The sequence below is a fragment of the Crotalus tigris genome, unplaced genomic scaffold (genome assembly GCF_016545835.1).
Source record: "Crotalus tigris isolate CLP2741 ecotype Arizona unplaced genomic scaffold, ASM1654583v1 scf7180000018510.657491, whole genome shotgun sequence".
NCBI classification, from domain to species: Eukaryota; Metazoa; Chordata; class Lepidosauria; order Squamata; family Viperidae; genus Crotalus; species Crotalus tigris.
Window position 1 is genome coordinate 382893 of NW_024097046.1, and position 274599 is coordinate 657491.

Consider the following 274599-nt stretch of genomic DNA (forward strand, 5'->3'; position numbering starts at 1 on the left):
GTGATTTTAATTTAACTTAGTTCTGGCTCCATTCACTTTGCTTTGGTCCCAGTTATTCTGTGGAGTGCAACTTCTAGCAGACTAGTTAAAATCACGAGCCTTAGCGCCTCACCCACTCTGCATCAGAGTTAGATATCTAATTTGGAGGAATTCAAAAACCCGCATTAAAGAAAATGTAACAGATATGACTTTGTGCCTGCTGCTTTGCAACCCAGAAATTTTATCATATATATAATATTCCATATTATAGAGTTGGATTTCCCAACATTTGCAACTTGGAGAATTCCCCAACCAACATAGCCATTGCTGAGGATTCTGGGAATTGATGGCTACCGTATATTCTGGCGTATAAGACAACTTTTGAGAGCATTGAAACAGGCGACGAACTCGGGGGTCGTCTTATACGCCGAGTCGTCTTATACGCCGGAAATAAGGTAATTTCTGGCGTATAAGACGACTTTCTAGGCATGCGACTTGGCATTGATCGTCTTGCGACTCAGTGTCGATCGTCTTGCGACTCGGCGTCGAACTCGGTCGTCTTATACCTGGGTCGCCCTATATGCCAGAATATACGGTATTAAATCTGAAAGTTGTCAAGAAGATTGAGAAACACTGATTTGTAGGAAGATATAATTAGTATTAATGACACCTTCTTAATAAGTATGCTACAGGCTACAAAAACAGTGCAATATATACAAGCATTGGATATAATATGATATTTTATGTCTACTTGCTCATCTCTGCTGGCCTGAGTTACTCTTTATAATTGTACATATAGTACATTTTTAGGAAAAAGAAACATATTCAGTGAGGAGTTCAATGATTTCATCAAAAGTAATGGCATAAGGCCAGCTATTATTTAATTTGATTGCTTAATTCAAGTCAGTGTACAACTTGGACTTTCACTCCATTGCATTCCAGGTCACAGAATTGCTGTAGCAACAGAAGCTATCAACAGCAGTATTCTCTCACACCGGCAGTAGATCTTCTAGGAGTGGGAAGTGGATACAAATCTAGCTCCAGAGAGCTCAGGCCTTTTCATACACAAGTGATCATTTTAGCACATAAAAAAAAGCAATGACAAGACATAGCACACCACAAAGTAATCAGAATCCAACTTAACTGGCATTAAAATAAAAATGGAGTTAATGAGATGAAATTACAGTGTCCTATAGTGGTTAAGATATTGGTATAGGACTTGTGTCCATTGTGTCCACTACTGGATCAACTTTGGTCCTGTTACACTGTTTCTCAGCTCAGCCTGCATCTCAGAGATGTTATTGAGGAAATAAAATGAAGGAAGATCCCCATATAAGCAGCTCCAAGCTCCTGCAGAAAAGGTGGGATATTGGTTTTTTTTTATAAAAAGAAACCATAATAAATTATTGGGTATGGCTAGACTAGAGAAAAGAAGGACTAAGGGTGACATGATAGCAGTATTCCAGTATTTGAGGGGCTACCACAAAGAAGAGGCGGTCAGAAGGCAAGAAATAATGACTGGAAACTAATCAAGGAGAGAAGCAACTTGGAATTAAGGAGAAACTTCTAACAGTGAGGACAATTAACCAGTGGAACAGCCTGCCTCCAGAAATCGTGGGCACTCCATCACTGGAGGTTTCTAAGAAGAGACCGGACAGCCACCTGTCTGGAATAATACAGAGTCTCCTGCTTGAGCAGAGGATTAGACAAGAAGATCTCCAAGGTCCCTTCCAGCTCCATTTTGACTAAATTGAAAAAAAACTAAGAAATATTGGAAAGTTGACTGGAGGGAGCCCCTAACAGGGAACCCAAAAAGTAAGTGTCCAGCTGCAATCCTGTCCAAAAAAAGTGGCAAAGGTAGGCGTCAACCAAGCTATACAAAAAGGTTTTTTGGGGGGTGGATTTTAAAATAATATTTACAACTGATCACTTTGATTTTGAAGACCTCACGCCAACAGCCATAGCATAAAAGGAAATATTTGGCAGACGGAACAAATATAAGCATGTTCCCAATTTCCTGGTTTCAGATTTTCAAAGTACATATTATCTAGTTCAACTGACTGGTCATGGTTTGTATGACAATAATACACATCCAGAGACATATCCTTGCCGTATGTTTTTACTGACATTCACATTCCTCCCTGATGCTTTGCCCCAAAGTTAGTTTTTGGCAATGAGAAGCAGCCCACGAGGGAGTTCTAGCAGGAAGCTGCTGGGGCTCCTCCTTGGTTGAGATTTGGAGCACTTTCTAAAATGGTAGCGACCTGTTTAAAACAAAATGGCCTGTTCAAACACCTAGAAAGTAAGGATGTCCTTAATTATGGTTTAAAATATGCTTTTTGGGTTGGAGCTTAAGGAACCAGAAGAAAAGGCAAATGGAAAGATAAAATGGAGACAGAAGGCTGGAAGAAAAAATAAAAGACTTCCAGCTGACAAGCCTGCCACACATATGACTCTACTCTTCTGCTGACTAAAGGGATGTACCAGACTTGAGGGAGCTCTTCGCATCACTGCCCATTCCACCCGCAGTGCGGCTACATCGGCGGCCTGGGATACCCAGGCGCCTATCGGGGAGATTTGCAGGGTGGCGACATGGTCTTCACCGTCCTCGTTTGTCAAGCATTATAGAATTGACAAATTTGCCTCTGCAGATGCCTCATTCGGACGGAGGGTGTTACAGCAGGTGGTTACTACCAGTGGCACTCAGGCTCAAACTTCTTCCCCCCCCCCTTAGGGACAACAGGGCTTTGGTATGTCCCACTAGTGGATTCTCCATCCAATCATGCTGGAGAAGGGGCGTTGTCTTACCTGAACGCCTTTTCTCAGCATGATGATGGAGAATCCACACCCTCCCATTTTTTAGTATCCGTTTGGTCAGAGATTCTGTATAAGATGAGCACATGCATCGGACTAATATCTGTGCTTTGCCTTCATCACAAACTGGGGGTTCTTGCACAGCAGAGTTGTGGCAACTTTCCAGACTTAGTCTTATTGGAGCAGGAAGATTAAGACAACCCGCTAATGGATTCTCCATCATCATGCTGAGAAAAGGCGTTCAGGTGAGCCCCTTTGATAAATGTTTAGTAAGGAAATGAAGGATCTACTATCATGTCTTCATTCTGGTGCTCCAGGTGGTTACTGAGTTTAGAAGTCCTCTCTGGGAACATATTGGAGAAAGAGAGCTGTGTGGGTCCATGGTGGCAAAAAGGAGGAGTTTGGTATTACCTTTCCATTAAATGGCTTAAGCTTGTACAAGTTGCAGCTCCGAAGAAGTAAATGGCAGCTCACAAAAGCTTATTCCTTTTAATGAAATAGGTTAGTTGGAAAAGATGCACCAGATTCCTGATTTTTTGGGACAGAATGGCTAGCATGGCTGACACTTGGAAATAGACACTCCTTGCGAAGCACATCTGCTCTAAGAAAGGTTAAAGGGAAAAAAGTGTGATGAAGGCTGTGGTGGGATTCAAATATGTGAACAACCGGTTCCCTGTGTAGATGCCGCTTCTGGAAGTCCGTTCTGGGCCTGGGCAACAAAAAATTAGCTACTGGTTCTGCCGAAGTGGTACGAACTGGCTGAATCACACCACTGGATGAAGGCATTGGGCCCTGGACACAGTTGCCTATTTCAAGTGCACGTGCAGTATCAGTTAACCCTTGCTTTTCCAGTCAGATTTGCAGCATATACGAGGGCAATTTGGAAATAAACCTCTGTTTGGTTATCAATGACAGACACTCCAGATACAGAACTTTTTTTATTAGAAAACTACATATTAGAAAACTACATTACATTACTTTTCGACATAATCACCATTCAAATTGAGGCACTTGTCATAATGTCTTACAAGGTTTGAAATTCCTTTGTAGTAGCTTAGATCTGGGTTATAGGGGGGTGATCAAAAACATCCCAATGGAACTGCTTCAAAAGTTCTTGGGTGCATCCAGTGGTGTACGGGTAAGCATTATTGTGAACCAACACCACACCAAAAGTGGTGCCATAGAAAATCCCACCAAATGTGAACATGCCAAAGGAGTACTGCTAATTTGAAGTTCATGGAGCGTGGTTCGACCATCAATTCAGAAGTTTACTGTGAAACGGTATGAAAACTCAGACAAGCCAACCGTAACAAGTGTTGGGGCATGCTGACTTCTGGTATGGTGTTAGTTCACGATAATGCTCACCTGCACACTGCTAGATGCACCCAAGAACCTTTGAAGCAGTTCTGTTGGGATGTTTTTGATCACCCCTTCCCCATAGCTCAGATTTGGCGCCAAGCGATCACTACTAAGGAATTTCAAACCTTGTAAGACCTTATGACAAGTGCCTCAATTTTGAATGGCGATTATGTCAAAAAGTAATGTAATGTTGTAGTTTTCTAAAGTGTATAATAAAAGTTCTGTATCTGTGAGTGTCTGTCATTGATCACTAAATGGAGGCTTATTTCCGAATTGCCTTTGTATTATCACATGCACTGTTTTGTATAAATTACTTGAGAAAGTGTTCCAGAGCTTTGCACTCCCCACTCTGCACAGGAAGAACAGATTCATAGTTTGGGGTTACTCCTTGACCCCTAGCTTTCACTGGATTTTAAGTGACAACTGTGGCACATTTGCATAGCTATGGGGCAAGTACTGTGACTCAGCCCTGACTATCTCCAAGACCAGATCTATCACTCAAGCCTACCTGATTTTTTTAGTAGGAGGGGAAGCTCTTTGGAAGACATCCCTCTACCTGAGGTTCAGCTCATGACTATGTAGGAGAGGACCTTCTCCTAAATGGACTATCCAATCATGGAATATGTTCCCCAAGGAGGTGTAGTTGATCCTGACTATCTCCACAGTATTTGAGGAAATGGTGACAAGGTTTCAAAAATAATCAGAGGTTATTTTCCAAGGTTATTTTCCATTTAATGATACTCATGGTAATTTTGCCTTTTATTGTATTGCCTTTTTGTGTTTTAGCCATGAGTGCTGTATAAAAGGACAAACATGATATAAATTATATGCATAGATACATGCATGGACTGTTAGTCTGAGCTCTGAGCTTGGCAATTTGGTTGCAAATGTTTCATCACCATTAAAGGAGACATCGTCAGTGCGCTTTGAATTGTGCTTGTCTATCCGAACACTGGCCTTTAAATACTTTTTAAAGTATTTAAAGTATTTGCATCACATAAAAAGGTATTTAAAGGCCAGTGTGTCGAGCCCCTGAGGGCTTGACACTAATTGGCGGGGGGAGGGGCTGAGAACAGCGTGCGGGGCGGTGGAGAAGACCGTCGACAGACCTTCCTATCCTACCTGGCCTGTTGACAGATGGAGTGTGGCAGCGTGGTCGTCAGCTCCGCAGTCGTCCCACGGACAGCTGAGCGGCTCCTTTCCCAAGTTGCCGAACAGCTGTTGAGTGCAGGGAAGCAGCAGGGAGCAGAGAGCCAACAGCGCTGCCCGACGCACAGCCGAATGACACAGAGACGGAGCTGGGAGGCTGCAGCACATCCTGCCTGACTGCTCTTAATACCGCGCATACTGAATGCTGGTTAGGTGGGTGGGGGTGGGGGGTGGGGCCGGCTGAGGGATGTGTATGTAAGGCGCGGGGAGGCGGTTACTCCCAGTGCTGACTTTGTTCGTTGTTTATTTGACTAAAAGCATGCCAGAAGTTCCTTGATTAAATCCAGCCACCTGTGAACTTATCGACTCGTGTCTTCTTGCAGCCAGGGGTGTGGTAAGGAATTCTGAGTGAAAGTCAGTGCTCAATTATTTTCCTTTCCTTTCCTTGTATCCCTACCCATTATCCTTGGTGGGCTGCCAGCATTCTATTCAGGTGCTGGGGGAATGGCTGAGGGTACACAGGAGATGGGGCCTGTAGGCGAAGGGGTAGAAGCAGCAAGACTGGGGTGGTACATGAGGTCTGACACAGTGCTTGGACATTCGAGCACAATTCAAAGCGCATTGATGATGTCTCCTCAAATGGTGACCAAACGTCTGCAACCAAATTGCCAAACTCGGAGCTCAAACCAACAGCGCAATTACCAACCCAAGCTACTAATAGTCAAATACATTTCAGATACATGTATGTTGAGTGAAAAGAAAACCATCATTTGGTATGATTTACATCTTATGAATACTTTTAAACACAGAAGAACATGAGCTGCTATTACTACCAATCACAAGCAATACCCCAGAGGCATTATCAAAATGACAAAATTTGCTTTGGCAAGGAGTTAGGGATTTATCTACATAAATAAACAGCAGCAATTTATTTTAAAAACTAGACCTGCAGATTATGGAAATTTATCCCACTTATTTGGCTTCATGCTGCCTTTGGCATTGCTTTATACAGATTTGCTTTGCTTTGAATCCCTCCTACTTCTCATCATTCCCAAAATTATGAGGACTACTACAGTTAGGATTTATTTATTCATGATCATCTGATTGAAGGACTCCATCTTGAGTTGCTTGCTCTTTCCTCACAAATGCCCCTGAGTTGAAAGAGAAGAAGAATTGAAAGGCAAAATCAGAAATAGGGCAGCAAGCCACAGCAGTGGCTACAGAATAAGGCCTCCGCAGAGAAACAACATTAATTTAATTAGGTTTCCCTCAGACCGAACCATTCTTTGTTTGTTCATTCAGTCTTCTTATTGCAGAAATGTGCCTAGAATATCCTGTCTTTTATACCCAGTTAATCTGTTATTAACTGTCATGTTAAAATTGCTTTTACCATTGTCATAATAAATGTTTAGCATTCTTCCAAACAAGAGACAGGAGGACAACTCAGGGGCTAAGAGAAATTACATTTCATAAAAATGGTGTAACAATAATAGAATATAAAACCAATTAAATAAAAATCAAAGAATGATACAGGCCGAACAACTCTCAGTGATCATTTAATGACTTTTGCATGTCTTATTAATTAGCAGCTTGACTAATTAGAGATTCAGCCAAGGAGGACAGATCCAATTTTCCCTTGTTTCCAGAAGGATTTGTAGTCAGTAATAAAACTGTGCAATTATTTATAATGTCAGATTTGTAAGCCTCATCTACCAGATGCTTAAGGGGGGGGGGGAACCTGAAAACCGAAAAACCACTGATAAAATTGCTGATCAGAATGAAGATGTACTTGGGCATTCTGCTCTCAAGTTAAATCCCTTAATGCTAATTAAAGCCATGCTCTTAGACGGAATTTTCACCTTGCAATTAAGCATGAAGATTGCAGCAGGTAATTACCATGTGATTAAGATGGGGAAAGAACACTAACATCACCCTGAGTGAACAGATGATATCATTTCTGTGGGTCTAAGTTTTATGTAGTTCCACACTGCTAACTCCCCCTGTCTACCCAGGCAGGTTAAGCACTCTCTTCTCAGCATCTGTACAAATGATTAGTCTTCTGCTTTCTCTCTTCATGCCCTGAATTATGTGCCATCAAGTCAATACTAACTCTTGGTGACCATGTAGATAGGCCTCTTCTAGGATGATGCATTGCAGATTCTTATAAATCAAGATGATAAAAGATGCTTGAAAATGTGCTTTTACCCTACAGACAGAAAACTAGGACTGGAACATGTTCATATCTAATGCTGTGGCCCTATATTTTGTAAACTTTGTGCAAATAAGAGTCAAATCAAGCCCTCTCTGCCATTGGGGCAGCTCTGCAGGGCCATACATGTTATTAAGGTGACCAACTTTTTGACAATGAAAAGGAGGACACAAATAAATTGAAGAAAAAAATATCGTAAATAAAAGAAACATTTTATTCATTGCAATAATAATACAGACAACTTGCATGTGCAAAGTTTGCCAGCTGGGTGTTTTGGCACGCTCAGCAGCAATTCCTATTGGCTTTCGAAAGCCAATAGTGGGAGTAGCACAGCTCATGCAAAAGTTGAAAAAAAAACATCAAAAAAAGGTGCCAGAATGCCGTTCTGAGCGTTCTATGAGGGGAAAAAAAAGTCCTGCAGATTAGTCTTCAAGTATCAAAAAGGAGGACATGAAGGAGGATACTTTTTGAGGGAGGACAGAACTTACAAAAGGAGGACTGTCCTCCCTAAAGGAGGACGGTTGGTCAACTTAATGTTATTGCTGTGATATTTTGAAGGTTCTACTTATTCTGATTTCTGAGGGAGAAATCTAGGATTATCACACATAAACTGGATAACTGCCTTCTCTTGACCCTTGAATTCAACTCATCCTCCAAATAAGCTCTTTGTCCTACCATTAGGACAGGGCTTTCACACAAGTGTAACTTATGTTCCTGAGTATGGTGTGACTCTCTCACTTTTTCTAGTTCAATGATCCTAAAGCTGTATGCTACTTATATAAGCAGGACAATCTAGCTTGGCATTCTGTCATCATTTAAGTGATAAAGACACAACCTCTATTGGGTTCAGTGTTAAGACAGGAATGTGTAGACCTAATAAACAGGCAAAATGCTAATAAAAGTGATAGAAAGAAAGGAGCACCTCCAAAGCTATATTTTTCAAGAATTGTGGATAGGTAGGATCTCTTATTGATTTCTTGAAGAAAAGAGTGTATGGATGCAAATAAATAAAAGGATTACGTCTGAAAATAGACTATCCCCCTTCCCTCAATTGTAACCATTATTTCTTTTCAGAAAACATTTGACTTTGCACCTTCCCATTTCTCTGGTGACACCAGCCAGAGCACAGAAAAAGTCAAAGAAATAGTGCAAGATCAGAAAATGTGGAGAGGCCTGGCCCATAGACTTGCCAGGAGTTGTGTTGCGTCCTTGGCGGGAAAACAGACACGAGAAGCAGCTGGAGTTCTCAGGTTCTTTTATTCAGCGTTCAGCTTACAGGAAGATGGCTTCAGCTCAGCCCAAACGCCTCACAGCCTCTTATATAGGCAACTCCCGGGTAAATGGGTTACTTTTCCCGCGCCAGCACCCGCGCATGCGCACGGCGCTGGCGACAGCCTGTCTGGTCCCGGGCAGCTTTGCACCTGCCCGGGACTGCCTGCAAACGCCCGAGCCGTTTGCAAGGCTCGGGACATAACACCCCTTTCCCCCGGGCTAAAACTACTATCAACATACAACATTTATTTTACACGACAATTTGCTCCCCAGTGTTCCCACTGTTTACTGGCTTCTGTCTTGCCAACAATGTTATGTAATCTTCTAGGTACTTAGGAGATTTCTTTGCTCTCTGTGACCTTCTTAGCTCTGGGTTACTGGCATAAGTCCCCTGACTGGAGGGAGGCATGAGCCTGTTCTCTCTACTGTGCCCTGGTGTCTTCCAAGGACTGTGCCCCGATGCCTGGCCTGCTTGCTTGCCCACCGGGCTCGTCAGGCCAGGGCTTCTGTTGCTTTGTGACCTGGTTGTCCTACCTAGCTGTAGACCCTCAGGCCCCTTGAAGTGATAGCCACTGCTGGGCGTCTCCGTAGAACCCCCTAGGTCAGTCCAAGACCTGTCAGGAGGCTGTCTATTCCCTGAACCCCATTCTGTGTTTGGGCTCGTGTGGGTTTCTGTACTCTCCCAAAACTCAGGTGTCCCCTGATTTGTGCTAGGGGTGTTGTAGTCGGGACTTGGTTCCTCGACTAGCTCTGTGTATGTTTGACCCCCTGTAGGATTTGGGGTAAGGTCAGGCCAACCTTGGGCATTGTGTGCCAGCTCTCTTGCGGGGAATGATTTGTTGGGATGCCCCCGGGTATCCTCCGTTGCTGGAGTGCTGTGTGCTGTGTGTGGAAAGTGAGTATGCCCCCGGGGTAACTCCCTGGCTGGAGTAGGCGTGAGTGCCTGTTGTGTGGGTAAGCTCCAAGACTTCCTTTTCGGAGCAATTGCAGAACCTTGGGACGAGCCGTTTGTGGCTCCCTCAGTGGCGATGGGCAGTAGCTCTTGCCCTTCCCTTTGCTCCAAAGGGTCCCCCTCCCCCCCTGGAAAAGACCCAGGAGTTTCAGCAGAAAAGTCCCGCCTAGAGCGGAGTTGGTCGATGTGCCGACGCAGGACACGACCGTTGTCCAGGGCAACCTCGTAGGAGAGAGGACCTGTGATCCTGGACACAGAAGCGGGGACCCATGTATGACCAGGCCCGTAATTGCGAGCCCAAACCGGGGCACCCACAAGTAGTTGTCTAGGTGCCCTAGGATGTGAGGTAGATGAAGGCAGTCTGTCCGGATGCAACCGGTCAAGTCTCGTAGTAAGTTGGCGCCCCCAACGAAGTTCAGCTGGACTTCTCCCTGTAGAAGTGGACGGTGTGGTGCGATAAGAAAGGAGAAAGTCAGCCAACCTGTGATGCCAGTCCCCGTAGGTGAGTCTCTTCAAGGCGTCCTTTGCGATGCGCACCATGCGTTCAGCCATACCGTTGGTGGATGGGTGAAAAGGCGCAGATGTGGCATGACGAATCAGGTTTGCCTGTAAGAAAGCTTGGAATTCGGAGGAGGTGAATTGAGGGCCGTTGTCAGACACAATGACATCTGGCAGCCCGTGTGCAGCAAAAATCCCCCTCAGTACCTGAATAGTCTTTGCAGTGGTGGTGGACGAGACAGGCACAACCTCAAGCCATTTTGAATGGCTGTCAACAAGGACCAAGAAGAACTGGCCCTGAAAGGGCCCAGCGTAGTCAATGTGCACCCTAGACCATGGGGACTGTGTTTCCTCCCATTTATGCACAGGAGCTTGGGGCATCTCTGGGCGAGATCGTTGGCACATGTGGCATGCGTGTACCTTAGCCTCAATATCTTTATCTAAAGCAGGCCACCACAAGTGGCTGCGTGCAAGAGCCTTCATACGAACAATGCCAGGATGACCCTCGTGGAGGGATTCTAAGACCCTAGCCCTCATTGAGGTGGGAATGACAACTCTGTTTCCCCAAAGCAAACAACCCTGAGAAAGGGACAATTCGTTCCTTTTGGACCAGAAACTCTGAAACTCAGGACTAGGGCAGTGCTCAGGCCACCCGGACAGGACCCAGGAGCGGACACGTGAAAGTGTGTGATCTGTACCTGTTTCAGCGGTAACATCCCTGGCACTAAGAGGAAGCTCGGGCAAGGCTTGGATTGATAGAATGTTGACAGCTGGCGCGGGGTCAGCTTCTACTACTGGCAGAGGCAACCTACTGAGGCCATCAGCATGGCCCATTTCTTTCCCAGGCTTGTGGAGTAATGAAAAATCATATGCAGACAAAAAAATAGACCACCTAAGCATTCTAGGGGAAATGATGTGGGGAGTCTGCTTACGTGTGGTAAACAGTCCCAGCAGAGGCTTATGGTCAGTGAAGACCGTGAAATGCCTGCCATATAGAAAATCGTGGAATTTTTTAATTCCAGCAACAACAGCCAGAGCCTCCCTGTCTATCTGAGCGTAGTTGCGCTCGGCAGAAGACAGTGTTCTGGAGTAGTATGCAATAGGAACCTGAGTTCCATCAGACCTGAGGTGACTCAGGACAGCTCCAACCCCGTAGGGGGATGCATCACAAGCGATGCACACAGGAAGAGACTCGTTGAAATGTGCAAGAACACTGTTAGAAGTGAGCAAGGCCTTGACTTCTTTAAAGCAAGCCTCATGTGCTTGTGACCACAGCCACACAGCTTGTTTGTCTAGTAGCCTGTGAAGAGGCTCAGCTACACTAGCTTTATGTGGAAGAAAAGAATTGTAGAAATTCAGGAGGCCTAAGAAGGCCTGAAGTTCGGCCTTAGACTTTGGCCTGGGTGCTTCTAAAATAGCAGTTAGTTTGGATTCAGCAGGATGAATCCCAGCAGCATCAATTTTGAATCCCAGAAATTCAGTAGAAGGCACCCCAATCTTGCATTTGTCTTTTCTGAGCTTAAGGCCTGATTTCCTGAATCTTAACAGGACAGCCCTAAGCCTTTCAGCTAGAATGTGTGTGGAGTCTCCTGCAATCAAGACATCGTCAAAGTAGGGGCAGACCCCTGGTATACCTCGTAGTGTGTTTTCCATTACGCTTTGGAAAATCCCAGGAGCGACATTCACTCCAAACTGCAGCCTTTTACCTTAAAGGCTCCCCTGTGGGTCACAATAGTCTGAGCTATGGCAGCATCATTATCAACAGGCAGCTGTTGATATGCTTGAGCTAGGTCAAGCTTTGCAAAAACACGCCCCCCCTTGAGAGAGGCCAGGATGTGACTGACCACAGGAACAGGATAGGCATGTTGCTGCAATGCCTTATTGAGTGTGCATTTGTAATCAGCACAAATGCGAATGTCCCCATTTGCCTTTAGAGGCGTGACAATGGGGGTCTCCCATGGGCTGGAATCAACAGGTTCTAGGATTCCTTGTTGGATTAGTTTGTCTAATTCAGTGTCAATCTTACTTTTTAAAGCAAAAGGGACCCTTCTTGCTTTAATCCTAATGGGAGTGACAGTGGGGTCTAGCTTTAAGGACACAGGTGGTCCTTTGAATGTGCCCAGCTGGGGGCTGAAAACATCTGCAAATTCCTTGCAGACTTCCTGTAGGTCGAGTGTTTGTAAGCTGTTGAGTCCTGTGACGTGTATCCCCAGGGCCTCAAACCAATCGAGTCCTATGAGACTCGTTCTTTCACCCCCTACTACTAACAAGTCTAGTGGACCTTCAAAACTCTTGTATTGCACGTTAAGGGTGGCCTCCCCCTTAACACACACTCTTGAGTTCTGAAAATCAGTTAATACAATATCAGAAGGCCTTAACTTGGCCTTAGACCCACTTCTGGAACAAATCTTCCTAAATGTATGCAATGAAATGATGGACAGGGCAGACCCTGTGTCTAGTTCCATAGATAATGGAACCCCTTGTAGCTTCACGTTGAGTGACAGCTTTTTCTTCATGGGCTTGTGTGTGCCTGTCCTACAAATGTTTCTACGCGAAGCGCAAAAACCTACCCTATTCTGGCTGGGGACTCTGGTACCCTTCAGGCGTTCTTCTTGAGGTTGTGCCTTTCGTCGGCCCAGACACACAGCTGCAATGTGCCCTTGTTTGCCGCATGCCCGGCAGGTAGCGGAGCGGAACTTGCAGTCGGTTCTCCTGTGGCGACCTCCACAGCCGATGCACTTGAGCGGAGCTGAAGAGCTTTCCTTCTGATTTTCTCCCTTCGCGGGGTGTAGACGGTCGACTTCTTCGTCCGGATCCTCCTCGGAGTTTCGTCGGACGTCTTCTTGGTGCACGGACGCACCCTCTGCACTGCTTCTGATCGGCCGCATGTTCTTGACGGCGCCGCCTGCTGCTTCTTCCGCGGTGGCTTCCCTTAAAGCGTCTTGGAAGGATAATTCTTCCTTAGCGAAAAGTCTCTGTTGTAGCTCTCGATGCCTCAACCCGCACACGAATCGGTCCCTCAGTCGTTCCTCGAGGTCCTTGAACTCGCAGGGCTTGGCGGCCTTCCGTAACGCGGCGATGTACTCCTTGGCTGACTCCCCGGACCGTTGATCCCTCTGCTCGAAGGTGTGGCGCCATGAGATAACGGACACCTTGGGGTGGAAGTGGTCCTTCAGCAGCTTCTTCAGGTCTGCGTAGCTTACAGACTCTACTGGAACAGGTGCTGCAAGGTTTTCTGCGATTTCGAAGGCGTCTTGGCCGCAAGCGCAAAGCAGGGTGGCAGCCTTCAAGCTATCTTCCCTCACTTGGTTTGCCTTGAAGTAGTTCTCCATTCTGGATACGTAGGACTCCCACCGCTCTGGATGTGAGACGTCGAATTCCGCAAGCCTTCCGATTTTCGCCATCTTCGGATCTTCAGGAGACGGGTCTATCAGCCAGCCTACCCCCGAATGCGCACTGGATTGGCGGGCAGCTGCTGAGTCAACACCGTTCCTCTTCCGCCGCTCAGGACTCCTTGGGTAAGCTTACACTTTTTCCTTTCCAGGTAGTGCAAGGCATCCCACCTTCGTCGCCAGTGTTGCGTCCTTGGCGGGAAAACAGACACGAGAAGCAGCTGGAGTTCTCAGGTTCTTTTATTCAGCGTTCAGCTTACAGGAAGATGGCTTCAGCTCAGCCCAAACGCCTCACAGCCTCTTATATAGGCAACTCCCGGGTAAATGGGTTACTTTTCCCGCGCCAGCACCCGCGCATGCGCACGGCGCTGGCGACAGCCTGTCTGGTCCCGGGCAGCTTTGCACCTGCCCGGGACTGCCTGCAAACGCCCGAGCCGTTTGCAAGGCTCGGGACATAACAAGTTGGACACAGCTGAATAGATAATATCATCATCAACATTGCTCTGGTGCTTGCCTTTGCTTCCATGGCACTCTTTATCACACACCTATTAAACATCCATTGCATTTTGGAACACTGTTCCAGCTGCAGTATCTCCTCTCTATAAGAAGCCCGTGTATCGTTCCTGTCAATAAGAAAAGAACAAATGATGGCGGAGAATGAAGAAAGAAGCAACTTAAATGGTAGACATCTATGGAGATTCTCAGTCATCCAGATTATGATTGTCCCAAAGGCGTCTATGACAATTCACCATGGCCAACTCACCACGGCCAACTCACTGCGGGCCAACTCATTGCCCTAATAACAAAAAAATGGTGGAATAAAATAATTAAAGAAAGGGTGCAAAAGGAGGGACAGAATGAAATGTGAACAACAAACATTAAAATATTTTTTATTTTAAATAATGAAATAGAATTGTTAAATTCTTCCGCAGTGAGTTAATGTTACGCTAATAACAAAAAACAAACGTTACACTAATAGCAAAAAAATGGTGGAATAGAATAATTAAAGAAAGGGTGCAAAAGGAGGGACAGAATGAAATGTGATCAACAGACATTAAAATATTTTTATTTGTTTTAAATAATTAAATAGAATTGTTAAATTCTTCTACAATGAGTTGTCCCATGGCAAGTTGGCTGTGGCAAGTGTCCCGGGCAAGTTGACCATTGTGAGGTGGCTGTGGCGAGCTGTCCCATTCCCATCCCAAAGGGGTGTTTTTTTCAAAAGGCAACTAGACTTTCTTTGTTTTGCTTGAAGATGTTTCGCTTCTAATCCAAGAAGCTTCTTCAGTTATGACTGAATTAGTTAATAATTGGATTAGAAGCAAAACATCTTCAAACAAAACAAAGAAAGTCCAGTTGCCTTTTAAAAAAGCACCTTAAATGCTAGATAAGACCATCAGTCTTAATCATGATAATGTACACGCTCATCTAATTTCCCAATCCCCCTGCCTTTTCTGCCATGTCCCCAATATGTTGCCTTCATCTAATCCCCAGCCTATATTTGAGGCACTATTAAGTTGCCTTAACCAATCTGGTTTCAAAGTCATGTTTTCTCCTTTAATCCAACCGCAACCAGCATCATTTTGAAGACGTTTCCTCCCAGCTGGTGAAATCCAGAAAGGGGAGGACAGTACCATAAAGGCAAACGATTTAATCAATACTTTTGCTTAATACATCCTGCCCTTAGGAGATCAGGATATCACCCATCTGATGGCAAGCTAAAACAGAGACAGAATTAAGGTTGGCAGCAGGGACAGCAAATTTTACACTGTGGCAATGTTCCACCTATGGAAAGGTGGGTCGATAGCCCTTTGAGCCACAAGGAAAGGCCTTTAAAGATGGAATTATTTTGATAATATTAAATAGATTTAAGAAGTCATTGTGAGCCTCTGGAAGCAGCTGCTAAGTCCCTGGACATGAATCATAGAATCAAAGGACTGGAAGGGACTTTGTAGGTCTTCTAGTCCAACACCCTGTTCAAGGCCGGAGTCCTTATTAACTATCTCTTATCCCCAACACAACACTGACAGGCATGAGGGTAAGCAGCCAAAGAGGAAAAAATGGTTGCTTCTGGTGTGGATGTGTTACTTCTCTCCCAAGGTTCCTATTGTCTGTCTGTCTGTCTGTCTGTCTGTCTTTGTCTGTCTGTCTGTCTGGCTGTCTGTCTGTCTATCTATCTATCTATCTATCTATCTATCTATCTATCTATCTATCTATCTATCTATGGCTTTTTTTGTCATAGAATGCCCAGAATGGAGTTCCGGCACTTTTTTTGGATGGAACCTTGTAGAGTAGGCAAGGCGGATTGTATGACATGTGTGAGTTCTGGCATCTTTTTTTTTTTTTTACAAAAAAAGAACTGTATCTATCTATCATCATCTATCTGTATGTTTCTTTCATCTATCTTATCTATATCTATCTTATCTATCATCTACCCATCCATCCATCCATCCATCCATCCATCCATCCATCCATGCATCTATCATCTGTCTATCTATCTATCCAATCAACTCGTATGACACCCATCTCATTGAGCTTATCCCTGCAGCTATCCTCTCCAGGGAGCTTTTTCCTGGATACCTCCCCACTTTGTTTTTCCATTCTTCCATTCCTCTCTCCCTTCTTTCCAATCCTTCTTGGACGAATGCCTTCATTTCCCTAAAGTGATCCAGCTCCTGTTCCTGGCTCCTTCCCTGTCTCATTGTCCTCCCTCGGAGCTGCTGGGCCTGAAAGGCTGAATTGGGATGGATCTTCCCTGCCGGGCAGCCGATCACAAGATCTCCAGCAGGAGGGACTGAACCCTGGTGAACCCTGGTGAAGCCCAAAGCATGGTTGCCTTAGAAGGATTTTGGAGATGAATGTTCCCCCCCCCCCAACACCTTAATGGTCTTAGCTCTTAGATATTTTCCAATCCCGGAGTTTTGTGTCTTCAGCGACAGTCAGACTCAATGAATATGAAGCTGGAATTAAAGAGATCCCACAGTCAATCCCCCAAGAAAAAAGGTTTAATTAGAGCAGGATATTTTTAGAAATTCCATTTGTTCCTGAAGAATGGCTACAACAGATCTCCCCCTGCCCCCCAATGCAGGAAATGGTCAATAAGCATGTTAATGAAATCACTCTAGCATTCATGGAATGTATTCTGGAATCCTGAGTCTGGTCTTCTAATTAAAAGAGAAACACAAAAAAGACTGTATTTGATTACTTGAGTGTGTGAGCACATGCCAAATTGTGAGCACCATGACTATGGAAGAAAATCATCCTGTTATTTCAGATTACTTAAGACTTGGGTACCGTGAGTAACTGTGTAGAAATCTTGGTTGCTCATATGAACTCGTGGATTTAGTTTCTTCCCAATTTTTTTAATGCTACGTCAAATGGCTAGTTTTTTCCTTGAGTTGCGTAAGTATATGTGTAACTCTACAACTGCACAGTAATGCCGATTTTAAAATAAAGAAGGTCTGATTATTCACCACTGTGCAATGATGAAGTCTTATGCAGTGAAGAATAGCCCTGCACACACCCAACATGGATTTCCTGCCTGCAAAATCCCTTTCCCTCTCACTGATGTCAACAGAAAGTTGGTCAGGAAATATGGCAAAACAGGTTCTGTGACTTTTCCTGCAGTCCCATGCTGAGAGTTAACAATATTGCTGGCTTGGAGCTCATCTGATTTGGTAATTCAGAGAAGCCAAAAAAGCCATGCCATAGTTGCCTGGGAACATATGGAAGAGAGCAAGAGTCTAAAGGAGATGAGACATGAACAATTCTTCGAAAATATTTGCAGGACCTACTGCTTCTCCTTTCTCTCTTTCCATTCCTGCATTCAAATCTAGATTGTCGTAGAAGAAAAAAACTTTCTTTCGTGTGAAATAAATCGGAAACAGCAAAGGCAATGCTCCTTCAGTTTGGCTTCTGATGGCTTTCTCCTCTGAGGGTGGCTGATTGGCTCTTGCTGTGCTGGGGTGATCAGAGAAGCTTAAGAATTACAAGGTGTCCTTTAGGCCATACGATACACCCCAGATGCTTTGCTTTCCAGTCTCTGCTTGAATGCATCTAGAGAAGGGAGTCTCCCACTTCCTGGGTAACTGGTTGCACTGTCAAATTGCTCTATTAGACATTATTTGCTAATATATAACCAGAATCTTTTTTTCTGTAACTTATCAGTCCATGGCTGTGTCTTTAGGGATTATGACCTTTTGTGTAACAGCCCTTCAGCCACTGTTTTCTTATCTCCCCTCAATCTTTTCTTGTCAAGGTTAAACATGCCCATTCTTTCAGAATCATCTTGTAGGAGTCTTGATTTCTCTAGCCTTCTCTAGACCTATTGGCACTATTTTCTGATCTAACCAGCATAAAATAGAATGAAACAACTACTTCCCATTTTGGAGATTTTCATTGATATAGGCTAATGGGAAGTTTATCCATTATCCATGGTTGTTACAGTCATGTGTGGGCTACGTACCAACTTTAATTGATTTGTTGCTTATTTGTGATATGGAATAGAGTTTTTCTTTGATCAAAGAGACACATCTAAGTAATCACCTGGAGGTTGGTAGATGGATGCTCATTATATTGAAGATAATGACTGGAGACCAAGAATGATAAGCTGCCCAGAATCTCTTGGTTGACTTGGGCAGCTATAGAAATTGAATAAATAAAAATAAATAGTGCTCCAGCTTTTTTTTTTTTACAATTATTTTACTGTATTATAAAATGCAAGTAACACAAAGAATACAGATAGCTGGGTATCATGATATTGATTTGTTTGTTAAATTTATTTGCTGCCTATCTCATTGTAGAGCTACTCTAAGTGGCTTACAATAATAAAAAGAAATGGAAAGAGTGTAAACAAAACAGAAATAAAATAATAGAATACACAATGAAAAAGAAAATAACGAGAATACTTCAATATGATAACAAAGCACAGAGCAAGGGGGAAGATAGAGTCTGCCTTCAATTCAGCAGCCACCTCCATATTTATACAACATGAATTAAAATTGTTAATGCTATAAAAATTAAACTTTAAAGGTTTTTCTTAAAGGTAAGAAAAACAGTTACTGTCAATGTTAACTATAATTCTGAGATGTTAATCAACAAAAATTGCATGAATTGTACAGTTGAAGCTAAGTGTAGCATTGATACACCGTCCATCTCACCCACAAAATGACTGAGTGGTGTACAATGAAAAATCATATAAATATTGCATTCCAATAGGCAGCAGTTAAAACAGTAATAAAACAATTAAATTTAAATGCACTGAATTATTTTGTAGCATAATAAGAATGGCTATCTTGTGCTTAATAAATACCCAGGTCTCTACTGTATTGTTATTTATGGTTGTTTAGGAAAACAAAACAAATAAAAAGAAAAAAGCTACTTGGTAAAATAGATAATGTTCCTCACTCATTCTTAAGATCAAAGTTTATGATTTGGGCAATTTATAAGTACAACAGCCATGGTATATTCTTGGCTGTCCCCAAGTCATTCTTGTTGTATCTTTAATCTGTTCATGGAGTCTATGCGAACAATTTCTGCATATCTGATTACATTTTTGTTCCTGTTTCTGTAATTATCTCCAACATGGAAAGCATTTAAAGGGGAGGCTAATGGTGAAATTATTGAGCTTATATTTTTCCTTATGGAATTCCATGCTTTTGTCAGATTTTGTCTGATAACATATCCTTTCAGATTCTTGTCTTTATTTATTTATTAAATTGATTTGCTGCCCATCTTGTGTAACGTCTCTGGGCAACTTACAATATTAAAAGCAGTAAAACCATTGTATATATATCTGTGTGTATGTGTGTGTTTGCATATAATAATAAAAATACAAATTATGATATAAAGATGGGAGGGAGGGAGCAAGATGCGTGTGGGGGGGAGTAGGATCTACTATTGGTCCATCAACCACCTCCAGCATGATACTCCCCAATTGGGGCCCCAGGCCAACTGGTAGAACCACATCTTCAGGCTCTTAGGGAAGGTCAGGAGCATGAGGGCACATTTCACCCTAGGACCACGAGGTTCCAGAGAAGTCTCTACTAAACCCCACCAGCTGGAATTTCTTGATCAACTGGGTCTGCAGCATGTCTCCTCTGCCAGCATGGATGAAACAGTTCCTTTTGTACCATATTTATCTGTGGAGTCCATTAGCTAAGCCAGCTTCTTCCAATATTGATGTTCTACTCTTCAGCTTCTGAATTTCAGAGGAAAAGAAAGGAATGGAAACAACACACACTTATATAAAATAGCTTATTCTCTGCTTATTCTCAGTAGCCCCAAAAGCCTTATCTTGTTTTAGGATACTATGCATAATTAAAATATCAAAGCCATAGAAGGCTTGAATATATGCAGTGGCCTAAGTCTTGAGTCCTTGAAGACGCCTTTGTAAAAGTTATAGGGGGAAATCTGATACTATCAAAGAGGAAGAAAGGATTTATGCATTGGAAATTTGTTTATTATCTATTTGTTTGTTTACTGTCTTTACCATCAATTTCTTCTGCATCTGACTTTCCTATTGAAACATGGTGGTCTTTAAAAACTAAGCAGGGTTAGACTAGCAGGAAATCTCAGGGATGAAGATAGACTGGGCAGGCAAGTTTCCATCATCTGGACAAAAAATATATGGATGTTGCCATGAAGTGGCTAGGGATCTAGCTCAACGTGAAGGAGATTTATTTTAACAAAGCTACAAAAGAGCACCTTCATCATCCTATGTCATAATCATTTCCTCTTCTTTTGTGGCGGTGTGTGGTAATAGGTGTTGAAACATGTTGGATCACCAAAGCTACCTGAGAATTGGAAGAGAACAGCACCTCTAACTCTTTTTACTAAGGGGGTGATCAAACATCCAGGTATTGATGTATGTATGCTAAAATATTTTGATCTAGACTAATGGAATGTGCCAAAGATTGATGGCCCTACGCTCATTTAGAATGTGTGCAATTATTTTGCCTTTCTGGAACGCCTGTATTTTCAGTGTTTTAATGGCACATGTATTAAGAAATAGGAGAAGTGGATCAGCCTTGTGTCTTTCTGGAATCTTCTAGATGCATTGAACTACCATCCCTGCCATCCCTAGCCAGCATATGAAGATGATTAGACCTGTAATTCCATATACCTGGAGGCAATAGCCAGGGGAGGTTCCACTGCCAGAATACTCCAGTCAACACAGTAATTGCCAAGCATTCTGGGAGTTGAAGTTCATATATATGAAGAGTACCCTAGCTGAGAAAGACTGCTGAAAAAGGTGGTTAGTTTAGCTAATTCCAAAGCAAGATGCTTCTATAATTTTCTAGATGAGTATTTAGTACTAAAATCTATTCAGAAATACATTAAAGACCAATCTGGCTAAGAATTTCCTGAGACTGCTTTGATTGTTTTCTATAAAATAATTAAAATATAATTAAATAAACTTCCTTAATGGTTTAGTTGGAGATAGCTCTAAGAAAATGGAAAATAATTTGATCTTTTCAACTATAAGCATTCTTACATGCTGGAATGATATAGGGTCCCAGAAACTTGACAAATATGGAATATGTTTGTAGCTAGGGCAGGATCAATAAATAGAGGGAAGAAGATGTTTGATCTTGAAAACCTTTTTCAGAGAATACGTGCCTGCTTTGATAGGTGGGATTGTATAACACAAATCGTCTTTTGTGATATCTTTTATTTACAAGGATTTGTCCTTGCCTTATTTGACCTTTTTCAAGAAGTTCAAGACACTGTACCTAGAACTCACTTCTCTAATCTTTCCTCATAACTTTGTGAGATAGTTTGGACTGACTGACATACATGATGAAAACTGGATTTAAACTTGAATCTTCCCATTATTGACCCAACACCTAAATCCATTATTTTCCAACCTTGACAACTTTAAGATGTGTGGACTTCAACTCCCAGAATTCCCCAGTGACATATTTTAAAGATGCCAAGGTTGAAAAACACTGCCTTGATCAGTGTCCTCCTCAGCTTGGCCTCTAGATAGGTTTATCTGACCGTTTGCTTATATGTCCCACAAAATGTGTTTTAAAAAGTTGCTCCAGGGTAAAATAACAATGGTGTTGGTTGTGCCACCCAAACACTGAAAATGTAGAGTTTCAGATTCAGCTAGGTGTCAGGACTGAATCTGCGTGAGAAGAAACATCTCCAGCTGCTAGGTATAGTCAAATGAAAATTCTTCTAAAGGGAAAAAGGGCAAATTGATTTGGGGATACAGTTATAAAGAAATCAGGAACAAGAAGGTAGATGTAATGCCTATTGCCTGGATACATCAGGTATCCTTATGTGCTTGCAAGAGAATGAATGACACGATCCTTTGGCTCAAAATATGATGGGTGCTTCCATGTCAACAGCCCTCTCATGCCCTTTCCTGTAAGCAGTACTTTCCTGCAATTAAAGGGAACATACCTTCTGGTGGAGCATGAAAGTAATCCGTAGTCATGTGTATTGATTGTCCTCAAGGCCAAACCAACATCTGTCATGTATGGTAAAGGTTCACCATCAGAAGGAATCTGGCAACATTTTTTTCTATCTAATAAATAAAAAACATACTTTTGTGAGCTGAAATTCATTTTATCAAGTGCATAGAGTGGCTGGGCCAATGTAGGAATTACAACGGGATGTGGCAGAGGATGGGGAAGACAGAGTAATTATGTGCCTGATTAGTACCTGGATGGGAGACTACCCAGAGCTATAAACTAAAAAAATGGACAATAAAAAACATCCACACATGACAAATCACTTCTAGATCATTGCCAAGAAAATGTAATGTCCATGACATTATCAGAAGTTAACCCCGATTCAGAGGCATCTTTATTTTTCATCAGGATCTCAGCTACCCTTTGAAGCTTCCAAAGGAGACCTTGCAGAATTGTTATTGAAATTATCAAGTTCTCTTAACAGTACCGGTACCTATCAATGCCCCCTTTATTTTGCCTTTATTTATCTTTACCAACCAAATCCTACCTTTTAAAGTGGAGTGGGCAACCATTTTGCACAAAGGACTATGCCTTGCCATGTCTCCACTACTCCTTGCTTAATCCACTCAGCCATTCATCTAGTTAAATCTCTTTGCTTCCAGTTCTGGCAACAAGCACATCATCACACTAACCGTGTAATGGACAGATGTACTTTGTTAGCCATTTTAGAATTCCCACAACAGCAGATGGGAAAAGGTATAATCCTATGCCAGACTGGGGACTGTTTTCAGCTAAATCATAACTATTGGTTTCTTCCCTTGACCAGTCGACATCATTTTGGGGTTTTCAAGAATAAGGATGGATAATCAATAAATCTCAGATATACCATTAGAGTACTATGAAAAATTCCATGACTAATTTCTAATCAAGCACGTCTGTATTAAACATTTGTTTAGCACAACTGGAATCAGTAAAAAATATGAATAACAATACATTAAAAATAATTATACAAGACCATATGTTAAATGTAGATACAATTTTTAAAAGCCTCCTGTTTAGATATTGCATTGATAACAGCTTAAAGGGTCTCTTTGCATGGCTCTCTTTTGTTATTATTTCAGTGCCCTAACTGGCTACAAGAGCCATTATATATCTGAGAATAAAGCTGCTGCTAACACCCACTAGAGACACAGTTTGGTGTAGAAACCAGGAGATCGAGAGTTTTAGTCCCACCTGAGGCATGAAGCCAACTGGATGTGCTTGGGCCAGTCCTTCTCTCTCAGCTTTGGGAAGAAAGCAATAGCAACCCACTTCTCAGCATCTTGGCAAAAAAAAACTCCAAAAACCTGCAGGGACTAGTTAATTCAATTGCCAGGGCTTAAAGGCACACCCACACAAACTATGTCAATGCATCAGGTAGGTTAAAAATAGTATGACCAAATCTGTTTGTTTTTTTAATATTTAGGCAGAAGAAAAATAGGGATTAGTTTTTGTGTTAGCATTCCACTTTTCTTTGTAGTCTGAACATGAAAATAGGCTATTACTCCACACTAGTGACTGTTAGGTTGAAACTTGAGTAAGTCTTATTTTTCACCTGCTCAGAATCTTATACGTCTGTGAAATCAAAGGAAGAGCTGCACACTGTAGACAGCTGTCATCCTAATGGATCTTTGGTGTGTGTGTGTGTGTGTGTGAGAGAGAGAGAGAGAGAGAGAGAGAGGGAGGGAGGGAGGGAGGGAGGGAGGGAGGGAGAGAGAGAGAGAGAGAGGGAGAGAGAGAGAGAGAGAATATGAAGGGAAGGTGTAGATTTATGTATGCCGAGAAAAGCTGACTCAGGGGATTGAGAAGATGGTGAAGACAAAATTGCCAAGTAGTTCCCAGGAGAGTCTCACAAAATGCTCTAGAACTTCAGCTCTTTCCCTCCCCCCCTTTAAAATAAATGCATTTGAGGGGGAACCCTTTATCGACCCTAGAACATTTTTGACCAACTGGATGAATTGAAGGGACAGAAGAAATAAGATTTTAGGGAACATAGGGTTACACGTGAAGACATGGGACATGGATTTTAGCCCAGTGACAAAACACGCTGTCACGGTCTCTTTTGAAATCACATTTTTGATACCCCATCTCACTTCTGCATGTGGAAACTTTTGGCTCTGCGCAAAAAGTCAAAAACAGAATGAAAAACTCTCTGCTGCTTTTGTCTGATTAATCTTGAATCACAGCCATTCCCTCGCAGGGCCTGGGGCAATTCTTTGAAGCAGGGTCATGGTTTTCTTGCTTTTACTTGAAGCACCTCCCTCCCCCCTTGGAGAAAATGTCATTCTCGTGACGCAATGAAAAAATATGTTTTTTATCTTTGGCATAAGTGGTATGTAGGGAAAATCCGGGCCTATCGCAGGTTCTTTTAACAGCCAACAACACGGTTCTCTAGACAACACACACAAGCACTCACACCTATTACTCTCTACTCACTCTTTTCAACTCTTCTCCACCACTACTATTCATCTTATTACTGCTATTCCACCTACTACTTCTTGTGAGTACTGCTAGAGAACATTATTCCCTTCTAGCTGCTTCAGGCTGCTTTACTTCCCCACTTACCTTCTTGTCTCCCCTACATAAATTACCATACAGCTGTTTTACTGCACAGCTTTATAGCCAACGATGCTGTACTGGGGGGAGGGGGGAGGCCTTAAAGAGACAGGACAAAAGCAGCACAGGTGCTGGCCATTTTTCTGGGTAGCCTGCTCTCTCAGTGGGCCCAAGAAAGAAAATACCTCCTTTTTGTACATGGGGAGAGAGTTCACAATGGGCCACTGACTCCACAGTGGCCTCTGATTGTCAAGCAGCCAAAGCTAAGATGGGCTTCAGCAGGTGGGAGATGAAGGCAGCACCTGATCTCTGGCTTGACAAATAGGATCAGAAACAACAACGCAATGCATGCCACCACTCTTTGCTCTCTAAGATAGGATGTTGCCTTCAGGTGCCACACAGAACATTTCTCCACCATCACTCTTCTTCCTTGGGATCTATGGAAGAGGGAAGATCCCATTTTGTTCTTTGTGTTAGGCCCAACATGACTTAGATTGGCCTTGACCAAAACTTGGGCTCTTTGTCTTCCACCTTTGTGACTGCTTCATCCATACATTTTCAACCTAGCCTTTAAGCACAGGAAGTATAGGGAGCTGCTGTTTTTCCCCAAACATACAGATAAATTTGGGCTCTTCTCTTTTAGCTTCCATACTTGGAAAAATATATGTAAACCAAATCTGTAAGGGTGGACACATGGCTGGTTATACAAATGAGAAATGTTCTTCTTTCAGTATGGAAAAAAATATACACATTTTTTTCTGGGGACTAACATAAAATAAACTAGGTAGATGTGGTGAGTGTAGCTCTCAAATAAAGGCAACTCTTGGGATATTGGTGTTTGTTGAGTTTCGTTTTCTTCTTGCAAATATATCATCAACAAACAAGGCAATATTGACTGAGTTTTAATACAGGGATGGGGGCTGTTGGATATGGGGTAACTTGTCCCACCTGTTTTGATGAGGGCTGTTATAGCTGGCTTAATACCAACATTTAACATTTCAACCTGAGCTACGCATATTCTCCACTAAAGGCAACTCTTCCAAAGTAGTCTGTGCTAGTGCTGTCATAAAACCATCATCTGATGACAGAGTAGATATTATTTCACTGTTTTTTTTTATCGCCACCATTCTTTATTGGTCATAAAAACTGACCTCCACTTCAGAGAAGCAAGAAGGCAGGAGAGGAGTGAAATTACAATGTTTTATTAATTTCAGACATAACATATACTAATGTGTTCTTCCGCTAAATCCATTGGGCAAGAATCTCTTCATGCCTGCTTTTAAATTCCCCAAGGGAGGACTTCTTTTTCTCCATCTCATTTAGTTTGTCCTCATTCTTGATATGCAGAATGCACAGACTAGATGGGAAAATGTCTATGGGGGCTCTAGTATCCTTATAGAATACATAGATGACTATGTATGATCATGATCATAATCAGCATGAATAATAAATTGTCAACTCAATCTCAACTGGATTTTCTTAACTGGGAATAGGCTAGAACGCAGTCCTACTTTAACGGTTCAGGGGAATGAAAGAATCAGAGCAGATTCTCTTATTTTTTACTATTAGAAGCTCCCAAATATGATATGGAAAGCAATGGCTATCTAGATATTGCACCTTAATGTCTTCTCATGATGCCTGTCAGATGTCTGGGCAAACACTCAGGTCCTACATTTAGCAGGGATCCTCCTCCCCCCCTCCACCCTGTGGATATACCACACAGAAGGAAATAGGTAACATTATTTAAAGAGATAATAATGATAATGATAGTGATAATGATAATGATAGTGATAATAATAATAATAATAATAATAATAATAATAATAATAATAAGAAGAAGAAGAAGAAGAAGAAGAAGAAGAAGAAGAAGAAGAAGAAGTTGGAAGGGACCTTGGAGGTCATCTAGTCCAACTCCCTGCTCAGGCAGGAAACCCTACACCATTTCGGACAAATGGCTGTCCAGTCTCTTCTTAAAAACTTCCAGTGTTGGAGCATTCACCGCTTCTGGAGGCAGGTTGTTCCACTGGTTCATTGTTCTAACTGTCAGGAAGTTTCTCCTTAGTTCTAGGTTGCTTCTCTCCTTGATTAGTTTCCATCCGTTGCTTCTTATCCTGCCTTCAGGCGCCTTGGAAAATAGCTTGACTCCCTCTTCTTTGTGGCAGCCCCTGAGATATTGGAACACTGCTATCATGTCCCCCCTTGTCCTTCTCTTCGTTAAACTAGACATACCCAATTCCAGCAACCGTTCCTTATATGTTTTAGCCTCCAGTCCCCTAATCATCTTTGTTACTCTTCTCTGTACTCTTTCTAGGGTCTCAACATCTTTTTTACATCGTGGTGACCAAAACTGGATGCAGTATTCCAAGTATGGCCTTACCAAGGCATTGTAGAGTGGTATTAATACTTCACGTGATCTTGATTCTATCCCTCTGTTAATGCAGCACTGTGTTGGCCTTTTTGGCAGCTGCAGCACACTGCTGGCTCATATTTAGGTGATTGTCTACTAGGACTCTGAGGTCCCTCTCACAGTTACTACTATTGAGCAAGATACCCTCTATACTATACCTGTACATTTGGGTTTTTTTGCCTAAATGTAGAACCTTATTTTTTTCACCATTGAATTTCATTTTGTTAGATAGCGCCTAGTGATCAAGTCTGTCCAGATCCTCCTGTATCTTAAGCCTAAGGGGGGATCATAAAACAAGTTGAAGAAAGTATAGTCCACTGTACTATACTGATTGTTCAGATTCTAAAATGACCTTGGTATATCACTACCTCTATATTGAGAAGACAATTACCTCCTATATGTGGAAGCCGTATTTAACCATTCACATTGGTAATACAGACAGAAGGACCCACGGAGGTGAATTTCAAACCACTTAAGAACCACTGTCACCGCTTTTGGATACTGCATGTCAATGATTAATTAATTCCATAAGTTATATGAAGGAGCATTGGTTGACCCAAATTCTAGATTGAAGGAGGATGGGGTTGGAAAACCTAGCTCCCTTTTTTTACCCCACAGCAATTGTAAGTGGGGCCTGCAACAAAATATTGTTGGGTGTATGTGTTGCTCCTCAGGGCTCTAGCCAGCCAGCCATTCAGGCTCGTCCAGAAAACACGTCCATCCATTCCTCCCTTCCTCTAATTTTCCACTTTCTGTTCCCCAGGGCTGCCCTTTCAACTGAGTATATTTTGGCCTCTTGCCAATATTATTTCTTTCTTTCTTTCTTTCTTTCTTTCTTTCTTTCTTTCTTTAATTAATTAATTAATTAATTTACTTGGCTTTTCTTCCTCTCCCCACCTTTTCCAAAAGACTCTGGAGCTTTCATGAGCTCTCTGACTCCTCTCTCTCTCCCTGATGTGAAGGTGGTATATGGATAGCATTACACAGAGAAGACGTTGATGACATTCTCCTTAGAGCTTGGCAATCCCCCATTATGCTACTTGCATGCCAAAATACCTAGCTAAGCTTATCTCAAGCATTCCACACTTAAGCTGCCCCTGCGAGCTTGAAGACTTCCCTGATTCCTTGCCACTCCTGTGCTACTGGAAAAGGAGGTAGCCATTTTTCTCATCCTTGCCAAACATCTGCTTGTCTGCCTTGGCTCTAGTTCTATGATACCAGATGGCAATTTTGCCCAAGCATTTTGAGGACAAGCAATTTGAAACAGGCCATGCAAAGGATCACCATTTATTTATTTAGTTTGTTTACTCGTTTTCTAAATTCTTCAGTGCCGATGAGAGCTTTGGTCATTAATCAAATTAAACACAGACCCTTATAGAAGCTTGGTTTCTCCTAATGTCTGTGATGTGGTTTCATCTTAGCTGTTTCTTTTCTTTTCTTTTTCTCGAGGCTTAACATAGCTAGAGCAGGAATCGGGTGCCCGAAGGCTCCAAAATACTCTAATCTTGCAAGAGTTCATGCAAGAATGCTGAAATCTTGCAAGTTCTTGATTGAATGCCAAAATATTACGCAGCTCCACCAAAAGCTTGCTTTGAAAGAGAGAAAAAAAGAAAGAGCAACGTTTTACCCTCCAGTGAAAGAACGAAACCCTAAAAAGAGGGGAGCAAGAAAAAAAAAGCAGTGCTGAGAGAGCAATGCAACACTACCAATACACATTGTGTCATGAGACAAGATTATCTGGCTGGGCACAGGCTGATATCTATTCTAGCTCAAATAGTAGAACTGACCTAAGTGATGTTAGAGAACTTCCAACTAAATAGCAATTTCAATTTCCAGCTCCTTCAAAGTGTTAGTCCTTGACTTACGACCATAATGGAGCCTGCCCATTATGGTTGTAAGTTTGACAGTTGTAAAGCGAGTCAGCATATGACCAGACCCATTTTGTGACTATTTTTGTCATTAAAGTGAATACTGCAGTCATTAAGCGAACCAAATGGTCACAATGGGACAGTTTTGCTGAAACCAAGAAGTTTGTACCTATTTTCACCAAAAACATCGTAACACATAGTCATGTGACAGTGGGATGCTGCAAACCACCGTCAATGAGGACCGGTTGCTAAGAGCTTGATATACTCAATGAGTCATCCTTAATGGTACTACATCTACATGGAGGTGTGGGGTGCCACAGGATTCCGTCTTAGGCCCAGTACTCTTCAATATCTTCATAAATGACTTAGATGAGGGAATAGAAGGGAACTCATCGAATTTGCAGATGACACTAAGATGGCAGGAATAGCCAACATCCCAGAAGACAAGCTCAGGATCCAAAAAGATCTTGACAGATTTGAACAATGGGCCCTATCCAACAACACGAAATTTAATATGGAGAAAAGCAAGGTAGGAAAAACCAAAGGTACAAGTACAGATTAGGTGAAATCTGGCTCAAAAACAGTAACTATGAGAGGGACCTTGGAGTCCTAGTGGATGATCACTTAAATATGAGTCGGCAGTGTGTGGCAACAGCCCAAAAAGTTAATACAATCCTTGGTTGTATAAACAGAGGCATAGTATCAAAATCACATGAAGTATTAGTACCACTTTATAAAGCCTTAGTAAGACCACACCTGGAATACTGCATCCAGTTTTGGTCACCACATTAGAAAAAAGATGTTGAGACTTTGGAAAAAGTGAAGGAAGAGCAACTAAGATAATTAAAGGCCTGGAGACTAAAACATATGAAGAACTATTGCCTATTGGTCTCCAGGTCCAATTCAAGGTGTTGGTCATTACCTTTAAAGCCCTATATGGCTCAGGGCCAGGCTATTTGCGAGACCGCCTACTACCTCATAGTTCCCTACGTCTGGTTAGATCCCACAGGCTGGGCCTCCTTCAGGCCCCGTCGGCCAAGCAGTGCCATTTGGCGGGGCCGCGGAGGAGGGCCTTCTCTGTGATGGCGCCCACTCTTTGGAATCAGCTCCCCCCGGAGATTAGGACCGCTCCCACCCTGTTGGTCTTCCGTAAGCTACTTAAGACCTGGCTTTTCCGGCAGGCCTGGGGTTTATAAAACCTTACCCCTGGATGATTGTTTTTGTATTGTTGTTTTGTTATGTTTTATGTGTTTTTTATTGTTAGCCGCCCAGAATCCTTCGGGAGTGGGGCGGCTTATAAATTTTAAAAATAAAAAATAAAATAAATAATAAAATAAACTGTTGCAGGATTTGGGTTTGGCTAGTCTAGAGAAAAGAAAGATTAGCCGTGACATGACAGCAGTATTTCCGTATTTCAGAAGTTGCCACAAAGAGGAGTTGGTCAACTTATTTACCAAAGCACCTGTAGGCAGGCCAAGAAACAATGGATGGAAACTAATCAAGGAGAGAAACATCCTGGAACTAAGGAGAAACTTCCTAACGGTGAGGACAATTAATCACTGAAACAGCTTGCCCTCAGAAGTTGTAGGTGTTTCATCACTGGAGGTTTTTAAGAAAAGACTGTACAGTCACTTGTCTGAAATGGTATAGGGTCTCCTGCTTGAACAGGAGGTTGGACTAGAAGACCTCCAAGGTCCCTTTCAGCTCTATTCTGATTGATTTGGTCACATGACTCTGGGGATGGGGCCATTGCCACCAAAACTTTGGAATCAGGTCATAAGTACCTTTGGGACAATCCACTGTAACTTCAAATGACTAGCAAGCAACCGATCGTAAGTCAAGGGCCACTGTATTTTGAAATTGGCTTGCAGTTGTTTTCAGTCCCCAAAATGCTGGGAACCTGCTGAGATCAGGGGAAGCCCCTCAGTTGTTTCCTGCACTTGAACCAGAACCAGTGTGGTTCTATATAATGGTATATATCATTGTTGTGACTAGACTAGAATTGGGGAGATTCTAATCCTTCCTCAGGCACAAAAGCTCAGACTGCTGACTTTGCACCAGTAAGTTTTCTCAATCCAACACTTCGCAGAGTTGTTTGGGAAAATAATAAGAGGTAGCAGTACTCCTTAGGCCATGTTGCGGTCTAAGAGAAAAGCTGATAGACATCTAACAAGTAGTTAAAACTGATCATTCGATCATCCTGAACTCTTAAAAAAAATGGTGTCTTGTCTACAACACACAAGCATCCATGTTGGTATGATGGTTTGTTTTTTTTAAAAAAATCACCTTGTTGCACATAACAGCGTTTGAAAGTGCAACCAAAGCTTTTTATAAGAGGATATTTTAGACAACACAACAGTGATATTTTTAAAAAGCAAGAGAAAATACAAGCGACTATGAATGATTTTTTTTTAAAAAAAGGAAGAAGAACTTAAAAATCCCCAGAGAGGACAACCGTTACCCATCAAATTAAACTTCTGCAGAGGCAATTATCTGTGTTAACGGTGAAAGAAATGGAAATAAAGATGGATTATGCAAAACAAAGAAATTTTAAATTTGCAAATAAACTGGGCAAATAGTAGGCATGTAAATTGTGCAAAGAAGACGAAAAGAAAGTGATGTCAGAGTTGCAAGAAGGAAATACTGTAATAACTGATAATGCAAATGTGTACAAATTGTTTCACCAGTATTATTCTATTTTATATAAGGGTCAAGGAATTGCCTTGGAATAAGTGAATGAATATTTACACAAGAGAATCTACCAAAGATTACAGAGAATCAAAGATAAATTTGGAATGGACAATAAAGGAACTGTGTGGAGCTATTAAAAAGACTAAAACAGGAAGGGCACTGGCCCAGATGGTTCGCCAGCATTCTATTAGAAATGCTTCAAGGATGGACTTTTACAATCTTTACAACAAATGATAAACATTATTTTAGAGAATGAAAGGATTGCTGAAGCTAGAAAGAGATTAATATAGCATTAAAACCTAAAGAAGCCCAGAACCTGACTTTAACAAGGTTATCAAGCAGTATCTTTACCGAATAAATTGTTTATAATGGTTTTGGATAAAAGTTTGAAAACAATTAATTAATTATTAATTATTGATAAAGACCAATGTGGATTTTTACCTAAAAGACAATTGCAAGATAATATTAGGAATAATATTTCTAGAGTGTTTGGAGGAACACATGAAAAACAAGCTGTGTCGGTCTTCTTAGATGCAGGGAAGGTTTTTGATAATTTGAACTGGATTTTCTTGATTAGAGTTTTGGGATGGATGAGCCTTGGAGATAATTTTGTTAAGCGAGTAAGATCGATTAATATGTCACAGAAAGCACAAATAATTGTTAATGGAGAATTAACAAAAACTTGTATGGTTCAAAAAGGGACAAGTCTGCCTGCTGTCTCCACTCTTGTTCACTTTAGCCCTTGAGGTACTGAATAGGGGCATAAGACAAGATGAAGGAATCATGGGAATTAAGATTTAAAAAAGAAAGTTATAACTTAATGGCTTCTGCGGATGGTTTGGTGATAGTTATGGAGGATCTGTTAGAATAGCACTTCCCAAACTTTTTCTTCATTAACCAATTTTACTTGTGTGTAGTGTACACTGTGGACAGCACTTAATTTCGTTGTGAGATACACAATGACAGTAAAGATATTCTATTCTATTCTATTCTATTCTATTCTATTCTATTCTATTCTATTCTATTCTATTCTATTCTATTCTATGTGTTTATGAGAAAATCCATTTTACCCAATCTAAATAAAACACTTAAAGTCCACTTAAATGTCCTTGTTGTGATTGGGTAGTAACACCCAAACCCATTACCTAAAGTAAAACCACTTTTGCCAGATCTTGGGTAATTTACTCAGATTTGGGGAGCACTGTATTTGAAGGAGTAGAAACAGGAATGGGAACATTTGGTTTGCTACAGGTTTTAAGATTAATGATCAGACGATGAAGATGTTAACAAAAGTATGAAAATAGACAGTCAAATAGAACTGGTAGAGAAAACTGGTTTTGAGATTGAGGAAAAGATAAAATATTTGGGCATTATGACGAATAGGAACTGTATGCGATTTCACAATAATTAGGTTAAGACATGGAATGAAACTAAGAAGGTAATGTTAAGATGGGAGAAATTAAAACTGTAACAGTTGGGGAGAATTTCTATGATAAAAATGAATGTTTTGCCTAGAATAATGTTTTTGTTTTAGAGACAACACCTGATATGACCATATACTGCACCATTCTAGTGATGCCAAAAACATACATTGACATTTGTATGTCAAGGGGAAAAACCTGCAAGTTAAAGTGTTACATGATGCAAAGGAAAGAAGATTGGATTTACTGGATTTAAAATGTTTTTTGTTGTTGTTGTTGAGCTTGTTGTTTGGTTTGGAGGAAAAAATGGGAATTGCTGAGGAACAAAACGTTTTACAATTAGGTCATGGTCTGAGGTTTGGATGGCATGGATACCTTATGGATCTCAGCAGAAGAAGCATTTTATGAAAGAGAAACAACAGGTAAAGACAAATAATTAACGAACCAGGAATTACTGGGGAATTATAAGGGGAATATAAAATTAAATCAAGAGAGCAATTATGGCAAAAGAGATAGCTGTCAATGTATATTTTCTTTTATTTTTTATTTTTTTCTATATCCTCTTTTTTTTCTTTTCTCTTTTTCACACTTTATTATACTTCTTTTCTTTGAATGCATTTTTTATTCTCCATGTAAAATCTTTCAATAAAAGTTATCTTTTAAAAAAGAAAATGCAACAATATGCTTGCTTTCTGCAAGGAAGCAATATTCCTAACCATGATTGCATGCTGCTAGAATCTAGATGATGCAGGAGAGAAAAATCATAAAAAGAAGCTTCAGAAATTCCACTTTAAAATATACTCAGGGCTGATTTGGACTGTTCTGACAGGTTTCAGATCCTTGCAAGACTTCTCTGTGCACAGTAGTCCAGGTAAAGTCAGCCAAGTGAAATTATTTAACAAGAATCTGGCTGAGAGCAGGCATGTAAAGTGTCAGTTCTCTTGAATACCTGCCTTGAAATGACGAAGCTTACTCAAGCCTGGGAGCCAGAAAATGGGGAGTGGTAGGAGTTCCCACCCATGCAAGAATGGACCACCCACAATTCTCACTGTTAACAAGACCAGCTTTGTTCTGGCTATAATAAACCAGCATGAAGCCAGAAAAATGCTGACTCTGCTTTCAAATTGAGCCAAGATCATTTGATCACTTAAAGCCAGAGCTGATTTGGAGCTTGTGGGGAAGTCTCTAGGCCCTAGCAATAGAGGGAAGCATTTATCTCTCCAGTTAATGTTGCCATCATAGGGTGAATGGCTGTTGAAGAATGGAGAATAGCTTCTCCAAACAATTAAAACAGAAAGAGGGGCAGACTGGTCTTTCCCTGTGATAATCTTCAGATTCTCTGTGAACATGCAGCAGATTCAGTGGGGTTTTATGTGAGATGTTCTCCAAGATACCATCCAATTTTTCCATATTTCTATAATTCTGTGAGATTTATCACTTCACCGATGGACAGGGGTGTCACTATAATTATCTATACCTATGATGTGCAAATCAATATTTCAGACTTGTCTCTTCTAAAAGAGGCCAGGAATTCATATTCAGGACAGGAGCAAAAACGGAGGAAGATTCTTACATTTCCAATTTCTTCAATTAAAAAACCATGGAAGGAGTATCTGAGAGGATTTTAACTGAGATAATCTTTTGCTTCTTCCTTCACTTTCAGAAATACATTGTGGCTGATAGAGACTTAACATTACACTAAAGCACATTATATTTAATTCCCTGCCAACAATTGGCTGAAGATGTGCATTTTTGCAATTATTGCAGATGTTATTTTTATGGGCTGTTGAAAACTGGAAGGTCATTTGTCACTACTGTATGTGCTTCATGGAAAAACACACTGTATTTCCGGTATAACCAGTCTGCCTTCATGGATGCAAGTGAAATGCTGACATATCCACTATGGTATGTAGGTCAGGATAGCAGATGAATGTTCAGTGTTGGTGCATTTAGGAACAAATAGGACCAAAAAATGGGCCAACACAATTTCATATTTCTTAAGCCTGTTCATCGATATGAAACAGCTAAGATGTAAATCTGTAAAGTGGTGACTACCTATTGGCCATTCAATCCCTGATGCAAGCTTTGGGATTTTTAGTCTATTAACATTAATTAGTTACACACCATGTTTTAATGTGTCCCTTGTTCCAGTTTTGCTAATTAGAATTAATTACTTGAGCTTTTTCTATTGCAATGGGAAACAGACTTGCATTTGGCGTCATTTCCTCCTACCAGTCTTTTGGCATATTCTATGGATCTGATTCCAAGGAAGACTTATACCATGTGTCCATGTGTGACCCAAGCTCTAAATGATCTGGTTGTCTTGGATTGTCAATCTGGACAATTTGGACAAAGGGCAACAAAACAGAGAAAAAGCAAACAAGACATACCTTGCTTGATCCTCAAGAGAAAAAATATTCTGATTTAAACAAGTTCTTTTCCTGATTGCATGCGTGGGTATGTAATAAGAACATCTTATGCATTTAATAACATGCCATCAGCAAATATGCTCATTTTGCACATGCTGCTTGCTTATTTTATTCTTAAGCCATCTCTGGGATTTAAAAGCAGGAGTAAAGCCAGGGTGGCACTTGATTTTGGGGTGTCACAAAAGGAGATACACGCACTTCCAAAGTAGGCAGGACATAGAAGTGGGTGGATCTAGGCCTGAGACTAGATGTAGCTGATGTAATTTATTTAAATGGCAATCTAATTAAAATTTAATTCAAAGCAGTAAATGTGATTGTTTCCTCCTCTAATATTTAATCATCACTCTCTTTTATCACCTTAAAAAAATACCTGTTTACCTTTTGGAAGAACCCCAGGGGAATAACTATTGAGGCTCTGAAGGGGCTGCACAGGGCCCAGGGCTCATGGACTGCTTGGTCTGTTTGAAGGAAAGAAATAGCACTTTAGAAATGAGCTTCACAAGGGCCATTTCTAAGCAGTTTTCAGAGGCAGCTACATCAGCCTAACATTAAGGTGACCAACCGTCCTCCTTTAGGGAGGACAATCCTCCTTTTGTAAGTTCTGTCCTCCCTCGAAAAGTGTCCTCCTACATGTCCTTCTTTTCGATATTTGAAGACTAATCTGCAGGGCTTTTTTTCCCTCATAGAACGCTCAGAACGGCGTTCCAGCACCTTTTTTGATGTTTTTTTTTCAACTTTTGCATGAGCTGTGCTACTCCCCCTATTGGCTTTTGAAAGCCAATAGGAATTGCTGCTGAGCACGCCAAAACACCCAGCTGGCAAACTTTGCACGTGTAAGTTGTCTGCAGCTAAGGCGAATTGGCAGGAACTTTGCACCCCTCCCTGATACCCAACTACACCATCTCCTAGTTAGTCCAAAGATACCTGGAGGAGACTGGAGCGGTGACGCCACGGTAACTTTCTCTTGATCTTCGGCCCTGCTAGGGCAATAATGGCTGCGGGTGCAAGAGGCAGGGGCAGCAGGGCTGCTGCAGGCGGTGGTGTGAGGGGCGGTGGTGGCCGGCTGCCCCTCTGCTGTGGGAGCTGCAGGGCCTGCTCTACACAGGGCTGTGCAGGGTGGGTGGTGGTGCTGGCAGGGCGGCTGCAGGCGGGGTGTGTTGATGGCGGGCTGCCCCCCGGGGCCGGAGCCAGTGCAGCTGGTGCTTTGGGAACCACGGGGCCTGCTCTACAAGGTGGGGCAGCAGTGCTGGTGGGGTGGCTGTGGGCGGGGGCGCGGCATGTAAGCATAATTACAATATAAAATGTTATTGTTACAAATGTTTTTTATTATGCATTTATCATATTATAGTGTATTCTGTATTATTGTTGCAATGAATAAAATGTTTCTTTTATTTACGATATTTTTTTCTTCAATTTATTTGTGTCCTCCTTTTCATTGTAAAAAAGCTGGTCACCTTACTAACATACAGATACCCAAACATAGAGAAATGAGGCAAGGGTCCCCCTGTCTGGGGTGCAAGACAGGCAGCCTATTAGTTGCAGCTGCACCAGCCCATATACTTTGCCTGGGTCTCTAGTGACAAAGCTAGATCTACCAACACACCTGATTGCTATCCTGATCCTTTAAGAGGGCAGGCTAGGCCCTGCCTAAGAAGTAAAATCCTCACTACTTGGACAAACAAGTTACCTATCAATTAAGTTGCCAGAGAGTACTGCTTGAAGGGATGTATTAAAGAGCAAGCATCTCAGAACTGGGAGCAGACTCCTTTTAAAGAGAGAGAGAGAGAGAGAGAGAGAGAGAGAGAGAGAGAGAGAGAGAGAGAGAGAGAGAGAGAGAGAGAGAGAGAGAGAGAGAGAGAATGGATAAATAATCAAATTAATCAAATTTTTGGTAGTTATGGATTCTTTTTAACCATTTTAACAGTCAGTTTTAATTTATCCAATTATTAAAATTAAGAAAGGGTGAGCTTGATTGTCTCATGCAGGCATATCAAACACAAGGCCCACGGGCTGGATGCAACCAGCGAAGTGGTTTCATGTGGCCCGCAAAGCCATCCTGGAAACAGTGAGGGAACAGCCCCCGCTGCCTTGGCCCTGGCCCAGGCCAGCTGGGAACCAATGTGCAATTTTGTGGTGGCCATCTATGCTGAAACATATTCAGTCTTAGCTCCACAAGGCCGTCTGGAACTAGCCCCTGCAGCGTTAGCCCCGCCCCCTGGGTGCATGCTGGGGAGGTGTCACCCTTTGTGAGGAATGAAGAAATGCACCATCACTTGGAAGTGGCCAGCAAATGGCCCTTGCCTACTTCACATATCTGGCTTGATGGGCTCTGGGGGAGGGGTTTCGGCAAGCAGCGGGGTGGTCTCACAACGCCGAGAGAATGAGCCGGGCGGTACGAATCCCAAAAGAAACATGAGGCCGCTGAGCTCCCAGCCTGCCCGGTTTCGGCAGGCAGCGGGGCGCTGTCCTCACAGCACCAAGAGCTAAGCTAGGTGGTGCGAATCTGATGAGAAATGCAATGCTGCCTAGCCCCTAGCCTGCTGAGTTTCAGCAGGGAGCAAGGTGCAAAGCTGGCGAGCTTTGCACCTCCCGGCTAAACCTCTCGGCGTTGTGAGGAAAGCATCCCACTGCCTGCCGAAACCGGACATGCTTGGGGCTGGGCGGCCTCACGCTTGTTTTCAGATTCGTGCCACCTGGCTCAGCCTCTCGGCGCTGTGAGGAGACCGCCCCACTGCTTGCCGAAACCCCTCCCCCAGAGCCCATCAAGCTGGATATGTGAAGTAGGCGAGGAGAGCGCCCCACTGCCTGCCGACACTGGGCAGGCTGGGGGCAGCGGCACGCTTTTTTTCAGATTTGCGCTGCCTGGCTCAGCCTCTTGGCGCTGGGGGCTGAATGGCTCTGTGCAGGTAACGTTGACTCTCACACTGCTCATGGCATCCCTCTCCCAGAGCCCACCAAGCCAGATATGTGAAGTAGGTGAGGGCCATGTGTTGGCCACTTCCAGGCGATGGTGCATTTCTTCATTCCTCATGAAGGGTGACACCTCCACAGCTGCATTTCTTGCCTGTTTTTCTCCTTCCCTTATCTCAGATATTTTCCCACCATTCTGTACTTAGGAAGGAAGGAAGGAAGGAAGGAAGGAAGGAAGGAAGGAAGGAAGGAAGGAAGGAAGGAAAGAAGGGAGGGAGGAAGGAAAGAAGGAGAGGGGAGATCTGAGGGAAGTCCTGCTGTAGTCCTGCCCTGCTGCCCTTTCACCATCTCCTTGCCCCCTCCTCCTGGCCTATCCTGGGGTCTCCCATCCTATTGCTAAGGAAGCTTTGGATACAAAGCCGGGTCTCCTCCCATGGAGAGGGAATGGGTCTCCCTCTGACTTTGCTCTTGTACCCATCATGAGCAACCTGGCTAAGGAGAGCAAGCACAACAGCAGCAGCCTTGAGGAGGAGGTAAGTGTAGCTGGGTGCCCCATTGGAGAAGTGGGGCTGAGCTTGGTGCCGCAGGTGCTTGAGGGCCAGCCTGGGCATTTGACCTCTGCTACCCAGGGCTCCGGGCAGCCCTCATCACCATCCACTCCCCCCCACATGGCCTGAGAGGAACAGTGAGGCTCCTCCAGTGGACCATGCCTTGGCACTTGCCCTGGTCCCACCCCCTTCTGCCAGAGACCCTCAGATCTGTCCCACTCCTGCCCAGGCCCCCACAGGCACCCTTGATGCGAACGATGTAGAGCTTGCCACGCCCACTCAGTAGGCCACACTCATCCATCCAGTAGGCTGCATCCATCCTGGCCACACCCACCCGGCCCCCCGAGGGCAACCGAAATGCTGATGCGGCCCTCAATGAAATTAAGTTTGACACCCCTGGTCTCATGAATCAACACTAGAGTTCCTTTCTCTCCATAGCTGAAGAGTCTCATTTTGGTTGCTGTTCAACTTAATAAGCCAGTTTGTTGTTATGTAAACTGCTTTCAGGATTCATATCCTTTCACCGTAACAGTGATGTACTTGGATGCTGAAAGTAAGTCAGATGACCCCCATCTCAGAGATTATAGGTATTACACTGCTTATTTCAAAATGAGTGTTTTGGTGATCTTCCTCCTCACCTGTTAAATGGGCCATGACTCTGCCTCCAGGACTAGATCTAATCCTGCCACGAGGCATTTTTTTTTTATTTAAAACATTTTCTGGGCCCTCTTAACCAAAGGAAATTGGTTTTAATTTTTTATGTCATTAGTTTTATCAGCTGCTTTTACTTTTGTCTGTTTCATGTTTTTCTTACATTTATTATCATTTTTATTACATATCAACCATCCTGTTCATTTTGGTGAGAAGGGCAGGATTAAAATAAGCCATAAAATGTTTGATCCTGCTTGGATAAAGAATATCAGATTGTAAATTATTTGAGTTCTTTCAGTGCAGCTTATCTTGCCATCCTTCCAACATGAAAATCACTGCAAGGATAGAAAAAAGGATATTGATTTATTCTGGATCACCGAGCCCTAAATGAAAAGGGTAATTTTGATTAAAGACCAAAATAATTCTGATGGGATGGCCATGTTTCTCCATTAAGGAAGACATTCCCTCTGAAATTGCTTTTGGCCCCTGTTCTTTTAGTGTTCAGAAAATATATGAAGACCGAGCTTCCGGTGGGAGGCGACGGCGATGGCGGCTAGCTTTTAGCCGTCCAGCTGGGGAAGTGTCAGAGCCGCGGAGCGCAGCGCGCATCAGCTGGCCCGCGGCTCGGAAATCCCTTCCCGGGCAAAGGGAAGGGATAGAGAACGCAAGAGTAGAGGTAGAACCCCTGAACCCCCTCTGGATTTATTTCTAGAGGGGGTGAAAGGAGTGTTCCCTCGGAGCTCTTGCTGATCTCCGCCTCCCAGCTGTTTTTGCTTCCTTGGAAGCAAAAGAAACCGCCGCTTCTATCTCCGTGTTTACAGCATTTTGGTGAGTAATTTTTAAACGGACGGAGCAGTTTAAAGGACTTTTTCTTATATTTTAGGTGTTTATTTTTTTATCTTTTGATTTTTACTATTTTTCCTCCTTTTCTTTGTTATACTAGTGAAAGGACTTAAGATGGCGTTTTGAAAGTGTCGGAGTTTTTTTTTCCTTTCTCTTTTGTTTTACTTTCCCTTTTTAAGGATTGTTTTTTGCTTTTGCTTTTGCTTTTGGCTTAGAATTTTTTTTTTGAATTGTTTGCTCTTTTATTACTTATTCTTGGGATTTATTCTGGACTTTTAATGATTATAGTTTGTCTCTTTTTAAAAATTCTTTTTTTCTTTTTTTCCTCCTCCCTTTTTGGCTGGAGGGGAAAGGGAAGTGACAATTGTGCTTTTTAAAATGGCTTCAAAGAGGCAGCAGCCTTCCTCAGTACCCAAGGTTATTTCTTCTCCTATAACTTCCACTGCACAGCTACAACAACAATCTAAACATGCACCACCGGCTCAGCCACCACCCTCCCCTCCTCTACCTGGACTTTCAGTGCAAGAGGTTAGAGGCATAATGGGAGAGATTGTAGTTCAAATGAGAGAGGAAATGACTCAATTTGTTTCACAGATTAAATCAGAAATTAAATCTGATCTCAAAGAAGAGATAACGGGGATAAAGTCTAAATTGCAAGAAAATAATAATGAATTACGACAAGATATACTGGCAGCTGTTTCAGGTTTGGCTACTGTGGTGGTTAAGCTCGATGCAAGGCTTGAGGAAGTGGAAGACAAAGTTGACTCTTTAGATGACAAAATTCAAGACGTGGAAAGGAAGGTGGACTCCTCACAAGAAGATATTTTGATGTTTCAATACAGACAAATGGAGTATGCTCTGAGGATTAGAGGCCTCAAGGAAGATATGAATCAAGATTTGATGGAGGTGGTTCTTAGTGATCTGGCGCTGGCTTTGGATATGGATAAAGGAGAATTACAGAGAGAAGTAGAAAAAATTTATAGACTCAACTCCTGGATTGCTAAGCAGAAGAATTTGCCCAGAGATGTGGTGATTTACTTTACAAAGAAGTCCCTGCGGAATGAGATTATACAAGCTTTTTACAACAAAAGATTTCAGATTGCCGCCCAAGATGTCATCATTCTAAAGGAAATCCCATCTAAAATTTTAAGAAGTAGGAAAGACTTTGCTTTTTTAACCAATGAGCTTAAAGCTAGATCGATGCCATTCAGATGGGAAATTCCGATGGGTATCGTTTTGAGCCATGCTGGGACACGTTACAGATTGAACACAGTTGACAAAGCTAGAGATTTCTATACTTCGGTCCTGAGTGCAGGCTCAACTTCATCTGGTCGGAAATCTTTGAGTGCTAAGGAACCTGAGCAGCAATCTGAGGCACTAGATTTGGTTTCCGCAGGGATGATAGAAGTGGCAAAGCAACGCCAAACGGAGGCTAAAGAGCAGAGGATGACTCGTGCAGCTTATAAGCGTAAAGAGAAAGAGCAACGTAAAAAAGAGCCCAAAGAGAATTCTCCTGGAAGTGCATCACCGCCGGTGGGAGGAGCAAGACCCAAGAGTTATGCAACACACGCAGCTCTGTCAGAGTTTGATGGTGTCTTCTCCAGGCTGCGTGCCAAGGGAGATGGCAAAGTTTTTGACCTGGAATGTTAATGGATTGAATTCTCCTCAGAAACGGAAAAAAATCTTTTATTATTTGAAACAACATACCAATGATGTTATTTGTTTACAGGAAACTCATATTCTACTTAAAGATCAGAAATATTTAGTTAATGCTCGTTTGGGATCTCATTTTATATCTCCTGCACCTGGGAAGAAAGGGGGAGTTGTTATATATGTCAAACAAAACCTGCCAGCTTGTCTGGTAGAATCAGATCCCCAGGGGAGATATGTGATGATTGAACTTGGTATTTATGGTAAGAAAGTACTTATAGTTGGACTTTATGCTCCAAATCAACAACAGGAACAATTTTATAAACAGTTACACCAAAAAATAACTTTGCTTGATTATAGATCGGTGGTATTAATGGGTGATTGGAATGGTGTCTTAGATACACAAAGGGATAAGAAAGGTTCCTCTCCTTTTCTTAAACAAGCAAGGCTACCTAAAGCCTTTTTTGATATGAAAGAAGACTGGGAATTAAGGGACTATTGGCGGGAACGTAATCAAGAGGAGAGAGACTTTACTTTTTTTTCTGACAGACACCAATCTTTTTCAAGAATTGACTTTTTCTTGATTACCACGGATTTGTATAATAAAGTAAAGAATGTAAAGATTTTTCCTAGATCACTGACGGATCATAGTCCAGTTTGGATGGAGTTGATTCAAGAGAAAGAGGAAAGAAGATCCTGGAGAGTTAATGAAAATTTGTTTAGACAAGAGAAGAATGTTCAAAAACTAAAGGAGTGTTTAAAGGACTATTTTGCTTTGAATATGTATAAGGGGACTTCAATGTCAATGGTATGGGATGCAGGTAAAGCATTTATGCGCGGTGTTTTGATAAAAATGAATAATTTTTATAAGCGAAATCAGATTCAGAAACGTAGAGAACTTGAAGATGAAATTAAACTAAAAGAAAGGGCTTTGATTCTAAATCCTTCTGATGAAAGTACTAAAGAATCTGTAAAGTTATTAAGGTCACAATTTAATATGTTGATAGCAGATCAAGCTGCAACCAATTTATTATTTATGAAACAAAATACATTTTGTAATGCTAATAAGCCGGGGAGATGGTTGGCTTATCAATTAAGAAAGAAACAGAGACTGAGAATAATAGAGAAAATAAATTATAAGGGTAAACTAGTTTCTCAGAAGGAATTAATTAAAAAATCTTTTTTGGATTATTATCAAAACCTATACAAATCTACTAATGTACAACTGTTAGATATAAATAAATATTTAGCTGAGGCAAGTTTTCCTAAACTGACTGAGGATCAGAAATATGAAATTAATGGTTTAATTACTAAGGAGGAAATCGCCTCAGCAATTCAACAATTGAAATTAGGGAAAGCACCGGGTACGGATGGGTTAACAGCTGTTTATTATAAAGCTTTAATGGAGGAGATGATTCAACCATTAAATGATCTTTTTAATGGTATCTTACAGGGTTTAGAGATTCCTCCTTCATGGCGTAGTGCTTTTATATCATTGATTCCAAAGGAGGATCAAGATCTTACTTTACCAAAAAACTATAGGCCTATATCTCTTTTAAACGTGGATTATAAGATATTTGTAAAAATTTTGGTAAATAGGCTTATGAGGGTGGTGCATCATCTTGTGCATAAAGATCAATCAGGGTTTATAACAGGAAGGTATATGAAAAACAATGTTAGACAAATTATTAACTTATTAGAATACTTAGATAAGAACAACCAAGTTCCTGCAGGGCTCATATTTTTAGATGCTGAAAAAGCATTTGACCAACTGAATTGGCATTTTATGCTAAGAGTAATGGAAGAAATGAATTTTGGTGAAAACATATTACAAGCCCTTAAGGTAATATATCAAAAACAAACAGCACAACTTATTGTTAATGGAGGTTTGTCGGAGGTTTTCACAATAGAGAAAGGTACTAGACAGGGGTGTCCTTTATCGCCATTGTTGTTTGTTTTAACATTGGAAATATTATTGATTAAAATTCGAGAGTCTCAGGAAATTAAAGGAATATATGTTAATAAAAAAGAATATAAGTTGAGAGCTTTTGCGGATGACTTGGTTGTTACTTTGTCGCAACCTGATTATTCTGTAGTAAACTTATTACAGTTGATTCACCATTATGGTTTGGTCTCGGGTTTTAAGATTAATGTAAATAAGACTAAAATTTTACCTAAAAATTTGTCGAGTCAGGAGAAGCAGATTTTGGTTAACTCGACGGGTTTTGAGATTGTTAATAAGGTAAAATATTTGGGGGTGATGCTGTCTGTTTCTAATGCAAAACTATTTAAAAATAATTATGAAAGGTTGTGGGTCGGGGTACAGAAAGACTTGAAGAATTGGGAAAAGCTGCAATTATCCCTCATGGGAAGAATTGCAGTGATAAAAATGAATATTCTACCCAAGTTTCTTTTTTTGTTTCAAATGTTACCAATTTTGAAAAATGAGATTAATTTAAATGAGTGGCAGAAGGGTCTCAATAAATTTATTTGGGCAGGGAAAAAACCAAGGGTTAAGTTCAAAATTATGCAAGACTTCCGTGAGAGGGGCGGACTCAAGGTACCAAATTTGAAATTATATTATGATGCGGTGGTTTTAACATTAATTAGTGACTGGGTAAATTTGACAAATTCTGAGATACTTTATCTAGAGGGATGGGATTTACTTTATGGGTGGCATGCCTATTTAATATTTAATAAAAAAATAGATTGGGCTTTTAAATCTCATATTTTAAGAATTTCTTTACTTAGGATTTGGAGAAAATATTATAAAAGTGATTTTAAAGTACCATTATGGGCTATACCTTGGCATGCGATAGAAGGAATAAAAAGAGGGGTTAAAATGGATATGGTGTCTTACAGACAGTTACTTAAATGGGATGGACAAAACTGGCAATTAAAATCACGGGAAGAATTAGCACAAGAAAATTTTACTTATTCTTGGTTCCAATATAGGCAACTACTAGATAGATGGAAGATGGATTGTAAGGTGGGTTTTCTTAGAGAAGATGAAAATCTTATTAAGCAACTGAGGGATCAAAGACAAACCCACATTAAGAGAATTTATGGGGTTTTAGTTGAATTGGACTCAGAAACGGAACTAATTAAAGATTGTATGATTAGATGGGCGCAGAACTTTGGTGAGCCAGTTTCATTGGACACCTGGGAAACTATTTGGGTGAGAAATGTCAAATTTACTCAAGCACAGAATCTAAGGGAGAATTTTTATAAAATGTTTTATAGATGGCACCTTGATCCACAAAAAATGTCTTACATGTACCCTGACGTGCAACCTAAATGTTGGAGATGTGGTTATAAGGAGGCTTCCTATTATCATATTTGGTGGTCATGTAGAGAGATAAAAGCATTTTGGATCAAAATATGGTGGAATATCCAGAGAATTTTTAGAAGGAGGGTAAAATTTACTCCGCAATTATTTTTGTTAGGTATTGTTACAGATTGTGATACAAAGGAGGTTGTATTGATGTTAAACTTGATCACAGCCGCGAGGCTGTTAATTGGACAATATTGGAAGAAGGAATCTTTGCCTACATTGCAGGAATGGTTTTTTAAAGTAGCTTATCTGGCAGAAATGGCAAAGATTTCGGCTTTCTTAAAGCAACAAACGCAAGAGAAGTTTTTTGCTATCTGGGACAAATGGATAAAATTTATACAATTTAGATTGGGTATACAAAAATATTATATAGCTTTTTCATAAGTTTTATTTTTATATATATTATAGATATCTTTTTTATATATATAAATATAAAGTTTTTAATTTAATTTTTATTTTTATTTTTTTTTTTTTTTTATTATTATTTCTTAAGCCTATATTCTGCTCTGGGAAGCTCAGGGGGGGGGAAGGGAGGGTTTTTGGGAGGGGTGTGGGGTGGGGGTTTTTTTTATATGTATTGTTTAATTTTTTTTTCTTTTGTATATGTTGTTTTTTGTTCTGTATTGTTCTTGTTTTTTTTTGTAAAATTTATAAAACTTTTAATAAAAAAAAAAAAAAAAAAAAAAAAAAAGAAAATATATGAAGACCCATTTCTTTCATTAGGCTCTGAAATATTAGCGAATATAAATTTAATTAGTGCTTTAATGTTTTCATTGTTTCACTGTTTTTAAGTGAACTACCTTAAATGCTAAGAAGGAAGGAAGGAAGGAAGGAAGGAAGGAAGGAAGGAAGGAAGGAAGGAAGGAAGGAAGGAAGGAAGGAAGGAAGGAAAGAAGGCCCTGTACATTGAAAGCCTCACATTAATTGGGGCCCATGCTTAACATTTTGGTGGGAGGGATGGTCACGGTGAGCGAAAGTATGATACTGAGAGGGCAGGACTTCCTCATACATACTTCCCAGATTTGAGGCACAAGTGAAGAAATTCTTGCCCCCTTTACAAAGCCTATCAATTAATTAACGAATTAGCCTATTTTAGGGACACACTACTGTGTGCATGAATTTCCAACTTCAAACTGGTGAATATTTATGTCACCAACTTTTGGTAGTAAGGTAAGAGATGTCCCCCAGGATCAGAAAAATGTAGTTTGGAAGCCACCAGCTGCCTTTCTCTTACATACATACTGGGAAACTGGTAACATTTATCTTTTGGGCATATTTTAAATGTTCCGAATTAGGCAGAGGGAATTAGAAAACACACTCGCAGGAACATCTCTTGGGAATCCAGGGGTTAATCCTGTGGGTAAATTGCAGGTGCTTTCTTCTGGAACAGTGCAAGTCTGCACTTGCATCTGAGCGGGCGCTGTTATTGCTTCCATCTCATATCGGATAGCTCATTCTTAACAAGGTTGCTATTACTATAATTGCTTAATATATCCTCTCCCCTTGTTATAATCTTAAGTGACTTTAACTATATATGCTCTGCTGACACAAGCTGTAAGGTAACAAAATAATGTTTCTCTTCTCAAACCTCTTGGGAAGCATCCGTTTAAACTTTCCAAGAGAAATTCCCCATTCGTTTGACAGCATTACACATTAAACCTTATGAAATACAGAAGAAGAGGAAAGCAGGGAGAAGACTTAGATCAGTGATGGCGAACCTTTTACAGACTGAGTGCCCAAACTCAAAACCCACTTATGCATAGTCGGGTGCTGGGTGGGTGTGGCCCATTGGGTGGGCGTGGCTGAGGTGGTAACAGCAGACTGGGTGGGACTAAAAAGTTCAATCAATCAATTCCAAATTTGCAAGATTTTTTTTTCCCGCGAGAAGTTGAAATTGACTGATTGATTGAACCTTTTTTTTTTTTGTACATGGTGGCGGAGGCCTAAAATGAAAAGGTTTTATAAAACCCAGCTGAAGGCCTAGGACTGGGACAACGGCATGTGTGCCCACAGAGAGGGCTCTGAGTGCTACCTCTGGCATCCGTGCCATAGGTTCACCACCACTGACTTAGATGAAAGACAAAAGACAAAAATAAAATGGGGAAATCAAATGAATAAAAATGGAGCAAAACCATTTTCCTAGGAGAATAGAAATTAATATGACTGAAGTTGAACTAAGGCAGAATTAGAACAGCATCCAGAAAATTAGGGAATCCAAGCATTGGGCCTTTGACTCTGTTGAATTAAAATGCTACCCATCTAACCTTCAATTGGAAGAAAATTATGCCAATGTAACAGCTGCTGTTCCCATTGCTGATTGATTCTCTTTTGGTTTTCTGTCAAATCTTAGCATCCTAACCTTGTGTGTGCAGAGCACGTTAAGCAAACTGATTTGTTAAACTGTCTAGCTTTGCTATCCTTTCACTTTTAGAACTTCATCTGACCAACAGGATACCATGATAGAGCAGGGCTGGATCTGAGAGAGGTGCCAAGTTTTGATAAGTAGTTAATCTGCTTCCCCTGCTTTATAGCACTTGTCAAAACGGGGGGGGGAGCTGTAAAGTGCAAGAGCTGGACGTCCACTCTCTGTGGACCACCCAAACAGATTGGGGGGGGGCAGAATGGGGAAATGAATATAAAGGGGGAGAGTTGGCCATCTCAAAGCCAAGCAGTGCAAGCTACAAGGAAAACTAAACGTGTGTTTAAATCTATCGAGCTAAATAAAAGCAGAGAGATAATCTGGTTTCTTTGCCACATAGTGCAGCCCACTCAATAGCTGTTCAGAAGGCTGTGAGGAGTTGTTGGTACAGTGGAAGATAGCTGTGCCAAGCTCTTTCAGCCCACTTCCTCCCCCCCTGAAAAAGGAATGCCAAGAAAGAACAGCACTTGGGATCTGAGTCTCCCTCAGCCTGAAGTGGCCAATAAGTATCAGGATGTTCCCACCCCTTGTGGGACAGCACTACTGAAAGAACATGTCAGATTTTACATGCCTTGAAACTGGAGGCTAAAGCATATAAGGAATGACAGCTGGAATCGGATATGTCTAGTTTAATGAAGAGAAGGACGAGGGGGGACATGATAGCAGTGTTCCAATATCTCAGGGGCTGCCACAAAGAAGAGGGAGTCAAGCTGTTTTCCAAAGCACCTGAGGGCAGGACAAGAAGCAACAGATGGAAACTAACCATGGAGAGAAGCAACCTAGAACTAAGGAGAAACTTCCTGACAGTTAGAACAATTAACCAGTGGAACAACCTGCCTCCAGAAGTGGTGAATGCTCCAACACTGGAAGTTTTTAAGAAGAGACCGGACAGCCATTTGTCCGAAATGGTATTTTTTCCCTTGAAAAAATGAAACCCAGAAACTAGCATAATTAAGCATAGATCAAGCATAAATGGAGCAATCAACTATCCACAGGACCTTTTTTTTTTTTATCACAAATGAAGATTAAAGGTCCTGTAGATAGTTCATTGCCCATTTATGCTTGATCTATGCTTAATTATGCTTGAATTATGCTTGATTATATTAGTTTCTCAGTTTCATTTTTTCCATGGGAAAAGTGGCTTGATGGCTTTACAACTCCCCTTTGTAAGTACTACTGGGATTTTTTTTTTTTAAAAAAAAAAAAACAATTATACCATAGTAATTGTTTTGTATATACTGCACCAGAAAACGCTATGTCACCAACCAAATTTATAAAAAGTTGTGTCCATTTCTAATCTCCTCAGTCCAAGTTTTCCCTTGCTACATTGAGCTAATAATTAAAGTATGAGAAGGATATATTACTCCAGGTTTTTAAACATATGTCTCTAATCTTCATTTGTGATAATAGAGACATATATTTAAAAACCTAGAGAAATATATTGTTCCCATACTTTAATTATTAGCTCAATGTAGCAAGGGAAAACTTGGACTGAGGAGATTAGAAATGGACACAACTTTTTATAAATTTGGTTGGTGACATAGTGTTTTCTGGTGCAGTATATACAAAACAATTACTAAAGTATAGTTGTATTTTCAGGGCTAAAATTGAAAATATGCAATAGCCCTTGTTGGGTGGATCTGATGCATAGTTCTACTAAATTTCCTAGGAAAAAAAATACTGTTAAAACACAAATCATGTTGTCTGGAGAAATTCAAGGGGTGAAAGGTAAAGAGACAAGGGGGAAAATATGACCTAGCCTAGGAACACACGCTCAGGTTCATAAACTATCAACTGTAAACAGAATTCAGTAAATATTTTTAAAGCTACGTCCTTGACTTTCAGATGTAAGTCAGAAACTTCTAATGTGCAAATGGCTTGTTTCCTTTCTCCCTGCCTTTGTCTGAGTTTTCCCAGGCACTTCGGTCCTATCCCAATATAGGAACCTGTATAACCAGGTGGGAGATAATCATGAGGACTGTCATTTCAAAGAAGGATTAGACTCCTGCCCAGCAGTTCTAATCTTTCTTACTGATAACATTCAAAGAACATTTGCAACAACCAGCTTGAGCACTACATGAAATCTGAGGTTTTTTTAACTTGGTCCCCACCCCCACTACTGAATTTTAACTGCAGAAATTTGCTTTTATGCAGAAGTATTACAGGAACTTGCATAGTTTAAAGGTTAGCACAAATCCTTTCTCTACAATCTGCAAAACATGTTACAAAAAAAGATTAAACTTTTGCAGTAGGGTTCCATTAGAGTTATTGGGAATGCAGTTCAAACACATCTGGATGGCATCTGCTTTAGGGAAGGCCAGCTTAATGCCTTCCCGCATTATGTAACAGATTTAAGATTTCCAGCTCCTACCTAGTATCTTGGGATAGGCTTGGTGATGGAGCATGTGACTACTCTTAAGTGGGGAGGGAGCTTAGAAAAGCATAACTATTTTTTAATCAGTCTGAGGGTTGAGCCTATTGCCAGAGCTGGCTGGCTGCTTATTCTTACAATCAGAAAAAAAAAAAGTTATGAGCAAAGAGATAGCACTGCCTTTGCTCCTTGTTTTTCTGGAAGTAGCCTGAGAGAAAAACAGCTGGTCCAATTGTCACTGTTTTTCCTTTCCCAGTTTATTGGCTACCTGAAGCAGCATGAGGTAGGAAAAAGCTGAGGTAATCAAACGAATTTCACTACTTCAGGCTGCAGGTGTCCTGCAGAATGCTCTTTTTTAAAAAAATCTGAAAAGAGGAACCCAGCAGCAGAAAGAAGCTTTTTTGCCTGCTGCACAAGTTGTTGGTTGTTTTATTTAGAATACTGGTTAAGCAACAGACAGTGAACAGGCCAATACGGTCAAGTACATCCTTCAGTAGCTAACCTACAGGTGATATTAATATCACAGTTAGGCTGGCTAATAATTTTAGGAGACGACTCAATTTTTCTACCAACCCAATCCTAGAAAAGAGGCTCGGTGTCTGAATTTAATACCAGTGGTAGATATAGGCTTAATCAGATGAATTGCCTTTCATCATTTGTCCCTGATTATGAGGAGAAGATGTGATTACTTTCAATAATATGTACTTTAATTACAGTAGGATATTAGGAGTTGAGATATGTTTATGTCAATGCTTTCCAGGCAGTACTGGCTCCAAGGCAGAGTAAATCTTTTGCCTCAATGAATCAGAAAGAGTGATAGATTCAGACTGAGGCCCACTGACAAAGCCTCCCCTCAAATTTCAACCACCACTCAAGGTCCCCAGTTAGTCCTCAAAATGAAGCATCAGTGTGGACAGGAATTCCAGCGAGCCCCACCTGCCTCAAAGTCTTCCTCTGAGGCAGGGGTCTTCAAACTTGGCCCTTTTATGACTTGAGGACTTCTACTCCCAGAATTCCTCAGCCAGCTTGCATAGCTGAGGAATTCTGGGAGTTGAAGTCCACAAGTCATAAAAGGGCCAAGTTTGAAGACCCCTGCTCTGAGGCATCCTTACAGTGAGGCTCAGGCCAATTGAACAACCGCTGTGGAGTGCCCTGTCTGTTCCAGGTGAACCCCAGGCACAACAGCTTTATTCCAAAAGATCTTTCCTTGAGACATTGTGAATAAGAGGACGACATGAATTAGCTGTGGATCATCCATTTCCTCACTTCTAGGAAGAGAGCTCATCCCACTTTTGGAACATACCAAGTTATAATTTACAGCCATCTGCATTGTCCCATGGTCACATGACCATGATAGTTTTATCAAAAATTGACACTTGTTTCAGTTGCCACTGAAAACTGCACCCATAACAAAGCATTGGTTGGCTTAACAATTGTAGTGTTTGCTTAATGATAACCGCAAAAAACCTCATAAAATCAAGTCAGTCACATGATCGACCCATTTTATAACCATTACGACACATAATTGTAATGGGTAGACTCCATTATGGGCATATGTCAAGGACTACTATAATTTCTATGCTGTAAAATTCATTAACACAGCCTTCCCTATGTGGCAAACAAAACAAAACAAAACAAAACAGATAGTCCCTTTTTCCAACTAAGAAATTTTATTAAGCATAATTGTAAGCTCTCGCTGAGCTGATGCCAATCAACACTAGAGCTTCTGCAATAATGAGATGAATTGAGGCACAAAAAGTTGCATCTTCATTTGATCATCAGAACAGGGCAAGTTGCCTTACATTGGCAATGAAACCGCAGGGTTTCTGAGAGAGCTTACTGTGAGCAGCTGCAGCTGGACTTTCTATGTGAAATGTTCCTACTCTAACCTAACTATCTTCCCTAAATCCATAATAACAGAGTTAATTAGATTACCTTAACCTTTACACCCAGCCTTTGTGTTCAAGGAAGAAAATAAAATGGGGGCATCCCCCAGTTCCTCCTAGATTATTATAGGATATTCAATGGTTGCAGCTTTTCTATCTTCTCCATGTTTACAGACCCACCCCTCCACCCCACCCTCACTGATGTTGTCCTTCCTGCCTCCCAGTCCAGAATGACGGGGAGCTCTGTTCCTTCCTTCCTTCTTTCTTTTTTTCCTTCCTTCCTTTCTTTAGGGCCCACGGTGGGGTGGATATGTGTTTTCTGCCTTCATTCACTGCATCTGTCGCTGGGTTTTTTGGCCTCTCTCCAGGGATCAAAACAAACTGGAAGATACAAATCTTAGAATAATATCTGAATCTTGGAATGGGCTCAGGAATAACACTTTAAACCTCTTTTGTGCCTACATTTGAAGGCAATTTTCTGCAAGATCCAGCCCCAACTGTAGTTAACAGTCCACAGTCAGCAGAAAATATATCTATTATATCAGTATGTCTGTTGAAGGAGTGGCAAGAATGGTACAGGCTTTGCATATGAATTTCAATAGGGTCCAGATACATGCTTGGGTGTAGGTCTATATCTCCCAGAGTCTGTGTCATCTCCAATTATCACTCTTTTAGCTCCATCTTTTGTTATTTTTCTTTGTCTGGGGATAGATAGGATAAGTTCTTTAATGAAAATGAGCCAGGAACTTGGTTAGGCTTGTTTGTGGCTTAGCATATTGTGCAAATCTAGCCTGTTTCATTAGTCTGTGGTTTGGTGTAGCCAGCAAAACCAGAAAATGAGCTATTTTAGTTCTGTAATAAAGTTAGTCTGTTCCCTGAATGCAAACCTCTGAGTCTCAGAAATCCCCACCCACTTCTGACTTTCTTTTAAGGACATCCCAGGTCAAGAAACTTTCCATCCCATCTCTTTCCATCCATTGATATCAGGGCCCTGAATGGAAGAGTGTGGGGGAACCCCCAAAGCTGCACGAATCCTTAGGGTTTGTTTGTAACTGATAACATCTAATTAAAAGCATGGATCCCTCCAAATCTAAACTCTATGTTGATTGGATACCATTCTGTATATGAGACTGGGCATGGCTCCCCCCTCCCTTCACCAAAAGGGTCTGAATGAAGTGATGTTGGCCAGGATGAGTGGGTGAGTAAGTAGGGTTATCAATAGCAAAGGCAGGAGAGGCCCAGAAAACCAGACTATCCCTTGCCCCACTCCTTCAGCCACCCTGATCCCACAGGGCCCCAACAGAAGAGGGCTGGCACAGAAGCAAGGCTACTGCTGCTATCACATCCTCCTCCTCTCTATTCCTGCCTCAGACAGAAGCAGCCGCCTGCTCTCCCTCTACCCCAGGGGTAGGCAACCTTGGCTCTTTTATGACTCGTGGACTTCGACTCCCAGAATTCCTGAGCCAGCCATGCTGACTCAGGAATTCTGGGAATTGAAGTCCACGAGTCATAAAAGAGCCAAGGTTGCCTACCCCTGCTTTACCCACTTGGGTGATTGCTGGGTGAAGAGAGGCCAGACTGTGCAATTGTCAGCCCTTCCATGGAGCGCTGGATCAAAGTCATAATCATCAGTACTTTTTTTTAAAGCATATGACAAACATAGGCAGGGAAGTCTACACTGCTTTTTACCACAGAATAGTTCTGGCACCTAAGATTGCTAGTTTATGTTGTTTGTGTGTGTGCACTATCCACAGTACACCACAGGGCGCAAACTAGCTTTGCAGCAGCTGGCTAGCAGCGTTCAGGGATGTTGGGTCATCCAGGTTTTATTCCTCTGACCTCATCTCACATCTGGGCAGGTCTGGCATCTGCTCCCGCTCATGCTCAAAACGCTGCTAGTTTTTAGTGGTACCCATTTACTTGCATTTTTACATGTCTTCAAACTACTAGGGACAAATTACAGGAGATCACTCTGCCATGTGGTGGGCTCATCTCTGGCTGACAAATCCAGCTTTGTTTAGTCCAGGGGTAGAAGAGCCGAGGTTGCCTACCCCTGGTTTAGTCACTGCACCACTAAGACCCCTTACCAGGAGCACTAATACTACTTTTATTGTAAAGTGACAGTACCAGAACGTTGCAAGACTCAAAGCACTTCTCCCTTTCCTTGGCTTTACAATCTAAGAAACTTCTGTGATACTGTTTCTATCCCTGTTCCTTCCTTTGGCTAAGACAGGGGTAAGCAACCTTGGCTCTTTTATGACTCGTGGACTTCAATTCCCAGAATTCCTGAGCCAACATGGCTGGCTCAGGAATTCTGGGAGTTGAAGTCCACGAGTCATAAAAGAGCCAAGGTTGACTACCCTTGGGCTAAGATATCTCTTATTTGACTGTCGTCTAAGCTGTGTTTTTTCCCCTCTCCAGTCCCCCAAGGTTATTCTTACAGACCATTACAGCGATGGAGGCCCAACAGTTTCTCTAGCATTGAGGACTGGCTGCTCCTTTCCTCTGCTGCTAAGTTCTTCACAGGCACCCCTAATTAATGTAGATGCACCACAGAACAAGTTTCCATTAAAATATCAAGGTACATTCGTGTAAGTACAAACTGAGCTCCTCTCCAGATTTAAGGTAATATCACTTTGAGGAAGAAGCAAAATTTCCTTCCAAGTTGGACCAAACACAATATGTCTCTAAACATCATTTGCAGACAAAATGCCCTATAAATTGGCTGGACCCTGTTTGTTTGTTTGTTTGTTTGTTTGTTTAAATGTTATTAGATTTTTATGCCACCCATCTCCCCTATAAGGTGATGCTTGTTGTACTAGCAAACCTGAAGGGTGCCAAGCTGAGAAAGGATCTTAAGGATTATGTTTGGAGTTGCAATCCACAGTTCTGATAGTAGGAAGAAAAGTAACTCCCACAAACTATTTAAACTTGTTACAGATTGAACAACAGTTTCTTACAGCAGTATAAACACATTTATATTTTAACTTTCTCTAAAGATACATCACGACTCTCTTCTTTCTCTAGTCTATTCTGTCTAATCATCAAAACCATAAATCACATATGTATTTTTTTTTACACCAAAGGTCCATAGGGAGTTTCCAGTTCATGAGAATGAATCAGAAGTTCTTGACTGGTTGTAATGAAGATCTATGAAAGTCCATTGACTTATTTGCACAGGTCAGCTGTAAACATCCTGGGAAGATAAAAACATTTTGAGGGCCACAAAATGCATGTCGCCATCTGGGTTCCAGATTTCCAGCACTGGTGTCTGATTACACATTGGAAGCTAAAAGCAATTCAGAAGAATATCTAGAGCAAGAGAGTGCTGTTCTTTCAGTGCTCTGAGCTCACCAACATCTCCTTGGTAGGTCAGGAAGGGTATAAGCAAATTTCTAAACCCCATGGACAAATCCCCATGCCCATTCCTTCTTTTGTGTTGCTAGTATTTCTACTCCAGCAGTCCTTCAAAAAGCAATCCTACTCCAGCAATCCTGTCAGTTGGAAAATGGAGGAGAGGGGGCTGGGGTTCCTGCCAATGGGGGGAGGCGGGGGAAGAACTGCAGAATTTCAGTTCTGTATAGTAAGACCTCATATGGAAGAGCAAAACAGTTTGCTGCTTCCAGCTTCTTTCTCCGTTGTAGCAATTGAACTGATGCCACAACTATTCTCCAGATTGCTCAACTGGGTATTAGAAGAATTTTTTACACTGGGTCCCTCCCACTTCACAGGCTGCTCCTTGACATAAGAAAACCAAGATCTGCAGGGAAGGGGGCCAGTATATTCTCACAAATGAAGGCAAATGTACATGTAGGCAAATATACAGTATGTGTCCCAGGATAATGATGTGAGATCGAGTCTATTCTTCCCTCCTCTGCCCTACTCCCATGGGAATAAAGATTCTACTTATGGGAATGTTCTCTGTAAGGTGAATGGGGAACAGCATAATCACTGATGGTGCTGCAGCATACCAGACAGCACTGTGTACTTCTGTTACATTACTGACGAAAGAAGGGGGAAAAAAATCAGAATAGCGTCATCACCACCTACAGACTAATTATTACAGAGCTGCCGGTTTACAAAAACACAATATTTAAAACCCCCGAGGCAAAGGGGATCTTGGGGTCAGACAACAGAACCCATTTCTTCCCACCATGTAGCTTGCTTAATTCAGTTGTTGATTTTTATCTATTTGTTGCACCCCATTTCTCTTCCTACTTTTCCTCTGAGAAATCCAGATGACATAGATTTTAACCTCATAGAAACAATCCTTTGAAATAGGTCAGGTTGACAGGGCAAAAGTTCTTCAAGTGGGAACATGCGTCTGGACATACTTCATCTTGTTAACCACAAGACATTCTTGACGTTTTTTCCAGCCATCATTAGCTTTTTGGCTTGCTGTCTTGTACCACATGTAGGACATAGGCCTGATAAACCTATTTTAGCACCACATAGCTTACCATAGCCCTCTTTACCTAGTGCCCTCCAGAAGGATTAGACCATAATATCAGTAATTTCCAGAGATCATGGGTGTTGTACTCCTAAACAGCAGGAGAGCAAGCAAATGTGCATCAGGCTGGGGAAGATAGTCTAAAGCAATCTCTTTGATCTAGACAGTACTTGCTGCTTTCCTGTTGCATCAAAGATTAATGTGCACTTAATGGATCACTGAAACAGAATAAATCAAAGCTAAACACTCTGTGGCCATCTATAATTGCCCCCCATGGGAACATCAGAATATGTAGCTTAAACAATATTATCATAAGCTTGCAGGGCTGGACAACAGAGAATTAACTGGCAGATGTATTAGCTACTATGGTTGGGTAAATCATTTGCCCTTTTGGAAAAGCAAGAGTGATGGAAGAAAGGGAGAACTAATTTTGAATGCTCTTACAACTTTGGAGAGGTAGTACTGGGAATGTTACCAGCTAAGTCTACTTTAAAACACAAGATTCCCATGACCCAGCTTTGGGGAAAGGGAGGATGCAAACTTTCTTGATAGTGTTTAAATTGTGAAGTAGCAGATTAACTGAGAGGTAGCATGGGGGTAGATCAGATTTTCAGGAAGGTGAGGGAATGAACTTCAAGTGCAGTGGATCAGAATGGGAAGCCTGGCAAACTAGACACGGACTGGTTTAAACCATGCCAAGCCTGATTTAAACTACGTTTCTACAATGCTCAACTTGTCTATCTGTAAATAACCCACCAAATACTGCAAAAGTATCAATAAACCTTTGGTCCCTTCTTTGCAAATGGAGCTAAAAAGGCCATGATCTGGATTTCTTTCAACTTAGAGAAATCAAGCGTATTTTTATTTATTTTTCAATGCTTAATTATGTGTTGCAAATAGTTCTCTCTGCTTGAAGGTTTAGCATTCCGGAGGCAGAATACTGTTATTAGTAAAAACTCTAAAAGAAATAAAATATGAGCTTGGCACTTACACAGGAGAGAGTTTAAATATGTAAGAACTAAAAAGATTATCTACCATACAAAAATATTGTCAGACATGTCTATGTCTAATAGCTGGTACTTTTATCTATTAAGACATTAACACGGGAAACATTTAAATCTGATTATATAAAGTTAATTGCATATAAATATGGTCTTGCCATAACTAGCAATCTATACCTCAGCCAACCAACTGTTTTAAGTAAGTACTAAGCATTTTGCCTTTTGCATTTCCTCGTTCACTCATCAACCAGTTTGAATCCATTCCCAGGGTACACTGTTATTACCTCATCCGCAAGAAGTGATAATTCTCTGCAATTTGCAGCATCATAATCATGAAGCACTCTGGCTTGTCTACCCACACTTGGGGATTTCAGTTTGCTAAAGCTTGAAGCAGCTGCAGCATTGCTTACTGCTGAAAGCAAGCCTATACCAGAAGCTGAGGGAATAGTACTGTAGAATTACTTGGGGCACTGCTGGAGATGTCGGTTTGTTGCTGACAAGAAACCAAGATGGAAAGTATCCGGACTATTTCTGGAGGTCCAATGTCTATAGTGAGCCTAGGACAAAGGTAGGCAACCCTGGTCTTTTATGACTCGTGGACTTCAACTCCCAGAATTCCCGAGCCAGCTATGCTGGCTCAGGAATTCTGGGAGTTGAAGTCCACGATCATAAAAGAGCCAAGGTTACCTACCCCTGGCCTAGGAGGTCAAAATTATTTTACAAAATAATTTAAACAGCAAAAGTGATGAATCTTTTTTTTTTTTTTTTTATTGAAATTTTTCAAAAGTTTTACAAATAAAAATCCACCCCCCCCTCCCCAACCACCCCACCCCCCCCCGACTTCCCAGAACTGAATATAGGATTATTTAACAAATATTTTAAAAATAACATTTGCAATTTATAAAATAATTAATAATAATAATAAAAATCACAGTAATAATATATATAATAATAATATACATAACATAAACTTTAAAATGAATAATATATACTAAAAAAGAAAAAAAAAATAAAAAGAGAAGAGAGAGAGAGAAAGAAGAAAGAAGAAAGTAGACGAAGAATAAAGCATATATATATATAAAAAAAAAATATATGAATAATAATACATAAAAAATGTATATATATAAAAAAGAAAAAGAAGAAAGAAAGAAAGAAAAAACAATCATTACAAATTATAAAAAGGCTAAATAATATTTTTCCATATCCAAATTATGTTGTATAAAATTTATCCATTTTTCCCATACCGCAAAAAATTTTTCTTGAGATTGCTCCTTTAAGAAAGCCGAAATCTTTGCCATTTCTGCCAAATACGAAACTTTATGAAACCATTCTTGTAAAGTAGGCAAAGATTCCTTCTTCCAATATTGTCCTATTAACAACCTAGCGGCTGTAATCAAATTTAACATCAATATAACCTCCTTAGCATCACAGTCAATAACAATACCTAGTAAAAATAATTGCGGAGTAAATTTTACCCTCCTTTTAAAAATTCTTTGAATATTCCACCATATCTTAATCCAAAAAGCTTTTATATGCTTACACGTCCACCAAATATGGTAATAAGTAGCATCCAAATATCCACATCTCCAGCATTTCGGCTGTAGATTAGGGTACATAATGGACATTTTCTTTGGGTCAAGGTGCCATCTATAAAACATCTTATAAAAATTCTCTCTTAAGTTTTGCGCTTGTGTGAATTTAACATTTCTTATCCAAATAAGTTCCCAAGTATCCATTGAAATCGTTTCACCAATATTCTGTGCCCATTTAATCATACAATCTTTAACTAGTTCAAGTTCTGAATCTAATTCCACTAAAACCCCATAAACTCTCTTAATATGGGTTGGCCTTTGATCTCTTACTTGTTTTAAAAAAATTTCATCTTCTCTAAGCCAGCCCATTTTACAATCCATCTTCCATCTATCCACTATTTGTCTATATTGGAACCATGAATAAGTTAAGTTTTCATGTGTTAACTCTTCCAAAGATTTTAACTGCCAGTCTTGGCCATCCCATCTTAATAACTGTACGTAAGAGACCTTGTCCATATTTACCCCTTTCCTTATACCTTCTATGGCATGCCGAGGTATAGCCCATAATGGTATTTTGAAGTCACTTTTATAATACTTTCTCCACACTCTTAGCAAAGAGTTTCTTATAATATGAGACTTAAAAACCCAATCCACTTTTTTATTAAATATTAAATAGGCATGCCATCCAAAAAATAGGTCCCAGCCTTCCAAATGAAGTATTTCTGTATTTGTTAAATTCACCCAGTCGCTAATCAATGTCAATACTACAGCATCATAATACAATTTCATATTTGGTACCTTGAGTCCACCTCTCTCACGAAAATCTTGCATTATTTTAAGTTTCACCCTTGGTTTTTTCCCTGCCCAAACAAATTTATTAATACCTTTTTGCCATTCATCTAAATTACGTTCGTTCTTTAAGATAGGTAACATTTGAAACAAAAAAATAAACTTTGGCAGGACATTCATTTTAATAACTGCAATTCTGCCCATAAGGGATAACTGTAAATTATTCCAGTTTTTTAAATCCTTCTGTACCTCCATCCACAGCTTTTCATAATTATTTTTATACAATTTTACATTAGAAGCAGATAATGTAACCCCCAAATATTTTACCTTATCAACAATTTCAAAGTCTGTTAAGTTAACTAAAGCCTGTTTATCACCATTAGTCATGTTTTTAGCTAATATTTTGGTCTTATTATTATTAATTTTAAAGCCAGAAACACGTCCATATTGTTGAATCAATTGTAATAATTTCACCACCGAAGAAACAGGTTGAGACAAAGTAACAACCAAGTCATCTGCAAAGGCTCTTAATTTATATTCTTTTTTATTAATTTCTATTCCTTTTATTTCTTGAGACTCCCGAATTTTAATCAACAAAATTTCCAGTGTTAAAACAAACAATAACGGAGACAACGGGCATCCCTGTCTTGTTCCTTTTTCTATTACAAAAGCCTCTGACAAACCCCCATTTACAATAATTTGAGCAGTCTGTTTTTGATATATATTGGATAATACTTGTAATATATTTTGTCCAAAATTCATCTCCTTGATTAAACACAGCATAAACTGCCAATTCACTTGATCAAAGGCTTTTTCAGCATCCAAAAATATCAGGCCTGCAGAGACTTGGTTATTCTTTTCTAAATACTCTAATAAATTAATAATTTGTCTAACGTTATTCTTCATATACCTTCCAGTTATAAAACCCGATTGATCCCTATGTATAAACTGCTGCAAGATCCCCATAAGCCTGTTAGCTAAAATTTTTGCAAAAATTTTATAATCCACATTTAAAAGAGATATAGGCCTATAATTTTTAGGCAAAGTAAGATCTTGACTATCTTTTGGAATCAATGATATAAATGCATTACGCCAGGATGGAGGGATCTCTAACCCCTGTAATAAATTATTAAACAGTTCACACAACGGTTGAGTCATCTCTTCTACTAAAGCTTTATAATAAATAGATGTCAACCCATCCGTACCCGGCGCTTTGCCCAATTTCAATTGTTTAATAGCTGTAACAATTTCTTCCTTAGTAATTAAACCATTAATCTTTTTTTCCTGATCTTCTGTTAATTTAGGAAAGTTAACTTTGCCTAAATAATTATTTATATCTGTAATTTGAATATTAGTACCCTTATATAATTTTTGATAGTATTCTAAAAAAGATTTCTTAATCAATTCTTTCTGATAAACCAATTTACCATTATAATTTATTTTATCTATATTCCTCTGTTTCTGTTTTTTTCTTAACTGATAAGCCAACCATCTCCCTGGTTTATTAGCATTACAAAATGTATTTTGTTTCATAAATAGCAAATTAGTTGCAGCTTGATCAGCCATCAGCATGTTAAATTGTGTTTTTAACAATTTTAAAGCTCCTTTAACCTTTTCATCTAAGGGATTTGAAATTAAAAGTTTCTCTTTTAATTTAATCTCCTCTTCCAAGTCTTTCCGTTTCTGAGTCTGTTTCTGTCTATGCAAATTATTCATTTTTATCAAAATACCACGCATAAAAGCTTTACTTGCATCCCAGACCATTGACATTGATGTTCCCTTGTTCATATTTAAAGTAAAATATTCCTTTAAACATTCCTTTAATTTATGAACATTTTTTTCTTGTTTAAATAAATTCTCATTCACCCTCCAGGATCTCCTATCTTCCTTCTCTACAAACAGTTCCATCCAAACTGGACTATGATCGGACAATGTCCTAGGAAAAATTTTTACATTCTTCACCCTGTTGTATAAATCTGTTGTGATCAAAAAGAAATCAATTCTTGAGAAAGATTGGTGTCTATCTGAGAAAAACGTAAAATCCTTTTCTTCTTGATTACGTTCACGCCAATAGTCTCTCAATTCCCAATCTTCTTTCATATCAAAAAAGGCTTTAGGTAATTTAGCCTGTTTAAAAAAGGTAGAAGAGCCTTTTTTGTCCATTTGTATATCTAAGACACCATTCCAGTCTCCCATTAAAATCACAGATCTATAGTCCAACAAAGTTATTTTCTGATGTAGTAACCTATAAAATTGCTCCTGTTGCTGGTTTGGTGCATACAACCCCACAATAAGAATTTTCTTGCCATATAAACCAAGTTCAAGCATAACATATCTTCCGTAAGGATCTGATTCTAACAAGGTAGCAGATAAATTCTGTTTAACATAGATTACCACACCCCCTTTCTTCCCAGGGGCGGGAGATACAAAATGAGATCCCAAGCGAGGATTATTTAAATATTTTTGATCTTTAGCTGTAATATGAGTTTCTTGCAAGCAAATAATATCATTGTTATGTTGTTTCAAATAGTGGTAAATTTTTTTTCTCTTTTGAGGAATGTTTAATCCATTAACATTCCAAGACAGGAGCTTTGCCATCTCCCTTGGCCTTCAGCCTGGAGAAGATCCGCTCAAATTCTGCTGCTGATGAATATGTAGCAGAGCTTTTGGGTCTTGCTCCTCCCACCGGCACTGAAGCAATTTGCTGAGTAGATTCTTCAATTTCTTTTTCTTTTTCTTTTTTCTGTTGTTCTTTTTCTTTACGTTTATGTGCTGCACGGGTCATTCTCTGTTCTTTAACCTCTGGTTGAGACATCCATACCACCTGTCCAGCAGTCATCATCCCTGTACCTTCAGATTTCTGTTCCATCTCTTTGTCACTCAAGACTTTATGCATCATGGGCAAAGGAGAGCCTGCTCCCAGGACCGTTTTATAAAATTCCTTAGCTTTAGCAACTGTATTAAGTCTATAACGTGTCCCCGCATGGCTCAAAACAATGCCCATCGGAATCTCCCATCTAAATGGCATTTGTCTTGCTTTAAGTTCATTTACTAAAAAAGCAAAATCTTTTCTGCTTCTTAAAATTTTAGGTGGAATTTCCTTTAAAATAATAATATCTTGGGCAGCAATCTGAAATCTTTTATTATAAAAAGTTTGTAGAATCTGATTTCGCAAAGACTTCTTAGCAAAATATATCACCACATCTCTAGGCAAATTCCTCTGTTTTGCAATCCAAGAATTAACTCTATAAATTCTTTCCACATCCCCACGTAACTCTTCTTTATCAATATTCAAAATAACAGCCAAGTCATTAATCACCATTTCCATCAAATCTTGAGTTTTATCTTCTTTCAGACCCCTTATTCTCAAAGCATATTCCATCTGTCTATACTGGAACATAAGAATATCATCTTGTGAAGTCTCCACTTTTTTCTCCATATCTTGAAATTTATAATCCAAAAGTTCAACTGTTTCTTCAATTTCCTCTACTCTGGAGTCCAGCTTCACAACCACTGAGGCCATTCCAGATAGAGCTAGAAGTATATCATCCCTCAAAATAGCATTATTCTGTTCTAAAAGCTCCTTCATCTCTTTCTTCATTTCCTCCTTAGTTTCAGATTTATTCTGGTCCAAAAGTTGTTTCATTTCCTCCCTAAACTGTGAGACAGCACTTACCATTATTTCTTTAATGTCTTGTGCTGATGTGCCAGATGGGGGAGGTGAAGGTGGAGTGGATTTAGGTTGCTGCACTGAGGGTATTATTTTAAGTTGTTGTTGCACAGTAGAAGTAGCAGGAGAAGAAGTTACTTTAGAAGCTGCAGTAGCTGGTTGTCGTTTTGAAGCCATTTTAATTTATCTTCCTTTCTTCTTAAAAATACCGATAAAAATAAGTAATCCAAAAAAAAATTAAAAATAAGATAAAATAAAATAAAATAAGATCAATCTAAAAGTCCCCAAGAATAAAAAAGTAAAAAAAGTAAAAAAAAAGCAGTATTAAACAACAATTCAGCCGATCCGTCTTTTAAAGGAAAAAAAACTTTCAAAACGCCATTTTACTTTCACTCTCACTTTTCCGCCCGAAAAAAAAGAGAAAGCTCAAAAAAATAAAAAAAAATCAGCAGATACTAAATAAACTAAATAAACTAAAAAAAAATAAAATAAAGCTAAACTATAAATAAAATCCTTTAAACAGTTCTGTCCGGTTTAAGATTACTCACGGTTTCTTTAAGTACGGAGATGGTAGCGGCGTCTCGCTTTGTTTCCGAAGAAACAAAGACAGCTGAGAGGCGGAGAAGGCAATGAACTCCGAGGGAACCCTCTTTCTACCCCCCTAAAAATAAAAATCCAGGGAGAGTTAAGAGGTTCTACCTCTATTCATGCGATCTCTACCCCTTCCCTTCGCCCGGGAAGGGGATTGCGAGCCGCGGGCCAGCTGGTAAACGCTGTGCTCCGCGGATCTGACACCTTCTCAGGAGGACGGCTACAAAGTAGCCGCCATCTCCACCGCTTTAACCACCGGAAGTCCAAAAGTGATGAATCTTAGCCAAGAGGCTAAAAAGCTATGTATATCATCCGTCTTTTCCAAGAAAGGTCTAGTAATTTATGCCTGCTTTTGGGTTCTCCTGACTTCCTTTTCAACCCCCCCCCCAAACTCTCAAATCTCTTGTTTCTTTGCCTCCAAACACTCACATCAATACTTTTATTTTGTCAAGTTTACAGTTTCATTGTTTTTGTCATCTCCTATAACATTTCTTGGAGATAGAAGGAATTTTACATTGCAGTTCTCCATTAGCTGCTCCAATTCACGTGCAGGTTTTTCCATATTTAATGAGCACATTTCTACCCATGATTCTTAAATCGACTTCTTCCCAGCATGTTGGTGTGGTTGTTCTATCTTATTCATACGATTTCTTTTTTTTGAGTAAAGATTTTATTGATTTTTTTTTCATCAACATATGTTAATTTTTCCAATCAACAAGTTGTCTGGAGTTTGCTATGCTAATACATGTTCAATTCCTAATCCTTCATTCTTTCCTCTAGCCAAGTTATTCATACAATCTCATGCTTGACTGTCCAATTTCTCTCAGCATCTAGATCTGGCTGCAAGAGTTGTCCCTTTTTAATAATAGTTCCTATTTCTTTCTTCAGTACAATCTGCTTTGCACAGAAAATTTTCTAAGTGAACATCTCTGCTTAATCAACTCTATGTTATGGGCAGCAGAAATGTTCACTTAGAACATTGGCCATAAGCTTCTTCACACTGATGTCTATAGTGGTCTATAAAGTAGAAATTTAATGATGTTGTTAGCAGCATCTGCTTGTCATCACTTGCTCCCTCCCTTCAAAAACATCTGGTGAGGTAGGCAGCCATAGTGAAGGCAATAGCCTGGTAGTAACAAAGCAACAGATGCTTCCTGAAATGGCTTTTACATATATACATACCTACATCCCCCTCCCCAGGACCCTCATGGAACAAGCTGGAAAGAAAACCCAGGGCATGCAAGGATTTTTGCCCTGGACTTGCGGGAACATTCGGAACATTCGGGCAATGTGACTTGTTAGCAGAATGGGCTGTTTGTGCCTGTTACAGCTTGAATCCAATCTGACTTTTAAGGAGACTTCCAAAGGCAGCTGGCTGTGTCAAAAGTGCAGAGAATAAGGCACTTAGTGTGAAGGCACGATACAATTGAGTAAAGAGTTATTTATTTATTTAAAACCCAGCTACATTTTGGATCTCTCGTTTCCAAGTCATTTTCAGCCACACCACAATTCAGGCCAGTGTTTTGCGCTGCTTTAGAAATACGATTCCTTCTAAACAGTAGGCTCTTTCATCTCCAAGGTCTTCCTGTGCTCGCCCAGCATCCATAAATGCCAGGCAAGGTAGGAATTTCTTAATTATCCCGAAGCTAATCCATGAAAAGAGAATGCTGTTCAAGCCGAGTCTTGATAAAAAAGATTGAGAGATAATGTTTTGTGTTTGGTATTCGTGGATGGGTTGATAATTTCTATGCGGTGAGAGAATCTGCAAGCACATTTGCATTCCTTGAGGTTGCATGGAAAATATGAAATTGGCCCAGCCAGCTGTGGGCTGAATGCCATGAGAGTGGCACATGCCTGACCAGGCCATCATCTGAGCATAGTTAACTCCTTGAATATAATTCCCAAGGCACTGAAAATATGAAAAGAAATCCATTAATCAACCAGTCACACATAGTGAGAGAGTATAGGAATATATAAGGGGATAATTTAAAGCAGGGGTCTTCAAACTCGGCCCTTTATGACTCATGGACTTCAACTCCCAGAATTCCTCAGCCAGCCATGCTGGCTGAGGAATTCTGGGAGTTGAAGTCCATGAGTCATAAAAGGGCCAAGTTTGAAGACCCCTGATTTAAAGCTACTAACAACCCTCCAAAAAATACAAACCTCACCACAAAGGAGCAGGTTAATAGTACAACAAGTAGAAAGCCCTCTATATGGCCACAGGATATTTGCCTATAATAACTCTAATTTGTATGAGCCTTTCATGACTGACTGAGAAGAAGACTTTCCCGATTCCTGACATTTTCCAATGTGAGATTTGTTAACATCAGCAGTGTCCCATTGCACTCCACGTATTAGCCACTTCCAGACCAGGGCAGAATAAAAAGCTTCTAGAATCGAAAGACCATTTAGACCAATCAAGTTCTACCTGCTCTGCCCAGGAATCAAAATAAAAAAATAAAAATATCCAGGGCTAATCTCAAACCAGCCTCTGCTTGAAAAGATCTAATGAAAGGGCTTTTACTATGAAGAGTTTTTCTTAATGCTGAGTCACAATCAGACTCCCTATAACTAATTATGTTCCACAATATATTCTGCTCTTGATATACTTCTGTGTGATTCCTCTTTGGGCATGTGATAAGAGCTCTCCTATTCCCCAAAGACGTATCTTTTCTCTCAGTTGTAAAACTGTACCAGATCGTGCAATTGCTCCTCTAAGAATTTATTATCTACCTCCTGCTAATCTCGTTGCTTTCTTTCAACTTTCTCCAGTTTGTCTTCTAGTATCTAAAATTTGGTACCAAGAAATGGGAACAGTTTGTAGGATGGAATTGCGGGGATGCAGAATATAGGGTCACCCTCGACTTACAACAGTTCGTTTAGTGACCGTTCAAAGTTACAAAGGCACTAAAAAAAGCGACTTGTGACTATTTTTCACACTTACGACCATTACAGCAACCCCACGGTCACATGATCAAAATTCAGATGCTTGGCAACTGATTCATATTTATGCCAGGTCATAAAACGAGGCAAAACTCACTGTCTCATCTTACAACAGAAATTTTGGGCACAATCGTGGTTGTAAGTCAAGGACTACCTGTAAAGTGAAGATATTACTATTCATGCTTTGGGAACTGTATCTGATAGAAGTGTCTCTCAACCTAGCAGCAAAAATAACCTTAAGATAACCAAATAGGCAATTTATGAAAGTGATTAGAAGTGAGGTCAGCAAACTTAGCATTCCTTCAAAGACTTTTTTTGTGATTGTGAACTTGATGATTGATTGTTTTGTCTCCCAGCACTTAAACCCATGGGAAATTGCTGTCCTGAGCAGTTGTGGGGGAATGTCCAGTCCTCTCCTTATCCAGAGAGGTTCCAAAAAACTCAGTGTTGGGATTCAAATATGTGAACAACCAGTTCTCTGTGTGGATGCTGCTTCCGGAAATCCATTCTGGGCCTGGGCAACAAAAAATTAGCTACTGGTTCTGCCAAATTGATGTGAACCAGCTGAATCCCACCACTGAAAGAACTGCCCTTCTTGCTTCAGCAGACTGCCAAAGCAATCCTCCGGAAAAATACAGACAAAAATTTTTGTCTGTGCAAAAATATGAGATTCTATCTCATATTTTCTGTGATGGCTCCTGTCCTGTGCAATGTCATCTCCCCAGAAATCAGATTGGACTGGCCCCTGCTTGCTTTTTCCAAAGCCCTCAAAACGTAGTTTCATCAATGGGCATGGGAACCCAAGAGTGTGGTAGACCCAGTCCAATGGCTGAACTGTTTTGATGGATGTGGCTATCTTGGCCATGAATTTCATTTTATGGTTTTCATGTGGGTCTTAAGACTTTTTAAGTTGTCATAGTTTGCTGATTTTTTTTATTGTTTGTGAACCGCTCAGAGTCATATATTTGAGAGGCTATATAAATTAGAATAATAAATAAATAATAAAGTCCATAGATGTAAATGCTTGCTACTCTGAGTAATTTGAGTCTGCTCCCCTATCTGTGATTCTGCAGCTACCATTCAATAAGATGTCTGATCCTTAGCAGTTATAGAAAATATTTCCAATATGAATGAAGATTGTGGGGTGAAACAAATCACATAGTTTAAGTGTGGGATGATGAATTTATCAGATGAATTTTGGAAATTATCTGAAAGTTTTTGAAATCTTTAAACTTTGAAACAATTATTTCATACTTCTGAAAGCTAAAAGCTACATAAAGTTCCTACTGTTAGATTCTGAGGGCTTTCTGGTAAAGGTTTTTATAAGGCAAGGGCCAAGCCTTAACCAATGAATTTTATGGTTTTAACCAGATAATGGCAACTCTAATTGTTCCCCTCCTAGATTCCTACTGCTCATTAAAATCCATTTTAAAAGGTTTGGTGTAGACCTTGTTTTAGTAAAATATTATAAAATGCCTTCAAATTATAATAGTAAAATATTATCAAATGCTTTCCAAGTAAAACATTTTGATGTTATTTGGACCAGGCTTTTTTTAAAAAAAGTTCATTATAGCTGTAATTGCAACAAAAAATTAAATTTAATTTTTATGCTGGTTTTCTCATGGCTAAAGTTATAGTTTGATAGTCAGGCTTCCCTACATGTGAGGAGGCCAATTTATTCCTGCTACATCAGCAAGTTCAATTTATTTTAACTACATCCATGGTTGCCTGTAAATGAATGGCTCTTTGCACTACTGATCCAAAGAAATTTCACCATTATTTGATCTGGAACAACTTGACAGGAGCTTGACACACTCATTCCATCTGTATATGCACACATTTTTTAAAAGAAACAGGAAGGTTACAAGCAATAAACAATACTTGTACCTCAATAAAAAAAATACCCTTTCCATGAATGAAACTGGAGGATTGCATGATTAAAACCTTCTTGGTTGTTTTAAAACATTGCCACAAGATTATGTTATGATTTTTAAAATGTAAAAACTAGAAGGTGGGTTTGGTCTGAGTTTAAAGATACCAGGTCTCTTTCTGGTATGGAAAGTGATTTGGTCATATCTGATGTCTGCTTGCAGACACTAATTAATGAAATGGAAAATAAAAAAATCTGAGAGCCAAAACAGTATTGGAGGGATCACTTCCTTTTCTATCCCTGATAAAACCACATCTCACGAGACACTCCATAATAAATCAAACTACAAATTAGATGAGAAGTTTGCCTCAGTTAGCTTCTGGTGGTGTCTTAATTTGCTAAAAAAAAAAAAAAAAAAGTTGCTAAGAGTTACTAAGGGCTCAGAACAGCTCTGTGACCTGTGGTGAAAATAGGGCTGTCCTGTCAAATTGAAGGATATCCGGATATTGTTTGCCATGGCTTCTGCCTTGCTGATTGCTGGGCTCCATGCCTTGCTACCTCTTGCTCGTTTTCTTTTCTCTTTATTTGTCTTTGTATAAACTGACCCAGATCAGCAGCAGGCCACCTCTTTTTTTTTAATCTCTTAGAGACACATTACCCCCAATACTACGGCTGCATGAACAACAAGACTGAAGGAAGGTGTGGATAAGGTCAGATCCACACATGAATGAAGACACTCTCTGACACTTTCCATTCTTTCTTGTTCTCTTTTTTTTTTTGCAGGAAAAAAACAGAAAATTCTTTCAGAACCCTAAATTGATTTTGGGGGAAAGCATTTAGCTGAGAAAGGCATAAAATTAGCTTCTAAACCACATCCAGAGGAAGGGGTCAAAATTGACATAAAGAGGGGAATACAAATCAAAAGAGTGAACTAGTCTGGAATTCCGGAGTTGTGTGTGTGTGTGTTTTAATTACATGCCCAGTGTGGGGAAAAAAAACTGTTTTGTGTGTTTGGGAGCTGATTTGGGGAGGGGGAGAAGAGACAAATGTCATTGTTGCAGATCCATGTAGAGATTTATCTAACTCTTACCTTGACGGTATTTCAAAGGTCTTTAAAAGGTTAAAACACCTTAAAACACTTTGGAATGGGGAGCTAGGATGGATAGCAATAATAATAGCAATAGCACTTAACTTTATACCACCCCATAGTGCTTTACAACACTCTCTGGGCAGTTTACAATGTCAATGTATTGCTCTCAACAATCTGCGTCCTCATTTTACCAACCTCAGAAGGATGGAAGACTGAGTCGGTCAGGATCAAACTCCAGGCTGTGGACAGAATTTGTCTAGCAATATGCAATTGCGCAATTCTAACCACTGCACACCAGGATTCCCTGGTGGAGGATGGATGGATAGATATAGTCATTCACACTACATATGCCTCAGAATCTACACACGTTAAGCAGTACATGCCTGCTTTGGGAAACCGAACCTCTGTTTTAGATGCTTTGGGCAAAATGGAGTTTCTCCCATGAGGTTTTAAAAATGGGTAAAAGGAAGCTAAAATGTGTTAACAGCTAAAGAATAACAATGTTTTCTGCAAATTACAGCAATGAACTTGCCGGAGTGCCTTCTAAGGTCCCTCTGACTGTGACTTCTGTGTTCCTTCACAAAGAACTACTTACTGGTCAATAGTTCTTGTCAATCTTATGTGGGCTGTTGCTACTCCTTGCCTAAAAAAGTCTCCAGAGAAGCTCTCTAATCTAGTCAATTTTGCAAGCTCAGCAGTTCTTTTTCCTTTCCCAGGATACAGGTAATATTTCTACATGCAGAACAAATGAATTGTCACAATGAAACGGAATAAAAAAATTTGCAGAGCCTAAAGGAAGAGATGCTGTCTGAAAACCTGATAACCTAATAAAGTACTTAGCAATAGGATGCGGTACCCAAAATGTAAACAGTTCCTAAAAGCCACTAAGTAGTTTGCAGAGTGGAGAAAGCAGCCCATTTCAAATGGGTAATTAACCCAGCTTGAAGGACAGAGCTTACAGTAAGCAAGGAGAGAATTAACCCAAAAGCCTGTGAAAATGGAATAGTAAACATAGTAAAATGCAATTGGCGCTCTTTCCAACAGAACACCAGCTCACTAATTTTTATTTAAACAAAAATGGATACTGTTTAAAATTATTCTTTTAAGCACTGCTTGTTTAGAGCACAACTCTAAACTTTTTCTTTGTAGAGGTTTTGTGCCTGTAAGAGATGCCTATTTAATAGTGCCATAAAATATTTTCTTCCCAAATCCCTTTAGTGTCAACTCACCTTTATTCTCAATTACCTTTTTGTAACCTTCTGCCATGGAAGGAGTACAGTGGAAAAAGAGTTTAATCACCACTGATACAAATGTTGATTTCACACATATTTTTTCCTTTTACTTCTGCTCTCTCGTAACCAAAACCTAGTGGTTTTCACTTAAGCAAATGTAAGTAATTGCTCTGTTTTATTTTATACTTTAAATTAAAAAAAGAAAGGATTGTCACCCATTGCTCAACATTTTTGTTGCAAGATGACAGTGAGTTTTGCCCCGTTTTATGACCTTTCTTACCACAGTTGTTAAGTGAATCAATGCAGAGGTTAAGTTTGGAATATGGTTGTTAAGTGAATCTGGCTTCCCCACTGATTTTGCTTGTCAGAAGGTCACAGAAGGTGATCACATAACCCTGGAATACAGCAATCTGCATAAATATGAATCAGTTGCCAAGCATCTGAATTTTGATCATGTAACCGTGGGGTTGCTGTAATGGTCGTAAGTGTGAAAAATAGTCACAAGTCGCTTTTTTCAGTGCCTTTGTAACTTTGAACGGTCACTAAACGAACTGTTGTAAGTCGAGGGTGACCCTATATTCTGCATCCCCGCAATTCCATCCTACAAACTGTTCCCATTTCTTGGTACCAAATTTTAGATACTAGAAGACAAACTGGAGAAAGTTGAAAGAAAGCAACAAGATTAGCAGGAGGTAGATAAAAAATTCTTAGAGGAGCAATTGCAGGATCTGGGTATAGTTTTACAACTGAGAGAGAAGATACGTGTTTGGGGAATAAGAGAGCTCTTATCACATGCCCAAAGAGGAATCACACAGAAGAATGTCAAGAGCAGAATATATTGTGGAACATAATTAGTTATAGGGAGTCTGATTGTGACTCAGCATTAAGAAAAACTCTTCATAGTAAAAGCCCTTTCATTAGATCTATTCAAGCAGAGGCTGGTATGAGATTAGCCCTGGATATTTTTATTTTTTATTTTGATTCCTGGGCAGAGCAGATAGAACTTGATTGCCTGAATGGTTTTTCGATTCTAGAAGCTTTTTATTCTGCCCTGGTCTGGAAGTGGCTAATACGTGGAGTGCAATGGGACACTGCTGATGGTGACAAATCTCACATTGGAAAATGTCAGGAATCGGGAAATCTTCTTCTCAGTCAGTCAGGAAAGGCTCATATAAATGCACGATTGGGTTGTTAATCTAAAGCTATGTGTTCCTTCCAGAACTGGAGTTATTATAGGCCAGTGATGGTGAACCTTTTAGAGACTGAGTGCCCAAACTGAAACCCAAAACCCACTTATTTATCACAAAGTGCCAGGGCTGCATCAGCATTATGGCGCCCTCAGGGGGTGGGTGGGTGGGTGTGGCCCACTGGGTGGGCAGACTGAGTGAGCGTGGCCGGGGCCAGTCCCTTGCCATCTCCAGGGCATCCCCGGGGGACCAACGCCGCTTGTTTGCTCACTTCCTGCCCTGACGCTTCCAAACGCCACGTGCTCGCTACTCTGGCGAACTCTGCTTGGGCAAAGGCACGCATGCCCACAGAGGGGGCTCTGAGTGCTGCCTCTGGCACCTGTGCCATAGGTTCGCCACCACTGTGATAGGCAAATAATACCTGCTACAAACCTTCAGTTTGATGCCAGCTGGCTGACTTTGGGCCAGTCTTTCTCTCTCATCCCAACCATCTTACAAGATTGTTGTTATGGGGAAAATAGGAGGAACTCAATAATTCAAGTGCTTTGAGTTATTTATAAAAATAATAAAGACAGGACAAAAAAAATCTAAAATAACAATATATATATATATATTTACTTCCAGAAATATCCTACACATTTTTAGCCAAGAAATCATCGCAGTTAAGTTCAACTGAACATTCTTACAAAAACCAGGAATTAAAATGTACAATTATAAACCTTTTCAATTCGAACTTCTAAGTTAACTAATTTTACTAAGTAATCGGAATTCCTTCAACCTTTTATGAGTCTTAGAAAAAGCTAGCTTTTTATGAATTCCACAAAAAACTCTTTTTAGCATCACAGATACCTCTATTAGCATCACAACCATTGATTGGGACTTGTCTTTTTAAAAAGCACTGTTTTGTCATTTGGGTGCTTCTTCCATAGTCTTAACATAGTCTGTAGAGCAAGATGGCACAGATAAATACTATGGATAAGTATTAAACTGCTATGAACTAGTAACAAAAATAAAATGTCAGAGTAATGTTGCCACATGACATTATGCTCTGTGGTCACATTGCTTAGCATAGAAATTCTGGTCCAATAGCTCTCTCGCTCTCTCTCCCTCTGTTGCTCTCCTGTGTCTGTGTGTGTGTTTGTGTGTGTGTGTGTTACTATAATTCACCACTGAAAGTACCCTGCAGCTGAGAGACATGACATCTGAATTTGCAGCTCAGTAATTATTTGTGAATACTGTTAGCTGTCATCATATAATTGACTTGGGTGGCTTCTGACGGCAAGGTGGTCAGTCACGGTTGTATAAAACCTTAATCAGTACATTTCCTAGACCACAAAATGTCCTGCAGGCACACTTTAATTACCGTTCTTGTTTTCTTCAGCACTTCTTGACAAGGCTTTTATTAAGCAACTACACTATCCTATTCACAGTATTTTATGGTGCAGCTAGATGCTACTGCCTTTTATTTGTAACTTTCCTGGTTTTCCCCCCCCACTGCTACTTTCATCTCTCTTTCCCCCCCATAAATCTGTTCAGCGAAAATAAATTGAATAGCTGCATATATTTGATTTCTAGCCAGTGATGCTGAAGCTTCTTTTATCTGAAACAAACAATGCTCCGTTTATTTGAAATAAAATAAAATATTTTTTTGAAGAAAGTTTGCCTGCTTTCTATAGCATAGGCTTCTCATAAAGCTACATGTATTCAGGGTCAGGTTGTGTAATAAAACAAATGCATCAGTTCACCACAAAGGAATAGTAAGTTAAGATGCTGCTTTAACATCTGTTTCATTGAACAGTAACAATAAAATATATTGTGCAAAATACAGATTTTTTTTTCTGAAATAGAACCGCAACACTGCAAACAAAGAAGCTGTGTAAATGAAAGACTGAAAGGGGGTAAGAGGCCTTAATTCTGTCCTACATTTGTTATTTATGTTCCCTGTGTGTGACCTGAGTATCCAAATCCCATTTGGGCCACCTGTTACATGGGCCTTTCTCCAGTCCTTGAGCCCCCCCCCCACCTTCCCCAAAGTCTGCTCTGTGTGGTTATCCAGCCTCTGCCCCACCTCAGGAATTAAGGCCCGGAAGAAGATCAGGAGCAGTGCTTGGTGATTTTCCCTGCCAGTAGGAAAAAATATCCACCAAGTGGCAAGGGCAGGAACTGCAGCTGGAAGAGGCAAATTTTGATTTAGCCATCTCACAGAATCTTTAAAGCAGCGGTTCTCAACCTGTGGGTCGCGACCCCATTTGGGGTCGAATGACCATTTCACGGGGGTTGCCAAACAAGGCTGTCCGCCATTCCCCCCCCCTTTTCTTTAGCTGTGCTACTCCCTCTTATTCTATTGGCTTTTGAAAGCCAATAGAATAGACTCTCTTGAATAGAGTCTAATTCTATTGGCTTTCAAAAGCCAATAGGAATTGTCCAGGCTGTCTCTGCCCTGCTGAGCCCGCCAAAAGCCCCAGTCTGCAAACGGTGCTGCAAGTTGTCTGCAGCGAAGGCGAGCTGTCTGGAAGCTTCCACCCCTTCCTGCTGAGCAACTTACTAAAAATGTAAATAAAAGAGGGCCAGGGGGGTGGGAGGCCGGCGAGCACAGGGAAGGTTGCTGGCGCACGTGGGGCCCGGCGGGTACCTTACCTGCCTTGGCCTGGGCCAGCTGGTGGCCCAGCCGGTGGTCGGCCTGCGCCGTCGCTGCCACTTGCCGTGGCCACCCAGGAGCGCCTGGGCCTGCCTGCCACCGCCCCGAACGGGCGGTGGCCAAGGTAAGGCTAGCGGGGCAGCGGCGGGTTCAGGGAAGGTTGCTGGTGTGCGTAGGGCCCGGCGGGTGCCTTAACTGCCTTGGGCTGGGCCAGCTGGCGGCCAGCCGGTGGTCGCCCTGCGCCGTTGCTGCCCCTTGCCAGCTACGCCTCGGCCGGCGCAGGGGGTGGCACCACGCATGCACGGCGCTCCCGGGCAGGGAAAGTCCTCGACTTACGATGGTTGGGTAGTCCTCGACTTACAACTGGTTGGGTAGTCCTCGACTTACGACCGGTTGGGGGTCATGGCATTAAAAAGGTTGAGAACTACTGCTTTAAAGGTATTTCCTGCTGCAGTGATTTGGGTAAAACCCACCTTAGGTAGAAGCAAAAAACACCCTGCCAACTGACCTGTTGTTGGGACATTTGTTTCTACAGGGCCACACCATCAGGATGATGTAGAGCAGCCCTCATTTATGGCTTTTGTTAACAATCTTGCTCTGGCTGCATCTCTCCTTTTATCATGTCAGTTCCATTCTACAGACCAAGATGGCCCTTGCAGCATTTGGTAAGAGGGGAGACTACCAATATTGTATCATCACCATGGTTGCCATAGAAGTAACACAAACCCCCACATACCGTAGAGCAAAGTTTGTGTTGGGAGAAGGAGGAAAACTACTTCTGCATCACAGCAGAAAAAAAACCAAAGTTAGCTACTCTCCTCCCGTTATATATTCAAGATGGACAGTGTTTAATATTCATATGTTATGTATATGTAGGGGTGTAGGTCTATATACATATGTTGTATATAGTATGTATATGTTGTATATAGTATGTTTAAGTGTGTGTCATATATGTGTTCACTTTGAGAGCGGGCAACTAAATTTCATTTTTGATGTGTGTCGTTGTGCCCACAGTAAAAAATGACAATAAAGGTTATCTTGTCTTGTCTTGTCTTGTCTTGTCTGGTCATCTTATCTTATCATCTTATCTTATCTTATCATCCAGGACAGTGCAACTGTCAAAAATACATCCCAGTTGCCAAGTGCCTGAATTTTGATCATGTGACCATGGGGATGCTGCAACAGTTGTAAGTATGAAAACTGGTCGTAAGTCACTTTTTCAATGCTGTTGTAACTTCAAACAGCCCCTATACAAATAATTGTAAGTCGAGGGTTGCCTGTATTTGCAAAATGCCTGTTTAGGAATGATCACAGATATCCATGGAAGAAAATATACGGTAGGAGAAATTTACTTACATCCTCATTTAACTAAAGGCTGAATGAACCAGGAAGAATTTTACCTAGTCCAGATCATTATAACAGCAATAAATGAGGAAATTTCTCTTCCCTCTTTCATATTAGGTTTCCCTCCCTGCCCCCAGGCCATGGTAGGTAGAACCTTTATGTACAGAGTACAATGGAATCCTTGAAGTAGTCCTCATTTACTGACCACAGTTGGGACCAACAGCTCAGTTGTTAAGTTCAGTTCAGAACTGAAAAATCGTAAATGCAAGGACAAGTTGCAAAGTTACTCCTTCACTGCTGTCGTAACTGTGAACAGTCACTAAATGAGGACTATTTGTATTTTATTTACATGCCATCCTTGAACATAAAGAAAAGGCACCCTCTCTAGAAATTTTCCAACCTGTAGATCAGCGGTTCTCAACCTATGGGTCGCGACCCCATTTGGGGTCGATCGACCATTTTTCGGGGGTCGCCAAAGAAGGCAATCCGCCATTTTTCCCCCTCAGGGGGTGCCGCCGCACATGCACGCTGAGCATGGGCGGGCCCCGCGCACGCACACTGTGCATGGGGGCGGCCCTGCGCATGCACGCTGTGCATGGGCGGCCCCACGCATGCGCGCCGCGCCGCGCATGCGCAGAATGTTTGTGTGACGGGGGTCGCCGTCACACGAACATTGAGAACCACTGCTGTAGATGCAAATACACCTCCAATGTACAAAAAACAATCAACCAAAATATTCTAATATGTATGCAAAGAGAAATGACTAACATTTTTTGATTGCTTACTATACGTCACATAATAGTAGTAAAGTTGGAAGGGACCTTGGAGGTCATCTAGTCCAACCCCCTGCTCAGGCAGGAAACCCTACACCATTTCGGACAAATGGCTGTCCAGTCTCTTCTTAAAAACTTCCAGTGTTGGAGCATTTACTGCTTCTGGAATCATAACATTTTTACTGATTATTAATTTCATCATAATTCCCTCAATTAAGCCAATCAATATTTGCATGACATACTGAACCATGAACTTTCCAGATAATACTGTGCAGTGTGTCGGATTGAATTTCAGAAGACATGTTGGAGTGCAAAGTGCAAGTATTTGCCTATTTGCAACTCTTTAAAGTGTTATCGTCCCTTGGTAGCTGGTTACACTGTCAAACTGCTCCTAGTCCTGCTTTCCTTGGATATATTTTCTACCTTTCGAAAGAAGAGATCCAGCCTTCCTTCTGGGGGATATCATTTCAAGGACTTGATGGGTATTTCCAAATCAAGACTAAATATAGCCAGTCTCCCCTCAGAGTCACCTCACCTTTTCCAGTTTGTCTGGTGCCCAGAACTGAAGAAACATGACTCAAGTAATGATCTGACCAAAATGATAACGGAAGCATTCTGGGTTAAATATTTAAAGTCCCTTTTTTAAACATGATTGCTAAGTTGCCAATATTTAACCAACTTTTGACTAGCTAAACAAAAGCCCACTAACTCTGCAGGCTTTGCTAGGTCAGATTTAGCAAATGGACTCCAGTGTCTGCAGACCTGCAGATCTTTCTGGTCAAACACCTGAAAATACCTGGGCTAGTCTTCTTTCTCTTCCAATTGCTACTTTCCCCATCACTGCGTGTGAAGTTGCCTGATTGTCTGAACCCCACAGCGCTGTGAAAGGGAATGTCAGCCTTGTGGTTAATGAGGCAGGAGAAAGCAAGCCAGCTACGTTCCTGTTGGTGAAGGAGCCTGTCCATGTAGTCCGGTTTGAGCCTCACGCAGGGAGCATCAGGCCCAGCCATGCTTTTGTTCTCAGCTCAGTGGCCCATGGAATCAACAATCATCTATCCCCATTATGGAGGGAGGGAAAACAACGTGTCCAAGCAACTCAGAAAGGCTCCTTTGCTAAAAGATCTGAGAGCAAACAGGTTTAGCAATATTGTGGCACTCTCTGACAGATGTATATCTAGTTATGTCTGCTATACATATATATAGGTATCTCCCCTTGTCCCACAAATTCCCTGGTCCACCTACCCAATATATACGGGGTATATCTATCTCTCTATCTCTCTATCTCTCTATCATTTCTATTTCTATCTCTATATGTGTGTGTGTATGTGTGTATACACATATATACACACACATTTATATACACATATGTATGAATATGTATATGTATGTATATGTATATACAGTATGTACATATATATACATATACATATATATATGTTGTGTCTGTGTGTCTGTGTATGGTTCTCATGTATACATTCCCATGTACATATGTGCATATAATTCCATTCACCCACGAACTCTAGAATATGTGGAATTTCACCCACAAAACAGGGCATTGCCAACACCTCTTCTAAAAAAATGTTGTAGTCCTTAAAAGGCCTTATCTATATAGAAAATTAGGATAAACACAAATCAGTGGCTGGCCTTGAACTCACTTTCTGAAGTTGCGTATTAGCTGGAACCATAGAAGTGGGTTTATCCAATTCTCTAAGTAATTTTTTTTAGGAAACAACAACGTTAACACTAATCATATATGCTGGGTGAATATATCTTCTTGGTCTTTAATGAGCTGATGAAGTGTATTGTCAGATCACAAGCCTCAGAGGCAACACTACAAATGCAATCCTGCTGAAACTCTAGGCCAGTGGTGGCGAACCTATGGCACGCGTGCCAGATGCAGCACTCAGAGCCCTCTCTGTGGGCACGCGTGCCGTTGCCCCAGCAGAGTTCGCCAGAGTAGCGAGCACGTGGCGTTTGGAAGCGAGCAAGCGGCATTGGCCCCTCCGGGATGCCCCAGAGATGGCAAGGGACTGGCCCCGGCCACGCTCACCCAGTCTGCCGTGACCACTTCAGCCACGCCCACCCAGTGGGCCATGCCCATCCCCCCTGAGGGCACCATAATGCTGATGCAGCCCTGGCACTTTGCGATAAATAAGTGGGTTTTGGGTTGCAGTTTGGGCTCTTAGTCTCTAAAAGGTTCGCCATCACTGCTGTAGGTAGTCTAGAACAGGGGTAGGCAACCTTGGCTCTTTTATGACTCGTGGACTTGAACTCTCAGAATTCAAGTCTGGCTCAGGAATTCTGGGAGTTCAAGTCCACGAGTCATAAAAGAGCCAAGGTTGCCTACCCCTGCTCTAGAGTATCAATCCGGAGAAGATTGGACAAAAATGCCCCATTTGCACTGATTGTCCCTTGGCTACGGCTGGTGCAACAGCCTGAGCTGACGCTGTTTTCTCAGAAGCAACTCTGCTACACCCAGCTGAGCAAAAATGAAAGTGCTGAGCTGTCTAAAATAAAGCAAGGCAGCTTTTCGCCAACATCATACGAGCTAACAAAAGAAACCTTTCAGCAGATGAGACACCTACACAACGTAGGCTGCTTAAAAAGTTTTGAAGTTACCCATCATCTGTCTCAAAAGTGCTTTTTTCAAAAGGGCGTTTTGTTTCTCATCCAAGAAGCTTCATTAGTTTTGGCAGGATGGTGGTGATGGGGATGCAAGGATTAGTTCTGACAGGATGGGGAGGGGGATGGAAAAAAAGAAAGATAATCCTTCCATTCCCAGCCCCCTCCAGCCAGAACTGATGAAGCTTTTTGGATGAGAAGTGAAACATCTTTTTCTCCCTCAAGGAAAAAACGTAGTCCAGTTGCCTTTTGAAAAAGCACCTTTGAGAGAACCAAGACCACCATGATGACTGAGAATCTCCGTAGACATTTACCCATCCTATAGCTTCTGGGTGCTTGGTGCAGATATGCAGAACCAAAGTTGGGGGAAGGGAGCAAATGTAAAACTGAGGAGGAGTTCCGTGTGAGCACCATGTGTGTTCAGCATCAGCGCTGTCTGAATGAACAGTAACACAGTTAGAATGACTGGCTCACCAGGCGCTTTGGAACAGCAGCATGGAGCAGTGACAAAGAAAGATTATTTTCATGGATGCCCACGAAGCTTGAGAAAGAAAAAATATGCCCAGCATCCAGGCTCTAGACTTGCTGGTTGCTTTGGGACGTACATAGATCACATTGAAGAGTCCATTTATTGCACATTTCAATGCCAGATCTAAATGAATCTGAGTTTGGTTTTTTTTACCTATAGACAGGGTGGTTGTAACATTTAGAGCAGGGATCCCCAACCCCCGGTCCGTGGACCAACATCGATCCATGACATGCCAGAAACTGGTCCGCGCAAATAAGCAAAGCCCCATCCGCGGAATGCAGGCAGCACACAAAACCACGCCCCTTCCTGTCAACGGAAAAACCTCTCTCCCTGGAACGGGTCCCTGATGCCCAAAAAGTTGGGGGCCACCAATTTAGACCTCCTCTGATGGCTCTCTTGTGGACTTCATGGGACCATGTAGTTCTGTAAAAAAGTCTCAGTATAATTATGGCATTTCAATGTTTGTTATTTAATATTATCGGTCAGAGAGAAAACAAAGAACAGTAAACACTGTGTTGCTATTTTCAACAAGGGTCACATAAAAACCACAACAATGACACATAGTTTAACCTTAATCCAAAGAAGGAAGTAAAGTATTTTATAAGCTACTCAGTGATCATTACCTCTAGATATGACCATTCAAAACAAAGGTGTTTATAGCATTGTTATATTTGCCATATTTTATTTTCCTCTGTCTTCTCCTCTTATTCTTCCCACACCTCTCCAATCGTGGCCGAAGGTATAATTCTCCCAGCGTAGTGTCACAAATATTGTACACTAACCCATCATTGTGAAAAAAAAGCAATATAAAATATATTTCTATAAAGGTTGGAAAAATGTATTTTGTGTTTTTTACTACAACTGATTAACACTGCTAAGTTGCTGAAAAGTATTACCCCAAAAGAGATTTTTTTTTACCAAATACTTTATTAAAAAAACAAAACAAAATGGATGAAAGAAAATTTAAATTTTAAATAAAAAGAAATGCATGACTGGTCTTAAGGAAGTCTTTTATTGCTAGTTTTGTGTTTGCTTAATGACATGTATATGCACACTTATTTGAGAAATGTTTCTTAATTTATAGAATTTAACGTATTTTGCAGAAAGGTTATCGAATATAGTATGCCTCAACTTACAATCACAATTGAGTTCAAAATTTCTGTTGTTAAGTGAGAAAATTGTTAAGTGAATTTTGCCCCATTTTATGACCTTTCTTGCCACAGTTGTTAAGTGAATCATTGCAGTTGTTGAATTAATAGCACAGTTGTTAATTGAATCTGGCTTCCCGATTGACTTTGCTCATCAGAAGTTTGCAAAAGCTGATCACATGACCCCGGAACACGGCAACCGTCGTAAATATGAACCAGTTGCCAAGCATCTGAATTTTGATCATGTGACCACGGGGAGGCTGCAATGATCACAAGTGTGAAAAATGGTCATAAGTCACTTTTTTCAGTGCCATTGTAACTTTGAATGGGTCATTCAACAAACTGTTGTAAGCGGAGGACTACCTGTACTTGTCCAAAACAGTCTACATGTTGACACTGCTTAACTAATTCCCCCCCCCCCCCAAAGTGTTCCAATGGCTCTCTCCGAAGTTTCTACTTCTTTTATTTCCTTAAAAGCAAACAAACCAGAAGTTGCTGTGCTGACCATCAAGATGAAGTGGTGGTTAAGAAAGCAGAATCAACAAGAAAATCTGTGGGTCACTGAAGAGACTGTGTCTAGCCGCAGTGAAGTCAAATGCACTCTCAGGAGAAAATGAAGAAGTTTGCACCAGCTGAGGACCAGAATAATTGGCTTAACCCACATAAGGGATAAAAATAAACATGCTCATTTTCTCCCAATGGAGCAAATCTCAGCCAGGCATGTCTCAGCTAGCCAGGCGTGTCTCTCCCTCCCAGCCATGACAAAACACCATCCCCTGACAAGGGTCTCCTGTTGCAAAACCTTCATCCCCGGCCTCCTGCTCTCTTTAGAACAGTGTTTCTCAACCTTTCTAATGCCGTGACCCCATAATACAGTTCCCCATGTTGTGGTGACCCCCAAGTAGGTGTGGCCACCAATAAGAGGGAGTAGGACAGCTAGGGAAAAGGGAAAAAAATGGTGGACAGCGTGGTTTGGCAACCCCCATGAAATGGTCGTTCGACCCCAAATGGGGTCCCGACCCACAGGTTGAGAACCACTGCTTTAGAAGTTATTTCAAGCTGGTCTTTCCCCAAACTTTGTATCTTTCTGATACACTGTCCCTCCTGGTTGGGAATTCTGGGAGCTGCATTTCTGATCCAGCTAGAGGACAGCCAATCATGAAAGGTTGATTAAAGGCACAATCAAAATGCTGGAAAGCAGTCTGAGGCTATGGAGCAACTCACCATCTTGTAGAGATGCATCTCGTGAAATCACACTTGGGTTTTCCAGTCTGATTTCAAGACAGAGGCTATTTCATATCTGGATGTGACACAATCAATTGCAAACCTCAGTTACAGAGCTATGCACGTTACGGGGATAACCTGCGTGCTCATGCATCCTCATGAAGTGAACTTTAGAATGTAGTTGTTGAATTTTTGTTTTTAGCTTCACCTTGTTCACAGTTTCCACAAAACTGCTTATGGGAGACTTTATTTGTTCATTTTATCTGTGGTTGTCTGACTAAGATCTTCTTGACCAAAACCACCGCCCAGTTGCTCTTTGCCTAGCTCTCTTTCCCCAAATGAGTACTGCAAATTATGCCACAGCTTAGTTGGCCCTCCAGTGTTGCTCTAACTTGCATCTGTTCTTAGACCTTCTCATGTCTAGTCAGCTCTGGAGGTTTTACTCTTTACCTTCCTTTGCTTCACAGTCATTTCATATATTTCTTTGACGTAGATTCTCCTTTTCACTCAACTCCATCAATCTAGTCTTCTGAGTGCCGAGCAAGGCTGAAGCTGTGCAAGCCAGCATTTTCAGTGTTCGCATTGATCTTTGGGTCTTTCATCTTACTTGCATAGCAAGTAAAGAATTAGCAATAGCTTTATTAGGACATTTTATATGCTTTGATGTTTGGGTACAAAAAATAATTTTTTTAAAGATGTCTTTAATAGTTTCTGATAATGCACACAAACTTGCATCCTGTTCAAACTGGTCAAACAATCCAGCTCTATATAGTTCTGTGATCACAGATGATGGCAATCAAGCCAGATCTCTTTGGAAAGAGTACTTGGAAGGCAAGCAAAGTGTGCAGTCAACCCTTCTCTCAGCTGTGGATTAGGGTCAGGTTGATCTCTCTCTCTCTCTCTCTCTCTCTCTCTCTCTCTCTCTCTCTCTCTCTCTCTCTCTCTCTCTCTCTCTCTCGTTTATTGTGCTGTCATTCAAGGGTACAAAGAGTGCAACTCTGCAATGATCTTGTCTGAAGCCATTTTTGCTTCGTTTTCAGTTGCCACAGCAGGGGAGATGGGTGGTTTTAATGATGTCGCGAGGGGAGGGGAGATGGGTGGTTTTAATGACGTTGCGAGTTTGACATGTCTGATCTAGAGTAACTCATTCTTTAGAGCCTAGTTTAGTTCTGACCAATATAATCTCTGTCCTGAGTCACTTTATTTTCAGCTTCTTCATCCTCTTCATCCCTATCCAGTCCTTTTAACAACACAGGAAGGAATCCAAAGATTTGACTACTTTCTTGGAGTTTGCTAGCAGGTGCTTCAAATCCGCTCATGGATGGCATCAGCATATGGATGCATCTCATCCCGTAAGGACCAGAGGATCTTACCTAGTGACATAGATATAAAATACCAGACCCAAATGGAATCTGGTAGGATACCATAACCCCAAAGCCTAAAAAACAATATTCCTGCACCTCCATATTCCAGTTACAGTTTAACTGGAAGGAACAGAACCACTGCCTAACTGTGCTCAAGGCCAGAAGGTGGTCCAGAAGGATACCATAAGGAATGCTATGAAAAACTGCTGAGAGGTTGCAGAGAAATATCAAGGCCACCACTCTTCCCGTCCAGTTGCTGGTTTGTCATTCACAGAAATGACCAGAGTAACCTTGGTCTTATGTCTTGGCCAAAGCCTGACCGAAGGAGGCCCTGATTATAAATATCCTCCAGATAGTTCTGGAATTACAAAGCCACCATCCTCTCAATTAGCTAAGCCAGAAGTAGAACATTTGAGATCGGCTTAATATCCCAGATGGTTTCCTGGTTTTAGTGCAAGATTTAACATGGCTTTCTTGGAGCAACTAAGGACTTACTCTTCCTGCAAAGAAGCATTAATAATTGTCTTTAACCATGAGTCAGTTCTCTCCCTTGGCCAACTTAATCAGCCAGAAGGAGTGTGAAGTAAATGATCGGGTGTCAGGCCTCACCTTCTTCAGATGTTCTGCTATTCACATCCTTTAAAAGACTCCAAAAGAACATGACAAGCAGTCCCATCATCATCTACCCCTGGCTCAACCCCAAAATTCAAATTCCTTGAAATCTGCCCACTCTACTTGCCAAAAAAAAAAAAAACCTGGTTCCAGACTGGTCTGCCTGTCCCTTCCTGAGCATCTTGCAAAACAATAAAAAGGCAAGGCTGGCCTGTGCTGGGTAAACACCAGAATTTCCCACTGTCTCCACTGCATGGAATAATGCTCCAAATGTAAATTAATCTCTGCTTGTTCTGATTTGCTCAGAGATTCCTGCCATGTGCACTCAAGCTGTCCTGCTTTCTTTGGTGTCATTGCGGCAAGTGAGCAACTGCTGCAGGGAAAGCAAACATTCCTGAATGGCCCAGGACTCTGAACTCTCGTTACTCAATTTCTGCTGTAATAAGTGAAGGGAAGCCAACTGCTCTACTACTCTTGAATTGCCTGAAGCACAGGAGCCACCTGGGGCAGGTTAACTGCCATAGGAAAAACCCATGGGCCCAACAGTTTATCAAAACTAGAGGAAAATTCCTTCCTTTGCTCTTACGACATCAGCAAAGGCCAGACTGAGTTGCCGTCTTATTCTTCCCCTTCACCAGAACCTTCTTTGAAGTGTTTCATTAGTCGGAACCATGACAGCTGCCTTTCCAAAAAGAAAAAGGGGGGGGGGAGGAGACAAAGGAAAGCTGTGGACTCCCTAAAGCAGTTGTTGGGAGGAACTCCCCTGTTCGGTTCTTCCAGCCGGGATTCTCCTTGACAGCGCAGTGCAGAAGAAATAGATCGTGAAGCCAGCTACCAGAAAGAGGTTTATTTCGAGGATCAGCGTTGAGTGACAATTCAGCTCGAGTCCCCGGCTAGCTAGACAGAGTGATCTTTAAATAGGGGTTTTTATACCCTTTTGTGGTTTCCAAACTTGTCATTTCTGATTGGTAACAAACTTATCATTTCTAATTGGTGAGTTTGAATCTGCCTTTTCTGATTTGTTGGTTTGTGACTATTGTTAGTTCCTTTTTCTTGCCTAAAAGGTGTTAAATACTTTTATTGTTGTGTGTTAATCCTGATTGCTGCTAGCTGGTTCTCATTGTGTGTGTGTCAAGTGTTTGCTGTTTTAGCCTCAGGCTGCTGTTGACCCAGTTTAGTTGGGGTGTTCCTAGATTATTTCTTAGTTGGGCTGGGGAGGGGGTGTCCAACTCTCATCAATTCCCCCATTTTGGGCTATCACTGATGTATCAGTGATTAGCCCAACTGGTTCATATATACGGTAGTGGTGATCAATTTGGCACATCATGAGAGATGTTTTCTTGCTCTGTCCCTTGCTTCTGATGGGAGTTGTGCAGATCTTTAGGCATTTTAACCCTAAAGGAATTAATTGGCATAGGCAACAAAGGAGGGCCCCACCTATTATGACTGTGATTATACTACCAATAAGAATTTTCAACCAATGGAAGTCTGGTAACCATGAAAAGAGCCAGGAAAGGTCCCAGGATGACTGGTTGTGCCCAATGTTTTGTGCTAGTTCTTTTAAATGTTTGATATCTCGTTCAATTAGCCCAGATTGGTCGGATAAATTGAAGCAGCAGAGCCCTCTGAATTCTTCACAGCCATGATTGTGCCTCAATAATAGGTAGTCAATGGCTGCTCTATTTTCAAGGGTGGCTTCTCTGATTTGCCTTAGTTCTCTGTTTAAGGCGTCCAGTGCATGGGAAGTGGTGTTTAAACTTTTAGCTAGGGTACATGCCAGGCTGTTTATATTCCTTGAGTTTCATGCTGCGAGCCCTGGCACTCCCACTAGAGAGACAGCCAATGCAATATATTCAGTTTTCGTGAGAAGGGGGTTTTGAAATCGCAGTCAGGAGGTAATGTGTGGAAGCTCCTTCTTTGTCGCCTTTGTAGGGAGGGCATCAGCATGGTTAGTTGTCCTAACGTGCAAGGGCCCCCAGTGGAATTTGCAGGCAGGTAGGAATAAGCTCTCAGGCCACATAATAGAAACCATCCTGTAGGAAGTTTCACATAGCCATATGAGAAGGTGATGGCCTTGGTGTTGTTGCAGACCAGTTCAGTGTTTGTGAGGTTGTAGCAGTTGGAAACTTTAGGCTGGTGGCATCCAGTCAGTGTGAAAGAAGTAGCTGCTTGGGTTACTGCTGCTACTTGTAATGTGTACATGCTGTTGTCCTTTATGTTTGTACTGGTTCCCCAGTCAAAAATGTTATAGTATGAGGCTATCAATGAGTGTCCCCTTAACTTAGTGTCATTGGTGATAGCTTTTGGTGCTATTGCTACCCCCATCAAGCATGTGGTTAAGATGTCTTTCACTGATCTACCTCCAGCAAGGCAAAAGTCTGTAGTGTTCAGTACTTCCTTCGCTAAATACTCCCACCCGTTCCCTTTTTCCAGAAATAGGTTTGGTTCTATAAACCCAGAGGTACATTTCAAATAGAAAAACATAATATACATAACACATAAGATTCTAACAATGGTAAACTTAATCCCCTCCCCCATTTGTCTCAATTTCAAAAAAAACGTTTTTAGTGTCCACTCTTCAGTTTCTGGGTTTTTCTTGAGCCTCAGAGGTGGAACCTTGGGTGTTGTCTCAGGTACAACGCTATGCTCTACAACTGCCGGTTTAACATGTGTCCAGTGGATCCAAGCGTTCCTTTCAGCTACCTTGATTGCTGTCTGGGTGGTTAGTAGAACTTGAAAGGGTCCACTCCACTTTGGTTGCAGTGGTGACTTTTTAGTGGATGGCTGGATTCAAAACTCAATTCCATGGCTCAAATGGATGGAGGCAGCATCTGGGTCTGTGTGTTCTGCTTCCAAAGGCTTGGGAGAGGGTTTCAGGGCTGAAAGATACAAGAACAAGGTTTCCCCCCCCACTTTCTGGGTGGACTCTACCAGGAGAGGCAGACGAAAGGTATGGAGAACAAAGGGCAGGAAAAGAATTGGAAGGGGGGTAGCTTGCAGGCAGTTTGAAAATGCTGAAAACTCCAAATAATTTTAAAAGCCTAATATTTTAATATGTGCAACTTGCCAAGGGTAGGAGAACATTTATTCTAAAATAGACCACATTGTTTTAGAGATTAGAAAATGCTTATTTGTTTCAGAAAAGTTTCATAGTAGTTTCACCAGTAAGTGATAGGATACGAAAAGTAACTTAAGGAAATTATTTCCCCACACAAGCAGACTTGAGCTTCAAGAGGCTCTTGTAGATAGACACACATTTTTCAGGAAAAAGATAGATAAAACACATACAGTAAATGCAAGTGAAACTTCCAACAGATAAACTTAAAACAATCCCTCCTGGTAACTTAAGGCTGTTCTTGAACGTACACAGAGAGAAAGAGGAAAACAAACAAACAAACACATTTTTTTTTCTTCACTCTGTTGACCAGACAGAGTGAGGTTTTTCCTTTTTGTGGCTTATTTTAAGCAGAATTTCTAGCAGACTTTAAAATTCTTTTTCCTTTGGATTTGAAACAGTTAACAGTCACATTTACCTCTCATGCACAGACTTTGACAAACATATATACACAAAGACAAGAGAACAGAAGTCTTAGTTTTATACATCCTAGTCATTCCCACCATAAATTTCAGATAACTCAAGTTAGGGAAGGCACATATTTTAAACATACCACGTGGTTGCATAGAGAAGAGAGAGATAGAGATAGAGAGAGGGAGAATCACTATTTCTTATTTTCCCTTTTAAGTACCTTTATTTAGCCAAATTGGTTTCCCAGCAAGGCCCTAACCAAAGTCTATTTTTTTTCTATACACTACACAGTCAAAGTCTCCTTGTGAGACTTCTTCCTAACACAGTCGAAGTCCCCTTGTGAGACTTCTTTTCCTAACAGTCGAAGTCTCCTTGTGAGACTTCTTTCCTAACACAGTCGAAGTCTCCTTGTGAGACTTCTTTCCAAACAGTCGAAGTCTCCTTGCGAGACTTCTTTCCCAATACAGTCGAAGTCTCCTTGCGAGACTTCTTTCCCCCAATACAGTCGAAGTCTCCTTGCGAGACTTCTTTCCTAATACAGATTCTCGGAGGTGAGCAGCCACCTCCGCTCGGGGCTACTGCTTTGATATTTACTGGCAGAAGGGGTCCTGGCTTGCCCAGAATAGGGTTCTCTTTCTCTGCCCGCTCGGTCCTCCTCTCTCACCAGAAGGTCTCACGCTCCGATGCCCCCCCTTGCTTTCCCGAATCCTGCCAGTCACGGCTCCAGTAGAGCTAGCAGCAGGTCGGGGTGCGGCTAGAGGGCACACGGAGGGAGTGAGCTCCAGCTGATTCTAAGAGGAGGATGCCCCACACACACACTCATGCATTCTTCCTTTCGTTCCCTCAGACCCTTTAACCTAATAGATTTAAATTTTGGTGGCACTTACCCTCTTTCCTGGTAGCTGTTCGAGCGTAAGACTCAAAAACTCCCTTTGCTACCCGATGCCGACCGGGCAGGGTCTGAGGAGGCTTCCCCATGGATCAAAGTGTCCGCTGCCGGCTGAGTGATGACTCTTCCGGGCCCGGTCCGGTGGCTGGGTGAGCTGGAAGTCCCTTCGTAGGTCGCCAGATTGTTGGGAGGAACTCCCCCGTTCGGTTCTTCCAGCCAGGATTCTCCTTGACAGCGCAGTGCAGAAGAAATAGATCGTGAAGCCAGCTACCAGAAAGAGGTTTTATTTCGAGGATCAGCGTTGAGTGACAATTCAGCTCGAGTCCCCGGCTAGCTAGACAGAGTGATCTTTAAATAGGGGTTTTTATACCCTTTTGTGGTTTCCAAACTTGTCATTTCTGATTGGTAACAAACTTATCATTTCTAATTGGTGAGTTTGAATCTGCCTTTTCTGATTTGTTGGTTTGTGACTATTGTTAGTTCCTTTTTCTTGCCTAAAAGGTGTTAAATACTTTTATTGTTGTGTGTTAATCCTGATTGCTGCTAGCTGGTTCCTCATTGTGTGTGTCAAGTGTTTGCTGTTTTAGCCTCAGGCTGCTGTTGACCCAGTTTAGTTGGGGTGTTCCTAGATTATTTCTTAGTTGGGCTGGGGAGGGGGTGTCCAACTCTCATCACAGTCCATCACCACACTCTTTCTCATGCTATTGTTTATAAAAAAATCATACAACCTTAAAAAAAAAAACAAATAAAGTATATTTGCTCCCCCAAGCTAAAAGGCAATTTGCAAAAAAAAATATCAAACAATTAAAAGAAACAGTGGTTCTGATATTTACGTTCAGTGAGTTTACGGTTTTTTTTAAACATTATCATATATTTTGTTGCTTTTATCCCTTTGACACAAGGATGGATAATACCTTGCTGGGGTCCAAATGCAACTCTTTGGCCCTAATGTTGTCTCTTGTAGACACCCCCACCAAACCCCTGGTAGTAGAGGATGGAGGGGAAACAGTGAGTTTTGTTTGATTTTTTTTCAAGTTTTAAGGGCTTCTTGCATCCACTCTTTGGCAGCTTGTAAAAAATTAAAAATATAAATATTGCAATGAAGAAAAATCAAAAATCTGTAATACATCCATAAAAACACACTGCACTGGGGGCAATCAGAATTGAAATGCACAGTATCTGATGGGCTCATGTAAGCATTTGACCCAATGCTTGAGGGAAGAGCCAGGTCTTTTAGACCTTGCTTAAAGGTTGTCTGATCTCTGGGATGGGGTAACGCAGTTGCAAAGGAGAGACTTGACAACAGGCAACTTGCTGACCTCTCTCCCTGAAGTCTAGGCAGGGCAGAAGAAGCAAATGCAGCCATGGAAAATATTTACCTCTGCATTAAAAAATTACAACATGTAAAAAATTTTGGAAGTTTCTGGGACTAATGCATAAGATTTGGTGACCTCATCTTGCCCCGGGACTGTAGCCTGTGCTCCTTTGATGCCTAAAATAACCATCAAGTTTGTGGCAAGGCAAACATCTTCCTTCCTCATCAACACCCAAAATAATGAATTTAACATAACCTCCCTTAGGATCAATGCAAGAACACTGGAATTAATTACAGCACAGTGCTCGCTATATACGTTTTCGATCATAGAATAACAGATGGTTTTTTTGAAGATGGGAACCACATCAGCTTTTTTCCAGTCCTTCGTTAGCTTCCCGGTGCTCCAAGAACTTTGAAAGATGTGGTTCCATGGTTCTGAAATCATATCTGCCAGTTCCAGTTTATCCCAAAGCATGCTCAAGCAGTTTATCCCAAAGCATGCTCAAGCAAATCCAGGCAGAACATGAATCTTTTCTGCTTTATAAAATGACCTTTAGGACCCAGAGGGCAGGGGTCAAATACATGGGCTGAAGGGTGCCGGCAAATCTGTAGGCTATAAATCCACATGAAATCAGAGGAACATATGTCCTTTTTAAGATGGTCAGAAGGTAGACAAAAATCAGGAGTCTCATAGCATCTTTTCAATTAAATTTTATTAAAAGATATAAGTGATCTATAGCTCACTTTATCAGAGGCATGAAGGAGCTAAACAGATCTAGTATTTAAAGTGGGATGAAGAAAAGGGAGAAAGGGAGATGAAGAAAGGCTGGTGATGCAAATTCAGCATGAAAAAGTGCTATCAGACTCCTTCCGGTTTTGGGTTACCATAGACTCATTTTTCTTCCTACATCAGACAATTGGGGTGGGGAGAGTCTCCTCCCGCCTCCATTGAATTCAATTGCTCAGTAAATGAGACTGAGAGAAACTATAAATACTGCAATAATTCTGAAGGTATATAATCTATATAATTGGAGGTATGTAATCCCTTTGATTATTTTAATACTGAATTATAGTTGAAAGTATGGGGTCTTTACATATAAGGTTCAGAGTTGTTATTCCAGTACTCCCTGAAAACCACTGGACTTTGCATTTTTGCTCAAAGTGTCTTATATAATAGGAGGCAGGATGCTCCAAGCTGTTAATACCATGCAATATATTATCATACAAAGCAAAAGAAAAGAGTGACTAACCAAGGAAGTTCTGGCTAAGATTAAGTTTTCCAAAAGAATTGTCACTTTGAGTAAAATGTCAGAGCTACAGGGCCATAGTACAGAAATAGAAATTGAGTTTAGTAGATTTTTTAATATCGGCATTGGTTGTTTTTGTCCTTGTTCTTAACTTTGCCACGGAGACATCCACAAATTTACACAGTGCCTCCTGGTTTGGATGGCGGTGATGAGGAGAAAAAGTCACACAATGATAATAAGTCATCTGAGTTATTGTGTTACTTTTTGAAGGTCACTCAAAAGACAGTTATTCAATGTATTGTTTGCTAATAGGGTAATGTTTATAGTGTGATGTAGACTCAACAATCTGGGGTTATTGTGTTTTGGGCAATGCCTTAACAAGAGCAAAAATGTGTTTATTATTCCCTCAAAGTCCAATATAACTATATAAAGCATGTGTAAAAAAACATCCAACCATGTTTTCATCACTGTTATTTTTCTCACAACTAAGCGCTGTTGCTATATACAGTACCTTTAGACTGATTCTCTGATAAATAATAAAGCTTATACATTTGGGGAACACTTCCAGAAGGAATTAAGTCCAGGTTACTTCAGGTTAAAACAGAATTGGTCATGCAACACTTGTTGGGTGGCAAAACTTTAATCATCTGCTTTATTTAATAATGCAAGGTTATTTCTTTCAAAAGACAGGGCCTATCTGCTTTATTAATGCACTGTGCAGGATAGGACTCTGACTTTTCACACTATTGGTCTAGATTGAAATTGAAATGCACAAGCATGACAGCACGATCAAAAAAGTAGAGGCACAACATTTGATGAATTTTGAAATTCACAGGAAGGTTTATTTTCTAAATTTGTACCTGGATAGTGTAAAGCATTCAAGAGAGATGGTCTACAAAGTACATCGCTGTGAACAAAACACTCCTGAAAACATTAAAGCATCTGTATCCATAGGGAGACTCAATCCAGCTCTTCGAAGACTTCTCCCAATTAATTCTGCAGTCATAGTCATGTACAAAGAACACTTCTGATGGGGCTGGGACTGAAGGGAAACCACTGACTATCCAATGGTTCTCTACTTCTGATTATAGACATTAGAATAAAAGGAAAAGAACTTAGTTTATGGCACAGATGGGAACCTCTCAAATATTAACTTGAATAAAGTCATCTCGATCAATATATCTTAGTATTCATTATTAGAATCTGAATCCCAAATATATGGTTTAATGATGAGAGTAATGTAATAAAAAAATGTCCTTTCTATATTTTCTTCATGGGTTTTGCTCTTGAAATCAGATTTCTATCCAGAATATGCTTTAAGAAAATGTTAAATGTTAACCGTTATTGCTAGGTAGGTTTTTAAAAATATTATCATAAGATTCTTCCTCTTTTTACAATGAAAAAAATTATTTACTTATTTTAGAAACGTTTGTGGCTGCTCATCTTACACATGAACTCTGGGCAGCTGACAACAAGCTACAAAAACAATAACAATTCTAAAAATGAAGCAAAGACCAAAATGAAAATAATCAGAGTATAGCAGCCAAGACCACTGTCTAACAAACTAAGCCACTCAAACCAGACTTATATTAGGTTCATCTCACATCAGAACTTACTACTGTGACTAACAATGAGATTAATTACACTTAAATTGCAAATATCTAGAATGATTTGTTGTGAAATTTTAGATTTTTTTTAGTTTTAGAGCAATATTGCATATATGTATTATATTTTTGTGACGGTAAACTGCTGAGAAGAGAAGAGATAAATATTTTTAAAAAGCCATTTGGTGAATCAGTTTTTATTCCATTCATGAAACCCACATAATATAATTGGTATTGCTCTGATATGCAATAAACCTAAAGGCATCCCTCAAACGGAGAAGGATGGTGACATCCAAATGGGATGCTGCTCTACTCCTGGTTTCCAGGAGGTAATTCTCATGATGTCTGGTTGGTCCAGGCCATGGTGAGAAAAACTGTAGAGGGAAAATATCTCCAAAAAGGTGAGTTTCACTCTATCGTAAGATTTCCAGCTTCTACAGGAGAAGCTATAAGAGGCTCATTTTATGCTTCACAGACTCTGACTAGGAAATTGTACATCTCATATTCATTTAATTCAGGTTTACCTCAGGTGTTTGGTGCCAACTGCATGAGATTTTGAGTTATTAAAGAAGTTGTTAATTAGATCAGATTCCTCAAGCCAAACCTCTTCCAGATGCGTCAAGTCTCAGAATTCCCCAGCCAGCATAGTCATGGCTGACATTGCCAGGAAACAAGGCCCAGTGATCTGGATAGAATTTACTTTGGAAAACTATATTTCATTAATTACCAGTTGGCTGTCTATTGTGTCTGCTACCAGAAACAGTATACTCACATCCTGTTTTGGGCAGCTGCTGCTGATGAACTTTTCATGACGATTTGTCTGCTGTGTTGGAAAGACAGTGCTGGTCTGATCCCACAAGGTGTTTACATTCTTATACCAAATGTGTATACCGAATGTGGAAAAAATAAAAAAGGAGAAATAAGGTCTATATTATGCATCTATATTCAAAGCCCTAACAACTAAGGGGTAGGTGTTGACACCAGAGAAAGAGAGACAATTGTTCTTGCCTAGAGGATCAAGAAGGGAGAAAAATATTGGCAATAGTTGAAAATAGGGCCTATGACAGCCTAGATATGGTACAGAGCTGACGCTTTTCCACAGCTTTCTTAGCATTTTTTAATTAGTTCATCAGGTCAATTCCTTGGGTGAAGATAGAGTAGAAAATACCTTCCTCCAGCTTAGTAATCAATCTCCATGAACTTGTGCATTGCAACAGTATTCCGTTCAATGGGGAGATTCATATCTTCTTTGCCACTGCAAATCCCCAGACCTTCCATGGTGACTTCATCATCCGAAGTCCATTACAAGTACTTACAACCATTCATTTAGTGACCATTCAAAATTACAATGGACCCAACATGATCTTGACAGACTTGAACAATAGGCCCTATCCAATGGGCCCTATCCAACAAAATGAGTTTTGATCTGGAGAAAAGCAAGTTTTACATTTAGGCAGGAAAAATCAAAGGTTCAAATATAGATTAGGCAAGACCTGGCTCAAAAACAGCAACTGTGAGAAGGACCTTGGAGTCCTAGTGGACGATCACTTGACTCTGAGCCAGCAGTGTGCATCAGCAGCCAAAAAGCTAATACAATCCTGGGTTGTATAAACAGAGCCATAGAATCAAGATCATGCAAAGTATTAGTACCGCTTTATAAAACCCTAGTAAGCCCACACCTGGAATACTGCAACCAGTTCTGGTCACCTTACTACAAAAAAGATGTTGAGACCTTGGAAAAAGTTCAGAAAAAAATAACTAAAATGATCAAAGGCCTGGAGACTAAAACATACGAAGAACGGCTGCAGGACGTGGGTTTGGCTAGTCTAAAGAAAAAAAGAAATAGGAGAGACATGATAGCAGTATTCCAGTATTTGAGGGGCTGCCACAAAGAAGAGGGTGCCAAACTATTCTCCAAAGCACCAGAGAGAAGGACGAGAATCAATGGTTGGAAACTGATCAAAGAGAGAAGCAACCTGGAATTAAGGAGAAACTTCCTGACAGTGAGGACAATCAGCCAATGGAACAGCTTGCCTCCAGAAATCGTGGGCACTTCATCACTGGAGATTTTTAAGAAGAGACTAGACAGTCACTTGTCTGAGATGGTATAGGTTCTCCTGCTCGAGGGGGCTGGACTAGAAGACCTCCAAGGTCCCTTCCAGCTCTATTCTATTCTAAGGAATACGTTCTCCTACAAAAGTTACTATCAATAATTTTACGAACAAAACCTACTGAAGTTATATTTAGCACAGTGGTTCTCAACCTGTGGGTCGGGACCCTATTTGGGGTCGAACGACCATTTCACGGGGGTCGCCAAACAATGCAGTCCGCCATTTTTCCTCCTTTTCCTTAGTTGTGCTACTCCCTTTTATTCTATTGGCTTTTGAAAGCCAGTAGAATAGACTCTCTTGAATAGAGTCTAATTCTATTGGCTTTCAAAAGCCAATAGGAATTGTCCAGGCTGTCTCTGCCCTGCTGAGCCTGCCAAAAATCCCATTCTGCAAACGGTGCTGCACCAGTTGATTAGTCCTCGACTTACGACCGGTTGAGTAGTCCTTGACTTACAACTGGTTGGGGGTCGCGACATTAAAAAGGTTGAGAACCACTGATTTAGCAGTTTATAAACCCAAATTACTTTCATTTTCAACTGTTTTCCTATCTCTCCTTTTTATGCCATTATAGTTATTCTTTTCTGAGATTGTATCAAAAGCAAGCCAAAAGCTTCCATATGTCTTGAAGCCAGTTTAAGTTAGGCATCATTTCATTCCTGCTGCAACCCATTAAAATACAAAGAGGCCTCAATTTGTTGCACATTAAAAAAAGAATGAAAAGCCCCTGTTTTGGGAAAGGTAGCGCTTTGTGCCTGCATCCCACTTCTCATAACATGGACTCAGGAATAATTTTTGCTAGAAGCACATCATTGAGGTTTATGGCATTTCCATGATACGTGGTTTATTTACATATACATAAAGGCTGAATATAAGGTGAAGGTTCACAGCATTAACACTTCACCACTTCCTGTATTGGAAACAAGCAATAGAGATGAGTCAATATTAGTGATACAATTTTATGCTGGAATGGAAAACGGAGATTAAGCATTAGAATATTCTTGGTCTATCCGAAATTCACGTTACCCAACCTGTTCTTTTCTGGTTTCTATCCATTATTACTGTTAGAAGCTATTTTATGGGAATTATCATCACCCTCAGAATTTTTTTTCTTATTGCACACATTTTAACAGAAATATTTCCATAATTTAAATATCACTTTAATTTTAAAAATTCAACATCAATGAACGAAGGCATATATACTTGTCCCAGAATAATGTTTGCAGGATCCACTCTGGGTCGCTCACCGGGACCAGAGATTTTGTCTTCCAAGTTTTCGGACTCATTCTGGAGCCCCCAACCTCAGGGAACTTTTCTCTAGCTAGAGATGATTGATTCACTCAGCATTGGTCACTATCTGAGAAACCTGCGTTGCTCAGGAATAAGAATAAGGCATTTGCTTCTTTCCATCCAACATCTAAGACTCAGCAGCAACCTACTTCATTTTCTGATTCATCTTCAACACTGTCTGATCTTCTGCTTTGTGCATTGTGTTCCGTCACCAACATCTCCATCTTTAGTCAAATGGAAGGAAGAACTATGTATTACCTCTTCCCATTATTTCTATCTTCTCACCAGGATCCTACTGCCCATAAGTCTTCTGGATTGGACTGAGGGGAACTAAATTACAGAACTAAAAAGAATGCCCAGCTTGGTTCCCTTCAGAACCGCATGTGTGAACTTCCATTCCCAGAATGTACCAGCTCTTTCACTACCATTTGGAGATAGTCTCCATTGGGGAAAGTTGCAATAGGATCATCTCAATTTAGCCCTCAAACCCATAACACCTGTTCAAACAAAAGTATTCCTCTGCTATTTTTCCATGTAGTCTGAAGAGAATGCAGACAGACCTCTTTGGAGCTGATTTGCTTTCTGCAAATATGATCTGGAGAAGCAGCGATTGTCTGCACTGTGCTGAAGGTGAAGCTCCAGGAAATCAAGAGCTTGCAGGAACCTTCTGTGTAGCTCCCTGAAGGATATCTGTCTCCTCCTTGAATCATCAAGTAGAGGGGAAATCCCTGCCAGTGCCAACAATATGCTACAATCAGGGTTTATTATGCGATCCCTTGAACTTGCTGCTGTTGTGTGGCTGGTGTAATATCCTGAAATATTTTGGATTGGTATATCTTGCTGGGCAGAAAGGAATATTTCTTTTTCTTCTTTAAGGTTCTCCATTTTTATGTACGTCTCTGTCCTGCCTGTTAAGTTTTTCAAAAGCTCCACAATGATTGCAGCTATCTCAGCTGTCATTGTGGGCCTGCTGCCAAAATGAATAAGTCATGTAAACTGCTGGCAGATATATTATGTCAATAAATAACTGCTCCTGATATTGCTTGATTTAACTAGCTAGGCCTTGCGGCTCTTCTCAGGTATTCACTCTTTCAAATATATAAGTCAACATTTCCTGCCAGGAGATCTGGGGATCTCTGAACTCAGGAACTGAGAAACCTCTTTTGTAGTAAGTCAGTTTGATTAGTTAGTCTTCTTGACAGTGATTAGTAGCAACTCTCCATGGTAGCAGAGGTTCTTGGAATTGAACTTAATATCTTCTACATGCAGAATAGGTACTCTACCATTGAGCTACGATCTTCCTCCACAATCTCATACCTGACAGCTTAAATGGTTTAGCTACTTCTCAATAAGTAATATGAAATGTAAAGCCCCTTCTGTTTCCTGTTTGGCACATCCAATATATTCTAGAGGCATCTCAGCAGTCCACATGTGCAGGAATCATTTTGTCACTGGAGCCCATCCAAGTCAGCAACAGATATCATTCAGCTTAACCCCGTGAGAATGTAGGGTTGGGATGGGCTCCAAAGGAAATGGTGACAAAAGCTGTTAACTAGGAGCTATTCCCTTTGATACCAAAATTGCATTCACTCCATTCCAAACATATCTGTGAACCAAAAGATACCCAGTGTGATGTTGTGTATATTCCCCGAATTCTAGACTACTTTATCCTGGACTTTATGACATGAAGAAGATAGCTGGCAAAAAAAAAGAAGACAGGCAGAAGGGGACCTTGTGTGGTGAAGAATCTGAGTCAGGGATAGTTTTTTAGTCTCCAACTCTCAAGTTCTAACCTCACTTGTTCTGGGAAGGGAGCAAAGTATTGTATATTATAAACCTAGGACTGGGCCTGTTATAAGACCCAAAACAAAGAATGGCATCTGGTGATTCTTCCAAGCTAAGTTCTTTATTGTTTTAACACCTATAGACAAAATCTCGCCAGACTAAGGATTCTATTATCTGCATTTACAGCGTATTCTGTGAACTATGAGGGAGATGCTGTCTTTCTCTTACACATATCTGGACTGAATTGCCTCTTACTTCTCTGGAATGCACCCCCTCCCTCCTGGCAATCCACCTCCTTACTACATTGCATCACATCTGGAGACCATATGGTCTTCCAGTCCCCATGTGTGGCTCCAGAGACTCCCAGCCACCGTGGCACATCACTTTTTTTTTATTCTGACAGTTTTGAGTTATGAGGTAAAATAGTGCTTTTCTTGCAAAATTCTACAGAGCCCGTTTCATCCCTTCTCCCACACATACACTGATCCCCAAAGTGGAGTAGTGTTTCTTGGTTTGGGAAAAAAGGTGAAAGGGCAAAAAGGGTTACAAGATCCCAATGCCACAACTTGAAACTTTCAACACCCACTCCATTAAAACAGTCCAAAACTTTTGGTCCTAATCTGCCTGGACCTCAAAGAGAATGTGCTGCCCCCTGCAGTAAAACCACCATAAAAGAATAAAACACTAAGGGTGAGGAAAAGAAAAGAATTCTATAAAATACAAGAAAAACTGAAATATGCACACTTCCATAATCTAGTGGGAATGTTTGTTTGTTTCTTTATTAAATTTATTGGCTGACCATCTTATGAGAGGCAACTCTGAGCAGTCTACAATCATTTAAAGATGCAAACAACCATAAAACTGGAGCTGCCTCATTCATATTTAAAAAATGCTGTTTCCTGAACCCATATATATTCATTTTTAACATTGCCACTATAAAAATTGCTGTATTTCAACTTTCTCACTATTGAGAAACCTGTCTGTCTGTCTGTCTGTCTGTCTGTCTCTGTCTGCCTGCCTGCCTGCCTGCCTGCTTGCCTGCCTGCCTGCCTGCCTGCCTGCCTATCTATCTATCTATCTATCTATCTATCTATCTATCTATCTATCTATCTATCTATCTAATCATTTTTACATGGGTAAATCAGCCCTTATCTTTCTCTGGGGTCATCCTCACATCCCTCTAATCAAGAGGCAAAGTTGATTCACTAACCTTTCTTAAAGGACAGCTCCTTAGGACATTTCCTTTATCTCATCGCCAGCCTGCTGTAGAAGCAATTTTACTTCATCTTTAGTGGTTGTAGTTTGAGGGATTTCCTTCTTCTCCTGACACAAATCTTGCTTTGTGAATAATCTACAATGCATTATTGCCAATGGGGACAAAAAATTGAAATTGGCCCAGTTCTTATTGGTCACTTTCACTGGTGCCAAGAAGCCTCTTTCCTTCCACAGGTCTTCCATAGTTATTTTGGCTTGTCCTGCAAGGCAAAAGACAAGACACTTGGAGTCCGCAGAAAAACCTACCCACATGATGCTGAGCCTGACCAACATTTGCATATTAATTGTTATATAAGTGCCTGCTTAAAAAAACAGAACAAATCTCTCTTGATCAAGTGCTAGTCCTCGGAGATGTGTGTACTTCTGTGTAGCTGTCATGGGCCCCTTTCCCCACTCCATCCCACAATCCCCTTCCTGTACAAGAAAATTATACTTCTGAATATTCCAAATCCCACAGTCAGAATCCTCATTTCTGGGGTGGGAAGATGTCAATCATTCTCAGTCATAGCCACCTCACAAAGATGGCCCAGTGCTATGGACAGCATGCTGTGCTCTTGCATGAGAGGTGGGATACCAATACATCAAATAAACAAAGCTGTATTACATTCAATTAGAATGCCACAAAATAGCAAACAAACTTTCAAATTCTCGTTGAATGTAAATTCCATGCCTTAAAGGATAACCAAAGTACAGGGGAAGAGACAAACACCCACATAATCATGGAAAAGGTCCACTGAGCTTACTAGCATTTGCTTTTAAGTTATTTTAAATAAGACTGTGCTATTAATGTCATTAAGTTGTATTAGGTTTTAGATTACAGTTAAGGTTGTTGAGACTAAGAGCGGTTACTCATTGCCCCATTAAATTTATGTGACTTCCTCCAGGTTTTGAAATAGCAGAAAAATACACCAGCAAACTTTGAATTGCCCTCATTATATTATCATCATCATTATTACTATTATGGTTTGTTGCACAGACCGATGTTAAGACTGGATTTGACATTAATATTATTTAAAAAATGTGAAATCACAGCTACCAGTTCTTTAACTGTGGTTGGATCCATACACACTGAGTTTTTTCCATGAATCTGGGATGTCATAACATATCAGTGCAGTATATGTGAGGATCCAAGCATTTTGGCCTTTCTGAAATGACAGAAGGAAATTTTATCAATCTGCAAATTTTTTAACTGCCGTTCAAGATTTTTTGAGTATGGCACCCAATGTGCTAATTAACCAGTGGGACTATATAATCAGTTTATCCATAATCTTTCAGCTTCAATTTTCAGATATTGATGCTTTGTGATCTTCTTCAGTGCTTTATCTTCTATTCCACTATCTCAAGGTATTGCCACATTGTTATTCACATTTTCTTCTTTTCAATCACAATTAAATTGGGTGTGTTATGAGCCAAGACTTTGTATTCAGAAATCCCACAATATTTTAACCTGATCATTTTTGGCTATTATTTCAACTCTATGTTTCCACCAATTTTTCATTGCTGATACATGATAAATTCTATACATGTTCCAGTGAATCATTTAGGTGACTGTGTTATGTTGTTTATAACAAGTTTATGCAATCTTGCACGAGCTGAGTATATGATCTATTGTTTCTTCTGCCTCCTTGCACAATCTGCACTTTGAATCATTTAACGATTTTTCAATTTTGGCAATTATTATTATTATTATTGGTCATACAGTCAGCCAGATTTTTGGACTGGATTTGGTATTTTTATCCACCTACTGGGTTCTTTCCAAGGATCTTGGATAGTTTGATTGTTATTATTAATATCCTGACTTTATTTTATGCAATTCAAAGTGGCATGCAAAATGGCCCCTCCTCCTATTTTTCCCACAACAGCAATCCTGTGAGGTAAATCGGGCTGAGAGAGAATGACTAAGTCATCCAGCTGGCTTTCTTGCCTAAGGGCGGCCCAGAACTCCTAGTCTCCTGGTTTTAATCCAGTATCTTAATTACTCTACCAAGCTATACCCTTTTCTGCCTGAGTTAGGAACTGAGGCTGTCTTTACAATGTTATTGGGGACAAAGAGCAACTGGTGGATTTCCCTGATTTTGTCCGCCTTCCACCAAACATCGCCAGCTGGTGAGAAAAGTAGCAACCAATTGCACTATTAACATGGGAAGGAGATTCTGACAGAGAGCTAAATTACAGTAGTCCCTGATCTACAACAGTTTGTTTAGTGACAGTTCAAAGTTACAATGGCACTGAAAAATCTGAGTTATGACCTTTTTTCACAGTTACGACCTTTGCAGCATTCCCCCATGATCATGTGATCAAAATTCAGATGCTTGGGAACTGCTTCATATTTATGACTATTGCTGTCTCCCAAGATCATGAGATCCTCTTTTGCGACTTCTGACAAGCAAAGTCCAATGGGGAAGCCAGATTCACTTAACAACCAGGTTACTAACTTTTCAATTGCAGTGACTCACTTAACAGCTGTGGAAACTGTGGCAAGAAGGGTTGTAAAATGGGGCAAAACTTAACAAATGTCTCTCTTGCTAAGAAATTTGGGGCTCAATTGTGGTCATAAGTCGAGGACTACCTGTAGTAGGTTTTGCTATGTGTCAACATTTGCTTTGGTTTGTACACACATTTTTCATGATTGTGTTCAACCCCTTTTGGGCCTGGTTTAGTGCTATTCTAGAATAGCAGTGCTGTAAAATAACACAGGCTCATTATTTGTTATAAAAAAAGGGATCCGGGTTCCATTCCAACACCCTCAGATAAGCAAGCCCTTATATTCTCCAACTGGGATAGACTCCAGCTAAGATGCTAGTCTAAGAGATTCTGTTCAGTGGCATCTTTGGCCCCTCTCTTATGCAACTGGTAAGTCTGATTTTAAAGAGTAGCTGAATGGAGGCAAGGAGAGACATTAGACCAGGAGTGTCAAACTCAATTTCACTGAGGGCCGCATCAGCATTGTGGTTGCCTGGGGGGGGGGCGGGGATGTGTGGCCAGAGTGAGTGAAGCCTAATGGGTGGGCATGGATGGAGTGGGTGTGGCCTACTGGGTGGGCATGGCCATTTCTACATCATTCGTGTCAAGGATGCCTATGGGGGCCCTGGGCAGGAGTGGGACAGATCTGAGGGTCTCTGGCAGAAGGGAGTGGGACCAGAGCAAGTGCCAAGGCATGGTCCACTGGGGCAAGTGCCAAGATAGCCACCACAAAATTGTACATTGGCTCCTGGCTGGCCTGGGCCAGGGCCAAGGCAGCGGGGGCCATTCCCTCACTGTTTCCAGAATGGCTTTGCGGGCCACATGAAACCACTTTGCGGGCCACATCCGGCCCCTGGGCCTTGTGTTTGACATGTCTGCATTAGACCCTTGTAGGTTGGACATCAACACATCTCCTCTGACAGCTAATCCTGTCCTAAGCACACTACTGTTTGTCTATCTGGCATGTCTAAAAGATCCACAAAATTATAATAATTCACCCACTTTTCTCTCTTCTGCAGCACCAACACCCACACTCACATTGTGCCTGCTCTTTGCACTGGCCAGACGTTGCAACTAGAGGATCTAGTCCCTTCCCATCCTTATGTCAATGACTCAATGATTGGGGAAGTTGAAGGCCACTCATTAAAAGAGCCCAATATGCACTCTGAACTGATGGTGATTACCAAGAGCTGTATCATGCAACACATCTGGTTATGTTTGTCTAAGATGCTTAGTGTAGCCATGTACACTACCTAACGTTAAGGAGGAGACTTCTTGAGTTGACCAATTTCCTATCCAACTCAGGTTTAAAGACAAGGGCCCAAGGAAGGGAGAGCAAGCAGATCGCTGACTTGCCCATCTCCAGAAGCGAGAGCAGACCCATAAGTCATTTGTGCCCGTCTTTTCTGCTATGCTGATGTATAATTTCTGTTTAACTGATAAATTGTGATTAACTAATAAATGCCAATGTTGTTCAAATCTGTGTTTTTATTACTGTTTTTGTCCATGTTTGCGGTGAGGAAGGTCATGCATCTTTTCTGACTGTGATGAAGAAGGTCATGATCTTTCCTGATGAGATACAGATGGCCACCCTATTGTCCCACCCACTTATTCACTCCTGTTTTTGTTCTCCTCTGGTCTGCCATTATCCTTCACTCAACAACTTTCTGCATCACCCTAGAAAACTAATTTACTTAGATCCAAAGAATCCCTAATTAAGCAACATCTGCACATAATTGGAGAAAGGAAGGGTCTTAGACGACCTGGTCCTGCTAATAAAACAGGCAGGTCTTCCCAAATATGAGGCATTCCAGTCATATTAGCTGGGAAAATCAAACAGATCCAGAGGACAACAAGTGAGAGAGAGATGTGTTGTATCTTGGCTTCTTTCTATTAAATAAAATTCTGTGCTAAGCTTCCTGCAGGGCTAAGGATAAGACCTAGAGTTTGAGAAAGGCTACTGGAGGCATACTACAGCTGAAATGTGAAAAAACTGGTTGGCTAACCTCAAGTAGCCAAGCCAGACAAACTGGGATATGAGGCTGAACTATCACACCAACTCAATCCTGTGCAGTTAGCAACATTTACCATGACCCTGGAATTTAGAATGTGTCAGAAACATTTCCATTGTCCATCAGGTATTTCTTTCGCCATTTCAAGCACAGGATCAAAGAGAACCTCAGGCTGCTAAGGTCAGGAAGGTCATGAGTTCATTGGAAGGAATATTTGTTATGTGACGTGATGTAATTTGTACAGTTCATTTCTAAAACGAGGTCACTTGGCCTGAGCTTAATGAAAAGATCATTAGTACTTCAGGTTACTTTTCAACAGGAATCTGTTCAGAAAGCGACTAGATAATAGATAGATAATGCTCTGCTCCTGGGCGCAGTTACTGTATGTCCTTCCGCCTATTTCAGACTCAAGCTGCAAGATTCAAAATAGATTTTAGGATTCACAGCTCTGCCTTAGAGATGAAAGCTAAACAGAATATGAAGTGGAACACCTCTGAGATATCAACTCATGTCTTCCAATCTTTAATGTCTCCCATCAAACAGCAAGAATGCTGTTATTTGGATTAATGTATCCATTTATATTCTGCTTTTTCAACTGTTCTTCCCTACGCTAATTAACCAAAATTAAAAACAATAATTCAACCAAATACCAGCTATCCGGTAGATACATGCAAACTGCATAACAATGCAAAGATGCCAAAGCCAGAAGAAATATTGGGGCAATGCATAGCAACTTACCCTTGCCAATGTCCTTTGGAGCAACTTAAACCCTTTTGCTTGAATAAAGGAACTCAGCATAAAACTCTTTTAACCCAGATACCCTAGAGCACTCTCTCCCTGTTATTTTTTAGAAGAGCTATATGAATTTGGCATCTGGGGATGATTAAATAACAATGCATCAGGTGTTTATCTGTTTTCTTTTAACCCTATTGGTCAGTTGGATAGTTACTGGGGGATTGTACCTTGTAAGATTATAAGCTATTTAGAATCTTGGGAAAAGGAAGGAAGGAAGGAAGGAAGGAAGGAAGGAAGGAAGGAAGGAAGGAAGGAAGGAAGGAAGGAAGGAAGGAAGGAAGGAAACTCTACAATTTAATACCAATGCTGAAAAGGCTTTGAATTGAACTCAGTATGCTGTCCTTTCCTATAATACAATATGTTCAAAAAATTTTGATAATTTTTATGCAATTAACAGTAAACATAATTCTGTCCTGATATTCAGTTTCATATTCTGTGTTGGGACCAATTAAATCTGCTGCTCTGAAGTTCCTATGGGGGGATGTGGAGTCCAACTTGATGCTTTTCTTGTGTATGGAATTCTCTAGCACCAGCACTGAACTCTTTTCTGACAAAGCTATGTGTAATTGTCTTTGGAAAATGGCAAGTGAACAGAAAAAAAACTGATTAGAAGAAACACCCATCAAGTCCAGCGTTCTGTTTCCATGGTCCTGCTGAACTGACCATGAAATCCCACAAACCAGATGTGAGCACAACAGCATCTTCCACTTGTGCTTCTGAGCACTTGGATCTGAGTCGGTTGGATATCATAGCTGCATCCCACAAAATGTTTATCCTGGTTGGTTCCTGAGATAACACATTTTCTGAATTTGCACAATCCTTTGAACTATAAACTAACCTCACACAACACACTAGGGCCACAAAAGAGCTTAAGCAAGTTTAGATCTTTGGATTAGGCCATTTACCAGTACATGAGCTGACCTGTCAAAGAGTTATGTACTAAGAAATTAACCCACCAGTGACTTAAATTTACAATTGTTGCATTTCTCACCAACCTTTAGGTGCTTCCTGTCAGCTCTTAATTCTGCCAACCAAAAGATAATTCGTTTTTTCTCTCCTTAAGATGTTTTTCTCCAGAAAAACTGAAAGTAAGCAGAAAGCGATGGAAATTTGGGCACCTTGGAGAAGATTCCTGTTGGAACCTAAGTGAAATGGGCTAGAAAATGAGGGTGTGTGTGTTCCAGAGCAATACTGCTCAACCTTACCAAATCAAAGGCTAGCATTGCTGCCCATGGAATTCTTGTTTAAATATGACATTTGTTTGTCCTCCCTCAACTTCCCTGAAAGTTTGCTCATGTTTAGGCTATGTATGTCACTTGCTTCTTGTTCCTCAATTAGATTATCTGAAGAACTAAGTCATATTAGGACATGAGCAGGCTGGGAAATCATTATACGGCAGTCCTGTTCTTCTAAACCAGTCCCCTTTATTGGATGACACAGGCCAGATTAAGGCTGTGTTCTTATGCTCTATTTAAACAAGAGCTCTTGTTGCTGATTGAAATCTTCAAGATGCATTGGGCTATATGTCCCATAATTCCCATTAGCCGAGTGGTGGGATTCAGCCAGCTCACACCACTTCAGCAGAACCGGTAGCTAATTTTTTGTTGCTCAGGCCCAGAATGGTCTTCCGGAAGCGGCATCCACACAGAGAACCGGTTATTCCCATATTTGAATCCCACCTGCATGCCATTGTTATGTGATCCCACCTTTAATGTCTACCTGATTATTTTAAAAAATAAAATGTTAATAAAACATTACATAAGTCAATTTTATTTTATTTTATTTATATTAGTTTTGCATACTTTATAATTTTGAATAACAGTTTGATCTATTGCCTTTTGTACTTAAACATTAGAATAGCAATTATTACATTAAATATTTCCTCCAACTCCAAACACACAATTAGTAAGGCTGGCTAGCAGATAATGTCTGTGATGTACACTGGTAGCCCATACGTTGTAGATCAGTGTTTTTCAAACTTAACAATTTAAAGTTGTTTGGGCTTAAAGGTATTTCTCTCTGTATGGATTCTCCCTCCAAAATGAAAGAAGTGATTCTGTCACAAGAAATAATGATTTTTGTCCCATGCTAGACTTCCCTAACCTGTTGACTTCCGTGTGTGTTAGATTACATTTTGATTTGACCCCACTGATTGGAAATTCTGAGTTCTTCATTATTTAGAGGATTCCTAATTGAGGAAATCTCAATTTCTATTCCTGGGTTATGTGTCTGAAGGAAGGTGTGTATGTGGCCAACCTGGAAGCCCTATCCTATCAGGTAGGCCTCTGGTCTGTTTACTATTAAATACACACAGATTTTTGTCACCATCTAGTGGCAAACTCTAAAATAAGCACTATTCTTTAAGCCAGGATTCTCTAACTTTGCACTAGGGCAGGGGTAGGCAACCTTGGCTCTTTTATGACTCGTGGACTTCAACTCCCAGAATTCCTGAGCCAGCCATCTGTGGCCTTTGCAGCCTCCAAAAATCATGCAAAAGCACACTCTGTTCTCAGTTTTCAGAGGCTCCAGAGGCCATGCAATAGAAGGTCTGGAGGCCGCACAAGAGCACACCCCCATTCTCATGCATCCTATGCAGCCTTTAAAAGTTGCACGAGAATGGGGCGTGCTTTCAAGAAAAATTGTTGGGGTTGATGAACACTAGTGTGTCACCCTAAATGTAGTGGCATGTCAACTTTAACACATATGTCATAGATTTGCTATCACTGTACTATGGCACCCTCCAGGGCAATAAATGAATATTCATAATACACCCTCCCCCCTGTCATCACCATCAGCCATTCAGTCATATCCAACCCTCAGCCGCTCTATGGACCAGCACTTTCCATGCCCCTCACACTGCCTCCTTCAGATCCTCCATGGTCATCCCAGTGTCATCCTTTATACCGTTCAGCCAATGAATACTAGGAGGGCCCCTTCTCCTTTTTCTGTTGATCACTCCCAAGTGAGTTAGCTGACATGATGTGGCCAAAATATGGTAGTCTTTGTTTGGTGATCTTGGCTTCAAGTGATATTCAAGTGACACATACACAATGCCACCTCACAAATTAATTGGATTTCATTGGGATTAGGAATGGGCAAACAATGCACCGCTTCTTAAAAGATACATAACTTTTAATCATTTTCATGATTCCAGCTCATTGTTATCAACACTACTGGTGGAGTGGCCACTGAATATTGAATTCCATTAATACAGTATATACACTTCTGTAGATATACTTATGGGTTTAAAGATCACTCAAATCTTGCTCCAGGTTTTATTCCTCAATCTCCCTATACAGGGCCACATCAGTAACATTCCTGCTTAGTCTGTATAAGCCTATCAGTTTAAAAAAAAATGGTCCCCATCTAAGTTGCTTAACCCTTCCTCAGGTTTAAATTGACCATCCTGCCTTAAGCATTAGAAAAGCATCATTTCAAATCTAAAGATACACAGGGACACAAACCTAGCTTGCTTCAAAGGTTTCAACTGTAGCTTGAATTGTATTACTTTGATTACCAAGATTCTTTGCCATGCTGCTCCATTATATCACCACACAGTCTTCCAAAGGAGAAGTCACAGTTGTGGACTCATGTTTGCACTGATGAAGACCTTCCTTCACTTGCCTCTTACCACTTGTACAGTAGCAATATTGTTTTTCTGCCAAATCCTGATGATTTTGTTTTCATCTGGTTTCCAGACTTTCGGAAAGTCATTCTCAAATGTACCAGTGTTAGATTAGTATTGTCCCCTTTATTCAAATGTTTTTGGAAGGCCACCTCAAGTGACTTGCCTGCAGTGGCTTGGAAACAAAAGTGGGATATCAAACAATAATGGGAACAGCAAAACTAACTAACTCAGGGATGGATGGGAGAACACTGCAACTCAGCAGTGGAGAAAAATTAAGTTGATGTTGGCATTTGAAGACAGAAAAGTTATCTTGAAGCATTGCTTCTCTGTACCCAAATAGTTGCAAGTATTGGAGTCCTCCACGAGGAATTCTTAAATTTAATTTAATAATTGAAGAGTTTCTCATTTCAATTTTATTAGAAGTCTATTCTAGATTTTTTTTAAATGATAGCATATACGGTAAATCTTGAAGAAAAGTATTAATGTTTCTATTAATGTCTGCGGGTTTCTGTGGACAGATGAAATATGGATAATGTAATTTAATTATGCTTCACAAATTGGAGAAAGTCTGGATGGCTATGACAGAAAAGCTAATTAAAGTTTGAAAAAATTGGGAGAGCACATATTTAGCTAAGAAATTTGTTACTGTTTCTGCTGCAAATAGTAATATCAGCACATTTATGTTTCTTGCAGAGGGATTAAACAGTAACACTGACTAGTAAGATTAGAGACAGAGAACATCTAAAGCAGGGATAGGCAACCTTGGCTCTTTTATGACTCATGGACTTCAACTCCCAGAATTCCTCAGCCAGCATGACTCAGCTTGGAAACCTCTCCCTTTCCTCTCAGCATGGCTGGCTCAGGAATTCTGGGAGTTGAAGTCCACGAGTCATAAAAAAAGTCAAGGTTGCCTACCCCTGATCTAAAGGATAGCAGAAGAATCTTACTTTGTGTTTTTTTTCCCCTACTTTAAACATTCTCTGTCTTGCAAAGAATATGGGTCAAATCTGTTCATATTTTAGGATGCGTATCTTCCACTGCAATATAGTTGAAATGAGGGATTTGGGATGGACTTACAAAGTCCTTGAGTCTTACCAGAGGGGAAAAAAACCTCAGCAGATAAATCCACACGACATACAAAATGAAAAAGTACTTGGTTAATAAAAACACATTCCCCTCTTAATTCCTGCCACTTGCTACTCTTTATTTTACGGCTACTAGATCTAGGTTGCAAACATCTGGATGGCAGCAACATTTAGAGGTTTTTTTTTTCTTTTTGCTATCTGACAGTCATCCAGATGTTTGCAATAAAGTAAAGCTGGTAGCTTTACTTTCACTAAGCTTTATAACTTATTATATCATCTGATCCTGAAACAGCCCATCAGTTTGAGCATTTGAAAACTGTTTTAAGGTCCAATGCCTATGACAGGATAAGAGGGCACCCATGCTTGTCAACTATTTTTAAGGTTAGTATGACATACAAAGACAGCCAGAGATTCAAAGTAATATTTACTATTATTTCTGCTTTGCTGCTTGTGCAGTTTTAAGATCAAAGGACAGAACAGAGAGCATACATGCTCAGCCTTGCATTTTCTTTCAGATACCGGAAATTGAAATTGAGGTACAAAAATGAATTGAAATAGCAAATGGATAAACTTCTTCCTCTTAGCTCCTGAATTAAAGGTAGCTTCAAACTCTACCAGATGGGCAACAAGTAACAGTGTGAAAGGCATATACTGTAGGGTAGTTCTTCAAATGGAGAGATTTTACTATGTATATAATATGCCTTGCTGAGAGGCTCTGTCAGCCAGCCCTAAGATTGACTTAGTTTATTAGTCAAAAATCAGTGAATGGATGAATTAATGAACCATCAGGCTATGTTCACACAATATGCTAACTCATAAAGCACAACTTGTTGCCTTTCATACAACAGGATAAATCAAAGAAACCATCTTGTGACTTAATAAGATGGCCTGATTCACATCTCACATTATGATATACAACTCAGATACAAGATCGGGTTCGTTTGCTTTGAATTTAGCTATTGTAGCTTAGTAATCACAGTTTATAGCATATTGTACAAATAGCACCTCCAAGACATAAAACAAATAGAGTTGGCATCTGTTTAAATGTTGCCACTTTTTAAATTAATGCAGCAGAAACCAGATACTCAACTGGCTGGCTATTCAACATTAGAGGCTGGACATCAGATATTTGCAGACTTGAAGTCATGAATTGGTCCGTAACATGTATGTGTATATGTGTGAACGTGACTAGGCTTTGCTACATTGAGCTACTCTAGCTCAGGGGTGTCAAACTGCCAGCCCACAGGCTGGACGCCTCACCGGGAAATCGCACCCACCCCATTGCCGGCAATGGAGAAAAAACTCCGATATGTCGTGCGACATCACGTGACGTCGCGAGTTTGACATTTCTGCTCTAGCTCATAATAGTCTCAAGCAGTTCCTACACCAATGGCATTAGGTGGAATGCCAGGCCTGTATGGCTACAGAAGGGGTTCTTCCTGTGGGGCAAAAGATCAATTCCCACTGCTCTGCTTTTCTGTGCAAATGACTTCCTTCTGTCAACTCTGATTGTACCACACATAACTTTTCAACCCAGCCTAGGAAAAGAGCTTGTGCTTTTTACCTCCTGCTACAGCCCTAATCCAACTGGACCATTTCCCTTCTGGAAGCAAAAGAAAAAAGAAAAGAAATTAAAAATCCTCCTTCTATTGTAGAAGCACACCGCTTACAATTTGCCTTTTACTAGATGTGGGTCCACAGTACCTCCAATTTTGCTCACTGGTAACACAGGAAGAAGCTTCCCTTAAAGAGTGCTTAAGGACAAAAAGCTGGTGCCTAGTAGAACAGTTACTTCTGGAGGAGGTTGTGGGAGTAAATTACCAGTGTGCCAGCAGATGCTCTTGGTGAATTGCTTAGAGCAGGGTTTCCCATCTTCAGCAATGTTAAACTAGCTGGGGAATTCTGCGAGTTGAGGTCCACACAACTTGACATTGCTCAGGTGAGAAACACTGGCTTTGAGGACTCGGAACAGTTTTCAAACATTCCAAATCTTCCATGCCGTTAAGAGACACTGCGGTTCAGATAACTGACTGCCAGGGAATCCAGTTCAAACCTGCATTGAAAGGTCTTTTTAATTTAGGCAACATCCACCAAAAAACTGTTTCCAATCTCGAGATTCACCCTAAGGCTAGTTTCTCTGGATCAGCTTGTAGAAATCAGGGATAAAGAGCAAAGAACTGTGGATTGGAATGCAATGTGATGTTTGGACAATTTGTTTGTTTGTTTGTTTCGCTCACGTCTTTCTCCCATTCATTAGCTCCCCACTCCCTACGTCTCTGAGCAATGGCAAACAAACTACTGAAGACGCTATTTGAACGCCCCTTGTTGACGTAACTGCAGTGACTTCCTGAACATATTGATTCTGTTTGGGGAGTGAAGCCAAAACCTGATGTCAGCAAAGTTCATAGGTTTTTGCTCTTCCTTGTATGGGTGACAGTCAGATGTTTGTTCTCTGGAGCAGTCGGCTGACCGCATCTACTTTGCTCTAATAGATTGAATAGATGACCATTAAAATAGAAGGGCAAGCACAGCTGCTCTTAATTTCTAACTTACCTTAAAAGCATTTGCTCTTTAGTTATTAATTAAGGCTATCATTCTAATAAAGCATCCAAAGAACTATTTTGTTTTCCAGTGGCCATCTTTGTAGGCATTTCACTTTAGCCATTTATTTAGTCTAATAGGAGTTTATTATGAATACAAATTACCTCCTAGCAGAAGGGGGAAATGACTGACATGCAACATATCATCCTGGGGTAAAAATAATTATTGTGCCATTTATTTTTCAAGGACAGGCATGTTGTGATGCTGAAGTCTAAAGCAAAGTACATTGATTTACAGGAAATTGTTCGCTTTCATGGTAGTCCTTTACAAATGTACTTTTAGAGGCTCCCTCAAATGCTGATAAGCTTTGTACTGGTCCAGCCAAGTTGTCTCCAATAACGTCATAGGCTCTTTAGGAGCAGTTGTGCCTACTGCTGGCATTCAAAGTTCAGGAAAACACTACCTTTACAAGGGACTCAACGCTGTAAGTGTGGAAAATAAATTCCCCCTCCCCCTCCTAAAGGATTTATTGACCCATCTGGCTTAGGGGAGTGTCTTCACTAAGTTAGACCTAAGAGAGGCATACTACCGGGTGAGAATAAAAGAGGGAGATGAGTGGAAAACTGCCTTCAACTGTCCTATGGGGAGCTATCAGTTCAAAGTCATGCCATTTGGACTACAGGGGGCCCCAGCTGTATTTATGCAGTTGATTAATGAGGTTCTACATGATCACTTGTACAAAGGGGTTTTGGTGTATCTTGATGATATCCTGATATACAGCACAAATATGACTGATCGCATAAAGCTAGTGAGAGAAGTGTTAAAGAAACTATTGAATGCCAAGCTTTATGTCAAATTGTCAAAATGTGAATTTCACCAAACCCAATTAGACTATCTTGGCTACCAAATTTCCAATGAGGGTATTGAAATGGATCCGGCCAAGGTGAAAACTATAATCGAATGGCAGCCCCCAAGGACTCGCAAACAGCTCCAGAGCTTTCTGGGTTTTGCCAACTTTTATCAATTCATCCCTTCTTTTGCCGAGATTGCCCTTCCTCTTACAGAACTACTCAAAACAGGCAAAGGAGGAGGGAAGCCACGACCGGGCCAACCACTAGCATGGATAATGAGCTGTCAAACAGCTTTTGAGAATTTAAAGAGACTATTTGTTTTGTAGACAAAACCCAACTGCTTTACAGAAACCTATTTAGAATGGAGAACAGCTTTCCCTAATCTGGTGCCCCCCTCCCCCAATAGCTATGTTTAGTAGAGATAGCAAAGTCTGTAGTCCAGTGATGGCCAACCTATGACATGTGTCAATGGCGACATGCCATGTTTTGGGTGACATGCCAGCATTCAGCAACACCCAACAACTATTCTTGAAAGCATGGCCTGTTCTCATGTGATTTTTGGAGGCCAGAGGCCGCATGAGAATGAGGTATGCTCTCGTGCAGCCTTTGGACCATCCAGAATTCAAGCAAGAGAACCTGGAGTACCAGGGAAATAGCTGAGGATTGGAAAAGGGCTGATGTGGTTCCCATCTTCAAGAAAGGAAAAAAAACAGACCCAGGAAACTACTGACCAATCAGTCTAACATCAATACCTGGGAAGATCCTGGGAAAGATAATGATCTGCAAACAACTAGAAGCAAACAAAGTTATAATTAGTAGCCAGCACGGGTTTGTCAAAATCACGCCAAACCAATCTTATTTCATTCTTCGATAAAGTGACTAAACTAATAGACCAGTGAAATACTGTGGACGTAGTATACTTAGACTTCAGTAAGGCATTTGATAAGGTAGACCACAACCTATTCCTTGGTAAGCTAGAAAAAGGTAGAATAGACAACATCACCACCAGATGCATTTGTAGCTGGCTGACAAACCATACTTAACAACTAGTCCTCAATGGCACTACATCCACATGGAGAGAAGTAAGCAGTGGGATACCACAAGGCTCCGTCTTAGGCCCAGTACTCTTCAATATCTTCATTAATGACTTAGATGAGGGAATTGAAGTGGAACTCATCAAATTTGTAGATGACACCAAATTGGCAGGAATAGCCAACACCCCAGAAGACAAACTCAGAATCCAAAAAGATCTTGACAAACTTGAACAATGGGCCCTGTCCAACAAAATGAGTTTCATTGTGGAGAAAAGCAAGGTTTTACATTTAGGCAGGAAAAATCAAAGGTACAAGTACAGACTGGGCGAGACCTGGCTTAAAAACAGTAACTGTGAGAGGGACCTTGGAGTCCTAGTAGACAATCACTTGGCCATGAGCCAACAGTGTGCTGCAGCAGCCAAAAAAAGCTAATACAATCCTGGGTTGTATAAACAGAGCCATAGAATCAAGATCATGTGAAGTATTAGTACCACTTTATAAAACCCTACTAAGAATATTGCAGCCAATTTTGGTCACCATTTCACAAAACAGATGTTGAGAGTTTAGAAAAAATTCAGAGAAGAGCAACTAAGATGATCAAAGGCCTGGAGACTAAAACATATGAAGAACAGCTGCGGGACGTGGGTTTGGCTAGTCTAAAGAAAAGAAGAAATAGGAGAGACATGATAGCAGTATTCCAGTATTTGAGGGGCTGCCACAAAGAAGAGGGAGTCATGTTATTCTCCAAAGCACCAGAGGGAAGGACGAGAAACAATGGTTGGAAACTGACCAAAGAGAGAAGCAACCTGGAATTAAGGAGAAACTTTCTGACAGTGAAGACAATTAACCAGTGGAACAGCTTGCCTCCAGAAATTATGGGCACTCCATCACTGGAGATTTTTAAGAAGAAACTAGACAGTCACTTGTCTGCGATGGTATAGTTCTCCTGCTTGAGCAGGGGGCTGGACTAGAAGACCTCCAAGGTCCCTTCCAGCTCTATTCTATTCTATTCTATTCTATTCTATTCTATTCTATTCTATTCTATTCTATTCTATTCATGCTCTCATGTGGTCTCTAGAGCCTCTGAAAATTGTGCAAAAACGGTGTGTGCTTTCATGTGGTTTTTGGAGGCTGCAGAAGCCACAGAAGAACATTCTTTGAAACTGCTTCAAGAACGAAGGCTGTTTGCTCTGGACCAGCCTCGGGTAGGCCCCTGGGGTATGTCAACAGAAAGAGAACATCACTTGAAGGCAAGTGGTATGTGGCAGATTCTAGGGAGTGCCAGACTCTGGGGGCAATCGTGCTGTTCTCCAAGGTTTGTATGCTTTGGAGAATACCGTAAATCAGCCTTTTTGAATGGTAGCAGTGTTGCTAAGGTTGAAGCCAGCTCAGCATTGCCAAGTGCTGGTGTTCAGAATGGCCTAGCTCTGTGCGTGTGTGTGTGTGTGTGTGTGTGTGAGAGAGAGAGAGAGAGAGAGAGAGAGAGAGAGAGAGAGAGAGGGAGGGAGGGAGGGAGGGAGGGAGGGAGGGAGAGAGAGAGAGAGAAGGAGGGAGAGTATGTGAGACAGCTCACCTTGCCTTTCAAAATTGTGAGAAAATATATTTTCTTTGTAAAACCTTCCCTCTATAAAAGAAAAAGTTCAAGACTTCAACAAGTAAAATGTATTTACATAGATTTTAGTTTATTAACATGAATAAACTAATGAAGTCACTAAGATGACTAACTTTTATTACAAAAAAACTGAGACACTTCAAAGATTTGGCTTAAATGTTTTTAGTTTTTGAAGTCACAGACGTTTGTTACTTCGTTCAGGGGTCACTAAAATTAATGAGTAAAACAAATGCAATATTATTTTGTTATGTATCATTATTTACCTTTTAAACAAAGAGTAGTGAGGTAGAAACATATTTGTATTAACAATAAAAATTGAACAATAATAACAATAATCTCTTTGATTTCCCCCCCCCTCCGATTTTTGCAAGTTTATTTTTTGTCTATGAAGATTCTTAGTCATCCAGGTCATAGTTATCCCAAAGATGTTTTTTTATGAGGCAAAAACTGGACTTTCTTGTTTTTCTTTGAAGACATTTCGCTTCTCATCCAAGAAGCTTCTTCAGCTCTGATTGAATGGTGGGGAATGGACAGTTTATTTTTTGTTTTTTTCAAATTGCCAGCATATTTCAGCTTTGGCATAGTACTTAAACAAGATGGCTAAGCTTTTTTCTTGAGTGGAATCCTCTTAGATTGTAGGTCAATACACAACTGATGAAATACTTCCCCATAATCAATTTAAAAACCTCATCAAAGATAACTACATGGACATGGACAAGAAGTTGTCTGGAAAAAGCCTACATGAGTCCTGATGTTGGGAAGAGATTGGGTTCAAAAACCCATAGGGCTTTATCAAAATCACAACTGGGCATTATGAATTGAGAATAAACATGCAAGAATTCCAACAAAAATGTACAAATGCATTTTGTAGAAATATCAAGAAGTTTCAGCAGGACTGTACCAAGTTTTGTGTTAGAGAATTCGAAGCACTTAATACACAGAGCTGGTTGGTTGGATGGATGTATATACACTTTGTTAAAGTTTATATAGAATCTCCTTTGTTGGTATTTTGATTTTGTGTCAGAGAACCGTAGCTAATACACCCAAGCTGACTGTTAAGAATAACGCTACTGAATAATATTCACTGCATGGTATTGACTTAGTAAAGTTTGAATTGGACTTGGTTGATAGTATTGATTTCAAGACTTTTTATTCAGGAAAATCAAAGACTAAACAAGCTGTTAAATATTTTTAAGAGCTCTTTAAAAACAGGTGTGAATAAAATTCATTTTGGTGGGATGGGGCAGGTATTTTTACCAACACCTCCACCAATTACCTCAGGACACAGAAGGTAGCAGACTGGGGATGCCTGGGATAGGAAGAATCAGCACTTGCTTTCTATTAACAGCCGTTTCTCCTGAGCCAGAGGCCTTTATTTTCCCAGAAAGGTATTTGGGGATGCGACATGGTGCAAATCAGTTCAAATGTCTTGTTTGGGGGGGGGGGGAGAAATCACCAGCTGGTACTGTCTTTGGCTGATTAGACTTGGTGTCTGATCAAACACTATAAACAGCAGCAGGTTCCTAATTTCTTCCTGCTAAATCTAATGTGTGCTGGAGTCAACTGAGCATTTTTTTACTGTCCAGCGCTACCACACACAGGAAGGAGATTCACACGGTATACCGTAAATGCCGGCGTATAAGACGACTTCCGCGAGCGCTGAAATCGGCGCCAAAGACGGGGGTCGTCTTATACGCCGAGTCGTCTTATATGCCGGAAATACTGGTAGTTTCCGGCGTATAAGACGACGTTCTAGGAATGCGGCCCGGCTATAAAGATGGGGGTCGTCTTATACGCCGGGTCGCCTAATACGCCGGTATATATGGTACTTCAGCTCTAGGTGCACTAACAACTTTTCTGGATCATAAATCCTTATATAATTGTGGTAGCTTCTTCTTATACAGGTAGTCCTCGGCTGATAATGGTCGTTAGTGACCATTCACTGGAAAAAAAATGATAAGCATTTTTCACACTTATTTTGGGTTCAACTGTGGTTGTACATCGAGGACTGTACCTGTACATGGAATTGAAACTCCGCTTCTAAAGCTCTCGAGGTTGTGCAACGCTATGCTTGTATCAAAGGAAAATGAAGGCTGGAAATATCATGCCCAGGGATCTCTCGCCACAGCTGGGATCAAAATCCACCCCTTTCTAGATTTTGTTATTTAAAAGGGGGATCCCAAGTTTTTGCAAAGTAGCAGCTATATGAACTATATTCATCCAGGTATAACAGTATAACTCAGAAATAAACTGGCTAAGCTATTTTCGTTATTTATCTAGCAGACTATGGTTGTGTGTTATAGGGCCTTACTTGGGATTTAGCATCTTTTAGCTTTGAAAGCATTTTAAGAAAAATGCTTCTACCAGTCTCAAACTTGGTTGGGGCTTCCAAGAAATTGGGGCGATAGTGGTCCATGCTTTTTTTTAAAGAGCAGAATAGGCAGAATAAAAATTTTCTCTAAGCCTTGGTCTTTATTTGAGTGTTGTGCTGCAATGTCAGAGAATACACACGATACATAAATTAGCATTCAATAATTAAAAGTAAGCGATAGTTGTTTTTTTTTTTGCCCAACCCTAACTCCAATAATTCACTTTATTGAAGGAACTCTCATACATTTATCATTTTCAGGGATCATGAGATCACACAGGTTGAGAATCTTTGCCTCTTCCTATCTACGCTCAACGTGGCATTCTACATCAATAATATTCCCAGGACATATTTTGATCTTCCTGGGTTTATTTTTGGGAATGGCAAAAAAATGGTATATTATTTTGATATGAAATATATATCGTCATTTTGTCTCAATTTAATGTAGAAGTTCAAATGTTAGAATAAGATTTTAAAGGTCCCTTCCAACTTCGTTATTCTGCTATACTCTTAAAAGTGCTACTCTGGGTGTCGGTTTTGCATCTTATACCCTTTCTCCCTTATACTAACTCTTCTGCTTTTCTTTAGCCCAATCTTCTCTGCTGCAGGCAAACACTGTGAAATGAAGCAGAAAATCACCCTAATGGAGATCAGATGAATCAGAGGTCCTTACATAACTAAATGCACTTTAGCAGATGGCACAGAATACTTTAAAAAGGTATTTCAGCTGTTAAACGAAATTTAGAGCGACATCTAAAATTGTTTTTTTTTTTAGCTCTATAAAATTCTTCATCACATCCCAAATGATATTAAAGGACATTTACACGATGGGAACTATTCTGGTGCTCTTTAACCAATTTTGTTGAGAAGCGTAATCCCAAAACAGTCCACATTTTATGCCAGAGAAGAAATAGGCCTCTCTGTGCAATCTTTTCTTTTCTACAGTTTCATTTGTGCCAGGAAGGGGAAAGTTAGTTGCATTAACCGGACCAACCCTTCTTGTCACCCTCACTCTCCTCTGTTCAAAGGAGGTTACAGATCTACATTGGAGAATCTGTTGCACTTGGAAATGTATCCCAGCATTTTCAAGCCGGGCAGCATAGAATTACACAACGGGTCTACAAGGAGGGGAACAGGCTTTCCAGGAAGGCATTAAATTCTCCAATATTTGGGGGACGAATTGGCACATTGGGAGAGCAAGCCATGAGCAAAGAAATTAGCGTTATGTGGGCTTACCCATTAATATTTGCTTACCAGAATGCAAGCTAGCAAAAATATTGCTTTCTATCCTTTCTAAAGCCCTACGTGTGTATTATCAATGCTCAGTTGAATCTACCTGTGCCTTTTTTTCTTTTTTGACTATGTAAGCATATTCCCAAACAGAGCCCTCACAGGTATCCATTCCTCATTTCTATTTACTAAAAATGCTGATGACTGAATTCTGTTTTAATTTGAAGCATGCCAGCTTCCTTATTGATTTTGACAATAAAATAATCCTTTACGGATTAAAAAGTTAAAGGGACAGAGGGTCTAGTTACAGGGGTAGGCAACCTTGACTCTTTTATGACTTGTAGACTTCAACTCCCAGAATTCCTGAGTCAGCATGGCTGGTTCAGGAATTCTGGGTATTGAAGTCCACAAGTCATAAAAGAGCCAAGGTCACCTATCCCTAGTCTAGTAAGTATCAAGGGAGGATTTAACACAGAGAAAAATTTGCATTTGACTTGGAGTGAAAAAGGAATGTGTTTCCAGAAGTGTTCAATTTCTCCGTATTTTGAGGTACTCTAATAACTATCAAAATCTGCTTTTCAAGCACAGCATATAACATTTGTGAAACCCTGTTCAGTGTCACTCCTAAGCTATGGAATGCACATCTTCAACCTTCTCTTCCAGTTTTCAGAAAAGACCTTGAGAACTTTCTCTTCAGCTGCACCTTATTAGTTATTTTAATAGTATTAATGGTTTTAAATTTTAAGTGGTTGTTTAAAATTCTTCATTGATAGCATTTTGAATACTTGATTGTAGAAAGGATACAATCTGTATGATTTTTTAAAAATAAAATTTCTGAAAAGCTATCCCAATCCATGCCATTAAAAAGACAAAACTCGTGGAATCCAGTCATTCTTCCAAAAAATTTACTCCTACCAGAGTTTTCTAAATTTTTGTGGGTTTTTTTTTAACTCAATAAATCATTAAAAAAAATTTTTTTAAAAAAAATCTGGGGGTATTAGCACTGAGATTTTAATCAAATAAACCAAAGTGTGGCTTGTGCATAGGCTCAATATAACTTACTAAAAACTCTTGAGGAAAAAATAGGGCAATACCAATATTGGTTAAATCATCAAAATAAGAAAATGCTTTGGTTCCACCATTTATTTTAACCATTGTAATAAAAAGTAATCTGAATTATGACAAAGCTTTCCCAAGTTGTAATAAATTACTTTAAATGCTGTCATGCATCAAAGCTGTCATCCAGCAATACAATTTAACACACACACACCCTCCCCCCCCCAAAAAAAAATCAATGAGATTTCGGCTAACTACACATATAATTGCAACCCAAGTAGTAGTCTTCTGCAGGACAAAAACTCAGTTGTCCTTGCCTGTTTCAAAGTTGTATATGTCCGGGCTTGTGTAACGGAGTCAGCATATTAACAGTCTCTTTTTGGAGGGGCTATAAGATTAGGAGAGCAGCGACTGAACTTGATGAGGAGATCTATGTAATATAGTTTCCGGGTCTTTATAAGCGTTATCAGGATTCATCACAGCTGCATACAGTTCACTGTAAGCTCTGCAGATCAATTCTGTGGATTGTTTTATTATCTGTTGTCTAAAACACAACCAAAGTTAGACATATAAACATACAACTGATGATAGAAAGTGTCTTGATGATAGAAAGTATCTTGATGTCCCCTTTCTTTGCAGGAAGAAAAAATGTAGGCCATCCTAATAGCCTCCTGCCTCTACTCACTATAAATGAATACAACCTCTTGCAGTAGACAGGGGACAGATGCCCTTGGGTAGCAATGGCTGGAGGGTCTGAGGGTCTACTCTACACAGTGCAAAGTTATGTGACTTCTGGGCCCAACTTCTTCCCCCAATTATTCAGCAGCAGTGCAAGGGTTGTGTCGTGACCTCTGAAACAGCCACAAGGCAAGTCTTTCTTTTATGAATTTTTATACACCCATCCCTATTAATGATGATGATGGAAATAAACTGCCGTGATCAATTTAATCATTCTTCTGGGATTGCCTCCCACCCCCCACCCCCATGTCCCTTTTCTATATAGGTACAGTATACAATTCGCAGCTAAACAGGTGGATGCAGCCCCGTTACCCCTCAAACAACTGGTTAGATGTAAAATAGCTATGCAAGCAAAAATAAAAAAAAATGGCCACAACCAACTTCCTGGCAAAATTAGTGCAGGATACCCATTGAAAAGAAGAGTTTTTCAGCCAAACAACCTGTTTCCAAAATGGATCCTGCTGCCTGCCTCACATAATAAGAACAGACTATGAATCAGTAAGCTGTCATCCTCTAGTGCAGGGGTAGTCAACCTTGGCTCTTTTATGACTCGTGGACTTCAACTCCCAGAATTCCTGAGCCAGCACAGCTAGCTCAGGAATTCTGGGAGTTGAAGTCCACGAGTCATAAAAGAGCCAAGGTTGACTACCCCTGCTCTAGTGTATCGGCCAGTCAAGGGAGGAGCACTATAAACATGCTTAGTCCCCAAATCAACCCTCTTATGTTTGAGCCTTTGACTGTGATTCTTACATGACTCACACGCAAAGGAAAACAATGAATCCTGATCCTATCAAAGGCAGGAAAAAGAAACACTTTACTTACTTAACAGTTGTGCTCAGGAGAAAGTTTATCTGTGGCATTAACAGACCATCAGGGGCAGACAAATAACGATCAAACTGGACCTGTCACACAGAGAAGGGCAGATGTTAATCAATGTGTTGTCCTCAAAAACAGACCCACTGCTCAGGAGACAAGAATTAGACCCAAACATTCTCCAAATGTATTCCAATGCTCCAGGGAGGGAAGAATCTGGAAGCATAAAAAGACCGCTGACACCCAATATACTTCAACTAAAACTAAGCTGTAGCATGGAGATGCTTCACCCTAGCCCAGCACTTGGACTAGGTATCAATCGTTTGTATGAGGAAAGAGGGTCAGTCCAGCCTATCTTATTCTTGTTCTTTCTGCTCTCTTCTCATTTGCCTCATTCTAGTCCAGTGGTTCTCAACCTTTTTAATGCTGCAACCCCCCCAACCGGTCGTAAGTCGAGGACTACTCAACTGGTGCATCACCGTTTGCAGAATGGGACTTTTGGCGGGCTCAGCAGGGCAGAGACAGCCTGGACAATTCCTATTGGCTTTTGAAAGCCAATAGAATTAGACTCTATTCAAGAGAGTCTATTCTATAGGCTTTCAAAAGCCAATAGAATAAAAGGGAGTAGCACAGCTAAGGAAAAGGGGAAAAAAAATGGCGGGCTGCGTTGTTTGGCGACCCCCGTAAAATGGTCGTTCGACCCCAAATGGGATCCCGATCCACAGGTTGAGAACCACTGTTCTAGTCACTGCTCCTTCTTATATGGGTTAGATTACCCTCACAGGGGAAAAAAATCCTTGGTCCTTAATTGTAATCCTTAAAGTCTATAGATATCAATTATTATTATTTTTCCCAATTTGAATTAAATTATCAACAGCTGTCAAACTTAAGACATATCTTGAAGTGACACAGTCCAACTTTTGCCTTAGAATGCAATTTCTGAAGTCTCTTGTGTTATAAAACAATACCAAATGTACTATATCAAAATAACGTATTTGAAAAAAACTGGTATGAAAATGAACATGAAATCTGAATCAATGTTATGTCTTCCTTAACATTACAGGAAAATTTATGGCTCTGTAGTGGATTGACTAGAATTAATTCCAGTCAATTTGGATTGATTCAGAATTAAATCAATTACATTACAGTGAAATGTTACACACCTCTGAGTTTCCATGATTTATTAAACCCACAGACCCCCCCCCCCCCAAAAAAAAAACAGGAACTGAACTTTAAGAACACCTGGCTTCCTTTTTGCTTTTCTTCCTTGCCCTTATTTCTAAAAGTTTAGATTGAAAATTCCTTGGAATACAAATTAGCCCTCTAATATCTAGAGGAGCATCTTATAAACAGTCATAATGCAATGACAAAGAAACTAAAACACCCACTCTCAAAATCCTAGCACAGTTTTCCCCTCTTCCCCTGTACAAGACAGCTGAAAATGATTTATCTCACCATTGCCGCTTTTAATGACATAGAATCCATACTGGGTACATTAGCCAAGGGACCCTAAAATAAAGGAGAGGTAAATAAATGGATAATGACACAGAATCAGTGTTTTAATAAAATCAAGCCAAAAACTATTTTGCAACAAAGCCCTAAAACTGTAGCATGCTATGGATATTTATGGAATCATGCAATGATTATAGTGACTGAACTTTGGAGACCTCAGGTGCCACAAATCTCTAGATCAAAATTAAAAGTTAATAACTTACTTATCAGGTGAAAGAAAACCAAATTAAGAGCACTAAACAAACAGCCTATTGACTTTATGGAGGACAACTGACATAAATCCACTGACTAATAATGTTTTTGTGGGTCTATTCATGAAGAATTGTCTCGTGAAAAGGAACGAAGAGTATGTTTTTTTTTTACTAAGTTCCTAAAGCAAAATAAAATGTGAATTAAGAAAACTTTAAATAGAAAGAAGGCACAATCTAAAAAAGAGAGGAGAAAGATGATCATTCATGCCATATATGAGAATTTAGAATGTTGGGCATGGGATCAAAATTCTAGATGATCAAAACTGGGAGATCAGGCAGATCTCTTAATCCGCCAGTTTTAAGAAGGTCAGAGAAAACCAACATTACTTAAGTAGTCTGGATCACTTTATAGCACAAAACTAGAGTGTGCGTTATAGAATTCTGTAGTACGACTTATTAAACAAACCAGCAAAAGCAAAATTGAGTATATCACAATAAAAAAACTCTTATCAGCTTATGAATTAAAAAGTTACACTATTTTTCACAAGATGGCTTGGTGCACTCAAACTAAAATAATGCATTTCTTTTCATTATTCAAAAACTGCCAAGGACACCAGTAACCACTGCTTATCTTTTTGAATGGAAGGTTAAAAAAAAAAATCTAATATAAAATTACAAACAAAGCAAATTCCTGGTCATGTGTGGGTAACCAAATAGAGACAACTCTATCTAATATTAGTTAAAACTTTAAATAAAACTCCAACCACTGAAATCCAATCTGTTCTTCTTAAGATACCACCATAGTTGTGTCTTTTTCAGATAGGTCAGGGTCTCATGATTGCCTTAAAAACATACTTGTTGACATCCTTTTGAGGCCTCCTAAAATCTTATGAATAATCTATCTTCCTCCCAGTGTGTTTAGATTGGGTTCACTTGGAGTTATTTTTTATTAAATAATTCTATCTGCAAGTCTGATTTCATTTGGCTGAAGAACAACTTTAAATGTATTACAATGATTTTGATAAGATGAAACTGGGCCTTGTTTCTCACCAAAATCTCAAAAGTCTTAAGATATTTCTGTTCCAATAAGAACTCACTTGGTTATTGATTCTGAAATTCTGAATTATATTTCTCTCAATATGATAAACTTAGCCTCAGTGAAAGTGTAACCTTAATATCTCCTGTTTCACACCCAGGCTTATGCTTATGCCAATGTAGAGCAGGCATGTTAAACTTGCGATGTCACATGACATCACGTGACGTATCAGGACTTTTTCCCCCATTGCGGGCAATGAGGTGGGTGCGGTTTCAGCCTGACGCATCCGGCCCCTGGGCCGGCAGTTTGACATGCCTGATGTAGAGCAAAATGCTCTATCATATATTGTTCCTGTGAAGGAGCATGAAGATAACTCATTGATGAAGGAATGCAAGAAATGTTAAGAGAAAATACATAACAACTCAGTTCTAGAACAGGAAAAGCGTAAAAAACAAATGCAAGTTAACCCTGTCTTAACTGTTTTGTTTAGTGTAAGAAGAGGGTGAGGGAAATTCCTGGGGGCTTTCAAGATTCTGTCATTACGGCCTGCAACAGTAAAGAAAAGTAACATTCCTGAAATGTTTACTCTGTATGTTTTCCTCACCTGGTCTATCTTGAAGGGCTGATCGTTACAATGCAATGTGCTTGACTGCACTTGACTCCATTATAAATAAAGTAGCTAGAAATAGATAGACTCCCATTAGGCCACCCTTTCAATTATGATGAATGAGCTCCACCAAGCAAGGATTCTAAGCCAAATTGAAAGCAATGATTTCACTAGCTTACAAATGCAAATATATTTGGACATATTAGTGAAGGATGAGAGAAGAAAAGAAGTGAAAGAAACAAATGTGAAAGTAAAATACTTCAGGAAGAGAAAGTACAAGTCATGTATGAAAATGAATTAGAGCAGGGCTTTTCAACCAGTGGTATGGGTACCACCTGTGGTACATTGGCACCTGGCAGGTGGTACGCGACCATCCTATAAAAGTGGTAGCGGGGGAGGGGAATGAGAGTGCCGCCTGGCAGGCAGGCAGGTGTCTTGCTCGGTTGTGCCTTGGGGGGCACTTTTTTCAGTGCCATTGTAACTTCGAACAGTCACTAAGCAAACTGTTGTAAGTCAAGGACTACCTGTACTTTATCACTTTTTTCCTCTTTTTTTTGGTCATCAAGTTTTTGACACCTTGCTAGGTACTTGGATATTGCCATGAAAAGCCCTGGATTAGAAGATTGGAAGCCACCCAGAAGATGGGCAGCTATATTGTTTTAAATAAACAAGCAAATAAAATAATCTCAAAGAATGAAAATTAATATAAGGAGAGTGGTTACAGAATGCTGTTTAGAACAGACACAAAAATGTTATGCTACAGAGTGCCTCAGGTTAAAGAGTGTGAATATAAAAAAGGAGTTTATTTTAATTTTATTATAGAAAAAGCAACAGGCTTGAATTATGAAGAGTTTTGTGTGAGTGTGGAGTTGAAGACTGGTTGTTAAACTTCCACGATGGAAATAAAGTATCTATGAACATAAATGGAATGTTTAATGAGTGGTTTAACATACAGCAAGGTGTACACAAGAAACAAGGATCTCCCTTTGTTTGATTAAGATATTTATGGATAAACATATAAAGAATGCTTGTAGCAATGGAAAAATGTGTTTGTTGTGGCATGAATATGTGCACTTTTGTATGCAACTACAGTGTTAGCTGAGGACTCAAAATTATTCGCAACAAACCTGGGGAAATGTTTATTATGAGAATGGAAAAACAGACAGAAAAATTGTACTATATGTGAATTTTAGCAGAAAGATAGTAGATAGTATGTGATGTAAGGAATGAATGTTTATCAAAAGAAGCAAAAATGGCTATGTGGGACCGCCATGATGAAAAGGAGATCATGCAAATTATTGTTGGATGGCACTGGTGAGTTCCTCAAAAATAGGGAAGAGAGATTAATGAAAGGGCAATGTATTACTATGTGGATGAATATGCTGCAAGCAAGAATAATTGGCAGCTGTAAATACGCGTGGAGAGATATAATGAATTGTGTTGGTGTAAATCAAGTTTAGCTCTATTTTTTTTCTTCTTATCTCATGCCTTTATTTTTATTTTATTTTTTTGGCTTACTATTTCTTACTCTCTTTCTGGGTTTTGCAAAATATTGCTTGCCATGAAAGGACACAGTATGATGGGTTTGCATGTAAGTAATTATAGCCATGCACATAACAACTCCTTTTTGAAACTAAAGCTTTCAGAAACAATTGTTCTTCCTGCTAAAGAAAAAGAAACCAGGAATTCTGAAGTATCTATTTAGATTCCAACTCAATATAGTAGACTTACATTTGTAGTTTAGGGTATCCGACTGAATGGAAATATTGGCTGAAGAGCTATAGGAGTCTCCAAGTAACACAAATATGCAATCAAAAATAAGCAATTCAGTAGCACTTACTCAGTACTGTGACAGTATTTGCATCTCATAATTGTCTATTAAATAGCTAAGTAACAGAGCCATTTGGCTAGTGTGCTGTATACTCCCATGGGCTCCTTCCAGGAATAGGTGGAATGGTGTGTCTTCCACCCAGGCTTATAAACCATTCCCAATGGTTGAACATGTTACTCAAATGTAGACTGGTGGGAACTGTAGCAGGTTTCTTAACCATGAATATATTTTGCAGCCTAAAGTTGTTCACATGAAAAGCATAAATGCTGGGCAAAACACATCAACAGAGACTTGTCAGAAATGGGTACTGATATTGATAGTTTCCAAAATTATTGCTTACCTGCTCCGTCTTGTGTTGCTGTACCATGTTATAAATATAATTTAGACCCACTCTAGTTAATACGTAAGATGCTTGTTCGTTTATAAGGGTATCCAAATGTGCTTCAATCTAAAACAAACAGTGAATTTTCACTTACTGCAAAGTATTTAGAATTATCATATGTAATTTATTTGGCACAATAAAAAAAAACTGGCGATGAGTTTGTGTAAATTACATGTTACGAGTCTATGGATATATAAATTCAATCTCCCAGCTAGATTTTTATGAAGTTTTGAACTGTATCATTTTTCACAATCATCCTATAAGTGTTACAGTGGCAATTTGCACAAACTGACTAGCCACAAAGTTAATTCCATAGTGAAAAGTTTTTGGGGACCTGTGTCTGGAGATGGAGAAAGCATCAATGAAGAGTGCACATTTTTTAAATTTTTTAAAAAATCCAACAATATTGTTAAATTAACTGCCAAAGATGAAATAGGAGGAATACATAAATGATAAATTGTATTTTTCACTAATTGACATAATCTTTATCAAAACCCATGCATGGTCAGCAAAGTAACTTTATTTGTAAATTACTGCTATTCTCCAAAATGGATGAGAAGTATGCTTTAGATTCAGTATTGAGAACAATTCATTATATTTATTATTTTTAGTATCACAACAGGCTCTGTTCAGATAGTATCTTAGTTTAGCTAGCTGATTCTATTGTCTACATAGGTAGCTCCCTATCTTTGCATTTTCTCTTACCTTGGAAACAACAATAAAAGTTGGAGAAGGGCAAATTCTTCTGTGCATCAAACAGCTGTTTTGCAATAACCCATGCCCAGATTGAAATATGCATATTTCAGACAATATATAGGACAAAACGTGGCTGTTTTGTTCCAGGTAAAAACTGATAAGTTACTTTGCGGGGGGGGGGGAGAGTAAGAATAGGACAAAACCAAAGCCCAAAGTTTCCTTGCAGAAAACATTGAGGAGGGAGACAAAAATTATATTGGGAAAATTAGGGTATAAATAGGCTGGTGGATTTTCTGTGGCCAGATATCATTAGCAGTTGAGAGAAGAGAAGGAAGGTGTAAAAGTGTACAGAGTTGACCACCATTACATGAATATCAGCTTAGCTCTTTAAGAGACCATGGGGTTAAGGAAAAAAACCTTCAAGATTACCCCCTAGATTCTCTTTAGCTTAAGAGGGGAGAGAATCCTTGGTCAGGCTTTTAAGAGAAAGTTATTGTACTTTGGTGTAAAGAATCAGGGCTATGACCGTAAGGCAGGGGTCTTCAAAATCGGCCTTTTTATGACCCATGGACTTCAACTCCCAGAATTCCTCAGCCAGGCACGCTGGCTGAGGAATTCTGGGAGTTGAAATCTACAAGTCATAAAAGGGCCGAGTTTGAAGACCCCTGCCATAAGGAAAACAGGCAAGAACTGTTATATTAGCAAAAACAGAAGGAATATTCTTTAAAGTCCCAGGAAACAAGATGGAAGAGTCTCGGGCAGACTCCTTTTTGATTCATTGGGCTACAACAAGGAGAATAAAGCATAATCAGGTTTTTAAGATTGTGTTGCTATAGTTTATCTCAATAAAATATAGCCTTACTTTCCCTTTGGAATCTGATTTACCCCAAGGGCTGACATCTCAAAAGTAAAGCAAGGTGTCAATTGCTCATGTAGTGTGTTTTCTGATCTTGTCTCCCTCAATGGGCTGACAGGAGGGAAGGCACTGGGAAGCCTGGAATGCAGGAGACTAAAGATAAATCACTTGGAGGAAGGGGGGAGAAAGTGGAAGATGTGCCCTAATCTTGTCCTACTAACTGAGAAATAACACTAGGATCCTTCTAGGTTTTATTTCAATCAAAACCAAATCTCCATTTTTTGTTTCTGACGACAAAACATTTAATCAGAACTTTTGGGACACGGTGGTTTATTTTTGGAGTTAGAAGCAAAACCTGTTTTCTGTTTTGCACACACACCTAATTAGACACAACCGGGTTTAATCATGACTAAAACAAAGGAAGAAACCAGGGAGCTGCAAACCAAAAACTTGTTTGCATCTTGGTTTAATAAGCTGCTATAAATGTCATTTAATAAAGTTAATTATAGGATAGATATAACCAGATAACTCCTGTAATTCAACCATCTATTGCCAAATACAACTCAATGATACCTGCTCCTCCCAGCTATCTTATAGCTTGATCTAGAAAAATCTAAGAATTTCATCTCATTTCAGTGTAAAATTCTTTTAAAATGATAATTCCATCTCGTAAATTATCCACTGGATGGCAACTGCAATTTATGTGTGCTGTCATTTAAAAAAAAAAAAACAGCTTGCAAACATGGCTCAGCTTTTTACGTTTCACTGCTTTGCTGCATCGGGGTTCTTAACCCCCATTAATGATTTTTTTGTGGCTGCATGCACCAGAGTGTTTACTTTAAATATAAAGCTGTGAGGATACACACATTTAAGAAGATTGTGTTGTATTTATTCCCTGTTAATGGTTAATGGCAAAGAAAACATCAGAAGATTGACTTTGGACGTTTACCTGGTATTGTAACATTTCTAGCCTTTTATCTGTGAATTCAAATAGAGCCAGCATTGTCTTCATCATATGAAGTGAATTCACCATGAAGGTTGCCATGTCAGCAGACCCCAAGTTACTGGCAGACACAGTACACATCTGCAACAGGGGATCCAGCACACAAGACAGGACCTAGAAGAAAGCAGGAAGAGCAATATACTGACTCAGAGCAACCCTTGAGTATTTTCCCATTCTATTACTCCCCAAAGAAGGAAGTTAATGCTGAAGAAAGAAAAAAAAGTCTGCTGGCCTTTGAACACAATTTCAGATTTTATAAATAAAGCACTACCAGCCGCTTGCTCTTCTGATTTCACATTTCAATCCAGTGTGTTGCCAGCTGCTTATGCAACCACTTCTACATTTAGTTGGTCATGCTTATTTGTTAATGCCAGAAAAGGATGTTGCATAGGAAAGTTGCGTAGGCATAGCCGGTCCAAAGCAGAAGTGATACAAACATAGATAGCTGATGAGGCTTGCTGATGAGGTTTGTAGCATCCAAGCTATTCTGGGGGTGGGGATAGGGTGGAGGGGTGGAGCTTGAGGGAAGGTTCAGATTGCAAGAATGCAGTTTTAATGTAAATGTTCAAAACAGCTACCTACTCGTTCAGCATACAAAAACACAGGCTGCTTGGCAAAGTTAGGGATCCTCTTCCCCATTGGAAAACTCAACAAGCATCCACCAAGGTTGCCTTTTTAAGAGAGTGGGCTTTCCCACTGTGAATGGAGTCAGTATGCCTATTCCAAATCTTGATTTCTTTTTTTTTTTTTCAACAATCTTTTTTTATTATTATTATTAAAAAAATTTCCATCAACACATGTTATTTTTTCCAATCAAACACATGTCTGGTATTTGCTAAACTAATACATGGAATGTGCAGAGATGGACAGGCTAACTATGAGGCTGAAAACTTGATTTCTAGTGTTAAGAAAAAAAAGCTAGAGTGCAGGTAGTCCTTGACGCATGACCATAAAAGTCATCTTAATAATAATAATAATAAAAAGTTGGAAGGGACCTTGGAGGTCATCTAGTCCAATCCCCTGCTCAGGCAGGAAACCCTATACCATTTGTCTGGTCTCTTCTTAAAAACTTCCAGTGTTGGAGCATTTACTGCTTCTGGAGGCAGGTTGGTCCACTGGTTAATTGTTCTAACTGTCAGGAAGTTTCTCCTTAGTTCTAGGCTGCTTCTCTCCTTGATTAATTTCCATCCGTTGCTTCTTGTCCTGCCTTCAGGCGCTTTGGAGAATAGCTTGACTCCCTCTTCTTTGTGGCAGCTCCTGAAATACTGGAACACTGCTATCACGTCCCCCCTTGTCCTTCTCTTCGTTAAACCAGACCTTTTTTTTTTTTGAGGTGTTAAACAAACCACCATAGTCATTAAGTGAATCTGTGGTCATTGAGCGAATACTGAGGTTGTTAAGCAGACCTATTGTTTGCTATGGGGTGTTTTTGGCCAAAAAATAGAAATGCCAATTTTGGGCAAAAACCTAATAAATCACAGTGCTGTTGACAGCGGGATGCTGCAAAGACCTATACATGTAGGCCAGTGGTCAAGCACTCAAAATGTGGTCACATGACTGAGGGGAGGTCGGTCGGAATTTTGGAACTGGGTTTTAAGTACCTTTGGGGGAGGATCTGTTGTAACTCTGAACAGTCGCTAAGGGACTGGTCGTATGTCAAGGACTACCTGGATCCCAATTTACACAACTTAATTTTTAGAAAATGACAGCGCTAAACCAAACCTACAAAATGTACTTCAACCAATTGGAAGAAAGGCTATTGCTAGAGAAAGGTTAAGTACACTATTTCTTCTGGAGACTCTGTAATTTAGCTTTAAAAATGAGCTCAGAGAAGTTAGCATCCGCCAACAAATGCGTGTATTATTCTACTAAGAGATGGAATGGAGCCTGATCTTCTGGGTTACAAGAGAGAAGAGGCTGACAGCTCTCTTCCTGAGTTTAGAGAACGGAGAAAGAATTCCAGAGTATCGGAGTATCCTGCTTTTGTAGCCAGAGAGGCGGAGAGAAAAGTAAAATATAAAATTTGAAATACGGAAGCAAACACCGCCATCTTTTCCACATCCTCAGTAAAACCGCTGGCAATTAGCAGGATTACATTCATACACATAGTCTACAATGAAATTAATTTACTTGTCCAAAGTCTGTTTGACGAGTATCCAAAGGAATAACACAAGAGTCGTGGGATGCCAGTACTTCACGCAGCAGAGCAAGTGTTTGATTCAGTGCAGGACTTGGACCAAGATCTGCAGGTGGCAGTTCAACCTACAAAAGAAGCCAGAATTTCTGAGCTCAGAAGATGTGTTTATACTGAAGCCTCGGTACACAGAGGAATAGAGTAGTAATCAAAAACGCCACGAATAAATATACAGTATATGGATTATTAGAACAATGTTCTCCAATCTGGTGTCCTTTAAAAGATTTGGCCTTCAACTCTTAATAATTTCCAGCTAATATAGCCTTTCAGTTTGGGAAGATAATGGGGTAATACAACCTGAAAATGGTTACATATACTTGTCTGTTTACAATTTCTGTAATCTACTCCAATCTAAAGAATGTGGCATCACCTAGACAAGCTAATATGAAATCTTTAAGCAAATATGAAATCTAGAAGGCTCCACACTGGGGAAATGAAATTACAACTTTTAATATATAAGCAACAATCCTTCCATTCCCACCTTCCTTGAAAGAAAAAAAAAATGGAAAAAAGGAAGCCATGTTGCCAATGTCAGTCAATCAGGTTCTGTCATGCCTTCAAACAGCCCACCCCCCCAAGCTGCTTGTCCTCTGGGTGCCACCTCTGTAAAAGCGGCGACTACAGTGTAGAAACGAATTGGAGAACAGGATAGATAAGATTTGTGACTGACAAGCATGCTGATTGACACAAGAAACAGAGGTATGTAATGCAAAATAAATGAGTTTGGAGATCACTTCCTGGCAAAGCACAGGTCAGGCTTCCCATTGTGCAAAGGATCTGTTGCTGACTGAGAAAGAGAAATGCAGCCCTGACGTCAGCCTTTTGTAGCCCTATATATTTAGCAGGAGAGTATGTAGGTAAACTGTTTTTCAAACAGACCTTATCCAGCAGTTTACTCGCATGGAGATTCAAACTATTGAAGAATATCTTTCTGCTCAAAAGATGCATCTCTTCTATCGTAGTTAACAGCATGGCTGCACTGTTTCCTATAATATTACTGAAATTGAAAATAAAAAGTATGCATGTGAGAGAGGAAATAAAGAGAATTTATCGGATTCAGGGATTAACAGGTGTAACTATTCCACTTAGAAGGAGGCTTTAAAACAAAAGGGAATTTATATTTTAAAAATGTCATGCCTTGCTATAAAGAAAAATTGTCTTTCCCCTAAGTCCTTCCTTTCTATGTTTCTCAAGAGCCAGAAGGAAGTTCACCCTGGGAAAACTACTATCTCATCATGAAGCAAGACCATGACTGAAGCTGGGAGAAAGTTGTAGGGGGAATAAAACACAATAAGCAGCACCCTCTCCATTCCAAAGTAAAGCAAATCTGCTGACAACTGAACAGATTTAAAGGACACTGAGACAAATGACCACCCCCCTCAGAAATTCATTAGGTAAAAAACAAAGTTCCTTTTCTCCTCAGAAACAGAAAAGCGGGATATAATCAGGGTGGAATTTCAGAGCTGTACCAAAAGGCAGACCAATTTTTTTTCCTTCGTATTTTCCTCAAAGTGGTTTGTTTCTTTTTTTCCTCTGAATCTTGATCCGCTGTTTCAAGTGCTGACCCACTGTTTGTGATAGGAATTAACCAACTGGCTTGTCACCCAAGCCTTATATAATAGGATGAGACAGAGACAGAGACAGAGACAGAGAGAGAGAGAGAGAGAGAGAGAGAGAGAGAGAGAGAGAGAGAGAGAGAGAGAGAGAGAGAGAGAGAGACTGGTCCAAAGTCACTCAGCTGGCTTTCATGCCTAAGGCAGGACTTGAACTCACGGTCTCCTAGTTTCTCACCTGGTGCCTTAGCCACTAAGTCAAGCATATCTCTAAAACTCCTTCCTAAAAGTCTGCTTTGTTCAATAATACAGGAATACATTTTATACCGTTTGCTAAAGGTATCAATTGAGGCTCACTGCCCTCCTCTTAGGGACCTCTCCTAGAAGGCCACGGAGCAGCTACCTCTTCCCAAATCACATATTCCTACCTCCAGTTCAATGAGAGATGGAAGTGTATGGAACAGTGAACAGTAACTAATGGGAATTATCCAGTGAGGTTCCATAAAGTTTAATATTGTCACAGTTGGCTGTTTCAACCTGATCAGAAACAGCTGCTAAGTGCTGATGGCATCAAGCCATGTAACAAATGAATATCTTTTCTCAATGCCAGGTATTATATTGCAAAGCAGTACAGTGACACTATATTATGCTACAATGTAACTCTTGAACACAACCAGTTCTTCTCAAAACAGTCTTTTTTTAAAGTTTACTTACCTAATGGTGTGATGATAGAATTTGAGAAGATTGGAAATTTTATACAAAAGGACTGCTCCGGGTTCAGCTAAGATCACCTGTTCAATTCGAACCTGAGGAAACATTTTAAGAACACACTGTTCAAATGCACACTTCATCTTCGAAAAAATAATACTATACGATTTTAAGATTACTCCTTTTTTAGGCTAGCAACCTCTGCAGGGATATATTTTAAATACTAGCCATTCATGGTTCAATTTTGTTTCATATAATAACGAGAAATGCAATCTCCTTGGGAAATAAGCAATCCACAAGGTTCCCTTGTATGCAAGTACTTATGCTATATATGTTACTATTTGTAAACTACTTTTTCAGTTTTTCCAGTTTTAATACCAAGGGCTTTCATAAAACCAAACATTTCACCTTGAGTGGCCGGCAAACACCTTCTGTGATGTGTCCAACTATTTCTTGCATATTTTCTTCCACTCCTGAAAATAGAAACAATGTATATTAAAAATAGGAATGTTAGTTCCTGTCGTTTAGACAGAAGAAATTCAGCCACTGTCTTTTCCCCCAAAACAGTGCTTCTCCTAAAATGGCTAAAATTCCATTCTCCTGCAGCACTTGGCTTCACCCCATATGTAATCTATAGGACAGAAAACTCCCAGATGAAATCCCCCTCCTTGGAATCTTGGCTCAGAAAATCCCAAACCCAGAGTTCTTAGCTTTGTACAATACCTTCTGTGGTTATGTGTTTCAAAAGAGCCTCCAGGTGCTCTTTTTCAGAAGCAGTAGCTTGATGCAGCCAAGCCAACATGTCTCCCATATATCTAAAGCCAAAAAAATACTCTATTAAAAATAAATCTTCCTATTCGTAGTAGTTAATGCTATAAATATGCATTGCCACAAGTAACGTACCTCAAAGGATCATGGGAATGCATTTCAATAGGCCGAGGTGTTCCTCCTGGACGTCCTCTAGTAAGAGCATCTATAAAGCCCCGGACCATAGCACTTCTTCTGGCTGTTCCAAATTCATCAAGGGTATATCTACAATGGGGAAAAAGTATGCACTTACAAGTTGTGGACATTTTAGTTGCCCTCCTTAGTGATCAAAGTACCTTGATGAATGGAAATGTAAGATTATGCATAAAATTCAATTTCCTAAATAATTTACCAGCCGATGCCCAACACCAACATATTTTTAATGGCCACCAAATCATCATGTGAAAACTTTGTTGTCCTACTTCAGCATGCAAACAGAGGCTTATGTTTTACAACATAAGAAAACAAATGATTTATTTTGTTCGAACTATCATTTTCATTAGGATTCAATATAAGACGGGAAATTACATAAATTACACAAACTAAAAAACATAGGCATTCAGGTCACTATCAAACTGCCTGAAAACAAGTAAAATGATTTGTTTACTTGCTTTCAAGCAGTGGATAATAAGCTCACTGGAACAAGTTGTAACTGTTGTTTGTTCTAGCAATAGTCAGGACAATTCTAGAAGAAACATTTAAAAGAAAGTATGCTATAAAAAGAGAAAGGACTTTTGTTTTATATTAATATTTATATTAATAAACAACACAATTCCACTTTTAATTCCATATCAATTCCATAATTCCAATTGTAATTATAATTCTGCAGAAAGCATCTATGGGGGGGGGGGGAAACCCTGTCTATACTTTGATTCAATATCAAAATTCTAAGTTTTTAAAAATAGCATAATCATTTTGAATGACTGCACTGTATGTTGTATGTGAATATTGCCTGATGCTTTATTGTTCTTGCCAAATGAATGAGGAGAGCCAAAGGAGAAGTGACTGTAGTTTTGGTGAGGCACTTGTTATCACTTTGGAATCCTTTGGAATCCCAAATGCCAAGATCCCTTTCCAGTATTAAAAGTGAAGATTTTCACAGGAAGAAATGACAACTGGGCACAAAAGTAAAGGAATATATTTGAGGGAAATTCACCTTCATTTCTAAGTTGCCTAAGGAATATACATATCATGTTCAGTGAGTTATGCATTTTAGTGAGGTACACTGTATCAAGATAAGGTAGCTGCTGCCCTGGACATGGTAGACATTACAATATTGCCACCTTGTGGTAAATCTGAAATATATCTATATTCTTCTCTTCTTCTTCTTGTGCCATATCCGTTATCGGACGCTGGCGATCATGTTGGCGATCCTATTTTTATTAGCAGCCGCACGAAAAAGTGCTGCTGAGTTTTGTCCAAACCAATCCCTTAGATTTTGAAGCCATGATGTTCTTCTTCTGCCTGGACCTCCTTTGCCTTCAATCTTTCCCTGGAGGATTAAACGGAGTATGCCATATTTTTCTGGGTGTCGCATCACATATCCAAAATATTCTAACTTTCATTTTTTAATTGTTTTGATGATTTCCCTTGGGATCAATTGTATTACTCGTAATATCTAAATAATAAGCAATGCAAAGCACATCATTAGACTTCTGGGCCACTTCTGCGAATGCCTTCGTTGTGACCCCTAAAGACCCCTAAAAATTATCACTAATGCAAAAAGTAATGTTACAAAGAGGAACTGAATGAAATAACTAGGGAAGTAATATTAACTGTATTTGATTGTTAATTAATGAGTTGGATTTTAATACAAATTAAATTAATTATTCTTGACTTTTACACTTTTTTCTTCTTCCATTTCTATTTTTGGGAATGTCACCTTTGGTATGTGATCCACAGATAAAAAAAATCTTATTTATCCCAGCTTCCAGAGTGTGGTGGGGAGAGGAAATGGCAGATTGACGTGGCCCTATGAACAGTGGAGACAATGTTATGGCAAATACCAGTAGCCTGGCATTAAATCCAGGAGACTGCTCATTTGTGTCCCAAAAGGCTGCTCCTCACAAAGAAGCCCACAGGCATCCCAGGAGTTTGATTGCCAGGAGGCATCGTGGGACAGACAGCCACAGGTCCGCCTACATAAAAACATGGATTTGCACCCTCCACAATTTTCTTAAACACATTTGGAAGACAATTGTCTTTTTAAGTTTAAAGTATCTTTGGAGTAGCAGAGTAATCAAACCACTAGGTGAATGTTCCTTTATCGTGGATTAAAGATAAGAGCAAAGAAGCAATTTAAAGCACTTAAAAATAATTAAAATAATTACTTTAATAAAATAAAAAATAATTAAAAATGAAAGCTTGCCAAGAGTTTAAACTTAAGAAAGTTTAAAACTAAGGGGAGAGTTAAATCTGGAATTATTGACCAAAGTATTTTTGAAACACTTGAACAACGAATATGTATTTCTCTGGGAAAGAGTTTTATTTGAATAGGTTAGCTTTGCAAAACAAAAGATAAGGAAAGTTGCTAAAGCCCATCTGACTATGGAACTATGGAACATTGAATAGGACTAAGATTTAATGATCTGGAGAAAGAGGGAGAAAAGAAAAAATAAAACGACTTTATTTCTATTTCCCCTTTCTCAATTGGAATGGCTCCTAGTAGAAAAATAGTGAAACTTACAGAGATGAAAGAACAAGGTATTACACATGAGACATTCCAAAGGATTTTTGAGGAACTGGGACACAAAGTTACAGCTACAATAATAGTATCAATAACTGTATCATTTAAAAGCGATCTGAAAGAAGAAATGAAAAATAATTCCGAAGAATCGGCAGGACAACTGAGTAGAGAGGTGAAACAAATTAAATTCAAGGTGGAAATTTTGGAAAACAAAGCAGCAAGAATGGCAAGAGAATAGAAAGATCAAGTCAAGAGCTGAAAAATAGGCAATGGACTATTACTGGATTTAGGAAATACAGAATCTTGTTTGAGACCAGGGGTACTTAAAGATCAACTTGGTGAAAACTGTAAAGAGAGCATTATTATGGTCTAAAGCAGTGTTTCTCAACCTTGACCATTTTAAGGCATGTGGACTTCAACTCCCAGAATTCCACAGCCAGCGTTGCTGGCTGTGGAATTCTGGGAGTTGAAGTCCACATGCCTTAAAATGGTCAAGGTTGAGAAACACTGGTGTAAAGAACATTCTGATATTATCAATTCTTAACTTGATATTAAGAGGTCATAGGACTTGATCTCTGTCTCTATCTTCTTCTAGAGATAGCGATCAGGTCCTATGACCACTTAATATCATTAAGGATTGATAATATCAGAATACCGCCTAAGAAAAATAAATTCAAAATTAACTTGTGTAACCAGGTTAAGTATTTTTATAGAATATGGGAAACTTTTCATGGACTTTCTGCTGAAAATGGATTAATGACTGAGTTAATGACTTGGATTTGCCAACGGAAAAGGGCTGGAGATGGGAAGAAGCGATCTACAGTATGCAATGTAATTTCAAAGGGGAGGAATTTTGTTTGCAACAGTTCTAAAGCTTAGAAATCACTTATTTAAATATCTTTCTATTTTTTTTATGTATTTTCTATTTTTTCTTTTCTCTATCTTTTTTCTTTTAATTTAATTTTTTTATTATCTTTTATTTTTGTTTAAAAAAATTCAATCAAAATTACTTTTTTAAAAAGCTAACCTGTGCCAAAAGATCATACCCTTTTCAGACAGACAGACAGACAGACAGATTCATCTCCTCTCCCTTACTCTAATGACAAGAGGAAAACAATAAGGCATGTAGCTGCCAAGTTTTCATTCTTGATAGGTAGCCCTTGTGTCTTATTTTGGAGAAATTCTATCTGAAATGGTCACTTAGAATTGAGACAAACTTTATAACAAACACATACATCCCACTATATTAGTTTTTTCCACTGTGTGCTTAACTATAGCACAAACTTACTTGTACAGAACAGGCCTGTCTTGCAAAGCTTCCATTCCCTGAGCTAGAACTGGAGAAACATCACAGGTTTCTTGTGTTAAAGCCCTGCATTCACCTGTAAACAAGTCAACAGTCTCATGTCAATATTACTAAGGATTTGACAACATTTCTCTCCTCATTTCATTGACATTGAACCCTAGAGAAAAAAATTGCATTTTTATAGACGCCAACGTCTGAATTCAGCTGCCCTGGTGAAGTCTGGTTAGATACAACTCTACTTTGCCACTCTGGCAGAAGCCCTCTGTATATTTAGGAGTAGCTGTCTACCCTTCACGTAGGTACTTATTATGGGAAATATAGCGACAGCCACAAAGTAGCTGTGGAAAACACCATGGCTATATAAAACAAGCAAGGCGGGGATGCAGACATTTTCTGTCTAAAACCAGGCAACAAAATCAGACTTTTAGGGAAAGACAATGGTGGTGATTGTTCATGTCTAGAAGACAGAGGGGAAGAACATGTGCAAATTGTCTTCAAGCGGAAAAGGATGAGAGAACTATATGACTGACAGCAGAAAAGTAAAAACTACATGACTAATAAAGCAGCTTTAAATTCTACTGTTATTTAAAAACAAGAAAATCATTCCTGCATATCAAAATGTTATCTTCTTTAAATAAGCCCTCCTGACACAGTGATTAGAATGCAGGATTGCAGGCTAACTCTGCCAACTGCCAGGAGTTCGATCCTGTCTGGCTCAATCTTGACTCAGTCTCCCGTCCTTCTGAAGTCAGTAAAATGAGGACCCAGATTGTTGGGGGCAATATGTTAACATTGTAAACTGCCCAGAGAGTGCTCTAAAGCAGTGGTTCTTAACCTGGGCGATATTGCCCCCCCCGGGGGCGATTTCATTTTTCAGGGGGGCGATGGAATGAAAAGGGGGCGATATGGGGGCGATGGAGCGAGAAGTTTTGGGGACATTTTTGAGACTTTTTCGTACAGTGAATGGCTGTATATTTGTCGTACAAAAACATCAGATCGCTCGTTATTAGTGGATCGAATTGTGTTTTCAAATGTTCCTCCAGCTAGCTTCAGTACAGAATGCCGTACATATATAAATACGCATTGTTATCTTCATGCATGCTGTGCAGCAGCCTCTACCCATACAGTGGCGCGCCACTAGCCAGAATATGGGAGATATGGGGAAAAGACTGGAAATAAATTATTTGCATCGATATGTCCTGATGAACAATTTTAAAGAAAACAAAAAAACTGTTTGCATAAATTGAAGAATTATTTCCCATGTTGTGATTGAGAGGTTATGTTGGGGGAGGGGGGCGATGACAACTTCCTCATTGGCTCAAGGGGGCGATTCGTTCAAAAAGGTTAAGAACCACTGCTCTAAAGCACTATGAAGCAGTACATGTTTAAATGCTATTGCTATCTTTTTTAAGTTACACAATATATGCTTCTAAACTTTGATTAATTCTGAAACCTAGGTAGATTATTAAGTACAGAAAAGTAGCTTCCGAGATTCCTAAATAGAATTCAGATTCAGCATATACTTGGAGCAAGTATGAACTGATTTGCCAGAAACTGCCTTAACAAGTAATCTTATCCATTTTGAAGAAAATGTACTATTGAGATTGCTGTAATTGAGCATACCTTTACTCATGCTATTCAGACTTCTAAAAGCCACCTATCTCCATCTACAACAGGGGTTCCCAACCAGGGGTGCTTGTACCCCCTGAGGGGGTGTAAGATAATTTTCCAGAAGGTGCGAAAACTTGGGTTTTCAAAATTATAGTGTATATGCATAATTCGTTGCAGTTATTTTGAACTTTTGTAAGGGGTGCGAGAATATATCAGAAGCATTTTAGAGGAGTGGGATATAGAAAAGGTTGGGAGCCGCTGATCTACAAGAAAGAATATTTAAATGAAAAAAATAAAATAATTATGATACCTTGTGCCCAACGATACAGCTGTTCGTAAGACGTCTCCTGGAGGAGGGCCATCTGTTCCATAATCTCCAAACTGCAGGTTTAACATGTTTAAAGTCTTTACCAAAAAAGTGAGTAAAAGAAGCAAAAACATCTAAGCCCATATGGGTTTACATTTGTCTTCACGTTTTTATTTTCCAATATAAACCTCAATATGTTAACAACTCAATTTATGAGGTTTTACTTAGTTGATGGTTCCAGTTGTTTTATACAGTGTAAACTCACCCTGATCTTTGTTGACTGGTGCGCAGAAGAATCTTGACATCATTGTGAATTTGCTTTATTCGCCTCAATACTTTAAAAAAATCCTTTAATAAAAAAAGGGCAAAATTAAAAGCTGTGATATTTTATTCAAACTAACTTTGTTTACATAGCTATTGTACAGTCAAATAATCATACCAGAGCACACCTGGTACTTATATTGGAACTATAACTTTCAGAATTCATCCCCAGCTGGCTGGACATTTGGGAACTGCTGTTTCATGCTTGCAGTATGGCATTTAAAACTCAAAATAGGATATTACAAATTAAAATGGGTTTAAACTTGAAACATTTTGTACATTTCTAGCATAGAGAGAAGCAGCTTCATACACAGAGGATGTGAACTGTGTTTAATGTATGTTACTTTAGATCAGGGGTATCAAACTGCCGGCCCACGGGCCGGTTTCATCATACTGGAGCCGTGCCCACCCCATTGCTGGCAATGGTGAAAAAGTTCCGATACGTTGCGCAACGTCGCGAGTTTGACATGCCTGCTTTAGATGGTGATAAAAATATATTGGTTTTGCTCCCTTTTTTAACATAGTGATGGCAATATATATATATATTGTCTAAGGGAAGAAAATAAAGAAAAATAAACCTTAACAAAAAAGCAAAAGAAATATAAGAAAAAATTGTTACATTGGTATGTCAATATAATAATAGTTACAATTCTATCCATTTTTGTCTAATGCAAATATTCAAGTATGTACCGTAAATGTTTCTAATATATTTATATGATTATTTTTAAATATATATATATATTCTGTATGAGAGAGTCCCATATTTCATTATAATTGTCTATACAAGTTCTGTAAGTGTAATCTGCTCATGAGTGGCAAATGCCATTAGGTCTTCATTGGTTTTGCTCCTTTTGGAAACAAGCTCTTCAAACATGAGGGACTACAAGGAAGACACCATCTCATTGTATATTGGATGACTGTGAATTCAGAATTATCATTCAAAAACATACAATTTAGAAACCAAAGTAAACTGACTCCACCCATTCCAAACTTATTCAGTGTTGTATTCCAAATAGGCTATACGGAGCCAGAGTTTTGTAGTGTAAAATAAAAACTGCTGTACAGCACACTTGTTTTGTGCCGTATCATTTGCTGCTGTGACTAAAGATTAAGCATCTCAATAGCATTTTATTGCTGTTTCCCTTTGTTTTGATAACAGCCTCTGTTTGAAGCTGATTATTTTATTAGATACAATGGACTAGCAACAGGAAAGAGAAGAAACATGTAACAATATCACCCAGGTGGGCAATTACACAGTAGGCAATTACAATCTAAACAATGATTTCCAAGGATACAACTAAACAGTATTATATAGTATCAAGCTATTTTCACCACTTCCACACTGGACATTGCGAATATCAGTCATGGCCCTCCTGTTCACAAATGATTATAATCAGTTCTCATGTTATGAACATTTCTTTGTCTCCTAACTACTCCCATCTCTGGATTACAGAAGATTCTTTTATGTAGGCTCTTCTAGCCAGAATCTTTGCAAAGGATAGATTTAAAAAAAAAAAAATCCGCCCTTATATGTCTGCTATGGAAAGTTTTACTGCAAGTAGCACAATTATTCATATTATCCAAAGAGAAAATGGTGATCAGAAAAGGAAGTCTTTTTATTCAATATTCCAAAGGAGGTCACCGTATGTATTTTAGAGTGCTTACTTCAGTAACTGGCCGATCTCTGGTGCTTCGAAGGACGTTCATCTCCTCTGGAGAAAGTTGGAATTCTGCTATGAAGGCATCTGCTATTTGTGCTTTTAATTCTAACCTTTGGCTGCAATAAAAAAAAATGGATTCAGTTCATGACCATTATAATTTATTTCGCATAGGCTTAAGAGGTGGCAGCCGTTCAAGCAGGACAGTCTTAGACCAGGGGTAGGCAACCTTGGCTCTTTTATGACTCGTGGACTTCAGCTCCCAGAATTCCTGAGCCAGCATGGCTCAGCTTGGAAACCTCTCCCTTTCCCCTCAGCAAGGCTGGCTCAAGAATTCTGGGAGCTGAAGTCCACGAGTCATAAAAGAGCCAAGGTTGCCTACCCCTATCTTAGACAGTGCACTTTCTTCTTCGGAACAGAGGAAGAAAAAGGAGATGGACATAAGGGAGAATAGGAGGTTATACGGGTAGTCTTTGACTTGAAACCAAAACTGAACCCAGAATCTTGGTTGTTGAGCCAAGTGGTTGTTAAGCGAGATGACACAAGTAGTTTGTGTCATCTCCCTTAACTGCCTGTGTGGCTGCTTCACTCAGTGACTTCAAATCCAGCAGTCCCATCTGCAGTTGTTAAATGATCCTTAGGTTGTTAAGCGTAAGTCCCAAATAAGAAGCATGCACTGCCTTGGGGAGGGGGGGAGGGTAGGCCCGGCTTCTGATTTTTTAGCTTCTGGGGGGGAAGAGATACTTTTATGTGGCCTGTGCCAGGCCTCACCGGGCCTCCCCCGCCCCAAGGCACACTGTGCTGCTTACTTTTGCAGCTCTACCTATCATGCTGCCTTTATTGTTTATGGGAGGGAACTTTCCTTCAGTGGGGTACAGATACAGAACTCATCAGAATGTGAGCCTGAGTTCTGCAATCCGCAGAAGGATGTCATCTCTCCTTTGTGCACGGAAGGGAATTTCTCCCAAGGGGTGCAGAAACAGGATTTAAATTCATCCGGAACCGAGCTCCATTTTTGCATCCCATGAGAGCCTGTCACCTCTCCTCTGTGCTCGGAAGAGCAACTCTTCCAAGGGTTCAGAAGCGGAGTTCAAATCATCAGGATCTGATGTCAAATGATGGCTTCTGTTTTCGAAAGTGTTTTTTAAGATGAAATAAGTTAAAAAAAAAAACACTTTTAATGTTACCATTTGTTAAAAGAGACATAGACATCTAGAATACGGACATTTTATCCACTTAAAAATGGTATACAGCAATTCAGAATATACATAGATGTCTCTTAAAACGGCACACATGAACAAGGAAGGAATCAATGAACAAGCAGGAGAAAGCAGCTGATTAATAAACTAAATGTCTGGAAATACTTGACAGACTGTGATTGTTCAACCAGCCTCAATTTATATCTAATTACTGGTTTCATAAAAAAAAAATCACAATTTTTGAACCACTCACAACAAGCATTTACCACATGTATTTGTACTTAAAAGTGCAAAAGCCATGTTATTGGAAGGGTCAAGCCCAATAAATGGAGGATTTTGTATCAGAACATACTTTGTCCATTATTTTCAGATTTAAAAAATCCAATAAAGCACAATTTATATATATTCTATAGCAGAGTAGAATCAAATTCCCCTCCCAGAAAAGCCTACTTGAAACTTGCATTGTGGCCTTTCCATTGAATATTAAATTATTTTTATTCTTTCTATATACAATAACACTGCTAGAAATCATATTTTATACTGTATAACTGAATAATTGCTGGCTTATATTAATGCCAGTTTTAGATTTTAGAATTTGACGTCCTTGTATTTTATTGATTTTTCTCTATTCTGTCCCACAGGTTCATCTTCTGTGAAATTTTGAAATGCAGTTAGTAAATAAAATTTTGAAACCAATCTGTTCCTTTTATTTCCTTCTCATGTGACATCCATTTTTAAACCTGTTATCTAAATATCAGATATAAAAACAGAGCTAGAAGATTTTCAGGATGGACTAACTTCTTACCAAAACATACAGTGGAAATTATTTCTCTAGGAATAGAGAAAGCTGCACCTAATAAAGCAAAGTAAAGTAGCTCTAAGATTATTATTCAGAATAAAAGTGAATGACAAAAACAATTCTCATTTATCTTAAGGGGAAAATGTTTACCTCTCTGCTTGAAGCTTTGTCGTTTTGACAATTAAATCCTGAGTTTGCTCCTTAGTGGCCTGGAAGACATATATGGATAATTAAAATGAGTTGCTATTAAGGACATAGTTTTACTCTTAAATATACTATATATTACTTAAATATGGTAAGAATGAATAGAAGAGCAAATTAAAGAATCTAAAATTTCCTGTTTTGTCTCACTGACTGGGACACAGGCTGAGCATTTTTTAAAAAAACAATTATTGCACGTATATTGCTTTCTTAACATTTGAACTGGGAACAAATTCAATATTGCCAGGCTAAAGAGAGGACTATTGTGGGACAGACCCAGATACATTATAGATCTGCTTCAAAAAATTCATCAATATTTCTTTTCATGCAAGTCTTTCAACACCTCTGTTCGTGAACAACCTTTACAGTGCCATAAAAAAATGCTGTGTGGTGTCGTATTGCTTGTAAGTAACATTTCCAGAGGAAAAAAATGTGCACTTTCCCCATCACATGCACAATACCTTCAAGTGATTAGTCATATCCTGGCAGCAATTGCTCATGAACTGCACATCTTCATTTATGTTTTCAAGCTCCTGAAATTGCATGGAAATAGACATTATAACAGGTGGCCTAAAATATTTATTTATTAAATTTATATACCGCCCATTTCACCCATTTGAGGTGACTCTAGGCAGCTTGCAATATAATAAAATATAAAGATGTAAAAAATATGAATGTAAAAAACAGATTAAAATAACTAAAGATTAAATACAGACTCAAAGACCATGGGTTTTGAACAGAGCAGCAACGAGGCCTTCTTTGTCACTGCACCAACCGCCTACAGCTTCTGCATCAGAGCCTCATGCCAACCGGCATGGCCAGGTTTTAAGGCTCTTCCTGAAGGCCAGAAAGGTAGGGCCAGATCTCACCTCAAGTGGCAAGATGTTCCAAGGGCAGGGGTCGTGGCAAAAAAAGCCTCTTCTCCTGGACTCCTCCAGCCAAAATTCCTTGGCTGATGGGGTCCCTTCTGCCAGAATGAGTGGGATGGGCCAATATTATATTTGGATTTTGCATACTTTTTCCTGAACCCATCTCCTCAAATTATTTTGACAGTTTTTTTCAACCAGCACATTTCCTACAGTTCTACTGTACATTAATAAGAAACAATAATAAGCAATCAGGAGTTTGCTTAATTTTTTCCCATGAAGTATGACTTTTGGATTCCCATGTTGCTGCAACAACCCCTGGATATTCAATATATAACTGTAGAAATGTTTTTCTATCTTATACAGACTTTGTAGCTTGAAATAAGAACACTGCAGGCTTCAAAAATCTTTGAAAATGCAGCTTTTTGTGGATATTGTAATAATGTTAATGGAAGCTGAACAAAATAAAACTGTCCAATGAAAGAAGAATGATACTAAATATTTTTCTGGTGCTCTTTAGATTTCAGAACTCTATCAGCCTGTCCCTTCCTTACTCTCTACTTTTTTTTATTCTCTCTAACCATTTTCATTCTCTCCATCCATGAATGTGCGGGATCATACTAGCAATTTTCTATTTCACTGGCACATTTCTTCCATTTTAGAATATGAATTATTAGTACAACTCTCTCCCTAATTTATTCTCCTGGTGTCCTCTTTATTTGGATTTTTGTATGTCAGCGTATGAGTTGTAAGTGTTGGGCTATGAGCTATCCAGCCTAAAAGTTTAGGCTAGTGCCGTAGTTAATCTGAAGCCAGATTTCCCTAACCTGATACATTCCAGATGTGTGGCAGCCATCAGCCTCTTATTTCCCAGATAGTAAGACCAAAGATCCTGGCTGCTTTATCTTCCCTACTATCTGTTCAAATAACATATACTGGGATTAGTTACAGAGAGAAATTTTTCTTTTATATCTTAAAACAAGGTTTTAGAAAAAATATAATTAATACATTTGTTTAAATCAATAAATAATAAGAGCCATTAGTATTTTGGATTCAACTTAATACTATTTTTGGAGCATTAACTATTTCTCTCAACAAATTCAAGATTACTTCTATCAGCAGAATTGAAAAGTGTCCCTTGCCATCTAAAGCCCTTGAAACTTGCTCCAGAAACTGGGGAAACCTCCAGGACAAGTGGGAGAAATTACGGGAAGAGAAAAACAGATGGGTTTTCTATTAGAGAAAAGAGAGCTCCTGCTCAAACATAATTTCATCTTATACCTTTTAATTTGATTATATGAATAAATTTGTCAAATAATGTACACATTGTTTCATTAAACCGTATTTTCTAAACAGACAATAAAAAAAACTTGAAGAAAATATTAAATTATGCATAAGAAAAACAGTAGATTGTATAACAACCTGCAGTACCACAGCAGCTACCAGTTGAGTTTATCTGGAGAACGATTCATTTTTTTCATTTTTTCTATACCTCTTTCACTTGTTTGAAAATGTAGACAAATTCTTCATTGATAGCTAAACTACGATGCTCAATATCCCCACGCAGATTTCTTCTAGTGCGCAAGCTGTTTTCCACAAAAAAGTCTGAAAGAGTCTTGAGCGCTTCTAACATTTCCTACAAAAATATGTAATAAAGACAATGTTGACAATTCAGGCATAAAAAGTACCCTAAAAGATACCTAGTTCTAGGTTTTCAATCACTGCACGTGTTCATGTTAAATGATGTGACATATTTAATATAAATATAAAATGCATACGTTATCCCATATTCAATCACTTCTAACCATAGACTCGTATAGTGTAGTGCAGCATAGTGTACAGTATTAGTATTAAAATAGTTTGGCTTGTGAACACATCTTAATTAACAGAGCACGTTGTAGGCATTATATTTGCCATGGTAGCAATTTTTGGCCATTTAAAACATGGCTCTAACCAGTCACACACACAAAAAAATCAGGTATGACAGAAATCTATGGTAAGCACTGAGGCAATATCTGCAGGCCTTCTGGTTCCATGGATTATACAGGGGAAACTTTGTTGTAAAGAAAAGCTTTAGTGCTGCTCAAGTGGCAGTCAACAGCCCCCATTCCTTTCTACTTCAAAAGAAGCACTTAGAACAGTGGTTCTCAACCTTTTTAATGCCGCGACCCCCAACCGGTCGTAAGTTGAGGACTATCCAACCGGTCGTAAGTCGAGGACTACTCAACTGGTGCAGCACTGTTTGCAGAATGGGACTTTTGGCGGGCTCAGCAGGGCAGAGACAGCCTGGACAATTCCTATTGGCTTTTGAAAGCCAATAGAATTAGACTCTATTCAAGAGAGTCTATTCTATTGGCTTTCAAAAGCCAATAGAATAAAAGGGAGTAGCACAGCTAAGGCAAAGGGGAAAAAAATGGCGGACTGCGTTGTTTGGCGACCCCCGTGAAATGGTCATTCGACCCCAAATGGGGTCCCGACCCACAGGTTGAGAACCACTGACTTAGAAGCACACAAAGAGTACACACAGAATTGTCCTGAGGGCAAGACAAGAAGCAATGGATAGAAGCTGATCAAGGAGAGAAGCAATCTAGAACTAAGGAGACATTTCCTGACAGTTAGCAACAATTAACCAGCGGAATAACTTGCCTCCAGAATTGTGGGTGCTCCATCATTGGAGGTTCTTAAGAAGGGATTGGACAGCCATTTGTTTGAAATGGGATTCCTGCCTGAGCAGGGAGTTGGACTAGAAGATCTCCAAGATCCCTTCCAACTCTATTATTCTGTTACTATGCTAAAAATCTGATAAGAAGGCAGTTTCATAACTTAAAACCTGCTCTCTCGTATTTATTTATTTATTTATTTATTTATGAGACTTATATACCGCTTTAAGTGCAAGCACTCTCTAAGCGGTGTACACCAGTAAGCAATGTATATATATATATATATTTACATTGCCCCCAACAATCTGGGTCCTCATTTACCTACCCCGGAAGGATGGAAGGTGAGTCAACCTTGAGCCGGTGAGATTTGAACCGCTGACCTGCTGAACACAGTCAGCTAAAGTGGCCTGCAGTACTGCACTCTAACTGCTGCGCCACCATATATATCTCCCTTGCTAAGAAACCATGTACATCACAAGATCTGTGATTTCACAATGCAGTTTGTACTCACACATGTGAGTTATGATTAAATAATGGATTTGTTATCTGTTGCTATAAATACTGGGTGTATGCTTCACACCTAATTCTGGTAGCACAGCAGCATCAATAAGTCTGTGAGCATGAAATAGACCAGCAGTTGGAAATATTTTTGTGACTGTGCATACCAATTGTGAGAACCCATGCCTCACAAAATACAGCTTTTTGTACATCTTTTATGAAGCAAATTCAAGGCTGATAATGCCACCTGTTTGTAGAGAGGTGAGTTTCCTTTGTAAAGTATCTGTATATATTTAAGAATATCTAAAGATTTTTCTTCTTTATATTTTTGCATTAATCAGCAGATGTTGAAATAAATTTGAGGGTGGGTTTTTTTTGGTCAGTATTAAGAAAAAAAATCTATTATTCTATAATATGTTTAATAAGAACTGTAAACAAAGAATGGAATTTTAAAGCCTAGGGCAGTGGTGGTGAACCTATGGCACGGGTACCAGAGGTGGCACTCAGAGCCCTCTCTGTGGGCACACGTGCCGTCGCCCCAGTCCTAGACCTTCAGCTGGGTTTTATAAAACCTTTTCGCTTTTGGTCTCCAGTGCCGTGTTCCCCCCCCCCAAAAGGTTCAATCAATCAGTCAATTTCAACTTCTCGCGGGAAAAAAAAGATCTTGCAAAGTTGGAATTGATTGATTGAACTTTTTAGTTCCACCCAGTCTGCCGTTACCACCGCAGCCACATCCACCCAATGGGCCATGCCCACCCAATGGGCCACACCTACCCTGTACCCGACAATGCGTAAGTGGGTTTTGGCTTGCAGTTTGGGTACTCGGTCTCTAAAAGGTTCACTATCACTGGCCTAGGGGTACATATTATGAGATTTATGCCCTAAATGTGTGGTTTTGGCTCTATAGTAGACCCAGGGAACTTTTCTCACTATAATCTGTTGCCACAAACTGTGGTTATAAACTATGAGTATCTATGTTGACTCCTCCCCCCAATCCATAATGCATGCCTTAAATCAGGGGTGTCAAACTGGTGACCGGATGCATCACGCACAGGCCATGCCCATCCCAGCTGTGCAAAGGCAAAAAAAGTGGCACTATATCACGATATGTCACATGATGAGATCGAGTTTGACACCCGTGCCTTAGATCCATAATTTTGCTACTCAAAACATAGAGGATTTTATAACAACCGTTAACATAAACTTTACAGCACCACAGAATTTATATATAAAAACATTAGGATCTGTTAAGGATTTGTGCCTTGGATTTATCAAAACAACACCATGAAACAGATGGTCCATTTTTGTTATACTGTACACATGTCACACAGAAGAGCTGTGAGTGGAGGATAGACTTAATTCATATCCATCTATTTGCAATTATTTTTGGAGAGCAATATGTAACAGTGATTCTGTGATATCCAATGTGATACAAGCCCACAAACAAATTTTGCCAGAACATTACATTATAAACACCATGGATCTAATGCTTCAGTGTCCTCACAATATAAAATATGACCCCAAGAAATAGGTTAGAACAGACATGTCAAACACAAGGCCCGGGGGCCAGATGCGGCCCGCAAAGTGGTTTCATGTGGCCCGCGAAGCCATCCTGGAAACAGCGAGGGAACGGCCCCCTCTACCTTGGCCCTGGCCTAGGCCAGCCGGGAGCCAATGTACAATTTTATGGTGGCTATCTATGCTGAAACGCATTCAGTCTTAGCTCCATAAGCCCCCCCCCCCCCCCGGCATGGCCTGAGAGAAACAGTGAGGCTCCTCCAGTGGACCATGCCCTGGTCCTACCCCCTTCTGCCAGAGACCCTTAGATCTATCCCACTCCTGCCCAGGCCCCCACAGGCACTCTTAATGCAAACGATGTAGAGCTGGCCACACCCATCCAGTAGGCCACACCCACTCCATCCACACCCACCTGGCCCCCTGAGGACAACCGCAATGCTGATGCGGCCCTCAATGAAATTGAGTTTGACACCCCTGGGTTAGAGTTTTGTGGGCAATTTTATTTAATTCATATTCTACCTTTATTATTTTTTATAAACAACTCAAGGTGGCAAACATATACACCTAGTCCTCAATTTATGATAATTGAGCTCAAAAATTCTGTTGCTACATGAGATATTTGTTAAGTGAATTTTGCCCCATTTTATGACTTTTCTTGCCACAGTTAAGTGAATCACTGCAGCTGTTAAGCTAGTAACATGGTTGTTAAGTGAATTTGGCTTCCCCATTGGCTTTGCTTGTCAGAACATCACAAAAGGTGATCACATGACCCTAGGATATGGCAACCATCATAAATATGAATTAGTTGCCAAGTGTCTGAATTTTGATCACGTGACTGTGGGGATGTTGCAATAGTTTAAGTTGAAAAACTATCATCACTTTTTTCAGTGTTGTTGTAACTTCGAATGGTCACTAAATGAACTGTTGTAAGTTAAGGACTACCTGTATAATACTCCTCCCTATTTTCCCCACAAGGTGACTTGGGCTGAAAGAGAGTGACTGGTCCAAGATCACCCAGATGACTTTCATGGCTAAAGCAGGGCTAGAACTCATAGTCTCCAGGTTTCTAGCCTGGTACCTTAACTACTAGACCAAACAACCACATTTATTGATTTTTTTAAAAAATCATTCTTCAGGCTACAGCTGATGTGGCAGTTACGTGAAGAAGTGAGATGGAAATTTCTATTTTGTAGGATGATCTAAACTTTTTAAAAGTGTGTCAAACCTTCTAGAAACATAACATATAGATTTAGCTTCTTCAGTCCTTCCTCACCCAACTCAGGAAGCATCCATATTTCAGCATTTTAGTAACAAATTTTGCAATGTAATCTGAGAGGAAATGTTCTAGGGAAGGTAAATATCAATCTGGGGGACAGACTGCCCAAATTTTCAATAAGCAAGAACCTCAGGATTACTTTACAATAACAATCTGACCATCTCATATATTATCATATGACTACTAATTCTGCATATTGCATTTGACTTATTAATATATTGCACAGTGGTCCTGAGTAAAGCACTATAAATGCAACATCAAATTTTAACTACACATCCTGTGAATATGTCATTATAGATACAATCCAACAGAACATGTTTTTTAAGAACAGCAGGTTCCTCACCTGCACATTTCACTTTCCCATCACACGATGCTGTATTTAAACTGCAACTATGCCATGAACAAAGTCACAAATTTTAAATCACTCTGATCCAATTCTCACATCTAGTCCTTTCAGAAACTGGATACAGGGCATTTAGGTAGGAATTTCCGGGTGTCAAATTACAGGGTTGGGGGGGGGGAATCCATCATGGTTTTTGGAATGAAAATCTTAACATTTCTACCTTCATCCGGGATGAATCATAGGGAATCCTTCTTCAACTTGCCCTTTCCAGTGTGTTCAGTTACAGCACCCATCATGCCCTGCAGCTGGGGATGATAGAAGTTCAATATAGCCGGCTGGGTGCTGTTTTCTGTCCTCTTGTCTTCTAGTCTAGCCGAGGCAGAACCGGCCTCAGACATGACTAGACGCTATTTTGCAGAAAAGTGGAAGAAGAAGGAGAAGAGGGAGGCGACGAATCAACTTGACTTACTTTGTCCGCCTCCAACCGCGTATCTAGCACTTTGCGGAGCTTGCGTGACAGCGGGTTCGCCCCGGCTCCGCCGGACGGCCCCTGAGATAAACTCCCCGTCGTCTGGGTAGCCGAAGTAGCAGCCCCAGCCGTAAATGGGCGCTGCGGCAGGTGTTCTTCGGATATTGCCGCCATTTTCTTCCCTGTCCCGAAATTGCCGTGGTGGCAAACACAGCGCCGGGACCCGGACAAGGTGCGTCGGCGTATAGATTCCCTTCTCTCCTCTTCCCGAGAACTGTAGTTCCGCCTGTTTTCGTTTTCCCCGAGCGCGAAACCCTCCCTCGGATCTGAAATCCTTTTGTTTCTGCAAGACCGCCAGATTCCGATGAGGCGCCTCGTAGGAGTCGGAGGGAGCTTTGCTTTTTCGCGATTGCAATAATTAAAGCGCAATACACGCTTCTAACTTTAATCGCAATAATGAATCATTACATTAATAGGGGTCTTGCATGCAGGAGATATTTAGCTTTAATTTTTGGTAAGACTGGACTCAGGTTTTCCTTCTTTGTATGATTTTCTCGCTGTTGTCTTCTTCAAAATTTGGTAATTAGATTACATGCATAAAGCAATTAACTCTTAAGACAGAAATGTGTGACACAACTGACAAATGTGGCTTCTAGTTGACAACATTCCGAGTTGATCGGAATTCCCGGTGATTCAATGGCCGCATGTAATTTTCTTGCCGTTTGTCATAATTTTCTGGGATGCTTTTTCGTTCCCCAGTGTATAGCTTTGGGATTTCCTGGTAATTTCCCGTGTAGATGTAGACCAAATGGTGTTTAGCTTTTTTTTCTTCTTCTTCTGAGGTGTCCTTGGTACTCTGAACTTGGTTGTCGTTTTTTGCAGACGTTTCATTACCCAAACTAGGTGACATCATATCAGTGCACTGAGGTTGTTACCTAGTTTGGGTAATGAAACATCTGCAGGAAAACAAGCAAGCTCAGAGAGCACCAAGGACCCCTTATGTCAACCCTGAGCTACAAATGTTCCCCTTTATTAGTAGCTTTTTTTTTCTACTTAACTAAAGCTGGCCAGGTGCTGCCACTTGCTGTGCTCTGGCAAGCAATTTTATAGCAATAATTTGTCATAAGACTTAATTCTGAAGTGACTTAGTGACTTATAATGGGATCTATATTTTTGCAATGCCTTTTTTGGGCCAGCCACAATTTTTCAAGTTCTCAGGATCTTTTTACTCAAAGAAGATACATGACTTCTCAACGCCAAAAACTTTGTGGGAGATGGAGAAAAATGAGCTATATCTATCTTATCTATGGTAGGTTATGAGCCATGTTTGTGAGAAGATTATATTATTTGATGAAGATAAACAGTCTCCAAAATTGCAAAACTAAGTTCAGTTATACAAATTGTACAACTGGGACAAAAGTTGCTCAGAAGAAGGAATAAATAAATAAACACTGGTTTTAGAAAACTAAAACCCAGTCTCTTATACAAAAACAATGCTATTTTGGTTAATTGGAAATGCATAGATTATTTGAAATGTGGAAAAATTATGATAATACTAAACTATATATATTTCTATAACATTTTTAAAGTATTTTTTAAAATTATGCTGCGCTGCCATATTGCTTGGGGAAAGGAAAGTTTTGCCTAAGGCCATCAAATTGATTTGGGTCAAAAGCACAGTTCAAATCATATAAATCCTGAGTTGTTTATTGGGCATATTTTATTAAATCTGTTCAGTATACTCTTCTAGCCTCAGGCACATTTGGTCAAGGATACCTACCAGAACCTCTGCTTATTTGCATAACCTCCAGGCATTTTTGGAAAGGTGTTTTCTTTTAAACTGTTGACTAGAGCAGAGTGCTTTATTTATGAGTATGCCATGGGAGTGGGGTGGGGAGATAAACTGAGATTATTTAGAATACACTGTTGGAGTTTAGAAGAGATACCTTCACTTTATAATAGGTGGGGGCAATGCCCATCATAGCCACCATTTTGTAGGAGTCCACAACATGCTCTCAAAATTGTAAACGTATGAATTAATGGAGAAAAAATTGCCTACTTTAATTTAATCTTTAAGTCACTTTTCACAATTTTTGCAGCGTCTTACATACATGCTCAGGAATTTGTGTGAACTCTGATGCTGACTGAACTCATTCTTAGTCACCCCAAGGTGTCGATTTCGGGCAATCATTTAATAAAGCACTAACCTGAGATAAAGGAAACAACGTCATTCTGTAAATACTTTTTACATTTTTAACATTTTTTGGTATTAAGGATGCTATCCAAAACTCTTGACGTTTACAGTAGGAGATGACTTATTTGATTCTCCAACATTGTGAATTTTATCATGCAGAAAACTAGTTGCCTGACAAGAGCCGGAGATACAATGCAACAGAAATCTTATAAATTAAAAATATGGGCAGATAAATAATTGGGAACTAAAGAGATACATACTGTGGGATCTGAGAGACTTCTCAGCTGCATTCAATAGTATCAACCCGAATTTGCTTCTGGAACATTTGGTCAGTGGGACACTTGGGAAACATTTTTTTTCTAGGTTTGCAATGGAACAAGCCTACTTGACTGTATTCTCCCTAAAACACTTCCAGCAGGATTGGTGCTTAGCAGTGGACTGATGATCCATAGGATTTTGGGGGGCTTTGATTGTCCTGTTTTCATCTCAGCAGAAGATAGAATACTGTACATGATAGTGATGTGCTTGTGGACTTTCTCCTCAATAGCTGATAGGCTTTTTCTCAACCCAAATACTTTAATGGTTCATTTTCAGACATACATAAAATAAAATTATCGTATACAAAAGAAAAACTTTAATAATAAATTTGAAACTCGCACAAAAACTATATCCCAAGTTCACCTGATTTTGCAAATCTTTAAAAAGAAACATTGTTTTTTTAATATTGACCATGAATATTCAAAAATGTTTCCCAAAGGAAAAGATAATGTGACATTTCCTGATTAACTAAATATATAATTTTCTCAAACACTGCTAAATCATACATCTCTGAAGTCCAGTCCTTCATACCTGGAATTATAGTATCTTCTCATTTAAGGATTATATTTTTTGTTATTGTTAAAACATGAAAACTCTCCTTTGTTCTGAACATGTTGAATTCTAAGTAATTGGTGGATAAATCAGTACAATGTAGGCATCTTTAAAAACTAGAGTGTTCTCAATAATTCTGTCAATGTAATGTGTACCATTACTCCAAAAAGGGTGTAACAAAAAATATGGCCTTAACATATGATTAAAGGGTCCTCAAATTTCTTGCAATACCAATACAAATAATCATTTGTCAATCTTTTATAAAACATTCTAGATGGTATCTAGTACATATAAAAGCCAATCTATTGAATGAATTTCATTTTTAAATCACAGGACAAGCCTTTTTCACTATCTACTCTACATGTACCTCATTATGACTCAGGCTTGTCCCAACGATCTGGAAACACAGTAAAAGGACACATATTCTGATGGAGAATATCAAGGGTTTTAGCAGGCTACTAAACTAGATCACATGTTCATCTTCTGATAAATGGTGTTTCATGGCTGGCTGTGTCCACCATAGTAGCATGACATGAATTGGCTAGACTAGAGGAAGTGGTCTAGATCAGATGTTTTTTAATGTCTTCAGGGTATGGAAACTCTAGTTTAAAAAAAAAACCTGGAATCCATGATCAAAAAGCATAGTTCTAGTGACAGAAATTTATTGTGTTGGAGATAACTTTTTTTTAATCTCTAGTCTCTCATGGAACCCCCAGCAAGTTCTTATAGTGTCCCAGGATTCTGTAGACGACCATTTGAAAAATCCTGGTCTAGACTTGTGGAAATGGGTCTCACCATTGTGCTGATGCTACCCAGCTGCATCTTTCTTTTTAGCTGAAGCAAGACTCTTGAAATTCTGAAATGTTGCTTGGACATAATGATGCATGATATGATTAATAAATTGAGGATCAGCCCATACAAAAAAGTCTTCTGGCTTTTTGATAAGATTGATTCAAAGAATAAAACCTGAGAGATATCTTTCTTCAGTTTATTTAGATACCAATATTCAAAAGGTACTAGATGAAGAAAGACAGAGTGAAGCAGATCCCTGAAATTATACCCAACAACTGTCTTCTGAGCTTACAGTAACATCATTTTCACTGAATTAAGGTCCCCTGCCAAATTCTGTCTGAGCTCAGAGACAGCTATGGCACAAGGCAAAATAAAATTACCAACTGTTTTAGCATCATGAGAGAGGAGGCTAACCATGGTCTAGCCCTCAACTGTGAATTTCCCCAACTCCATGAAATTTCACTGGGGCCTGTACAGCTGTCTGGTAGATAATACCTGATGTGCTAGTAAAGTATAGTCTTCAAAAGGTTTTGTTTCAAGTGCTCCATCTGCCATCTACTTAGCCTCTTTCCTTCCTCCCTGCGCAGTCTAATTATAGGATTGGGATTTATATTTGGAATGTAGAATAATTCTTCAGATGTACGCATTCACATTCAACCTGATTTCTCAGAGTTCCTGGGAAATACTGCATCACATTTTGCCATTTTCTATGCACTTCAAATATTGGCATTACCATCACATTCTTTTTTCAGAGATCATTGGAAGGAGTTAATCACCTGAAGAGTAAGAACTGAAGATGACCAACTTGAGGTCCCAGGACTATACACAGTTCCTAAAAGTCTTGATGGCAGCCTTCAGAGAGCATCAAAAGTTATTATCAAATTGTAATTTTAATTCAATAGAAGGGAAAAATTATTGTGTATATGATTAATAATCATGTGAACAATAATTACATAATAATAAAAATAATAAATAGGTTTAATGAATAGGTTGAGAGTTAAATCCTAGGTAGCGGCAGATACTTCTTTCCTAGGGCTCAAAGAAAAAATATCTGCTGCAAACTCCGTGTGGCATCAGGAAGGGCATCCGGCCAGTAAACGCTCAGCTTCATCCAGTCACCCTGACTCTACCCTGAATTAAGAGATTATAGGGTCATAAAAAAGGAGGGTTTTAATGATCCCTATATAAAATAAATCAAATTTAGTCCCGCCCTTACTATAATTACTTTTCAGAAAGTATTGGAGTCCTCAGCATGCTATCGAAGGCCACATATAACTCTTGGCCTGGAATAAGATGTGCTTATGAAGATGTTGGAGATCATGATGGCACAGACATTCAAGATGATAGTTTAATACTTGCACCTGTTTTTACATTTTAACACAGAATTATGTCATAGATATGCACATCAAATTCCTATTAACTTAAAAATTTGCATGTGAGGTGCAAATTTGACACATTAAAACCAAGGCTATCTTATTTTATATCAATATTATTTGATTCTTAAGTGAAAATATACTATGATTCTGGAAAAAAATGTTCTAAATCAGATATACTGTATATATCTTAACAATTTATAACCTGAAGTGACAATGGCATATATATAGCACATTAATGTTATAAGCTATATGACCACTGCAACATTTTTTTCAACATCCAAAATTTGTTGAGTTAAAGTACTTAAGCTCTGCAAACAGTTGATGTTTTACTATATTATTACAGAACTATTGCAAAGCACAAGTCTCTTTCGATTGCAATGCAGGTAACTCAAATAAATACATAAATCTAATGTGGTGTACTTAATGAGATTTAAAGTTGTTCAAAGTAGTGCAACATTTATGTCAAATAGAGTACATTTTAATATTGAAAAAGCAGGCTAGATAATAAATCAAAACCATTTTTACTGGAATCCTTAAACACATAACAGACAATAGTAAGCAATTCTCTATATTGACTTTTTAAGAAAAACAAAACGTTGAAAATGATAAGTGTATTAACATTAACATATTGAAGAGCCATGCTCATAAATTCAATCAGCTGTCCAAAAATGAGGGGTCCTTGGTGTTCTCTGAGCTTGCTTGTTTTCTTGCAGACGTTTCATTACCCAAACTTGGTAACATCATCAACATCTGCAAAAAAACAACCACCAAGTTCAGAGAATACCAAGGACCCTTCATTTCAACCTGAGCTGCAAATATTCTCCTATATCAGTGGTTCTCAACCTTTTTAATGCCGCAATCCCCAACCGGTCGTAAGTCGAGGACTACCCAACTGGTTGTAAGTCGAGGATTTTCCCTGCCCGGGAGCACCGCGCATGCGTGGTGCTGCCCCCTGCGCCAGCCGAGGCGTAGCTGGCAAGTGGCAGAGACGGCGCAGGCCGACCACTGGCTGGGCCACCAGCTGGCCCAGCCCAAGGGAGGTAAGGCACCCGCTGCGCCCCACGCGCGCCAGCAACCCTCCCTGCGCCCACTGGCCTCCCACCCCTGGCCCTCTTTTACTTACATTTTTAGTAGTTGCTCAGCAGGGAGGGGGTGGAAACTTCCAGACAGCTCGCCTTCGCTGCAGACAACTTGCAGCATGTTTGCAGAATGGGACTTTTGGCGGGCTCAGCAGGGCATAGACAGCCTGGACAATTCCTATTGGCTTTTGAAAGCCAATAGAATTAGACTCTATTCAAGAGAGTCTATTCTATTGGCTTTCAAAAGCCAATAGAATAAAAGGGAGTAGCACAGCTAAGGAAAAGGGGAAAAAAATGGCGGACTGCATTGTTTGGCGACCCCGTGAAATGGTCGTTCGACCCCAAATGGGGTCCCGACCCACAGGTTGAGAACCACTGTCCTATATTGTCTAAAGATAATTGATTCAAATGTCAGGTTTAATTTAGATGGGTTTCCCTCCATTAATTTATGATGAAATTATAGCTCCAGAAGTTCCATTAATTTGTGATTGAATTTTAACTTCAGAAGTTGCAGGTGCTTCATCACTGGAGGCTTTTAAGAAAAGACTAGACGGCCACCTATCTGAAAACGGTGTAGGGCAGTGGTTCTCAACTGTCCTAATGCCGCAACCCTTTAATACAGTTCCTCATGTTGTGGTGACCCCCAACCATAAAATTATTTTTGTTGCTACTTCATAACTATAATTTTGGTACTATTATGAATCGTAATGTAAATATCTGATATGCAGGATGTATTTTCATTTCTTTCCTCTCTTTCTCTTCTCTTTCCTCTCTCTTTCTCTTCTCTTTCCTCTTTCTCTTTCCTATTTCTCTCTTTCCTCTTTCTCTTTCCTCTCTTTGTCTTTCCTTTCCCTTTCCCTCTTTCCTTTTCTCTTGCTCTTTCCTCTTTCTTTTCTTTCCTCTCTCCTTCCTATTTCTCTCTTTCCTTTCTCTTCTTTTCTCTCTTTCTCTTCTTTCTTTCCTCTCTTTCTCTTCTCTTTCCTTTCTCTCTTTCTCTTCTCTTTCCTCTTTCTCTTCTCTTTCTTTCCTCTTTTTCTTTTTCCTCTCTTTCTCTGAAGAACCAAGAGATTCCTAGGAGCCCCTCCTATCTGCCAGACAAATGGATCAATATTTTCAGGGATTTGGGCGCTGAGCACCGCCCCATTCCCTTGGCTCCTTCAGACTTCTCACGCTGAGTGGTAACAGCAATGTGACACTACCGGCTCTTCAAAAAGTGAGACTATCGCAAGTCGGCTGAGCTGTTTTCACACCTCTGTGGGCCACACACCCCTCCACTTCGCCCCCGCTCAGTCTCCTGCGCGGTCCTCCCTCCCCCCCTGCCGGGATGCTGGAGAGATGCACTCTCTCGTTTTCCGCCTCGCCGCGAACGCTTCTCTTCGGGTGTTGTCCTCCTTCGCCTTACAAGGCTGCGCGCGAGGCTCCCCCCCCCTCCTCCTCGTAGGTGGCAGGGGGCGGAGCTGCTTGCGCCGAGGTTTTGGGACCCCGCTTGGCTCTTCCCTCCTAGAACCGAGCGCGGCGACCGCAGCTGGTTCTGCGCTCCGGACCAAGCTGTCGCCCGCCCGCCGCCCCGACGCGTGCCGAGCAGCTGCGGAAAGGCCGCGCTTTGCAGCTTCCATGTGCGCCCGAGCCGGATCGGCGCAGGCAGGTCGGTAGAGGTTTTGGAGTGGCCGGGGGCGGAAGGCGATCCTTGTCCGATTTAAGGAGCTGTCGCTACCCAGCGCCGCTCAGTTGGAGCCAAGCCGTCTGGGGCAAAAGGCACGAGAGCCTGCCCCAGGGGAAGGTGGGGGCGGACCCCCGCCCGCTTTTGCTGCGCCTTCCCAACACCAGCCCCGGTTCTTCCCAGTGCCAGATCGTCCCCTTTCGAGGCGGCGGTGGGAAGCCAAACTTAACGGCAAGTCCAGCGGGGCAGGCTGGCAAGCGCCTTTTCGGTGTCGACGCCCGGCCGTCCGGAGAAAGGCCGTGACTCAGCACTTTGTGTGTGTGGGAGACCCCCTGCCCACCCCATTTTCCCGGATTGACAGCCAGCGCGGGAGAGTTTGCACAGAGCTTCCCCCGTTTGCGCCTCTTCTTCTCGGTCGGTGCCCGTTCCTTTGATCGCGGGGAGTGGGCGAAGCAGGCACCCGGGGGAGAGGGGAGGGGCGGCGCGCGCCTCGCTTTAACGCGGGTGGAAAAAAATCTGGGGATGCTCGAAGAAGGCTCCTCTGCCTGATCCGGGCCTCTTCCTTTCCCAGGGGTGCTGGCTGGGTTTTGTTTTTGAAAGGACTCGCAGATTTTCCTCCTCCCTATTGCCAAATGCGGTCAAAGCCCATTCTTTTTCCTTCTGCTCTGAAAGGTGATCGGGTTGGTGGTTTGTTCTCCTTTGGGACCTAGGCAGATGTTAATAACTCTGAGAAGAAAAACAGTGGAGGCAGAGCCTGATTTGTGAAAGCATTAACTTTCTCCTCTTACAGCCTCTTTTAAAGGCGTCAAGACCATTTGAGTTTTTGTTCTATTGTCTTTGAAGCTCAATTTGTTCCTCCCCTCAAGGAAAAAGAACAGGAGGCAAATGTTTTGGTACTGTGGTTATTTTATTTCTCCTACCTCCAGTTTTTCTGTTCTAAAAGAAATTCCAGGGATTGTCACTGACACTGTGTTATTGGGCACTCAACTGAAGATTGAGATTGCAAGACTAACTGGGCTGCAATAATATGGATGACCACTAAATAGCAGCAGTGAGAGCTTTTAGTATATCCACTTGCTGCCCACAACAGTCACCCAGATTTTTTAGTAGTTCTCTGCTGTCTCAGTCAGAAGGCAAGGCAGATGTGGGGCTGCCCTGCTGACTTCTGTGACTTGACCATAGGCCTTGTTGGGTGGTATTTCCAGGCTCCATAAAGCTTCCACTGCTCACTTCCCCATGTCAAAAGGACAAGAGAGCACTTTTTTTGTTTGTTTGCCAGCTGACAACCAGATGTGGTAGGAAAATGAGAGGGGGGCTGACCTGTTTCCTTAGCAAACTAAAAAGTGGGGCTTTGTGATTCATGGGTTCATTTCCACTTGACACCGAAAGCCACAATAGCAGTATCCAGAGCTGGACCTGGTAATCTTCCTGCAGCTTCCCAATTCCTGGCAGGACTCATCCATCCTTTCATTCTGATCATCATCATTAGAGGGTTATTGGATTGGAACAAGCTATTCTTGCTTGTTGCAGTTTCCATCCTGTATTTCTTACATTGCCCCTCCCCCCCAGCTTGGCTTAATAGTGAAACTTCATTTTCATCGCTGCTTTTCCTGCCCGCCTTCCCCATGTTGAAAGAACTCATGATTATTTACCTCATCTTGCTCCCTTCCATAATGCTTCTCATTACAATTACAGCTTCCACTGGGGATGAAGAAGTAACAAGAAGAAGTTCCGTCTCTGCCATACCAGGAATCTTAAGGATAAAAGAAGTGAGTTTGACAGCGCTTATGGAAAATTTCCTTGGACTCCAAGGTTCCTGGGACTGAGGAAATACCCACAGATTTCCAAAACTAGTATATCAGGTGGCGATTTTGTTCCAAGTTCCTCTGGGTCATCATGACTGGGAAAATGGCCTCTAGCCTGACTTGTACCGGAGTGATCTGGGCCTTGCTTTCCTTCCTTTGTGCTGGAGCCTCCTGTGTGGGTTTCTTCATGCCTTATTGGCTGCTGGGTTCTCAGCTGGAGAAACCAGTCTCTTTTGGCACTTTCCGGAGATGTTCCTATCCTGTTCGAGACGAGAGCCGCCAGATTACAGTAATGGTGGAGCAGTGTGGACGTTACGCATCCTTCCAGGCCATTCCAAGTGTGGAATGGCAGATCTGCACAGTGGTGACCGGTTTGGGCTGTGGCCTCCTCCTTCTAGTGGCCCTCACTGCACTTATGGGATGCTGCGTATATGAGCTGATCTCCAGGACGGTGGGCAGGGTGGCTGGAGGCATCCAGTTCTTGGGGGGTAAGTACCTGCAAACTCCTGACCTTGGAACCAATGCCTGCCAGCACAGACACAGTGCCTCCATTGTTCTTGCTGAATCAAATTCTTTCTTATATTCATTTTTCTGCTAAGGCCAGCCTCTACAAAATGGGAGGGGTGTATTTATAAAGGGAAAAAAAGACAGTGAATGGAATTTCAAATGCTGAACCCTTTTATCACAGTATTGTCATTTTCCTGTGGGGAAAGAATTGTTTCAGAGTTCACTCTAATCTCTTGTCCCTGAATAGTGAGATTTTCCACCCATTACTTGCAGGGAAAGAGTACTTGACTCAAGTCATGTTTGCCTGAAGGAAGCCTTATTGTTTTGGTGAGAACACAATACACCACAATTCTAACCATTTATACCGAACAGAAAGACCACTGTATTTCTTGGAACATCCCCTCAGCTGTTTATATTAAAATGGGAAACATAACTTATTAGAAAATAGATTTTAGACTGGTGCTCAGATCATATTTTGAAAGTTATTCTCCCTTCCCCAAAGTCTGCTTAAGTCTCAGAAATAGTTTCCTCTAGTTTATTGTTTCTGGCCATATGGTTTTAATTCTAATTTTTCCTTTGTGTGTGTCTGTGGCTGGACTCCCTCTTTCTTTGTGTGTGTATGTTTGCAGCTGTTTTCAATTCTATCTTCTGCAGCTGTGAAGGGGGAGAAAAAAACAAGAATTATGTAAGAAGTCAAGATTTTATGACATTTTGTGAGGAGGTAACGCAAAGCCTCCCTTGAGCTGAGCCAAACTTCTGGCTATTAGAGACACATCCGTGCAGTTTTCTGGTCAACAGTGTAGAAGTGATTTTCTATTACCTTCTCTGGCACATTTTTTTGACTTCCCCAATTTTGCCTCCAGCCTTGGAATACCCTGGTGATGTGTCATCATGGCACTGTTGATGGTTTAAGCTTGCTTTGCTTCCAGATCTGGATACTTTTGGCCAAGTGCTGCCTCCTGCTGAGATGAGCTTATGGGAATTTTGTTTTCTGACAGTGAGGTGATGGTGGTAGAAATGGAAATGGCTTGCTGATAATGGTCTTATCTCCTCCTTTCTAAGCATTCTGAAAAACAACAACCGATGTTGCAATGCAGAGCTCATAGAGTATATCAAATTTCTATTCTGATGGTATAAATTAAAAACCAGGCTCCACAAACACTGATTGGCAGTCAAAGGCCACGATCCCAAATCCTTAATCTCTATACACCAACACCAACAGCACCAGTTCGATTGGAGCAACATAAAAATCATTGGCCATGCTATCAGCCGCCATGCTCGTGAGGTCATCAAAGCCTGGCACTCCACAAGCAGTTCCATCAACAGACACACTGACCTACAACTAGCCTACGAATCATAATCCAAATCAACCACACAGCCAACCAGAGACAGCACTGACCCTCAACCAACTTATGCAAGCCCCCCCCCCCTGCCACCAGCAATTCACCTCCCAATGACCCTGACCAGATGTAACCTCTCCATCCCCAAACTCACTGATGACTCACACCTGACCTATCACAAGATCCATCACAGACCCTCATGTGATACCCCCACACCCGAAGCCCTTATAATCAGAATAACACCGTCATCCCCTAAACCAGTGATGGCAAACCTTTTAGAGAACGAGTGCCCAAACTGCAACCCAAAACCCACCTATGTATCATTTGGGTGCTGGATGGGCGTGGCCCATTGGGTGTGCTTGGCCCATTGGGTGGGCGTGGCCACGGTGGTAACAGCAGACTGGGTGGGACTAAAAAGTTCAAACAATCAATTCCAATTTTGCGAGACCTTTTTTTTCCCCGCAAGAAGTTGAAATTGATTGGTCGATTGAACCTTTTTTTTTTTTTTTGCACACGGCAGTGGAGGCCTAAAGCAAAAAGGTTTTATAAAACCCAGCTGTCCCCAAAAGTTGTCCCGCATGTATCCGAATTTACAGCCCAAATGTTGGAGATGTGGAAGTTTAGATGCAACCTATTTTCACATTTGGTGGACCTGTAGAGATATAAAAGCTTTTTGGATTAAGATTTGGTGGAATATTCAAAAGATTTTTAAGAGGAAGATAAAGTTTACTCCGCAGTTATTTTTGTTGGGTATTATTGTAGATATTGATGTTAAAGAAATCAATTTGATGTTGAATCTTATAACAGCTGCAAGATTATTAGTGGGACAATATTGGAAGAAAAACTCTCTGCCTACTATGGAAGAATGGATACTTAAGGTATTTAGCAGAAATGGCGAAAATCTCCGCTTATTTAAAGGACCATTCACAAGAAAAATATATTATGGTTTGGAGAAGATGGATTGATTACATTCAAAAGAGATATGAAACTGAAAAGTATTATCTTATATTATATTAAAAGTATTATCTTATTATAAATATGAGCCAGCAGTGTGCTGCAGCTGCCAAAAAGGCCAACACAGTGCTAGGCTGCATTAACAGAGGGATAGAATCAAGAACACGTGAAGTATTAATACCACTCTTCAATGCCTTGGTAAGGCCACACTTGGAATACTGCATCCAGTTTTGGTCACCACGATGTAAAAAAGATGTTGAGACTCTAGAAAGAGTACAGAGAAGAGCAACAAAGATGATTAGGGGACTGGAGGCTAAAACATATAAGGAACGGTTGCGAGAATTGGGTATGTCTAGTTTAACGAAGAGAAGGACAAGGGGGGACATGATAGCAGTATTCCAATATCTCAGGGGCTGCCATAAAGAAGAGGGAATTAAGCTATTTTCCAAAGCACCTGAAGGCAGGACAAGAAGCAACGGGTGGAAACTAATCAAGGAGAGAAGCAACCTAGAACTAAGGAGAAACTTCCTGACAGTAAGAACAATTAATCAGTGGAACAGCTTGCCTCCAGAAGCAGTAAATGCTCCAACACTGGAAGTTTTTAAGAAGAGACTGGACAGCCATTTGTCCGAAATGGTGTAGGGTTTCCTGCCCGAGCAGGAGGTTGGACTAGATGACCTCCAAGGTCCCTTCCAACTTTACTACTACTATTATTATTATTATCTTGCATATGAGTAGATTTTAGATAATTATTAATAGTTTTAATTATATCATTATTTTAATTTATAATTTGTTAACACTTGTTTTGAAAAGGAGTTAAAGTGTGTTAGGGTTTTGATTGATAATATAGTTGGTTAACGTTAGTTAGATTATGTTTATTTGTTACCCTGTAATCAGCTCTGGGAAGTGGGGGAGGGGTGGGAAGGGGTGGGAGGGGTTTATATTGTATTAAATTTGTAAAACTTTTAATAAAAAAAAACCCAGCTGAAGGCCTAGGACTGGGGCGATGGCACGCATGCCCAGAGAGAGGTTTCTGCATGCCACCTGTGGCATGCGTGCCATAGGTTCGCCACCACGGCCCTAAACTCTGCTGAAGATGTTACCCAGCCTGGTAACAAAACATTCAGAAACCAATCCACAAGCTCGGAGAACAAACCTTCACCCTCATCCTATAGCCGAGCTACAGATATTCACCACTATTGCATAAGTTAATACTAGTGGTTACTCTGCAATTTCTCTTTAAAGCTACATCCGTCCAAACTGGTTAAAAAAGCATGAAGATATAGGATGGACTCCACTGTCAATAGAAAATATTCCACTCACCTAAAGCATACTTCTCAAAGTGTATTGGGTGATAAAATAAATTAATAATATACTAACACAAACTTGGTGTAAATTCAGTTGGACCGTTCTAATTAAATTCTAATTAACTCTTCCAAATGACTCTTATGGAAGGAGATAAAATTAGGTGCAAAATTCACACATGCTAAAATTAATGCTGAAATGTGTAGCAAGTATCATTTATTTTTCTTAATTAGGGAAAATGTACTCAATTAGCCATGTTTAAAATAATTATAAGCACGGTAATAAAATAATTCCCAAAGAAAGGTTTTAATCTAAACATAACATATTCATCTCTCTTCCAGTTTCCTCTCTTTCTGCCATATAAATTATTTATTTCAGCTATTAGTGGAAAGACTTTTGAGAAATTTACATAATATTCATAATTAGCTTTGTTTAAATAAAAATGAACCTGGTAATAAACATTTTTCCATTGACTGAGGGTACTGGAAAATTTCCTTCAAAAGATTCTGATGTGAAGTCTTTCAGAAAACTCTACTAACAAAGAAATTGGATGTTTACGCAGTAATACTTGTCTGGTATTGAAATTAATTTTGCCCTCATTTTCTACTACCGGTATAATGTTTGATAAATTTCTGTACAAGAGTTTCATTTTGTGGCTGTTTTTATCAAATTTCATCCTTCTCATTAATGAAAAATCTTACTCTAACAATTTGCATTTGTCTTGCAGTACATGTCTTTCCGTAGCTACAGTGAAAAGTTTTGTGTGTGTGTGTGTGTGTGTGTCAGTGAAAAGCCCTGGAATATATCTTAAGACAGTGAAAATCAAAGCATGCTTTCTTTGATTTTCACTGTCTTAAAATGTGAATTACACCAATTCACAGTGAAGCATACAAAGCATTAAATGTGAATTAAATTTAAAGCATTAAATTAAATTTAAAGCATTAAATTCACTGTGAATTGGTGTAATTCAAATCTCTTTTATTATCTAATTAGTTATATGATTAACATTAAGAGCTCTGCTGTCCTGTTTAGTTGACACATTGAAGAATAACTTCTATTCCAGAAAACAGATTACAAATTCTGGTTACTTAATGAGGTTGTGAATGTTGAATTGGGCACTCCCTTGCCCAGTTGCCTTGTTCTCATAACAGTAGCTGGACAGTGCTATTCTGTGTCTTGCTTAGATGGTTGGTGGAGAGGAACAAGTTGCCCCATGCAAATTAGTTAGTATCCTAGGATCCTTCATTCAGCAGCTGAACAATGTGACAAGGATAGCAAACACTTGGCAACTATAAGTACTAGCCAGACAGAGACTATTCCCTCTAGTTGCAACAACAGGGACAGACTACACCCCTAGCAACCCTGGGCTGGAAAGCTCCAATCAATAGGCCCAACTTGGACAGCAACTCAAACTGATGACGCTTAACCCCTGGTTTCCCCCTTCCTTTAAGGCAATGGCTGGGGCTGAAGATTAAAAAAAAGGCCTTTTGTATGATGTGCTCAGCTTTTGACTTGCAGCTCCATGGGGGCAGAGTGACCAGGGGGAAACTTAGGCTGAAACTTTGAGTCATGTTTTGACACTGAAACAAAGATAAGAAGCACCGAGAACATACAGAACATTTTGATATGTAATTGTGCAGAAGGCACACAACAAGTGAACCATGAAAAATAGCAAGGCGTTGGAGAAATAAAATAATGGGTGTATGTATATGCTTTTTAAAACCTCGTACAGAAGGGCTCTGAAGGGAAGTTACATTTCTAAGGAAAAATCTAACCTAACAAAAAGAAAAATGGATTTAGTTTATTAACATGTAGCTTCACTGATATTTTATGGTAATGTATGATTCATTCGTTAATTATTTCTCTTTGCTCCCCTTTTTTCATATCTTCTTCTTGTGCCATATCCGTTATTGGATGTTGGCGATCCTGTTTTTATCAGCAGCTGCACAAAAAAGTGCTGCTGAGTTTTGTCCAAACCAGTCCCTTAGATTTTGAAGCCACGATGTTCTTCTTCTGCCTGGAACTCTTTTGCCTTCAATCTTTCCCTGTATGATTAAATGGAGTATGCTCTATTTTTCTGGGTGTCGCATCACATGTCCAAAATATTCTAATTTTTGTTTTTTAATTGTTTTGATGATTTCCCTTGGCTTTCCCAGGCGGCTTATCACCTCCTCATTTCTGATCTTGTCAACCCAGCTTATACATAACAGCCGCCTGTAAATCCACATTTCAAATGCTTCTAGTCTATTCAGATGGCCTTCTGTCAGAGACCAACTCTCTACTCCATAGAGCAGGATAAAAAAAATATAGCATCTGATAAGCCTGATTTTCAGTCTTAGGCTTATGTCGTGACTGCAGAAGATTTTTTTCATTTTGAAGAATGCCATTCGAGCTTTCTCTATCCTTGTCTTTACTTCAGTGTTCATGTCTCAGCTTTCACGTAAATTTCATGTAAATATGTAAACCTTTTTCAGTCTGAATTAAATTTTGTCCTTACTACTATCCAGCTTGCTGGCCAGTCTCTACGAAGAGCAGCACTTGCTAAATTACTTCATAAGGGAGATCCTCACTGGAGCCAGGATGCAAAGAAAGGGCCAGAGGCACAATTCCTATGTTTAATAAAAAGCAAATTATGCTTGTAGCCCAGGCATGGCCCATCCCAAAGGTAGCACATTTCACAGATTTAATAACAGAGTGAATAACCAGCTAAAAGTAATCCGAATGGATGGTCTCTCCCCCACATGTTGTATTTTGTACTACTATTACATTGGCTATTCTTAAATCTTTTATGGAGTGGATTGGCAGGTCATTTCATGTAGAGAAAAAAAAAAACATTGGTTTGATGTATACCTGCCTCTCTGTTCAAGGTGGCTGACAAAATTTCAAACGAGACAGAATATAAAAATAAGGATTAAGATCAACGATAAAAAACCCTAAAACCATAATGACTGCACAGTCAGTTTTGTAAGGTGTTTAAGGCTAGAAAAGTCAGTGCCAACCTCTTAAATGCTTAGTGATTTGCTCTTCTTGCAATTAATGCCACAGCCTATTTAAGGTTTTACTTTCTCTGTGCTCAGTCGAGGAAAACTCCAGTACTGTATCATTTTTCATTTTGGGAAATTCTTATGACTTGCTATTAATTCTTCTAATTAATTTGGAGGAACATATTGGAAGTTTTATTATATCCATTCGCAAGTGTGACTGTTCTTGATTTGCTCAGTCTCTAAATTGTTTCTCTCCTTCTGCCTATGGAGATTCTCAGTCATCCAGATCATGGTTGTTCCAAAAGTGCTTTTTTCAAAAGGCAACCCAACTTTGTTTTTCCTTGAAGACATTTCGCTTCCAGAAGCTTCCTGGATGAGAAGTGAAACATGTTCAAGGAAAAACAAAGTCCAGTTGCCTTTGAAAAAAAAAAGCACCTTTGGGTTTCTCTCCTTCTCTTCAGTTGTGATTCCTAGTCTGTCCTTCTCTCCAAATTCTTTGCCCTCTCCCCGCTTTATCCTCCCTAGTCTGATCTGTCATTGTTTTTAAGTCAGATGTGTCTAATAGTAGGACTCAATAATGTTCAAATACAGCCTAAAATACAGTGGAGGACTGCAGCCCAATGAGACCCCAAAGTCTGGAAAACGTATATGATTGTAGCTATTTCTATAAGACTTGTTCCTGCACCTTAAGATCTGAAGAGATGCCAGAATCTCATTCACTTCCATTTTCTCTTTGATGTATTTACCTGACCTCTGTTATGAGAACTAGGTGGGAAATGATATCAATTTTTCAACTTCAGATACATTATTTGTGTACCACATGTCAAGGATCTGAGTCATTTGCTTTGAAATAATAAAAGAAAATGAGGTATATAAGTGTAATTGATCCATTGGGAAGTTCCCTAGCAGCGGAAATAAGTCAGTCAGCTACGGTAGTCCTGAGGCTTATTATATATAAAACAAGCAACAAACTCCAGTTCTTTTCTGCAAGGTTAGATGTTTGTCTTAGGAATTCCCCCATGGCTCATTAAAATGTGTCAAAGCAATGAAACTCACACAGCCCTAAATTCTGTTGCTGAGGTGATCGTTGTTTGTTCTTCATTTGAAGTGTTTGTCTCTGTTATACTATATTTGTCTCTCTTTCTTGCTCATCACATTTTGATTCTGCAGGAGTTTTTGAGCCAATATTTTCCCCAATGTATCTTACAACAATTAAAAATCAATGCATGGTGACTATGAAAGGGAATTGTGCATGATTGTAGATGTAACCCATGCCTTTTCCTCAGGCTTTACAGACAAAAAGACCAGGCATATAAGCGATGAAATAATAGGAGAAATGGAAAAAGACAAGAGATAGCAAAATATCAAATGTCTTCCCCTGAATCAAACCTTTCCTTGTGTTGCCAGTGCAGGTTGCCAGCAAATTCTGTCTGCACACAATGTTGTGAGTTACAAGGCAGACAACCACGTGTTTAGCATAGTCTTTGGCACAAACCTAGCATGTAAGTTAGCTTATTATTCAATTTACTAAATAAATTAAACATTTAGATTAATTACACAAATTACAGTGTACAGTGGGTGTGTGATGTGAACATTGACTTCATTTTCAAAATTTCTTTTTTTCTCTCTCCAGCCCTGCCTGGACTTGCAGAGAGTGAAATAGCCGGAATAAAGAACATGGTTAATTTTATTTCGCGGGTAATAGAAATCATGTCAAATAACACTTTTCCTTTCAAGTAAAGAGCTACCTGACATATTCAGCCCATAGCATTTCATACATTGATATGGAGTGAAAGTTTATTACTTAGACTTGTGAAGTTTATGAAATGTATATTATTTAAACAATATTGCTCAGGTTTGCTCAGATAATATTGTCTATTATTTCAGTTGGTTTTCTCAAATCTCTTAAAAATATGTTCTTGGTGAGGTAGAGTAGAAGTCTCTGAACTATTTCACACGTGACTTCATTTGTTCAGTGATGCTCTGCAATTTAGGCACAGCCTGCAGTTGTTATTTTACAAATATTTTTAGCTCAACTAAAAATATTTTCCTTTTTCCTGATTCCTTTTTAAAAAGACACCAGTGTGTCTTTTTAAATGTAAATCTCCTGGACCACAATACTAAGTAATTTCACCAACAGAAATGACTAAAAGGTAAAGCTTTGGGGGAAGGTAGGACTAGTATATAATTGAATGCCAAATTTATTTACAGGTTCTGGATTCTGTCCAGGGAATGCCTGGATGCAAAAACTAGCACAAAAGAAAAAAAAAAAATAGGAGGAAACTTTCCATCATCCTACAATCCATACACGGTTCAATCTGAACATGATAAATCAGGCAACATTAAATTGAAATTAGGTGCACTTCCTCATCTTAATACTAAGTGCCATCTCAGTGCAATTGCCTTCCTCTTATCAAAGGAAACAAGCTTCTTTAAACTTGATATATAAACGTTTATGAAGGGTCCATTTAGGCTGCCAGAATACTGCTGAGCCCAGATAATGATACATGCATGACTGGGGATCAAAATATCTGATCGATTTTGTTCCATCTGTTTTTCTGCCAATCAGCCCATTGTGATCTAGCGGCACACTCCTTTGAAGATGTTCTGCTTGCCAAGAATTCCATGTGCAGTTATCCAAAAGAAGTTCTCTTTCAGGGATTCTTCCACAAATACCTCCTTGCACCAATTACATCTTGATGCAAATTCATTTTCTAGCACCAGATTGAAGACATCTGCTCATGCAGAATTTAGATAGCTGGTAGTACTGATTTTAGTTGCTATCACTGCTGCTGTTGGTCTCGCTGTCTTGTAAAATGAATTTAAGTTTTTGTAATGTTGCGTTATATCTCTGCTTTGGGATTATAATGATTTTTTTTTTAAGCAAGGAAACGCTTACTAGGATATATATTTGGTATGTCAATTGGACTATGGTCATAGGGAAGCACATGAATTGGAGAGCTGTTTGCTTTATTTTTCTTCCTGGAGTTCTGTGTTTCCTGTTCAATTCTTGTGTATGGCATATAGAAACATTGGTCAACATTGTGTGCTTTCTCTTTCCATTGTGGGGAGCTGACATATCTTTAATCAAGTTCCCAGGTATACTTCAGGTATATCTTTAACAAATCAGCTGTAATGATTGCTCAAGTGCTTAACTAACAATTGCTCCAGTAGAAGGAACAGTGCAAAAATTTCCTACCTGATTAAGCTTTCATTAGTTTTTATTATGGGAAATTTCCTTCAAACATTTTAGCCCTTTTCTCTTTTTACATAGTGAACGACAGATGCAAAGTGTCTGAAAAAATACATACCAGCTCAATAAAAATAAGGCTAAAGATTTTATTGCCTTCCACGTTTCATGAGAATGTGTGGTCTATTAGCAACATCCCTGGGTGCCATAAAACATTTCTGACAAAGGACTTTTTTCTAGTCCCCACTTTTGCACACATGGCTGAAAGCTCCTTTCCCCCTTTATGTATTTATTATTTCGACTGCTATAGCCACCTAGAGTCATGTGTTTGTCATGTGTGAACACATTCCCATGAAATGTGAGAGATGATAAAATATTTAGTCATATTTCTAACATTCTAAGAAATGGAAAGTGATAGATTAATCCCTCGCAGGCTGTCTGCACATCTGCAGACTATCATTCATGTTTCCAAACTGCCAGGAGTAGAGTTTCCTCTCATTGCAGAAAAATAGCAGGGGATCATAATAATCCCTTGCTTCCCTTTCCAGTAATCATATCAGCCAGCTTAGGCAAGGGCCAGACATGCGTTTGGCACTCAGGCTGTCAGAGAATATTCCTCGCATCAGCAGGCACGGCTTTGATATAAATGGCGAACAACAATTTGTTATCCTAGACCTAGAAAATCATTTCTTGGAGTACTGCACACAGGAAGTCCTTGAGTTAGGGCCATTCATTGGATGACAGTTCAAAGTTACTCCTCATAAAAAAAAATATTTACAACCTCTCCTTGAAGTTAGGACTGTCAACACCACCCCTGCAATTACGGGATGCAATTCGGACACTTGGCAACTGGCTGGCATTTAAATACTGGGTTCAGCATCATGCAGTTATGTGATTGTGGTCTGCAACCTTCTTAGCTGGTTTCCAACAAGCAGTGCTAATTGGGGAAGCTGGATTCGCTTAAAAACCGTGGGGACTTGCTTAACAACTATGGTAAAAAGGGTTGTAAAATCAGGTCTGGTCAGGTGGTGACTGGAAATACCAGTCCCAATTGTGGTTGTATGTTGAAGACTAACTAGAGTAGCCAGAAAATGATCCAGAAAGTTAGCTGGTAATCATTTATGTTTTTTTTACATTTGTGCCTTAGATTTCAGTTGGGATTCTAGGACTTAAGTCAGTCATTTTCTCTCCCTTTCCTCCTTTCCTTAAAACTGAAATACTAGATAGATTTTGTTCAGAGACATAGTTCTTATTGTTGCCAAATTTGGAGGTTCTTGCTGGGCAAAAATGCTTTCCCCCCCTTCTTTTCTAATGTTGGCAGCTCATCCCTCTTTCATAGTTCATTGGTAGCTTCATGTTTAAAATGAGGAGGTACAGATAACTTCTTAGTGTATTCCAATTTTTATTATATTTTTCTAAAAGGTAATCGTGAACCATGGATGGATTTAAAACACATACTGTAGTAGATACCCACACATGATGTAGCTTTGTATAAATCTAACAAATAAAATGCCGTTAAAGTTCAATATTCTTTTGTTGGCTAAACTCCAAATTCTAGATAACCAGTCCAAATGGGTAAATCTTGCCAATTCTTTTGAAAGCAACCTTGAAGGAGACAGATTTTAGCAAGAGGCTTTAGGAAATTGGGGCAAGGAAAAGAGCCATCAATAATACGTTGTCATGTTTTGAGCTTCCAGGTGAAGATTTATGGAAGACAGCATTGTAACAGAGATTGACAATCAGAAGGTGAATTCTGGCCAGTGTAGTCTTTCTGGACAAGGAGAGATTGTGAGATCACCCACTCCAAACAGCTGTTCCTTGTGAGGAGACTGCAGGAACTGATTGGGTTTCCTAAAGTCCCTTCTACCCAATAGACTAAGTCTGAGAGATAGCCACGCCTCTTGCCGGGTTATGCTATCCCAGTTCCGACTTAGTCTTACACTCAGCAAGACGCATTGGTTTCTCTCTGCTAGTCAGGTTGTATTTTTCCCTGAATTATCTATCCGTGTATTATCCTTCCTCTACTTCGTGGAGGCCCTGAACACTGGCAGATCGACTGGGCTTTGGCCCGACAATCTCTGTAGTCAGTGGATCGCCGTGCTGCTTCCGGCCGCCATTTTAGGTGTCCGTTTAAAGGAGCTGCTTAGGCAGTGGGAAGTGCCTTTTCTACTGCCTTTATTATTGGGGAGAAAAAAGGGGGCTGAGGGAATTTTTCAGGTGGTTAATTAGGCATATATAACACAACAAATTTGTCCTGCCCCAGTCCGGAGTCCTCTGGCTTCCAGGCCTCTCCACGTGCTCGGAGCCACCATTTTGGATTACTTGGGGCTTGTTACAGAGCTATCAGTGTCCCTCCCCAGAGTTCTCTGAGTACAAGGGGAGTGTCAATGAAGCGATTCCCTCATCTTCTTCTTTAGCTTGGTTTCCTTGGACAATTTCCTCGCACGTGGGCAACAGCCATTTGGTGCAGTTATCATTGGTATCCTACCTCACACATAGTCGGCCGCCATTTTGTGTGGCCCTGTCCTGCTTATTGGTGCCCTGTTACTTCTGCAGTTTGGATCCAGGCACATCCACTTGGCCTTGCCTCAAGCAAATCCACTTGATATTGCCTCTGGCAATACATTATTGCACCTGGGCATTTCTTTGGACTATTTCTCCTGAGAGCTTTGTCTTGCAACTGCTGCTTCACCCATTGCTGGCCTACTACTATACTGTGATTCACAGTTACCCCTCAAGAGCTTACACTGGTTTTACCAGTATTGTATAATTTCTTTGCTTCAGGCTCTAGCTCTCTTGCCAGGAGCCCATGCTGGTTCCAGCAGTCATCACATTGGGCCTTAGCTCCTATCTTTATTGAGACCCATTCTCAGACTTGTGCTGAAGGGCCTCCAACGTGATGGCAGAAGACAAACAGCCCCAGATTGTCTTGGCACCCACCAGGCCCCCAAGTAAAAGGAGGTGCAAATCTTCAAAATTGGAGGCAGCAGGGAAGCTGAAGGCAAAACCAAAGGCTCTATCTGGCAAGGCTCCATCCAAGGCAACAGAAAAGGAGGCTGCCAGGAGACATCAGGCCTTAGAGAGGCAAATTTCTAAAGCCCCAAAAATGACTCCAAAAGAGATTAATCCTACTGCTACCTCAGAGAGCTCTCTATTCGGGCCTCAAATAACAACTACGGCTCAAGTCCACAGGCCTTTGTCCCCGGACACTATGTCCCAACAGAGGTCCATCAGCCCCATGGTCCCAAATCCAAATCCTAACTGGGGGTCCCCTACCTGACTCTCAACTAGGACCCTCAGCCACATTCACTCCCACTGCTGCTGGTCTCCGTCCTGAAGCTTCTCAAGCTCTTGGACCGGAACAGCTGCAATCCATGTTTACTCAGGTTTTGGAAAGTATTGCCTCACTTCAGAGGCCCCAACCTTCGACCTCTTCTCAGCACCATTCTAAACCCCCAGATTACACCTATTCCATTCCTTCTGATCAATCTTCTCATGATGGAGACTCATATTCTGATGTGGAGGAATCAAGGGAGCCTCCCTTGTCAAAAGCCCTCTCCCTTCGTAGGTCTATTTCAGTGGTTCTCAACGTTTGTGTGACAGCGACCCCATCACACAAACGTGCTGTGCATGCGCGGCGCCCCCATGCGCGCGGCGCCCCCATGTGCGGCACGCATGCGCGGCGGCGGCCCCTGAGGGGGAAAAATGGCGGATCACCTTGTTTGGCGACCCCCGAGAAATGGTCGATCGACCCCAAATAGGGTCGCAACCCATAGGTTGAGAACTGCTGGTCTATTTGATCCCACCCTGTTCAAATCTATTCTGTCCAAGGCGACAGCTGTGTCCCAGTATCGAAATCGCTCCGATGGTGGACATCTCAGGCTGTAGCCAGGGGCTCCAGGTTCAAGGAACCATCATGGATTGTTCTCACTACCGACGCCAGTCTCTTCGTCTGGGGAGCTCACCTCCAGTCCCAGATGGCTCAGGGTTGCTGGTCCAGGGGGGACTTGGAGCACAATATAAACTGGCTGGAGCTCAGAGCCATACACCTGGCATTGTGTCACTTCAGTCTCAGGGTGAGGGGTCGGTACATTCTTGTCCTCACGGACAACATAGTGGCCAAAGCTCACGTGAACTGTCAGGGGGGCACCTGGTCTGGATCACTGATGATGGAGGCTAGACTGCTATGTTCATGGGCAGAGATCAATCTCTCCTCTATCAAGGCGGATCACATTTTGGGGGCGATAAACGAACAGGCAGATGCCCTCAGCATGGCAATGGTAGACCACTCTGAGTGGCATCTGGACCCAGCGCTACTTGTGGAGATAATGAGCAGGTTCGGTCAGCCAGCTCTGGATCTTTTTGTTTCAGCAGCGAATTCGCAACTACCAAGATTCTTCTCCCGTTTTTCATCACCGGGGACGGAGTGGACATCCTGCGCATTCTGTGGCCCCAGGCCCTACTGTACGCTTTTCCGCCTCTGCCTCTCTTGCCTGCGGTTATCCGCAAGATCCTGCAGGAGAGGGCAGAGGTCATTTTCATAGCTCCGTATTGGCCGAGGCACCCGTGGTTTGCCGACCTCGTGAGTCTGTCTGTCTTGGCGCCATGGAGGATACCTCCGGACTGCATAGCGCTCAGTCAGGGAGCGCTTCAACATCCCGAGCCTCAGTGGCTCCAGCTAACCGTATGGCACTTGAGCGGCGACGTCTGATTCAGGAAGCTTACCCTACAAGGGTTATCAATATGATCCAGGCTTCAAGACGTCCATCGACCAACAGAATTTATAACTCCACTTGGAGGAACTTCTTTACTTGGGCTTCCAAACATCATATTGATATGTCATCCCTCACAGTGCCACAGATCTTGGAGTATCTATTGGACGGGATTGACATGGGTCCCTCTCCAAGCACCATCAAGAGGCAGGTTGCGGCCCTCGCCACGGTGCTCTCATGTGAAGACTCTTTCCCCCTAGCTCATCACCCGATGATCCGTTCCTTCATAAAAGGAGTAGTCAACACTAACGCTCCCACTATTCATAGATATCCCTCCTGGGATCGCTCGTACGTGCTTCAGGCCCTTCCTGGGTCGCCATTTGAGTCCCTTAAGACTTGTGACCTGAGTCTTTTGTCCACGAAGGTAGCTTTTCTGGTGGCAGTGACTTCCGCCTGACGCATATCCGAGCTAGCAGCGCTCTCTGTCCAGGAGGATCTATGCATTTTTAGTTCAGATTGTGTGACCCTCCGGCTAGATCCAACATTCATCCCCAAGGTGAACACCTTGTTTCATCGCTCCCAGGAGGTTGTGTTGCTGAGTTTCTGTCCTCGGCCGTCATGACCTGGAATGCAAGTGGTACACCTTAGATGTGCGCAGAACGTTACGCATTTATATTAAGAGGACCGCTGCCTTCCGTAAGACAGAGGCGCTTTTCATTTCCTTCCATCCTTCTTCTATGGGACGAAAAGTCTTGTCGTCCACCATTGGCAGGTGGATCAAGGCCTGTATTGCCAAGGCATACCATTCTCAGTCCTTGCCCATTCCTTCACGTATCACTGCTCATTCCACCCGCGGTGCTGCAACTTCTGCGGCCTGGGCCACTCAAGCGCCTATCGGGGAGATCTGTAGAGCGGCGACCTGGTCGTCACCCTCCCCGTTTATACGTCACTACAAGATCGATAAGTTTGCATCTGCTGACGCTTCCTTTGGCCATAGGGTGTTGCAAAGGGTTGTGTCATCTGCAGGATCGCATGCCCTGACTGTTTCCCCCCCTTAGGGACAGATAGGCTTTGGTATGTCCCAATCCATGGATTATCCAACCTCATGCTGGAGAAGGGCGTTGTCTTACCTGAACGCCTTTTCTCAGCATGATGATGGATAATCCACTCCCACCCTTTAGTGACTATCAGGTCCTGTGACAGGGGTCAGGGAACCAACACGTCTGACTTTGTCTGCTGCTTCGCCTTCGTCGGAACTGGGATAGCATGACCCGGCAAGAGGCGTGGCTATCTCTCAGACTTAGTCTATTAGGTAGAAGGGACTTCAGGAAACCCAATCCGTGGATTATCCATCATCATGCTGAGAAAAGGTGTTCAGGTAAGACAACGCCCCTTTTTGGTTGACTCATGAGTCAAGCAGCTGGGAGACAAGGAATGTCAATTAAGCACAGTCGTAATGCACCCTATATGAACACAGTGTTTGCCAAAGTCTCACTTTCGTAACCATTTCTGGATGTAATCAGTTTACAGCTAAAGAGAGATTTTCCGAATGGCAAGATAAGAGTAATCCACTTGGTGGGTCAGCATTCTTATTGGATTAAAAAGGGGGGGAGAGAGGGGGCTTCAAAGATTTAAAAATGTTTAACAAAAGACTTAATCTCTGCACAAGTTGCAGATTCTGAAACTACAAGAGGGAGATACTGCATTAATGGATAATGTGGCTATGCCAAAAAATCATTTTATCAATATTATTCCAATATGTATAAAGGACAAGATATTTCTCTGGAAAAAATAGATGAATATTTTAAGAAACAAAAGTTACTGCAGACTATAGAGGAAGAAAAACAATTTATGAATGGATCTGACTACATGGCAGGGGGAGGGGTTGTGAAGCTTTAAAAATATTAAAACTGGAAAGATGATTGGACTAGACAGATTACCAGATTCTTATTATAAATACTCTGCAGATGTCTTTTATGACCTTTACAAAATACAGTGAATTCTAGTTTACAGGGATGAAGGATGTCAGAGAGCTGGAAAGAAGCCAATATAGAATTAATATAAATCAGTGGTGGCGAACCTATGGCACACATGCCAGAGGCGGCATGCGGAGTCCTCTCTGTGGGCACACGTCATCGCCCCAGCACACATGGTCTCTAAAAGTTCGCCATCACTGGCCTAAGGCCAGCCAGCCTGGAGCCGCCATTGGGGAGCCCACCATCCCACCCGCCAGAGACCCCCTGGATCTCCCCCAACCTTGCCTGGCTCCCACAGATGTCCTCCCCATAAGCAACATCAAGGTGGCCACGCCCACCCTGGCCATGCCCACCCAATCTGCCATGACTACTGCAGCCACACCCATCCAGTGGCCACGCCCACCCAGTCTGCCAAGCCCTGAGTCGCTGCGCCTGCCGAGTGAGCCACACTCACCCGGCACCCGGCGATACATAAGTGGGTTTTGGGTTGGAGTTTTGGCACTTGGTCTCTAAAAGGTTTGCCAATACTGATATAAATGGTAAAGAGGAACAAGATTTTATTTTAACAAGAAACTACGGTATGTGGATAAATATAATTATTGAAAAATGCCTACAAGTTTAGAACAATTTTGGCTGATAGGTTGAAAATAGTTTTATAAGAATTTATAGGATCAGTGAGGATCAATATGTATTTTTACTTAAAAGACAGTTACAAATAATATCAGAAATTTTGGAGTACTTGGAACAACACAACGAAAAACTAGCATTGATTTTCTTAGTTGCAGAGAAGGTCTTGGACTGGGTTTTCTTGTTCAAAGTTTTTGAAGGTATGAACTTTAGAAAGAACTTCATAAAATGGATAAGATCAATCATAATTCAATGAAAGTATATAGTTGTAGAGATCTATACATAATGGAGATCTACCAAAGTCTTGTGAAATACAAAAAGCAACAAAGCACGAATGCCCATTGTCTTCTCTCTTGTTTATTTTACTCCTTAAAATATTGAATCGAGATATAAGACAACATGCAAGGATTGTGGGAGTAAAGATTATAAAAGAATCTTATAAGTTAAGGGCTTTTACAGATGATTTGGCTGTGGGGACAGAATAAATTTGCACTTTGTCTTATCTTCTGGCTGGAAGACAGCATGTTAAAACAGTTGTCTGGAAGAACCCTGGACTAACAAAAGGGTTTTTTAAAATTCCTAATTATTTGGAATTATTTGGAATTCCTAATTTATGGATTACTGCGCCCCTTTATGGATTACTGCCTTGTCGTGGTGAAGGGGCTTGCGTAACTCAATGAAGCTATAAGCTATACCGTGCAGGGCCACCCAAGACGGACAGGTTATAGCAGAGAGTTCTGACAAAATGTGATCCACTGGAGAAGGAAATGGCAAACCACTCCAGTATCTCTGCCATGAAAACCCCATGGACAGTACTAAAAGGAAAAAAGATATGACGCTGGAAGATGAGCCCCTCAGGTCGGAAGGTGTCCAATATGCTACTGGGGAAGAGCAGAGGGCTAGTACTAGTAGCGCCAGAAAGAATGAAGCGACTGGGCCAAAGCCGAAAGGACGCTCAGCTGTGGATATATCTGGTGGTGAAAGGAAAGTCCGATGCTGTAAAGATTTTTTCTCCATAGGAACCTGGAATGTAAGATCCATGAATCAAGGCAAGCTAGACGTAGTCAAAAAAGAGATGACAAGACTGAACATCGACATCTTAGGAATCAGCGAACTAAAATGGACAGGAATGGGTGAATTTAACTCAGATGACCATCAGGTATACTACTGTGGGCAAGAATCCCTCAGAAGAAATGGAGTAGCCTTCATAGTCAATAAAAGAATAGGAAAAGCAATACTGGGATACAATCCTCAAAATGACAGAATGATCTCAATTCGAATCCAAGGCAAACCATTCAATATCACAAGTAGTCCAAATCTATGCCCCAACCACTGGTGCTGAAGAGGATGAAATTGACCAGTTCTATGAAGCCCTACAGCACCTTATAGAATTAACACCAAAAAATGATGTCCTTATCATCATGGGGGATTGGAATGCTAAGGTAGGAAGCCAAAAGATAACCGGAATAACAGGCAAGTTTGGCCTTGGAGTACAAAATGAAGCAGGGCACAGGCTAATAGAATTTTGTCAAGAGAATATGATGGTCATAACAAACACTCTTTTCCAACAACCCAAGAGACGGCTCTACACATGGACATCACCAGACGGTCAACATAGAAATCAGATTGACTATGTGCTCTGCAGCCAAAGATGGAGAAGCTCTATACAGTCAGTAAAAACAAGACCAGGAGCTGACTGTGGCTCAGATCATGAGCTTCTCGTTTCAAAATTTAGGCTTAAATTGAAAAAAGTAGGGAAAAGCACTAGGCCACTCAGGTATGAACTAAATCATATTCCGGATGAATATACAGTAGAGGTGACAAATAGATTTAAGGAACTGGATCTGATAGACAGAGTGCCTGAAGAACTATGGATGGAAGTTCGCAACATTGTACAAGAGGTAGCAACTAAAACCATCCCAAAGAAAAAGAAATGCAAGAAAGCAAAATGGCTGTCTGAGGAAGCTTTGCAAATAGCTGAGGAAAGAAGGGAAGCGAAAGGCAAAGGAGAAAGAGAAAGATACACCCAATTGAATGCAGAATTCCAGAGAGTAGCTAGAAGAGATAAGAATGCCTTCTTAAATGAACAGTGCAAAGAAATAGAAGAAAACAACAGAATAGGGAGGACCAGAGATCTCTTCAAGAAAATTGGAGATATGAAGGGAACGTTTCATGCAAAGATGGGCATGATAAAGGACCAAAATGGCAGAGACCTAACAGAGGCAGAAGAGATTAAGAAGAGATGGCAAAACTACACAGAAGAACTATACAAGAATGAGCTTAACATCCCAGATAACCACAATGAGATGGTCATTGACCTCGAACCAGACATCCTAGAATGTGAAGTGAAATGGGCCTTAGAAAATCTGAGCAACAACAAAGCTAGTGGAGGTGACAGTATTCCAGCTGAGCTATTCAAAATCTTAAAAGACAATGCAGTAAAAGTGCTACACTCAATTTGCCAGCAAATTTGGAAAACTCAACAGTGGCCACAGGATTGGAAAAGGTCAGTTTACATTCCAATTCCAAAGAAAGGCAATGCCAAAGAATGTTCAAACTATCGCACCATTGCACTCATTTCACATGCTAGTAAAGTTATGCTTAAAATCCTACAAGCTAGACTCCAGCAGTATGTGGATCGAGAACTATCAGAAGTACAGGCAGGATTTCGAAGAGGCAGAGGAACTAGAGATCAAATTGCCAACATACGCTGGATCATGGAGAAAGCTAGGGAGTTCCAGAAAAACATCTACTTCTGCTTCATTGACTATGCAAAAGCCTTTGATTGTGTGGATCACAACAAATTGTGGCAAGTTCTTAAAGAGATGGGAGTACCAGACCATCTCATTTGTCTCTTGAGAAACCTATATGCGGGTCAAGAAGCAACAGTGAGAACCGAACACGGAACCACTGATTGGTTCAAAATTGGAAAAGGAGTCCGGCAAGGCTGTATACTGTCGCCCTGCCTATTTAACTTATATGCAGAGCACATCATGAGAAAGGCAGGGCTAGATGAATCAAAAGTTGGAATTAAGATTGCCGGGAGAAATATCAACAACCTAAGATATGCAGATGATACCACTCTAATGGCAGAAAGTGAAGAGGAACTAAAGAGCCTCTTGATGCGGGTGAAGAAGGAGAGTGCAAAAGTTGGCTTGAAACTCAACATTAAGAAAACCAAAATCATGGCATCCGGCCCTCTCAATTCCTGGCAAATAGATGGGGAAGAAATGGAGGTAGTGACAGATTTTATTTTTCTGGGCTCAAAGATCACCTCAGATGGGGACTGCAGCCAAGAAATTAAAAGACGCTTGCTCCTGGGGAGGAAAGCTATGGCAAATCTAGACAGCATACTAAAAAGCAGAGACATCACCCTGCCAACAAAAGTGCGTATAGTCCAGGCCATGGTTTTCCCAGTTGCAATGTATGGCTGTGAAAGTTGGACCATAAGAAAGGCTGAGCGCAAAAGAATTGAGGCCTTTGAACTATGGTGCTGGAGAAGACTCCTGCGAGTCCCTTGGACTGCAAGGCGTTCAAACCGGTCAGTCCTAGAAGAGATCAACCCCGACTGCTCTTTAGAAGGCCAGATCCTGAAGTTGAAACTCAAATACTTTGGCCACCTAATGAGAAGGAAGGACTCACTGGAGAAGAGCCTAATGCTGGGAAAGATTGAGGGCAATAGAAGAAGGGGACGACAGAGAATGAGATGGCTGGATGGAGTCACTGAAGCAGTAGGTGTGAAATTAAATGGACTCCAGAAGATGGTAGAGGACAGGAAGACCTGGAGGAACGTTGTCCATGGGGTCGCGATGGGTCGGACACGACTTCGCAATTAACAACAACAACAATTATTTGCAACAAAAGCAACAAAATAACTCCCCACCCTCAATAAGTTGCTGAAATGAAAAAAAGCCTAAAGCCTATATCTTTATGCAGATATAGGAAACTCCTGACCCATACTACTAGCAAACTCACCAGATTACTCCTCCTATACTGCCTGGAGGATCTCAACTTAAGTCGTTTTCACTGTTGTTGTTTTTTCCACTTCTGCTTTGGCAAAATTGCTAGGTGAGCCCTATCAATCTATTTACCATCTAACCATTTCCTCCCCTTTGGGAAAACTTCCAGTGCTTAATGCAGGGCATAACCATAGTCCTTGTTTAGAGCACTTTTCTCCATGTAGGAAGATACTCGGAATGATTACTTCAGATATTCTACTTGGAGCATGAAAGTGTTCAAATATGCACAAGTCACTTGAAGAATTCTAATGTCCTGATTGATAATGAAAGTCGTTGGAATTCCTTTACTGAATAGACCAGGGGTAGGCAACCTTGCTCTTTTATGATTTCTGGACTTCAATACCCAGAATTCCTGAACCAGCCATGCTGACTCAAGAATTCTGGGAGTTGAAGTCCACGAGTCATAAAAGAGCCCAGGTTGCCTACCCCTGGAATAGACCGACATCTCCAGGTTAGGGAATAGCATCCTGAGAAATGAAATATTCCATTTGTAATTTTGTGGATATTGCCTATTTTTAATCTCAAATTAATGCTCACTGGACTTTCTGTGCCCAGCTAAGTTGCAGCACCAAGCTGAACTTGAGCAGTCTCAAAAAACTAAATGAGGTGGGGCCTGGTTAATTCTTTAATAAAGCAGATTGTAAATCAAACTAAGCATCTGTTAAAAACTGTGGAAGAAGGAAATGGCAAAATTACTTCCATATTGCTGCCAAGAAAACAGTGAAATCTGTGACATCTCCAGAAGATAAACTTCATTTGAGATTCTAATCTTTTTTGTAAACACACTCGTTTCCCCAATATTCAAACCACTGACAGATGATTATGCGTAAAACATTGAAAGAATATCCCAACACAAAAGGATATCCCACAGTAGATCTGCCTGGGTTTAAGATGCCACAAGCTTCTTGTTATTTTTTTGTGACAACAAATCTTTATTCCTACAGTTCTGTACACTACCCAGAACCACATGGCAATTTTAAAGCAAACCATTGATATTTGGGAACACTGGGATTTTACACAGACTGTAAAATCCATTGTCCAGGAGCAAGAAAACAAGCCACCAAAAGCAGAAAGCTTCCCATTTCTGTTGCACATGAGTGGATTGATTCAGTCTGCTGTCTGTGATGAATGTATGCAATCAACTGTATGTATGTTCTACCCGTGAGGCATTGTCAGAAGCTTCAACTTGTGCGGATGAAATGGGGTTGGCAGAAACAAGCAAGACCATATTTGGTAGTCACTGCCCTGACCATCCAGTTTCCAGGCACAGAGTCAGGGGTCAGATTGTCCCCTATAAGGCTCTCCGAGTTCCTTTCTTGTGTTAAATGAACTTGCTTCCAATTCTCTATCAGCTTTTCCCTGTCTGGTCTCCTGTGGAGCCTGCAACATAGTTGATCAAGGAAAGGCTGATCAAAACAGAATTTCAAGTAGAGCTAACAGAGTTTTGATGGCTTTGGCTTTGTGAAACAGATTTCAAAAGGGCTAAAACCATCCTTCTTTCCTCCCCCTGTTAAAATAATTGTCTGGGCTGAACATTTAATTGCGTTATCAGATTGTGCTCCTTATTCTTGGAATGTGCACTTCTTGTTAGAATGATAGGGGTTTAATTAGTTATTTTAGATGCAGCTTGGGAAGAGCAATGCGGTGTGTAACCTTTATTATTAATTTAGTGGATTGAAAAGTCTTGTTGTGAACACTTGGTTATAAAACTTCTTTGTGAACAACGGTCACTTGGGAAGTAAGCATTGCTCTTTGCACAATATTTAATCATTAGGCTGTGGGCCAACAGAGGCGTTTTTTAAATAGAGTCCTAACATTGCTTCGCAAAAAATAAAGCCCAATTTAATGGTAGCTTGGGTGTCAGTGGAGCTTTAAAATAATCAATTCAGCAATTACTGGCACAACCTTTATCCTCAAATGCAGTTGCTTGTGTCCCTCACAATCTATGAATATATATTACTAAATTAATTCCTGCTTTCTTGGACCCCCACTGTTCAGAAATAATTGTTTCAATAATAAAGAGTTACATTCTTGCAGCTGCATCTAAGCAGCAGATCAGATAATAGCTAGGTCACTTCTATCCTCAGGCCATGGATTCTTGCCAAAGATATTGTGTGTGCTATATCAACAACAGTCAATGTTTTCCTGTTCAGCTGTAGCTAAATTTTTCATGAACCCTGGGCAATTTGCCTAATGAAAACAGGGCTGTCTCACAGGCTAGCTTGCAGTGTTTGCATGCAAATCTTTAGCAAGATCAGTAAGAAAAGAGAGATGAACAATTCACTTTGGATATTTAAAAGAAAATGGAATTGAAAAGGCACATGATGCTTAAATGGCCTTAAGTGGTTAGGCTACTTTGAAGGGTTAAAATAGTTTTACAGTGATGATATGGTTGCATCAATTAAAATTGCATAAAAGTCAAGGGAAGACACTTCTAAAATGAGCAGAATAGGATCAATCCTTGCATACAATTAAAATGATGAAAAATTGCTTTTAGAATTCTGATGAAAGCAGAATGCATAAGTTTATTAGCTTCTGCCTTGAAAATCCATTACAACTATGTATATCCCTTGGCTTTTTGGTAAAGACCAATATCTTGCTGCTTTGGTTCTGCCTAACAAATAGTGAAAGACACATTTATAGTGTAGTTCTCAAATCATGCATGCATTTCATGCACAGTTGAAGACATCAGCTCAAGATTATTTAATTCTGAAACACGTGCATATATTTTGAAAGCTATTCTACATAAGGAATATATGTATGTATGTATGTATGTCTTTGGTTATTCAGGTTTTCTCCAGGTCGCCAAGACACTTCCAATTTGACGCAGGAGAAAACCCAAATAACCAAAGACCTACATACAAACACCCGCAAAAACCGCAGAATATGAATATATATATATATATATATATATATATATATATATATATATATATATATATATATATATATATACAAACTCTCTCAGGAATTTTTGCATTATACTTTTTTAGTCACAGCAAAATGTGACTTGTATTTTCCATTCCTTTCCTGTGTGATTGATGAAGCTTTCACAAGCAAGTATGTAGCAGCTTGTGAATAACTGCACTAAGAAGGAAGACTAGAACAGGAAACAGATCTCTCCTAATTGTACAGAGAAGACTGTGTTTTTGTGTGTGCATCTATATCTGTGTTTGTATTACTAGCTTAGAAAAGAATCTATATATCTCTCTATATAGTAGTCGTAAATGTTATGGACAGGTAGAAGTTTGTTCAAAAGATTATACAACATATGTTAAAACAATTCTACTAACACCTTAAGAGAGAGCATGTGAGCGTAGATGTTAAATAATATCTACTGCTTCCATTTCATCAGGATTTGAGTCCAAAGGAAGGTATAGCCCTACTCATTTTATACCCTAATTTTTGAGCCTGTATAATCTGTCAATACACATGACACATGGGCAACCTTAGACATGATGATGCCAAAATAATGTAATGTGCAATGGGACATCATGATTCTTGGTACTTCCATTGTCACAAGGAACACAAATACACAAAAGATAGACTTGCATTCTTTCCCATTCAGCATTTCCCATTTCCCGTTTTATGTACAGTATTACAGATTTTCATTATAAATAATGAAAACAGTGCAGTGGCATGCAGACCAAATCTTCTGAATATCAATTCCTATGTTTCATGATTATAACAAACACCATAATCTTAATATAACAGAATCTTGTTGAAATGCATTTTCTGCATTTCCTGCATCGGGTGAGGAGAGCACATCTTTCTCCTTCTGTCCTGGCCACTTTTTACAGAGGCACAATTGAGAACGTTTTAACAAACTGTATCGCTGTTTGATTTGGCGGTAGCAGTGCCTCAGATAGAAGAAAGAGAGAGTGGTAAGGACAGCCAAGAAGATTATAGGAAACCCGCTTCCCATTATTCAGGACACTGTTTATAAGCACTTTGTGCTTAAAGCTCAAAGCATTGTTAGAGACCCCACACACCCACTTTACAGTCTGTGTCTGTTGCTCCCCTTTAGGAGGAGGTTTCGAAGTATTTCCAGCAGGACTACCAGATTCTGTAACTGCTTTGTTCCCTATACCATCCATCTGGGAAACTCACAAGATTCATTTTTCTCACCACGTACATGGATACATCCAAGCTAGACTATATTGTTTCTCTGTGTCTTAGAATATATGTGGGTATGTGGGTATATGCAAAAAAACCCGTCATATTTATGTACTGTATTTTGGATGTGGTGACCCTTTGAGAGCTGTATGCAATGAAATTTCATTTTAACGTATGCTGATTAGTGTATATTTAAAGTGACAATAAAGTCTATTCTATTCTATTCTATTCTATTCTATGGGTCATCTCTGGGTCTACCTCAGTTTTGAAAATGTCTTTGAAGATTTCTTAAATATCTTTATTGTATCAATTCTATCTCCAATAAAAATGTGGTCTTCAGATAACAAAGAGCACCAACACTTATTTCCTCACATTTTAAATAAGACTACGACCTTCTTTCTCTACCAACATACAATCAAGCACCAGTACACAATCAAGCACTGTGCTACAATCAATAAATGAAAAATTAGATTGAATTGCTGACTCATTCTAGTATGCTCGATAGTCAGGTGCGCTCCTATGCACTATTAGTCAAAAGCCAGTACCAGTCTTATAGTCCATTGTGCACATTCATTATCTCTAGGATTTTAGTCTTAGTCTTTACTAATATCACTTCAGGCTCCAGTGGAACTGTAATATCAATTATATCCTTAATAATATCCGTGCACCTGTTCCTAAACTAGCTGAACAATGCCATCCTTTAAAACAGGAAACCATCAGCAAATTTAATGAGTACATCCCCTCACCCTAGTACTTCATGCTGGCCAGCTGAGGGTTTTTAATCATTTCCCATCAACTTTAATCATTCCCCAAAAGGGGACAGAGTGATTATACGTATGGATATCACTACACGCTATTCCCTTTGGGGGCAAACTTTGTTTTTCCAAGTATAAAAAGGGAGAAATAACAAGCTGAAAAATCTTAAATGCAAAATAAAAAGAAATGCAGGTAGTCCTTGGGTTACGACCACTTATTCAGTGTCCGCTCAAGTCATGCTACGCTGAATGAGGAGACTTCGGACTGGTCCTCAAAGTTCTGGCAGTAGCATCATCCTTACAATCTTATGATAATTACTCAGGCACTTGGCAACCAGTTCTCTCTTAGGATGTTTGCAGCATGATATAGTCAAGTGATCACAGTCTTGCAATCTTCTCTATTGGCTTCCCACAAGTAAGGTCAACGGGGAAGCTCTCAGGACTTGCACGTTGCTCCGACTCCTGATGCTTTTTCTCCAGAGGATCCCCTGGGTGAGCAGGCAGCTGCCGAGTTGCACCAAGTTGCAGCAGCAGCAACCCCCTCCCCCTCCATGCCTCAGGTGCACTACTTGCCTTCTCTTGCCTACACTTTCCGCTGACCTGCCTGCAAGCTGCCTAAGAGAAGCCTTTCGTGATTGCGAGTTGCAACTTCTTACTGGCTTCCTGATTGCCCCTGCTTGTTGAAAGCTGGCAGGAAGTCCCAAACCTCAGTCAGATGAGATCCTTGCATAACAACCTGTGTTCCTTGCTTTACAATGGGAACAGGAACTCCTATGATGGCGAACCTTTTAGAAACTGAGTGCCCAAAAACCGGCCCACCCCCGCTCTCCCCCTGGCTCCACCCCCTGCTCCACCTGCCCACGGGGCCTCTTACCACAGATCATCCAGGCAGCCTTGCAGCACCATAGCGGCCACGCCCTCCACTCGCACCCCGCAGCATCATCTGCACGTGATGGGGCGTGAGGGCGGAGTCTTGCCCCTGGTACCTGGCTGCCATGTGGTGGGCTGTGCCTGGGAGGGCTTCTCCTCCAGGCAGTCTGCTGGTGAGGAGGGGTCTACGGGGGGAGGCAGGGCTGGGGCAATGGCATGCATGCCCACAGAGAGGGTGCTGAGTGCCACCTCTGGCACGCGTGCCATAGGTTCGCCACCACTGCACTAAGTGATGTGGTCATCTGATGTTTGTACTTCATGTCCACATTGCTTAGCGACAGAATTTCCAGTCCCAGTTACTGTCATTAAATGAAGGCTATCTGTAAAACAACTAGTTTATACCGTATTTTCCGGCGTATAAGGTGACCCAGCGTATAAGATGACCCCCGACTTCGGCGCCGATTTCCATGCCTAGAAAGTCGTCTTATCCACCGGAAACTACTGTAATTTCCGGCGTATAAGACGACTCGGCGTATAAGACAACCCCCGACTTCGGCGCCGATTTCCGCGCTTTAGAAAGTCGTCTTATACGCCGGAAAATACAGTACTTATTATTCTATTCCTTTCTGTTCTTTCAAACTACGAGTTTTGGCTTCCACCAAATCCATACATTGCTTTATATGTTGCCCTTTGTTTGCTAACCTTTTGTGGATTGTATTAATTTGGCCATGATTTTCTTGTAACTTCATTTTCCTTCCCATCCATCCATTCTTCTTCCCTAAGTTCATTTTGTAATTTAATCTTTATTCGTTCAACTTGAAACTGGACATTAATTTGTGTAAACAAGATTAAATTGCTGTTTATTGTATGGGATAGCTTAGCCAATGGTTATTTTTTTACATTCTTGAAGTTTATTTCAACAGGAATTGCATGTGATTTACATACTATTCCTTTGTTTGAATTTTCATGAAGTTCTCCATATGTTGTCTGAACTTTAGAAATGGTTCTTTTTAGTTATTTATATTCTTGCCGTAACTGAAAATACTGGGAACAAAAGAAACAATTTTCTAAATAGCTCTTCCTGTATATAAGTCTCTCTTTGTACCATTAACTGTTTTAATTATGATTCCACACTACTAAAGAAGATTTGTAAGGAAATATCTTGGGCTTTCTGCCTTGAATTCTGCAATAATCACAATTCTGCCATAACCAGTTAAAATTTAGCTTCTTTTTAACTTGTTTTTCCACGTTGGGGGCAGCAGCTTCATCCATTCATTTAGAGCAGTGGTTCTTAACCTTTTTGAACGAATCGCCCCCTTGAGCCAATGAGGAAGTTGTCATCGCCCCCCTCCCCCAACATAATCTCTCAATCACAACATAGGAAATAATTCTTCAATTTATCCAAACACTTTTTTTATTTTCTTTAAAATCGTCATCAGGACATATCGATGCAAATAATTTATTTCCAGTCTTTTTCCCATATCTCCCACTGTATGGGTAGAGGCTGTATGGGTAGAGGCTGCTGCACAATGTGATAAGCGATGCATATTCACATATTTATGGCGTTCTATACTGAAGATAGCTGGAGGAACATTTGGAAACACAATTCAATCCACTAATCGTGAGCGATCTGATGTTTTTGTACAACAGATATACAGCGATTCACTGTACAAAAAAGTCTCAAAAGTGTCCCCAAAACTTCTTGCTCCATTGCCCCCATATCGCCCCCTTTTCGTTCCTTCGCCCTCGCATCACCCCTTTTCGTTCCATCGCCCCCCTGAAAAATGAAATCGCCCCCCGGGGGGCAATATCGCCCAGGTTAAGAACCACTGATTTCGAGCTTGAAGATGGATTACATATTACTACACAGACCCATTCCCATAGAAGATGACTTTCTGCACTCCTCCTATTTTTTTTCTTTTAATACCCCTGTAATCCAGCAGCCCCCATTTTTTTTTTGGCACCGGGGACCGGTTCTGTGGAGAGAGGTGTTTTCGCGGACCAGAAGGGGGCGTGGTTTCACATGCTGCCTGCATCCTGTGGATGGGACTTCATTTGTTTGCACAGCCCAGTTTCTGGCACGTCACGGCCCGGTACCAGTCCACCGACCTCTGGTGTAATCCCTTACATCGAGGTGGCATCAGGGCGACTGAATGGAGCTCAGCGTTTGCTGGCCAGATGCCCCTCCTGACACCTACATGGAGTCTGCAGCAGACAATTACTCATTGTGCCCAGAGAGAGAAATCTCTGCCACCACCTAGGATCAAACTCACAGCCCCGATTGTGAGGCGAGAGCTCTACCTCTAGGCTACCCCACCACTCTTCTGCATTCCTAAACATTTACAAATAATTTAAAGTAAGTGTACTGTCAAAGTGAGATTTTCTACAGGTAGTAGAACTTATACCATTTGTTTAATGACCATTTGAACTTACAATGGCACTGACAAAAGTGATTTATGACCGGTTTTCACACTTATGAGTGACAGCATCCCCATGGTCACATGATCAAAATTCGGACACTTGGCAACTGACCTGTATTAGTGAAAGTTGCATTGTCACTGATCATCCTGACACAGGCAGTGTGTTGGTACCTTTACCAGATAAAGAAGCTGCCTTATCCACTATCAGTGAGATTTCCGATGTTTTGCTAAGGAAATGTACAAAGAAGTTAGCAAGACATTCAACCAATTTTTGATACCCACACTGATACCCACACTAGGTAGTTGATTCTAAAGCTGCCCAGCTTCATCTTTAATCACATCCAGGATATACAATGCTTCACCCTTCACAGAAGTTCCTGTGTTCTTGGGCTGATTGCCCTATTAATAGAGATGCCAAATTCTGTTTTGTCTGCAAAAAAGTTCCTATGGTAAAACCAGAATATGCTAAGTGGAAAAAAATAAAGAATATCCAACATACGAACCTACAAACTCGTACACATGTCATTTGCACCAACCCAACGTAGTCATCCCAGCCACATGGCCAGTCTTTGGACAACACTGGCTCCCTTGGCTAGGAAATAGAGATCAGCACTGCCCCTTAGAGTTGGACTCGGCTGGATAGGGGAAACCTTTGCTTTTACTTGTAATCCTCCATTGATGACTACAGTTGAGCCCAAAATTTCCATTGCTAAGCAAGCGAGTTTGTTACTGAATTTGGCCCCATTTTGCAACCTTCCTTGCCACAGTTGTTAAGTGAATCACTCAGTTGTTATGGTAGTAACCTGGTTGTTAAGCAAATCTGGCTTCCCCATTGACTTAGCTTGTCAGAAGGTCGCAAAAGGTGATCACACGACCCCGGGGAGCCGGCAACCGTCATAAATGTGAACCAGTTGCCAAGCATCCGAATTTTGATCACGCGACCACGGGGATGCTGGAACAGTTATAAGTGGGAAAAACAGTCACAAGTCACCTTTTCCAGTGCCATTGTAACTTCAAAGGGTCACCAGATGATAGTTGTAAGTCAAGGACTACCTGTCCTTTTTCGTTTTGACATTGGCATGAGCTGCTGTAGTCCTCTGACTTCTTCTGTGTATCCCGTTCTCTTCTGGTTCAGCCGCAGGGCAGTTCAGATTGGAAAACTTCCATCCTGAGTTCCAGAGGGCTCAGGAGCAGATTTTTTTTTTTTTTCATTTGAGGAATTCTTGTTGAGTCTCCTGGTCTCTAATTCCACAACTCATCAGTAGATTAAATCTTATGGATGTGTATGATTTGAATTTTGCCATTCAGTTTCTGGTCAGGTTCACATCTTATTAAAAAAATGTCCAGCTTCATTTCTTTTGCTTATGTGAGCAATCTACTACCCCAGAGGCTTGCCTCATCCCATCCACTTAGCCTCTAGGCTCAAATGAGCCATTGTTCTCCCATCCCACTCACCCAAGCAGAGAGAGACTACACAGCAATCTCTATCTAGCCATATATGTAGCTGTCTGGAACAGTGCCTGGTTACAGAATGATGGTGCCATTACAGAGTTCAGCAGTTTGTGTTTAAATGTAAGAAGAAAGAAAGAAATCTTGATGGCCAGGAGCCCTCTTCTTCTTCTTCCTCCTCCCACAAAACACTTGAAAGGAATGACCGGTGATACCCTGTCTGAATAGATTTATTGATTTGATGTTAAATACATTGCTGTTTACTGATGGCGGTGCCTAAGGAATTGCTTCCAAGAGCATAAATTAAAGCAGCGGAATAGATTTAGATTGTGTGGGACTTGTTTTTATTAAGTTCTGCTTTTATTGTGTGTGTGGGAGGGGGATACTTTTTAAAGACACATGTACATGTATTCTTAGGTGCAAACACTTCTGGAGAATTTATCAAAGATACCAAGAATCATAAATGCATGCATGGGTGCTGGGCAGGGTGAATAGCAAAAATAATAATTATATACAATTGATAGGATAACGTCTTCACTTGGATTGCTGACATGTTCTCCTGTCCAACATTTGTATGTATTCCTTGTGGGCAAGGAATCAGAGCAGTCTCAGCAGATAGCAACACTTAGTTGACCGTGTCTAGCCTGAGAAGCTAAACAAGATAGAAACTGGGTCATACTTGATGGGAGGTTTTCCAGAAGACCCCCAGAGCTGCAAGCTGAACTTATATATTCTGGAACAATGATCCTCAACCTTTCTAATGCCGTGACCCCATAATACAGTTTCCCATGTTGTGGTGACCCCCAAGTGGGTGTGGCCACCAATAAGAGGGAGTAGGACAGCTAGGGAAAAGGGAAAAAAATGGCGGACAGCATGGTTTGGCGACCCCCGTGAAATGGTCATTCGACCCCAAATGGGGTCCCGACCCACAGGTTGAGAACCACTGTTCTGGAAGAAGAGAGTTGTGAACCATTTCATATTGTCGTCAGAAAGACTACATAGATGTGCCCATAATATCACCTTGTGATGAATTAAACGTGATGGAAACTCTTTAAGATAGAGCAGCAATTTAGTCTGATAAAATTTTTCTCCCTTCCCCCCCCCCCCGTTGCTGTCAATATAGCACATGATATTGTTAACTCAAATACTTTAATCTTTCTATAAAGTCGAAAGATGAACATTATATTTGAACTTTTCTTTGTTCAGTAGAGAAAAAGTTAGAGCACTCAGTAGTCCATTCTTTTCTCAAGGGTCCACCAACTGTGGACACAGAAAGGGAGAATATGAGGTCCGCCACAACCTTCATTGACTATAGTCCAGCTAAAAATGTGTTGCTTTCTTTCACCTGTAGGTTTGTTGATTGGTTCTGGGTGTGCTCTCTATCCTCTGGGCTGGGAAAGTGAAGAAGTCAGACAAGCCTGTGGCGATCTTTCCGACCAGTTTGAACTAGGTGAGTAATCCTAGTTCTATGGAAAATGACCTTAAATGAAATGGATTCACAAATGCTCAGAGTGTTCACAAAACAAAACCAGAAAGAGAAAAATACAGAGTTAAGAATGAAAGACGTTAAGAAAGACTCTTCTGTTTTGTTAAGAAATGGACCAGCTGCCCAGCCAAAATCTATACCTATGACTAAAGTAAAGCCACTTCAGAGGCTTATAGCCTACATGCTAGTTTAACTGTGGTTTGGTCTTGGCTGTGTTTGCATAACATGCTAAGATATAAATCATCTATAAACTGCAATTACTGGGTTTGCTTAAATTGTAAAGCAATAATAATAATAATATAAGTGGACAAAATTTCCATCTTTTGATTACAAGAGGCCACACAGCTTGGATCTGCACATATGCTGACTCATCCTAGGTCCTTGGGGGAAAACTCATTGCGTATGAAGGTCAACACCAGCTACAGAACTGGCAACTGTGATTTCATATTGTTGTGTATATAATTTTTAAAAACCCATTATGGTTTAGACCAGTGGTTCTCAACCTTTCTAATGCCGCGACCCCATAATACAGTTCCCCATGTTGTGGTGACCCCCAACCACTTATACATCACCGGGTGCCAGGGGCGTGGCCAAAGAAAAGGGGGGAAAATGGCGGACAGCCTTGTTTGGTGACCCCCGTGAAATGGTTGTTCGACCCCAAATGGGGTCCCGACCCACAGGTTGAGAACCATTGGTTTAGACCATAGTGTTAAGTATATTTTCTTCCCTAATTTCTGCCTGCTCTACTACCTTAAGTCTGTGAGTCCTCTAGACTATTAACTTTAACTCATGTTGAAATGGTCATCCTAACTTGAATGTGGGGATGTACATACAGAAATCAAAAAGGATTGGGTCCCCCAAGTCATAGTGAAGTAGAGGAAAAAATCTCCCCCTTTTTTCAGATGGTCCTTGATTTGTGAAGGTACACCCAGATGCAACCTGGATAAGGAAATAAAATTCATTTAATGCTATGTGCCCAGTATAACTGCTCCGTGTTGAATCCCACTTGGGGGTTACTTTAACAGAAAGTACAATTCATATATATTTGCCCAGACTTTCTGACAGGGCACTCTAGATTAATGGCAAGTTATCTGGAACATGATCCTGGTTTGCCCCAGTTACTTTGTATAAACCATTAAGTCTATACAAAATGATGGAGATCTGAAAAAATAAGTGTCAAATGTAGTCTAGTGTCCCTTGCTTGTGTGCCTGCCTAGGTGCCTTCCTTTTATGGTTTTAAAAACCATGGATAATCACATTTCACATGTTGCAGGCAGCTCCCGAATGAAAGGCAGAATATAAATTTAACAAACAAACAAAACAATGAAGGCTAATTTATTCTGTATATAGCAGTTGTCCGGCTTAGTGCCTGAATTCAAAAACCTTTGACTGTTACCTAGAGCATCTGGTTTCAATTATTTAAAGTAGACTTTTTCAAATATTTTCTCATATATATGAATATTTATATCTCTTCCGTATTTCCCATTCTCCAGAATTTCCAGTCATTGACAAATTGATGTATGCAGTATTCATTGAAAGGAAAATTACCTTGAATCATCTACCCCTAAGAGGAAGACTAGAAAGAAAAAAATAATAATTACCCTCAGTGCAGATTTGCTAATCTAAGACAGCTTTTCTATTTTTATAATGTCAACTATTCAGGAGTAAAAATTTCTTTCTCCAAATTACTAAAATATTCCTAGAAAATGAAGTAGACTGACAATTAAATACACATGTTATTAATGTAAATGTGTTTAGTAGGGCATGTATTTCTCAGAAGCCGTTACTGAGAGTCTGAGCTACACCACCATTTCAAACCAACAACATTGTCACTTTCTCTAAATCCTTTAATTCAATATCACATACATCTAGGTCGGTATTCATTGCTTCTTCCTCTTCTCCATCTTTTATTGTTGCCTTTGCAACTTTCCTGCACTTTGCCCAGTTTAAGAACATTTTTCCTACCTATTTAACAACTCTTCTCAGCATTAGTGAGCAAAATAGTCTGATGATTCATTTCAAAGGTTAGCCTAGTCCAGTGGTAGGCAACTTGGCTCTTTTATGACTCGTTGACTTCAACTCCCAGGAATTCTGGGAGTTGAAGTCCATGAGTCATAAAAGTTGCCTACCCCTGGCCTAGTCTGAATAAAGAACCAGGTGCCTTTGGAAATCTCACTAGTGGCCAACAAAAGCAACTGTATCCTCCCACTCCGTAGGCATTTATGTCCAAGTACGGGAATGAAAATTGTTCAGGTTCTCCCTGTGTCATTTGCCCTATTGCCTTTAGGGAAAGCTTACATCAGTCCAGATTAAGTAATGAATTCAGCAAACTAAACTAGGTTTATGGGCAGATATCTGGACACAGTTTTTGAATATAAAGAGTTTTTAATCCCTAAAAACTCTAATTAGAGTGCCTGTTTTTATACAACCTTCCAAAACCCTAAGCACTTGCTCTACACAGGCATCTCTTGAAGGTAAGAAAACTTCAGACCTTTGCCTATCCTCATACCACGAAGCCAGCATGTTTACACACTTGATGGGCAGGGAATAAATAAATATGGCATATGAATACTTGTATTTTCTTTCAATTATTAAATACGGCATCAAAATACTGCTATTATTCCAGTGGTGGTGGTGGTGGTGGGGAGATTGAGAAAAGGAAGACCACACTTGCAATAACACTGTCTCTGTTTGTGTCTTTTGTCTTCCCTGTAGGCACCTGTGAGATTGGCTGGGCTTACTATTGCACAGGAGGAGGAGCTGCAGGGGCAATGTTGATATGCACTTGGCTGGCCTGTTTCTCTGGCAAGAAACAAAAACAATATCCTTATTAAAGCCAGAAGGAAACAGAACAAAACAAACCAGTTTTGGGGAAGGGGGCGGGGGCGGGGGAACAGTTCGTATGTTTTCTTGAGAGGATGCATTAACTCTTTATTGTAGCCAGATAAATGCAAAGGAGAGAGTCAGTGAAGTTGGAACTGATGTGTGATACTGTGAATAGGAAGGAGGCTCTCTGGGTCTTAAGAATCTCAGACTGAGAATCTTAAGGAGGCTAGGTTCTAACTGTATTCTTCCTAGCCGCTTATGGGTATTGTCCAACCACATGAAGTATCCCCTCATGAAGAGTGAGGAGAAGCAATGGGATTTTAGCACACAAAAGAGTTAAAGAACGTTGTCTTCAAACACCAGGGATTGGGCCTTAGAAAAGTTTCTCAGCAAATATATTTGAGAGGAAAGGGAGCGTTTCTTCCCCCTTTGTAACCTGCTTGTACTGTGAGCAAGTGTCAATTTTCTTAGAAGTGTGGCTATCACTTGCGTATCTATAGGGGAGATTTGTTTTTAGGCCTTAATGCAGTTTGTCTTTAACGGCATCACGGCATCACGGGCTGGCAGAGTACCAGAGTATGATTTTAAAAAAAAAAATTTTTTTTAATCTGAAGTAATCAGGGGCCTTCTTTGTGAGACTTTTTGAAAGCACAGCTTCCTGCATTTGCACAGACACTTTTCCCTCAAGCATACACAACAAATGTTAGCCTCATGGATCAGGTTTTCTTAAAAAAATGTACAGCCTTCAGGTATTTGACCAATCTGCCTGTATGTGTGTGCGTGTGTGTAAAACAAAGCAGTTTGAGTAGTAAATTGCTGTGGCAGTTACTGTTACTCAGGCAAATTTCTAAAGCCAATATAAATCTTGTCACCTCTGCCTAAAAGCACAGAAATCCACTCCAGATGCTTCTTTGTCTTCACCTAAGCATGTTACCACCTCATCATTTCATTTACAGATTACATGCACATTTGGCCAAATTACCTATTTTATAAAAGCCTGGGTAGGTGAAATACACCTGTTTTTTCAAATGAAAAGAAAAACAGATTTTAATGGATAGTTGGGAACAGTAAGTTGGTGGGTGTAGAATGAATTCAAGACCACACAAACATATTCTTCAGCTTCCAAATGCCTCCTCGAGGCAGATTTTCACATCAGAAATATATGTCATATCACGCACCTATAGAGTGAAGTGTGATCAGCCCTATATTTCATACTATTGTACACATTCAAAAGACTTTTCATCCAAATGTACAAAGCTACATACATCGTTCCAATGTATCTTTCCTTGAACTTCCTTTCCCTATATACATTTAAAATATTTATTAAGATTTTTTAAAATAGATTTAAAGACAAATTTAAAAAAGGAAAGAAATGCAAGAGAAAAAAGGAGGGGAAAAACTAAATTTAAAGAATATATGAATGATTTCTGACTTTCTTTTCAACAGATAATTATAATCTTAATATCCTTCCTCCCTCTTATATACTATATGAATCTTCAGCTCATTTAATCTATCTTTTTTAATCTTCACCAATATATTTTCCCTTGAACTTTCATTTTTATCTACAATCAAGCATACACGCTCTATGCCTTTTTCTTAAGCATAGTACACACAAATCTCCCTCATCAGGAAATTAAAACAAGACAAAGGGAACATTTCCCCTCCATTCCAAGCTTTCCCTCTTCCCCTTCCCCCGGAGAGAATTAACACAGGTTATAAATATGTTCTTTTCTCCTCTTTCCTTCATATATTCAATACTGGGCAGGACAGCAGGGAAAGTGCCACTACCTCTGGGGCTGCTCATAACTCTCATGTGAAGGGAAGGGTTGCACAATCGCACTGCAATGCGAAATCTGTTTTACGTGGACGGAGCACACCTATTTCGGTGATGCACAAGGCCACAAAGGTCAGGTCACCACTTTCACTGGGCCAGTTTTATTTCTTTGCAACTACTACATTCTCTGCATATCTTATCATTGCTAAGGGATGCAAAGGCTACAACCGGAATGTTCCAACCCGAATATTTCAGAAGGGATCGAATCTGCAAACAGTATTTGAGTTGGAACATTCAGAGGCAAAAGGCTTTGCCTCTCCCACTCTACTGCATTATGGGGAAAGACCCCTTAATACCAGTACTGTGGAGTAAAGCAATTGCAATAAGTACTCTGTGCACTTAGTTTGGGTTTGTGTGTGTGTGTGTGCGTGTGTGTGTGTGTGCGCGCGCGTGTGTGTGATAAATTCGAATTTCAGTATTATGCCACATTTTAAACAAACAACTCTAATGGACTTACGGGCCATTTTTTTCCAGTATTTTATATAGTGTAGATGTGATCTCAAGTTTTATTGTCATTTTTGGAACTGTATCGATTTTATTAATCTCAACATTTGCAATGTTATTAAAAATGCAATATTATACTCAGCATATGTAGCCTTTTAGTTAAGAATATTCTTACAAAGGGACACTTCTGTCCAGTGACACTAATGTGTATGGCACAGTAGAATATTACTACTTATGCAAGAGCGATGAAAAGCATCTTCCAGGTTTTATTACTAATACTGTTAGTAATTATTGTTGTATTGTGCTGTATTGTTTATTTTAATATTCATTTTTATAATGCAATATAAAATGTACTATTTTGTTAGTACTTTAGAATCTGTATAAATAAATGTCTTCTTCAACTGTACATTTCCCTCCCCTCCCCCATACAATCAAACATTTGGCTTAGTTCTTAGTGCTAACTGCCTATGGTTTAATCTTTTCCTGTGTTGATCATAGGAGCAAGATATTTGCAAACATGATGCCATATGCTGGAACAGAACTCAACAGAATAAGGGGGAAATTGGGGGCTTGCTTCCTTTTACAAAAAAGGGATGGGTTAAAAGGTCCCAGCCACTTATGCCTTCTAAAGTAAAGCTGCCTGGCTCCTCTGCTAGCAGAAAAGAGTTATTAGCAGTAGACCTTGTCTCTGTATGTGGAATCAAGTTCCAGAACGGTCATAAAAGGGGAGTTGCATCCTGTACAGCTGCCGTTGTATATGGCAGTGATGGCGAACCTTTTAGAGACCGAGTGCCCAAAAACCGCCTTGCCCCTGCCCCACCCCCCTCTCTTGCCTGCAGGACCACCCACCACCTCCACAGCAGATCACCCAGGCGGCCCAGCAGCGTTATGGGAGCCATGCCCTCTGTTCACACCCCGCATCATCTGTACACGATGGGGCACGGGGGTGGGGTCTTGTCCCTGCTGCCCAGCTGCCATGTCCTTGGCTGCGCTACTCTGCACAGGCTGCGCCCAGGGCAACTCTCCTCCGGGGGGCTGCTGGTGAGGAAGGGGCCACAGGGGGTGGCAGGGCTGGGGCAATGGCATGCGTGCCCACAGAGAGGGCTCTAAGTGCCGCCTCTGGCACCCATGCCATAGGTTCGTCACCATTGGTATATGGAATATCTTTGGGCCCCGAACCCATAGCTCTTTTAGCTGTAGGGCCTGAAATACCAGAATATATGTGAATATATTGGAAAGAGTGTACTAGAAAGGGGCATTATTCCAGTGACCAGAGCAACTTTCATTAAAATATTATGAAAATGTTCCAGAATTAAGGTAACAGATATTTCTCACGCAGAGGTCAATTCCCAGTGAGCAGGAGCTCCACGCTGGACTTTTATTCGGGGATGGTGTTATAATATAGACATGATTTGCCATTGCCTCCTAGAATTCTTTTAGCTTACAATCCTGCGATTTCAGGTTCAAAGCAATGTAGGTCAAAGTTGTTAATATCCTAATATCTTGCAGGAATTTTTGGAGCACAGATGCAAAGTTGAGAGGAACGATGTTAGTCAACTGATAGACTGATTATGTGTCATCGGGTCTTTGATTCCTAGCGACCACATCACAACATAGATGCATCTCAACATTTTAATATTGTTTCCAAAGCCTTTGTGGCTGTTCTATGGAATTCCAATCTGCAGCATTTTTCTTGACTGCTTATTCCTTTACTAAAACGCAGAGGCTATCCACTATTTTGGTATCTTTACTGTCAATTCTAAGGTGGTTGTTCTACCTGCTGTCCTTAAGTTGGTTTTCTTTACATTTAATTTTATGTTAGTCACAATTTTTTATATATATAATGCTGTGTTTAACGTATGTATAACATGCCAATTTCCAAAACAATGCTTTTCTGTGCAGATTATAAATTGCTGTTAGTTTTGCTCTGCTTAAAAAATAACAAATACATTCATTATTCAGAAAAAGTTTCTTTAAAAGATAAGAACCATGACAATAATGAGTATAAAACAAGGCCACTAAAATATATGAAATTGGTTTGGTAGGCTGAACAATCACAACATACCATATTTTTAAAAATATTCATTTGAGAATACTACATCAAAATATAACAGGAAAACGGATCAGCAACTGAAAGAATGCTTTGAATAGAGGCTGTGCTTAGAAAAGCCCTCAGTGGACAGAGACTGCCACTGGACCATGCTCCGCTAATGCTGAAGTGCAATTGTATTTTTCAAAGATCTTTTCTGCTTATGGAGTGGGAGTTGTTCCCTCAGATAACTGCAATACCCTTCCTTCCTTCCTTCCTTCCTTCCTTCCTTCCTTCCTTCCTTCCTTCCTTCCTTCCTTCCTCCATCCCTCCCACCCATTCACCCATCCATCCATCCATCCATCTATCCATCCATCCCTCCATCCAATATGCTGTTGTCTCCCATTGCCTGTAAACAAATTTAAGACCGGGTGATTAATATAATTCTGATTATATTAAAAGAATGACCAGAAAAACTCTTGGAATTTTATTACAAGAGAAACAATTTATACAAAAAAACAATTAAAACATGGTCCATAAAACTTGGCTAAAATAATGAAAGACAAACAAACCCTGAGATAAATGCACAGAATGCATCATTAGTTATTTCAAGTATTGCACAACTAGAGAGAGCAGGCAATCCAGTAGAGCAGAATCCCTCAGCCAGCTACTGTCTGCTCCTATGGACTCCCCCCCCCCAACCAGCACAGCAATCATCTGTCAGACAGAGAAGAGTATAAGAGCTGCAGCCCACCCCATCCGGTTCTGCTTGTATGGCCTGAAAGATGCCGTTAGTCCAAAGGTACATATTTCTGTACTTGTTCAGCTCCAATTTCTGCCACATAAATGGCTCCAGTACTTAAGCTGACATCCAGAAGATGAGGCTTGACTTCTTTTGCAAGCTGGATCGTGTCCACCACAGTGCAATCCCCAATTAATCCTACTGGTGGGGCAGCCAAAATAGAAATCTTATTAATATTTAGGTGGGCCACAATGATATACTGCTGATCAGGAGTAAATCTGTAAGTGGAAGGGAGGAAAAAAAAGGAAACTTTATTTTTAAAAAAAGAAACACTGAATCTTAAAAGATCTCATTCTGTGAGCAATGTGCATTTCTGTTGGATCTGAGACAAGGCTGCTGCCTCTATACAGACACCAACATTGCCTGAAATGCTGTCCTAAGAGCTTTTTTAAAATCCTAGTAAATCCTACTGTTGAGATTCAGTATTTTGGAGCCAATTTTCAATAGGAATGTTTGGTACAAATAGAGAATAAGTGACAGGTGCCCTTCAATAACAAAAAAAGCATACTGCAATTCTTTGGACACAAATTTCAATATTCAGAGGTATTATCTGAATATATGAAATATGGGTATTTTTGCATTTTTTTTTTAAATCAATACTACTAAGAAAGTGTGGTCCACAGACTAGTGCTGGTCTGCAAACTGTTGCTGGCCCATGACAAGATACAATCCTTTCATATAGTTCCAAAATAATATGAGATTATTCCACATGAAAGGGTATGCCAATAAAGCAGGGGTAGGTAACATTGGCTCTTTTATGACTCGTGGACTTCAACTCCCAAAATTCTGGGAGTTGAAGTCCACGAGTTATAAAAGAGCCAATGTTGCCTACCCCTGCAATAAAAGAATGCATCAGTTTAATCCTCTTCACTGCAAGTATACATTTAAATAGAATGGAAATTATTCAAATTGCCTATGATCCAAAAAAGGGTGTGGGGTTTCTCCTTTAAGGAAACAATATTCATCTACATCGTACCTTTCCTAGAGCTCAACATTCCCTTTCTAGCAACATAAAACATGTGGGGAGGAGTGTGTATGAAACAAACAAATATTGTCTCCCATTCTAGTTCGTTTCTTATTCCACTTGGTGAATACTTTGTTCCCACCCAAATGCCATTTTAAAATATCAGGCAGTTTAACGGTATCTTCCAGAAAAGTGAAATTGAGCTTTTTAAGGTCCGAATCACAGAAAAAGTGCCAGGGTTACCAGTTACTGGCAGATCACTTTCAAAAAGTATACTGGTTATGGAAAATGTATAATGAAAGTGATCGCATTTCAGAATTAGGGGGATGTGAATTTTTAGTGAACCCTCTAGTGCAGGGGTAGGCAACCTTGGCTCTTTTATGACTCGTGGACCTCAACTCCCAGAATTCCTGAGCCAGCTATGCTGACTCAGGAATTCTGGGAGTTGAAGTCCACGAGTCATAAAAGAGCCAAGGTTGCCTACGCCTGCTCTAGTGCGTTCAGAGAGCTACATAACTCTTATTTGGCTCTATCCTAGGAACTGAAACCTTCATTAGAAATCCTATCTACAAATGGATTCTTGTTCAACTGTAATTAGTTGAAAAGTTTTCTATCTAATGGACACGCTGGCATACATACACACAGATACTATACCTTACAGAGTAAGGGCCATCTTCTGTGAAGCAGTTATCCCAAGATCCTAACCATTCCCCAGTGCTCTTTTCAAAAACTTGGATTCTCCAGTTGGCTCTATCTGCAACCCAGACCTGGTACAAACAAAGACACCATTTTAAGCACTGAGGAAGAAATACACACAAAAAAAATCTAACTTAAATGGATGGCTCTCTAAATTAATAACCAGCATCTCAATACTTTATGTTAGGTTATAAATCAAATCTTTATAATCTAGCAATATGTATAACTCTTTCATCCATCCAAATGGTTTGAATAGCCATCAAGACAATTGTTCAACAGTTATTTTTAAGGGCACTGGGAGTGGAGGGAAGGCTGGGGATTAAAAAAAGACAAGTTGGGAAACTGCACTAGTGAAACCCCATTCCTTTTGCATGTGTGTTACCTTGTGCACATTCGAAGTGCTGAGACAATAAAACCTAAATGGTTGTTAGCTCAGCCAACAGTGTCCTCATCAATGTGGTCAGTAGTACTCTAATGTTTTATGCTATTATGTCAAAATTATCACTGCTCCTTACCCGCCCAACCGAATCCACAGTTACACTGTGTGGAATCCTGAACTGTGTAGGAGCAGTACCGTTTTCTCCACGTAGCCATAGAATCTTTAAGTCTGTGAGTAAAAAAGTGTCGATCAAACATTATTTCCTGCAATGAGTTTACAACAAAATAATCAGTATTAAAACAAAAGCACGAGTAGAGAACCCACAGTCCAGGAGTATATATGGACCTTTTGAAGTACTAATTCACACACCTCGTCATATTGAAAAGATGTAAAAATGAGTGCAATCAGATACTTTGAGACTTTTCACTCGATTTTCACTTTAAAAACTACCAAACTGCTTTTGAAAAAGAAAACAAAAAGATCAAACATTTTTGCCCAAATCTGCAACCAAAAAGATTGCCTTGCAATTTAAAGGAGTTTAACATATTGTATGGCATAGCCATGCTATCCTATCACAACAGGTCTGCCTGAGGAAAACTGAAGAGGGCCTAACATCAGGAAAAACCAAAGCAGGCATATCTGTGTCATAGAAATTCAGAAAATACCGTGTTGTATTTCACCAATATGCATTAAATGATATAATCTAGCTTTTCCATTGCAGAATACATTCGGATTTCAGTTTTTGACTATTAATATAATATCTGTTTTCATTCTGCAAAATCATGCTGTTTAAGATATGTTTAAGATCTTAAGGCAGCGGTTCTCAACCTATGGGTCGCGACCCCATTTGGGGTCGATCGACCATTTCACGGGGGTCGCCAAACCACGCTGTCCGCCATTTTTTTTTCCCTTTTCTCTAACTGTTCTACTTCCTCTTATTTGGCTATAGAAAGTGCCGTTCCTGCCTCCCTCCTCTTTGCGCATGCGCAGCTTTTTTCTATTTAAAGTTAGGAAGTTTCGGTTTCGGAGCACATGGAGGAAAGGAATACAGAGGACAAGCGAGAGAGAGCAAGCAGCGGAAAGCAAAAGAGAAAACAACTAAAAACAGTAAGTTTCCTCTCTGGCCTGCCTGGCTGGCTGCAAAGGAAGCAGCCACTGCTTCTCCATGCAAGCCTTTGCGGAACAAGAGTTCCGTGCAGCAAAATGCAGCAACCAATCGTGCAAGAAACATCCCGCAAGAGAATGGCTTCCCCCTCTTATCCAATAAAGCGGACAAAAAGCTTACCGTTTTTGTACTGCATGGCATTCTATAAGCATGCAATCTCCCAAACTGAGAAACCGACTGCAAACAAGTTTGCAAGCCAACTTCTCCTAGGGTCGGAAGGGCAAAGGCACGCCAATGTGCCAAGGCAAGGTTTTTGGGTTTTTTTTGCATCCTATCGTAGAAATCCCCGCATCTTCCCTGCTTCTCCGGCTTTCCAGCCGCTTCTCTCTTTGTTCCGGCCTCTCCCCTCGCCGCCTGCTGCGCTCTCCAGACTACTGTTTTGGGCTCATCTCGCCACCGCCCCTTCCCTCACTTCTGAGCGCCACCTCCGCCTCCGGAGCCGACCCTCCCCTCCCCTCCGCCCGCTGCCCTGGTCAAGTCCCTTCGCGCGCTCCACTCACCACTCGCTTCTCTCCATTCAGTGCTGTTTGCGCTCTGCTCCTCGTAGCCACCGACGCCGCCTCCTTGCCATGTCCCAGTGCGGCGCTCCTGCTGGCGCACGCTCCACTCCCTGCTCGGCTTTAGGCGCCCTCCATCCCCGAGGCGCACACCAAACGCACCACAAGGATCGAGTCTCTCGAGCTCGACCTACCAGCAGGAGCACCACGCTGGGACACTTCTCTCCATTCGGCGCTGTTTGTGCTCTGCTCCTCCTAGCCGCCGATGCCGCCTCCTCGCCATGTCCCAGTGCGGCGCTCCTGTTGGTAGGTCAAGCTCGAGAGACTCGATCCTTGTGGTGCGTTTGGCGTGCGCCTCGGGGATGGAGGGCGCCTAAAGCCGGCCACGGAGTGAGGAAATGGGGTCGGGATGATCTTCTGGAAGCTGAGGCAGGCAGGAGCCATGGAAGTGCAGTCGGTATCTGAGCCGTCGGTGGCAGCGGCGGTGGGGGCAGTGACCCCCGGCACCAGTGCTCTCCCTTTGGAACCGGCAAAGGATACGGACCGCCAGCTGCGTCTTCGCCTCTGTGTCCTCAACCGAGCAGGATTACATGGGCACCCTGCGCTTCCTGCAGGGTGCAAACGCCGGGGCTCCGGAGGGTATGCCTGGACCCCGGAAAGGGGAGGGAGTCACTGGGGCGGGCGAAAGATTGCGCCGAGGAAGAGGAAGGGCAGCTGTGCATCTGCTGCGGCGATGGGACCCGCGGCGGCCACTTGGTGGCCACGCCCACTTGGCCACGCCCACTTGGCCACGCCCACTCGGTGGCCACACCCACTCGGTGGCCACACCCACTCGGCCACGCCCCTGGGGTCACCACAACGTGGGGAGCTGTATTATGGGGTCACGGCATTAGAAAGGTTGAGAACCACTGTCTTAAGGTATCATCAGAATATTATTGAAAAAGTATTAGAAAAAGTATTAGAATCTTATAAAAAGATAAGGTACCAGTAAATTTGCAGCAGTAAAGGTGCAACATATTGGTGGCTTATGCCTGCAGATCATAATCTACGAGTCACCAAGAATTGATGCACGTGGGAGAAGACACCATTTTCTCATTTAGAATCTCATAATCTCTATAAATGTCTTACAGCAAGTGGCTGCGCCTCCCAAACCTTGGCTAATCTCAAAAAATCTAAACAGGCTTGAAGCTGGTTAATGCTTGAATAAGAGACTACTTGGAAGCCCCATCATTGTAGGCTAGACTGTAAAGTTTAAAAATAATATTCCCAAAAGAAGACAATGTCGGCATATTGTTGCCCAGAAAACCAGACGTTCATGTGGTCAACAGCTAATGCCGATTGCATCAAACCCAAACCACTTAACCACTCCTAATGTGTTGTGTTATCATAGAAAAAGCCACTCATGCAGCTTCCCAGTCTTACGTCCTGCAGATATGAGTTTCATATTCTGTAAGTTGCAGTCCAATCGACACATGAAGTTAGGAAATGGTACATCGGCTCATTAGAAATAAAAGCTGGCACCAACATTTTAAACCTACATTTGCTTACCTTTGGTCAATTTGAGCAAGCGGTTATTTAGTCCTCCATCACCATCCACAATATAAATATTTCCTGTTGATTCCACAAAAATCTCTGCTGGCTGGTCAAACTGTAGCGGGTTTGTATCGGAACCTGCTGTACCTGGGGTACCTATAACTCGAAGAAGTTCACCTAAAGGGCTGTACTGTTTCACTGTATGTCCATATTTTCCTGCATCAGGAAGAAGTTGACACTTTCCAACAAGGTCACAAGTATCAGTAGGACAGATAAAATAATAATTAATTCCCTACCTGGGGCAAACTGGTAGTACAGGTAGTCCTTGACTTATAACCATTCCTTTAGTGACCGTTCAAAGTTACGACATCACTGAAAACAGTGATTTGTGACCATTTTTTCACACTTACAACCATAGCAGCATCCCCACGGTCATGTCATCAAAATTCAGACACTTGGCAAAACCGGCTCATATTTACGACGGTTGCCGTGTCCCGGGGTCATGTGATCCCCTTTTGCGACCTTCTGACAAGCAAAGTCATTGAGGATGCCAGATTCACTTAACAACAGCGTTGCTACCTTAACCACTGCAGTGATTCACATAACAGTTGTGACAAGAAAGGCTGTAAAATGGGGCCAAACTCACTTAATAAAATTGTCTTCTTTAGCAACAGAAAAATTGGGCTCAATTGTGGTCGTAAGCTGAAGGCTACCTGTACAGAGCCTTTCTGCTCTGCATCACAGACAGCTGCTCATGATGAACCCTTGTTCCTATTCTTTCTCTCACTACCTCTCGATTAGCCTCTCCTTTTCTTCTTCGTTCTCCCAAAACTTTGAATAAATAACAAGATCTGCAGAGGTTTGAAAAGTGTGTGGCCAAATCTCCATTCAAGAATAGGGTGGCAAGCTGCAGATATCCCAAATAACCGAATTTTAATTAAACAATGCTATAATATTTCAAAGCAGATCTTTTTTTTTTTGGGTCAGGCATAACAAAATGAATCAGGTTGCAGTCATGTCAGATGTAGTGTCCTGCCGGTGAAGACACTGAAATTGGTCGGCCACAGTGCCACGTGCCTTTTGTTCTTGCCCTGCCCAAAGCCTTCAATGCTACTTATCCATTCACAATCCCCTTTCTTCCAGTTCTGATGGGGACAAATGCTTTACTCAAATGGGAATGCAGCCAGCAACCATTTGCACTGCGTGCTTTGTATGAGCTGTATTGTAGCCAAACTGCACACTCATTTGGGCATTACCTGCAGAACCTTTCACAAAATGTGCGAGATTCTGGGGCTTGCAGGGATGTGCCATCATCTCTTCTCATTCACAGAATTTCAAAAAGCATACCAGGGGCTGATGCCGACTCCCATTAGTATCCCTACCATATTTTTCTATCACTGAAAACCCATTACGGAGATGAAATAGATACATCAATCAATTCTGACTACTATGACTAGAAACCTTCTTTGTGGAAGCATGCTTGGCTTGCTATCACTCAGAGGAAAAGAACATTATCCTCTTTTATCAGAGAAAGGAGGGATAATGGCTTAAGAACATGGAAGAAAATCTTTAAGAAACAAACTAAGGGGGTTAGAAGAGGGCCAGCCTGAATCAGAAGTAAGCTACCTAACCAACTGTTGAGTTTTGAAGACATTCATTCTAGACCAGGGGTAGGCAACCTCGGCCTGGTCTAGACTGGTCTAGACTGATTATTGGTTGTACTCAGTGGTGAGATTCAGCCAGTTCACACCAATTTGGCAGAACTGATAGCTAATTTTTTGTTGCCCAGGCCCAGAATGGACTTCCGGAAGTGGCATCCGCACAGAGTACCGGTGGTTCACATATTTGAACCCCACCATTGGTTGTACTTCTATATGCTGAGATTTTAATGGCGACAGAGAGGTTCTCATTACTCATGCTTTTTAAATTAAATATTGGTATGATGTCTTAAAATGACTCTGTTTTTCAGATTTTGTTGCCATTCTCCACACTCACTTGGACTTATGGGATTTGAAAACTGAAATAGCTGATGATTACCAGACTGATATATGTTTATTGTAAAGATACAATCTATATGCTTAATCTTTACAATGTTTATATATATATATATATATATATATATATATATATATATATATATATATATATATATATATATTTTCTGAGGCTTTTGCGGGTGTTTGTATGTAGGTCTTTGGTTATTCTGGTTTTCTCCCGCTTCTAGGAGCACGAAGCCGAAAACACCAGCCTGAAGATGACGAATGAAACTTTGTCGAAACGTCGCCAAGACACTTCCAATTTGATGCGGGAGAAAACCCGAATAACCAAAGACCTACCTACCTACCTACCTACCTACCTACCTACCTACCTACCTACCTATCTATCTATCTATCTATATGTTTAATCTTGGATTCCAATTTTTTGGGGGGAAAGGTCAGCATCTCAACTTAAATTCAATCCAAAATAGACTTCAGTTGCAAAACATAAGACACACAACAGCATTCTTTTTCCATGTTAAACAACAATTTTTCTACGCACCATTTCCTGTATCTGTGATCCACACAGAGCTTCCATTGGATGTGCTCAGGGCAAAGATTCCGTGGGGCATCTCAATGGTGGTTGTTTTCCATGTTTGTACAAGATAGCCTTCCTCAGAGTATACTGAGACCTTTGGTACATCATCATTACCTCTCTTAACAAAAAAGAGAATCAGAGAGGTATAGCAGACAGAAAAAACTAACCATTTTTTCATTACAGCTCTTTTCACAGTAAATAGCCTTAAACATTTTCATACTGCAACTCCAAAGATCTTGACCAGGCATGGTTACCTTCAAAAAACAAACAAGGAAAGGAAATATATTTAATAAATACTAGTCAATTCGTCTCTCTCAGGTTTCAGAGTGCGCCAGCGCAGCTATGTAAAAGGTAAGTAATTGGTAGGTCCAAGGAGACCACAGAAACCAATGTTGCTGAAAAAGCCGATGTAGCAGTACAATAGAGGACACCCATCATTTTGTGTGCTGATCGAGAAAATTATTACGGCTGTTTTGAGAAAATTAATCCACCCTCCCCTAACCCAAGCATCCTTCAATTATGCAGACATTAACTTTCAGAATTTTCAACAATTGCCATGCTGGCTGGGAAATTCTGCATTTGGAATGCCAAATGTGAGAAAGGCACTCAAGTATTTAGCACAGTGGTTCTCAACCTTTTTAATGCCGCGACCCCCAACCGGTCGTAAGTTGAGGACTACTCAACCAGTCGTAAGTAGAGGACTACTGAACTGGTGCAGCACCGTTTGCAGAATGGGACTTTTGGCGGGCTCAGCAGGGCAGAGACAGCCTGGACAATTCCTATTGGCTTTTGAAAGCCAATAGAATTAGACTCTATTCAAGAGAGTCTATTCTATTGGCTTTCAAAAGCCAATAGAATAAAAGGGAGTAGCACAGCTAAGGAAAAGGGGAAAAAATGGCGGACTGCGTTGTTTGGCGACCCCCGTGAAATGGTTGTTCGACCCCAAATGGGGTCCCGACCCACAGGTTGAGAACCACTGATTTAGCACAAAGCATTGTTGTCAAAAGACACAGAAAAGTACTTTCAGAAAGCTTTACAGCAGCTCAAGAGGACAATGGCTTTTCCCTCTTACTTGTTCTCAGCATTTGAACATTTGAGATTCAGGAACCTAACATGAAGGTTCCAGTAAATCCAAATTTAACCTATTTCTTTCGCTATTCAATGAGAAGCCTTTTCTGAAGGACAAACAGGATGTAACTAAACCACAAGTCCAAAAAATAATCCAATATTCTAAAAGAGCTATAAAAACAAGAGAAATACTATATGTACAACATTTAACAACAGAGGGTACCAAATTAACTTTTGCAGAACTAAAACAGGGTAAAATGAAAGCACAGTAAAAAAAAAAGTTAAAGTATCATGATATATTTTAAAAGATCCACTTATTTTTAAGTCCCGTACTTGGCTTAAAATACCTCAAACTTGGCACCACGCAAACATGCCATTTATGGATATTTCATAAACAGAGTGCAGAGATCAGACTATTTCCAACTAGTACTGCTTTATTTACTCATTCCTCAGTCTGTCACATTACTACCACATAAATGCTTTGGAGTCATTGTTGACTCCTCGTGATTGACTGGTCTAAAACCTATAGTTTTCTTGGCAAGATTTTGGAAGTGATTGGTCACTGCCTACTTCTTAGGAATAAAAGAGTGATTGATCCAAGGTCGTCTGGCTGGCTCTGTGCCCAAGGCAGGACTAGACTCATGGTCTCCTGTCCAGGGTCTTAACCACTACACCAACTTGGCTCGCTTTTTAAAATATCCACATAAAAATGAAACACATTTCAACCTATGTTTTTTTAAAAAAATCACAAAGTATGCTAATGCAGAGGTCTCCAACCTTTTGGGCACCAGGGACTGGTTCCGTGGACGAAGGTTTTTCCGCGGACCGGAGACTGTGTGGTTTTGTATGCTGCCTGTATCCCATAGATGGGGCTTTGCTTGTTTGTGCGGGCCGTTTGTTGGCATGCCGCAGCCCAGTACTGGTCTACGGACCGGGGGTTGGGGAACCCTGCGCTAATGTATTTTAGCTTAATAAATGGATAGGCACTTCTCCCAAACTGAGAATTTCGTTATACAATACAGAGATACGAGCAAAATGAAGGGCAATTGCATTCCAACTTACACATCAGCCTGGTTGGTGCTGCTGATCATATTGCTTTAGACCAGTGGTTCTCAACCTGTGGGTCGGGACCCCATTTGGGGTCGAATGACCATTTCACCGGGGTCACCAAACAAGGCTGTCCGCCATTTTTCCCCCCTTTTCTTTGGCCACGCCCCTGGCACCCGGTGATGTATAAGTGGTTGGGGGTCACCACAACATGGGGAACTGTATTGTGGGGTCGCGGCATTAGAAAGGTTGAGAACCACTGCTTTAGACTCTGAATGAAGAAAGCCTGAACTTCCCGCAAGCATTCCTGACAGAGGATGATGACAAAAAAAGCCCTGGCTCTCCTAGCCACAAGCCATACTCTAAGAATGGTTCAATGGGTAGATGTGGGGGGCTTCCAAGTATAAAGCCCCCAAGCCAGGAAGTACTTTAAAGATTGCAGCTAGTAATTTTTAACTGCCCCAAGAAATTCACCAGGAATCCTACAATACTGGCTTAGTACATATATAGTGCTGGATTTTGTTGGAACTGTTGTACTAAACTGCAAATTCCTTGATTATTTTCAGAAAGGCAGCTCTACATATGTCTCTCGTTGACAGTCACAAAGTATTTCCTGAAGCAAAGCTCTTTGCAGAAAGGCAGCCACGGCTGCTTCTGCCACGCAGGTATAATCTGTTAAAGCTAGAGCTGGGAAACAGATCACGTTTTCCAGCAATTCATCAGGGACACAGAAGTCGAGTTGTCTGGCCTTCAATTTTCTTTATATCAATCTGTCTTGCCATGGCTGTCTTTCAGTAGTTTAGGAATTCAGTCCGATTTTAATTTTTTACAGTCATTTCATTAAAGGTTGTAATTACAACAGTGGGAATTCAGATTAATTACAACGCTTAAAATTTCAGAAACTACACATTTCAGGTTTTAAAGAGCTTCTGATCTTTAAATGCTGCAATTATACAACGCCCGTATCAAAGTTTAATTGTTTTTAGCCATTGCAGGTTGAAAAGTATGAGCACACCATGATTTAAAAATACATGTAGACCTGCAATGTACTTATTGTTATATTTACATAAGAAAACTAGACATTAAGACGGACTACTTGAGGCTGTCCCTATAAAGAGACTGAGCAAACAGTACGGAAGAAGCTGGTTTTATTCTAGCATTAGATTTTTAAGCTACTAACAAAATATACAATAAACTTTAAAACAGCATATATACTTATGCAAGGTTTATAAAGTCACATGAAATGGATGACTATATACCTTAAAGAAACAATCAGATTCTGGACTGGACTGGAGGCTAAAACATATAAGGAACAGTTGCTAGAATTGGGTATGTCTAGTTTAATGAAGAGAAGGACAAGGGGGGACATGATAGCAGTATTCCAATATCTCAGGGGCTGCCATAAAGAAGAGGGAATTAAGCTATTTTCCAAAGCACCTGAAGGCAGGACAAGAAGCAACCGGTGGAAACTAATCAAGGAGAGAAGCAACCTAGAACTAAGGAGAAACTTCCTGACAGTGAGAACAATTAATCAGTGGAACAGCCTGCCTCCAGAAGCAGTAAATGCTCCAACACTGGAAGTTTTTAAGAAGAGACTGGACAGCCATTTGTCCAAAATGGTGTAGGGTTTCCTGCCTGAGCAGGGGGTTGGACTAGATGACCTCCAAGGTCCCTTCCAACTTTACTACTATTACTATTACATCAATCTATCATTGGAGATTCCTCTTGGGTAACATATTGAAAAAAATGGAATCTACATTAAGTACAGATGTGTTCACACAACATGCTAAAGATTGTTAATCACAGTAAGAAATTTAGTCAATGAACATATACAAAAGCCACATATGGCATGCCATGCTTTACCAGTCTTAAATCAGAATTTCCACATTTTTATGCTGGTTGAATGACCAGCCTTTCTGATTTATTTTCATTTTTTTTTCAAACTACAAGCTCGTATTAATCCAACTGGGGCTTGTAGCACAGCGTATATAACAAGGGAAGGGTAACTCACCCATTCCTCTGTGCCCCTAATTCAATCCATATTTATGTAGAATTAGCTCCAATTTATTCCTTCTACCCTGCACCATTTCTTAGAAGTCCAAAGTCTATATGCTAGCATATGCTGCAGATGACAGATTGGACCATCATTGAATAAAATAATAAAAACAAAGTCATGATTTCAGATCATGATCAACGTGTCTTACGGTCTGGATTCAAGTAGTATTTTAGGCCAAATCACAATATGTTATGCAAACCAGACCAGAGACTTCAAAGAAAAAGTGTGAGAACACTCCGCACATTTGAGCAAAGTACTATCAGATGCTGAAATAGGAAAATCTGGATGCAATCTGAAAGAAAGCTGCCAAAATAAAAACACAGTCACATCTTTGGAATTATAAAATCTAACGTTTACTTGAAAGTATCTCCGGTTTTTAGTGAAAACCATAGTTTGATAGACAATAGACAATAAAGTGAAGTTATTGAAACAGGTTGGATATTAATAAGGCTGGGAATAATTTTTGATATTGTAATAAGGAACCCCAGACACCAGAAGCCAAATAAAGGGCTTTACATAGAATTGGAAGAATAAATATTTTACATAATCTCAGATGTCCTATTGTCCTATTGAACTGCTAATTTCCAGTACATTTTTTGTGTGCAATTTGAAAGAACTATAGGAAAAAGGCATGCAATTTTTTAAAATGTAATGTTTTTTTAACTGTGTGAAACTGCCCAGAGTCATTTTGGAACTGAGCAGATTGGAAATATAATAAAGAAATAATTAATCAACCCAATTAGAACATTACTAAGCCAAATCAAGATAAAGTTACAATGCGTAAGCTTTGAAGATGGTAAACCAAACCAAAAAGTGTAAATGAAAAAAAAAAGCAATTTATGATCAAGTGATAAATCTGCACTTAATTAGATTTTTTCTAAAATATAAAGTGAAATAACTTGAAGGAGCAGTAGAACCATTACAGGATTACAGCACTTTATTATTCATCTTCTTAACATAATAACTACAACTTGGGTAACTGTTGTTACTCCTTAAACAGTTTGATCTTGTTGTTTCTTACCTGTCCCACGTAGACTAATCCTTGGAGATGATCAACAGCAACACAGTATGTTTGACCAATAAATTCTTCTGGAAACTTTGGCCACTCTAGATCAAGCTTATAGAGTGGTTTCTGTATCCGCCACAATGAATAAGTAGTCCATTGATTTAACACCTTCCAAATTAAACACAAAAACAATAGTTAAATGGTGGTCAGATTTACTGTGAAGCATCGTTCCAGTCACTAGTAAATGGACCTGTCCAGAAAGGGATAACTCCATCTCTCTGTGAGATTTATATACTACATTATTTTCTCTTTTTTCCAACAACAATCCTGTGAGGTAGATTAGGCCGAGAGAGAATTAAAAGACAAATGTTTAGGTCCAGCTTGAGGGAACCCTCCTCCTTCAATCATCCGTATTAATTGAGCTGAGGAAAAAACACCCTTTAAACAACTTTATTAATTTGCAAACAAAAAAAACATTCAAACAAAGCATTTTCAAGCAGCTTTACCCAGAGAAGGGTTAAGATTAAGTAAGTATTGTTTCCTTCTAAGTTGAGTTCAATTCCTCCTCTCCAGGTAGACACATGCATACAGGTAGTCCTCAACATATGACCACAATTGAACCCAAAATTTCTGTTGTTAAGCAAGACAGTTGTTATGTGAGTTTTGCCCTATTTTATGGCCTTTCTTGCCACAGTTGTTAACTGAATCACTCAATTTGATAAGTTAGTAACATGGCTGTTAAATGAATCCTCATTGACTTTGCTTGTTAGAAGACTGCAAAAGGTGATCACATGACTCAGGTACACTACAACTGTCATAAATACATGTCAGTTGCCAAGCATCCAAATGCTGATCATGTGATCATGAGGATGCTACAATGGTCATAAGTCACTCTTTTAGTGCCATTGTAACTTTGAACGATCACTAAATGAATGGTTGTAAGTTGAGAACTACTTGTATACCTGGCAATAATATGGAACTGATTTTCCATTCTTATTCTTTGAAATTTTCTCAACTTCCTAGTCTAGTTTACAAGGTGGGGGGGAGTATCTCCTGCACAACCTAACTTGTTCAGCTTTGCAGAAATCAGCCAATGACAACAACACAGACAAAAATTGGAATGTGTCACTATCCATACGCTCATAAACCATAAACCATTAGTATTTATACTGTGAAATCCAATGGCTTGACTTCTCTACTTGGCTAGAAAAGATCAAGCAATGCCAGGAAATCAACATCATTTTATTAAGGTAAATCCTGTTGGACAGCAGCACATGAACAGGGATTAATCGGAAAGCATAGTTTGTATACTATAGTTTTCAAAATATGCATTTGAACTGCATTTCCCATAATTTCCATATTATGGAAATCTGGTTGAGACTTCTTGGGAGTTTCAGTCTCACTAAAATTAAATAATATTCAACAGAGGAAGGCTAGTATAAATGGAAATTCTTGAAGGAAAGAAAACAGTGCAGGCTTTTGAAGATCTAACGAGCTTATTTATGCATAAATAATTCAGAATTAAAAAGGAAAGTGAAATAGTTCAAAAGGCTCCCTTCAAATTGGGAAACTGAATGTTAAAATAGCAGATACGATTTGCTAAACAAGTGTGAATCTTGCATATTAGCACAAAACATTCCAACATCGGAGGTGATTCAGTGAGGTGCACTGAATTATCAGTTACGACTGATTGTGAACTGTTCATTTATAAAAAGAACTACTGTAAGTAACACTTTGGCAAAGCTGCTTCTCACTATGCGGGGCACTCAAATAGCACTTATCGTCAATACTTGAAAGCAAATATATGCATAGCCGCCGAACACAGGTGCTATATTAGTTGAATTCACAACATAAAACTTTTAAATATTATACCAGGGGTGTCAAACTCAATTTCATTGAGGGCCGCATCAGCATTGTGATTGCCCTCAGGGGGCCGGGTGGATGTTGCCAGGGTGGGTGCGGCCTACTGGGTGGGTGTGGATGGAGTGGGTGTGGCCTGCTGGGTGGGTGTGGCCAGCTCTACACCGTTTGCGTCAAGGGTGCCTGTGGGGGCCTGGGCAGGAGTGGGATAGATTTGAGGGTCTCTGGCAGAAGGGAGTGGGACCAGGGCAAGTGCCAAGGCATGGTCCACTGGAGGAGCCTCACTGTTCCTCTCAGGCCACGCGGGGGGGGGGGCTTATGGAACTAAGACTGAATGTGTTTCAGCATAGATGGCCACCACAGAATTGTACATTGGCTCCCGGCTGGCCTGGGCCAGGGCCAAGGCAGAGGGGGCCGTTCCCTCACTGTTTCCAGGATGGCTTCACGGGCCACATGAAACTACTTCGTGGGCCACATCTGGCCCCCGGGCCTTGTGTTTGACATGTCTGTATTATACTGTTGGATTTTGCATGGATATACTTTGTAATCAGTTTGGTGTAATGGGCAAGGCAGCAGGCTGGAAATCAGGAGATCATTCTAGTCCTAACTTAGGCACAAAACCAGCTGAGTGACCTTGAGGCAATCATTCTCCCTCAGTCCTATGTAGGAGGCAGTGACAAATCACTTCCAAAAAACCTTGCCAAGAAAATTGCAGAGACTTGTCTAGGCAGTCTCCAAGAATCAGGCATGACTGAAAGGAAGAAAAAAAATGTAATCACATGTGGAATATTGTACAGTACAGTTTACAGCTTTGGTTACTGCATTGACCTCCCCCCAAAAGAAAGAAATTAAAGAACCATAAAAAGAGCACAAAGCATCAACCAAAATTATCAAAAGACTGCAGCATCCTTCCCTTGAATGCCCTATCTCAGTGTTTCCCAAACTTGACAATTTTAAGGCATGTAGACTTCAACTCCCAGAATTCCACAGCCATCATTGCTGGCTGTGGAATTCTGGGAGTTGAAGTCCACATGCCTTAAAATTGTCAAGTTTGGGAAACACTGCCCTACCTTTATATGTACTCCTAGAATTTTCAGCAATAATCATGTCGGCTGATTAATTCAGGGAGTTATAATCTGCACATTCTTGGCAGAGTTAGAGCAATTCTCTTTGAGGAACCTCTGACTGGGGCATATCTGGTTCTAGAAAAGCACTACATGAAAAAAATGTCAAGAGGTACAGAAAAATGTGCCATGTGGACAAATCTAGAGCCAATAAAACTGGGCAGTGATTCAAGAACAGTAAAATGAAATATAATTTTATACAGAACCTATTTGAATAACAGAATGTGCTACAAAATGTAGCGATGGTTGTCAACTTGGACAACTGTAAAAAGAGAGCAATCAATTTTATAAACAAGGATCAGCCAAACAATAGCTACAGGTTATGAAAGAAATATGTTGTCTTCCAGAATCACAGACCATTTCATTTTGAATATCATGAATTGCAAATCATTTCATTTTGAATATAAGGATATGTGGCTGCTGCAATCAAGCCCTTTTTTAGGGCTTCTTACCCATATCTGGTCAATAACTGTGGAATGGAATTTTGGATCATTCAGGCTTTTGGTCTTATCCAACTGGGCCCTTCATAAGTTCTTATGACTGTACTAAATTATCCTTATTCGGGTTAAAATAGGCTGGACCAGCACTTGATGAAAGATGAAGTCTTAAATAATATCCTTAAACTGTTCCATATTAGAAATACAGTTCCATTTAAAAGACAATGAAAGACATCTTCCAGGTTAGGGAAACTATATCCCATTGGTATCTGAGGGAGATGGACAGTTTAGAAATAGGAAATATAAATAAAAATAAAATTTTCTTGGATTAGATTTCAGTGTATGGCTCTCACTGTATTCATTCCTAAATGTCAGACACTGATTCAGATTTTCCATAGCTTCAACTTGAATGGAAAAACGGAGCTGATGCCACCGCATTGTACTTCCTCAGACTCTAAAGCTTAGTGTAACAAAAGGAGTGATACTGTAGATACAATAAAATGGAATGCTATAGCTATCGGGAAAAAAGTAAACTAAAACCATTTATGGATAAGCATAGCAGCTGGGAGAGACATCCCACAAGGACACCACTCTAAATGGCATCAAGAACCTCAGAAGAGCCTTATAAAGCTAACCAGAATGAGGAAATGATCGATTTTTTTCTCCTCATACTGAGCCTTTGCAAGTGTCTTAAACTGTTCAGAGAATTGCCAGCCTCAAACCTTAATATTTTTATTTTTATAATTTGAGCAGGGAGGTATGTGGAGAGGACACAAGTTTTCCTCTTCTCCTGAAATATAAAGAAGGAAGTTATTAACTTTCTATTCTAAACATTCTGAATATAAAGAAGAAAGTTATTAACTTTGCATTACTTGGCCCAAGCTAACCTCCAACTATTTCTTTCCCCCCAGCATTAAGAATATTTATTTAAGCTCCCAAGAGCCCTAGTCAGTCAATTAAGCTCCCAAGAGCCCTAGCCAGTCAATTCCCACACTTCTGTCTGTCTCATTTCCTTTTTTGGTTTTATTTTCAGCTGACACTCCATGACACTTTTCAATTAACTCATCTATTGAATTTTTAAAATATTTTTTAAATATATTTTTTTTCATTTCAGTTATCACCCACATTTCATAATCTCGTAGGTTTGCTGGTATTTTTTCTTTTAAATATCAAAATTAATATGTAAAGTAGGTCCAAAGAAAATCCTGCTATGTTTGCCCTTGCTCCATTTTCCATTGACACAATGAACTAAACAATATAATTATTTGAGTGTGTGTTTTAGATGTGTTATTTTATGTCACAATATTAATCCACTGATCATGCTGCCTGAGGGTGAGGGCAACTATAATTCGACATATCTTCAAAAAGGGTAATGGCAAATTTGGTTTTTGGGGGGTTATTTGGACTCAATACCCAAAATTATTTTACCAGGGCTTTCACCTTATTCAATGATTCTTAATCAATCAATAATTTAAGGTTGTCAAGAGATAAGACAATAATTTTTTTATTATTTACAATTATTTGCTCAAAACCCATTTAGGGCAATCACGGACCCACTGTTAGAAGTATCAGGTCTGCGATGCAAAACTCTGGCAGCCTTATTTACAACTGAATCTACCTCTGAACGAATTAAAACGTGAATACGGTCTAAAAGTGCATTTCTATAAGCGACAAAGCCTTATGAACACAGAGACATACATGACTGGCTGTTGTTATGATCAGGCTTGCCAACCCACCTCCAACTCAGACCCGACTCTATACAGGACTATCAACAACAGGAACAAACCAGCCCCTCCGAGTCCTGCAAACAACCGCAGCCGAAAATGATCGTGAGCCCCCATTGAAGTACTGCAGCGGCCGCCTATGGAAACAGGCACACTGACATGCGCATGCTCAGTCCGCAACGATCACGGGATCGCGAAAAGCTTCTTGGGAGATTGAGTGCCCGTCTTCGTTCTGAATCAGGCAAACAAAGGGTTTAGAGAACTACGAATCCCATAAAAGCATTGGGGTTGGGTGGGTGAGCCTATCCGGAGTGAGGAAGAGTCACCTTGATTCGTTGCATCTGGAGCCTCGAGTGATTAATTCTAGCGCAAGCAACACTTGCAAGCCCGTTATAAAGGTGAGCGCGCTAGCAGCGGTGCGGGTTTCCCCCGTCTTTCCATAATCATTATAAAAAGAATAGTGAGCTGGAGTTTATTTCTTCATGCTGAAATGTAGATGTGCAAACTACGCTTTATGTATTTAAAAAGGGAAGGGGGCCACAATACGTGCATACTCCCACTTTGAGTTGTGTAAAAGGGCCAGGGATAAATTACGTATATTTTCACCCGCTGAGCTTTTAAACAGTTTTAGTAGTTGGGATAAATTAATGATATCCCGTTAATTTTTCCACGCGATTCTTAAACATGGACGTTAGAGTTACAAGGCTATTAAAACGAGAGACTTCAGCTTTGCTTTTAGTAGAGGAAACTGCAAATGGAGAATAGCGATACCTATCAAAGCCCCCCGGGCAGCCTGCAGTCTCCCAACCGTTTTGTTTTAGAATTGCACACCAATTTAAATAAAACCAAAAAAAAAAGGAGAAAAATAAAACAGATTTAGGAGTCGGCCCTGCTCACTTTTCAGCATTGCCTGTCTCACTGAGGTAATGCCAACTCACACAGATGGCTGTGCCTGTTAAAAATGTGGCAACTTAGAATTTAAAACAACACGTGCACATACAAATGCAAAAAATATAACTGAAACGAGTACATGAAGATGCATTAATCCAATTGGATTCTATACATAATAGATACTTAAGCAGAATTGTGAGTTATTTTTATGTTGCAGGTATGATGGAGTCTCCCCATGAACTAATTATAGAATACTATTGACTTTTAAATGCTGTGTTGTTAAATTCATGTGGCCAGCCAGGTTGTATTGTATGTTGTTGCTGTTTCAACCCCTACATTTTTCTTTCTAGTATTTTCCCCACAAGTGGAAGCCCTGCTTTTTTTAAAGAAAGTGTTGATCCATTGGTTGCAACAGAAAATGTCTGATTGGTTTGCTGCCAAAGCCTGACATTGAGCCTGACATCGTAGGCTAAGAGAAAATGACTGGCCCAAAATCACCCAGACAGCTTTCATGTCTATGGCAGAACTAGAACTCACAGTCTCTTGGTTCTAGCCCATAAAATTACATATAAAATCTGTGTACATAACTTCTAATATGTGCTCGTCATTCCATACTGGACTAGGGAAACAAGTATGAAAAATATCTAGTAGCAAGAATATATACTTGCTATAAAAACTTGGATGAATTTTTTACTGATGAGAAAGATTTTTCTTATTTGAGCATTTAGTTTCTTTAAAAAAACTATTCAAATGTCATAACATAGACTCAATCTAATTGTTTTCATATCAAGTAATATGTGTGAGCAATGGTTGTGGAGATGAAAATGTCAGTTGGGATAGTACTCATTTCAACAGTTTCCAGAAAACCTATACCTCTTCCTGTGGAAAGACAATATTTAAAAATGTCATAATCAAGTTGTGCAAGGACTCTTTTCTATCTGTGGAATAATTTTTAAAAGAACAACGAAGAATGTACTTCATGGACTTTTTATTGAATAAAGTCATTCTTACGATCTGTCAAAAGAAATGTAAATTGCACTAAAATCCTTACAGCATAGTGTCATTTACTGGACATTTAATCCTCACTTCATGGTACAAATTCAGTGCTACTTACTCTACAAGGCATCTTTTTGTATGTACCTGTGGGAATACAGGTAGTTTTCGACTTATAACAGTTCATTTAGTGACCGTTCAAAGTTACAATGGCACTGAAAAAAGTGACTTATGACCAGTTTTCACACTTAACAACTGTTGTACCATCTCTATGGTCATGTGATCAAAATTCAGACGCTTGGCAATTGACTCATATTTATAACGGTTGCAGTTTCCCCAGGGGCGCACGATTCCCTTTTGCAACCTTCTGACAAGCAAAGTCAATGGGGAAGCCAAATTCACGTATCAACAGTTTCACTAATTTAACCACTGCAGTGATTCACTTAACAACTATGGAAAGAAAGGTCATAAAATGGAACAAACTCACTTAACAAATGTTTCACTTACCAACAGATACTTTGGGCACAATTATGGTCATAAATCAAGGACTACCTGTATAGGATTATACTGGCAGAGATTATCATCTGTCATTTCATTTATAGATGGGAGAGAAAAATATTAGATTGTCCTATAGCAGCCTGGCATATGAAAATTAAGCAAGCTGCTGATTAAATTAATGGCTCAGAGTTGCTAGGAGTTGGACAGCATATACATTTAATATGGGCCATCGTACAGTCAGCCAGATGTTCAGACTGGATTTGGCATTTTTGTCTACCTATCAAGTCCTTCCCAAGGACCTGGGATACGCAGACGTTGTTTGATGGTGTTAATAGTTTCTTGCAGGATGTAAGCTGTTCTGATAATACTACCTTTTGCAGTTAATTGATGGTAAATTTGTAAATGCTAATGGTATTCAAGTGGTACTCCAGATATTTTGGGATTGCACTCAAGGCACCTATTACCATTGGTACTATCTTTGTTTTCTTTTGCCATAGGTGTTCTACTTCAATTTGCAGGTCTTTGTATTGTGTGATTTTCTCCAATTCTTTCTCTTTTATTCAGCTGTCCCCAGGTACTGCAATGTCCACTGTCCAGGCTTTTTTGTCTTTCTTATCAACAGTTGTTAAGTCTGGGTTGTTGTATGCCACATGTTTGACTGTTTGTATTTTAAAGTCCCAGAATACTTAGCTTCTTCATTTTCTATTAATTTGTCTGTTTTGAGGTTTTTACTAATATTATTATAAGCCCATCCTTGTCAAAACAAATCTTCATGGACTCCAGTAATTGTTACAAACATAGAACATAGAATAGAGTGGGAAGAGACCTTGGAGGTCTTCTAGTGCAACCCTCTGCTCAAGCAGGAGACCCTATATCAATTCAGATAAATGGTTGTCCAATCTCTTGTTGAAAGCCTTCAATGACGAAGCACCCATACCTTCTTGAAGGCAAGCTATTCCATTGATTAATTGCTCTCAACATTAGGAAATTTCTCATTAGTTCTAGGTTGCTTCTCTCCTTGGTTAGTTTCCATCCATTGTTTCTTGTCTTATCTTTTAGTGCTTTGGAAAATAATTTGACCCCCTCATCTTTGTAGGAGCCCCTCCAATATTGGAAAGAGCTACTGTGCTCCCCCTCCCCCCAGTCTTTTCTTTAAACTAGGCATACCCAATTCATATAACCATTTTTGTATGTTTTAGCCTTCAGCCTCCTAATCATTTTTGTTGCACTTCTCTGTACTCTTTCCAGAGTCTCAACATCATCTTTGTATTGTGGTGACCAGAACTGAATGCAGTATTCATCCTCATGCAGAAAAGAATCTTATATAAGTCAGAGGCTTGTGGGAAAGAAAGATGTCCTGGACCTAGCAATATTGTCACATAAGTTTCTCTCTTGCTCTAATCTGCGTGATTTGGCCTGAATATTGGTATTCTGCAGTTTGTGTATAGTGCAATATGCTTCCTTGCTGAGTATCATTTTCATACTTTTCTCTTTTTACTTCCCCATACTTGCAAACCTGTCATTGTAAGAGACAAAAAACTGTAAGACAAATTTATTTGCTTTAATGTCACAGTGTAAACAACGCTTGCTTTTTCTCCTGATAACTTATTATCATTACCTTACATTTTAGATGTGAGATTTGTTTACCATATCATTGCATGAAGTGTATATGTGTGTGTGTGTGTGTGTGTGTGTGTGTGTGTATCGCTGTTGATTGACATGATAGCATCGCTATTATAACCCACCTTAAAATCAGGCTTAATGTAGTTGTGACCTTGATTCTTCAGTTGAAGACCAGTTTCCTGGAATCTCTTGCTATTGTCATGATTGGCTGATTGTAATCCTGTTTCTGCATTGGCTTATGGACAAGGGTGTTTTGCAGACTTCCTGGACCTAGGGCAGGGGTAGGCAACCTTGGCTCTTTTATGACTTGTGGACTGCTGGAATGCTGGCTCAGGAATTCTGGGAGTTGAAGTCCACGAGTCATAAAAGAGCCAAGGTTGCCTACCCCTGCCCTAGGGAAAGAAAAAACAACTTAGTCTTCATATTCAGTTGCCCTCTTTATTTTCTTCTTACTTTTTGTGTGAAGAAAACCTGAACTTATCTGTGGGTCATGCTGTAATTTGAAATGGGAGACACCAACCCCTTGACAGGACATGGATGTACCATGCTCTTGTCCCTGCTTTTGCCAAGACATTGCCCAACACAAGACCTTGTGCTCTAGTGTTGCACTAGCACCATTAAACAACTGAATAATTCAGCTTCTCTCCCTATTATATTCTTATAGCCCTGTTCTCAAATATGATACGGAGGTTTGCAGTGCCAGTATATCTCAAGCTGGGGGGAAGCAGCCTAAGGGCGTTTTGATGATCTTTGGATATAAACCAGCCAGATGATATATGAGATTTTTTTTTAAAAAATAAAAAATTCAGGAAGTGACAAGACTAAGAAAAGGGAGACATGATTTTCTTACAGTTGAACAACCTTCCCATATCTAACTGATTACAGGTAGGCCTCGACTTACAACGGTAGATTTAGTGACCGTTCAAAGTTGCAACGCCACTGAAAAAAGTGTCTTATGGCCATGTTTCACAGTTACAACCTTTGCAGCATCCCCATGATCAGGTGATCAAAATTCAGATACTTGGCAACTGGTCCGTACTCATGACCCTTGCAGCATCCCGGGGTCATGTGATCACCTTTTGCAACCTTCTGATAATGGGAAAGCCTGATTCATTTAACAGTCAGGTCAGTAACTGATTAACTGCAGTGATTCACTTAACAACTGTGGCAAGGAATGTCTTAAAAAGGGGCAAAACTCACTTAATAAATTCTCACTTAACAGCTGAAAGTTTTGGCTCAATTGTCGTAAGTCGGGGACTACCTGTATAAGATTACTTTTTTCATCAGAACATTTTCCCCTTATTCTTAATATACTGAGTTTTTCTTAATTACACAACTTGTATTCTTGCATTTAAGTGTAATGTGAAGATGCAAAAGCCATAAATGGAGGTGTTTAATTGGTAACCTTATTTCTGATGCTGCTCATTCTGTCCTGGTAGCATCATGCCATTTTAATGAATCTAAAGAGCAGAGCTCCAAGATATTGTTTGTGGATGCTTCTGTTCCCCTCTTTGAGAGGTAATTCTGATGCCAAAAGCTTTGAACGTACGAAGAGCAAACAGGCAGAATAACATCGTTGAAAACTGAACTGGGGGATTTCCCATTTTCAATGGTATCTTAATCAGAGCTGAGTGAATTATATTTCCTTTTGTGGTATGGATCCTGCTTGCACAAGAGAGGATTCAGGATGTTTCTGCTCACTTCATCTACTTGAGAAAAATTGAAATGCTCCCTAAATTGCTATAGGCATTTTGCTAAGCCAACCTGTGATTTATTTTATTTTGGTTTTGGTTTAATGGATTGGGCAGACTCCTACTATTGTGGCTTGCAGTTCATGGCTTGTTGCTCAGCAAGCCAATCAACAGTCTGGTGTTACGTAACTTTAATTGTGCCATGTTAAATGGATGAAAATGATGGAAAAGTTTTAAGATGTGTGTGTTAAACAGCTCAGGTAAGACAGATGAACAAAATCCATACCAAACTTTCATTTTGTAAATGGTTATTCCAGAAGTATAATTTCTAGGTAAAGTGGAAATCAAGCATTATTATTATTATGACATTCCCCCCTTCCTATGAACAGCAATTATTATGGCAAAAATCATTTATCAGATTCAGTTTGCATGGAGCACAAATACTGGTAGGAAAAGTCAAAAGTAGTGTTGGTTCATTTTCTGCAAAGTCTTGGGAAGAAATTAAAATGAAAATAGAAGTACCGTAAATGGATGTAAGTACTGTAAATGCAAAAGAGCTGAATTTTCGCCTTCCCTCTCCACAGCATTTTTCAGTTACTTTCTTGGCAGGAACTTCTAAATGGAATTCAGTCTGATTTCTATCCCTGGCATGGACCCCAACCTCCAAAAGTAGACCACAGGCTAATTTGTGTTAGGCCTTGAGGCAAGGCTGTGTTCCAAAATCTCTCCTCCTTTTCAAGGGCTTGTAAAGCAATTGTAAATATTAATATAAGAATGCTTCTCCACCCGCCTGAAGGGCCATGGATTCTGACTGAAGTAATAAGAGTTTCTGTGTCAAATGTAAGCAAAGCACCAGGTCTGATAACAAAAAATCAAAAGGAATCTGATAGTACTTCTTGTAACTAACACATGTTATTAAAAGGCATAAGTTGTGAGCTGTAACTCACTTCATCAGATCCGTAGAGTGGTTTGATTCATGTAGACTTTAAATTAGGATGGGGAGAAAGCTATCCTGATAGCTCATGAAAGTATAAACCAGTGATGGCGAACCTTTTAGAGACTAAGTGCCCAAACTGCAACCCCAAACCCATTTATTTATCTCCAGGTGCCAGGTGGGCGTGGCCCACTGGGTGGGCATGGCTTTGGTGGTCATGGCAGATTGGGTGGGAGTGGCCAAGGTGGGTGTGATCACCTCGATGTTGCTCGAGGGACACCTGTGGGGGCCGGGCAGGGTTGGGGGAGATCCAGGGGGTCTCTGCCAGGTGGGGCGGTGGGCAGGAGGCTCGTCCTGTGGGGTGAGGCGAGGCAGGGTGGGGGTGCCATTGTCACAGGGCAAGGTGTGGCAGGGGCAGTTGCTGCCTGACACCATCGAACTCTGCACACAGAGGCCAGCGAGTGCATGGGTGCCGGGATGCATCTGGCCATGTGGAACCTCGTTGAGTTAGTGGGCGGCTGGTTGAAGAGGGACGTTGCCATCTCCAGGGCATGGCCTGTGTGCCCACAGAGAGGGCTCTGAGTGCCACCTCTGGCACACGTGCCATAGGTTCGCCACCACTTTCAGTCAACTATATTGGTTGGAAACCTTTCAGTCAACTATATTGGTTGGAAAAGATCTGCAGTACTGGAATAATTCTACTTTCTAAGCTTTTATTTTATCTAATTTAGCAGGTGATTTCTATCTCCATCTTCTCTTCCAGAAACTCAAGGTAAGATGCAGTGTAGCGTAGTGGTTAAGGTATCAAACTAAGATCAGAAGACTCAAATTCTAGCCCACCCTCAGCCATAGATTTTCACTGGATAATGTTGGGCAGTTACCCTTTTTCAACCCACTTCACACCAAGAAAAAAAAGGAAAGAAGTCTGTATACTTCTTTTCATTTTGAAATCTTAAGTGAAAAGTGGGTTATAAAATAATAAGCAATAATTAAGTGAATATAGCAGCTATCTCCTTTGCTCAATTTCCCCTTAACAGTAGATCCAGTCAGTTTACATTGTTGAGGGTGGACTTGAAATTTGAGTCTCTTTCATTCTAAACCCAGTATCTTTAGTCCTACAAGCCCTCTTTATTTTAAAGTAGCTACTACTCGTGTCTTCTGCACTTCCATTTATTGGCTTACTGATTTGTGAAAGTTTCTGCTTAACAAGAAATACTGTATGTGATGAAAAGAGTTTTAATTGTTTTCAACTGTGAAGAGGAAGGGAGAAAAGTGAAGGTTGATGGGAGATAATATCGTTTTAAATTGTGATATATGTTTTCATGTTAGCACTTTAAAGCAATTTTGTTATTTCAAAATCTACGATTTTTTTTTTGAACAATTTAAATATTACTAACGTGCTTATACGCAAGTGTATGGTTTGGCTGAAGAAAATTAACTTACAAAATTTATTTATTTTTTCCTCAACAGAGATCATGGCCTTGAAGGAAGTTTCTACCAACAAATGCTTTGGAGGTTTTCAGAAGGTGTTTGAACATGACAGGTTAATATGCTATTTAAATAATTTTATACTGCCTTCTTGTTAGCAAACTGATCACAAGATACATAGACAGACAGATAAAATGACTCAAACACTGCAGTTGTAAAAGTAGCAGTGAAAACATTTGGATAGAAAGACTTGAAAAAGAATATGTTTCTTTCAAAACGAAGAGAAAAGAAAAACAAAGAAAACATTTCTTTTATACAAACCATCCCAACATTTTTATATTTCTCATATCAAACAACAAAACACAAAATAAATACTTTGTTACTTGAGGGGTTCATCCCTCTTAAACTAATCTTCATTTATATTCAAATTCTTTCTATTTCTTTAACCATATTCAAACAAATGTTTAACTTTTAAATATTTCCTCTGGTAAATCCTATCATCTAGTTTCTTAATTCTCACTTTAGCCTCATTTTTTTTTTTTAACCAAACATTTTTCCTAAAGAGAAAGATGAAAGATGTTAGTGCTCTCCTTTGAATGAATTCCATTTACAAGGGAAATTTGCTTGTTTTTTTCTTTTTCTTTTTTTAAGATATGAGAAATGTAAAAATGTTGGAATGGCTTGTATGAGAAAAAAGATTTAAATACTTAACTGTAACTAATTTTGAGAAAATCTTAACCAGTAAGAATGCTTTGAATATTGTGGGGAAAACAAATTTAAATAAGAACTTCGTAAACAGGGATCTATGACCAGGCAACCAAGATGATTAATCAGAAAAGAAATTTTATATTGACATGATTATTATTTGCAGAAACACGAACAAAATGTTTATATTTAATTGTCATTTATTCAAATAATAAGAACTGTATTAATTTAAGGGTGGCAAAAGAGAATATTATTGGAAGAAGAGAAAATCAAGCAAAGCCATAATAAGGACTATAGAATTATAGAAATTGTCATCGATTGTTTTTTAAATACTAACCCAGGCAACACACTGTTTACCAAACATTTAAGGTGATTATGTTAAAAATCAATAAAACATTCAAAATAAAAAAGGAGAGCACTAACATTGTATTTATTAGATTGATTGTGTGCCATCAAGCTATTTTCAACTCCTAGTGATCACATAGATTTTCTCCATGACGACCTAACCTGTTCTTTCAAGTCTCCCAATGGTGCACTCATCTCCACTGTAACTGAGTTTATCCACCTTGCTGCTGGTTGTCCTCCTCTTCCTTTCCACCTTTCCCAGCATTAAAGCCATTTCTGGAGAGCTTTATATAATAGGATATCTGAGCCTGGTCATTTGTGTCTTGAATGGGAATTCTGGGTTAATTTGTTCAAGGATCCATCAGTTTGGCTTTCTTGACTGTCCACAGCATTCTCAAGAATCTTCTCCAATAGCAAAGTTCAAAGTGGTCAATACTCTTCTTATCCTGCTTCTTTAAGGTCCAGCATGGTATAAATTGAGATTAATTAAGTTTGCATCTAAGTTCGGCTGAAATCAGTGGAACATAAACTTTCATAACACCAAAGTTCAACTAATCTGAGATTCTGTACACATTTGGTTTGGAAGAAGTTGCATTATGTATAGCAGGGAGACTTATGAAAAAACTTGCATTAAAGAATGCTGCTAGTCTGAATAGTCCGTTTATAACTAATGTGGGCAAATTTTCTTTAAAAAATGACAGCATCGGTGGTTGTTCTAACATGAATCAGGAGTGCTAAGCATTATTGAAACTAAAATGGTGGCATTTGCTTTCTTGGATTTCTACATTTATAATCCTTTGCCAAAATATTGGGGGAGGGGGTAGTTGTATTGGGACTAGAGCTTCTAGAATAGAGAGCAGCGCTTTTGTAGAAAGAGAATTCTGGATTTATCATCTTGGCATTTTTGGTAGGTCCTGATTAGAGGAGACTTTGTGATTTAGCAAAGATTCCTGTGAATGGAAAGGAGCAGAGAAAGCAATGTTTCTCAAATTACCTTTTCTTCATCTACTCCCAGTGTTGTACCAAATGGTCTCTTTGGAACAGAAAGTACAGTGGAAAAAAAATCAGCAACAAAATGCTTCCCTCCCCATTTTTTTTTTTTTTTTTTAAATCTTCACTTCTTCAAGATTCTTCTGTTAATAAAAGATGCATTCCAAAAAGCATTATGCTGGGTTTTTTTTTTTAACTAAGTCTCTTCCTAGCTCTTTTCCTTATAGCTTAATTCTGTCCTTTAAACCCACTAGAAGTGTGCTTGTCAATTTTTCAATAATATGTTGGTAGTGGTGATATTAAAAGAATAGTTAAATATTATTGTGTGTTCTTTAATGACATTAATTTTTTAATCCCACCTTTAGTTTTTTTTATAAATAACTCAAGGGGGTGAATATACCTAATACTCCCTCCTCCCCCTATTTTCCCCAGAATGGCAACTCTGTGAGAGATAGTTGGGCTAAAGAGAGGGTGATTGGCCCAAAGTCACCTAGCTGGTTTTTGTGCCTAAGGCAGGATTAGAACTCACGGTCTCCTGGTTTCTAGTCTGATGCCTTAATCCCAGCACACCAAACTGACTCTCTATTAGCAGTTTTATTTTCATGCTACATCATTTTGGCTTATCAGGCTTTATGTTTAAAATGTTGGTTGGCTTGAAAAGATAACATGTTATTTCTGATGTGGTGCTCCTACTCTGTTTCCTTCAGTCTCTGTGCTGGAGTGCCTCCCATTCCTTTTACAAGTGTCAATAAGTTAGAATTTTTCCTTAATTATTTAAGTTTTTCCTTAATTATTTTCTGCCAAATTAGTTGTATAGTTTCTCCCTGCAAGAAGAAGACACTAATGATAAAAAGATCTGGTTCAAACATGAATTTTTAGAAACTCTAATTTAAATGCATGATTAGGTTAGGTTAGATTAGATTAGATTAGATTAGATTATTTAGTGCAGGTGTGTTCAACCCAGAGTAGATGGGCCACATGTGGCCCAGGACAGATAATAATGAGACCCCCATGCGATATAATAAAAATATTAAAAAATAAGGGAAGTTTGTTATTTATATACATTAAGTATATTATATACCTGTATATTTATATGTGGCCCAAGACAATTCCTCTTCATTCAATGCAGCCCAAGCAAGGGCGGACACTCATGATTTAGTGTTTATTATATATTAATCAGCCCCCAAAGCCAGAATTCTCTGAGTAAATGGTAAAACTGCTGAAGTAGTAATAAACGGACAAATAAAAACATTATATTTAAAAAAATGTTCTGTCTTAACTGAAATATTGTTCCTAACAGTGTGGAGCTGAAATGTAAAATGAAGTTTGGGATTTATTTGCCGCCGAAGGCAGTAACTGAGAAATGTCCTGTGTTGTACTGGCTGTCAGGTGAGTATTTTGAAGTTATTGTGTGAAAAGCCTGGTTATGATGGTTAAAATTCAGTTGTTTATTTAGTCTAACTAAGACAGCTCTGTAAAACAGACTAGCATGTGGCCTGAGGTTAGGAATCTTTGTGTGCTTTTTATATGTGAATCAGTATTGAAGAAGACAGATTTTCTGTATTGTCAGCTGAGCCTTGTTGAGTATTAGGCAGAATTTCTAATACTCTGGCTTGTTGAAATAGATGTTTATATCTGGGCAACATAGAGATAGAGACACACAGACAGGCAGACAGATAGACAGACATGAAAGGTGTCCTTGCTCGGGAGATGCCTTTCCAGCTTTGTTTCTCTTTCTGCTGATCTATCACATGTTAAAAAGCTCTGGGGCTTCCCTACAGTAGATCTCTTAACAAAAGGGGAGCCATACATCCTCTCTGTTTGTAGCATCAAGGAATTAAAGAAAGGCCCTTGATTTCACTACTGACCTTCTCTGCATTGAATACTACTTCTCAATCTAAATCAGTGGTTCTCAACCTGTGGGTTGGGACCCCATTTGGAGTCGAACGACCATTTCACGGGGGTCGCCAAACAACGCAGTCCACCATTTTTTCCCCCTTTTCCTTAGCTGTGCTACTCCCTTTTATTCTATTGGCTTTTGAAAGCCAATAGAATAGACTCTCTTGAATAGAGTCTAATTCTATTGGCTTTCAAAAGCCAATAGGAATTGTCCAGGCTGTCTCTGCCCTGCTGAGCCCACCAAAAGTCCCATTCTGCAAATGGTGCTGCACCAGTTGAGTAGTCCTCGACTTACGACCAGTTGGGGGTCGCAGCATTAAAAAGGTTGAGAACCACTGATCTAAATTATTGTATACAATTGAGTATTTATTGGACTGTAGCAGTTCTGATTTGGGGACTTGGGGGGGGCAAGGAGAGTTACTACTCATTTATTTTCCTTATTTTAGCTTGCATGAGAATCATTGCAGCGGTTCTGGGAGTTTTATGAATTTATGTCTTATTTGTTTATGATGACTGTAAACTAGCCAGAACCTGGTGATTGGAGCAGTATATACAGTGTTTCTCAGCCTTGGGAACTTTAAGAGGTTCAACTCCCAGAATTATTAAAGTTCCCAAAATTTAGGAACACTTGAGCATATAAATACCTAACTAGATCTGATCATTGGAATCTAGAATCCAAATAAAGATTCATTCCCCCCCTCCCCCCATGAAATGAAAATGTAACCAGGAATGTTCTCTTATTTAGGCACAGAGAATATCTTCCTGGCCTAGGGATAAAGAATGCTGTTGGCAGTGCTTGTAATATAGGGTGCTCTGCTCTCTTCTCAGGGCTCACTTGTACAGAACAAAACTTTATATCTAAAGCTGGTTTCCATCAAGCTGCAGCTGAACATGGCCTTATTGTGGTCGCTCCAGATACCAGCCCACGTAAGTGGTTTATTAAAAAGCACCAGCTTTTAACTGGTTTACTCATTGCTTTGTTCGATACAGATGTTCTGACTCTAGTAGACTTAATCCAGGTTGTACAGGTAATCCTCAATTTACAACCAGCTATTTAGCAACTATTCAGAATTACAATGGACTTCCCTGGGGGGGGGGTACTTAGAACTCAGTTCCAAAGTTCCAGTGGCTGCTGTCCCCTCATGGTCACATGACCACCTAGCTGGTGTTTGGCAACTGTCCTACATTTATGGCTCTCTGCAGCATCCTGTGATCATGTGGGACAGTTTGACAGTTTTGTGGAAAACTGGAATTTATTTTCAATTTTCAGCAAAACTGGCCCCATAACAAACTATTGGTTCATTTAATGACTGCTGCAGTCACTTAACACTTGTTGCAAAGTAAGTTATAGAATTGGGTCGGTCATGTGGGTAACCTAATTTATGACTGGGCAGGCTTCATTACGGTTGTGAGGACTATCTGCAGGTACAAATTGTGTATAAATAGTACTTATTTTATCTGGTGAAAATTTCAGGTTTAGGGTATCTGCTGCTACTTTTGACAATAACTGGTTTAAACTTTCTCAACATTAATAGCGGAAATTATTATCCTCCTGTCCCGCTTTCCCTACGTTTTGCTCCTGAAATGAAGTAGTGGTCATTGAGTAGCATGTCTAGCAAAGAGGCTGAACAGCAGATCATTTTGGGGGATGGGCTTCTTGTGTATAACTGTAGCCAGTTTATCAGTGACTGGGTGATCCTGTTCCACTGACAGCCATTAAATTTAGCACATTGGGGGTCTTTCATCAATATGAATGGTAGATAGATTTTGAAGGAGGTCCTGTAGGTATAATTCGAAGACTAGGTCGTGAACTATAATGGCTACATTCCTACATAAGATGAATATTTTCTGGGCGGGCTCTTTCTGGATTAAGAGCGATCCAGTCATATGGTAATAAGTTTTTCCAAGAACTTGTCATGTTACTGGGAAAAAATGTGCACCTGCATTGAATATCTGTCTTTTCTTACCACACATAAAGCCAGTTATTGAGCCCTTACTTCAAGTTTCAGAACTGACTTTCCGCAGCTCAGCAAAGTTTCTGCAAGGATTTTAGAGTTACCAGGTATAGATTTTTCTGCATAGCAGTTAGTTTCAGAAGATATTATTGATTTTGAGATAGCTATTTTCCCCCTAGCCCTGTGGTTAGCCCTCCTCCTCATGAAGACAAAGCATTAGCCTCTGCTCCTGTACTTTGCTGATTATTGATATAACATTTTTTCCCTGTGGCAGGTGGATGCAATATTCAAGGAGAAGATGAGAGCTGGGATTTTGGCACCGGAGCCAGTTTTTATGTAGATGCCACAGAAGAATTATGGAAAACAAATTATCGCATGTACTCTTACATAAAAGATGAGGTAATTAGAATTACATTAATCTAAATTGGTGATACTGCCCTCTGGAGGACATTTGAATTATGCAGAGGGATGTTGGATGAGAGCTGGGGTTGGCATAAGATGACAAGAGAGGGTAACAGGAGGGGGATTAGTATAATAAACGCAGGAGATTATGCATCACTTATCCATCAAATGTTATTGTGTGTGTGTAAAACTTGCACTTTGATTATTATAAATATATCATTAGATGCTCAAAACAGTATCACGCTTTGGACTGCTTTGACTGCATGCTGTGACTCATACGATTGTGCTGGGTATTAGTGCAACTATATGATTCACAAAAGCATGTGTGGACACTTGGCTACACATTAAATATTAAAATATTAAGTTATTACTATGATGACTTGTAACTTTGAGACTTAACTAATTGTTAGCAAAGAAATAAATGCGCAATAAATATTTTTTAAAAGAATTGTTAGTCACAAACACACCGAGGGCTGTGGGTGTTATGAAGAATTTGAAACAAGTAAGGGGACAGTGACTCTCAAATGTTTGAGAAATGCTGATAAAAAATGAATTGAAGAAATTGAAGAAAAGAGGGTGAGGAAAAAGTGGAGGGTGGGTGGGAAAGAGAGAGTGAGATCTACAATTACCATAATATAATTACAGACTGTAGTATAGTATTAGTAAAGATGCGCTAGTTCAATTTTCTCTCGTTTATCTCAGTCTGATCGCAGACCAGTGACTTTCTGGTTTACTTCAATGCAAGAAATACAACATACATTTCATTGAGGATGAAAGGAGTTACCATGCTTCTTGAATGCTCCCTTAATATATTAAGGGCTTTAAAAGTACATCTATGATAAATTTACTAAAGGTTTACTCATCTGTATCTTTTAAAAAAGCCTTGTATGCTGTAAACCTGCCACTTTTAGACACAGTAATTGACAAAGAACCATTTATTTCTATGTAGATGAGAGTAAATATGTGTTTTCATCTTATGCAGGAGAAAATGTAAGCATGCTGACTTTTTTTTTCTTCTTTGTCTTGTTAGTTACCTGATCTGGTCAATGCCAATTTCCCAGTTGATTCTGGAAGGATGTCAATTTCAGGCCATTCCATGGGAGGCCATGGGGCTCTCATCCTTGCCCTAAAGAATCCTGGAAAATATAAAGTAAGATTCAAAGTATTAATGTGTCAAATTAAAATCAAGGAATAATTGATAAGTTTGTTTTGGTCTGGCACCTGGTGGGGGAAGGGTTGTTATGTTTTTATTCTGGTTTTTACTGGTTGTTTAACCTCCCTAGGAGCTGTGTGTGCGATAAGCAGCCATGTAGGTTAAATACACACATACATACATAAATACAGTAATCAAGACAGGATGAACTAATGTTGGTTTTGAGAAGCTTTGGGGCAAATGTTTAAAAAAGAATGTGACAAGATTGTAAATATTTAGACTGTCAACAAAAGTCTAAATAAATCAGTTCAATGGATTTAATAAAATTGAGGGAGTTATTCTATCTATCTATTACTCCACCCTTTATTGTGCCCCCTAAATGGGTTTTATTCCTAAAATACAATATGAAGAGGCTATGAGAAATATTTAGAGAACTGTGTACTTGAGCTGAGCTTGCATCCAGACCCCAGTCATTATGATGTACACTGCCCAAAGTCACTTGTTGAGATGGACAGGTATAGAAATCAAATCAATAAATAAAGTTTTCGTTTCTTGGAAATGGGACATCTCCCTCTTTGGAGCCAGATGAAGTTTCTTAGAGGGCCCCCCTGTTACATTGCCTTATAACAGTGGTGGCGAACCTATGGCCGGTGTGCCAGAGGCGGCATTCAGAGCCCTCTCTGTGGGCACATGTGCCATTGCCCCAGCCCCACCTCCCCTCGCAGCCCCCTCACCAGCAGCCTCCCTGGAGGAGAGTCGCCCCTGGGTGCGGCCTGCATGGAGCAGCACAGCCAAGGACATAAACAGGCAGCAGGGAAAAGACTCCGCCCTCATGACTTATAGCGTGCAGATGATGCTGTGGGCGGAGGGCATGGGTGCCATGGCGCTGCTCCCTGGGCCATCTGCGGCGGGCCATGGAGGCGGTGCATGGTCCTGCGGGCAGGTGGGGCAGGAGGCGGGCAGGAGCGGAGCAGGCAGAGCGGGGGCAGGGGGTAGTTTTTGGGCACTCGGTCTCTAAAAGGTTCGCCATCACTGCCTTATAATGAAGAATGGCAGGCATCCTTGTGTAAAGGAAAGGAAAATATATTTTGTAAAATAAAGTTAGAAACAACTATACTGTCTCAAATTAATCGTTCAAATATTAATTTGAAAATCTTTGCTACCAACCGGATTAAACGTCTTTCAAGAAGCAGCTATTTCTTTAGGTAGAGGTGTCAATGCTGTTATAAGTATGAAATTGGAAAATTGGTATTACTAATCTGGGTTTTTGTTCAGTCATCTGAATTCTGCCTTAATTGTATATCCCACTCAGTGCTGAGTGATTAGAGCAACTTCTTAAACATGTGGAATATATGGGCTTTATAATTAATATCGGATGTGAGACGTCTTATTCAAGATACGATCTGAATAGATATTTTTGCCATGTTGAATTGTATGATATAAATTCAACAATAACAAATGTTTACTATGTCCTAGTAAACACTAGAGCTTTTTAAAAAGAGATTGGACAACCATTTGTCTGAAATGGTATAGAGCAGGGGTATCAAACTGCCAGCCCATGGGCCAGATGCGTCATCTGGAAGCTGCACCCACCCCATTGCCAGCAATGGCAAAACCATCCCAATACATTGTGCAACGTCATGTGATATCATGAGTTTGACATGTCTGGTGTAGTTTCCTGTTTGAGCAGGGGGTTGGACTAGAAGTCCCTTCCAACTCTGTTATTCTTGTATTCCCATATATCTTTTAAAATAATTTAATTGAAAGTTTTTACATAATTAGATGATAAAGAATAAACATATAAAAGAAAAACAAAGCAAAGATAGAAAAAGTGCTAGAAGCAAAGAGAAAAAAGAAAAGTTAAAAAAGCAGTTTCCAATTTTTTTTACGTCAATTACAAACAAGCTTTTATCACTTCCCTCTTTAGAACTATGTACTGTATATCTAACACATCTAAGTGGAAAAATAAACAGCTATGTTCTGGAACTCTATAAATGGCAACTTCATAAATGTTTATTAGAAGAAAAATAATTTTCACATTGTAATGCAAGAACTTTGAATCTTTAATCATCAATATTTAAATAGTCTGTTTCAGCATTTGCTCCAATCTGCAACCCAGTGCAGTGTCCATGGGGGAAAAAGGCTTTTAGTGGATATCTAGGATCGAACACCACGAATTGGGAAGTATGTACTGAAAATGTCATCCCATATATAATATGGAATAAGTTGCAGTTGTTTTAAAAATGTCAATAAATTATTTCTATCAGTTCAAAACTAACCATGCAGAGTCCAGTTGTGATTCCACCAGCAGACAAAGGTTATACAAATCAGCTTTCAGCATTCAAAAACACTCGTTATATCAGTTTTGTTAAAAGTATGCAGTGTTTTTAATTCAGATCATTTCAAATTTAAAATTCCCTATTTTGAGTTGCAATCAGTTCCCCATTCAAAATGCTTTGATTGTTTGGATGTGTTTTGCGTCCAAAGCAACTCTGTTTCATTTTAGAAATGCCCTGTTTTCAGGTGCAAGTGTTTCCAGCTTTGATATGGTTGGAAATAGTTTCTTTTGAAAGCAAAAGATGTGTTTTCAATTTGAAAATATTTGTACACCTGTAGATATTCCTTATTCATCTATTTTTGACTGAGTTTTTAAAGTAATTATAGCTATCATTTTATAGCTAGCGATTTACAATCTGGATGTTGACTTTAAAAGCAGCTACTGCCAGAAAAAATGGATTAATACTTATTTGTTGATGCCAGGGAGATGTGAGGTTGGAATGCTAGATCCTTCTGTTTAATACTTCTGACAGATGAATGCCAGACTGAAAGTATTTTATTCTTCCAGCTGGTAGTGGCTGCAAATGAAAGGGAACTTGTTCCCTTCTTGGGATTTCTAAAACCAAAGGGAATTCAAATTATATGCATTCCATTGTACCTAATAGATGCCAAGTGGTTATAAGCCAGTTGTGTGAAATTGCTTTTTGTCTGCGCTCCCCTTTGTCTTTCTCACCTTATATGAGCCAGGGTGGCATAATGGTTAGAATCCCAGCAGTTCAGCAGTTCGATTCTCACTGGCTGAAGTTTGACTTCGCTTTCCATCCTTCTGGGGTTGGTAAAATGAAGACCCAGATTGGTGGAGGCAACAGGCTGACTCTGTAAACCACTTAGAGAGGGCTGTAAAGCACTGTGAAGCAGTGTATAAGTGCTATTGCTATGGCTATTAATCTGGCCAGGCTGATGCTATTGTTAGAAGTTAATGCATTTTTTCTTCTCGTAGGCCTACGATGCCACACACATTGCGAAAACCTATCAAGGCTCTCCTCTGGATATCCTAATAGACCAAGGCAAAGATGATCAGTTCCTTACAGCAGGACAGTTACTACCCGATAATTTCATTGCTGCTTGCACAGAACAGAAAATCCCAGTAGTTTTTAGGTTGCAGCAGGTAATGCTCCAAAGCTGGGTTTTAGTTTGTTTGCATGTAGTGCTTAAATCTCACTCGGAAAGGGACAGATAAGTAAAAAGTGATTATTTAATTAAATGGGTTTTTAAATAACCACATAGGTTTCGAGAAACTGAAAATCTAGGTGTTAGAATTGTGCACGGATCATACAGATTTTCCCGTCTCACTAAATGTTGAGCTAAAGCATCTAGGAACGTTAGTGGTTAATCAGACTTTTTCTGGCTTTGCTCTACACTGACGAATTCTGGCTTGCCGATAATCAGCTGCATGCTTTGGTCTGTAGCCCATTCACTCCCAGTAACGTGAATGTTAAAGAAGAAACTCTTTGTTCTGGTTGGTTGCTCCCAAACCAGCTGGAAATCATAAAAAAATGTTTGTACTTGGATTATGATTTCTGTGTCTTCAGTGCAGTACTATCAACTAAAGTCAAACCTTTTAGAAGGGAGGAACAAAGTAGGAGAAAAAGAATTACATGTTAGGAACTCAGCTAATTCATAGGAAATCTTTCAGAAGCCCAGTTACAGTGCAGTGTTGAAAGAAAAGCCACTGCCTGATTAGGTTTAGGATTGACACGGCTTTAAATAGTGGCTTTAAAGATTTGGAATGTAATTTTCTGGGTTTGCAATATCAGTGAATGAGAGACTCCTATGAGGTTAAATATTGTACACAAAGGAGAAAGCCATGGGTGTGGAAGAGTTTTCAAATTCTGCAGTTGTTTACAGTTTCAGATGGGCCCTCCGCCTTTTCCCAAAGAATTTTGACTGTTTTGGAACCATTCCAAACTTGGAATGGCTGTTTCAATTTACAAGTATTTGGAACATTTCCAGAACAGGATCAGCACACTCACAATAACGTTGAACAGGTGTTTCAGGTTTGAAACACTGTGCACCCAATTGGCCATAAATTAAGTTTTAAAAGAAATATTAAACATTTATACTACAATCCTATGCTTTCCGTTGAGGCTTGTGTACAGCTGGGTATGTATTACATGAGATTAAAGCCTTAGATTCCTGTTCATTTGAGAAACTCATGAGGAGGTGATTTCAGATCTTACCATGTGCTTGTGATTCAGCTCCCCTTAGTGGTGGAGAATATCTTCTCCTGCCAGAGTGATAGTTGTAAAGGAGTCTTACATGCATATGCTTCTGACATTGTTGCTTGGTTTTTGAAGCCATCTGGTCTTTTTCTCTCTTTAGGGCTACGATCACAGTTACTACTTTATTGCAACGTTCATTAATGACCATATCAGACACCATGCCAAATACCTCAATGCTTGACTGAGTCTCCCTATGGGAACGTCTGAGAATAAAAAATCTTGAAGAGATCAGTGGAAATAAACAGCAAAGATTCTCTCTGTGATTACTATTTCTACAAATTGCAATGAAGTCCTGATGATTCAAAATAAATATTTTTAACATGCTTGTCTAATTTTGAATGAATTAGATCATCACTCTTTCAGATACACAAAGCAATAAAGACTGCAACTGTAATATGGATATATAAATTTACATACTTTCATGTTCATGTCCCCAGGCATACCTCATGGTTATATCTTACTACAGAGGTCTCCAACCTTTCTGGGCTTGCAGCCGGAGGGAAGGAGAGCAGCTTCCAAATTGGTGGACATGCACATGCATGCCCACGCACACAAACAGGGCCACATCCACTAGCACGGCACTAGCAGTCCCATTTGCACATGCGCTAGCGCCGTCCACATCATGAACTGCTGCATACCCATGGCGGCTAGTGGCCCCGTTCAAACATGCGCAAACAGGCTGTGCATACCTGCTCAGCGCTAGCGGCCCCAGTTGTGCCCACACACATGCACAAATGTCACGGGTGCTACACAAGTGGGAATGCGCGCCCATACATGCGTGCACTGGCCAGCCATTTCCGTGGCCCGCTGGCGAGCCCACGGCCCGGGATCGGGCCACAGCCCACAGGTTGGGGATCCCTGTCTTGCTCTATGTATTTTTGAATGGAAATGACAAAAATGAAAACATTAAGTTTTTTTCAGTAAAAGACCATTACTTTCATTTAGTTGGGCAGAATTGGCAGGGAATATAATTAAGCACTTCTGCACAGCTGCAGAAGTTTTGGAGTCTTCTGCTGTTTCTTCAGCCTTTTATAGCTTGCCGTAGCAAATTGCATTGAGTCCTGATTTTTTTGCAGCTTCGTGGAAGGGTTTGTTTTTTCCAGTTACATAATGGGCAAAATAATAATTTTAGACTATAGTACAAAAGTCCAAATATTAAACCTTTTCAAGATTTATCATGGTACGTAAATGGTATTTACAGTGTTATATTTTTACTTTGTAGTCAAAAGAAGCTGAATGCCTATGGAGATTCTCAAGTCATCCAGGTCGTGGTTGTCCCAAAGGTGCTTTTTCAGGAGGCAACTGGACTCCCTTGTTTTTCTTTGAAGACGTTTTGCTTCTCATCCAAGAAGCTTCTTCAGCTCTGACTGGATGGTGGGAAATGGACATGGCCAAGAAGGCTCCACACACATTTGCACTACTCAGGTGACTCTGAGGACATAGGTGAACCTCCAAATGGCTTCAATGACTCTTTAAAAGAAGGCAAGTGACCAGCTGTCTGCAAGGAGTATAAATCCTTCCATTCCGCACCATCCAGTCAGAGCTGAAGAAGCTTCTTGGATGAGAAGCGAAACGTCTTCAAAGAAAAACAAGGAAGTGCAGTTGCCTCCTAAAAATGCACCTTTAGGACAAAAGAAGCTGAAGTGTTGCTAGGATTTCCCCAAACAGCTCAGATTACAGTTGGGGTAGCGGTCAAGAGATCTTATAAAATCAAACTTAATCTTAGACCACAGAAAGTTTACACAATGTACATGTCTGCAAACAACCCTTCTATAAGCCATGCAAAACCAAGATTTATGCAAATATATTCCAAAATCCTCGAGCAGCATTAGTATCCTCTTGTATATTGACCAAAGTATTATCTATTGCTGCATACATTGCATTCTAAATGCACTGCTGCTTACATTTATTGGTTTGTTTTAGTTCAGTGGTTCTCAACCTTTTTAATGCCGCAACCCCAACAGGTCGTAAGTCGAGGACTACTCAACTGGTCATAATTCGAGGACTACCCAACCTGTCGTAAGTCGAGGACTTTCCCTGCCCGGGAGCGCTGCGCATGCGTGGTGCCGTCCCCTGCGCCGGCCGAGGCGTAGTTGGCAAGGGGCAGCGATGGCACAGGGCGACCACCGGCTGGGCCACCAGCTGGCCCAGCCCAAGGGAGGTAAGGCACCCTCCGGGCCCCACCGTGCCAGCATCCCTCCCTGCGCCCGCCGGCCTCCCACCTCCCACCCCTGGCCCTCTTACATTTTTAGTAGTTGCTCAGCAGGAAGCTTCCAGACAGCTCGCCTTCGCTGCAGACAACTTGCAGCACCGTTTGCAGACTGGGGCTTTTGGCGGGCTCAGCAGGGCAGAGACAGCCTGGACAATTCCTATTGGCTTTTGAAAGCCAATAGAATTAGACTCTATTCAAGAGAGTCTATTCTATTGGCTTTCAAAAGCCAATAGAATAAAAGGGAGTAGCACAGCTAAGGAAAAGGGGGGAAAAAATGGCGGACTGCGTTGTTTGGCGACCCCCATGAAATGGTCGTTCGACCCCAAATGGGGTCGCGACCCACAGGTTGAGAACCGCTGTTTTAGTTTATTTAAATTTAAATAGCACAAAAAACTACCAGCACAAATCATGAGTAAAATGGCTGTGATTATCTTGCCTTGTACATACAGGAAGACGTGATTCTAGATGCCTGTCATTTAGTTTGTTCTAAAGTGGGAAATCACACCATCAAGCAACATATCCGTACATAATATTTTGTTTTATTACAAGGTAGAATATACAGCAGTAAAATATACAGTAGTAAAATATACAGCAGTAAAAACTAGCACTATACCTATCAGATATATACATACATCCCTTTAATCATATATACAATCTGCCATTGTAGATTGTGCTAAGAAAAAAGGATCCTCAAATTCTGAATACTAATTTACATTAAAAGACTTAATGTTAGTCTCCATTTTTTTTAAAATTAAAAACTGGAAAAGGTGCTAGGATTTTCACAACATTGCTTACAGAGGGGGGTAGCAATCGAGAGAATGCCTAGTCCTCTAGGAGGGGGATGGGCACTTTCTAAATACGATAAATAAATAACTGAACTTTGAATGTCACAAGACCCCCACCAGAGGTCTGCATAATATACACATTTGCAAAAAAAAAAAAAAAAGTCACTTCCATACCCAAAGCAATGCTTGCTTGCTTGCTTTATTCAACAGATTATTTTCACTTTGCCTGAATCTCAGTCGACATTATCATCCATCAAGTGGGCACAGCTGACTTGACAAAGGCTGTATAGCAGTCTGGTGAGCAAGCTGAAAATTGATAAGGAAGCCTTAATCCATAAATGTTTCTATAAATGAGGATAAAACGAAAGCCTTTTCCATACAAGGGTCCCATGCAGCAGTCACAGCCTGTAAAGCTGAAGGGGGAAGAAAGTAGGTCAGTGTCACATAACTAGGGAGAACAAATTGAAGCCGATCCTTTAAACTCACTACTGAAAGTTTATGGCAGATGGGAGATTTGAACTCAAAAGTGTGCTGGCATTCCTACTTGTGTATCAGTTTCAAAGGGCAGCTAAGTCCAGAGCATATTGGAATAAACAACTCTAGACACCTTCCTGGTTAGGCTGTAGAACATCTCCAAACTTTCTTAACCAAGTACAGTTATTTACTTTTGTAAGGTTTATAATATTGCAGTGCTTTATCCTCTTTAGCAGGGTGTAATACTTCCATTAATATTACTATGCTTTTTACCCTCTACCCTCTTTAACGGGTGCAGCTTTCTTTGCTTGGTGTTTCCACAAAGCAGGAAGATTTAGCAAACATGTATTACATTCCTATCTGCCATTTAGAAGTGAAAAGGTCACTAGGAATCAAACCGGAACAAGAAGGTATGGCACCTGTCATTTATGGTTAATACTGAAGCAGAACCTGTTTGGAATCAAGTACTACACAAATATTATGCTAAGAAAGTATGAACTCACAGATGAGCTAAGAATTTTAGGTGCCAAATGCATCCCCAAAATTGGGTTTTGGATGGGTTTATCTGTGTGAATATACAGTAATATTTTTTTTAAGTACCCATATACAGTGTGCTTATATTTTTCTATATAAGCCCATCTGCGGATAAGCTAATCTTTGAAATTTTATTCAAAATACCATAAAAACTGCAGATCAGCTTATCCATGGGCAGCACATTTTTGGTTAAAAAAATCGAAGGTCAGCTTATTTCTGGATGGGCTTACACAGGGCTTATACACAAATATATACAGTAAATATATGGAGATGGAACCTGCTCAAAAGAATGTTCTAAGTGTGACATATAAATCTGTAGCAGAAAGAGAAGAACTCTATCAAGGACTGTTAAAATATCCCAATGCTTTCATATTAGGTTTCAGAAGAAGGAATTGGTCTATGATTGCTTATGTTTTATGCCCAAGGAACTGCTGTGGATACACAGTTTGCAATGTTAGCATTGCACACTGAAGAGCAAGGCAGAAGGCTTCCATTTTGTCTCTTATGAAATGAACCAAAAATGAAACACCTTGGGTAATCAAATATGAATGCATACAGTCATCTGGCCCACAGACTACTTTATTAACTTCTACTAAGATTGTCTTACGAGCTAATATGCACTATGAAACATATTGGATATTGTATCTTTAAAGTATGCAAAAATAAAATCTGAAAATGAGAAGTGAAAGTTATAATGACCTGAGATCAATAATTCAAGTCGTGCCTTCTGATGATAAATAAAATCATGCATTCTAATTTGATGCATTTTTATTTCAATTACAGTGTCAAACTGGAACTGGGGAGTCTAAGAGTCATTTCTTTTGTTCATTGAAAAAAATGTATTTTCTAGTCTTATTTAGGAACAAGTCCAATTGGATTCAATAGGTCTAACTTCTGACAGGTTCACATAACAAGCTTGTTCACATAACAATAGAATTTGACTGACTGGTGTTAGCATGTTGCATAAATCCAGCTATTTTTGTTTATGAATCTAGCCAATTCTGCTTTACGCAATAAACCGTGACTAAACTTGGACTAAATATGATGTGAGAGTCCATTCACAGGAATGCAATCTGAGTGGCTTTGGAGTGGCAAGATAGAATATAAATAAAAATTGTTATGATTGGTGCTGTTAGTTATCAGGGTGACTATGAAGAGAAAAAAATTGGTAGAGAAAACCATGTGGTAGAGGAAAAGTGGAAATAAAAATGAATGACATGAAAGCATGCCTGCATTTCAAACATACATAGTCATTAAGTCACTCCTATTTATTATTTTTTTCACTAGACCAATTTAAGACATTCTTATTATACTGTGTTTGCTTTACCCATTTGTTAAACCCTTACATTACCTCAGCCTTATTCAATAAACCATGATTTAAATAGGTGTGTGTCCATAGTCCATGACTTTAGGTATTATAGTTTATTGAGTTATAGCAAATGGCTGTCAATGTGGCTGCACCCTCTTCAGAACCTGGTCCTTGCTCGTTTTGGCACAGACTGGTGGTTACCTACTAGACTTTTTTTTTTTTGGCCCTGTAATTATTGGTGAGCTTCTTCATTGTCCCCTTTTTGCACTCAACAGAGCCCTTGCATTGATGGCACCTTACTTACTTGCTTATGATATTGTGAATCTCCTCTGGTAAATGATGATATATTTTCCACAGCTGGTGCTTAACGAAGCACAGGGCAGCCATGTCCGTAAGTCGCTGAGGTTGCATCAGGAAAGTCTCATTCCAGAAACAGGCATGCAAGAAGTTGTTTTCCACCAGCAGGCGGCTCAGCTGAAGTTTCAGAATCCCACAAGGCAAGGAGTAAAGCAGATTTCCTTCCACATTCAGGTAGGTGAGGTTTCTGAGAATTTAGAAAACGACACTCCACCGTTTATACATTCATCACATCTATTTGGGGCGTAGTTCTCTTGGGTGCCGAAGTAAGGGAGAACAAAATTATCTTGGCATGGAATTTTTACAGGCAACTGGGAGTTGGCAGAGCCCTTCCTTTCAGCCCACACCAAGGAGCAACTGTTGCTACCTCCACTACTAGATGGCTTCCCTCCATACAAAGACAGGAAGTTAAAACTCTCTGTATGACTTTTCTCCTCACACTGTCAAGACGGTGTACAGGAGAAAGTAATCTCTGCCTTTTACCACATTAAATCTATGAATTTCTCTGTCACCAGACACAGTTGACAAGGGCTAGGAAAAGCTACTCGCAACACTCATCGGGTCCCATCACAGATGGATAGCTTCTTCCCTACACAATGAAATGAAGGAAGATTGATTAATTGGTTATATGCCATCAAGCCATCATTAAGTCCTAGAGACCATCTAAATTTTCTCCATGATGATCTATTCTTAACCTTTCTTTCAGATGGAAGATCTTTCAGGTCGTCCATCAGTGAAAATGGAGAAGGTGGAAGTGAAAAGGGGAGAGACAAATCAGAGTATGTTTCAATCTAGAGATGTATGATTCCTGTCCTACTGTTTGCCAACCCTTTTTGCCTCCTTTAATTCAGTTTTTTTTTCAGGCTTGGCAACTTTGAGACATATGGTTTTCGGCTTCCAGAATTCCTCAGTCAGTGTGCTGGCCGGGGAATGCTGGGAGTTGAAGTTCAGACATTTTAAAGTTATCAAGTCTGAAATACACTACTTTAATTCTTAAGTGAATTATGAGAGAGTTTAACAGAGTTTCTGTTAAAAATAGAACATTTTGTCAAATTAAAAAAAAAGCCTCAGCGTCAGTGAATGCTTTTCTTAATCTACCAGAATGCTCTATTTTAACAGCAGCCTGTGGAAAAAGTAACATGGTCCCAGGGACACTATAGTCATAAATAGCTCAAAATAGTATCATTAACCCTAAGCAGAGTCCTGTGTCCCTTTGGCACAGTATTAGTCTTTTTTGAGAGGACATATAGGGAGAGAAAAGCTCCAGTTAGTAGGCTTCCCACATTTAAGGCAATTCAAGAAAACCAATGGATCTTACTTATAAAATGGGGGAAATACTTACATGTCATAGTTGCCAAATTACAGATCTCAGCTTGTCCAACTATCACCTGTGCTGGTTGGGCCTGCTGGAAATACCCCAGCAAAATCTGGAAAACGAGAAAAACCCTCCTCTTGTCAAAACAGGAAAATCAATACATTACCTGAGATTTTGTATTTCATTAGGGATATATTCGAGTTCATTGTAGGAAACGTCAAGACTCTGAAGATTTGGCAGGATAAACAGCCTATAAAAACAGAAAGCTTTCCTGTCACTAGTAATCTTTGAAAAGCAGTTTGCCAGAGGAAAAATCTTTTCAATCCTGTAGCCCCTTAAACACAGTTTGGTTATTCTGATATTGAGCTTCCCCCTGCTAATGATACCTCTTGTGTGAATAGATGTATTTATTGGGGCGTGGTTTTTTTCTTTTCATTGTACAATTAGATGCCCAGAGTCGCTAAGTCACATGGTCTCTACATTGAATAAACATTTGTGGGCCATATCATGTCATCACCCAGGTCTTTTTTTGAAGCTATCATAAGGTTCCTAACTGTTTATAAAGCAAAAATGTACTATAGTCAGCTTGCCTCACCCAGCCTGTTGCTTTATTCTGGAATTCATTCCTGTTCTGGCCAAAGAATATTTGCAGCAAGTAGAGATGGGATATAAGATCCATCTTTCCACCTCAGCATACTTTCTCTAAAGTCAAGAATTGAAAATCTTACCTTTCTATGGATTTCTAAAATGCCTTTTTTTAAAAGTAAATTTACAGCCTTTATATTGATGTATTGAAAACTAAGAAAACAACTTCTATTAGGGCTTAAGTTTTTAATGGAACTGAGGCTCTATGCTTCAGGTCTTGCTCCAATTGTACAAATATAATTTCCTTTTTCTGCCAGAACCCAATTCTGCCAGCTTCATCTGCATCCCATGAGATAGACAGGCTTAAGTCGAAGCTGTGGTGATGAACCCTAGTCAAAGCAGCTAGGCTTTTTTTTAATTGATTGATGATACAATAACTTACAAGAAGCCTGTGCCTCCTTGCCCCCCCTTTCCCCCCATGACTTGAAAGCTTCTCTTCCATATAACTCTATTAATTAAAATTACTACACACTCAAGTGGGAGAGAAGTCAGCAAGTTGAAGGACATCGTCAAGAATTTAAGATTCCTCATATCAGAGATCTCCCCTGGGATGGATTTGATGGGGTTATTTCGGAGCTTTAGCACTTGTAAATATTTAAGATGAAACACCTGTAAAAGACAAATTGTGTGTAATGGGTTAGAAACTGCTGCAAAGGCAGTATTTTAAAAAAATTGTTGGGAAGTCTGGTTTTGTCATTGATGGGAATCCTTGTTTTCATTTTACCTTCCAGCACTTGAATTTAAGACTATGATTACACTACTTTTCTCTTCCTCCTGATGTTTTTTTCATAGATAGAGGCTTATTTCCAAGAAACTTCATTGCAAGGCAATGGTTAGGTGGGGGGAACACTGTTCTTCAACTGAGTCAGATTTCACCTCTTCTTGATGTTGTCATTAACTACAGGGACAGCTAGATGGCTGTGTTAAAGCTCTATTCAACAGGCCTTGAACTGACAGAGAATTATGATAAGAAGGGCAGCAATTAGAGCTCTTCTTGCAATTTTAATGCAGCAAAGGATTGGTAGATTGTCCCTTCTTCTATTTGTCTATCTATAGGAGTTTGTCCACCATGACTATTTCCACTAACTTCTCTTGGACTGGACTCAGTTACACCTGTACTGTAGACCTCCAAAAATGCATCAGCTATGAAAGTCAGCTAGTTTCATGTCTTTCTCCCTTCCTTTCAATGATTGCATATATTTTGCTGATTCTGATATCTCTTTGGTCTATGGCCATCATGCAGAGAGAGAGAGAGAGAGAGAGAGAGCTAGCTAGCTAGATAGATAGATAGCTAGCTAGCTAGCTAGCTAGCTAGCTAGATAGATAGATAGATAGATAGATAGATAGATAGATAGATAGATAGATAGATAGATAGATAGATAGATAGATCACTTAAGGGTTGGGGCTGAACTGAAGGCTACATCATGAGCTCATGTTATAAAAAATAAGTTGCCAGATTATGTTTCTACTGTTGTTGGACAAGGAGAGGATGACCCCGACAAATATTTTACTGTCTCCCACAGCATGGTTAGAAAAACCAGGGCTTTTTTTGTCATAGAACGCCCAGAACGGAGTTCCAGCACCTTTTTTGGATGGAATATTGTAGGGTAGGCAAGGCGGGTTGTATGACATGTGTGAGTTCTGGTACCTTTTTTTTTTTTTTACAAAAAAAACACTGAGAAAAAACATCTACTTTTCTGTGCAAAACCCTGAATGTAATACATCCCAGGAAATATATTTCTTAGTAATAATTAACCAGAACTATTTGAACTCTGGCTCCAATTACTCTCCCTTCTCAAACCAGGGCCAAGCTCATACAGCAATTTGGCTAGCTCTACAGGCAATAGGATTAATTAATAAATGGGCTACCTTGTTATATGAACACAGACAAATCAGAAAATCAATCACTCTTATTTTTGTTTCCTTGAGTCTGCTGACTCGATGGCAATAACCACATTGGTGGCCTAATGTCAGTGTTATTCACATACTGTATTTTTCTGTGTATAAGACACTATTTTTTCCTGCAAACACCCTGTTCAAAAATCAGGTGCGTCTTATACACGAAAAAATAATGGCAACCTCCACAGCCCAGGGCAAGCCTGTGTGGGTTCTTTACATGCCGCTGCCATGCCACCTGGTGCAGGAGGATATTGCTGGCCCGAGATGCTGCCTGGATGGGGAGAAAGCCAGCCTGAGATGCCGCCTGGTGCTGGAGGATCGCGCTGCCCCAAGGATGCCACCAGTCCCACTGAAGCTGCCTTCTATGACCTGTTTTTCACCGGTCCCGCAAGAGGCCCCAGGAAGCCACCTCAGTACAATGATTGACGACCAAGGGAATGGGCGGGACTAAGCCTTCAGAGCGCCATCTGATTGGAGGAAGTCGCCTCCCTTGTGTGATGGCATGGCCACTTGTTTTACTGCCACTAAAGATGTGGTTTGTTTAATATTTAAAATGTTGGTTTCTGAATTTTTGTTTAGAAAATTGGGGGTCGTCTTATACAAGGGTGCATCTTATAGACGGAAAAATACGGTAAATGAACTTGCATACCAGCATAACATCAAAAGGACTGCATAGTGAGGAATAACATAACTGTTATTTTCCTTTCGTTTCCTAATAGAGCAGGGGTGTCAAACAGCCGGCCCGCAGGCTGGTTGCAGCATATGGAGACTGCGATCCAACATTGCAAAAAAAGTCGTGATATGTCGCAACACGTCACATGATGTGGCAAGTTTGACACCCGTGTTATAGAGGTTCATAAGGCAGATAGGAATATGGCAATAATCATGATGGGAGATTATGAGACCAAGATTTAGCTGATAGGATATAATGGAAAGAGTGGGTTTTCAGAATGTTGTACATGATAAAATTACATGTCTTGGCAACAATGGAAAAGGCAGAGCAGAAAAGGAATAAACTGAAAATAAAGCCAAGGCAAAGATAGTGAGCTACTCAACAGAGTAGGTGGCAAAGTTATTGATGTATACCTTAAGAGTAATCATGGAAAGAATTGACAGGTGATGAAAAGTTTGGATAGCACAGATAAGAAATCCTGAGCAAGGATAATTATGAATCAAAGAAATAGATCATTTTTTTCTCAACCTCTTCCCTTCCAGCTTTTCTGGATATTGCCCAAGGTTCCCCAATCAATGATGATGGTGACTGGATTGAAATCTGTCTTAGAGGCAGTGGGGATAGAATGGAGCTGGCATTCAAATGTAAAGAATTGGTTATTTAAAACACTGTTTTAGGGAGGATCAGCCCTTAATATGCTCCATAAATTCACTATATGCTACAGATGGCAGGCATACAACTTTCTCTGAGCTGAGGGCCATGCTTAAGACTACATTCCCCAAATTAAAGGATGGGACCAAAACGGTTTTATAAGTTTTGTTTCATTTACATTTAAAAGTAGTTCTTCAGTCAAATTAAAATATAACAATGTTTGAAAGTATCTAGAGTTTGTTTATGCAGCTCTGGACTTCAGGTTCCCCACATACAGTTGAATGCCCTGGGCCTTTTGCCACTTCAAACAGTGAAGTGTCTTGGACCAAAACTGGATCTAAGAAAAAGGAAGCCATTGGATACAGATTTCTGACAACAAAAAGACATGGAAATTATATGAAAAAAAACCCCTGTGAGAAGCACATACTGTTGGAAAGTTATGAAATATGTGTGGAGTAGAAATATAGGTGTCAGGGAGAACAGCTAAGTGTAGCTAAGGAAGACTATCAGGCAGTATATTTTGAAAAGCATATATGTCAGAATACTATGCAGAAGGAGAAAAGATTTGAACCCAGACAGTCCTAAAAGCATAGGCCGAAAAGACTGCATGACGAGCTTAAGTTGTTTGTCTCCTGTGCAATAAAGTTAGTGCTAGAAATTATTCTCTGGATTTTAATCTTTGGCACTTGGTCTGGAATCTGGATATGGTCTACTAGTCCACAGCTCCTTACTGGTAGATTCCTCTGCTTCTTTACCTTGTCACCCACATACTAGGAAAGCAAAGGCCATTCTCTTTCCCTTGCATCGCTAGGCCTCTGAGGACATACAGTTTCTGTATGAGGAAACAATATGGAAGCACAACATTGAAAAGGACCTTAGAGGTTTTGTAGTTCTTGTTTCTGCTCAGGGCACAAGATGGCTTGCGCTCAATGACCTTTCCTCAGCCACCCGACATGGCTGGAGGCGACCAGGTTGGGAAAGCTACACTTGTACATAGTTATGCTTTATCAGAGAGCTAAGAAGATGCAGCAGTAAAGACATTAGAGTGGAACTGGAAATACCCAAGTTCAAATCTTACATCACCACTGTTGTGTCCTTCAGCAGGCTCAGAAATTTTGCAAATGGTCCCAGGCAAACCAAAAGCTGCCTGGGACCAGACTAACAGGCGCCAGCCTTGTGCGCATGCGCAAAGTGCAAAATAGCCAGATTCCTATTGGTTGTTGTTGTCTGGGTTCAGGACGCTATAAAAGGCCTGCGTGCCTTTTGCTGTTTTGCTGGTAGTAAGGAGAAGATCAATAAAAAAGCTTGTTGTTCACAATGTGCCTTCGTGTGATGCCTGAATCCCCAGTACATAAAAACCACGGTGCACACTCACTCTGAAGTAATATCATTGACAGCTCCATCTATCTCACAGAGTGAGAAAATAAAATGAGGGGGAAATTCCATATATATATACCATTTATGCTCATAGAGGAAAGCTCACATAAAAAAATATATGAAATAATTTTTCAACGTGTGGTTATGATCAATTCAAACCAAAGAATAGTAATTTCTAAACATCTAGCAAATCAGTGAGGAATATATCACAAGGGCTGTGGGTCTTTATGTAAGGTCACAGTTATGTTTATGGGTTATACAACAAAAGCTTATCTAATATACATTTTTAAAAAGCACATATTACACTTACCTCTGATGGAAAGCAATCCAAACTATTATATGACAAGTTTAGGTACAACAAAAAATCAGACAAAGGCGAGAGGTCAGGAACCTGAGAGAGAAAATGTGCCTAAAAATTATCAAGCAAAAAAAAAAAATCAAATTAATGTTTATTTTAAAACGAATAGGGATTTGTCAGAGTTTAGACTTCAAGATTTGAACATATCCATATAAAGATGCATCAACAGAAACTGTTTCTTAAACTAGATGATGGAGTTTCAGGGAATTTGCTGGTTACCAGTCCCAATGAATTTTGAGTGTGTGTTTCTTTGAGTCAGTCTTGACTCCTAGTAACTTCTTGGCAAGATTTTAGAAGTGGTTTGCCATTGTTTTCTTCCTAGGGCTGAAAAAGAGTGACTGGCTCAAGGTCACTCAGCTTGTTTCTGTGTCTAAGGTGGGCCTGGAACTCACAGTGACCCAGTTTCTAATCTGGTACCTTAACCACTACATCAAACTTGCTTTGTACTAAAGCTAAATATATGGGAGATCTAGAATTATAATCACCTCCCACCCCTCTTTTGTTTAACAGCCCATTGATATTATAATATTCTAAACAATAAAATGTTTAGAAACAATAAATATTAAAACAATAAAAATTATTGGAGAAAAATTATTTCATCATTTCCTTTCACTCCTAAAATTAATGAACCAGACACTAATAATAATAGGAGTATGAGTGGCGTGCATGTTTGAGAAAAAGAAAGGGATACAAATCTAATATGCGAACTCATCTATTACTTATAAAAATACAAATTTTGCGTACCTCTCTCCTGCCATGTAACGATCGCCTGGGTTTTTGCAGACCAGATACGGTCCCCCTACCATTATGGTTTTATGCTATATATAAATCGGGCCCTATGATTTGTTCAATGAATTGTGATTTGAAGGGGAAAAAAATGGTTGCCTGCCGCACACACCCCTTCTTCATGTGACCACACTGCAATATCCTGTGGTCCTGTGACTGCAATTTGCAACATTTTTTGCCAGTTTCTGGTGATTTTTTTTGTCACTTTCCAACAAAGAAATGCCCATTTGGGAGAATGGATTTACTTAATAACCATGTGTGTTTTTTAACACCAATGTGATTTACTTAACAACCACAGTGACTTGCTTTATGACTATTGTAAAAAATGGTTGTGAATTGACTGCAACAACTCTCAACCAAAATTGCAGGATCAATTGTGGTCATTAAGTGAGGAAAACCTGTAAAATGTATATGTATTATAAGTTATCTCCCACAAAACCTGCCAGATGTTTGCTTGAGGCTTAGTCCTTCTTCTGAACTAGATGGAGACTATTTTGGAACTGTAGAAGCCAGAATAGGAAACCACAATAAACCTTGGTTTTAAATTCTGGTTTCCACAAATCCAAATCCGTTAGGGACTGGAAACTACACATTATATCTCAGCAAGCCTCCACATCTGGTTAACAAGCCAAAGATGACAAGAAGGAAGTAGATAATAGCATCTATGACTGTCAACTCTTTATAATAGATAGGTGATATTTTCCCCCATGCAGTCACTTGGATGAACACTTAATTTCCACAGCTCTGTCTCATTTCTCATCTTTTCTCATCTTCTGATCTTTCCTACTATCTTCTCCTATTGATTTCTTATGATTTATCAATTGTTTGTAATTTATGATTAGTGATTATTATGACCTGTGACATTACTTGCTGTTTATATGCATACTGTGAGCTTATGCACTGGAGACAAATTACTTGTGTGCTTAGCCAATAACTATTCTATTCTATTCTATTCTATTCTATTCTATTCTATTCTATTCTATTCTATTCTATTCTATTCTATTCTATTTCATTCCATTCCACTCTATGATAGATAGATAGATAGATAGATAGATAGATAGATAGATAGATAGATAGATAGATAGATAATCATCTTTACTATGGCTTATTGTGTTATGTAAATAAAGCCGTTGTGTTATACATGACAGTGTTGATTTTTTAATGAGAGAGTCCAAAGTTCAATCTTTGCTCATCTGTTAAGATCAGAGGGTGATTCTGTGCAGCCTAACTTTCCATGAAGATTTTTGAGATGATAAATGGAAATTTCATCAGAAAACATTACTTTGTGTCTTGTGAAAATGGGCAGAGAAAGGGTAATAGGATTATATTGTATAAAAATTAACATATGGCCTTACAAAATAGAGTATTTATTTATTAGCCATATGCAAAATCTTTTCTATGTTTCTTCTAAACCAGCAATTCTAGACATGACCTAGTCGTTTCTGAAAAAGAAAGTGATTATGATTCCAATTATTTCCAAATCATAAAACTAGTATAGAAAATACATTTTCAAGAGAGTACACTTGGGGACTATACCTTAAGACTAAGTGCAGTTTTTCTATGCATGATGCAGAACAGAACCGCCATTTCAGCCTTGTCTGGCAATTCACTGTCCTTATCTATGGCACTTAACTCAGTCTGGTATCCAGCTCCAGAAACAAACGATTTAATAAAATGCATTTCTTCTTTTAATTCTGCAATAAACATAATAAAGGGTATTAGGCAATATATATATTAAACCAATAAATATATTAAATCAATATATTTAAATATTAAATCCCTCCAATCCATACATGAAGCAAACTGACACCCACCATGACCACGAACGCGAAGCCAAACAAGAGCAACGCAGCTCACCATCTTACATCCCCCTGCAACTAAGACTAACCCTAGCACAACAAAGCCCCCATCCAAACAGAACACTCCCCCATCCAATAGAGCACAGCCAACCCCCCATCCAATCAGAGCACAGTCAAGCCCCTAACCAATCAGAACACACCGCCACCCAATCAGAACACAGCCAAGCTCCCATCCAATCAGTTCATACCTCCACTGGCAGTTAAAAGGAAGAAACAGCTACGATCACACATTGCTCCTAGAAGCACAAAGCCGAAAACACCAGCCTGAAGATGACGAATGGAACTTCGTCGAAACGTCGCCAAGACACTTCCAATTTTACGCGGGAGAAAACCCAAATAACCAAAGACATATATATATATATATATATATATATATATATATATATATATATGTGTGTGTGTGTGTGTGTGTGTGTGTGTGTGTGTGTGTGTGTGTGTGTCTTTGGTTATTCAGGTTTTCTCCCACGTAAAATTGGAAGTGTCTTGGCGACGTTTCGACGAAGTCCCATTCGTCATCTTCAGGCTGGTGTTTTCAGCTTCGTGCTTCAAAGCCTGTTTTATATACCGTAAATGCCGGCGTATAAGGCGACTTCCGCGAGCGCTGAAATCGGCGCCAAAGACAGGGATCGTCTTATACGCCGAGTCGTCTTATACACCGGAAATACTGGTAGTTTCCGGCATATAAGACGACGTTCTAGGAATGCGGCCCGGCTATAAAGACTGGGGTCGTCTTATACGCCGGGTCGCCTTGTACGCCGGCATTTACGATATATAAAACAGGCAAGGAGAGAATACAGATATTCCTTGACTTGCAATCATTTGGATCGTTTGACGTTATGATGGTGCTAAAAAAAAAAAGTGACATATGCCCAATCTTCATACTTACAATTCTTTCAGGGTCACGTAATCAAAATACGGTCGCTTGGCAGCTGGCAAGCGTATTTACACTGGTTGCAGTATACTAGAGCCATGTGACGGCTGATTATGACCTTCCCAGCCTATTTCTGACAAGCAATGATCATGGAGGAAACTGGATTTGGTTAATGATGATGTGATTCACTTAACAGATGTGATGATTTGCTTAATAGGCAGGGCAAAAAGATTTTAAAATCAGGCACGGCTCAGTTAACAACCACATCACTTAGTGATGAGATTTCTGGGCCCAACTGAGATCATAAGTTGGAGATTACCTGTATATAAACTAAGGTTAGCATGGGCATTAGAGGTGATGTTTGAAATTTTTCCCTGTTCCCTATTGGCTTTTCAGGTTTTCAGTCCACACACGATATATTAAATAAATAAATAAATAAATATTTATTTAAAACATTTATGTATGCATCCATCTTAAAACCAATTCTGGGCAGCTTATAATCCATAAAACAGTGGTTCTCAACCTTTTTAATGCTGCGACCCCCAACCGGTCGTAAGTCGAGGACTACTCAACCGATCGTAAGTCGAGGACTACTCAACTGGTGCAGCACCGTTTGCAGAATGGGACTTTGGGCGGGCTCAGCAGGGCAGAGACAGCCTGGACAATTTCTATTGGCTTTTGAAAGCCAATAGAATTAGACTCTATTCAAGAGAGTCTATTCTATTGGCTTTCAAAAGCCAACAGAATAAAAGGGAATAGCACAGCTAAGGAAAAGGGGGAAAAACGGCAGACTGCGTTGTTTGGCGACCCCCATGAAATGGTCGTTCGACCCCAAATGGGGTCCCGACCCACAGGTTGAGAACCACTGCCATAAAACAATAAATAACTATTATAAAACAAAGAAAATTGATAAAATTAAAAAAAAAACAGAAGAAAACATGGGCATGAAACCCACAATTCTCATCTTGCTCTGACTTCCCCCTATCCCAGCACTTAGGGAAAGAGTCAGTTCTCTCCCCCAAAAAAATGAAAGGGGAGGGGCCTCTCTATCTCTGTGGGGAGAGTATTTCTTAGGGTAGGGGCTGCAATGGAAAAGATACACTACTGAGAACTCACAAGATGATAGTATTTAAGGGAAGGGCCCTGGAGCATGCCTATCCTATGTTCTTTGATGGGATGGGCAGATACCCTCAAAGAGAGGTGATCCCACAGATAATTTGGTCCTGTGCCATGTAGGGATAAGGCATAAAAAAAATGTAATGTCTTGCTCTCCCAAACTAATTTTTTCTGAATTTTTCATATTTGGAATAAGCTAATAGGATGGGTTGTTCCAACTTTGCCCTCCCATTGATATGACCGCTGTAGAAATGTACTTACGTTGAAAGAGTCATATGCTTTAAAACAAATGCTTTGCACTCAAACTAGGCTGTTTCAAACTTGGAACATTTCCAGAATACTTGGAATAATTTTGGAATGCTTTTAATCAGGTGGGAACAGATGTTTAGAAAATGAAATGATACATTTCAAACTCATAACATTTCAAAATCAAAACCTTTTTTTTTTTTGCATCCCAGTGATATAATTATTAGCTAACAGCACTGACAAGTTTCTCTTGTCAGAGGATTAATATTTGATCGTAATTGGATATTTAGTAGGGTTTGTGACAGTCATCTCAATTTGGAAGCTGCTCAGTCTGACTTCAAAAGAAAGGAGGCCTCTCTAAAGAGAGCCAAAGATTAATTTTTCCAGAATGTTGCAAGCTGGGTGAGAGCAAAGGTGAGCAGCTCTACCTGGCATATTGATCAGCTGTTCTGCAGTTAGCAGCGCCACGCAGCAGTGGCAATGGAGCCAGCAGACTGATTTTTAAATGTTTATCCCACACCACTGTCTATAATGCTGGGGAAGATAGAAAGAAACAGAGGATGACCAGCAGCAAGGTGGATGAAGTCAGTTATGGTAGCAATGGATGCATTGTTGGAAGATCTGAAGGACCAGGTTAAGGACAAGGAACCTGTTATGTCCCGAGCCTTTGCAAACGGCTCGGGCGTTTGCAGGCAGTCCCGGGCAGGTGCAAAGCTGCCCGGGACCAGACAGGCTGTCGCCAGCGCCGTGCGCATGCGCGGGTGCTGGCGCGGGAAAAGTAACCCATTTTACCCGGGAGTTGCCTATATAAGAGGCTGCGAGGCGTTTGGGCGAGGCTGAAGCCATCTTCCTGTAAGCTGAACGCTGAATAAAAGAAACTGAGAACTCCAGCTGCTTCTCGTGTCTGTTTTCCCGCCACGGACTCAACACTGGCGACGAAGGTGGGAGGCCTTGCACTACCTGGAAAGGAAAAAGTGTAAGCTTACCCAAGGAGTCCTGAGCGGCGGAAGAGGAACGGTGTTGACTCAGCAGCTGCCCGCCAATCCAGTGCGCATTCGGGGGTAGGCTGGCTGATAGACCCGTCTCCTGAAGATCCGAAGATGGCGAAAATCGGAAGGCTTGCGGAATTCGACGTCTCACATCCAGAGCGGTGGGAGTCCTACGTATCCAGAATGGAGAACTACTTCAAGGCAAACCAAGTGAGGGAAGATAGCTTGAAGGCTGCCACCCTGCTTTGCGCTTGCGGCCAAGACGCCTTCGAAATCGCAGAAAACCTTGCAGCACCTGTTCCAGTAGAGTCTGTAAGCTACGCAGACCTGAAGAAGCTGCTGAAGGACCACTTTCACCCCAAGGTGTCCGTTATCTCATGGCGCCACACCTTCGAGCAGAGGGATCAACGGTCCGGTGAGTCAGTCAAGGAATACATCGCCGCGTTACGGAAGGCCGCCAAGCCCTGCGAGTTCAAGGACCTCGAGGAACGACTGAGGGACCGATTCGTGTGCGGGTTGAGGCATCGAGAGCTACAACAGAGACTTTTCGCTAAGGAAGAATTATCCTTCCAAGACGCTTTAAGGGAAGCCACCGCGGAAGAAGCAGCAGGCGGCGCCGTCAAGAACATGCGGCCGATCAGAAGCAGTGCAGAGGGTGCGTCCGTGCACCAAGAAGACGTCCGACGAAACTCCGAGGAGGATCCGGACGAAGAAGTCGACCGTCTACACCCCGCGAAGGGAGAAAATCAGAAGGAAAGCTCTTCAGCTCCGCTCAAGTGCATCGGCTGTGGAGGTCGCCACAGGAGAACCGACTGCAAGTTCCGCTCCGCTACCTGCCGGGCATGCGGCAAACTAGGGCACATTGCAGCTGTGTGTCTGGGCCGACGAAAGGCACAACCTCAAGAAGAACGCCTGAAGGGTACCAGAGTCCCCAGCCAGAATAGGGTAGGTTTTTGCGCTTCGCGTAGAAACATCTGTAGGACAGGCACACACAAGCCCATGAAGAAAAAGCTGTCACTCAACGTGAAGCTACAAGGGGTTCCATTATCTATGGAACTAGACACAGGGTCTGCCCTTTCCATCATTTCATTGCATACATTTAGGAAGATTTGTTCCAGTAGTGGGACTAAGGCCAAGTTAAGGCCTTCTGATATTGTATTAACTGATTTTCAGAACTCAAGAGTGTGTGTTAAGGGGGAGGCCACCCTTAACGTGCAATACAAGAGTTTTGAAGGTCCACTAGACTTGTTAGTAGTAGGGGGTGAAAGAACGAGTCTCATAGGACTCGATTGGTTTGAGGCCCTGGGGATACACGTCACAGGACTCAACAGCTTACAAACACTCGACCTACAGGAAGTCTGCAAGGAATTTGCAGATGTTTTCAGCCCCCAGCTGGGCACATTCAAAGGACCACCTGTGTCCTTAAAGCTAGACCCCACTGTCACTCCCATTAGGATTAAAGCAAGAAGGGTCCCTTTTGCTTTAAAAAGTAAGATTGACACTGATTTAGACAAACTAATCCAACAAGGAATCCTAGAACCTGTTGATTCCAGCCCATGGGAGACCCCCATTGTCACGCCTCTAAAGGCAAATGGGGACATTCGCATTTGTGCTGATTACAAATGCACACTCAATAAGGCATTGCAGCAACATGCCTATCCTGTTCCTGTGGTCAGTCACATCCTGGCCTCTCTCAAGGGGGGGCGTGTTTTTGCAAAGCTTGACCTAGCTCAAGCATATCAACAGCTGCCTGTTGATGATGATGCTGCCATAGCTCAGACCATTGTGACCCACAGGGGAGCCTTTAAGGTAAAAAGGCTACAGTTTGGAGTGAATGTCGCTCCTGGGATTTTCCAAAGCGTAATGGAAAACACACTACGAGGTATACCAGGGGTCTGCCCCTACTTTGACGATGTCTTGATTGCAGGAGACTCCAAACACATTCTAGCTGAAAGGCTTAGGGCTGTCCTGTTAAGATTCAGGAAATCAGGCCTCAAGCTCAGAAAAGACAAATGCAAGATTGGGGTGCCTTCTACTGAATTTCTGGGATTCAAAATTGATGCTGCTGGGATTCATCCTGCTGAATCCAAACTAACTGCTATTTTAGAAGCACCCAGGCCAAAGTCTAAGGCCGAACTTCAGGCCTTCTTAGGCCTCCTGAATTTCTACAATTCTTTTCTTCCACATAAAGCTAGTGTAGCTGAGCCTCTTCACAGGCTACTAGACAAACAAGCTGTGTGGCTGTGGTCACAAGAACATGAGGCTTGCTTTAAAGAAGTCAAGGCCTTGCTCACTTCTAACAGTGTTCTTGCACATTTCAACGAGTCTCTCCCTGTGTGCATCGCGTGTGATGCATCCCCCTACGGGGTCGGAGCTGTCCTGAGTCACCTCAGGTCTGATGGAACTCAGGTTCCTATTGCATACTACTCCAGAACATTGTCTTCTGCCGAGCGCAACTACGCTCAGATAGACAGGGAGGCTCTGGCTGTTGTTGCTGGAATTAAAAAATTCCACGATTTTCTATATGGCAGGCATTTCACGGTCTTCACTGACCATAAGCCTATGCTGGGACTGTTTACCACACGTAAGCAGACTCCCCACATCATTTCCCCTAGAATGCTTAGGTGGTCTAATTTTTTGTCTGCATATGATTTTTCATTAATCCACAAGCCTGGGAAAGAAATGGGCCATGCTGATGGCCTCAGTAGGTTGCCTCTGCCAGTAGTAGAAGCTGACCCCGCGCCAGCTGTCAACATTCTATCAATCCAAGCCTTGCCCGAGCTTCCTCTTAGTGCAAGGGATGTTAACGCTGAAACAGGTACAGATCACACACTTTCAAGCGTCGCTCCTGGGTCCTGTCCGGGTGGCCTGAGCACTGCCATAGTCCTGAGTTTCAGAGTTTCTGGTCCAAAAGGAACGAATTGTCCCTTTCTCAGTGTTGTTTGCTTTGGGGAAACAGAGTTGTCATTCCCACCTCAATGAGGACTAGGGTCTTAGAATCCCTCCACGAGGGTCATCCTGGCATTGTTCGCATGAAGGCTCTTGCACGCAGCCACTTGTGGTGGACTGCTTTAGATAAAGATATTGAGGCTAAGGTACACGCATGCCACATGTGCCAACGATCTCGCCCAGAGATGCCCCAAGCTCCTGTGCATAAATGGGAGGAAACACAGTCCCCATGGTCTAGGGTGCACATTGACTACGCTGGGCCCTTTCAGGGCCAGTTCTTCTTTGTCCTTGTTGACAGCCATTCAAAATGGCTTGAGGTTGTGCCTGTCTCGTCCACCACCACTGCAAAGACTATTCAGGTACTGAGGGGGATTTTTGCTGCACACGGGCTGCCAGATGTCATTGTGTCTGACAACGGCCCTCAATTCACCTCCTCCGAATTCCAAGCTTTATTACAGGCAAACCTGATTCGTCATGCCACATCTGCGCCTTTTCACCCATCCACCAACGGTATGGCTGAACGCATGGTGCGCATCGCAAAGGACGCCTTGAAGTGACTCACCTACGGGGACTGGCATCACAGGTTGGCTGACTTTCTCCTTTCTTATCGCACCACACCGTCCACTTCTACAGGGAGAAGTCCAGCTGAACTTCGGTGGGGGCGCCAACTTACTACGAGACTTGACCGGTTGCATCCGGACAGACTGCCTTCATCTACCTCACCTCCTAGGGCACCTAGACGACTACTTGTGGGTGCCCCGGTTTGGGCTCGCAATTACGGGCCTGGTCATACATGGGTCCCCGCTTCTGTGTCCAGGATCACAGGTCCTCTCTCCTACGAGGTTGCCCTGGACAACGGTCGTGTCCTGCGTCGGCACATCGACCAACTCCGCTCTAGGCGGGACTTTTCTGCTGAAACTCCTGGGTCTTTTCCAGGGGGGGAGGGGGACCCTTTGGAGCAAAGGGAAGGGCAAGAGCTACTGCCCATCGCCACTGAGGGAGCCACAAACGGCTCGTCCCAAGATTCTGCAATTGCTCCGAAAAGGAAGTCTTGGAGCTTACCCACACAACAGGCACTCACGCCTACTCCAGCCAGGGAGTTACCCCGGGGGCATACTCACTTTCCACACACAGCACACAGCACTCCAGCAACGGAGGATAACCGGGGGCATCCCAACAAATCATTCCCCGCAAGAGAGCTGGCACACAATGCCCAAGGTTGGCCTGACCTTACCCCAAATCCTACAGGGGGTCAAACATACACAGAGCTAGTCGAGGACCCAAGTCCCGACTACAACACCCCTAGCACAAATCAGGGGACACCTGAGTTTTGGGAGAGTACAGAAACCCACACGAGCCCAAACACAGAATGGGGTTCAGGGAATAGACAGCCTCCTGACAGGTCTTTGACTGACCTAGGGGGTTCTACAGAGACGCCCAGCAGTGGCTATCACTTCAAGGGGCCTGAGGGGCTACAGCTAGGTAGGACAACCAGGTCACAAAGCAACAGACGCCCTGGCCTGACGAGCCCGGTGGGCAAGCAAGCAGGCCAGGCATCGGGGCACAGTCCTTGGAAGACACCAGGGCACAGTAGAGAGAACAGGCTCACGCCTCCCTCCAGTCAGGGGACTTATGCCAGTAACCCAGAGCTAAGAAGGTCACAGAGAGCAAAGAAATCTCCTAAGTACCTAGAAGATTACATAACATTGTTGGCAAGACAAAAGCCAGTAAACAGGGGGAACACTGGGGAGCAAATTGTCGTGTAAAATAAATGTTGTATGTTGATAGTAGTTTTAGCCCGGGGGAAAGGGGTGTTATGTCCCGAGCCTTGCAAACGGCTCGGGCGTTGCAGGCAGTCCCGGGCAGGTGCAAAGCTGCCCGGGACCAGACAGGCTGTCGCCAGCGCCGTGCGCATGCGCGGGTGCTGGCGCGGGAAAAGTAACCCATTTACCCGGGAGTTGCCTATATAAGAGGCTGTGAGGCGTTTGGGCTGAGCTGAAGCCATCTTCCTGTAAGCTGAACGCTGAATAAAAGAACCTGAGAACTCCAGCTGTTTCTCGTGTCTGTTTTCCCGCCAAGGACGCAACAATTATATGTTCAGGATAAAAAAAAACCTATGGAATTTAGGATAAGACCTTACCATTCTAATTTCATGTCCATAATTTGTATTTATCTATGAAAGCAAGTAGTGTTCCAGAAAGAATTTGCAAAGATGTGGAGTGATAAGCCTGCTTTATTCATAGATATGCCAAGGTAAAATATAATTTCTTGCCCAAAATTTTAGGTGACAGCACATGGGTCTGCAGGATGCTGTAAGGTTTTATTAATTTTGTTTTAACGTTTGCACCATGCAGAAGATGAATTAGCTTCTGGTCATCTATACATTTATTCAAATATTCAATTTGATCAGGGTTGCCTATACTTTCGTATACAGATGTAAATCATTTTAAACTTTTTATATGGTCTTATGTTTTCTTAAGAAATCCAGAAACTTTTGTGGATATGTTGCAATAAACATGAATCTCTCTCTCTCTCTCTCTCTCTCTCTCTCTCTCTCACACACACACACACACACACAGAGAGAGAGAGAGAGAGAGGGAGGGAGAGACTTATCTATGAGAAATAATATTGTGATAGGTAGCATACCTTGTGTCTGTTTGCCAGTGTCTCTATCATCTATTGCTTTATGTGGCCATTTGAGATTCTTCATCGGCTGTAACTTTGCAATTTTAATCCAAGACCAAGTCCTATCTAAATTAATACAATATATTAATAGAATAATTTGAGTTTACATCACAACTTATTCAACATGTGTTCTTAGACATCAGTTGACTTGACCTCTTTCCGGGTTTTGCAGGAAATAACAGTTTTTTAGGTAGTCGTTATAACAAACAAATCCAAAGATCTTATGGTTTGGAAACCTCTAAACTTATATTTTTTGTTGTTTTTAATGTTACCTATATTAGCAACAATCCTAATGACTAGTGAGCTTCTCAGAGCAATATACAATCTGTATTAAAAATAGCAAAGCTTGTTTTTGTCCATGTTTTTTTAATCTGTCTAATAAAAGAGAATAAAAATAATGAATGCCATTAAAACAGGCATGGATCCAAATTTAATAGAACTGAGAATCATATGTATAACCATGTTCAAATCTAATCCATAATACAGTACTGTACATAGTGTCTTGAACAGTCGACACAATAAAAATTCCAAGAACCAGACTCTGAAAATGGTACTAGGACAGTCATTATGTCTCTCCTCTCAAAAATATGAGAACTATACATTTTTCTCCAGAACTTTGGATGATAAATAGAACAGATCCTCATTGTTATCTCTTACCATTTATTTCATCCATCAATTGATTCTTTTGCATAGATCTGTTTAAATATAACATGGAAAAACAGGGGATCTTTGATAAAGTAATTAAGACACTACTTTTTGTATACTTACATTGTAAGCGAGAGGTTTCAGGACAAAAATATCTCTTACATTAACAACCAACAGTTGCCTTTTTTTAAGGGTTAGCACAAGACTACATACCATTAAATCACAGAAAGTGGGGAAAATGAATGCTGCAATTAAATCACTTCGGGTATAAAAAATATCTCCATGTAGGGAGAAGAAAACCAACTGCTCAAAGTGATTCCATCCTTGGGTGCAATAATGGTTATTATTTAGCTGTAACAAATATTTGGTCAGAACCTGCTAAGATTCAACCAGCAAGTCTGATAGTTTTCACATCACTAAGGTTTTGATTTATTTTTGCATATTACTACCAATATTTTAATGTAATTTATTCTGCAGCAAAACCTATCAAGAAGTTGGTTTATTTTCATCACATAAAATAGTCTCTAGGTAATTCTTAAAAACACTTTCAAGTACAGTACTATACCTGCCAACCTTGATAATGGAAATAAGGGGGGGCACAATTCAATAAATCTCCAATGAAAACAACAGGGAATAGAAAGATCTCTCAGGCCAGAAAAGTGATAATGTTTTATCATTCTTTGGCACTAGGTTTGCAACAATTCTGTAGCTTCAGGCAAGCCATCCAGCAGATCTATTAAAATAAAAGGTTTCCAGTAGGTAAAGGTTTACCATGCTACACCGCAAGACTATAAGACTTCAGGCAACAGATGAAAATTATACTTTCTGGAATCTCCAAAGCTGCAGGCTAGTTCATATTTCTAATAACATATATACTACATTTTAAAAGTTTTGAGAATTTCAGTAAAAAAAATCATTTATTGGGATAAAAAATACATAAACTGCTTATAATCCTTTGATCTCTTTTCTACTATGTACTGTTCAATTATCAGTTTACATTTATCCCAATATGCAGATTATATGATTGAAATAGTGGAAAGCTCATTTTCCCAGAGAACAGCTCATTTTTCTTTTCTGTCTGGGTTCCAGTTCACTGTATGAGGTATTAATGTGTCTTTCTCCACTGTTTAGAAGCACATTTGACTATAACTCTGATCATTCAACCACAGATTCTTTTTGTGTGTGCAGATGGAATGCTATACAAACTGGCTCTCATCAGGATTCTGATGAAGAGGGGGGGAGTGAATCCCCAAATACCATGAATTTCACTAAAATCTTTAAATAGAAGCAGCCTAATTTCCCGTCACAAATGACCTACTTTTTCCTCAAAAAACATTGATATCTTGAATCTCCTTGACTTATAAACCTGATTCTTTTTCTTGATAAAAATATGAAATTTTGGCCTTTGCTTTTGATTCTTTTGACTATGGGAAGAAGGACAATGTTAGTTTTGTTGTGAGAATATCATAACACAGGAACTGTACATATATATTTGCATGTATTGTATATACATCTCAACAATGTCCTACATCCCTAGTATCCCCAAATTTGTGCCTTGTATATATGTTCATCCAGGTCACAGAATTTCCAACCAGTATGGGACCTTAAACCCATCATATCTGAACACCGTGCTGGTAAAACTATATTATTCACTATAGTTTCTTCTGTTATTGTACTTTTAAATTTAAAATTAATATTGTTTTGATCAGGTCTAGAAATGAAAAATGTCACTGGTGAAGCTAAGATCCACTTCTTCAAAAGGCTAATGTAGAAAAAGATTTTTTAATCAGTTTTACTTAAATTGTGCATGTATAGAAAAAAATATATGATATTTTATGAAAATGTTCAGGGTCTTACATAACACTTGCCATTTCTAGAAGTTAGAGTAAAAAAGGCAATGCTTGTTTGCACTGTAAATGCACTCCTTAGCATAGAACCACTGACCTCTAAACAAACAACAATTGAGAAAAGAAACTTGGAAGTGTCTGCATAATTGAAATAAATAAATAAATAAAAACACTTTGATTTACTCTTGAAAATTAGAATGAAATGCTGATAGCGAGATACCATTGCTTAAAAATGTGGATTGGTAAAGCAATCACCCTTTTTCAATGAGACTGGTATTTTATTTTAAAATCATGCTTAATAATTCAATCTGTGTGATTTACAGACATGAAAAGAAAACTTTTTTTTTTGCTGCAAGGCTGCTATGAACAGTCATTTGAATTTTGACTTAAGAAAAAAAATCTGCCCTGGGGTCATAAGAGGCTTCTTAGAATTTTTTGCTTTCAGCCTTTGTTTCCCATATTCCCCAACATAAAAAAGCTCCTATTAGTTGTGTGATTGAAAATATGGTGAGTAGAAAGCTCCTTGGATAACAGTACTGTTTACTCTACTATTTCATAACCTGTTTTTTAGAACTGTTCTTTTACCTTTTGTGTTTGACAGTCACTTTACTATAGTAAAAATTTTAATATACCAACAGCAAGCACCAAAATAAATGTTTTCAGGCATTCGGTATAGCGCCTACCTTTAAACTCCAGTATGGGGGGGAAAAAACAAAGCAAAGTGTAAAGCATCACATAAAATACTTTTCATGAATTCTCCAATCTGTAGAAAATATAGCCTCATCTTGATACTAAATCAAATTTAATGAGGTAGTTGGCTTAAAGCAAATTAAATGTAATGGTCTGGCCCATAGGCATATAAAGTTGTGGTTCTTTATATGGAAAGGAGCTTTTTGGGAACTAAGTGAATTCTGCTCACATTTATCTAGTTACAGTTTATTTCATAGATACTTTTCTCCACTTGGTTCCCTTTCTTGAAATGAAGTTTGCTGGGAACTATTACCTGAAGAAGAATATTACTAAAGAAGTAAAACAGATAAATGAAGTAGGTCATATAAGCACTTTTCATGCTTATATTTTATATCATCATCATCATCATTTTAGCCATTGTCTATCCACTGCAGGATGAAGGCCTCTTCTGCATATTTCCAACCAATATAGTCCTGAGCTTTCTTTTGTCATATTTTATATATGTTCTAATCAATAGAAATCTTTTATCTTCATTCATTGGGAATGGACAAGTACATGGCTAAAATAGTCTGATTTCATCACAAGGATAGAGTGTATATTTTTCCCCTCTATCCATCTCTCTCTATCTCTCTCTCTCTCTTTTTTCTTTTCTTTTCTTTTTTTTTTTTGGAGGGGGGAAGGAGTTTCTTGAGTTGCTATGCCCAGAACTGCATTATATTTTTGTGTTATAACAGAAGGTGACAACATTAATTGTGACTGTAAAATAATTCTATTAATTGTAGATTTAATCTGATGTAAACGTAAAAGTATTTTAGTTGTTTCCTGGTGCCAAACGATACTGATATTCTAAAAGCCAAATCCTTGTTCCAAACCAAGTTGTGCCCTCCTGCTGTGAACTTCCATCATACATAGTCAGTATATTTTCTGCAATACCTTTCTTAAATTGGTTTTCATCCTAATTTGTGAAAATATCTTAATTGATTGGATAGAATTGTTTGTAATTGCTGTCTGTGGGGACAGTAAATTAGGGTGAAATCAAATTAAGCAAATATTTAATAGGAAAACTGCATCTTTAGCTATCTTCCATCACATTAAACCAGCCCTTTCCAAGCAATGGTTCCCAGACGATACACCACCATTCCAACCATTATGCAAACTCTTAATAATTATGGGGACTGCGCAACTATTAGGAAGATTTAGACAGGAGAGATTGGTATAATTTCTGCTTACCAGCTACGCATGTAATGTAAGTTTAAAGAATGTGACTGCCCCTTGACTAGGTTAATTCAACTAAGTCTAAAATTAAGCTACTACTTCCATGACCCTATTCAGAATGGAAGTCACCATATAGCCAGGTCTATTGTTTCTCTTCCTGGGGGCAGCAATAATCTTGGTTTGTTTTTAGTTCTTTCTTCTAATTATGTATTTTCAACTTAGAAATCTTGATGGTCTTGAACACTATCCTACTGTTATTTGTGGAATACTGAACAAGCATTCAGTATTTAAGATCCGATATTTATCAAATATTAATAATAAATACCTAATTGAATCATATGTTCTGAATAAATCTATAATTATTATTTCTCTTTGTTGCATGTTAATAAGATGATTGAGATGCAGAGTTTATGTGTTTGTATTTCTCACTGGATTTAATACTGGATCCTTGCCCTGAAAATAGTTTCATAGGATAGCTCATCCATGAGAAAAGATTATGACATTTTTGTTGATGTAGTGAGTAGTTCTATTTTAGTTACTGCCTGCATTGCATTCTAAATAGACTCTCTTGAGCTGTGGGGTTTCTGGACACTGCATGAGGCTCTGTAAACTATGAGTGTAGGTGTGTATAATGCAGTGTCCATTGTATTATCCTTCCCCTCCCCTCAAAGGACTCAACAGGCAAGCTGGAAGACTGATTTTGACAGGTGTCTCTCGATTGTAATGAAAGAGCTTATGCAAAATTATTTCCAGTCAGTATTAAGTATGGGAGGCACCCAGTACTTTGAAAGGTGAGAGAAATGAGTGTGTCATTCCCATGCTTGCCATCTCAGTTTGATAACCTGATTACTGAACAAGTAAATAAATTTCACATTTACTTGCATTTATATTTAACAGTAGGGTGCTGTCAGAAACTTGAGTGGCCCTGCTGCAAGCAAGATATGGGATATTAGGCTGACTACCAGGCTAGCTGTCAGAATGCATTGATGAGTTGCACAGAGCCACAACATGACCAGATTTCTTTCCTATTTTTAATGTTCGATTCCCAAAAGCCAGTCATAGGATCTAATGCTCCCAGAAGACAAATGTATTAGGTGTATCCATAATAGTATTTAAAGCCTTGTATATATATCCATCACACTTTTAGTTTTTACAATAAATGTTGTTATGGAGGAATAAACAATAAATGGAAAGTCAAGATTAAAGATACGATATGAGTCAAAGGAAACATAGCTAAAATGGGTATAAACCATAGCAATAGCACTTGAGACTTATATACTGCCCATAATGCTTTATAGCACTCTGTAGGCAGTTTATGGTGTCTGCATATTGCCCCCAACAATCAGAGTCCTCATTTTACCAAACTCGGAAGGATGGAAAGCGGAGTCAGGATTGAACTCCTGGTTGTGGATAGTTAGCCAGCAATACTGCATTCTAACCACTGCTCCTCCATTTACTGTATTTTCCGGCGTATAAGACGACTCGGCGTATAAGACGACCCCCGACTTTGGAGACGATTTGCATGCTTTAGAAAGTCATCTTATACGCCGGAAAATACAGTACTACCTTTCTATCCTTGCTTTTATCACATCAACACAACACATCACACAGTGCTGTTTATTTTATTTAATTTCTCATTTTGATTTCATTAGCTCCATCCAATCACAAACTCTCTTGGCCTTCTCTCTCTCTCTCATTCAATGTGTTCTTCCTTTATAGAATTGCTCTGCAGTTCAATTTTTTTATTGAAGACTTGGCTCTTACCCCAAACCTTGGATTAGGATGGGAGTGAGCCCAGCAAATGATGGATGTGATAACATTATGGTAGGAAGTGTGATGTCCCTTTGTAGAGTATGTCATTACTATTTTGTTTTGTTTTATTGGCTGTTGTGAGCTGCCTAGGATTATTGTGTATAAGCGACCATTAATTCTATAAATAAATAGATACATTCTTTTTATATGACCACACTACTCAACGTATTTCTTTCATATTGTTCAATTACTTTTGTATTAATTCCACATTTATTAAGCTAAGATATTTATTCTTGGCCCTGTCTCTCTTTTTTTTTTTTTACCAATCTATCCTTTTAGCACAAATAAACAGATGAAATCTTGCTTGGATTTTATGTGTGTGTTTGTGTGTGTGTGTATTTTCTGAACAATACTAAAGTAAATGTTTTTTATTGTCATCATCTCTTTTTTATGAATTACAGCTTATAGCTCTGGGAATTTCTGGTTTTCGTTTCTTTTTTTCTTTCTTTTTTATTTTAAATCAGATTGTATTAATACACTAATTTAAAGAAAATGGAGAATTTGTTATATGGTATATTAGGGACTGTAAGCCTGCACCTATCAGAATCATTAAACATGCAGACAAAAACTTTAGTGTTCCCAAGCTTATTGTCACATTTCACTGTATTTTTAAAATAAACAAATAGGAACATGCATGTTCCAAACAAAGCCTAGACGTATATACACGATTAGCTTTATTCCAAGAATGCCTTTGGAATATGCAGATCTCATAGGTAGCCCTGACTGAAGTTAGAAAAGCAGAAGACTACAACCCAAGGCTTTGTTTAAGAGTGTGATTGCCTGCCAAGAAAATCTGGACAGTTAATAAGATAGTGTGCTTGCTCTTTGGTAAAAATTTATGTCATGCCATGCCAACCATAGCAACCATTTTGTAATAGCACCTACAACATCAAATGCGCCCAGTTTGGCTGGCACATTGTCATTTCTTAAACAATATAAAAACCATCCGACAGCTTTCTTTTATACTTACTTTAGGGAAAATGACTATAGCTCAGTTATAGAAAGCACACTTTGCATCAAAAGATCTCAGCTTCAATTTTTGTCAGCTTTAGTTCTGGGTAAGATGTCCCAGAGAGCTGTTGCCAGTCAGCCCAACATAGCAGAAGGCAGCTTTCCTATGTGCTTAAATTGATCCTCTGAGTGATAAAATTTAGAAAACTGTCCTTGAAACCTGAAGAAAAATCATATTAAAGGAAGATGCTTATTAATACATTCAGATGACAATCTGAAAACAGATAATCCTCTCAATACTGCATGTAATACAGTACTTGGAATTACCTCAAGTTAAAAATTCAGTTGGGCAACATTGCAGAAAAATGTTCCATCAGTATTTACTACCTGAAAGTGTATCAAACAATCAGGAATATATGTAATTCCAAGACATCAAACATTGGTAGCTGAAAATAACTTGAAGTAATACAATCTAATTTTTAATAAAAGTTTTATTACTGAATTAATCCTGCAATTTTAGCCATATTTCTTTGGAAAAAAGCTAGTTCCTATCAATTAAACCATATGAACCGCATCATTTGTCCCATTATTAAAAATCTATTGGCACCTAAGACTATATTGCATCTTCAATGTATTCTGCAAGCTAATCAAGGTTGGGGAAATATGTCTTTTGAATGCCTCAGAAGTTGTAAAAGGTTTGTACCTTGTTTTTGTTTATTTATATTATAGAAGATACATACAGTAAGATTAGATAGAGAGATAAGATAGATAGACAGACAGACAGACAGGCAGAAAGGCAGGAAGGCAGAGATACTTGCTGATAATTTTCAGTATTTCAAAGGCTGAGGGAATTATTAAAATGTTCCAGTTCTCAGTTGGAAACACACTCTTTTGCATTACAGATGGGCAATTTGCATCCCAGAAACTACATTCAACCCCACAACTTTTTTTATGGTCCTCATCTTGACACCTATTGTTGAAAATCGGTGATCATTGTTCTGATGTACAAAATAAAACAGATTGAAAATTAAAATCCTCTAACTTTAATGGGTTTAGGGTCAGCACCAAAGATTTGAAAGAGCTGGATTTTAAATTGCACCCCTCTATTCTATTATGACATAAGCATGCAGTACCTGTTTGGTGCAATATGAGTCAACGGGTATTTCATAGTCATTTATTATGTAAATTAGCATAAAAGTAAATTATATATATTTTTTCCCCGATAAGGACTGAGAGAGATAAAATTGAAGGTAGAATTCTGTAAAAATTTTGTCAACTCCAGATTAGTAATAGTAATAGTAATAGTAGTAAAGTTGGAAGGGACCTTGGAGGTCATCTAGTCCAACCCCCTGCTCGGGCAGGAAACCCTACACCATTTCGGACAAATGGCTGTCCAGTCTCTTCTTAAAAACTTCCAGTGTTGGAGCATTTACTTCTTCTGGAGGCAAGCTGTTCCACTGATTAATTGTTCTCACTGTCAGGAAGTTTCTCCTTAGTTCTAGGTTGCTTCTCTCCTTGATTAGTTTCCACCCGTTGCTTCGTGTCCTGCCTTCAGGTGCTTTAGAAAATAGCTTAATTCCCTCTTCTTTATGGCAGCCCCTGAGATATTGGAATACTGCTATCATGTCCCCCCTTGTCCTTCTCTTCGTTAAACTAGACATACCCAATTCTAGCAACCGTTCCTTATATGTTTT

General features: G+C 40.3%; 5 protein-coding genes across 11 annotated transcripts; 2 read left to right on the top strand and 3 right to left on the bottom strand.

Annotated features, from left to right (window-relative positions):
• Positions 1-118191: 118191 nt before the first annotated feature.
• COG6 (component of oligomeric golgi complex 6) lies at positions 118192-153405 on the bottom strand. 2 transcript variants are annotated; one of them, XM_039353306.1, is made up of 19 exons: positions 153039-153405; positions 147767-147910; positions 145870-145941; positions 145358-145416; positions 143217-143328; positions 141496-141578; positions 141234-141304; positions 139295-139388; positions 135417-135545; positions 135237-135328; positions 134922-134986; positions 134520-134611; positions 133132-133249; positions 132189-132320; positions 130005-130172; positions 127462-127569; positions 123400-123453; positions 121954-122033; positions 118192-120937 (listed from the first exon to the last, which is right to left on the bottom strand). In XM_039353306.1, exons 1-19 carry the CDS (start codon positions 153210-153212, stop codon positions 120790-120792), a joined length of 1995 nt encoding a protein of 664 aa, XP_039209240.1. In that variant the 5' UTR covers positions 153213-153405; the 3' UTR covers positions 118192-120789. The 2 variants fall into 2 exon arrangements, with proteins under 2 accessions (XP_039209240.1, XP_039209241.1); XM_039353307.1 differs by lacking the exon at positions 153039-153405 and adding an exon at positions 152790-153015.
• On the top strand, positions 149441-200992 carry LHFPL6 (LHFPL tetraspan subfamily member 6). 3 transcript variants are annotated; one of them, XM_039353314.1, is made up of 4 exons: positions 149441-149693; positions 162705-163302; positions 195390-195488; positions 198240-200992. In XM_039353314.1, exons 2-4 carry the CDS (start codon positions 162906-162908, stop codon positions 198356-198358), a joined length of 615 nt encoding a protein of 204 aa, XP_039209248.1. In that variant the 5' UTR covers positions 149441-149693; positions 162705-162905; the 3' UTR covers positions 198359-200992. The 3 variants fall into 3 exon arrangements, with proteins under 3 accessions (XP_039209248.1, XP_039209247.1, XP_039209249.1); XM_039353313.1 differs by lacking the exon at positions 149441-149693 and adding an exon at positions 160672-160994; XM_039353315.1 differs by lacking the exon at positions 149441-149693 and adding an exon at positions 161043-161423.
• A 2115-nt stretch (positions 200993-203107) lies between these two features.
• On the bottom strand, positions 203108-221757 carry NHLRC3 (NHL repeat containing 3). 2 transcript variants are annotated; one of them, XM_039353308.1, is made up of 7 exons: positions 221602-221757; positions 216460-216612; positions 211232-211385; positions 208709-208909; positions 205635-205726; positions 205078-205190; positions 203108-203677 (listed from the first exon to the last, which is right to left on the bottom strand). In XM_039353308.1, the coding sequence occupies exons 1-7, from the start codon at positions 221704-221706 to the stop codon at positions 203449-203451; spliced, it is 1047 nt and encodes a 348-aa protein (XP_039209242.1). In that variant the 5' UTR covers positions 221707-221757; the 3' UTR covers positions 203108-203448. The 2 variants fall into 2 exon arrangements, with proteins under 2 accessions (XP_039209242.1, XP_039209243.1); XM_039353309.1 differs by lacking the exon at positions 208709-208909.
• A 100-nt stretch (positions 221758-221857) lies between these two features.
• On the top strand, positions 221858-241987 carry ESD (esterase D). 3 transcript variants are annotated; one of them, XM_039353311.1, is made up of 10 exons: positions 221864-221987; positions 228951-228991; positions 229690-229762; positions 232988-233076; positions 234415-234513; positions 235816-235940; positions 236974-237093; positions 239182-239280; positions 240374-240541; positions 241756-241987. In XM_039353311.1, the coding sequence occupies exons 3-10, from the start codon at positions 229695-229697 to the stop codon at positions 241834-241836; spliced, it is 849 nt and encodes a 282-aa protein (XP_039209245.1). In that variant the 5' UTR covers positions 221864-221987; positions 228951-228991; positions 229690-229694; the 3' UTR covers positions 241837-241987. The 3 variants fall into 3 exon arrangements, with proteins under 3 accessions (XP_039209244.1, XP_039209245.1, XP_039209246.1); XM_039353312.1 differs by having other exon boundaries at positions 228954-228991; XM_039353310.1 differs by lacking the exon at positions 228951-228991 and having other exon boundaries at positions 221858-221987.
• A 2190-nt stretch (positions 241988-244177) lies between these two features.
• LRRC63 (leucine rich repeat containing 63) lies at positions 244178-265770 on the bottom strand. Its single transcript, XM_039353316.1, has 7 exons — positions 265707-265770; positions 256567-256724; positions 254197-254277; positions 249759-249895; positions 248808-248891; positions 247274-247513; positions 244178-245065 (listed from the first exon to the last, which is right to left on the bottom strand). Exons 1-7 carry the CDS (start codon positions 265768-265770, stop codon positions 244906-244908), a joined length of 924 nt encoding a protein of 307 aa, XP_039209250.1. The 3' UTR covers positions 244178-244905.
• Between the last annotated feature and the right edge of the window lie 8829 nt (positions 265771-274599).

Bases quoted from the DNA above. Each gene is read 5' to 3' on its own strand.
- COG6 (XM_039353306.1), bottom strand. From the start codon at position 153,212: ATGGCGGCAATATCCGAAGAACACCTGCCGCAGCGCCCATTTACGGCT. The intron at 135,329-135,416 runs GTACGTTACTTG...TTTTGGCTTTAG, and splicing joins CATTCCCATGATCCTTTGAG to ATATATGGGAGACATGTTGG. The intron at 123,454-127,461 runs GTAAGCAATAAT...CCTTTATTTTAG, and splicing joins AGCAACACAAGACGGAGCAG to GGTCCCTTGGCTAATGTACC.
- LHFPL6 (XM_039353314.1), top strand. From the start codon at position 162,906: ATGACTGGGAAAATGGCCTCTAGCCTGACTTGTACCGGAGTGATCTGG. The intron at 163,303-195,389 runs GTAAGTACCTGC...TTTCACCTGTAG, and splicing joins AGGCATCCAGTTCTTGGGGG to GTTTGTTGATTGGTTCTGGG. The intron at 195,489-198,239 runs GTGAGTAATCCT...TCTTCCCTGTAG, and splicing joins TTCCGACCAGTTTGAACTAG to GCACCTGTGAGATTGGCTGG.
- NHLRC3 (XM_039353308.1), bottom strand. From the start codon at position 221,706: ATGGGGGCTCACGATCATTTTCGGCTGCGGTTGTTTGCAGGACTCGGA. The intron at 216,613-221,601 runs GTGGGTTGGCAA...TTAATTTGGAAG, and splicing joins GAGTCGGGTCTGAGTTGGAG to GTGTTAAATCAATGGACTAC. The intron at 205,727-208,708 runs GTAAGCAAATGT...TTTTACTCACAG, and splicing joins CTTGCTCAAATTGACCAAAG to ACTTAAAGATTCTATGGCTA.
- ESD (XM_039353310.1), top strand. From the start codon at position 229,695: ATGGCCTTGAAGGAAGTTTCTACCAACAAATGCTTTGGAGGTTTTCAG. The intron at 237,094-239,181 runs GTAAGATTCAAA...ATATTTAAATAG, and splicing joins AGAATCCTGGAAAATATAAA to TCTGTTTCAGCATTTGCTCC. The intron at 239,281-240,373 runs GTATGTACTGAA...TTCTTCTCGTAG, and splicing joins CGAACACCACGAATTGGGAA to GCCTACGATGCCACACACAT.
- LRRC63 (XM_039353316.1), bottom strand. From the start codon at position 265,770: ATGAAGAATCTCAAATGGCCACATAAAGCAATAGATGATAGAGACACT. The intron at 256,725-265,706 runs GTATGCTACCTA...TGTTTATTGCAG, and splicing joins CACTGGCAAACAGACACAAG to AATTAAAAGAAGAAATGCAT. The intron at 249,896-254,196 runs GTAAGTGTAATA...TGTCTTTTACAG, and splicing joins TGGATTGCTTTCCATCAGAG to GTGTTTCATCTTAAATATTT.